The following is a 285,070-nucleotide window of genomic DNA, read 5'->3' as shown; positions in this document are numbered from 1 at the left end:
CTTAAATTTACCAAGGCTTGATTTGTGACCCAAGATATGATCTATCCTGGAGAATGCTCCATGAGCACTTGAGAAAAATGTGTATTCTGTTGTTTTTGGATGGAATGTCTTATAAATATCAATTAAGTCCATCTTGTTTAATGTATCATTTAAAGCTTGTGTTTCCTTATTTATTTTCATTTTGGATGATCTGTCCATTGGTGAAAGTAGGGTGTTAAAGTCCCCCACTATGAATGTGTTACTGTCGAGTTCCCCTCTTATGACTGTTAGTATTTCCCTATGTATTGAGGTGCTCCTATGTTGGGTTCATAAATATTTACAACTGTTATATCTTCTTCTTGGATCGATCCCTTGATCATTATGTAGTGTCCTTCTTTGTCTCTTCTAATAGTCTTTATTTTAAAGTCTATTTTGTCTGATATGAGAATTGCTACTCCAGCTTTCTTTTGGTTTCCATTTGCATGAAATATCTTTTTCCATCCCCTCACTTTCAGTCTGTATGTGTCTCTACGTCTCTTGTAGACAGCATATATATGGGTCTTGTTTTTGTATCCATTCAGCCAGTCTGTGTCTTTTGGTGGGAGCATTTAATCCATTTACATTTAAGGAAATTATCGATATGTATGTTCCTACTCCCATTTTCTTAATTGTTTTGGGTTTGTTATTGTAGGTCTTTCCCTTCTCTTGTGTTTCTTGCCTAGAGAAGATCCTTTTGTATTTGTTGTAAAGCTGGTTTGGTGGTGCTGAACTCTCTCAGGTTTTGCTTGTCTGTAAAGGTTTTAATTTCTCCATCAAATCTGAATGAGGTCCTTACTGGGTAGAGTAATCTTGGTTGCAAGTTTTGCTCCTTCATCACTTTAAATATGTCCTGCCAGTCCCTTCTGGCTTGCAGAGTTTCTGCTGAAAGATCAGCTGTTAACCTTATGGGGATTCCCTTGTGTGTTATTTGTTGTTTTTCCCTTGCTACTTTTAATATGTTTTCTTTGTATTTAATTTTTGACAGTTTGATTAATATGTGTCTTGGCGTGTTTCTCCTTGGATTTATCCTGTATGGGACTCTCTGTGTTTCCTGGACTTGATTAACTATTTCCTTTCCCATATTAGGGAAGTTTTCAACCATAATCTCTTCAAATATTTTCTCAGTCCCTTTCTTCTTCTCTTCTTCTTCTGGAACCCCTATAATTAGAATGTTGGTGCATTTAATGTTGTCCCAGAGGTCTCTGAGACTGTCCTCAGTTCTTTTCATTCTTTTTTCTTTATTCTGCTCTGTAGTAGTTATTTCCACTATTTTATCTTCCAGGTCACTTATCCGTTCTTCTGCCTCACTTATTCTGCTATTGATCCCATCTAGAGTATTTTTAATTTCATTTATCGTGTTGTTCATCATTGCTTGTTTCATCTTTAGTTCTTCTAGGTCCTTGTGAAATGTTTCTTGCATTTTGTCTATTCTATTGCCAAGATTTTGGATCATCTTTACTATTATTATTCTGAATTCTTTTTCAGGTAGACTGCCTATTTCCTCTTCATTTGTTAGGTCTGGTGGCTTTTTATCTTGCTCCTTCATCTGTTGTGTGTTTTTCTGTCTTCTCATTTTGCTTATCTTACTGTGTTTGGGGTCTCCTCTTTGCATGCTGCAGTTTCGTAGTTCCTGTTGTTTTTGGTGTGTGTCCCCAGTGGCTAAATTTGGTTCAGTGGGTTGTGTAGGCTTCCTGGTGGAGGGGACTAGTGCCTGTGTTCTGGTGGATGAGGCTGGATCTTGTCTTTCTGGTGGGCAGGTCCACGTCTGGTGGTGTGTTTTGGGGTGTCTGTGGTCTTATTATGACTTTAGGCAGCCTCTCTGCTAATGGGTGGGGTTGTGTTCCTGTCTTGCTAGTTGTTTGGCATAGGATGTCCAGCACTGTAGCTTGCTGGTCGTTGAGTGAAGCTGGGTGCTGGTGTTGAGATGGAGATCTCTGGGAGATTTTCGCTGTTTGATATTACGTGGAGCTGGGAGGTCTCTTGTGGACCAGTGTCCTGAAGTTGGCTCTCCACCTCAGAGGCACAGCACTGACTCCCGGCTACAGCACCAAGAGCCTTTCATTCACACAGCTCAGAATAAAAGGGAGGAAAAGTAGAAAGAAATAAAGAGGATAAAATAAAATAAAGTAAGGTAAAATAAAACCAAGTTATTAAAATAAAAATATTATTATTAAGAATAAAAAAATTTTTAAGTAAAAAAAAAAAAAAAAAACGGACGGATAGAACCCTAGGGCCAATGGTGGAAGCAAAGCTATACAGACAAAATCTCCCACAGAAGCATACACATACACACTCACAAAAAAAGGAAAAGGGGAAAAAATAATAAATCTTGCTCCTAAAGTCCACTTCCTCAATTTGGGATGATTCGTGTCTATTCAGGTATTCCACAGATGCAGGGTACATCAAGTTGATTGTGGAGATTTAATCCGCTGCTCCTGAGGCTGCTGGGAGAGATTTCCCTTCCTCTTCTTTGTTTGCACAGCTCCCGGCATTCAGCTTTGGATGTGGCCCCGCCTCTGCGTGTAGGTCGCCGGAGGGCGTCTGTTCTTCCCTCAGACATGATGGGGTTAAAGGAGCCGCTGATTCGGGGGCTCTGGGTCACTCAGGCCGGGGGGGAGGGAGGGGCACGGAGTGCCGGGCGAGCCTGCGGCGGCAGAGCCGACATGACGTTGCACCAGCGTGAGGCGCGCCGTGCGTTCTTCCGGGGAAGTTGTCCCTGGATCCCGGGATCCTGGCAGCGGCGGGCTGCACAGGCTCCCCGGAAGGGAGGTGTGGAGAGTGACCTGTGCTCACACACAGGCTTCTTGGTGGCGGCAGCAGCAGCCTTAGCGTCTCATGCCCGTCTCTGGGGTCCGCGCTGTTAGCCGCGGCTCGCGCCCGTCTCTGGAGCTCCTTTAAGCAGCGCTCTTAATCCCCTCTCCTCGCGCACCGGGAAACAAAGAGGGAAGAAAAAGTCTCCTGCCTCTTCGGCAGGTCCAGACTTTTCCCTGGACTCCCTCGCGGCCAGCCGTGGCGCACTAACCCCCTGCAGGCTGTGTTCACGCCGCCAACCCCAGTCCTCTCCCGGCGCTCCGACCGAAGCCAGAGCCTCAACTCCCAGCCCCGCCCGCCCCGGCGGGTGAGCAGACAAGCCTCTCGGGCTGGTGAGTGCCGGTCGGCCCTGATCCTCTGTGCGGGAATCTCCCCGCTTTGCCCTCCGCACCCCTGGTGCTGTGCTCTCCTCCGCGGCCCCGAAGCTCCCCCCCTCCGCCACCCGCCATTCTGCCCGTGAAGGGGCTGCCTAGTGTTTGGAAACCTTTCCTCCTTCACAGCTCCCTCCCACTGGTTCAGGTCCCGTCCCTATCCTTTTGTCTCTGTTTATTCTTTTTTCTTTTGCTCTACCCAGGTACGTGGGGAGTTTCTTGCCTTTTGGGAGGTCTGAGGTCTTCTGCCAGCGTTCAGTAGGTGTTCTGTAGGAGTTATTCCACGTGTAGATATATTTCTGATGTATCTGTGGGGAGGAAGGTGATCTCCGCGTCTTACTCTTCCGCCATTTTCCCCTAGATCTCCGAGGACTTAGTTCCCAAACCAGCTTCAGCGGCTCCGGCTCTAGCGGCTCCGGCTCCAGCGGCTCCGGCTCCAGCGGCCAGTATGTAATTTTTTAAATCCACCATTATTTTACCATGTCTTCAGGTTGAAAAGAAAATTGTGGTCATGTTTTCCCTGTGGGTTAGTAATTAATCTGTTCCTGCTGGGGCTGATTTTCCACACCTCTTTCATACTGGAAGCTTCTTCCAAAATTAGTTTAATCATTTGGACCGTTCTAAATGAACAATAACCCAACCTTCATTAATAAACACATTACAATTCTCTCACCTGGCTTCCCTGCCTTTTCATCAGGGATGCTCAGGGCTAGTGTCGGGAGAATGTGTGCAATCTTTCTTCAGCGTCTCTGACTAGAGGCAGGCAAACTCCCTTGGCTAGTTTGCATGTTAAAGGTACTTCTGGCAGGTGTTTTGTTGAAGATCTAAAAGCTCCTCTCTTGTGTGTGTAAGGGCAAACTCTCTTCAGTGACATGAATTAACAGTAAGAAGCATATTCAACAAACTTCAATAACCCTTTGTACCTCTTTTTTAAGCCATAAAACCTATATTAGAGAAAGTTTGGACCTAATGTTCTCTACCATGTCACTCTGCCCTACTTCCCCCAGTTGTCAACAGCATAAAACCTTTTAATGTGTCACTGCTTCCTAATTCTAGCAAACAGGGGTAGAAAACTCCAAGTCCAGTGTTTTAATTATTTTTTAAGTCCTTTTCAATTTCTAATTCCACTTGCAGATCACTCACTTATTTTCTATACAGAACAGAAGTACTTGAATTATGTATAAAACCTTTTAAAAGGCATTTTTCAGATAAAGCACTTTGTATTATTAAGCATTGTAAAATTATTATTGCAGACCACTTTTATCATGTAGCTCATTTTAAATGGGCCAGAATATTTTAATCATCCAAGAAAAGCCATAGTTTATAGCTTAAAATTGAAAATATATCTGCACATTTTTTCCATAAAATATGCATGCATGATTTTCAGCTCCATTTAACTAATGTGTTTTGGAAATATGTTACAATAGTAAACGCAACAAATCTCAGACAAGGAAGAAAGGTAATATAAAAAGTGTGATTAACAGCAATATATATTTTTTTCATTTTGCAGAAGTCCCTATTTCGAAATATGAATCATTTTACATAGATAACCTCTGTATTTCTGTGCCGTTTATCTGAACTGTAGTGTATTACAACTCTAGGTGCAGAATTGCAAATTACATCAAAGAAACAGTCAAAACAACATAAATTACCCATAATGCGTTTCAAAGAAAAAATTGCAACTGTTAAAGAATAATCAAAAAAATCAGATAATGCCTACAGCATTATAAGTAGGTTCAGCAATGTAATATATTTGCAATCATATTATTGAAAATTATTTCGTAATTGAACTAGTGATGTGAAAATGAAAGTTGTGAGGTCATTTGGATTGATATTCTTCATAGTCAGCTCCTGGTAACCATCTAAAACATGCATGGTCCTGTATGTAAGACATGTTTCCTTGATGGTTTCACTTTTCTCAGATGTAACTCCACGGTAAAACTGAGCCAGTCTTTAAAATGTGTATTAAGAATTTTGGATGGGAGCACGTTTCTGTAAGGCAAAATTGGTTTGTGGTTTCTACAGTAAGAAAGAGAATTACTGTGCACAGCATAGGAAGTCTAATTTTATGGTTTGCATGGCTGGGTAGTAGCTAGAGTTTTCAGCTCAACCACACATGTCATGAATAACAATATGTGAGATTTACATAGCTATTTCCTCAGTGGAATTCCAAGAACTACATAATCTCATTTAGATTCATAACATCTCTCCCAGGAGCCACGAAGTAGCAAGTATCTCCATTTTAAACAATGGAAAAGGGGGAGGCATATAGAGATTGAACCACGTCTTGCACCAGATAGATTAGAAAGTACTTCCCTAATAATGGCAGAACTTCCAACAATCCCCTTAGAGAGATTCCAAGTGTGCAGACCCTGCTGACCACGTGCAGGTGCCACATTTTCACAGTGGTCAGCTCAGACCACCACTGGAAAACAGACAAGCCTCGGTACTGGGAGAACCAGACTCATGCATGTTCAACACTGTCCCCCAGCTCGTTTCCCCACCTGGACCACTACCAACCACCACCAGCAGCCAAGCTGAGACTCACACCACCTGACTCTATCTCGGGACTGTGCTTCCTAAGGTCTAGCGCTCATCCCTTGGCTCAACCCCTAATGGCTCTGGTCTCCCTAGACTTCGGCTTCTACAAACTACATCTTCTTCCCTGCTTATTCCTATGGATTAGCATATCTAAAAACAGGACTCTCCTCCTCAACTTGGACTTCTGGGCCTCAGCTCTCCTTCCTGGCTTCTCCTTCAACGTGGGAGCTGCTGATCATCTTTCAACCCGGCCAGAGACTCGACGCTCCCACACATTACTCCATAGGACAGACCCTTGCCAGCCTATCGGCAGGCTGGGTCCCCTTGGCCCCGGCTGCCACTCGAGGGCAAGCAGCTCCTGTAGCAGTGGACTCTAGCATACTTCTATATGACGCGGATGGCCTGAACACGGGGCTAAGGAGGACAGAGTCACAGACCAGGTCCCCAGGCAGCCTCGCCATTCTGTGGCCACAGGTGTACCACCCAGCGACCAGCCGGCAATGCTAATCGCCTTCACTTTCCCCCTGTGTTCTTCACTGGGGACACAGGGGGAAAGTGAAGGTGATTAGTGGCTGGACAAACAGCTCTAGGATGTATGTTCTGCAAGCAATGGAATGCAGCATAGTACAATCTTCCTAGGAGATGTGGCATTGTAGAATCATGGTCTTCTTGTTCAAAATCCAACACCATGCTTGTATTGCTCTTGTAATCATCTACATTACCACCAAAACCAAACAAAACAAAAAACGAGCAGCAGCATGGAGGGGGCACTTTTCTTCTGAGAAACAGACCAATTTCCTGAGATACTCTTCTGCTGTGTCAGTGAGCAGCTTGCAAACAAGACCACTTTAAGACAGGCAAGATACTGCCTCTTGTGAAGGTAGAGAGGTCACTTTGACTATTTGACTTGGCCTTAAAAAGTAGCCGCATAGGGCTTCCCTGGTGGCGCAGTGGTTGAGAGTCCGCCTGCCGATGCAGGGGACGCGGGTTTGTGCCCCGGTCCGGGAAGATCCCACATGCCGCGGAGCGGCTGGTCCCGTGAGCCATGGCCGCTGAGCCTGCGCGTCCGGAGCCTGTGCTCTGCAACGGGAGAGGCCACAACAGTGAGAGGCCCGCGTACCACAAAAAAAAAGAAAAAAAGTAGGCCGCATAAATGTTGACATTTTCTCTTGGTGCTGGTCCTCCCTGGCCATTTTCTGACTTGGCTCTACCTTGTTCCCACAGCCTCTCACCATCATTCCAGCCACTTAGCTCTGCCTGCTTTTCAATGCTGGTTACCAATGAGCCAAGCCCAGGCTGAACCAGTTAGTTCCTCAGCCATTAGAACACACCTAAGTTCAATGCCCTAGTGCCCTCCTCAGCAGCCTCTCCCAACTGAACAATTGGTTTAAGTGATTTTCAATCATTGCTCTCCATTTACACTGTCACTCCCAAACTCTCCAAACAAAAAGGAAAAATCAAAGAATTGTATGTGTATTATATATTTTTTTCACTGAACATCCATTTCCCTTATTTTTTCTTTCCAACATAATTTTGCTTTTGTTCGGTATGGAAGTGAACCTAGCTGAAATATTCTCCTTCCCAGACTCCGCTGCAATTAGGGTAGCCCTGAAACCCAGTTCTGAACTACAGTTGCATAAGGAAGTCTTTGGAGAGAGCATCCCTTTCCAAACGCAAAAGACAGACGCAGAGGCAAACAGGTTGGGCCTTTCTTCTTCTAGTATAAAATGTGCATATGGAGCTAGATATAGAAAAGCCAACTTACAATCATTAAGCAGCAAATCTGAAGACAAACCCCATGTTAAGGATGACAGAAGAAGGATAGAAGGAGCTAGGGCTCGGATGCATTGTGGGGATGCTTCCCCAGGTGTGGACTGCCCACCTCTGGACTTCTTATCAGAAAAAATAAATAAAACCCCTATTTGGTTAAGGCACTGTGGTCAGATTTTTCTGCTTTTCTATTACTTGTAATCAAATGGATTCATTCCTACCTAACACTTGCTTTCTTTTTTTCCTATTGAATTTCGACTAGACTGAACTATAATTTTTGCATCCTAATGGTCAAAGCTCAGGGTCTTACTTTCACATTTCTTGGCTTTTTAATTTTTAGCTGTAAACACATTGCAATATTTGACCTACAAGACTCAGGCCTCTTCATCTTTTGCATAAAGTGTAATAATGATAAAGTAAAATAATATTTAAGCATGAATACTTCAATTATACACCCTGGCTTAAACCAAGGGAACATGAAGTAACGCAAAGAGCAAAGCATTTCATCTCAGAAGATCTAGGTTTACGTCCTCTCTTCATTACTCACTAGTTGTATAGCCATGAGCCAGCCACCTAACTCTCTCTAAGTTTCAGTTTCCTTATCTCTAAAATAGAGATAACAATAATGTCTACTCACAGGGTGGCCATTAATGCTCAAAGAAAAAGCACAGAGATGAACAATAGTAGTTATAATTATTGACCATAGTAACTATCTAAGAGTCTTTCTTCATATGAATAAAAATGCATTTTTACCTATTTTCTTTTCTGAATATATTTTCTATAATTTTGGTAATAGCCTTCTAAACATTTCCAGACAGAAGAGAAGGTAAAGGAGCTAGAAGCTACCTTTCTTGTGGATGCTCAGTTCTAATTAGAAGGATTCATCCAGTCATGGATTGGATGCATTAATAATACAATGCATCTGGGACACATTGATAATCACAGCCCATACCAGTGAAGCACAAAAGAGCAGATACCTTCCCCCATGCATGACACAAAAACCAAGCAGCCAAAACCAACTAAAACCAGAAAACTGGAAATTTTGTATATTCATTAAGGGGAATTTCTTTCACTTCATATACTATGAATTTATCTATTCTTCACCATGCCTTACATAGAGATTATCCTCTAGGTTATATGAGTGCGTGCCATATTACTACTATTTTTCAGAAAGTATAGAAAAATTTAAAAGTATTTGTAAAATTTATCTCCTTCCCTTTCCTCCTTTCATTTTTCTGCTTGTTAATAATTGGCCATAAATATCCAGGAACTACAAAGATTTGGGAAGAATTTGGTATATATCTTACAAACTTACAGAAGAAAGTACCTAAAACCAAGGACTTAGGGATTCCTAAGGACACTGAGAAGAAGTGCATGTTTCCAAGCATCTTCTCACAGTGACAACAGTTTTCCTTAAGTTGTCATTGTCATTTCCATAATGCTTCGATCCTGTGATTTTAAAGTGCGTGTATTGTCTGCAATATGCAGCACTGTGCTGATGAGGGCTACAAATGTTTCCTTGTAGAGTTTAGGCTTTTGTTCTTTCTGTCAAGGTTGGTAAGTGTCACTGTCTTCATTTCTGCCTGCATTTCATGAGGATCTGGACATTAACTTCTGTACCAATTTCTATGAATACTCATTGCATCCTTGTTGATCATCAAGGCTGACAAGGTTAAACTTGAGAACGTGAAAGTCGACTGAAAGCAGATTGGAGAAGTGTGCTCAGGGAAGTGTCTGGATGTTCCCAAGCCTGTGGGAGGAGGATGCTAGCGGCCCTCCTGGCATCCCTGAAGCCTGAATCCAGCCCCCGCACCTAGTCTCCAGCTCTGACCCTGAGTCCAATCTTGTCACATTTCCTGCTGGTTCTCAACACTGAGTCACAGTGTTGCATAAAGGAAAGCACGTCATATGGAGTTGGACAGAGAGGATATTTGTACAACTACTTACCTTCTCTAAAATGCCATTTCTTCTTCTACTTACCTGCTATAAAATGTAAAAATTACCAACAATATATGGGCATCTTCTCAAGTTTCTGGGCTAGGGAATAGAGGAGTTTAAATGGTATGGCTCCTCCCAAAATCAACTTGTTATCAAGAGCCTTAAAAATATCTAGATCATTTGACCAGGAAATTTCACTTTGGGGACTCTATCCTGAAGAAGTAATCTGAAATGCATTTTCCCAAGTTTGTGCTCGCCAGTGTCCTTCTCCCAAAACTCTCTCTTAACACACTGACCCTGCAGTTTTCCTCCTGTCTTCCAGTCCCAGCTCTCTTTTTTTCTTATTACATAAGTCTACTTCCTTCTCTTGGTGGCAAGGTTTCTTCTCTAAGGAGAAGACAAATGCAGAGTTCTCTTTGGCAATCGGGAAAGGGGTGGACACTTACCTCCTCATGCATCTAAAAAAGAAAATAATCTCCTTTTTTATTGGAGGGAATCTAATCACAGGATATTTAATGCTTTGAGCATAAAGACATCCTGCCTAATTGTCCTCTTCCTTCTTTCACTCAACAAGTATTTATTAAAATACCTACTATGTGCCAGGTGCTGTTCTAGTTGCTGGGATATAGTTAGTGGGGGAGGCAGGCAATAAGTGAAAGATGGGAATGACAAGATCAAATTTACAATGTACAGGAATCACCCTGGCTGTAGTATATAAAATAGACTTTGGGGGGTGGGGGAGGATGGAGATCAATAACAGGCTGTGGGCTTCCCTGGTGGCGCAGTGGTTGAAAGTCCGTCTGCCGATGCAGGGGACGTGGGTTCGTGCCCCGGTCCGGGAAGATCCCACATGCCGCGGAGCGGCTTGGCCCGTGAGCCATGGCCGTTGAGCCTGCGCGTCTGGAGCCTGTGCTCCGCAACGGGAGAGGCCACAACAGTGAGAGGCCCGCGTACCGAAAAAAATAAAATAAAATAATGAATAAATAAATAAATAAATAAATAAATAAAAATAACAGGCTGTAGTAGAAGTGGTCTAGGAGGCAGGTGGTGCTGCTCTGGACCAGGATGGAAGCAGTAGAAATGGTGGAAGTGCTTGCATTCAGAATGTATTTTTTTTAATTGACGTATAGTTGATTTACAATGTTGTGTTAGTGTCTGCTGTACAGCAAAGTGATTCAGTTATACATATGTATACATTCTTTTTTAATATTCTTTTACTTTACAGTTTATCATAGGATACTGAACATAGTTCCCTGTGCTATACAGTAGGACCTTGTTGTTTATCCATTCTACATATAATAGCTTACACCTGCTAACCCCAACCTCCCAATCCATCCCTCCCCCAACGCCCTCCCCCTTGGCAACCACAAGTCTGTTCTCTATGTCTGTGAGTCTGTTTCTGTTTCATAGATAGGTTCATTTGTGTCATATTTTAGATTCCACATATGAGTGATATCATATGGTATTTGTCTTTCTCTTTCTGACTTACTTCACTTAGTATGATAATCTCTAGTTGCATCCATGTTGCTGCAAATGGCATTATTTCGTTCTTTTTTATGGCTGAGTAGTATTCCATTGTATGTATGTACCACATCTTCTTTATCCACAGAATGTATTTTAAATGTAGTACTGACACGATTTGCTGACACACTGGATGTGAAGGTATGAAGAAAAACAATGATAAATGATATCAATGATAAACAATGATAAACTCCATAGCTTAGTTTGACTCAGCACTTACTTGTGCCAAGTTCTGTTCTAAGCACTTTAATTCTCATGATAAGTCTGTGAATTAAATATAATTATTATGCCCGTTTTATGGATGGGAAGCCTGAGGCACAGAGAGGAAAAGTAACTTGCCCAGGATCACACAGCAAATGAGCTAGTAAGTGGCAAAGCTGGCATTCAAACCCTGACAGTCTGCTCTGATTCTCCCCAAGTGGGTCCCATGATCTTGGAGTTGGTGGGGGAGAGGGGGTGACAAGTTTTTAGGAGTCCACTTTGGTGTACATTTCAAGCCACATTATTAACTGAGCTGTAAGAGTAATAAAGCTATTCGGTTGCTCCACTCGGGCTCCTGTGTCTGCTTCTCAACTGGTTCAGAATTTAGAAGGAAAGGGTTGTAAATTACTGGCTCCCTCAGAAAGCCCGACACTAACCTTGTCCAATTTTACTGAGGTAGGATAAAGGATTGAAATTAGATAACCCCATCTTTCCAATTTACTCCAAACTGGGGACACTTAGCTCCATTAGGGAGCATTCAGGTTTCCCTTGTGCAAGGACTAGCCTTTCTTCCTCAACACTTGGACCATCACCATATCAACATCTCCCTCAGTCTTCTTGGTCCTCCGGCAGCCTTACCCACAGCTCAAATTTCTCATACAATTCAGGTTTCCTCCCATAGTGAGTGAGACTAGAGGAAGGCAGGAGTCCCTTGCTGATGGGTTAGCCCAGGGTCTCCAAGGGCCGAGACACCCAGTTATACATCTTATCCATCGTTCAGCCTCCAAGTGCACTCCTCTTGTCCATGAGCACACGATAGCCCACTTTGCTCTCTCATCTCACTTTACTGTAACCTTATACTCAAAAGCAAAAGCTTTCAACAATTACTTATTGAGTACCGTTTGTGCACCTAGAATTTAGCAGCAGATGAGAGATAAATATGGCTTTTCTGTGTCTGTGCGTGCTTAGAATTCATTCAGCCTGTGTTAAACGGCTGTAAGGTATGTGAATCTATTTCCCTCCTCTAAATCCCAGACAAGCTGAGTGCCACTCAGGACTAAGCCTGAAAAGTTTACTCTATGTTCAAAAATACAAAGGCCCTTACAGTTTTCTAATAAATAATGATTTAGATTAGAGATTTTACCTAAGCTCCTTGGATAGCTTTCATGGGGCCTACAAATCTTCTGATATTGTGTGCAAATTTTTGTGTGCATATACGTCTGTGCATTTTTCTGTGGAAAAGTTCTTTAGAATCTCCAGACCTCCATGAACCAGAAAAGGTGAAGAAACCATTGCTTTAGAGCAACTTCTAATGAACAGACTCCTAAGGTAGAATCTGGTAGGGTTTCCTCACACTCTGAGTCCTGGGGCTCTGGTCATACCATTAGGAGACATCAGGTCAACTGGATGCAAGAGCACTATGGGTACTGAACCTAGAGCACTATGGGTTCTGAACCAAGAGCACTATGGGAACTGAACCTAGAGCACTATGGGTTCTGAACCAAGAGCACTATGGGAACTGAACCTAGAGCACTATGGGTTCTGAACCAAGAGCACTATGGGAACTGAACCTAGAGCACTATGGGTTCTGAACCAAGAGCACTATGGGAACTGAACCTAGAGCACTATGGGTTCTGAACCAAGAGCACTATGGGAACTGAACCTAGAGCAATATGGGTACTGAGCCCACAAGGTCTTCTCCTGCCTGTCGTCTTGCACAGCGACTGCTGAAGGCATTTCCCTCAGGCTTTCTCTCCTTCAAAACTCCCCTTCCTACTCTTCCATGTAGCAGAAGAAAGAGGTAGACAAGAAATCCACACACTGAGAGCATAAAAATCTATGATTAGACTCTCTCCAATCAAAAAGAAGTAAGTTTCCCTTTCACTTTTTATTTTAATTTAGTAAATTAAAAATTCAAAATTTTAGTATGACTTTATTATAACTTGACTTGTAGCACAAAAACAGCAAAGAGGCAGTGAAACACTATCAGTGTCTCAATTTGAAGAGTCTTTTTTCAAATATCCTGGAAGGTGCGGGACCATATAAAAATTCACGATATAATGACAAACTCACCATAGCTACAACGGGTCACTCTTTTGCTAAAATAAGGTGCTTATATTCACGTCTTGATAAATTTAAAAAATAACTCTCCCACTTTCCTCAATTTTCTGTATTTTCTCCTCCTTCTCTGAATATAAATACCCACCTTGCTATACTTCTGTTGCTTTCTTAAACTGTATTTTTTAAATTGGCAAATACACACATCTCCAAAGGGGAGAAAGACATGCTAACAATTTGCCCAGAATTTCACATGCCGAGGCACAGGCTGGGGTTTCCTTTTTACTCTTAAGGAAGTGAAATATCAACTTTCTAAGTGAAAGCTTCTAGAGGGGCAGCTTGAAATTTATACACAATGACACCCTAAACAACTCACCAGGGAAAATGGTTGCAACCTACAGCTGGTACAAACAGCCTGCAATTCAAAACGTTCTCAAAGCTATTTCTTAGCAGGACCTACAACTCCTAAAACAATCATTTTTCCAATCTTTCGTTTAAGGTTTTGGTTTTATAGAATTGATTTAGAGTAAATCTGTGACAGGATGACAGAGAATATGGTGTCCCTTTCCACTGAGAGCTAATGTAAGAGAGTTCAAGATATGAATTTGGGAGCACAGGGGGCTACAGCCTGGCAGCAAACTTCCTTTTCAGGAGAAATTTTCTCTTCTCTGGTGGCCTCTTTGGTTATGGAAGGGAAAGCACACGATAGCATGATCAAGGACAAAACAAGAGAGAGCTGAATTGTTTTACATCTTTTTATGAAAGGAATTGTAAGTTGCCAAGAGCAAGGAGGGGATTGCAGATTAAAGAGACAAAGAGAGGAGAGAAGGAGGAAGAGGAAAGTGGCAGTTGGCCGAAGGCCAGGGAGCTAGACTTTTCAAAACAGGAGGAACAAATATTCAATTTTAAGTCATCTGCTATAGGTATTTTGTTTCAGTGCAACTCCCAGTTTTACCATAAAATCCCTATGAAATTCCCTGCTTTTATGACTGGTGTCCAAGGTAAATGAAGGAGAAGACATGATGTTCTGCATTTTGATTGACTCGGGGCATAAACAAGGGGACAGACACAGGAGTCAAGATGACAGTGAATTTGAAAATTCTGAAAAGCAGGAAATAGACCAATAAATGGCTAAGAGGACCAAGTCTTCCCCTGGGAATCGTCAGATGCTGTGTCAGGCTTTGTCAGACAAGCAGAACCACCGTGTGGGATTTACGGTAAGGATCACACCTTCCACGACGGTGGGAGCTGCTGAGGAATTCTACGGGAGGCTGTTGCCTCCTTGTTCGCCGTGGGCCTGAAGTCTCTGGAGAACCTCAGGACCAGCGGCTGGGAAGAAAAGCTGGGAGAGCGAGAACACCCTGGAACCCAAAGGACAAACTGGAGCCCTCACGCCGTGCCACCTCCAACAGCACAGGTGGCCTGCAGAGGGCGCTGGCACTCTTCACCACGGAGCCACACACACGCCTGGCCCAGGCCTCCGGGAAGCTGAAGGAGGTGATCGAGCAGGAGCTGAAGGAGCTACGGGCTTGCGGCTTGTGCTCTAACAAGATGTGCCAGCAGATCGGTGACAACGTGCCTGAGCGCCAAGGCTGACCGGCGCCCCGTGCTTAACTTCAATAACTAGTGGCTCACCGCGGGCAGTGCTGAAAGGAATCACTCCCATTTTCACAGGGTTTTCCTGGACCCGTGGATCCTAGTGATACAAGAAATAGCACGATATACCGGTCACTGATTTAGAGCATATATCGCATCCTGGAGGGCTGGATCTTAACCCTGCAAGGTGTTGCTACGCAGCTGGCGTGGAAACTAAATCTGCAAACTAGAATGCTAGTCTGGCATTCTGACTGGCCAGTGACCTCCAGTGATGAGGAACACAGCAAGATCAATAAATTCCATTAGCACCAGTCCATGGCTGCACTTCAATTACTAGTAAATGAGTTCCTTGGTCAGGAGCAATGCTGTGGGAATACCTCGACATGAATCGTATTATCTAAGTCCACAGATGGTGGTTTTAGCCAAAGCACTGAAGGCAAGGAAAACAAACTCATATCAGGAGTGTCACTTCCAGTAGGAACCAAGTACTGCCTCTTCCAAGATGGATGTGGTCCAGTGTAATCAACCTGCGACCAGGTGGCTGTCTCCTCATCCTGGGGAATGGTGCCATCTCGTAGGGCTCAGAGGTGATCTCTGCCATTGGCGGGTTGGGCCCTCAGCAGTCACTGTAAACAGATCAGCCTTAGTGAGTGGAAGTCCACGTTGCTGAGTCCATGCATAATCTCCATCTCTGATGGCATGGCCACTTTGTTCATGAGCCCATTGGGCAAGGATGGGGTGACTGGGGAAAGAGCCTGACTGACATCCACAGAGCAGGGCATCTTGTCCACCTGACTGTTAAGATCCTCCTCTACTGAGGTTGCTCTTTGATAAACAGTCACATCTTCATGCTCTGCGACCATTCAGAAAGATCTATCCACACACCTCCTTGTCACCAAATTTCCAGTTGTGCTGCTTCTTAGGCAGACACATTCTAGTCCATAATGCTGACCATCTAGTCAAACCATTAACCACTGTCTATGAGTCAGCATAGAGCCATATCTCAGGGCATTTCTTCTTCTAGGAAAAATAAATCACTAGATGCGCTCCTCGAATTACTATCCAACAATAGGACTTCGCTTCACCACTGCACTTCAGAGCCACCTCAGAGGGGGCCAGCAGTACTTACTGAGCTACCTGCTTTGGTCTGTGCCAGCGTATCATGCAGATCTATAAACTGGGCCTGAATTTTATTCTTCCTCAGTTAACATGAGTCATAGGGAACTCTCTATGAGGCCAAACGTGTGGGATGAGAAAGAGGAGGCAAGACAGCAAGAGTAGGGGCCACGGGCATCTGGGTCTCCTGCTCATTCGACTTACCTTCAGGACCTGCTCAGGCTGTGCTACATGCCCAGCTTTATGGTTTGCTGGGCCAACACTCAGGCAGCTCAGGCTCATTTGATGGCCCATGGCTAAGTGTTGAGTCTCTAGTAAGGCCTAGTAACAAGCCATAACCCGTTTCTCAAAAGAAGAATAGCCATCTACAAAAGATGGCGAGCTTCGCTCCAGAATTCTAAAGGCAGCATACGCTGTGATTCACCTGGGGGGGCCGCCAAAGCACCACCCACATCTGGATCCACACAGATGCTTCAAGTACCGCTGGATCCGCTAGGTCGCTTGGCCGAGCGCTCTACACAGCAGCCTGGACCTATTACAAAGCCTTCTCTTGCTGGGTGACATTTTGGCTCATTTCTACAATCACCTGATAAACAATCACACATGATATACAATCACACATGATATAGAATCACTTGTATTTCTTCTCTGCTAATCTAGAACTTATGTAAGGAAAAGGGGGCTATTTAATTTGTGTTCCTCAAACACTCTAAAAGATGGGATGTGGGGACTCTGGCTTTTCTTATTTCAATATATATGGAAAGGGTAGCTCCACGAGGCTGGAGCTCTTCAGGACACCCAGTGACATGTGTAAGATACAGGTCCTAAAATGGAGGAAAGGGCCAAACCTTTGATGACCATAAGACCACTTATCTGATGCCAAAACCACTTACCACAAAGTAAAAATTCAGTTAATCATCTCTTTGGTCTTTTTCACTGCACTAAGCATCCAGTTTGACTGACGGCCCATCAGTCAGTTTAGTCCCACAGCCTGTAAATAACAACCCTGTGCTTCCACGAAGAGGAGGGCCTTCTGTGAAATGGAGAATCATTTCGACTATGTGAACATTATAGTTTCCAGCTCTTTGCTTCTTATCATATTTACTTTGTATTCTTTCAGGCCAACCTGAATAAAAATGCTAATTTAACCCAGTTTAAAAACCAAAGAGGACAGAGATTTCACTTGAAATGGGATCGTTTTTATTCTTGTCTCTCTGCCTCGGACATAGACATGTAATATTTAAATGCTACTCCCTGTGAGGTCTGGACTTTCTGTACTTCGTGGCTGCGACAGAATTCAAATTTCGAATTCCACCTTGTGTGAAAATAGCATTTCGAAGTGTGTGCCCCGGGAGAATAATAATAAACCTGGGTCTTGGAATTTTTTAAAATGGACTTTTTTCTTCAGAGGTCTCTTAAAATATGATTCATCCTCTCTCCTAGACACCGGGAATTCAGCAATGATGCTTTTCACTTTCTCCCAAGTTTAGTCTGAATCTGTTACCAAATGACTCATGGTAAGCGGAATGATTAACGGCAAAATGAAGATGATTGTGTCTGCATTTAACACTAATTATAATATTTTATAATATGCTAACCTTATCCTTTTATTCTAATTTAAAATGTTATATTAATTGTCTCTAATTATAATTTGAGTACTTAAAACATGTCTGTTGTTTTCCTTTGTTGCTAGTATAATCCTGAAAACACCTGCCCACAATCTACTAAATACTAGGGTTGCAGTGATTGATAGTAACAAATTCTGTGAAATCACTTTTTATCCTTAAGCAGTCTGAACAAATTGGGCCATTAAAACATCTTAGCTTAAATGCTACACTGCTCTGGAATGTTTCATAAGGTTGCATAAAATCTGTCACTTCGCATCCCATAATTCGCATAAGGCGACAAACGCAGGGCAGGGTTTAACCACTTAGTGTCCACGACTGACTGTGGCCTGGGAAAGCTTAGTGGGCATGTTTTTCATTAAAAATTTATAAAATTATGGAAATACTAGTTTTAAGATTTTCTTTAAAGATGATTTTCTTGTTTGAGTTCTCCCAGACTTTTTTCACAGTCTCTATTGTAATAGTATTCAAATGACTTCCTGAAAGAGAACTGACTTTTCCTGAAAGTGTAAATATAGAACTTACACTTCCTGAAAGAGAAGTGTAAGTTCTATATTTTGACATATGCCAGAATGACCAGCTAATTTCTGCTTTAATTAGGGTTGGCTCTTTTGCTGTAGACTATTTATATGACTAAAAATGTAATTAACAGAAAGGTAGAAACGTTAAGAAAATCATTATTACACCTCTATTTAGCTTTTGTTTTCAAAGTTTGCTATGGTCTGTTTTTATGAATTGGGACGTTCTGCCTCGGTTGAAAATATTAACAGATTAAGGAAATTTGAATTTTACATCAGGAAGTTAGAATTGGCAAGTATTTTCAAGTCGTATATCATTGCGTCATTGGCATATGTGGCAACAAGATATCCCCCAAACTTGAAGACAAGGCTAAACGTGAAATTGAAAAAACTTTTTTTTCTTCAATAACTAAAATAAATTGCTGGAAAAGGTAACCCCATCCTAAGCAATAATTTGAAAAAAATGGCTGAGGAGTTTCAGTGCACCCAAACTCCTGTCATAATTTCAGAAGACAAGGAGTCTATTTGCAGCATGCTCAGTTGCATGATGAAAGAATGTTTTACTGGAAGAGTAAGCTTGATGGCTAGAAAAATGCAAAGACTTACTACCCAGAACCCTTGGCGGATACCTTCTTAGAGTAGAAATGGATGCACCAGGATCTCATAATTCAAAGACACCAGACACCAAGTCACCCAGCCAGCCCCCTGGCTCTAATTCCATGCTGCTACCACCTCTTTGGTGTAATCTGGCTTCTCAAGTGAATTTTTGACAGAAGTTACTGTTGAACCACAGAGATAATATTCAAGTCCCCTGGATGTTCATTTATTCCACAGATACTAACTGAGCAACATCTATGTAGCAAGTACCCTGCCAAGCACTGGGCAATATGGTAGTAAACTGGAAGTCTAGCCAGAGAGAAGACATTAAACAAATTAGCATACAAATTAATGAATGATTATAAATTTTATTAAGTGCTATGAAGGAAAGTAAGAAACAATAACTAGAAGGACTTTCTTTGAATAGGAAGATCAGGAAGGGCCTCTGTGTGGAAGAGATGTTTAAGTTGAAATTTGAAACATGTAGTAACCAAGCAAAGGGTTGGGAAGGAACGCCACTAGCAGGGGGACCTGGAGGCAGGAGGGGCTTGGAACAGGTGGGTCAGGATCTGAGAAAATACTAGTGTGAATAAAGGAGAAGGGGAAGCAGGAGTGGTCTTGCGATGAGGTGGAGCATGAGGTGAGGCTCAGAGCAGGCAGGGCCAAACTCCTTCCAGTTTCTACTTTATTCTGATGGTGACCAGCCACAGAAGGACTTACAGACTGAAGGGGGCGTGATCCGATGGATGGATGTTCCTTAAAGATCACTCTGGTCGTCCTGTGGAGAAAGGACTGAAGGGGAGAAGAGCGGAGGTGGGGAAGCAAGCTGGGAGCTATTGTGGACTAGCTCCCAGGTGGGATATAAAGATGCTGTGACCTAGGATGGAGAGAAATTGTTGTCAACTATAAATTATTAAAATGGTATTTCAGCTTACCCATCAGTCTCTTCTGAGTTTCCACAGGGTTTCCATGCCCAACTCCGACTGCAATGTCAAAATACAGATTCTGCACTTGTAAAGCTGAGGGCTGCACTCCAGAACAGAAGAACTACACCCAGCTTCCACTTACCCAGGCTCAGTCTGGGTGACTGGCAAGCCACCCTGGTTGCCACCCTTACCTGCTCTCACTCCAGATGCACCACTTCAAAAGGGACAAGCCCTTAAGTCAATTCCTTGGGAACAGGAGTGTATAAAGAACGTGAATTCACTTTGTTATAAAGCAGAAACTAACACACCATTGTAAAGCAATTATACTCCAATAAAGATGTTAAAAAATAAATAAATAAAACTACTTCTTGAAAAGTCAAAAAAAAAAAAAAGAACGTGAATAAGTGAGTTTGTCACTTGTTCCTCCTGTGGTGAACATTGGTCCCCTTTGTAGCTGTAACGAGTCATTTATGTCAAATTTAAGACTGTGATCCCCATGAGAAAACCTCTGTTCCCAACCAGTCATCTCCTAACTCATAATAACAGCTATCAAACACTCACCATGTATCAGACCCTGTTCTGAGCACTTTACGTGAATCCACCCATCTCTGGCCTTTAAACAGCCCTGGGCCCTCTATCTGGACTCACTCCCTAAATGAGCTCATCCACTCGCATGGCTTTTAATGCCATCTATATGCTGCCAACAATGCCAGATCTTTCCAATGTCAACAGTAGGAGATTTATATAAAATCTCAATGACATGTTTAAAATTAAAATCGTTTTTTTCCTAATTATACATGCTCACTGTAAAATATTCAGGAGATATATAAATGTATATGGAAGAATAAATACCACGTGAAATCCCATTGCTCTGCACTGGCCACCATTAACATTTGGTGACCTTATTTTTACGCACCAGCGCCTCTTTTTACCTACACGTGCACACAAGCATAATTATACCTAAGTAGACTATTATACATGCTATTTTTCACCATGGACAACTTTTTATGATTTTTTCCCTTGCCTTCCCATGCCCCCTTTTTGATTTTTCACCATTGGTACAAATAGTTTCAAAAACACTCTGTGGGCCAGATAAAACAGGTCCAGCTTACATATCCTCAATTCGTCATTTTTACCTTACACATACCCTGACTCATTTCATGTTCTGTGTTTCTCGGTTCAAATTTTCTAGACAAAAAAAATCTAGTATTCCACTGGACAAACCACTGACCAGTCTACTCCTAGTCTATGCAGCTATGGAGGAGACCTAAGCCTGATTCTTTACTGTGAGCTAAGGGTAAGGGCAGATCCCGGACAAGGGAGCTGGGAGCTGGAGAAGCCTCGAAAACATTTCTGCTTCGTGCTAGTAGTCCAGGAGACTGCCTAAGAGCAAGATCTGTGGAGTCAGACTAGATTTAAATCTCAAATCTGCCAATTTACTGTGTAACCTTGAGCCAGTTACTTAACCTCTCTGTGCTTAATTTCTTTTATCTGGAAATTGAGAATCATGAAAGCACCTAACCTGTAGGGTTTCTTCTGAGGATGTAAGTGTAAAAGGCTTAGAACAGTATTTGGCCCATGGTAAGTATTAGATAAATTATAGCTAATGGTAATATTATTTTTTTCTTTATTTTTCCCTTTATCTGAAGAGTTTACTAATGCAACAGCTTCCACTCAGCACACTGAGAAAGGCTCTTTTCTACATGACAGTTATCTCTGTAATATAACAAGGAGAATTCGTTTATATTTTAGGAAATTGTGACCTCCAAAACATCTATTGTGCTTCTGTTTTCAGTGGTTTCAGACTAACCAAGCTTCTACCAATAGTTTCTGCTATTAGTTGACATGACTTTTGTAAAGAATGAACTTTCATTCAAAAGTGAGGCAGGGACTTCCCTGGTGACGCAGTGGTTGAGAATCCGCCTGCCAATGCAGGGGATATGGGTTCGAGCCCTGGTCAGGGAAGATCCCACATGCCTCGGAGCAGCTAGGCCCATGGGCCACAACTACTGAGCCCATGCACCTAGAGCCCGTGTTCTGCAACAGAGAAGCCACCACAATGAGAAGCCCGCGCACCACAACGAAGAGTAGCCCCCGCTCACCTCAACTAGAGAAAGCCTGTGTGCAGCAACAAAGACCCAACGCAGCCAAAAAAAAAAAAAAAAAAAAAGTGAGGCAGAAAGGACTTTCATGGTGGTCCAGTGGTAAAGAATCCACCTTCCAATGCAGGGGATGTGGGTTTGATCCCTGGTCAGGGTACTAGGATCCCACATGCCGCGGGGCAACTGAGCCCACGTGCCACAACTACTGAGCTCACACGCCTTAATTAGAGAGCCTGCGTGCCACAAACTACAGAGCCCACGTGCCCTGGAGCCTGCATACCACAACTAGAGGAGAGAAAACCTGCATGCCACAACTAGAGAGAAGCCTGTGTGCCACAATGAAAGATCCTGTGTGCCACAACTAAGACCCAACACAGCCAAAAATTAATTAATTAATTAATTTTTTTTTTTTTTAAGTGAGGCAGAAGACAACTAATAAGGACCTACTATATAGCACAGGGAACTCTACTCAATACTCTATAATGGCCTATATGGGGAAAGAATCTAAAAAGAGTGGATATACATATATGTATAACAGATTCACTTTGCTGTACACCTGAAACTAACACAATACTGTAAATCAACTATACTCCAATAAAATTTTTTTTTTTTAAAAGGTGAGGTAGGGCTTCGCTGGTGGCGCAGTGGTTGAGAGTCCACCTGCCAATGCAGGGGACGCGGGTTCATGCCCCGGTCTGGGAAGATCCCACGTGCCGCGGAGCAGCTGGGCCCGTGAGCCATGGCCGCTAAGCCTGCGCGTCCGGAGCCTGTGCTCTGCAATGGGAGAGGCCACAACAGTGAGAGGCCCGTGTACCGCAAAAAAAAAAAAAAAAAAAAGGTGAGGTAGACTTGCTTCCTATCCTCAAGGATACTTCATCTTAGTGGAGGAGTTAAAATATATCATCAACAACTGTAATACAAGTAGAAAGTAATAGGTGTCATTAAAATGTAGTAAGTAAGCCCTTGTAGAAACCCTGGTCACATGCTTCCTCCTTAGATTGAAATTTAATCCAACTACACTCTTCAACAAATTAAGGATAATTGTTGCTAACAGAGTTATATAGACTATATCACAGGGATGAAACTTTCACACTATGTATTGGTCAGAAAAGAATAGTTTATAGTGCAGTAACAAATAAGCCAAAAGTTGCAGTAGCTTCTAAGGAGGAAGTTTCCTTCTCACTCATCGTAAGTTGACAAGGAGGGTCTGCTCACCATGGTCACTCACGGGTGTAGGCGGACATAAGCTCCATTTCAACATGTGCTTCCACAGGAGTAAAAGGTAGAGTTTTGGGGGGTTTTTTGTTTGTTTGTTTGTTTTTGCGGTACGTGGGCCTCTCACTCTTGTGGCCTCTCCCGCCGCGGAGCACAGGCTCCGGATGCGCAGGCTCAGGGGCCATGGCTCACGGGCCCAGCCGCTCCGCGGCATGTGGGATCTTCCCGGACCGGGGCACGAACCTGCGTCCCTGCATCGGCAGGCGGACCCCCAACCACTGCGTCACCAGGGAAGCCCTGGGGAGTTTTTAATTTAAAATTCTTTTAAAGCATGGCCAGTCACATTTCTTAACATTTCTGCCTGGAAGAGCCACCCTCCATTTCTGCTCACATTTCATTTATCAAAGCAAGTCACATGGCCGTGCCTGAGCTCAGTAGCATGAGGATACGTAATCCTCCCACCTGGTGGCCACCGCAGGCCTGGGAGCCAAAGCATCAACCACACTAGGACTCACACCTCAGACAAAAAAGTAACTCCCTTTATTTTCTAGCGCTGATCTCCTCTCCCTCTAGAGCCCCATTCCCAGTGATGGTGAAAGATTCCTGTTCAGTACGTCCTCCGATTACTTCTAACCCGGAGTGCCTAAAGACTTTCAGCCATCGTGGCAGCAGGTGGACCAAGGCCCTCAGGCCAGCTCCTTAGCCCTTTTCCTCTGCACCTCTGTGCTCCTCCTGAGCTCTAAGCTGAGCCCTCGAAATCTGGAGCTTGTGATATTTAAAGGGAAGCTTTTAGAATTTAGAGAGTCCTGTTCTTTTCAACAAAGCCTGGCTTTCAATAACTGCCTCACTGTAGATTTAACAAATCTAGTGTAAATGGTATAAATTGGATAATGATAAATCATCTGTGTGAAAACATGGTACTCTATCTTTATGTCTGCACACACTTTTCTTTGACAAGCTTCCACTACCACTTGACAGTAAGAAAACTAAATTTAGTCCAATCCACCAAACCTGGCCCAGTCCAGCAGTCTTCTAATCCACTTCAGGAATTACTGTCTCAGTTAATATCATCCAAGTCTCTTTCCCAGCTTCCCTCTCTTCTCCCTCTGACTCTACACCCTGAGAAAAAGATGGGATTGCAAACCAAGCCAGCCACTGCCCCATTCACTTCCACTGGTGAGCTCTGAGCCCACAGCACTGAAAGGGGGGCTTGGCACAGATGAGATATGCTGCAGGTTGAATACACTCACCCTCATCTTTACTCAAAGGAATGTCAGTGATGTCCCATGTCTTCAGACGACCTTGTCGTACAGATCACTTTGAGTTTGCTGTAATTTCTAGCGAGTAATTCATTTTAAAGCTTTGGGAACTATTATTAATCACAAATTACTTGTGACATACCTCACGAGCAACATATCTCAGTTGGGAACTGCTGCTCCAGGTGAGGGCTGCTGGAATTAGTTAAAAATATTGATGCTAAGCGTTATTAGTAAAAGTTGCAATAACCTTACCTATCCTATCACTTGTATTCAGTTATGTTACAATTTATAATCCACTAAAAAAAAAATCTCTGTTTAATTACCTATGTTTTTTTCTTCAATGATCCAAAGTATTTAAAAGGACAGTATTTATTACCTTTTCTTATCTCAAGCATTCTTCATGTAGCTGCTCATGGTTATTTTGAATATCGTGAATTAACCGCCACCAAGCTTTCATTAGACAGTTTTCAGTCAGGCATGATTTATAAAGGGACTTGTGTCAAAACATGTTTCCATTTGTTCTTCCTGTAGTATAGTTGAGATTGAAATATTATCTTCACTCACCAGCACATGTATGCACATAGAGTTCATATTTGTGACTACTTCTAAAATCATTAGATGGAAAGCAAGTAAAAGTAAAGATACTTAATATAAATGGTTATTCTCAAGACGCACAGCCCATGTTAAAGTATCTGCAGATCTGGTGCTCATCTCAATGGTCAACCAACAGATGGAGCGCTCTGTCTGTCACATTACTTTGGAGCTTCTAAATGTGCCTGGTGGGAATTCCATTACTTGCACCAGCTGTACAGGTGACCTTGCCTTCCACTTGCCAGATTCAGAATACAGGAGGCAATTTTAAGCATGATTTTAAAATACAACATATGCAAATATGCCTGTACTTGACATAGTTACTCTGGTGCCAAAAAATAAAAATAAAAAAACAAAAGCTGTCCTTTTTGCTTTAACCCTTGGAATTATGGGATGTATGGTTTTCCATCTTCTGAGTCTTTCTGCAAAAAGTTATTTAACGCCCTTCTACACTGGGAGAAATTTTTAAGATTTTTTTAGTACCTACGGAAGGAGTTTTTTTTCTGGGGTAAAACTTTATAAAGAGTTCTTATTTTCTTATCAAACAGAATTAAATAATTAAAAGGTGGCATTTGGGAGACATCTGGAGACATTCTCAAGCTAGAAATATCTTCCTTCGGAAGGCCTGAAAGTTCTCCATTAATGATGCATTATTGGGGGCTCAGCAATCTCTGTCTGGGCACCGTTTTTTTTTTTTTTTTTTTTTTTTTTTTTGCGGTACGCGGACCTCTCACTGTTGTGGCCTCTCCCGTTGTGGAGCACAGGCTCCGGACGCGCAGGCTCAGCGGCCATGGCTCACGGGCTCAGCTGCCCTGCGGCATGTGGGATCTTCCCGGACCGGGGCACGAACCCGTGTCCCCTGCATCGGCAGGTGGACTCTCAACCACGAGCGCCACCAGGGAAGCCCCGGGCACCCTTTTTATAAAATGCAGTAAGCAGAGCCAGGATTGAAACCCAGTTCATTGCTGCACCACTCTTGCACTTTTCCCTACTACAAACTGCCTCCCTTTGAGGATGGTCACTAACAAGTAAATGTGAGTTTTTTTCCTAAGTGAGAGGAAAGAAATCAGTACATGAAAACACTGAGTAAGTAGAAATGAGGACCCAGGAAAAAGAGAAAAGGAACAGATAAGGAAGCTGAGAGGTGTCAAAAGAATAACGTCTACTTCAGTTTTGCCTCGAGTTGGCCATCGCTTGAGTTTGACTTCTAAGAACTCTGTCTACAATGTTACCTGGTAGTAACCCACTCCACTTTCAAGACCTCCTGTCTGAAATTTCAGTTCAATTTCAGTATATGTTACAATATGTCGGATCAGATTGAATTAGAAATGGAACATCCAGCTATTTTTATTTGCTGCCTTATTGAGTGGGTAAGAATAACATTACAAAATATTGCAGTAGCGGTGAGCACCCCTAAAAGCAGTTTGTATTGATATATCATTTCCCACTGAAAGGAAAAGAGCTCCTTGGGTAAATGACTCATTCCAAGTAGGGGGCAGAAAGTGCATGGAGATGAATATGGGAAGGCCTTTTGAAAGGAAGCTTCAACAATGAGTAAGCGCACATCAAAGGGAAATAGGAGCCCTTAAAGGGATACCCACTGGCCTAAAGGAAATCAGAAAGAACAGTAACTGCAATGGATTGATTGAAACTCACAAGTGCTAAGAAGCATTGAAACACATGGAAATGCTATGGAGAAACAAGGAGGAGGAAATGTCTTGGTTAAAAAAATTTAGTGGACATCCGATCAAGCATTGTTTGGTCCTTGCGTAGACCTTGTTTCAAACAAACCAAAAATAAGAAGACATGAGGACAACTTGAACATGGATGGAACATCAGATGATATTAAAGAATTGTTAACTTTATTGAGTGTGATCACGGCTTGGTGGTTATATTTAAAAAAAAAAAAACTTACTGGAGATGCAAATGAAAGTATTTACAGGTGAAATGACCTAATTTCAGGAATTTGCTCTCAAATGCTTTAGCAAAAAAAAAAAGTGTAGTAAAGGAAATAAATGAGACAAAATTGACCAACTCTATATTTGTTGAATCTGGCTGATAGGTATTTGAGGTTCATTTTACTAATCCTTTACTTTTTTATCTAAAATACATAGTTACATTTTAATTTATCTTTAAATTAAATCATTATTTAAATGTTATTAAAGTTATTAGATTTTATCTAAGGTTTAAATTTTTATATAAGGCTTTTTATCCATTGCATTATTACACCCATGTCTACATGACACCAAAATAAGGAGTTGAGACGAGAAAGCTTTGTGGTTGCCAGCCTCCAAGATGAGCACTGTTGATCCTTGCCTCCTGGTACTCATGCCCTTACCTAGTTCCCTTCCACATTTTCTCAGAGTTGGTCTGGGTGACCAAGAGAAACCAGTGGGAGTGATGCTATGTGACTTCTAATGCTAGGTAATAAAAGACATTTCTGCTTCTGCTTTGCTCTTTGGATCACCCACTCTGAGTGTCGTGAGGATACCCAAGCAGCCCTATGGAGAGGTCTCTGTGGCATGAACTGAGCCCTACTGCCAACAGACTACATCAGCTTGCCAGCTACAGGAATGGGCCACCTTGGAAAAAGATCTTCCAGTCCCAGTCAAGCCTTTGATGACTGTAGCACTGGCCAACATTCTGACTACAACCTCATGAGAAACCCCAAGCCAGAACAGCCCAGCTAAGCCACTCTATGTAAGTCAGCATTCAATCAGAGAAGCAGAACCAGTAGCAATATATGGATTTAAAACAAGGAATTGGCTTATGAAATTGTTGGGTCTGGCTTAGCAGGTCTGAAGTCCATAGGGTGGGCAATCAGGAAAGAAAGATCACAAACAGGCTGAAACCCCAGGCACAGAGACCAAAGCTGTTGTTCACAGGCACTCAGGAAGAGAAGATCAAAAGCAAACAGCAAAGCAAACAAGCAAAGCAGTCAAGGTTGAACTCCTGGATACAGGCAGAAGCTGCTGTCCACAGACAGAAGTGTCTCTTTCATGTTCATGTGCTCACTCTCTCTCTCTCTCTCTCTCTCTCTCTCTCTCTATATATATATATATATCTCCCCCCACCCTCCTCTCTCTTGCCTAAACCCTCTTTTAAAAGGCCTTCCAATTGTTTAACTCATGCTCACAATGGAGAATCTCCCTTTCAACTGGATAACTCAGGCCCACCCAAGATAATCTCCCGAACTTAAAGACAACTGATTAAAGACTTTGATTACATCTGCGAAATCCCTTCCCGCCAGCAACTAGATTCGTTCCATTAAATAACTGGGAAGAGGCATATGTGTGTTACAAAATGGTTGTGCTTCTTTTCCATCCTCCAACTCTCACAAAACAACATACCTAGGAGCCCAACCTATCTGGAAACGTACTAGAAAGGGAATTCTAAAGGACACAGTTCAGCCCAGCCAAGTCGACACACCCCAAACTCCTAACTGACAGAAATTGTGAAATATGATAAATGTTTATCATTGTTTTAAGACTTTGGGTTTTGAGGTAAGTTGTTACCCAGCAGTTGAAAACTAATACAGGTTTGATGGAACAAATTATCTGTAATCAAGTGTAACAACAAGTGAAAAGCTGTTGCCTGAGGTCAGCTGAGTTTTACTAGATTTGTACTTACTGAATTCACAGAATATTTGTGAGTGGATAATGGGGGTGGGGGGTGGATTGTGGGAGGGGCTTATATGGGTGGGGGTGGGTTGGATAGTCTTCATCATAATCAGACCAGCAAAATAACAAAGTACAGGGAGACATCTTGATTGTCTCAAAAACACCTCATGACTCCTGAAAACTTGCTGAGGAATAAAGCAAAAAGACTTAGGAACCTACATTAATGCAATCTCCCTGACCCACGATGCCTTATCCCTGACATGATCATACAACTTTGGGGGTGGTATGAAATGGGACAGGTTCTACAGTCACACACACGTGGGTTCTTGCCCCAACTCCATACCTTACCAGTTACATGACTTTGGCCACTTTACATAACTTCCTGCTATGGACTGAATTTTGTTCCCCCCAAAAGAATCATATGTTGAAGACCTAAACGCTCGTAGCTTAGAATGTGACTGCACATGGGCCTTTACAGAGGTAATTAAGGTTGAAAGAGGCCATAAGAGTGGGCCCTAATCCAATATAACTGGTGTCCTTATAAGGAGAGGAACCCCATGGGCACTTTCACACAGAGGAAAGAGAAGGTGGCCATCAAAAAGCCAAGGAGAGAGGCCTCAAGAGAAATCACACTTGCAGACATGTTGATTTTGGACTTCCAGTCTCCAGAACTGTGAGAAAATTAATTTCTGTTGCTTAAGCCACCCTGTCTGTGGTATTTTGTTATGGCAGCCCTAGCAAACTAATATACTTCCTGAGCCTCAAATTTTGCATCTATAAATTAATAATACTTACAGCTCTAGGGTCTAGACCCTCCTTTAGCTGTCAGAATATTTGGGGGCTTAAAGACAGACAAAAATCTTTGGTCAAGAAGAACCTTAGATTTTATTGAACGACTGAGGTTCAGCCTTGGGAGTCAGGCAATGTTCCAGTCACACTTGACTCAGGTTTTACAAGGCAGAATGTTACAATATTTTCCCAATCTTCTCCAAGAAAACACCCTCTCCCAACAACGCACATAATAAAATGGGAAGGAAAAGAGGTTCCTGGGGTTATCTAGTCCAGGAGCTTTATTTTCTGTGATAGCCCATGATTTAAGAGAACCAGTATACACTGTCCATTGTTCTTTAAAGAAGGCAGTTACCTGCATTTTGCATATTAGTGAATCTGATTCCTATCAGGGAAATGGGAGGAGAGGGAGGAGGTGTTTGTTAGGAAATAAGAAGGATTTCCTAAAGAAATTACTTGGAGCAACAGGAAGATAAAATGAATAGCCGTTCGGCAAATACCTGGGTATCCATAGCCATTCTGCTCTGATGTCCTTAGGAGAAATGGAGAATGAGGAAAGACAAAATTTTCTGTCTGTCAAATTCTCTTCTGACTTTAGTTTCATATTAAAATTTCTTGTGATTAATAACTTTAATTTTTCTTAATATCAACCTCAGAGGTTATTATAAGGATTAACACAGTAACTTATAAAGCACCAAAAATATAGCAGATGCTCAGTCCTTTCTCCTTCCCTTAGGACAACAAAAGCAATTCCTTGTGCAAGTTTTTATATCCTCCAACCTTCTTCTATATGTTGCATACACACAGACACACACACACACACCCCTTAGCCTGGTGATTTTGAAGACTGAAAATAACAGAAGACTCCACCAAGATATTCTCTGAGGTGAGGGACTTTCAAGGGGCATGTCACTTCCCCACGAAGGAACCCACAGGAAGTTGTCTTTTTTTCCTGGAATGCCTGAATGACCCTGTCTTGAGGGTGTGATCATTGAATTCATTTTAATTCTGCTTTATGGAACTCTTCCCTCTTTTTGGTCCTGACTTGAGCAATGCAACAAAATGAGTCCTGGATGTGGCCCGTCCAAGTCGACGATGCTTTGATACATACTTCACCTGTTCACCTCCAAATGTCTCTTCAGGAACAGGGAAGCCCTTTAGCACTTTAACATTTATTCTTTCCAGATACTTGCCTGACAGACTTTTACAAGCACAGTTTAAATTGGGCAGGATCTCAGAGTCGATATTTTTTTCCCTTTTTCAGATAGCATTTTTCTTTTTCTCCTGGCAAGGGAAAGGTTTGGGAACAATACATATTTGTTTGGTCCAGGAGAGAGACGGGGAACTGGAATGTGTTTATGTCACTTTTTTAAAAAAGCGTTTAAACAAGGTGCTCAGTACACAAAGAGATGCCTCCAGAAACTGAAGAGGGATGGATCTCAGCATATTTAATGTGAGAATCTGGTAAACAGTTCTAAGGGTTGGTTTCCAAATCTCTGCCCGAAAATCATTTCTTTCTCTCTGTGCACGGATACCATGGAGCCAGTGGACCAGAGGAGGTAGATGGGTAATTGGGCAGCAGCACAACTCATTTCTCAGCTGGCAACCTTTTAAAGACTTTTAAATCCTCAACAGCAACTGGCCTTTCCATTGTTCTTTTCCTCCTTCTGGCTGATGTCTGCACAGACTTTACTGCCTCTGTATTGACGGGCCTAAAAACTCCGCCCACTGCCTGTATCAGGAACAACACCCAACACAAACCGTCTGAACATAAACAACCAGCCATGTAATAGCATGGGATGTTTCCTGGTATCCAAGTTTCTGCCTAATGGGAAAAATCTGTTTTCAGCTTGGACTGCAATAGGAAAGTTATTTATCTTGTGAAAGATGGTGAAATAAAACAGTCCTTCCATTTGGTCAGCAAATATGTAAAGAGAACAGAATCTGTAACCCTCCAAGATCTGAGCACTGGGAAAAGACAGAACCAGGGAGCTACACAAACCGAGTAGGAATTCCCGAGTTCATAAGGATTAAGAGCTTTTTGCTGACCGCTTTTTTTTTTTTTCTTTTTTTTTTTTTTTTTTGGTACGCGGGCCTCTCACTGTTGCGGCCTCTTCCGTTGCGGAGCACAGGCTCCGGACGCGCAGGCTCAGCGGCCATGGCTCACGGGCCCAGCCGCTCCGCGGCTGGGATCTTCCCGGGCCGGGGCACGAACCCGTGTCCCCTGCATCGGCAGGTGGACTCAACCACTGCGCCACCAGGGAATACCTGCCGACCGTTTTTGAGGGAGTAAACCCTCTTAGCAATACTGAAATGAAAAATTTGGTGTTTGAAACGTTGATTCTCAACTCAGGCTGCATATTAGAATCACCTGGGGAGATTTTTAAACTAGATCCTTGGTCCTGGGTCCCGCCCCCCCAGAGATTTTGTGGGTTTGTTGTTTGTTTGTTTGTTTTAATCTCCACCAGGGATTCTGATACACAGCCAGGATGGAGAATAACTGGGTTAGAATGTGAAGAAAGTTCATAAACAGAGACTGGAGATCAGAACCCTAGCTGCAGAAAGAAACCTCCCAGAGCAGATCAGCCTGACAGGTATATAGCAACAGAGAGTAGAAAAGTGGTTGCCAGGGACTGGAGGGTGGGGGAGATATGGAGAGGTTGGTAAAAGGGTGTAAACTTTCAGTTATAAGATTAATAAGGTCTGGGGATCTAATGTATAACATGGTGACTGTAACTGATAGCACTGTACTGTATAATTGAAATTTGCTAAAAGAGTAGAATGTAAATGTTCTCACCAAAAAAAATTAAAATAAGGTCAATATGTGAAGTGATGTGTTAACAAACTCAATGGGAGAAATCCTTTTATGACATATACGTATATCATCACTTTGTATTCTTTAAATATCTTACAATTTTATTTGTCAATTATACCTGAATAGAGCTGAGGTAGGGGAGAAATACGGCACATAGATACAATGGAATATTATTCAGCTGTTAAAAAGAAGGAAGTCCTGCCGTTTAAAACAACATGGGGGTGGTGGTGTGATGAATTGGGCGATTGGGATTGACATGTATACACCGATGTGTATATAATTGATGACTAATAAGAACCTGCTGTATAAAATAATAAATAAAATAAAATTCAAAAATTCAAATAAATAAAACATGGATAGGGCTTCCCTTGTGGCGCAGTGGTTGAGAGTCCGCCTGCCGATGCAGGGGACGCGGGTTCGTGCCCCGGTCCGGGAGGATCCCACATGCCGCGGAGCGGCTGGGCCCGTGAGCCATGGCCGCTGAGCCTGCGCGTCCGGAGCCTGTGCTCCGCAACGGGAGAGGCCACAACAGTGAGAGGCCCGTGTACCGCAAAAAAAAAAAAAAAAAAAAAAAAAAGGATAAATCTTGAGGGCATTGTGCTAAGTGAAATAAGTTAGACAGAGAAAGACAAATACTGTATAATCTCACATGTGGAATCTAAAAAATAAACGAACTCATAGAAAGAGAGTAGATTGATGGTTGCCAGGGGTAGGGGGAACAGGTGAAGGTGGTCAAATTCCAGTTTTAAGATGAAAAAGTTCTGGGGATCTATGGTGACTATAGTTAACAACACTGTGTTGTATACTTGAAAGTTGCTAAGTAGATCTTAAAAGTTCTCAACACACACATACAAAAACACAGTAACTATGTGAGATGACAGATGTGTTTAACTGAACTTATTGTGGTAATCATTGGGCAATATACACATACATTGAACCGTCGCCTTGTACACTTTAAACTTAAGCAATGTTATATGTCAATTGTATCTCAATAAAGCTGGGGGAAAAAGAAAACATCAGCTAATAGGTAATAAAAATAATAAATTATCACCACTTGGCAACCCCTAATGAAATAAAGGATTTAGGCCAGTAGTTCTGAAGCTTGATTGTACATGGGAATCACCTTTGGGAGCTTGAAACACACTAACTACCGGCTCCCACCCCCAGAGATTCCGATTCGATTCACCTGGTGGGGAGCTTGGCAATGAGACTTGGGAGGATTAACATCTCCCTGGGTGACTCTAATGAGCAGGCAAGGTTGAGACCATTGATATGGGCAATGGACATCAATAGTCACTGGAACAACCAGATAGAAAAGCTGGTCTAGTATAGATGGCTCAGATGGATCACAGCTAACTCCACTGATCTATCCCACCATCGTCAAAAGGTGGGATGCAATTGGCAGTACCCAACACCACTTAGGATGTGTACTTGTCAAAAAGTCAGCCTGAAACTGGTGTAGCCTCTTAATTTAACTATCACCTACAGGAAGTAAAAGGGACCTACACGAAATAAAGGACACCCTCAGGATGTAATCAGCAAAATCCGGAATGTGGTGAAGTCTACAAGACAAATACTTCAGTTTCTCTAACAAATAAATTATAAGAAAACGATAAAGGATAGGGAATTGGTAGATTAAAATCGTCATAAAAGACATAACCAATGCAAATACATAGACCTTATTTGAATCCTGATTTGAACAAACCAACAGTTTAAAAAAAATTATAAGACAATCAAGGAAATCTGAATATTGCTAGATATTTGATGATACTAAGACATTTATGTTAAATTTTTAGGTCAGCAGCTTTTTCTATAAAGGGCCAAATAGTTAGTGTTTTAGGCTGGGTGGGTCTACAGTCTGTTGCAACTACTCAGCTCCGTCATTGCAGCCTGAAAGCAGCCACAAACAACACATAACAAATGGCTGTGACTGTGTTCTTCACAAAAACAGACAACTGCATGGATGTTGTCAACCTCTGTTTTACAGATACATTCAAAAGAGCTTCTGGATGAACGAATGGAGAGGAGGGGAAGGTGGCTGAGCAGTATAAATGGAACAAGGTCGGTCATGTGCTCATAAATAGCTGAGGATGGGTATATTATACTCGTGGTTCTCAAAGCGTGGTCCCAAGACCATCGGCATCAGCATCAGCTGCAGACTTGTTAGAAATGCGAATTTCAGGCCCCACCTAAGACAGGAATCAGAAACTCTGGGGGTGGATCCCAGCAACCTGCTTTAATAAGCCCTCCAGGTGATTCTCATGCACACAGACTAATGTTATTCATTCTCTCTGTCTCTCCCTGTCTCCCTCTCCCTCTCCCTCCCCCTCCCTCAACTCTCCTACGTGTTTGAAATTTTGTGGAGTAAAAAGTTTTTTTCCCATCTGGTTTTAAAAGTGGCTGTACCAGATAAACAGTCCCTCTTAGGAAATACAGTTGTTTTAGATGACATGATTGCTGAAGCAGGGAATTTAAAAATTCAAATGAAACAACCTTTTTTTTTTTTGAGAGTTAAACCATTTTATTTATTTATTGGTGGGTAGAGAGGGACAGGCAGTGACAAGCCTCAGTAGGGGGGCAAATACCAGCTAGATCAAGAAGGGAGGGGCAGGGGATCCAGAAACGGGGACCTTGGAGGGGAAGGTGAGCAAAGAAGACGTCATCCTACCACCACTCTTACAAGTCCTTCCAGGTCACTCAGGAACATCTTGGGGCCCTTAAAGAATGGGTCGTCCCGCTCAAGGCTCTGGGCCTGGAGCTGAAAGCTGTTGGGCTCCGGGTTAGAAAGGGTGTGCCTCTGGAGCTCCCCCACCTAGCTTCCTTAAAAGTTCCCAGCTACTGTCACAGTCCGGAAGACTGATTTCAGAGCTAGATGAAGAAAGTGACAAGGCGAAGATGGCAGCCGCGGGCAGCTTAGACTGGAGGATGTGAACGGAAGTCCTCCATCTGCGGCCTGAGTGCCGCCCCTACGTCTTTGGTTTCAGCAGCAGCACCGGGTGCCGGCTCCTCCCGAAGCATCTCTGGCTCCTCCCACGGCAGTTGCTGCTCATTCCGCAGCTCTCGGTGAAGGCCGCTGGTAGCCTTGCACTTCTGTGGTCCTGTTTGTATCTGGGCTCTGGCGCATTCCTGCACCTGGCTTCCCAGGCCCTGCAGTTCCCTTCTGAGCCCCTCCAAGCGTCGCTCCGGGAGACGGGCCCTTCGCTCTGGGCCCCCCTGCAGCAACCTCAGTGATGCTTCCAGGGCACAGATCTGGTACTTCTGCTGCTCTTGCTATTCCAGCAGGCCCTGCACAGCCTGCCTCAGCGCCTCAGTCACCGGAGCCTGGGATCCGAGCTGGGATCTAAGACTCGTAACTACACCCCAGAGAGAAGACGCACCGTGGGCCTCGGCCCAACTCAGCCTCTCTGGGACAATGGGAGTCTCTAGAGTCCGAAGCTGTTGAGCTTGGACTCGATCCATGTCCCAGCGCAGTGGAGACCCCAAGGGGATACAGCCGCTGCTTAATCGTGGCACATTTCCGTCAATTGAGAAGCACGCGTCGAGCTCCTCAGATCAGCTCAGGCGCCTACTCAGAGCCTGCGGCAGAGGTCTGGCTTCCCGGCATCTTGGGCCCTTGCTCTCCCGATCGTGGACACCCGAGGCACAGCCCAGGAAAGACCACACAACGTCAGATCGAAAGAGGTGAGTGGGGATGCAATGCTAAAGGTAAGGATGCAATATCAGACCAAAACTGCGCCTCTGGGACTAGTCAGGGGAGAGGCATCCTTGGGGACCTGGGGGAAAAGTGGGATGGATACCCTGATACGCAGCTATCCGGTGGGAGTCAAAGGTGCTGCATCTTGGTCGAGACCTCCCCAGACACAGGACGCTGGTGCCAGCACACCGAACTGATGCCAGCTACTATGAAACAACCTCTCCTGCTTCTTCTAACTCAAAACGCATGACTAGCACACACAGATTTTTGTATAGTCCTGGGCTTTTAAAAAAAAGTATTATTATTAACACAGGAGCTAACCCACCGAAAGTTTATTTTATATGTACTATCGGCTGAACATTTTTATCAGTTTTTCAGGGAAAAAGTCATTTGTTTGATCTGAAAACACCTCTGTTATCAAGAACAAATTATCTTGCAACATATACAAATATCAAATCATTATTTTGTATGCCTGTTATCTTTCAATTATGCTTCAAGGAAAAGGAATATTTCTTCCTAATACTCTACTTTGTTTTTTATAGGTATCAGATATTATTTTCCAGATTTTGTGACATTTTAACAATGATTTACGATATTTATTATGACGATGTCTTGAGTTAATTTGAGTTGAAAAATGTGCCAACTTTCAGAACACAGCAGCAGATTTTTTAAACTTCTCATTATGCCAGCAAATAGTTTGCAATTGTTTTGGAGATGAGGTATGTGGAGCACGTCTCCATTATTCCTTAAAATTTATTCTAGCTATTATAGAACGAAGATGCTCTCTGTGTGGCAAAACAGTCTGTAACAAGCCATTTTGTTGCATAAATTCACTATAGACTCTCTCATTCCTCTACAACTAAGCTCTTCTTTACTTGTGTCTAAGTATATGAATCACTCGTTCTAAAATTACTGATGGTGACAAGAAATCTAGAGGAGGCATCCATAGTATAATATGTTGTATGTAATATAACGTGAGCAGAAGTTACATCATTCCTACTTCTTGATCTCATTTGCCTAAATGCATTTAGTCTATCAGGATTGAAATATACTATCAAAAGTTGTCATTTTTATGTTAAATATTCAGTATCTTAAAAAACGTATTTTCTACAGAATAAGTGATCCGGGCATATTGTTTTCAATCTGTATAATAAGATACAGATTCTCCTCCTATGAGAAAGTGAATTATTTTATCAATTAAGATGACCTGGCTGCAAGAGATAGAAACTGCCTGGGGAACTTTAGCAGAAAAAGACTGTATGGGAAGAAGAGAAGGTAACTCACAAAATGGAACAAAATGTGGAATAAACAGGTTCAGAAAGGGCAGGAACTAGAGCAACCCTGGAGAAAACAGAAGCCGGACATGATGAATGGTCACTTCAGGGAGTGCTGCAGAGATAAATAGTGCCGGCCATTTGGGGTCTTTAGATCACTCTTTTCAAGAACATAAATGCCTCCAGCCACCTGGCTTGGGTCAGGGGTCATCATGTCACTGATTGATAGTCCATCAAAGCAAAGTTGGGGTACTATTAAGCGAAATAGCAGATGGGGGCAAAAATGATAAATGTCCACTGAAATCATTAATTTTCTTTTTTCTTTTTTTTAATTGAAGCATAGTTGATTTACAATGTTTTGTTAATTTCTGCTGTCCAGCAAAGTGATTCAGTTATACATATATACGTTCTTTTTTTAAATATTCTTTTCTATTATGGTTTATCATAGGATATTGAATATAGTTCTCTGTGCTACACAGTAGGACCTTGTTGTTTATCCATTCTATATGTAATAGTTTACATCTGCTCACCACAACCTCCCACTCCATCCCGCCCCACCCTCCCCCCGGCCCTTGGCAACCACAAGTCTGTGCTCTATGTCCATTTCTCTATGTCTGTTTCTCTTTCATAGATAGGTTCATTGGTGTCATATTTTACATTCCACATATAAGTGATATCATATGGTATTTGTCTTTCTCCTTCTGGGTTATTTCACTTAGTATGACAATCTCTAGTTGCATTCATGTTGCTGCAAATGGCATTATTTCATTCTTTTTATGGCTGAGTAGTATTCCATTGTATATATGTACCGCATCTTGTTTATCCATTCATTTCTCAATGGACATTTAGATTTTTTCCATGTCGTGGCTATTGTGAATAATACTGCTATGAGCATAGGGGTGCATGTATATTTTTTAATTAGAGCTTTGTCTGGATATATGTCCAGCAGTGAGATTGCTGGATCATATGGTAATTCTATTTTTAGTTTTCTGAGGAACCTCCATACTGTTTCCACAGTGGCTATAACAACTTACATTCCCACCAACAGTGCGTGAGGGTCCCCTTTTCTCCACAACCTCTCCAGCATTTGTTATTAGTAGAGTTTTTAATGATGGCCATTCTGACTGGTGTGAGGTAGTACCTCATTGTAGTTTTGATTTGCATTTCTCTATTAGCGATGTTGAGCATCTTTTCATGTGCCTATTGGCCATTTGTATTTCTTCTTTGGAGAAATGTCTATTTAGGTCTTCTGCCCATTTTTCAATTGGGTTATTTGTTTCTTTTGTTGTTGAGTTGTATGAGCTGTTTATATATATTGGAAATTAAGCCCTTGTCCATTGCATCATTTGCAAATATTTTCTCCCATTCTATAGATTGTCTTTTCATCTTGTTTATGGTTTCCTTTGCTGTGCAAAAGCTTGGTAAGTTTGATTAGGTCCCATTTGTTTATTTTTGGTTTTATTCTATTGCCTTGAGAGGCTGACCTAAGAAAACATTGGTATGATTTATGTCAGAGAATATTTTGCCTATGTTCTCTTCTAGGAGTTTTATGGTGTCATGTCTTATGTCTCAGTCTTAAAGCCATTTAGAGTTTATTTTTGTGTATGGTGGGAGGGAGTGTTCTAACTTCATTAATTTACATGCAGCTGTCCAACTTTCCCAACACTACTTGCTGAAGAGACTATCTTTTTCCCATCGTATATTCTTGCCTCCTTTGTCAAAGATTAACTGATCGTAGATGTGTGGGTTTATTTTTGGGTGCTGTATTCTGTTCCACCGATCCATGTCTCTGTTTTTGTGCCAATACCATGCTGTTTTATGAAATCATTAATTTTAAAATACCACTTAAAAGCAAGTCAATCATAGTAATCCCTCATTCAAGAAATATGGTCTGTCCATAACACAAAGTCTATCATCTCTTTAATTCTGGTTATATAATTGAAGACACACACACACACACACACACACACACACACACACAGATATGAGTAAAAATTACAGATAAAGTGTGTTAAGTTTAATTATATTGGGCCTAATAATATAAGGGGCTCATCCATTCATTTATCCACAAATATTTAGGCACAATTCTAGATATTGGGGATACAAGACTGAAAACAAAAATTTATTTTAATCCTTTCCTCATTTTTGTGAGAGAGAGAGAAACAATAGACAAAATAAATAAGTAAATTTTGTGGCATCTTAGAAGTTGACAAGTGCTATGGAGAAGAATAAATAAGGGAGGAAGGACAGAGGAAAGGGAGTGCCAGGTCAAGGTTGCAAGTTTAAAGAGAGTGATCAGGGGCTTCCCAGGTGGCGCAGTGGTTGGGAGTCCGCCTGCCGATGCAGGGGACGTGGGTTCGTGCCCCAGTCCGGGAAGATCCCACATGCCGTGGAGCGGCTTGGCCCGTGAGCCATGGCCGCTGAGCCTGCGCGTCCAGAGCCTGTGCGTCTGGAGCCTGTGCTCCGCAACGGGAGAGGCCACAACAGAGAGAGGTCCGCATACCGCAAAAAAAAAAAAAAAAAAAAAGAGAGAGTGATCAGGAAGGGCCTCACTGAGGTGACAATGGAGCAAAGACTGGTGGGGAGAAAGGATGTAAGTCAGGCAGGTATCTGGAGGAAAGTACTCCAGGAAGGAGCAGCAGGTGTAAGGCACTGAGGCAGGTGCTCACCTGGAGTGTTCAAAGACCACAAAGAGACCAGTGTACTTGGAGCCCCTGGAGTGAGCCATGGGAGAGGGATTGGAGGTGGGGTCAGAGTAAGACGGTGATCAGGCCATGACAGGCCTTGTAAGCCACTGTGAAGCCTTTGGCTTTTTCTCTAAGTGAGATGGGAAAATCACACTGCAGAGAACCCATGCTCCCACCTAAGAATTCATCTTTCCTTGAATCATCTTTCCAGTCCAAAACCTATCAAATATCAAAACATCCTGGGGGGCTTCCCTGGTGGTGCAGTGGTTAAGAATCCACCTGCCGGTGCGGGGAACACGGGTTCGATCCCTGGTCCAGGAAGATCCCACATGCCGCGCAGCAGCTAAGCCTGTGTGCCACAACTACTGAGGCCCACGTGCCTAGAGCCCATGCTCCTCAATAAGAGAAGCCACCGCAATGAGAAGCCTGCGCACCGCAATGAAGAGTAGCCCCTGCTCGCTGCAACTAGAGAAAGCCCACGCACAGCAGTGAAAACCCAATGCAGCCAAAACCAAATAAATAAATAAATAAATTTATTTTTTTAAAAAAAACATTCTGGGGACTTCCCTGGTGGTACAGTGGTTAAGCCTTCGCCTTCCAGTGCAGGGGGCACTGGTTCAATCCCTGGTCAGGGAGCTAAGATCCCACATGCCTTGGGGCCAAAAAACCAAAACGTAAAACAGAAGCAATATTGTAACAAATTCAATAAAGACTTTAAAAATGGTCCACATCAAAAAAAAAAAATCTTTAAAAAAATAATTCTTCCCCCCTCACCCCACCCCAGTTTTCAAAGCCCATCTGTACACTTCCTAGAGAACTAAACATTTCTGCAATATCCAGGCATTGTCTCACTCCTCAAGCACTGCTACTCAACTGTATCTGTCAATGTCCAACTGGGAGACAGAAATCACACAGTAATTTTAACAAGGAAAGTTTATAACAGAAGATTAGATAATGGAGCATAACTAATAAGAAGTAAACTCAAAAGAATATAGGGGGTTTCCCTGGTGGTGCAGTGGTTGAGAGTCCGCCTGCCGATGCAGGGGACACGGGTTCGTGCCCCGGTCTGGGAGGATCCCACATGCCGCAGAGCGGCTGGGCCCGTGAGCCATGGCCGCTGAGCCTGTGCGTCCAGAGCCTGTGCTCCGCAATGGGAGAGGCCACAACAGTGAGAGGCCCGCGTACCGCAAAAAAAAAAAAAAAAAAGAATATAGGAATTGCAGATGTAAGGAGCAGTGACCACCCTTAGGGCTGAGATCTGTACCTTGTCAAGAGAGCACAGTCATCGCTCACTGGATTGAGGGGAGTTGCTTAGGTGCCGTTACTGTTGCAACTTGCTGGAAATCCACCCTCCGGGGTGCCAGCGAAAGCAATTCACAGGGAGATGCAAAGCTGCACAGGGAGCTACCAGGGAAAGCTTCTGGATGCTGGATACTGTTGGTTGCTATGCACTCATTCCTGGAGCCAAACACCGGAGGAGGCATTCACTAAACGAGCTGGGTGCTGGAGAGGACATGCACTGCAGAAACTCAGTACTGAAGAAAGTTGGGCCCTGCACTGCCAGCCTGTAAGATAGAAGTCACATAGAGAGCAGAAGCCTGCCAGGAGAATACTCTGGAACCAGGACCAAAAAAAAAAAAAAAAAAGAAAGAAAGAAAGAAAGAAAAGAATAAAGGAAGAAAGAAAAGAAAAAAGAAAGAAAAAAATTCTCCCCCCAGTATCCCTCTAGCGTCCTCTACCGACAAAGTTTAACATCATGCCAGTTGGCACAGGAGAAATATTTCAAGAGCCCTATTCCATTTTCATAGAGCAGGCAATAATGGATGGATTTGAAGTTAAGAGGCAATAAACTGATAACTGGCGTACCCTCTTTTCTTATTTGGATGCAATATTCACAGCATAACCTGTTGATGAACTGCAATATTATACTTTTCTAAGAGTTGCTACTTTCTAATGCAACATACCCTCCCAACCAAAAACAATCCAAAACCATGCCTAAGTGTGAAGCTCCGGGTCCTGAAAAATAAAGTGTAGTCTATCCATTCTGAAAATGTGACACTTAGAAGATACCTGAGTATCTACTTAGGGCACTGAAAGGTACCCTGGTCCAATAATGCCCTGTGTAGGTCTGGGTGCATGCTGTTCTATATAATCATAAATTCAAGTTATTTTATTCACTTTAAGTTCTTGCCTCTTAGTATTTGCTTTTGTTTCTTCTTTCTGATATAAGCACACAATTGTTGTCCTCTTCTACTTGGATGTATTATGAATGAATAGCGCAGTAAGATGTATCATGATGGAAAGAGCATTGGCTCTCTGTCAGGCTGACATGGTTTTAAATTCTGACTCCATCACTTTCTGGGCGTGTGACCTTAAGCAGATCATTTAATCTCTAGAAACTTCAGTTTCCTCATCTTCAACTGGGACAATAACACCCACCTTGCAGAGTTTAAAAAGACTCTCTGGAGCATCTACTAGAGTACTTGCCCCAGAGAAAGTATCTATTTTTAAAGATGGCCTGCATCTGTGATTTCTGCTGCTCTCATAGCTTTAGGAATTTTACTCAGCTGCCCATGGTGAGCATTGTAAGCATGCCAAGTTAATTCAAACTCTCATTCCAAAGACAGCCACAGAAACATAAAGTAAAGCTTTGTAAAATGGTCCACTAATTATCGTAAATTTCTAAACAATATTCCAGAATTGTTGGGAAGAAAAAAACAGTAATGGGCATAGGCACCAAAGGTTAATAGAGATTCTCAGAAACATTAGCTGTCTTGCCGCCTCTCCCTGACTTTTGTTACTCTTTATAGTGAGAGATATTTTTTTAAAGTGAACTTTGCTTCTTAAAAGTGTCTTGATATAATAATTCGATTCTCAACTTAGAAAGTCAAATAACTTCTTATAGGACAACTAACCACTTCTTTATAGAGAATGCAGCTGTTGACAACAGTTTACCAAATGGAATGAGATGCTGCACTAAAGGACTATGAAAAGAAAACCCAGACCTTAGATCTGTACTTTGGGTAGAAACACCAGAATGAACTCAGACTCAAGTTTCTCACTGCAATAAACAAGTTGTTAGAACTTTCATCTAGTTTAATCCAATCTCAATTTTCAAAGACCACAATGGACTTTCTAGACCATATGTTCCTTCGGTTCATAACATATCACCAGTGACATTCACATTCATCAGCGGACCTGATGCCAAATATTTTTTCTACTTTTTTAAAGGAGATGTAGCCAGAGAGGAATGTAGCTCTTCCTTGGCAAGAGGGTCCTGAAGTTTCCCCTAAGCCAATTGAATTCTCAACACAAGATCAGACCAACAGGAATATAATGGAACCCAGGTGTTAGACTAATTACTAATTTAGCCATAAATGAAGAAAAGGGAAATATTAATCCATGATGCAAGTTGTTGTGTTATTACAGAACCCATCATAATGAAGTAACAACCTCACTTTGCTCAGAGGTTAACTGTACGGATGGTCCTGTATTGACCGAATGCTAAAGAGTTGTGTGTGTGGCAGCAGGTAAGCAGGAGACGGCAGAAGGAAACTATTGTGATAGGTACATAATTACAATGGAAGTCATGTCTCGGGTAACGAGCAAGATTCCCATCACATCTTCTCAGTCACAGCACAGTTTCTCCAGCTCTGTTTATAGCAATCGGTGGGATTATTTGACAGCAAGATGACATTTTGACTTTGGAACAAATTTTTCTCACAGAAAGCACAATTACCCACTGATGTTGTGATATGCAATTAGATACAGCCATACTGAGCAAGTTACATTGTTTTAAACATGCAAATTGTGGATATGTTGTTCATTAGCACAGGAGATTCTTCAGTTTTGTCTATGGCCCTTTGGGTCTAAATGCCTTTGTCATATGCAATGGATGCATTCTGAAACTTTTTAATTGCCTATTATTTAAGCTTGAAGTTTTAAATTTTTTAATGTAGGAGTATTCTGGCAGCTAAAGCTAATATCTGAGACAGGTCAGATCTTTATTGTATGCAGAGACTGTGTTTCAGGGAACATTGTTTGGCTTATATTCTATCTAAACCCATTTAACCAAAAAATCCATATTATAAAGGAATTCTATTACAGTATAAAATGTAATATGCTGGAAATATGTATGAACTCTTATGAGTCCAGTTGTTTTGTTTAAACTCACTGAGGCATCAGTAATGTACTCTACTGAGTATGTAAAAGAGAGAAAAGCTCCTTTTGTTTGCTTTCCACATTTCACCAAGTTCAGGAAGGGAGTTCTTTCTCTGGAAAGGGAGGGAGAGTGTGTGTGTGTGGTGTATGTGTTTGCATGCCCATGCATTCATATCTGTCCACATTTAGCCATCTCTCAATTAACTGCATATAAAATGGCAAAGTTTTCATCTTACACTGACATCCCCTGCCATCCCTCACAACCACCCTCCTCTCTCCTCAGAGTGTATTCAGGAGAAATCAGTACATTTTAACATTAGACTAAACAAAACATAATTAAATGGAAGAGATGTCTAAAATAAGTTGTTATCTGTCATAGTCAAATAACTTAAGCATCAACAATGCACTTAAAATCATGAAAAATAAGATAAATGTATTTTCTTTCTGTGGTATAGGTGACATTTAAAACATCCTCATAGAGGACTTCCCTGGAGGTCCAGTGGTTAAGACTTCACCTTCCAATGCAGGGGGTGTGGGTTCGATCCCTGATCGGGGAGCTAAGATCCCACATGCCTCGGGGCCAAAAAAACCAAAACATAAAAAAAAAAAAAAAAACCAGAAGTAATATTGTAACAAATTCAATAAAGACTTCAAAAATGGTCCGCATCAAAATAAAAAAACTTAAAATAAAATAAAATATCCTCAGAAAACACTGGAAACTCGTGTTGTTCTATGACACCTTACAAACATGTCGTTAGTCAAAAACAAAAAAATCCCACTAACTTCTTGGTGTGATATCTGATTGCCAGAGATTAGCGGACTAAACTTCTGCAATATTTATCTATAACAAGGGATAATGTAACTACTGTGTGAGGGTTATTGTGAAGATTTAATAAGAATAAGCAGGGGGTAAGCAAATTATGGCTGCTGAGCTAAATCTGGTCCACCATCTATTTTTTTAGGCCACAACGTAAGAATGGCTTTTACATTTAAAAAACAAATTTTTAATCAAAAGAATAGTAATATTTCACGATGCGAAAATTGTGTAAAATTCAAATTTCAGAGTCCATAACTGAGATGATACTGGAACACAGCGACACTCGTTCATTTTGTGTTGTCTAGGCTGCGTCCACACTACAACAGCAGAGTCGAATAGTTGTAGCAGAGACCTCATGGCCTGCAAAGCCTGAAATATTTACTTTGTGGCCCTCCCCAGACGAAGTTTGTTGACCTCTGAAATAAGCATGAGGCTTGGCACATAGTAGGGGCTCAATAAATGATATTCATTGACATAAATACAGCCTTGGCATATTAATAACTATTATATGGACTAAAAACGTTTGGTCCTCCAAGTGCTGGTCAGGTCTCCAATAACGTAGTGTGGAGACTCAGCTCAACAGAACAGCCAGGCCACGCGGGGCCCCTAAAAGGCTTTCTCCATCCCTCCCCCGCTACACCAGGACTTGCCCCTACTCATGTTCTGCCCTGCAGAGAAGGTGGAGGGGCATCTTCCGTGCACCTCACCTGTGGCTTTCCATGCTGGTTTAGATCATTGCTCAGAACCCCTCCCTCCCTCTCCCACCATCTCCACGGATGGAACGTACCTTGAGAACAGCCACATGACTTGCCTTGGAACGGAACATGAGCAAACATATCATGACCTATTGGAGTCCTCGCTTTCAGAGTATTCATTCTAGACCTCAGTTACAAGATGAGCAAAAGTTGTTAGAACTAGAAATAATCTGTTAATGAACTGGCCACCTATGAACTCAATCTCCAGTTCAAACTTTCCTCACCATTGGGGCCATTCCTGCCCATCAGATCAGAACCTTCATCATCTCTCTCAACTGACCAACGTTTCTGCCTGGTTGGACCCAAGTTCAACCCTGCCAGCCCAGATGTCTGCAGCCCACCCAGTTGCTGAGGTTACATTTTTAGGTCTGCAAGAATACTGAAATGGATAATTCACAAATATTAAGCCTCAGTTAAATGTATTCTTTCTGCCAGCCACATGGAAAGGAAAAGCTCTGGTGAAAACATAAAATGCAGTCAGCTGGGGTTACAGCTCATTTTTGCATGGGATCAGCTTCAGATTCTCATCTAGAATAGACTACTTCCAAAGCCACATGTTTAAAAGTGAGGAAAGAAAAGAAATCGGGTTCATAGTCATTTCAGCAGTGAATGGTCTATGGACCCCCTTGACACTCTCTCGAGACCCCTAGTGTCCCAGCCTCTAGGTAATTTTAAAAGAAAAACAGTTTGGAGGAATGTGTTACCATCATTTATCGACCCACTGGAGGAGGTCTCACACATCACTCCAGTTGGGTTTCCTACTGGGTGGGGCGTATGCTCACCGTCATTCTCTAATAGCAAAGAGAAAGGCTTCATGTCATCAAAGAACAGGGAATTCTGCTCTGAAAGGACATTGCCTCTGAAGATTCCACACCACTAGAATTCTTGGCTCAGTTACGTAATGAAATTATCCAAATGCTTTCTACTAACGCCACCCACCTGATCAGACTTCCTTCATTCCTGGTTCATTTTTTAATAATGTTTTTAACTTTGTTTGTTTTAAAAAAAACTTTTAATGTAAATATTCAAAGCTAATTCAAGTCTTATTTTAAAGTTACCTCTTGGGGAGGGGAGGAGCTGCTTCTTTGCCAAGGGCACTTTGGTTGCTATTTTCTATTTATAAGAAAGAGTAGATTTCCATGTCTGAGCAGTTAGACAGGCATAAATGAATAAATTAGCATTTGCCTACATTTAAATTTCAAAATCTAAACTACTGGACAACTGACTCTTGATTGATTTATTATTGCTCAGAGTTATTGTTTGCCAACTGAAGCCAAATGTTATGGTAAAGGACAAATTACTAACCAAAAAAATGATGCCTCGGTGCCCTGGTTTTGGAGCTCAGAACTCGTCCTGTGGGTCTCTTGCTTCTCCTGGAAGAAGTCTCTTTGACTTATTCCCTCACACTCAAGCCTTGACTTTAGAGGATAGATAGGATTTGTAAGCTGAAGAAAGGGGAGTGAGCATGCCACACCAGAGAAACAGGTTGACCATCGTAGGAAACAGTAGGACTTAATAAGCACATTCCTTTGATGAAAATAAAAGGTGCTCAGTTTCAGCTCCATCCTCCCGTCATACATGGGAGAGTGAATAGTGGTCACAAAGCACAGGTTGAGGTGCTCCGTGGAGGTACTCATTAGAAGGAATTTCTTCCTTCCCACACTTGACTACATCCAGCCAGCTTCTTGAGGGTTTGTGTGAATGACTACCTCCCAGAGGGACTCGGACTAGGCCAAAAAGGTCAACTTCCCACTTGAATGGACCTATCCCTGGGCCGCCACCACAAAGATATCTAACAGTTTTAAAGGTGGAATAGAAACTTTTCAAGGCTGACAGATTCAGTAACGGTTGGGGTAGGGGGTACTGTGTTTTTGTGATGTGTGTGTACGTGGTAGGGGGTGTGAGCATATGGGTCAGAAGAAATATCACTGTTATACTTGCCACTGTCCTGAGAGGGACAAGGCCGAGAAAGACTGCATCACTACTGAATTCCCTTAGGGAACAAAATTAATATAAGATTTTTTTAAGTGGAAAAGTGTTCGATTACACAGAAAGATAGAATTATATATAGAAAGAAAGAAAAGAGTTTTGAGCACTTGGTTATGTTTCCGACACTGTTCTAAGCACCTTATACGTATTAGCTCATGGATTAGCTCCTAACAACCATGTGAGGCAGGAGCTCTTACCCTTTTTTTTTTTTTTTTTTTTTTTGCGGTACGCGGGCCTCTCACTGTTGTGGCCTCTCCCGCTGCGGATGGAGCACAGGCTCCGGACGCGCAGGCTCAGCGGCCATGACTCACGGGCCCAGCCGCTCCGCGGCATGTGGGATCTTCCCGGACCGGGGCGCGAACCCGTGTCCCCTGCATCGGCAGGCGGAGTCTCAACCACTGCGCCACCAGGGAAGCCCTTACCCTTATTTTATAAATTTCTGAAACCGAGGTACAGAGTGGTTAAGTCAGTCACCAAGATCTCACAGTTTGCCAAATGGTGGAGCCAGGATGTGAATACAACAGTCTGACTCCAAAGCCCACGCTGGTGTGGAGATTGACTCATACATAATCTGAGTTTGATTGATAGATACAAACCATTGAGTTTCCCTCTGGCAACATCCTAACTCTGGAAATCATTCTACTTGGGTTACACATAGCTCTCTCCATCAGGCAAAGACTGAGTCCTCTACTCACTAAGGGCTTCTGCTATTTCTATCAAGTGTATATTTTGGAGGAAAAGTAAAATATTTTTTATAATAGATGGTCTTTTAAAAAATCTCTATTATGAGATCTTCAAGTATCCCGAAGAGTAGAGGAACAGTACAATGAACTCCTGTATGCCCATCACCATCTACCCCTTCACAACCCATTTATCCCCGCTAGTCCCCTCCCCCCACCTATTCTGGCTTCTTTCTCCACGGCACCATGGAAACTCATCAAGGTTCCCAAAGACTTCTTTGAATCACAGGCCAGTGGATGTTTTCCAGCCTTTTCCAATGTCATTCTCCTGATCTATCTGAATCTCCTGACACTTTTGAGAAGATACTTCTAAGATCATATTAATAGGATAGTTACCATGCTCTGAGAACTTTCTCTGTGCCGGGCACAGTCCTGAGCACTTTTTATACATGTCATTTAATCTTCAAAACAATGTTGAGGTAGGTACTATTACAGTCTCCATTTTCAAAAGGAGGAAACAGACTGGTAAACATTTCTCATTTTGAGGAAACAAAATGAGGCATAAGGAGGCTAAATAGATTTGACTGAGATTGATGCTGAAAGCTCAACCTCTGTGCACCGGTGCCGAATCGAATCTTAGAGACAGAGTTTTGGGTGAAGTAGAAAAGAAGAGCTTTATTGCTTTGCCAGGCAAAGGGGGCCACAGCAGCCTCGTGCCTCTCAAAACTGTGTCTGCCCCGCCCCTCAGCCCCGGGGGATTTAATGAGGGTCTTTATAGCAGTGGTCATGGGTGAGGTTTCTGATAAGATTAGGATGTGTAAAGGTCTGCACTGCCTTAATCTCCTCTCAGGTGGATGTCTCCTAATTTTAATGAGCTTCTCTGGCCCCTTTAATTTTTTTTTTTTTTTTTTTTTTTACGGTACGCGGGCCTCTCACTGTTGTGGCCTCTCCCGTTGTGGAGCACAGGCTTCGGACGTGCAGGCTCAGCGGCCATGGCTCACGGGCCCGGCTGCTCCGCGGCATGTGAGATCTTCCCGGACCGGGGCACGAACCCGTGTACCCTACATCGGCAGGCGGACTCTCAACCACTGCGCCACCAGGGAAGCCCATGGCCTTTAATCTCAGGTGGTTTCTTGGCTGCCACTCCCTTGATTAGCAACTGGTCTAATCTGCACTTTGGAACTCAGGGAAGGTCATGGAGGCTGGAGTCTTACCTCCAAGAAATGGGGGACAGAAAAGGCTTCTGGGCCCAGGAGCCCCACAGAGTCCTGCTTGGTTTCAAGATCACATAATTAGTAATGGCTAGAACCTGGACTGCAACTGAGGTCTGCCTGACTCTGAAGTTCATGCTGTTCACCACTACACCAGACCCTGAATCGCTCCCCTTCCTGGCTGTTAGTACATCACTCTCTCCTGGAGCTCCTTGTGTCTCTCTCACCTTCCTTCTCTGTCTCCTCTATGGGCTTATCTTCTTCATTCCATCTTCTAAATGTCAGTGTGCCCTTTGGTGCTGCCATCATGCACTTCTTCCTTATTTCTCTCTTATACTCCACGATCTGAAGGACCTCAATCATGGCAATGACACCCATATGCCAATGACCTCCAACCTATGATTCCAGCTCAAATATCTTGCAAAGATGCCAGTCCCAACATTCTCTTGACCGTCCCATAGGAGCCTCCACCTCAGCATGTTCATTCATCATCTTACCCTCAAAAGCTACTCCTCCTCCTGTGTTGCTGGATTAGAGAAATTGCATCATACAGATGTCCACCAAGTCCTATCAGTTCTGTCTCCAAAATATTTCTTGAACCTGCCCTTTTCTCTCTATCCTTGTTAGTTCAAGTCCACACCATTTTTTCCTTGGATTATGGCAAGTGCTGGATTATTGCCAGCCTTGAGTCCCCCAATCCATTCTCCAAAACTTTTTCAGGTTGATTTTTTTAAATACAGATCTTATAACATTACCTGTAAGCCATATAACATGATTCAAAATGGAGTAACACCTGTCAAGGGCCCCTATTAAGTCTCTTTCAGACACCCAAGAACTGGAAAATTACTGAAGACTGCAAGTCTATTCTCCGAAAAACCACATCCTATAGAGACACAGCCAGCCCAGGTACTGCTGTGGGCCAGAGTAGACATCAACCCTGTGAAGCCCAGTAAAAGACTCAAATCCCCACCCTTGGGTGCCAACGCCGCTCTATGCATCTGGCCCCTTTCCTCTCTTGGGAAGTGAATAAAATCTCTCTTTTCCTCTTGCTAATATTTCTGTGAATTCTTTCACAACCCGCGTTGGCTCACCTAACATTACCTGCCTGTTTAAAACACTTCAACAACCTCACATAACCTTCCATATAAAATCCAAATTCCTTATTATGGCTTACAAGGTCCATTGTAGTCTAGACTGATTCTAGAATACCTGTCAGAATTGTACCTCCCCACTACCCATTTGCCCTTAATTTTCTAGCTATGTTGTAACTCTCTGAAATGCTTCTTAGGTGCTTATAATCTTATAATCTTATAATCTTATAATCTTATAATCTTATAATCTTTCATATTTCCATATTCTTCTACATAATGTCTAGATTGTCCTTCCAGCCATCCCCACCTCTGCCCCCTGCCACCATACACCAAAACAAGCTCACATCTTCTCTACTTGGCTAATCTAGCTTATCTTTCAAGACCTAGCTCGAGAGTCATCTTTAAGGACCTACTTTGACCACCCTCTCTCCATCCCAGTCCAAGTTCGGGGTCTCTCCTTCATGGTCCCATAGCACTCTAGATTTCTGAGGCAGAAACCGTAAGTCGTCTGCTCAGTGTCCTTTCTCCGCTCTCCTCACTAACCGAGCTGCAATTCCGTACAGTGTACAAGGTGTCCATGTAAAAATACTCATCATCCGGGCTCCCTTGAGCTAAGAGTGAGCATGTGACCTACTTTGCTCAATGATATGGAAGTAGAATTTTATTGGGTGGGGCTTCCGGAAAGCTAGGGTTTTCCTGATAAACACAGACTTAGCTGGCCAATGCCCTTGCCATTTACCCTTTTCCTGACCCCCTGCCTAGAACACAGGGCACCCGGAAGTAGAACAACCAGCTTGCATCTATAAGAATGGAAGCCAGACACTGAGGATGGAAGAGCAGGAAGTTAGATGGATCCTGGTGCTATTTGACTTGCTTGAGCATGAGTGCCAGCCCTGGGCTGCCTTCCTCTGGTCTTCTTGTTACATGAGAAAAATGAACTTCCATTGGATTAAGCTACTACTGTTGAGTTTCTGTTATATGTAGCCCAACCCAGTTCTGGCTGATAAACTCTCCCTTTTTTCTTATCACTTGTCACATTGTATGTTAGTAGTTGCCTATTGTCTAAGTCTACCACTACACAATAAGATTCATGAGCACATGGACTGTTTTATCAGACTCCTCTTCTGCCTTAGCTCATGTCTCCTGGCCCACTTTTTAGTTCAGCCTGGGCCACAACAGCCGGCAGGAGAAAACGGACAGCATAGTCTCTCAGCTTCACCAGTATCTCTGGTTTTCTATTGGGGGGCCTCGGCGTCTGCTAGGGGACCCCAGGAGTCACTCGGCCGTTCTGATTCTTACACAAACTTGGAAGTGGAGGGAGTTAACATCCCAAGGACAATCCTTGTTCAAGGGATTGACTACTGCCCACTTCCATATCTCAAGTGGGCAATTCTGAGGGACATTGTACACAGCTTCTTAGAGGGTGCCCAGTGGGATTGAACCCTCATTGCCCACAGTGGTAAGTCAGTTCAGTAACGCTTTGTGTCCTTCCTATTTCATTGTTTCCAGTTCCCACTCTTGTTTATTTCCCAAAATAAAACTTCTGCTTTTGGGGGGGAACCTGAGCTAAGACAGCTATGACTTAGTGTGGTGCCCAGTTCTTAACAGATATTTGTTCATGGATACGTAACTGAATGAATGAACTTCTTTTCCAGTGACACTTCTTTGTGAGAACTGCTCTTTATTCCATCAAAACATCATAATCATCTGAAAAGACAGGAGTGCTCATAGGGGTGGAATTTAATAGCTACTAACTTCCACAGAAAATACTGGCCTCGGAGAGGGAGGCTATCATAACAGCAGCATCTACCCAGATTTCAGTCAGTGAGGATTCACATTTATTATGATCAACTAGATGGGGAAGCCCTGAATTATCAATATGAAATTTATTGTCCTAAATACAAGGACACTTAAGCACTAAGCCTTGGTTTATTGATGAATTGAACATTTAGGCAAATTAAAGAATTTAAATATTATTAAAAATTAAAAGATTGGGCTTCCCTGGTGGCGCAGTGGTTGAGAGTCCGCCTGCCGATGCAGGGGACGCGGGTTCGTGCCCCGGTCCGGGAAGATCCCACATGCCGCGGAGCGGCTGGGCCCGTGAGCCATGGCCGCTGAGCCTGCGCGTCCGGAGCCTGTGCTCCGCAACGGGAGAGGCCACAGCAGTGAGAGGCCCGCGTACCACACACACACAAAAAAAAATTAAAAGGTTTGGTTAGGAAACCAACAACATCTATGAATATAAAATCATGTTTTTCCAAAAGATGTGACTCCAGTCCCAAAATAAATCATCAGATCTAAAACAGCTATAATAATGTTCCAACCAATGGTTTTAAATTATCATAAAATCAGGAGAAAAGTAAGTCGTTTTTAGGATAATAAGAAAATGTTAGCGATAAAGCATTATTAGAAAATACGGGACAACGTTCTGTTATCCTGGGCTTTGTTTTTAGATCGATGATTTGATAAAAATTCATGGGGCCCTTTCTGTTTATTTTTTAAAAAGAGAGAAAAACCGACCACAGCAAAATGCCTCTGGGTCTGTGCACAGTGCCTTAGAAATAAAAATGTATTATGAAAGGATACAGCCTCAGCCCATCCAAAGAGCTCCTCCTACTGTTTATTCAAAATATAAAAGGAGTCTGAAGAGAGGAACACTCATTGAAGAACCAGAGCATGACAAAATCAAGGAGTAGCAAGCAAGAGGGTCCAAGCTTCCAAGTCAGAGCTAGGTCTCCGATTCCTTGAGCAGGACGAGCCCAAGGCCAAACTCTGACATGGACAGAGCATCCCGGGATTCTCAGGGCCCTACCTCCCCATAAGCGGCCTTGTTGAGGAACTGTGCTCACCTGCAACTTTACAGGGGCTTTCTGGCAATAATATCTTAACTCCAAGAAATTCAGCTCTAATAGGAAAATAGCATAGGAGAGAGTCATGGGAGAGAATTTTTGAAAAAGACACCTCTTCCCATTGTTTCCAAGTACTCCTTCAAGGGCAGTCTCTTTACTCTGCACACATCATCTTTTTTTTTTTTTTGCGGTACGTGGGCTTCTCACTGCTGTGGCCTCTCCCGTTGCGGAGCACAGGCTCCGGATGCGCAAGACCAGCGCAGATGTCAAATTATAATGCTGTACACCTGAAACTTCAATAAAATTTAAAATCCTGGCATAATAAATCACCCATGTTCTCAAAAAGACCAAAGCCATGCCGCGACAGAATGGACTCTCTTATAAGATGAACTTCTATCCCTGGAAAGGTCTGTGCAAATGTCGACATCTGGCTGCCCATCAAGAAGGCATAAGGTGGCAGTTCAGACTACCAGACCTTTACTGGCCCTTAAATCTAGAGAGAATATTATTCTAGGGCAACTCTGGGTTTCCACAGTAACACAGGTCCTCTGAGAAGGGAAGTGCAGCCATAAAAGGAAGTGCTGTTTAGTACTGTCTTTGTCTCCGTGGCTACATTGTCAGTTCTTTGAAGACAAACATTGAGTCTCATCCTCTTTGTCATCCTGGGCAAGGGCCTCACTCTGGTCAAGGTCACCTACAACCTTGAAGAGACAAATCTGAGGCCCATCTCTCTGTTCTCGTCTTACTGCATCTCTCAGCAGTGGTAGACACTTCCTCCCTAAAACCTCTTTTTCTTTTAGTTTCCATAACACCTCACCTCTCCAGCTTTCCACCCACCATGCTGGCTCTTCCTCCTTTTCCCAACCTCTCTATTGGTGTGACCTAGGACGCAGTTCTTGACCATCTTCTCTCAGATCTATACTCTCCCCTGGGATCAGCTGGTCCAGTCTCTGGTCTTCAAATACCATCTATAGGCAAATGATGCCCAAATTTATATCTGCAGCTCTGACTTATCTGATCTCAGTGTTTTGATGTCCAATAAGCATCTGAAACTAACCAAGTTCAAATCAAACTCCTAATTTCCACCCTCTACAACTCTTCTTTCCCACCTCAGTAGGTTGCTCAGGACAAATACCTCTTTTTCCTTCATGCCCGCATCTAATCCATCAACATATCCTATTGTCTCTTTCTCCAAAATATATTTTGTTATCAACCACTTCTATTTCCACCTGAGTCCTAAGCCCCTGGACGTACCTGAAATAGCCCAAAGTGTCTTCCTGATCCCATTCTTGCCATTTTCACAGTCATTCTTCTAGCTAGAATGATTTTTTAACCCTTCAACAGCTTCTGACTACACATGGAATAAAATCCAAACTCCTCACCAGAGCCTTACAAGATCCCTCATAGCCCAGTGCCTGCCTGCCCCTCCTTCCCCATCTTCCATTCTCCCTCCCTTGCTCACTAGGCTCCAGCTACAAGAGCTCCTTCCAGAGCCTTGCACATGCCGAGCTTGCTGCTGCCTCAGGACCTTCGCACTTGCTGTGTCCAATGCTTGGGATGCTCTTCTCCTTCCCCACCTGACTCCATCTCCTTCAACACTCCCTCAGAGAGGCCTTTTCTCATCTCACACCTATCACTCTCAACCACATATATCCTATCTGATTTTCTTTATAGACTCAATGTTAGTTTGCTTATCATCTTTATTCCCACTGCAAAGTAAGCTTTAAGAAAGCTAGGACTTCATCCAACATTTTCACCAGTATCCCAGTGCCCAGATGATGCCTGACACAAAACAGGTACTCAAGAGATATTCATTAAAGAAATGAATAGAAGTATTGAAGAGGTTTTGGTTAAGTGATGATTTCATGCCACAACTGGGGTTACAGGGGTTAAAAACATTAACCTCTGTTATAAACAAATGATTACAGAGTCCCAAGTTGCCCTAACAAGTTCACATGAGATCTGGGACTGGAAGAGTGATGCTGGGAGAGGTTGCAGCCAGTGACTCTGAAGTTCAGCTCCTTTTGTTTTGCATTCTCAGTTTCTCGATGCAGGGAACAGAGTTTTAACGCTGAACTGGCCTGCTTCTTCCCTGACCCCATAGTGCACTTACATGAAACAAAGAGTAACCAAGGCAGAAAGCCTACTAATGGTGCCAATTGGGACCAAGACATGAATTATCCCGTTTATAGGGTCAGATATGTGTCTCGTTCCCCTAGGATGCGATCCAAATAAGGTCATGAGACACTTCCAATGTCATATGAAAAAGACCCACATGGACATTCTCTGAAATTACTCGTGAGTTTGTAGCTCCGCTGCAAGTTCCATTTCCATTTTCAGAAATGTCCGTATTTTTAGATATTAAAGCAAATCTCATGAGGAGGATTAAGGATTAGGGGTTATCAATGTAAAGAGAACACTATCATTCTTAATCATGACTGCATTATGTAAAAAAATGACTTCCTTGCATTGGATTTTGGTGTAAACCGTTCGACTGAAATCGGCTTCTGAAAAGTTATTTCAGGTAACTTATTTATAGTCATGATGCAGAGAAACACAATTTGCCACCAGTATCCTATTATTTCTACACTGCTCAGTTATTTGTGACCTGAATAAATAAGGCCTGGCGGTTTAATAGGATGATAAGGCTGCTAAGATATGTAAAGGCAAAGATAAAACCTCTGCCCATTCTCTCCAAGATGATGAACTTGATTCAATGGAGCTGCAAGTCATGGTACTTCCAAAAGCATAACTGTCCACCCAGAGCCCGTCCACGTGGAGCCTACTTCAAAAGGACGTCAGGGTGAAGTCATGGGGCTGGATTAAATAAGATGATTCAAAAGGAAAAATCAGTTTCTGAATACCTCAGGAAAGTTTCCAGATAGAATTATCCAGATCATTTTTCATCATCTTCACATTTCCATTTGCACATCTAATCACAACGGAATATTTCATTTCCAGCTCATCTGTGAATGGTGCAACCATGAATGAATTTCTTCCCTGTTGGTAGTATGCTACATTGCTTGATAAGGCTTTAAAAGAGTCTTAGAGAAAAGGTGCCAGAATCGGGTGAACTCTCACATCTCTGGAGAAGAAAGACTAGAGATCTCCAGCTTACTGACAACTTGTCAGGCAACAAAATTACTGAAAGATACCGACATTTTTTTATTCTCTAAACTCCAAATCCTTTGACCGATCCCCTGATATAGATATCTACATCCTTCATTTGCTTTTGTTCAGCTAATAAGTGACATGAAGATGTGATGCTCTGATGAGATGAAATCGAGTGTGTGCATGTGTGCGCGCTTGCATGTGAAAAGGAGAACATCTGTTTTCCCAGGGTATGTCAAAGATGTATGATTCTTAATGACTTCTGTTAGGATCTACTCATAATCAAATGTTTAAATGTCTCATCCTCAAAACGTCTGAGCCATACTAAATTAATGAAAGAAAACGGTAATTGTTCGCTAGGGGAATGAAACAGAATGCCACATTAAGAAATCACTGGAAACCCTGTTATCCATTAACACTATCCTATTCTAAAAATTGGCAAAATAAGATCACAAGAATTGGGCTTCCCTGGTGGCGCAGTGGTTAAGAATCCACCTGCCAATGCAAGGGACACTGGTTCGAGCCCTAGTCCGGGAAGATCCCACATGTCACAGAGCAACTAAGCCCGTGCGCCACAACTAGTGAGCCTGCGCTCTAGAGCCCACAAGCCACAACTACTGAGCCTGTAAGCCACAACTACTGAGCCTGTGAGCCACAACTACTGAAGCCCGTGCACCACAACTGCTGAAGTCCCTGTGCCTAGAGCCCATGCTCTGCAACAAGAGAAGCCACCGCAATGAGAAGCCCACGTATCACAACGAAAAGTAGCCCCTGCTCGCTTTAACTAGAGAAAGCCAGTGAGCAGCAACGAAGACCCAACGCAGCCAAAAATAATAAATAAATAAAAAGATCACAAGAATTCAAGCTATATTCCCATTCAAACTAAAGGCATTTTTGCCTCCTCACCTAAACTGTAAAGTCCTCTACAATAGGATTTGTGTCATGTCTCTGGGTCCTAACCAAATGCTCTACAAACAGAAGGGGCTGAATACATGTTTTTTGATGATGATAATAAGAATAATGAACTAACTCCCCTTAATTCCTACCATGAATGATATTCCATATATTTATTCATTAGACCCATATTTCTCTAAACATGTTCCACAAAAGGTACCTGTGTTGCAATACTGATGGTTGTTCTATTAAATATGGAGGAAGGGGCTTCCCTGGTGGCGCAGTGGTTGAGAGTCTGCCTTCCGATGCAGGGGACAAGCGTTCGTGCCCCGGTCCGGGAGGATCCCACATGCCGCGGAGCGGCTGGGCCCGTGAGCCATGGCCGCTGAGCCTGCGAGTTCGGAACCTGTGCTCCGCAACGGGAGAGACCACAACAGTGAGAGGCCCGCGTACCGCAAAAAAAAAAAAAAAAAAAATGGAGAAAGAAGAAGGGCTCCTTAGATCAATTAAGATTGTGAAACCTGAGGTGTACAAGGTTAAAGATGTTTTTCTGCCACAGAAGTTCTTAAGAAAGTTTATAACATGTTTGTGCATTGTGAAACTCTAAGAGATGGTTAAAGTTTGCAATATTTTCCAAAATTGTTTAATAAGGAAAACTTATGAAACTTTGAAGGGCACCAGTGTCTTTCACAACGAAGTTTGGGAAACGCTACCTTAGACAAATGTTAAATGAGTACCCACTGTATGCAAGAATAGTGTCCATGGAAACACATCCCTTCTCTCGGCCTCGGTAGTTATTGTTATTTTTTTTAATCTGTAAACAGATGATAATAACATCCATCGCACAGGGTTGTCATGAAAATGAGACGAAATCAAGTCTTTAAAAGGTCAAGCCTAGCAGCGCAAAGCAGGCACATGATGAATGCTGCTTCTCTGTCCATACAGGCAGTACTGGGGGGAAAATGAAATTGTCCCGAATTTAACTAGACCTGCATACACCTTTTAGGTGTGTACACGTGAGGACAGAATTGTGGCACGTGCACTCATTCTCTGGTTCAGGAGTCAAATCAGGCCAGCCGTGGCCATCTCCCATCCCAGCTGGGATTTCCATGTCCTTCATCTGATAAACCTCCACCTGCCGCTGCTTTTGTTCATTAGACCCATGATCATTCACACAATCACACACACTTAGACACACCCGGGCATTCAAGCCTAAACCGAAAGCACAGTGCTTCCAATTGCCAACATGGGCTAAAGTGTATTTCTCAGCCAAGGATCTTGGGCAAAAGAAATATATCAATTAGGGCAATGCAAGTGCTGAACAGTACACTAGCACTGCATTTGGTTTCTAATCTGTGGTGGCAACACTGCATGGCAAAGTGGACTGAAATATTTAAATAAAATCAAAGTAGCACGAGGCACTGCAAAAATGAGCCTTTTGTGACTCGAAATTCATTCATCAGTGATACGCTGGCGCCCTCTGCTGGCTAGATTTTCTAACAGCTCAGATGGCTCAGTAGTGTTTTTGGGGGTTTTTTCCTTCTTTTTAAGAGCCTGCGATGTTTCATTTCGGTTCAATTTTTTTTACACATAAACTAGAAAAAAGTGTTAGTAGAATGGTACTTACTATAGAATCAAAATGCATGGAATTATTTAAAATTATTATTTCTTAACCTTTCAGTCCTCACCTGAAGAGGTAGCTTGGTCCAAAACACTTAGAGATTTCCTATTGAGCTGTAATCATGCAGTATTATTGTATTCTTTCTCTTTAAATTGTAAAATATTCCATAAAAGGCAATTTGTGTAGGCATCCTGCTGGCACATCATATAGATTCTCATTTTTATTAACTATGGATAAAATTTTTGCCTCATTTTACATGGCTTATCGCTTTGGACTGCCAGATCTGGCAAATAAAAATATGTCCCACGTACTTGCATGACACATACTCATACTAAATATATTAAAGAATACTAAATTATTGAGTAGAAAAGAATCCATTGTTTTTCTGAAATTCAAATTTAATTGGGTTGCCTGCATTTATCCGGAGACCTTACTTATTTTCAGGTGTGCTCTGAATTTCATAATTGAAATTCTTTTCTCTTGTGATACGCAGTGCTTATCCTACCATAATAATGAATAGAAGCAAAACATCTCTCTCCCTGTTTTCTGTTTTTCCCTCACATTTGTGAGACACTGAATAGGTTTTAACATATCAAAGCTTAAAGCAAAAGATTGCATTAGCAGGGTCTGCTAGGCCTGAGATGGAAAACATTTGTTCTTTTTTTAGAAAACATTTGTTCTTTTTTAAAAAAAGTTATTTAATTCATGAATGGATTGAATGAGAGAAACCCTGAATTCCTGGATTTCTTTTATGCAGCAACAAAAAGTACTACTGATATATAAAACATATAGAATGTTTTGTTTTGCTTTGTTTTCAGAATAGTAGATTTGAAAATAAGGGCACCTAGATGCAACACGATTCTAAGGCAGGGGATCTCAAGCCAACACAGTAGAATCACCTGTGGAAGTTTTAAAACTCAAGGCTACCCAGGCCCCACCTACAGACCAATAAAATCAGAACCCTTGAGATTGGGATCCCAGGGAACTTTATGCCTTTAAAGTGGCCCAGGCAATTCTAATATGCAGCCAGGTGGCAAACCACTGTCCTGAGGCCATCAAGTCCCTTCAGAAAGTGCTTCTTTCCTTTGACTTGCATGTGAATCAGTGCAGATTGATTTAGTAGAATCTGGGCATTTTTAACTAGCTTCCAGTTGATGTAGTTGCTGCTGGGCCAAGGACCACACTTTGAGGAGCAAGATTTTAAGAGAAGTCACAAAAGAAAAGGTGACTTGTTTCAATAGGGAATTACAGAATGTCTGTGTGAATTGAAAATGCAGATTACTTACAACTGCATTACTGTAATGACAACTGCCACAGAAATGAAGGAGGGAGGAAGGCTCAGAGAAAAACTTAATAGTTCTGGATTAGAGACCTAAATGTAAGACCGGACACTATAAAACTCTTAGAGGAAAACATAGGAAGAACAGTCTTTGACATAAATCACAGCAAGATCTTTTTTGATCCACCTCCTAGACTAATGGAAATAAAAATAAACAAATGGGACCTAATGAAACTTAAAAGCTTTTGCACAGCAAAGGAAACCATAAACAAGACGAAAAGACAACCCTCGGAATGGGGGAAAATATTTGCAAACGAAGCAACTGACAAAGGATTAATCTCCAAAATACACAAGCAGCTCATGCAGCTCAATTATCAAAAAACAAACAACCCAATCCAAAAATGGGCAGAAGACCTAAATAGACATTTCTCCAAGGAAGACATACAGATGGCCAAGAAGCACATGAAAAGCTGCTCAACATCACTAATTATTAGAGAAATGCAAATCTAAACTACAATGAGGTATCACCTCACACCGGTTAGAATGGGCATCATCAGAAAATCTACAAACAACAAATGCTGGAGAGGGTGTGGAGAAAAGGGAACCCTCTAGCACTGTTGGTGGGAATGTAAATTGATACAAACACTATGGAGAACAGTATGGAGGTGCCTTAAAAAACTAAAAATAGAACTACCATATGACCCAGCAATCCCACTACTGGGCATATACCCTCAGAAAACCATAATTCAAAAAGAGTCATGTACCACAATGTTCATTGCAGCACTATTTACAATAGTTAGGACGTGGAAGCAACCTAAGTGTCCATTGACAGATGAATGGGTAAAGAAGATGTGGCACATATATACAATGGAATATTACTCAGCCCTAAAAAGGAACAAAATTGGGTCTTTTGCACAGACATGGATGCATCTAAAGACTGTCATACAGACTGAAGTAAGTCAGAAAGAGAAAAACAAACATCGTATATTAACGCATATATGTGGAACCTAGAAAATGGTACAGATGAACCGGTTTGCAGGGCAGAAATTGAGACACAGAAGTAGAGAAAAAACGTAGGGGGGACACCAAGGGGGGAAAGCGGCAGCGGGTGGTGGTGGTGTGATGAATTGGGAGATTGGGATTGACATATATACACTGATGTGTATAAAATGGACGACTAATAAGAACCTGCTGTATAAAAAAAAAATAAAATTTAAAAATTAAAAAAATAAACGTTAAAAATTTTTTAAATTAAATAAAAAACTTAATAGTTCTGCAGTGGGTTATTGTATCAACTTGAGGGATCTTCCTGTTTTCTGTCACAGCATCTCTCACTGGCCAAAAGGTGTTAATGTTTGCTCCCTGACTACTTTTGCAGAAAAGGTATGAGAATTTGCATTAGATCATTTTATTTGCAGCATCTCAAATATGCAGTAATTTAAAGCATACAAGTTTAGGTCATATTAGAATTTAGTTCACAGTTCCATGAGACCTTTTTTAACCATTTTAGTCTGTTGGAGCTTAAAGCAGTGATAGGCTGGTTGTGAGACCAAGTGAAGCTGATCAAATCAACCCTGGAAAGTGTAATTAGTAAATCTCCTCATGTGCTTTTGAAAAATTAATCAAGACAGGTTTGGTGAACCTTGCTGACGAGCCTCTTCGGGACAGACGACGCGGTTCCCAATGTATTGTCATAAAAGAAAACTCCAGCTGCAAATCCCAAGGTGACCCATTTATCTGGCGTGGGTGGCACATAATGACTTCCTGAGCCCTGCAAATAATTCTGCTGGCTTAAAAATCAATTTGGTTAATACAATTAAATGAAACTGATCCTTCAGGTTCAAAACCCGTCCATCTGACTCACACATTAACATTTTAATATGGAAACAGCCACAGTAATCTTCCAGCGCCTTCTAAGAGTGTTCTATTAGAGGGTTGTCTATTACGGGGTTGTCTGGTCAGGCCACTCAGGATGGCCATTCTCTTGCTCTCTGTACGTCCCCTACTTGACCAGTGCCTGCTTCATCTATACCCTATGCACATGACTGACCTTCCTACGGACTTGCCCCAGCCTCAGCTAGTGATTGTTCTGATCAAAGGGGTGGTGAGGGGCGTGTCCCTGTGCTGGTTTCCCTGGTAACTAATGAGGTTTCCCTGGTAACTAATGAGGCCACCTGACATCAATTCCCCCTATAACTGGCAATCTCCCCTTCCCACAACCAGGAGAAAGTCTGCTACCATGTCCTGCCCACCGTCTGTCTGCTGCACGCCGTGGGGTGTCCCTCCAGGACCCTGCTTCAGACCTGTCAGCTCTCCCATCCATTAAACCACTGATGTCTCTGTTGGTGAGTCCGGGCTCTTCGGTTTTAAAGCTGGGCAAGTGCAGCCCAACAACTGGCGGAGCAGCCAGGAGACCAAGGAAACTCCCGGGTGCCGAGATGTTGAGAAATACACAACGGGGAATGGAAAGCTGCGGGGGGCTGTCCACTACACGTGGTGCCCAGAAGTTCCAGGGGTGATCCCAAAAGTTATGGGGGAAATCCCCGGTGGCTGTCCTGGATGAACGGGGGCTGCCAAGAGATCTGGAGAACAACGGCCCCGATGGTTCTGCTATGGTATCAAAGTGAGGCTTTTGTAGCTGGTTAAGCTAGCTCTCTAGAAGCAATGTATTCTCTTCTTGTGCCTTTGAGATGTAGATGATCTACCTGGGTTCTCAGGAACTTTAGTCACATGTGATCTCTAAGAGTAAATGAAGAAAAGGGAGAGAGGCTTTTAAAAAACCGTATAGGAATAATTATGTTTGGGGAATATCTATCTAAAAGAGCCTCTCCAGATTTTGGTAACTGGAAACTAAACTAAGTTAAATGAAGAGAATTCATTGACTGGTTCATTTCAAATAGGGTAAAATATTGGAACATTAATTGCTGGGCAGGCCTAAGTTTGTCTCTCTTTGCCTGCTTGGGAGAGGAACACTAGAGCATTAAGTTTTCCAATCAGGAAATTTACAATTACGTGCTTCTTGGTTTTTGCCAGAGATTAACGTTTTTAAGTGTTAAGACTACAATCAGACATAATTAATTATTGTAACCAAGTTTGTTTATCCATTACATTGTGATCCGGAGTTTAACGGTGACTTTTTAAGTCTTTCGTCATTTATGGGCAGTAATTGTTGTGCTCTGATGCTTCTGCAAAAGTGCTTCATCTTCAAGAAGATTCATAGGAAGGCCTTTTGGCAAGTACAGGTCTCTGATCAATTTCAGATCACACAGCTGAACGGGGTAAGAAATTAAAGAATCCTAATGGAAAACCCAATGGCTTCATAAAAAGGTAACAAAAGGGTTGTTTACTGGTGAATATGGTTATAATGTTTATGGGTTTTGTTTGGAATGTTACTGGTTTTGATCTGTTTTCCAGGTAGAGGGGAGCCCTTCCCCTCAAGTTAGCTTTGACTTACAGCAATTTGGTAAACTACACCTATGGGTAGAATTTGTCGACTGAAAAAAAACGCGCTACCTAAAAGTTGAGAGTTGTTCTAGTTGGTGGACTTTCAGAGGACTTCAAGCCTGGACACAGCATCTCGGATAATGCTGAGAAAATGGTTAGAGGCGAGAGGGAAGCCAGGATATATAGGACTTTCTGCAACAAAGGGCAGGTAGTAGGGATATCAAAAGATTACTGTAAATTAAGGAAAACCAGACATCTCAAGTTAACGAAATTAGCCCTTTTCTATGTATGGGAAGAGGTAAAGTCTGGGCTCATTGAAATCATTCCTTTGATATGCACCTCAGCTGTCTGGGGCCAGTAACCTGTGTTTTCTCCTCCAGAGCTTCAGGGTGCACCAGTCGTTGGTGGCTGCAGCAGTTGACTGCTAGATGGCAGGCATCCTGTTTCTATCTTGAGTTCCCTCAGAGCTCACCATAGGGGCGGCTGTAATGTGGTAGCTTGAAGGCTGCAACATCTTTTGTTTCCTGATATGGCAAGCAGCATTCTTAGTTCATAAGTTGAAGCACTTTTCTGTCTGGTCTGCCAACTAAAGGTTGCCCCTTGCCATCTACCTCTACAAGGATTAAATCCTAAGCTGCTATGACTGCTGACCTTCAACACATCCTGAAAGGAGTTCAGGGTGGAGATCAGGAATGAGGTACTCTGTGCTCTGGGAAAAACTGGCAGAACAGGCCTTCAGATAGTTAGATATTTTCAGGAGAAGATTTTATGAGCCCAATGCTTGCATCTCCTCGTAGCTAGAAAAGCACTGAAGTCTTTCATGGTGACGTCTGCTCCTCAGGACTAGCAGTAACCTTCTCGAGCGTAGCAGAAACCTTCTGCAAAAATGTGTGCTTGACTGCATGTACCCTGCCTTCACCACAATCACATATATACTGACCTTCCGCCCTATCTCTTTGGAGCAGTTTCTCAGCTATCTGAAATGCTGCCTCCAGGGCTATAGTCCTCCTTTCGCCCCCAATAAAACGACTCACAACTCTCACATTGTGCAATTTTTTTTTCAGATCACAGGTCCCTCCAGAAATTGGAGACTCTTAGGTTCTGAGCAGCCTTATGAGGTGAGAGGGAAAGACTGTCTCCTGGCATGTGCAGGAATCTCTATATTTGGGGACCGAGAAATCCAAGGTGGAGCCTGATGGCAGGTCTTTGGCATGGCTTTCTTGGCCTTGAGAGGCCTTTGGGGAATTCAGCCTGAGACTCCTTCTGAGGAGTTCTGCCTCAGCCATTTTGGAGGAGACTACGTGGTCAATTGATCAGACTTGTTTTGCGAACAAATCAGTTTTGATTTGGCTGTGTTTGGTGGAGATGAGAGTAATTTTAGATTGAAAAAGATTGTTTCAATAGATATTAAATTCTAGTTCTGTTAATGAGGTCTGTATTGAGGAAAGTTATTGTGTTAGCCACACTTGCCCTGATGTTCAGGAGGAAAAGATTATCCAGTGAAGTTATCACAGAGTGTAACTACTCATGATGTATATAACATTGCTCGCTTTAAGTCGGCTGCTAAAAGCACATGTGCAAGTCTTGCGTAACAATTTGGCATAAGTGATAAAATGTATGGCCTATAAAGTGTTTCCCCATTAACATACCCCTGAGTCTGTTCACAAGATCTGATTAAGTTTCCCCCAGTGTGAATAACTAGGCGAAAATAAAGGAGGTCCAGCACCGAGGGACATGATCTGAACCTGGGGTAGGAGCCAGCATCCCAGCATTGAGGGACGGATATTTTGATCATCAATGCTTTCTATTGGAAGATTTGCGATCAAAAGGGGAAATGATGGAAAAATCTACACATATTGAGGTATGGGGTTGTATATGAGGCTTACACATGGTTTAACTTAAATTTTACTGACAAGAGCAGCCTGTTTTGTGGCCTTTCAGACATACATTTTACATCTGCTTTGGCCATTGCGGAAGGGAATGCATTTGAAAGTCAAAATGGAGTAGCTGTGGTTCAGACAGCCAAGGTAAAATGAGGTGGCCATCACATGATGTTAGACATAGTCCTCTGTTACTGAAAACTTGAGTTTTCTGAACTGTATTGCAGACCAGGACAGAAACCACAGGCGGATGTGGTATTATCTCAGAATGTGGCTACCGCTTGTATTTTGCTTGTCATCATCTCCCTGTGCTGTGCCTGTTAGATGTCTTACATTTTGTCCCTAGCCTGAGGGAGGAAATCTATTCGAGGGCTGGGCAGCCACACCGGCCTCACTGTGCAGTGAGTCTTAGTGCTGGGTCTACAGGGAGATACCATTGTTGTCCTCTGGACTTCCATGAAAAACCGACCCGGCTAATGGGACTGTATGGGACGACTGACCATGGGGGGAAAGACTTACCAGCTTCCAGTTCCATGTGCAACATGTCAGAAGGACCCCCCCACCGTAAACGTTACTGTACAACTGACTGCCCGTGACCCTCCCTGGGCTATGCTGTGTGTGGAGTGGGACAGGCTGGCTTCTGGACACAGAAGTCCAACTAGTGGGACTATTTTCTGCTTGGAAAGACCTAATGTGTCCACCCCTAATTGCACCCAACGTAACACGGGGTGACAGATGTGTACTAGGGCGGCTGACCCCCGGTGAGGCCACCAGAATGTTTCTTTTAGAGCAAGGCCTTCCCCTCCCCATGGGGGTGGCTCTGGGTTTGTGAAAACCAGGGGCGGCCTTACCTTCCTTATTACTGGACAGGGCACTGCCGTTTCATTGACCTGGTAAGCGCCTGGGCCCAGAATGTGCCCACATCCTGGCAATGACTGTTCTGAGCGCACTGGGTAGCTCACTCTTTTCTTTTTTTTTTTCTTTTTTGCGGTACGGGGTCCTCCCACTGCTGTGGCCTCTCCCGTTGCGGGGCATAGGCTCCGGACGCGCAGGCTCAGCGGCCATGGCTCACGGGCCCAGCCGCTCCGCGGCATGTGGGATCTTCCCGGACCGGGGCACGAACCCGCGTCCCCTGCATTGGCAGGCGGACTCTCAACCACTGCGCCACCAGGGAAGCCCAGTATCTTACTCTTGATGCTGTTTGGCTGCTGCTGTCTGTATTGTATTGTGGCAGCTGGTTGCAGTGACCCCTACATACCTGACCCCAGGGATGTCATGGAAGAGGGGCTGGACCGAGATACTTAAGGGTCATACAGGGTATGTAGGGGTGGAGTGTCTAGTCAGGCCACTCAGGACGGCTGCTCTCTTTCTCCCTGTACACGCCCGGCTTAACCAGGGCCTGCTTCACCCACACCTACTCACAGGACTGACCTTCCTACACACTTGCCCCAGGCCCAGCTAGTGATTGTTCTGATCAAAGGGGTGGTGAGGGGCGTTCCCCTCTGCTGGTTTCCCTGACAACTAATGAGCCAACCTGACCCAATTCCCAACCTGTAACTGGCAATCTCCCCTTCCCCCTCCTCCCCAGGGAAGCCTGCCACCGTGTCCTGCCCGCTGTCCACCTCACGCGGTGGGGTGTCAGTCCAGGACCTTGCTTCAGCCGTCTAAGCTGTCCCATCACTGATGTCTCTGTTGCTGACTCTGGGCTCTTTCTTTGGTCTTAAAGCTGTGCAAGTGCAGGCCTTGAAGGCGGGCAGGGTACAGCCCAACAGGGTTACGTTTAAAAAGCAGTGCACAGGAGACAAGGGAACCCTCCTGCACTGTTGCTGGGAGTGTAAATTGATACAGCCACTATGGAGAACAGTATGGAGGTTCCTTAAAAAACTACAAATAGAACTACCATACAACCCAGCAATCCCACTACTGGGCATATACCCTGAGAAAACCATAATTCAAAAAGAGTCATGTACTACAAGGTTCACTGCAGCTCCATTTACAATAGCCAGGACATGGGAGCAACCTGGTTCATTGCAGCTCCATTTACAATAGCCAGGACATGGGAGCAACCTAAGTGTCCATCGACAGATAAATGGATAAAGAAGATGAGGCACATATACACAATGGAATATTACTCAGCCGTAAAAAGAAACAAAATTGAGTTATTTGTAGTGAGGTGGATGGACCTAGAGTCTGTCATACAGAATGAAGTAAGTCAGAAAGAGAAAAACAAATACCGTATGCTAACACATTTATATGGCATCTAGAAAAAAAAAATGGTCATGAAGAACCTAGGGGTAAGACAGGAATAAAGACACAGACCTACTAGAGAACGGACTTGAGGATGTGGGGAGGGGGAAGGGTAAGCTGTGACAAAGTGAGAGAGTGGCATGGACATATATATACTACCAAACGTAAAATAGATAGCTAGTGGGAAGCAGCCGCATAACACAGGGAGATCAGCTCGGTGCTTTGTGACCACCCAGAGGGGTGGGATAGGGAGGGTGGGAGGGAGGGAGACACAAGAGGGAAGAGATATGGGGACATATGTATATGTATAACTGATTCACTTTGTTATAAAGCAGAAACTAACACACCATTGTAAAGCAATTATACTCCAATAAAGATGTTAAAAAAAAAAAAGAAAGCAGTGCATATAGTGTTGTCTTTAAAATCTCACCAGAATTAGTCATGGAAATTAACATTGAAATATTTCTTCTAGCACTCAAAGCCAATGCCTTTACAAGGTCTTTGCCGTGTATTCACCAGAGAAGGCAGAAGCATTACAAATGGTGCCTCAGATTCCACTGGACAGCCAATCTCCCCACCGACTACCTGCAAAGTTACAAGGCCTACTTGGAGCACACAGGTAAGGTCAACGATAGTTTCAGTTCTCATTGTATTAACTCAATCAATGGTATGTAACCTTGCGACCACTCCCTTTCTTGGAACTCTCTTCTGTTTTTCTTACAGGGAACCACACCTATTTTTGGTCTTTTTCACAATATTGTCTTCATGTCTTCTTTCTCTGACAAAACCTTAGATGCTGGTATTCCCCCCTTCTAATCCTTGGCCCTCTCTCTTCCCTTCCCTTTTCATTTATTCCCCTTCATTCATATGGCTCCAACTATCAGCCATAAGGTGATAACTCCGCCTGTAACTCCAGGCCTGGCCTCTAAGCTCTAGATTCTTGCTGTTCAATAGGGCAGTTACTAGTCACATGTGACTGAAATTTTTTTTTTTTTTGATATTTTTTTTGAAATTTTTTAATTAGAATTAAATAAAATTTAAAATTCCATTCCTCAATCTCACTAGCCACATTTCAATACTGAGTAACCACATACGTCTAGTGTATGCCACATTGTATAGTTCAGGTAAAAACTTTTCCATCATCACAAAAAAATTCTACTGGACAGTGATACCTAGATGACAATAGCTAGTAATATATGTGCCAGGGATTCTTCCAAGTCTTTTATATGTAAACTAATCCTCAGGACAAACTTCTGAGGTACTTAACAGTAGTCAAAATCACAGAGACAGAAAGTAGAACGTTGGTTGCTGGGGGGCGTCAGGGAGTGAAGGTTGGGGAATTGTTTAATGGATATAGAGTTTCCATTCTGCAAGATGAAATTAGTTCTGGAGATGAAGCATGGTGATGGCCGCACAATATGAATGTACTTAATACCACTGAACTGTACACTTAAAAATGGTTACGATGTCAAATTTTATATGTGTGGTAGCACAATGAAAACAAACAAACAAACAAGGTTTGTACTAAGTACTTTTAAAATTGTGGTGAAACGGGTATGCATTGTAGCTTTGGAAACAGGTATTTGGAACTCCTCATTATAACAGATAACTAATGCCAGCAGTAAGACTACTGAAAGAGAATCCAATTAAAATGGGAATTTTATGGTAGACACTTTAAAAAAAAAGTGTGCTTGGGACTATAGCTTGAAACATGAAACTAATATGAAAATAAATTTATCATATTTAACAACATTGAGGTTAACACTGCAACTATTTGCTCACACTTAGAGCAAAGACATTGGTTATACTGACATAACAATTTTGAAAAAATTATGAATAAGTAAATGTGCATTTAATTTTTTTAGATTCTACAAGCACCTGTACAAAATTCAAAAGGTTCAAAAGTGTACACAGAGAATAGTAACACTTCCCTCTCTCCAATATTCAACTCACCTTCCCTGGTGGAGACTTCTATTTATAGCTCATTGTATTTACATACAGGGATATTCTAGAAACCTGTAACATGCATGTATGTATGTATATATTGTCTTTTTCCTCCTTTCCTTGTCCAATGCCCTGCTGTTTTCACTTAATATATCATGGAGAGCTTTCCATATCAAGAGTATGTGTATTTAAATAATACCTGTCAAATTATTCTCCTTAGAGGTTGCAGTCAATGACTCCCTAATAATGTCTGAGAGTATATTTTTTTAATTTACTTTTTAATCAGTTTCAGGTGTACAACATAATAATTTGACATTTGTATACATTGCAAAATGATCAACACAATAAGTCTAGTTAACATCCATCACCTTACATAGTTACCAAAAAGATTTTTCTTGTGATGAAAACTTTTTTTTTTTTTTTTCGGTACGTGGGCCTCCCACTGCTGTGGCCTCTCCCGTTGCGGAGCACAGGCTCCGGACGCGCAGGCTCAGCGGCCATGGCTCACGGACCCAGCCGCTCCGCGGCATGTGGGATCCTCCCGGACCGCGGCACGAACCCGTGTCCCCTGCATTGGCAGGCGGACTCTCAACCACTGCGCCACCAGGGAAGCCCGTGATGAAAACTTTTAAGATTTACTCTCTGGGACTCCCCTGGTGGTCCAGTGGTAAAGAATCCGCCTTCCAATGCAGGGGACGTGGGTTCTATCCCTGGTTGGGGAACTAAGATCCCACATGCCATGGAGCAACTAAGTCTGTGTGCCCTAGAGCCCAAGCACCACAACTAGAGAGACAAAATACGCATGCCACAACTAGAGAGAAGCCCACGTACCAGAACTAGAGAGAAGCCCATGCACCACAACGAAGAGCCAACAGCCAAAAAAATAAAAAATATATTTTTTTAAAAAAAGATTTACTCTCTTAGCAACTTTCAAATACAGTAGTCCCCCCTTATCCGTGGTTCAGTTACCTGCAGTCAACCATGGTCCAAAAATATTAAATGGAAAATTCCAGAAATAAACAATTCATAAGTTTTAAATTGTGCACTGACACAACTAGCGTGACAAAATTTCACACTGTCCCAATCCATTCGTCTGGGGCATGAATCATCCCTTTGCTCATCATATCCCACCCATTAGTCACTTATTAGCTAACTTGGTTAACAGGTCAACCATCATGGTATCTCAGAGCTTGTGTTCAATAACCCTTCTTTTACTTAATAATGCCCCAAAGTGCAAGAGTAGTGATACTGGCAATTCAGATCCACCAGACTGAAGCCATACAGTACTTTCTTTAAGTGAATAGGTGAAAGTTTTCAACTTAATTAGGAAAGAAAAAAAATCATATGTTGAGGTTGCTAAGATTCACTGTAGAGAACAAATCTTCTATCCATTAAATTGTGAAAAAAGGAAAAAAAAATGGTGCTAGTTTTGCTGTCATGCCTCAAACTGCAAAAGTTATGGCCACAAGGTGTAAGTGCTTGATTATGATGGGAAAGGCATTACATTTGTATCAATACAATACGATATTTTGAGAGGGAAACCACATTTGCATAACGTTTATTATAGTGTATTGTTATAATTGTTCTATTTTACTATTACTGTTCACCTTTTACTGTGCCTAGTTTATAAATTAAACTTTATCATAGGTCTGTATGCATAGGAAAAGACATAGTATATATAGGATTCTGTACTATAGAAGTTTTCAGGCATCCATGGGGGGGGTGGTCTTGGACCATATCCCCCACAGGTAAGGGAGGACTACTGTATGCAATACAGTATTATTAACTATAGTCACCATCCTGTACGTCACATCCACGTGACTTATTTCATAACTGAAAGTTTGCACTCTTTGACCCCCTTAACCCATTCTCCCACACCTCCACCCCCTGCCTCAGGCAGCCATCAACCTGTTCACAATGTCTTTGTCCATTCACCCACATCCAGCGATGGACACTTAGGTTGTTTCCATATCTTGGCTATTGTAAATAATACTGCAATGAACGTAGGGGTGCATGTGTCTTTTTAACTTTTTTTTTTTAATTGGAGTATAGTTGCTTTACAATGTTGTGTTAGTTTCTGCTTTTCAAGTTAGTCTTTTAGTTTTCTTCAGGTTAATACCCAGAATTGGAATTGCTGGATCATATGGTAGTTCTATTTTTAATTTTTTGAGAAACCTCCATACTGTTTTCCACAGTGGCTGCACCGACAGAGCATGAGGATTCCTTTTTCTCCACATGCTCGCCAACACATTATTTCTCGTCTTTTTTATAATAGTCATTTTAACAGGTGTAAGGTGATAATTTCATTGTGGTTTTGATTTGCATTTCCATGATGATGAGTGACGCAGAGCATCTTTTCATGTTCCTGTTGGCCATCTATATGTCTTCTTTGGAAAAATGTCTATTCAGATCCTCTGCCCATTTTTTTAATCAGGTTGTTTGCGGGGTTTTACTATTGAATTATATGAGTCCTTGATATATTTGGGGTATTAACCCCTTATCAGGTATATGATTTGCAAATATTTTCTCCCACTCAGTAAGTTGCCTTTCATTTTGTTAATGGTTCCCTTTGCTGTGCAGAAGCTCTTTAGTTTGATGTATATCGTATATTTGACCCTTGTAAACCTCTTCGGTGAAAACAGTATGCCACAGTTTACACATTTCTTATTATAGGTAAGGTCACATAAGTCGTATGCTTAAAGAGGCACCTACTTGCATTTTCTGTTCATGTTATTTCCTCATTTTTGTTTTTTTTTTAATATAGATGTAAATAGTCATCACTTTATTATGAATAACATCTTTCAGGATACCGTGTTGAAAATATTTTATTTAAATTTTTTGAAGATTAAAAAATGCTGTTAAGTATATCAATAACTTGTTTTATGGTTTTGCAATTTTTATGCCACTTTCGGCATTCCCATTCTAAGATTATGTTAAAAATTCTCCCATGTTCTGGTATTTTTATGGCTTTCTTTACTATTAACATCTTTGATATCTCTGGGACTTACTGTGGTATAAATGAATGAGGCATTTAACTTAATTTTTTCCAGGTCTCCAGTTTTCTCCAAACCATTTACAGAATATTTCATTCTTTCCCACTGCTTACCTTTTTTATTTGACACTCAGGTCACAGAGCTTCTCCTCTCCCTGGGAATTGGGTACCAGCTTCCTTGGGAACCAGGTACTTTGTTCCACATTATCCCTTCCACAACCCTTCTCTCACTGTCCCTGCCCCCTTCTAAGGCCTTCACACAAAGGGTTTCCTCTTGTCTGGAAGTCTCCTTCCCCACCCCCTTGACTTGCTAACTCCTTCTCATACTCAGATCTCAAGTTGTTGTTGTTTTTTTTTTTTTTTTTTTGGCTGCGCTGGGTCTTCATAGCTGCGCGGTCTTTAGCTGCGGTGAGCGGGGGCTACTCTTCGTTGCAGTGCACGGTCTTATTGCGGTGGCTTCTCTTGTTGCAGAGCATGTGCTCTAGGCACACGGGCTTCAGTAGTTGTGGCACGCACGCTCTAGAGCGCAGGCTCAACAGTCGTGGCGCATGGGCTTAGCTGCTCTGCAGCATGTGGGATCTTCCCGGACGAAGGTTTGGACCCGTGTCCCCTGCATTGGCAGGCGGATTCTTAACCACTGTGCCACCAGGGAAGCCCCTCAGGTCTCGAGTTTAAATATCACTTCTCTAGGTTAGGTGCCAAATTTTATATCCCCAAACAACTCCACACTTCCTCTCTGGTGCAGCTGTTCCACACGATGACAAAGATCCAACCCATGTTGGACACTTCAGTATCCCTAGTGCCTACATCAGTACATAGTAGATAGAGCTTAATAAATATTTATTGAATTAATGCAATGTCTATTTTTTCCCTCTGATTGATTCTCCTCCTTATGCTGTGGTTGGGAGAATGAGGGGGAGCTGTGGTTCCATTACTGAATGCTGAGTCCAGCCACTTGACGCTTACAAGGCTCCCCAGGGCCTCCTACTAATAAGTGAGCACTCTAGGGGCCAGCCTGGCCCCTGCAGACATGTCGGGCTTTGACCCAGCAGATCCAGATTTGAAAGGTACGTACATATAGCTTTGGTCTTTGCTGTGGGACTCTGGGACTTATTAATCTTCAGAAAAAGAGTCATTATGTTAGGAGAGTTTCCTTGACCCAGTTTTTTTCCCCCTTATTTTACCACCTTGGATGTGAGGCGGTATGAACGCAGTTAGCACTCAGAGAAGCTGCCACTTGACACTTAGGATGTCAAGTGATTAATTTTTCCCTTTTAACTTAGCCTTGGTACCTGCTGAAAAAATATTATCCTCATAAAATCCCAGATATTCTACTTGGTAATTTCTGTAGAACCAAATTCTGCTCTTGGGAACTCTAACACTTGCATTATCTAAGTTAGAAGCAGAAATCAGCAGGGAAGAGAAAGAAGAAAATAATGTGAGAAAAAAATGCAGGTGATGGGCTTCCCTGGTGGCGCAGTGGTTGAGAGTCCGCCTGCCGATGCAGGGGACATGGGTTCGTGCCCCGGTCCGGGACGATCCCACATGCCGCGGAGCGGCTGGGCCCGTGAGCCATGGCCGCTGAGCCTGCGCTCCGCAACGGGAGAGGCCACAACGGTGAGAGGTCCACGTACCGCAAAAAAAAAAAAAAAAAAAAAAAGAAACCATCAACAAAATGAAAAGGCCACCTACTGAATGGGAGAAGATATTTGCAAACAATATCTGATAAGGGGTTACCATCCAAAATATACAAAGAACTCATACAACTCAATATCAAAATAAACAACCTGATTTTAAAATGGGCAGAGGATTTGAACAGACATTTTTCCAAAGAAGACATACACATCATAAAGGGCATACTTCACAGGTTTCATAATCAAGTTTTAAAATGTAATAAAAGCAAATCACAAACATAAAAAATAAAACACAAGTAATAAGTACATTGTAGAAAATTTAAAAATGCTATTTATTTGCCTTATTTACCAAATGGTTAGCTACAAAGATACAATTTTTGCCTTGGAGTTTAAGGCAGTTTCATTTCTTACCACAGTTACTTTTTCTGATGCTAGAATCTTCTGTGCTAGAATCTTCTGTGTCTTCTCTGTATTTAATTGATCATTTACGTTTTATGTTTGTCCACTTGGGAACCATACTTTCTTCATGATCACTGAAGCTCTGCCATATAAAATGTCATCGTCGTCATATGTTTGAGTAGTACCGATCCCGGTTCTGGAAGTCTCTATGAGCATATCTTGCATAGGTCTTATTATGAGGGATCCTTCCAAAAGGTTCATGGTCATTGAAACAAGATTCAAAAACTTCATCAACAGCCTTCTGAGCTACTTCTTTGCTGATGTTCCTAACAGCCAGGATAGAACGAATGGCTCTGTCTCGCACACACGTCTAAGGAGAAAAGTATGTGGCTTTAATTTTATTAATATATGAAAATTTTGCCATGAAATAGTAACATTTTATACAATGTGTGAACCACAGTCAAAATTAATTTCCTCTCATGTTATTTTATTAATTTCTGTCAGTCCAAAGAAGAAAGATTAAATTATGGAACGTGTTTAGCTCAACCTAAAATTATTTAGGTATAAGTAAGATCTCCTTCCCCTCCTCCCTTCTTCTCATCTTTCCTAATGATGATAATTTCTAGGCAGTATCTGCTAAACAATAACTCCAACTTTGCAAAATCATAAAAAAGTCTATAAGGTTCTGGTTGAGCTTTTTAATTTGAATAAATATGAAATATACTCCTGTTCCTCTCTCTCCCTTAGCTTTTCAGGTGACCAATGCTAGATAACTTTTCCTTCGAGAGGGGCATCTCCCCTGGAGGCAACAGGAAACCACACATACATACACACAAAATTTGAAGGCATCCTAATTTTTCAGGGGGAAAAAAAAAAACAACTTTTTTCTTGGGTACATACTGTACAAAAGCAGGGACTGTTCTCTAGGAGTCTTCTCCCACTACCTCCACGTATTTTCCATCCTATTGCTAGTTCTATTCATTTTCTGCTGCTGCTACCCAAGTTAAAAAGAGGAGAGATTTCTCTTTCAAAGACTCTGGACTCCGGATGACATGCCTTAACTGCGTTAGCCTCTTCTCTGGGATGTTCTGATGTGCACCCTACTTCCACTGAGAGCCAGAACACACTGCCCATTCGAAGGCTGCCTGAGCTGAATTCACCAGATAAGCAGGGATTGGAGGGCACGGAAGACATGCAGCACAGGTCAGTGGCACATCACTAAGCGGACTTGGCACAGGCTGAAAGCGTAACAGCCCTATCAGAGTAGGCACCCTTCCCAGGCCCCAGGTTTGCCGTCTAACTAACTCCCATTCACTGAGTTCAAAATTTCTCTTCGTAGTTCTCTGTGACCTTCTACCTTCCTCCCCAGAGTTGAGTTACTCTTTTCTCTGGAGAGCCAAGGGCCTTCCTGCTGTTGTTCCAAGCCTGTCCTTTTTGCATCTGGTTAAAACTGCTATCCTGACGCCCATGTACCTGACAAATTGGCCCAGTAACCTCTCCCCATAGAAGAGCTCTGACCAGCCTTTCTCCTAAATGTGGACACAGAGCCCCTTGGTTGCTATGGGCAGAACTGCTCACATTCTTTACCAGTCCATCAGTTCTAAACTTCCTCTCCCCATGCCCATCTATCGTGGACCTTAAAAGCTTTCTAGTACAGTAGAAACTAACACAACATTGTAAAACAACTATACCCCAATAAAAAAATATAAAGTGTTTCTTTTAGACAAAAACAACAAAAAAGCTTTCTAGCAGGATGGTCTTGCCTACAGTTTTCATTTTGTTTTGCTTACAAAATCTCTCAGCTCAGCTCATCATGATCAAGTCTGTGCTGATCCGAAGCTTTGCTGTCACATCATACAGCCTTTAAAGGCGTGCTAGGGACTTCCCTGGTGGTCCAGTGGTTAAGACTCTGTGCTCCTAGTGCCAGGGGCCCGGGTTCGATCCCTGGTCAGGGAACTAGATCCCACATGCCACAACTAAAGATCCCCCGTGCCCCAACTTGGACCCGGTGCAGCCAAATAAATAATTAAAAAAAAAAAAAAAAAAAAAAAAAAAAGGTGTGCTAATACACAGTGCGCTGCAGTGCAGTCTCTGTGCTGACAGGTATTACTTTTGTGTCTAGAGAATACTGTGATGGTTTCAAAACACAAGTCCAGTACTGGTAGGATAAAAGTAAGACAGGCTGTGATTTCACTTCCGGTCCTTATCTACCCCCATCCAAAAGTATCCCACGTGTGAGACCGTAGCGCTTTTCACTGTGAAAATCTCTCACTTAGTCACACAGCTTGCCCATAATTATAAACTAGAACTGAATTCCATCTATTTGGCTTCAGGGACACACATTTTGTATTCTTTCATATAAGTAGTGCTTTCAAATTTCAAATACTAAATATACTTCTCATTTTTCTATTCATTATTTCCACTCATAGCACTCTTAACAGTAAATGATTTCATATGTTAGTTTTTACCTGATGGTGTCGTTTTAATCCAAAATGTAACCTGAATATTTCATTTAAAAGTGAGCAGTCTCCACTAAGGTTAGCAGCTCGAACCTATCACAAAGACAGAAGGCAAACAAACAGAAAATAAGCACTCGTGCTCTATACCTTTATATCAGCTGATTTTTTTAATTGTAAAATATAAAATTGGTATATTTTTCTGAGAACAGAGTACCTGTAAGATTTTTTTTTTTTAACTCTATTGACTTAAGTTCTTAAGAAAAAGAGCAGATATACATGAGCTACACTAGGCAGCGCCAGATACAGTGGGCAATCACCTATTCAAAGGGAATTTTCAAAACTTTCCACCAGAGTCTTACAGACAGAACTAATTTCTTTTGGAACCAAAAGTCAAAGAGTTGGACCTCAAAGTTAAAGATTATGCTCTCTACAAAATACAAACACTTCTAGAAATTACCAAAAGGACTTCAAGAAAGCATTCTTCCAAAGATCTACAAACTGAGTTTCAGTATGAGCTTAAAACTGAATACATGAGTACCTAAGACACTTGAGGCACACAAACCTCCCAGCTCTCCTAGCCCAAACCACTGAAACTCTCTCGGACCTTCCCTTAAACCCGTGTAAGTTCATGCCCTTCCTCCAGGGTCTTGATGGGCCTATGAAAAATTAAGTGGTACAGAGAATCAAGAACATTCCAAACTGGGCATGCTATGAACATGACAGCCTGAAGTTATTATGTATTTTCTATATCTTTAAGGTAAAAAGCAGCTTTAATAGGTGAAAAAGTCATGGAATTACCCACATGGATTCTACAGCCAACCTGGCCACGTTTTTGCTCATTCACTGCAATCAGAATGGCCCACTTCTTGTTACTTCTATAATAACATGGCTTCATTCCTCTGAGGAGCTCAAAGCACTTAACACACTTTAACTAGCTAACAGGCATTAATTCTCATAACACCCAAGAGAGAGAAATATTTAAAAGCTCAGATTTCGGTCTTCTTTCCAAATAATATGAGTTATAATCAGATGCAGTGAGGCTACTTATTAATTTCAAGGGAAAGAGAAAATAATCTAAGTTATAAAGTATAAGCTTGAAATTTATATTAGTTTTCTTTAGCTTCTCAGCACACTGCACTCTTCAATTAATGAAATGCAAGTATGAAATACAAATGTCTTTCTAGGAGCATATATATGTGTGTATTTCTGACAGCAATCCAAAATGCTTAATAATAAATATCTTCCTATGTTGTATTTTTGAAACGAACTGTTTTACTCTAGGGAAAGCTAGGAACTTTACCTATGGAAGGCAGCACAGCAAACCACTCAAGAACCTTGGTTGTAATCCTGCCTCTGCCACTTACTATGTATGGTATCTGAACAACTGCCTCACTTTTCACAGAAATAAAATGGGGATAACAGTATCTACCTCAATGGGCTGTTGTGAATATTAAATAAGAGTCCACAGGGCTTCCCTGGTGGCACAGTGGTTGAGAGTCCACCTGCCGATGCAGGGGACACGCGTTCGTGCCCCGGTCCGGGAAGATCCCACATGCCATGGAGTGGCTGGGCCCGTAAGCCATGGCCGCTGAGCCTGCGCGTCCGGAGCCTGTGCTCCGCAACGGGAGAGGCCACAACAGTGAGAGGCCCGCGTACCCCAAAAAAAAAAAAAAAAAAAAGGTCCACAAACAGCACAGGGTTAGGGTTTGGCACACAGCCCCTCAGTAAATGTTAACTGTAAAGTTTTTGTATTATATAGTTTATTCCATAGGAAAAATAGCTTATTATTAAAAGTCATCACTATTATTAGGATTTAAAGGTTATATTTAAGACAATTCTAAAAAGATACTTAAAAATGTCTACCTGCTGTATCTAAAAGTATTGTATTCAATAGTTAAAAATGTAAACTGAAGACTAATGTGGAATTATGACAAGAAAAGGAATACGTTTAAATAAATCATCCTTGAATAAAATGTTCAAACGCACAACAGTGTCCTTGGGGAAGAAGTACCTTCTACAATAAAACTTACCTCAGAGCAAGCCAAGTGCCTGACGTTGGTGAACCAGTCGACATGAGCTCGACAATGATCGAATGCGTGAATGAGCTCATGGGTGACCACTCTGTTCATATGCGCCTGATTACAGATATTATTCTGGCACAAAACAATCTAAGAAGCACCAAAATGAGGAGAGTTCGGTTATTTCTAAGATCTACTCTCACTTCGTAGATTCCATCTTCTCTCTCACCTGAGTGGGCTCAACTGCTTGGAAAACCTCACCCACTCTATCCACCCAACACCCACCCCTCCATCAAGGCTCGGTCTTCATACATTCTCCATGAAGCCTTCCCAATGGCTAACTTCTCCCTTCTCCTCTCTCTGGACTACATAGCACTTAGTTTAAGGACATTTATTCACACACCACCCTCACTGGGTTGACTGTACCAGCCATCTTAGACTCCACAGTCTTGTATTAAGAGTGGACTCTGGAATGAAGCAGGGAGATTCAAATTCCAGCCCCACTCCTTACTAAGTCAGTGACCTTGGGCAAGTTTCTTAAGCTTTCTGTGCCGCAGTTTCCTCAACTATAAAAAAGGAGATGACTTAGAGTACCTACCTCTTAGAATTATGAGAATTAAATGAGAATATGTGTAAAATGTTTCTTATCAAGTTTCTCAATAAGCAATGAATCAACAATGAATGACCACACTGTCCCATCCTACTAGAATTGCCAGGAAAAGTCCTCAGAAAGAGCTTCAGAAAGAAGTGCAAAAAGCCAGCAGCACACTGAGCAGGACCCTATAAGAATAATAAAGACGTGCGGGCTCCTAATAATAATAGTCCCCACTTACTGTGTACTTACTGTGTGCCAGACACTGGGACATGTCCCAGGTATTTTATGTACATTCATTCAACATTCATTTATTCAACTAATATTTATCAAGACCTACTAGAGATTTATAATCTACTAATGGAGATAGAAATTAATCAAGTATTTACCAAAATGTTTAAACACATGCAGTGACAGTTGTCATGAAGAAAAACCCAGGTTGTCACGAGTACATACAATGAGAGTGCCTGACCTGGTCTGCAGGGTTGGGAAAGGCTTTTCTGCAGAAGGAATGTTTAAACTGGGATCTAATGGATGAACAGGAGTTAAATTCGAGGAGAGGGGAAGGGAGCATTCCAGACAGAGAACAACATAGGCAAAGGGTAGGGGGAGGGTTGAAGGAAAAGAATGTTGGAGAAGCTGACGGCGGCAGGCCTGTAGTACCAAGCACAGAGTTGGAGGTGGCAGGCATGAGATAGGGCTGGTGAGGTCAGCAGGGGCCAAATCACTCTTTATCCTGACAACAGTGGGAAGTCACTGAAAGGGAGTAGTGAAACGAGGGGTGTTTTATTTTGTTTTTATCCTTTTGACCACAGTTGGAAAAATAAACAAAAGATGATCAAAACTGGATACACAGAGACTAGTTGAAGGCAAATGAAGTATTCTAGGCAAGAGATAATAGTTCCAGAGCTAGGATGGTGGGGGCCTAAAAAGGTATTTAGGAGGGAGACTGGACAAAATTTGGTGTCGGACAGAATATGGGAAGGGAATCAGAGGTATCAAGGATGATCCCTAAATTTCTGGCATGGGTAATAGGACGGATGGTGGTACCGTTCACCGAGATATGCAAAACTAAAAGACCAGGATGGGTGGGGATGGAGGATCGTAAAAATCAATTTGAACTTGGACATGTCACGTCTGAGGTGCCTTTAGGACACCCAAGTGTAGGTGTTCAGTGAACACTTGGCGATATGGATGTGGAGTTCAAGAGAAAGCTCTGACCCAGCAAAGTAAATGAGATCCCCTCGGTAGAATGCAGAGTAGAAAAGAAGGGGCTCTAACACCAAGGATTAAGGGACTTCATTTAAGGGCTGGTAGAGGAAGCTAAGTTAGCAAAGGAGCAACCACAAGAGTGTGGCAGACTGGAAACCATGGCAAGAAAGTGGCATTAGCTGTTAACGTCAAGTGTGTGCATGTGATAGGACCTCCACTCTAGCCAGATACCTTGGAATAACTCTTGCCCACGAGCACTGGGAGAGAAGGTGAAGAACATTCACAGCAGCATTGTTTATAATAATAATAAAGTGGGAAACAATCGATACTCGATAGGGTGAACGCTAGTACAGACATACAATGGAATAATATACAACACAAACTAAATTAACCAGAGGTGCACACAACAACACAGAAGAATCTCACGATGTTGAACGAAAGAATTAAGTTACAAAGACTGTATGATTTCATAAAATGACAAAGTATTGCACATGACCCCAAGTATAAAGCTTAAAAGGAGGAAACTAAACACATTGTTGGACTGTACACATAGATGGCAAAACCATTCAGACAAGCAGGGAATGGTTATCACGGAAGTCAGAATAAGGAAGGGAGGGGGTTGTAACCCAAGAGGGGCACACAGGCTTCTGAAGTCCTGGCAGTGTTTTATTTCTCAAATCTGGGTGGTAGTTATATAGATGTTCATTTTACTATTATGACTGAAAGTGTACATACAGGTATTTTACTCTTCTATATGAATGAGATACTTCACAACAAAAATTTTAATTAAAAAAAAAAAAAAGAGTGCCCAACTGTGTATAACACTGCTGAGAAATAAGATAAAGATTCAAAACGTGCACTCTAACCCCCAGAGGATGAACTTACCAAGACCCATCTTGGGAGCTACAGGTGTTGGCAATTATCAATTTACAAATGAGGAAACTGAGAATAAAACGAATAACTTGCCCAAGCCCCACAGCTAATAAGCAGGGGAACTAGGATTTGAACTCAAAGTCTATGTGACTCCAAAACTCAGACACCTCACCCCTCTGCTATGTTGCTCTTTCCCATGATTACCATGAAACAGCTATAAATAACTCAAATACATATAAAATTCCCTAGCAGGAAACAATTAAATGTACTTCAATGTGTCATATATTCATGATGGAAACAGTGACTTACAACACTTTTATCTACCCTCATATCACATGACACATCCATCTACCACCTCAAGACTGTCAAAACCCCCCATTGACTTAAAACTTGTAACATTTATTGACTTAAGTGCTCTGCTTACTATGATAAGTAGTTTACAAGAGAAATCGCATTTAATTCTCATAACCATTCTATAAGATGAATACAATCATTACCCATATTTTACAGGTGAGAAAACTCACTCTCCTCATCAAAAATTCTCAAAGATCTATCACTTCTCACCGGGTAAAGGTGAAACTCTATCTTGGCATTCAAAGCCTCCCACCATATAGCCTATCTTTCTTTCCAATCCTATTTCTCCTCACTCCCCATGCATTCCTGCCCTCCAGCTGAACTAGACAACATGCCATTCCCCAAATACACCTTGTGCTTTCTCAACACGTCACCTTTGCTCGCGCTCCCCCTGCTTTTGGCAACAGTCTTTGTCTTCTTTGCCCCTGAAGAGGCTTTACATCCTCTAGCTGACTCTGCTGGCATCTTTCAGTCAATCACATCACTGTCCCATTGTGGTAACCACACCCACCTCAAGGAGTTTAACCCGCCTCAAATTTTATCATTGTCTCTGCGTTCCTGTCTTGTCTCCCCTGTGAGAAGTAAGGACCTTAAGAGTAAGGACCACAGTTAACTCATTTTTTGAATTCTACACAAAGTCTACCAAATGGAATGCCCAGCACATAGAAGGCAATCAGCAAACATCAGGAGAGAGAACTGGAGGAAAGAGGACAGCTTGGTAGACCGCCTACCTGAGACACTGAAGCATCAAAACCTCCACTGACATTTCCATTACAATCTTCACAAGAAAAGTGTCTTTCTCTGTTAACAGCGCTGGAAGGTAAGAATGGATTAAAAAGACAACGTCCAGAAGTAGTGTGCGTGGGGCACAGGGGAAACAGCCCTGGGCCAGGAGACCCAGATGACACATCTCTCCATCACTATCACACAGGACACCTTGGGAAAGCAACTCAACACCAGGACTCAGTTCTCTCATCTGTAAATAAGGAAACTGTCTCTGCAAAATCTATCCCAGTTCAAAATCTATGCTATGATTCCATAAAGAATTTGATCAACTCATTAAGACCATATTGGAAATATGCTGGAGTTTCTGCCCTTGGGCCAGAATGTTAAGAAGTGGACCTCAGAAATCACTTCTTCCGATCTCCTCAAAGTTTAACAACACCTGGAAGGCTTCTACGTGCATAACAAGCTGAGATTTCTTCTCCGTTAAGGAGAATGCTGGGACTGGCATAGTGGAAAAACCAGGTTTGGTGATTACTTACAAGTAAGATTTTAAGTATCGTCTTTACTAAATACCTGAGGTGAACAGTAGAATCAGAGATGTGGAGTTAGGGCTGAAGAGGTCCAGAGAGAACACGGCCTGCCTGGGGAGAGTGCAGCCAACCACCACCACCTACCATATGGAAAGGGCTTTGTGGCCTGAAGTGAAATATCTGAAGTACTTCCAGTTTGGGTGGGGATTTTTTGTTTTCAGCAGCCAGAATACAGAGCAGCACTTCAAAAAGATTCACTTACCAACCCGAATGCTTCATGGCATCAAGCAGCAGTTTAACATATGGATCTAGAAAGATATTGATTCAGTTACATATGGTAATTGGAAAAAAAGAGCACCAATTAAATGATCCAAATAGCAGTGTAAGATATTATCAAACAAAACCTCACAAATCTTAGCAAAGTAATACCATCTTAAAAATGATAAAAAATGAATATAAAAAAGATAAGCTTAAATTAACATAAAAGCAAGTCTTTAATGAAATGAAACACTGATAGAAATACCAAAATGGGTAGTACCAAACATCTTAGATAACATCAAATATGCTTTTCAGTTAAATGATCGAACACAATGTATTAAAATATATACCAAGGGGCTTCCCTGGTGGCGCAGTGGTTGAGAATCCACCTGCCAATGCAGGGGACACGGGTTCGAGCCCTGGTCCGGGAAGATCCCACATGATGCGAAGCATCTAAGCCTGTGCGCCACAACTACTGAGCCTGTGCTCTAGAGCCCGAGAGACACAACTACTGAGCCGCATGCCACAACTACTGAAGCCCGCACGCCTAGAGCCCGTGCTCTGCGATGAGAAGTCACCGCAATGAGAAGCCCACGCACCGCAACGAAGAGTAGCCCCTGCTTACTGCAACTAGAGAAAGCCTGCATGCAGCAACGAAGACCCAACATAGCCAAAAATAAATAAATAAAATAAATAAATTTATTTTTAAAATAAATTAATTAAAAAAAATATATATATACACACACACACACACACACACACCCCCCAAAAGACTGAGAAAATTTGGGACCAATATCCATAGAAACAAATAGCAGCATAGTATCCAGGTTAGAGGAAGGCAGTAGGTAGCCCCACTATTGTCTGTCCTGGTCTGTGAATAGTGTCCCATTCTGAGTACCATACTCTAAACAGGACCTGCCAACCGAAGCTGTTCCATGGGAGAAAGTGACTAGAACAGTGCAGGACTACTTTCCACAGGAAGCAAGAAAGGGATCTGTAGATTTGGAAAAGAGAAAAAAGGCTTAACTAGGGCCACAGTAGCTTCAAGTACCTGAAGGGGTGCCATCATGTGGGAATAAATTCAGCCAACATTTCTTCAGAGGGCAGCACAAGGACCAAAGGGCAGAAGTTACAAAGGGCACATTTCAACTCAGTATAAGAAAGGATTTTTCCAACAATCAAAGCTGTCGATACAAGAGCCCAATAGCCTCAAAGGGCCTCAAAGATAATCTGTTCCAGCAGAGGTCTATAAACACGCTGGTCAACTGATGGCACAGAGGTTTCCGGTCAGTGATGGGGGTTGGAAAGGCCTAGATGACTCCTGAGGCCCCCCCCACTTCTAAGAATCTATGAGGGACTTCCCTGGTGGCACAGTGGTTGAGAATCCGCCTACCAATGCAGGGGACACGGGTTCGATCCCTGGTCCGGGAAGATACCACATGCCGCAGAGCAACTAAGCCCGTGCACCAAAACTACTGAGCTCTGTGCTGCAACTACTGAAGCCTGCGCGCCTAGAACCCATGCTCTGCAACAAGAGAAGCCACCACAACGAGCTCAAGCACTGCAACAAAGAGTAGCCCCTGCTCGCCACAACTAGAGAATGCCCGCACAAAGCAACGAAGACCCAATGCAGCCAAAAATAAATAAAATTTAAAAAAAAAACTTTATAAAAAAAAGTGGGGGGCGGAGTCAAGACAGCATACTAGGAGGATGCAGAATGCGCTCTTCCTCACAATTAGGGCACCTACCAGGCACCAGTGGGGGACCACAGACACCTAAGGGGATGGGAGGAACCCCCAGCAACTGGGTAGGACGTGGGGCATTGGGGGAGCGAAGGGGGAGGAGAAGCGGAGGCCGGACAAGACTGGCGCCCCTGAGGGGCGGCTGGGGGAGGGCAAGGGATTCCCACGGCCGAAGGGGGAAATTGGGGAACCACTGGGAGGGCAGAGTATCAAAAGGGAGAGTTGCCATGCTTCCCCTGCCCACTTGGGCCCCCAGGAACCTGCTGAGATCCCAGGCCTGATCCTCTGCCCACCTAGGCCCCCTCCAGCCACATGGGTCCTGAGGGAGTGGGAGGGAGGGAAGGGGGAGCAAAAGTAAAGGCCGGACCTCCGGGACCAGCACCCCAGAGGGGTGGCTGGGGGAGGGGAGGAGTTCCTACACCCAGCGGGACCCCCCCAAGTTAGGTGTCCAGTGGCGATGGGGGAGACCCTGCGGGAGACGGTGGGGGAGGGGCACGAAGGAATGGGGCCAGTGCCTTCCCTGTCCACTTAGGCACCGGGAGGCCTAATTCTCTGCCATTGGAGCCTCCCTTGTGCCCCACAGAGCCCAAGGCCCACCCCTCTAACCACACCCAGGGCCCCACCTCTACACTCGGAGACACCCTCTGAGACCCCCTCCAACGCAATGGACCTAAACCCCACCCACACACCCTCACTCGGCGCCCTACCTCCAAACTCCGGAACTCCACACTCCAGAGGCCATCCTTTTGACGTGCTGCCTCTCCCCTTCCGTGGGCAGGTCCTAAGCAGAGGCCCCACACCATGCTCAAACATCACCCCCAACCTGCCTAGGTCCTGCCCCACCCTAAACCCCACCCCTGCCTGAGTTCCGCCCCTGTCTAAGTTTCACCCCCATAGCCAAGGCCTTTTTTTTTTTCCACTTTTACATTAGGGTTCTGTGTTACCTCGTTGATTCATTGTTGTTCATTCTTTTATATTTTTATTTTTTCTAATCTTTTATTTTTCTAATTTTATTTTATTCTTTATACTTTGTTATTGTTCTCTTCTTTTGGCTTGTTCACACCCCCTTTTTTTTTTTTTTTCTCTTGTGGTTTTATTTTACCCTGTTGCAGTTGTTTCAATTATAGTTTTATTTTTCCTAATATATTTTTTTATCTTCCTAATTTTATTTTGTTTTTTATTCTTTGATATTGTACTGTTCCTTTTTTCTTTCTTCCCTTTTTTTTTTCTTTTCTTAATGCACCACAAAGCTTGTGGGGTCTTGGATCCCAGGTGGGAGATCGGGCCAAGCTCCTGTGGTGGGAGCTCTGAGTCCAAACCGCTGGACTAACAGAGAACCTCAGACCCCAGGGAATATCAACCAGAGTGAGGCCTCCTGGAGGTCCTCATCTCAGCACCAAGACCCAGCTCTATCCAACTGCCTGCAAACTCCAGTGCTGGAGGCCTGAGGCCAAACAACCAGTAAGACAAGAAGACAGCACCACCCATTAAAAAAAAAAAAAAAATGAAACGACAAAAAAATGTTACAGAGGAAGGAGCAAGATAAAAAACCTACAAGACCAAATAAAGGAAGATGAAATAGACAAACTACCTGAAAAACAATTCAGAGTAATGAGAGTAACGATGATCCAAAATCTCAGAAACGGAATGGAGAAAACACAAGAAACATTCACAAGGATCTAGAAGAACTAAAGAGCAAACAAACAGTGATGAGCAACACAATTACTGAAATTAAAAATACTCTGGAAGGAATCAATAACAGAATAACTGAGGCAGAAGAACAGATAAGTGAGCTGGAAGATACAATGGTGGAAATAACTGCCAGGGAGCAGAATAAAGAAAAAAGAATGAAAAGAACTGAGGACAGTCTCAGAGACCTCTGGGACAACACTAAACACACCAACATTCGAATTATAGGGCTCCCAGAAGAAGAAGAGAACAAGAAAGGGTCTGAGAAAATATTTGAAGAGATTATAGTTGAAAACTTCCCTAACATGGGAAACGTAATAGTCAATCAAGTCCAGGAAGTGCAGAGAGTCCCATACAGGATCAACCCAAAGAGAAACATGCTGAGACACATATTAATCAACCTATCAAAAATTAAATACAAAGAAAAAATATTAAAAGCAGCAAGGGAAAAGCAACAAATAACATACAAGGGAATCCCCATAAGGTTAACAGCTGATTTTTCAGCAGAAACTCTGCAAGCCACAAGGGAGTGGCAGGACATATTTAAAGTGCTGAAAGGGAAAAACCTACAACCAAGATTACTCTACCCAACAAGCAACTCATTCAGATTCAATGGAGAAATTAAAACCTTTACAGATAAGCAAAAGTTAAGAGAATTCAGCACCACCAAACTAAAAATGCTAAAGGAACTTCTCTAGGCAGGAAACACAAGAGAAGGAAAAGACCCACAAAAACAAACCCAAAACAATTAAGAAAATGTTAATAGGAACATACATATCGATAATTACATTAAATGTAAATGCTTAAATGCCCCAACCAAAAGACACAGACTGGCTGAATGGATACAAAAAAAGACCTGTACATATGCTGTCTACAAGAGACCCACTTCAGACCTAGGGACACATACAGACTGAAGGTGAGGGGATGGAAAAAGATATTCCATGCAAATGGAAATCAAAAGAAAGCTGGAGTAGCAATATTCATATGAGATAAAATAGACTTTAAAATAAAGACTATTACAAGAGACAAGGAAGGACACTACATAATGATCAAAGGGATCAATCCAAGAAGAAGATAAAAGAATTATAAATATATATGCACCCAACATAGGAGCACCTCAATACATAAGCCAACTGCTAACAGCTATAAAAGAGGAAATCAACAGTAACACAATAATAGTGGGGGACTTTAACACCTCACTTACACCAATGGACGGATCATCCAAACAGAATATTAATAAGGAAACACAAGCTTTAAATGACACAATAGACCAGATAGATTTAATTGATATTTATAGGACATTCCATCCAAAAAGAGCAGATTACACTTTCTTCTCAAGTGCACACGGAACATTCTCCAGGATAGATCACATCTTGGGTCACAAATCAAGCCTTGGTAAATTTAAGAAAACTGAAATCATATCAAGCATCTTTTCCGACCACGGTGCTATGAAATTAGAAATCAACAATTACAGGGAAAAAAACGTAAAAAACACAAACACATGGAGGCTAAACAATACGTTACTAAATAACCAAGAGATCACCGAAGAAATCAAAGAGGAAATCAAAAAATACCTAGAGACAAATTACAACGAAAACATGGCGATCCAAAACCTATGGAATGCAGCAAAAGCAGTTCTAAGAGGGAAGTTTATAGCAATACAAACCTACCTCAAGAAACAAGAAAAATCTCAAATAAACAATCTAAACTTACACCTAAAGCAATTAGAGAAAGAACAACAACAACAAAAAAAACCCAAAGTTAGCAGAAGGAAAGAAATCATAAAGATCAGCTCAGAAATAAATGGAAAAGAAATGAAGGAAACAATAGCAAAGATCAATAAAACTAAAAGCTGGCTCTTTGAGAAGATAAACAAAATTGATAAACCATCAGCCAGACTCATCAAGAAAAACAGGGAGAAGACTCAAATCAACAGAATTAGAAATGAAAAAGGAGAAGTAACAACTGACACTGCAGAAATACAAAGGATCATGAGAGATTAGTACAAGCAACTATATGCCAATAAAATGGACAACCTGGAAGAAATGGACAAATTCTTAGAAGAGCACAATCTTCTGAGACTGAATCAGGAAGAAATAGAAAATATAAACAGACCAATCACAAGCACCGAAATTGAAAGTGTGATTAAAAATCTTCCAACAAACAAGCCCAGGACCAGATGGCTTCACTGGCAAATTCTATCAAACATTTAGACAAGAGCTAGCACCTAATCCTTCTCAAACTCTTCCAAAATATAGCAGAGGGAGGAACACTCCCAAACTCATTCTACGAGGCCACCACCACCCTGATACCAAAACCAGACAAAGATGTCACAAAAAAGAAAACTACAGGCCAATATCTCTGAAGTACTTAGATGCAAAAGTCCTCAACAAAATACTAGCAAACAGAATCCAACAGCACATTAAAAGGATCATACACCATGATCAAGTGGGGTTTATCCCAGGAATGCAAGGATTCTTCAATATATGCAAATCAATCAATGTGATACATCATACTAACAAACTGAAGGATAAAAACCATATGATAATCTCAATAGATGCAGAAAAAGCTTTCGACAAGATTGAACACCCATTTATGATAAAAACTCTCCAGAAAGTAGGCATAGCAGGAACCTATGTCAACATAATAAAGGCTATATGACAAACCCACAGCCAACATCGTCCTCAATGGTGAAACACTGAAACCATTTCCTCTAAGATCAGGAACAAGACAAGGTTGCCCACTCTCACCACTATTATTCAACATAGTTTTAGAAGTTTTAGCCACAGCAGTCAGCGAAGAAAAAGAAATAAAACGAATCTAAATCAGAAAAGAAGTCATCTGTTTGCAGATGACATGATACTATACCTAGAGAATCCTAAAGATGCTACCAGAAAACTACTAGACCTAATCAACGAATCTGGTAAAGTAACGGTACAAAATTAATGGACAGAAATCTCTTGCATTCCTATACACTAATGATGAGAAATCTGAATAAGAAATTAAGGAAACACTCCCATTTACCACTGCAACAAAAAGAATAAAATACTTAGGAATAAACCTACCTAAGGAGACAAAAGACCTGTATGCAGAAAACGATAAGACACTGATGAAAGAAATTAAAGATGATACAAACAGATGGAGAGATATACTATGTTCTTGGATTGGAAGAATCAACATTGTGAAGATGACTATACTACCCAAAGCAATCTACAGATTCAATGCAATCCCTATCAAACTACCAATGGCATTTTTCACAGAACTAGAACAAAAAAATACACAATTTGTATAGAAACACAAAAGACCCCAAATAGCCAAAGCAATCTTGGGAAAGAAAAACAGCTGGAGGAATCAGGCTCCCTGACTTCAGACTATATTACAAAGCTACATTAATCAAGACAGTATGGTACTGGCACAAAACCAGAAATATAGATCAAAGGAACAGGATAGAAAGCTCAGAGATAAACCCACTCACATATGGTCACCTTACCTTTGATAAAGGAGGCAAGAATATACAATGGAGAAAAGACAGCCTCTTCAATAAGTGATGCTGGGAAAACTAGACAGCTACATGTAAAAGAATGATATTAGAACACTTCCTAACACCATACACAAAAATAAACTCAAAATGGATTACAGACCTAAATGTAAGGCCAGATACTATCAAACTCTTAGAGAAAAACATAAGCAGAACACTCCATGACATAAATCACATCAAGATCCTTTTTGACCCACCTCCTAGAGAAATGGAAATAAAAACAAAAATAGGGGCTTCCTTGGTGGCGCAGTGGTTGAGAATCTGCCTGCTAATGCAGGGGACAGGGGTTCGAGCCCTGGTCTGGGAGGATCCCACATGCCATGGAGCAGTTAGGCCCACGAGCCACAACTACTGAGCCTGCTCATCCAAAGCCTGTGCCCCACAACAAGAGAGGCCGCGACAGTGAGAGGCCCACGCACCGCGATGAAGAGTGGCCCCCACTCGCCACAACCGGAGAAAGCCCTCGCACAGAAACGGAGACCCAACACAGCCAAAACTAAATAAATTAATAAACTCCTACCCCCAACATCTTCTTTAAAAAAAAATAATTAATAAATAAATAAATAAACAAATGGAACCTAATGAAACTTAAAAGCTTTTGCACAGCAAAGGAAACCATAAACAAGACGAAAAGACAACCCTCAGAATGGGAGAAAATATTTGCAAATGAAGAAATGGACAAAGGATTAATCTCCAAAATACACAAGCAGCTCATGCAGCTCAATATCAAAAAACAAACAACCCAACCCAAAAATGGGCAGAAGACCTAAATAGACATTTCTGCAAAGAAGATATACAGATTGCCAACAAACACTTGAAAGGACACTCAACATCACTAATCATTAGAGAAATGCAAATCAAAACTACAATGAGGTATCACTTCACACTGGTCAGAATGGCATCATCAAAAAATCTACAAACAATAAATGGTGGAGAAGGTGTGGAGAAAAGGCAACCCTCTTGCACTGTTGGTGGGAATGTAAATTGATACAGCCACTATGGAGAACAGTATGGAGGTTCCTTAAAAAACTAAAAATAGAACTACCATATGACCCAGCAATCCCACTACTGGGCATATACCCTGAGAAAACCATAATTCAAAAAGAGTCATGTACCACAATGTTCATTGCAGCACTATTTACAACAGCCAGGACATGGAACCAACCTAAGTGTCCATCGACAGATGAATGGATAAAGCAGATGTGGCACATACATATAACGGAATATTACTCAGCCATAAAAAGAAATGAGGGCTTCCCTGGTGGCGCAGTGGTTGACAATCGGCCTGCCGATGCAGGGGACACGGGTTCGTGCCCCGTTCCGGGAAGATCCCACATGCCGCAGAGCGGCTGGGCCCGTGAGCCACGGCCGCTGAGCCTGCGCGTCCGGAGCCTGTGCTCCGCAACGGGAGAGGCCACAGCAGTGAGGGGCCCGCGTACCGCAAAAAAAAAAAAAAGAAAGAAAAAAAGAAATGAAACTGAGTTATTTGTAGTGAGGTGGATGGACCTAGAGTCTGTCATACAGAGTGAAGTAAGTCAGAAGGAGAAAAACAAATACCGTATGCTAACACATATATATGGAATCTAAAAAAAAAAAAAAGTGGAACCTAGGAGCAGGACAGGAATAAAGACACAGACGTAGAGAATGGACTTGAGGACATGGGGAGGGGGAAGGGTAAGCTGGGATATAGTAAGAGAGTAGCATTGACATATATACACTACCAAACGTGAAATAGATAGCTAGCGGGAAGCAGCTGCACAGCACAGGGAGATCAGCTCAGTGCTTTGCAACCACCTAGAGGAGTGGGATAAGGAGGGTGGGAGGGAGACACAAGACGGAGGGGATATGGGGATATACATATGCATATAGCTGATTCACTTTGTTATACAGCAGAAACTAACACAACACTGTAAAGCAATTAAAATCCAATAAAGATGCTTAAAAAAAAAGCAAGAAGAGAAAAATACAAATAAAAGTTATTTATAAAAAAAAAAGAATCTATGTGCCTGCTAAAATTACAGCAAAGTATTATGAACCCAAGTGCCTCTAATATCAACTTTTCGCATAGATGTCCTGTCTGAGAGTATAAATGCACAGCAAATTACGTGACATAAGCAAAAAAAAAAAGAGAGAAAAAAATGAAGGTCTTTAAGTGCTGAAAGCAAAAACAGGTGAGTAAAATTAGTGTGGGATGAGAAAGTTAGGTATAGGTTACTGCTTTACTAACCTGACCCCTCTTAAGAGTGTTAACAATAAAACAATTATTATTAATAATAAGAATTATTTAGTGTATATCAGGTATCAGGCACCATACTAAGTGCATTATTATTCAAGCAACTAAGAGTTTTACAAAGTTGAAATGGATTCAAAAGCCTACAGTCCTCTTAAAAAAAAAAATTTCTGGGAGCACATTGGTTTGGTACTTCAAAAAGGACTTGCAGTATTTGGAATGGATTTGCTTTGGAGAAAAAGAAAACAAAGGTCGCCCTTGAGGTCTGATTTCTCCCATCACACTCGCCCCAGGGATAGGATTTTACAGCTTTAAGTTGATGCTTTAATACTACCAACAGGTTCTCCCAGCAGCCTTCCCCTTGAAAGGTTGAGGCAGGTTAATTCCTACTGGGTCTCAAGTTCAGCACCTCACCCTCCTCATATCCTGCCTATATCAACTCTTCCTCCACTTTTTGGCTCTGCCACTGTAAGAACAGCTACCTTTTCTCTACTCAGCTCCTGATATGCTGGCCCTTTACACTCATAAAATCTATTCCTCACAACAACCCTAAAAGGGGTATTTTTATCCCTCCCCCACTCCCTTTTTTTTTCCCTCAGATAAAGATGGAGAGGATCAGAGAGTTAAATCACTCTTCCATACGTAACAAGGGATCAAAATTTGAACCCATGTCTAATTCTGCAGCCTATGTTCTTTCCACTGCATTCCACTTTGAAACATCTTAAAGGCAGGGTCCCAACTCCTCTCTGTATTTGCCCAAACCAGAACCTAGGAGGCATTCAATACCTATTTGCAAAGTAAATACAATGACATCATTTTCTCTACTCCCCCTCCTCCTCCCTTGACTCCCTAGATGCAGGTAATCTCAAGAAGGCTGGAAAATAATTGGGTGGTTGACTTTTGAAGTGTGACTGGCCAGCTATGAAACAGTAACCTTACTTTGGAACAATAAGTTTAAGTCTTTGATTTTCTAAATGTATCTAAAGTAAACTTTAGATGGCAATGTAAAAAAGTTAAGCAATCTCTAGTGCAATGTCCCTGGGATTAGAGAAAAATTGGTCAGCAGATGGTGTCCCTATTTAACCCACAACAGTGGTTCTTAACATTTTTGGGATCGTGGGTCTCTCTGAGAATATCATGGAGCTATGAACTCTCTCCCCAGAAAAATGCACTTAGGGGCATACACATACGGTTTCATAGTCCATGTCAGGAATTTCTACACTCTGAAGTCCACCCATGTATGAAGGTTAAGAACCCTTTCCATCAAAGGGTAGGATTGCAAAACTTGTTTTTAACAGGAGGGAAGAGGGCAGGGCACAACCCTTAAAGAATGACAGAGCTGTTGTGGACACGACATAAACTGGTTAAAACCTGGTTAGAACCGATTAGGCCCAAGATGGAAGAAGATTCAACTTCCAGTAGATCTTGAGCCTCATTATACGCTCATTGTAATACATTAGCGTATGCTACATAACACACCCACGGGCACCATGACTGTTCCAAGGCTAACTATAAAAGGCCAAAAAGTGGGCAGTGGCCCAAATCCTGGAAATCCCCACCCCTTCTCCAAAATAGTTGGAATAATCCTCCCACTCATTAGCCTATGAAATTACCCAGCCCATAAAAACTAACCACCCATATTTCCTGGCTGCTCTCACCTTTTGAGACAGACTGTATTCTGTCTACGGAACGTGTATCTCCCAGGGCCTCTCCCCTTCTGAGATGGCCCACACTCTGTGGAGTGTGTGTCTCTCTCTCAACAAATCTACTTCTTACCTATCACTTTGCCTCTCGCCGGATTGCTTCTGCAGTGAGACATAAAGAACCTGAGCTTCATTAAGTCCTGAGACCAGGAGTGCAATTTCAATTAAAAGGCAGTGGGTTCGAGTCCCAGCCTGCGGGTTCAAGTCCCAAGCTGAGTTTTGGCGGGGTTCAAATCCCATCTGAGTTGTGCAGTTTCAGCAGGTATGCCTTAATTAACATGGTTCTTTAAAACTCTGCTTCACCTGGACTCTCAATTCCTCATATTACTGCATAATTTACCTAAAATATCAAAGGATCTGTCAGACCAGTGCGCGTGACGGAAAGGGCAAACTCCTAACCCAACTCCTCACTCACGCCGCAAGCAAACGTAGTGCTGAAAGGGGCCTCAGCGCTTCCTCTGATGGAAACTGAGGCTCAGACCCCCACACCCGCCCTCACAAGAATCTGCCTTTAACTCTGCACTTGGTGCCTGAACCCCGCCCCCGACCTGGGCTGAACCCGGAGCTCCCTAGCGGAGCGGCACCAAGGCCCCACCCTGCCCGCCGGCTCTCAGACACCCCCCACCGCACCCTCCGCAGACGCCCAGCCCCCAGGCTCACGGCTCCTACTTGTCTCCAACGTCTGCAAGAGCATAAGCTGGCACTTCTGGTTGTTGGTGAAGAAGCTGGAGAGGAACCCTTGCTGTGGCTTCCCCTGAGCCAACCGCTCCGGGAAGACCTGGCACCCGACGTGTTGCTGCTGCAGCTGCTCCCCCGCAGCGGGGCCCGGGCCGTGTTCATCCGGAGCTCCTGCCATGCCGCCCACGGACTTTGCAGCTGCTTCCGCCCGCCTCAGGCGGCCCGGGGGGAGACAGGGAAAGGCAACCTCCCTCCCGCCTACCCACAGCCCAGGCCCTCCCTCCGCCGAGCCGACCTGGCGCCAGCCGGGCGACGGCCGCAGGGGTCCACAAGCCCGGAGACCGAAGGAGCGCTGGGCCACAGGCGCCAGGAGGGAAGACGGTAACGGGGCGGGGCGACGGCTGCTAGGCGGGCAAGGGGCGGGGCCAAGCGCCTGCTGGCTGAGCTGGGGTTAGCGAGTACCCTCGCAGGCTACAACCTGCCTGATGTGGGCTCGGCCTTCGCCGCTCAGCGTGCTTGTGCCGTCCCCATAAGCCTTGTTCCGCAGCCCTGCTTACTCGTGCACACTCCGTCGTTACCTCCTGACCAGTACTGGCCATTAAATACCCTTCTCCCTCTGAAGGTTTCTGCCATCTTCGCACTCCCTGTTTTGTCCACCAGCAGGCTAATTGCAGCCTCTGGTCCACCTCTCTCTCTTGACGCCCCAAGCCATATTAAAAGCCCTGTTTTTCAGAAACGTTTGAAAGCTGCAATTATAATGAATGGTCGCGTCAATACCCTCAAAATATAAGACCCAACTACTTTTTTTCTGCCTCTTCTAGGCCCATTCGCCCACCCTACTCTTTTGCCACTGCAAATAACTCTCTGATAATTGATGAAATAAAATTCATATTTTATGGCAAGGCAAGAAAAATTTAAACAAAATTTTTCTCTGCCAGTTTGGGCCTCCTCCCTCCCCCTTAGAGTATATTGTGCATCTGCATTAACCACACCTCCTTAGAAGATATTCCTTCTTAATCTTGTATAGGGTCAGGATGACCCACTACTCCATAACTCCTTGGGAGATAACCTTCCTTCTGTCAATAATTCATTTGACGTCTAATACTTTGTCTCAAAAACTTCTTTAACTGTGCTGTGATTTCTAGTGGGTGAAACAGTGCTCAGAGCTTTCTGAAAGACTGTCTCCCAGGTTATAATCCTCAGATTTGCTCAAATAAAATTTTCCATTTCTTTCTTAGATCGACTATTAATTTTTTCATCAACATAACAAAATACAACCTTTTTACTTATAACTCCAAGCCTTAACTCATATTTCCATCTTTAAGCCCCCATCCTCAGTCCTTATGATCCAGGTCCTGATCAAATCTTCCTAATCCACAGGGCCTTCCCAGATACCTTAATCAAAATTAATCTCTCCTGATCTCCCAATGTACAAAGTACTTCATACCTATTATGGCTTCATCACTGCCTGACAGGTTTTAACTAATTTGTGTTTCTCTTTTCCCAGTAAATTTACTCAGTTCAACTCACACATTTATTCAGTACCTGCTATGATGGGCCAGGCATGGCAGCAGAAACAGGATAATAAGAGAATTTCTAAGGTTGAGAGGAGCATATGATTTATGTAAGAAATGTATCTAATTCATAAAGGTTCAAGAGACATTGAGGATTATGAACAGTACCTATGTGTCATAGGTGCTCAATAAATATCTAAATTGAGTGAGATGCTAGGATTACTCGTTTGAAAAATAATATTATGAACACCTTCTATGTACATAGACTACTAAAGCTGTAACAAAAAAAAGCTACTTTTTATTGAGCTCACCTGCAATACATTATTTCTAATCCCTACCACAACCCTGCAAAATAAATATTGTTATCACTATATTTTTCAGATAAAGAAAGTGGGCTCAGCGAAACTGAATAATCCAGGACCACACAACTAGCTCTTAATCTAGTTAGAGGACTAAAATATACACATATGGAAAACTAGACCATTTCAAGTTAGTGTAATTAGTCTGGAATTCTCTGGGAAGGCTAGATAGAAAAGATGGGGCCTGAAATGGACCACAGACTGTAAACATTTGAAATACTATTCAGCTATATGAATAAGCAAAAAATGCAAATTCAAAGCTCTCATTTCCCCGCACCAAATTAGCAAACATTTTTTCAATGTTCATTGCTGAAAGCAACAGAGAGAAAACTAGAAAATTGTACACCAAGATATGATCAGTAGTTGTCTAGGTATCAGAATATTTTTATTATTTTTCCAAATTTTCCTAATATTCTACAATAAGCATGTACTACCTTTATAATCAGAAAGGTATACTTTTAAAAAATTGAGTAGCCTTTGGATGGCATATATGTTAACTTCATCCATTTATACTATAAAGACATAGGAGTGGAATGGGACGGCATTAGGGGAGAGAGAGGGAAGTGCAAATACAAATTACTAAGGTAAAAAGAGAAAAATAATCACCACAAAGAAATGAGAACATGGGCAAAGACTTAGCTATAAGGATTTTCATTTCTCCATTGCAGTACTAATTAAGAACAAAAAGGATAGAAACTGTTTTAACAAAAAGTGCAATGGAAAACATACAACCATGTTGTTTTTTAAATGAAATATGTTCATAAAAGCTTTTTAGGTTACAAAATAGCATGTACAAGCTGGAAGTTTATTATATGCACAGAGAGGGTCTGGAAGACTGCTGCAAAGTATTTTTAGTGGTTGTTTCTGGGTGGATATGTAACCGAGCAGGACCCTATGGGGCCTTCCCAGGACGGACCCCCTCCCCCATATCCTCGCTGTAGCTCCTCTGAAATACCTAGATAATAGTATCTGATGCACACTTCCTGAGTTACAGATGCTAAAACCACCACCAGATGGAAGAAATTACTTGATGATGATGAGCCCCCAGATCCTATAGGCCCCTAAGGATTGATAATGTTAACCGCCCTATTATCTCAACATCAACCAGAGAATTGTGCAGGACCTGATCACATACCCTGCAACCAGTCTCCCACACCTGGCTTTTAAAAATGCTTTGCTGAAACCCTTCCAGGAGTTCAGGGTATTTTGAGCAGGAGCTCTGTCCCTTCTCCTTGCTGGGCCCTGCAACATACCTTTCTCTACTCCAAACTCCCACGTTCTGGTTTGGGCTCACTGTGCATCAGGCACATGAGCGAAAGATGAAATTTGGGAGTTTTGTTTTGTTTGCACCTGTGTGTGCTTGCCTTCATTCTCTAAAGCAAAAATAGTTGTTTTATAGTAAGTTGTTTGAAGCTGCTTAAATAAATCACAGCAACAAATGAAGTTGCATATAACTTTAAAGTGCTTTCTAGCTTTGTTTTTTCGCAACTAATAAATCCACTTCTCCAGGGCCGCCAAAACTTGGGGGACATTATAGCCTTTCCTTAGTGATCCAGTCATTTTGAATACAGGGAAAGAACAAAACAGTCTCCACCACTCTCCGCGGGAACACGCCACACTCGGCCCGGTAATCGCACACCGCTGGGAAACGCAACCCACCAACAAACACACCTACTTCCAGCAGGAGTCAGCCCTCCGAACCCGGAAGTGAATGGGAGAAGGCACGCAGCATTCTGGGAAGATTTAAAGGAGCCGGGTTGGTGTGGCTGGCTGTTACCGGGGTAACCAGAGGCGCTTGGCGGTTATCCGTGGTTTGGCGCCGTTAGCTGGACAGTCTGAGACGCTCAGAGGCCATGTGGGATGAGCGAAGAGGGAAGAAGGGCCCTTTCAGGAGATAGTTGTCCTGTCAGGTTATCTAGTCGTGCCCTAGGCGGGAGCGCCAGCTCTGAGAATCTGGGTCACGACCCCCTCCTTCTTTCAGCCTTTCGGCCAAATGAAGTAGCCCAGCGGCTCCTGTCATTTCTTTACTTTACTTTTCTGCCTCCTCTCAGAAAATGTAAGTTAAGAATTTCTGATTAACACTGTAATGTGTTCTAATATCAACGTGAAATTCTTGTTTAAGGACATTTTATGGGGCCACAAATTGAGAACTTAAAATTCACACTCAAATTGTAGACTGCCCCTTGAGATATGTAAGGGCATAAGGATTTTAGATGAAGAAATTTTGGGGAAATTACTTTCCCCAAAAGGAATTTTTGAATTCCGTTAGGGAAATAATGTGAATATTTTTTTCCATGTAATGAACAGAAAATAGAGTGTGTGGGATTAATCACTTGTAACAGTGATCACAGTGTAATTCTGGCCACAAAGGGACATTAATTACCACCCTCCTCCCTCTCCATGCTAAACTCCCCCATTTATGTTCCAGCTAACTTTTAATTTCTGCAGTACTATGCTTTTTCAAGTCTGCTCCTTTTGCAAATGGTAAAAATGCTCTTCCTTGCCTTAATTTTCTTTGTTCAAATCCTCATTTAGGTATTATGTCCTTTACAGTCCTTCCCTGGGACTTTTGTCCACCTCCCATTCAAGATAGAATATGCTCTTCTTTATGAACATTTGCATATTTATCATAGTAATTATGATTCATTTAGTGACATCTGTTCTTCCAACTTTGGAGACCTCCTTGTGGGCAGGGCATATTTTATATTTATCTCAATTGCATTGAGGCTCGGCTCATTTGGTTCTCAACAGATATTTGTTGGATAAACGTAAACTACCTTTGTTAACTAGTCTAAAGGAATGTGAACTAAAATGAAATAAACAAGGGTAACCACTGAAATAAATAAATTAATTAATTAAATTGAGGACTTTTTTTTTGGCTGTGCGGGGTCTTAGTTGCAGCACATGGGATCTTCGTTGCCCCATGCAGGATCTTTAGCTGCGGTATGCGGGATCTAGTTCCCTGACCAGGGATCAAGCCCCGGACCCGCTGCATTGGGAGCACAGTCTTAACTGTGGACCACCAGGGAAGTCCTGAGGATATATATTTTTTTTTGGCTTTGTTGGGTCTTTGTTGCTGCGCACAGGCTTTCTCTAGTTATGGAGAGTGGGGGCTACCCTTCGTTGCGGTGTGCGGGCTTCTCATTGTGGTGGCTTCTCTTGTGGAGCACAGGCTCTAGGCGCACGGGCTTCAGTAGTTGTGGCTCACGGGCTCAGTAGTTGTGGCTCGTGGGCTCTAGAGCACAGGCTCAGTAGTTGTGGCGCACAGGCTTAGTTGCTCCGTGGCATGTGGGATCTTCCCGGACCAGGGCTCAAACCCGTGTCCCCTGCATTGTCAGGCAGATTCTTAACCACTGAGCCACCAGGGAAGCCCCTGAGGATATTTTTTAAAAGAAGAAAATAAAACTCACCAGTCATCCAGAAGTAACTTAAAATTTTCATATATTACATGTTATTTTCTCTGCATAAATATTTTTTGCATAGTTGAGTATATTTGGGGAAAACCATTTTAAGTCCTGCTTTTTCACATGTATATGATATAATTCTGTTACTAAAATCTTAGCAACAAAGACAGCATTGAAGACCTTAATGTAAATCATCTGTAATGAGTTGAAGAAACAGGGATGAAGTGGACGCAGCATGTGAAGACAATTCTTTCAAGAAGTTTGGCTGTAAAGGAGAAGAGAAAGGTCAGTAGCCGGAGGAGAATGGCAAGTGAAAGAAAAATGTTAGTTTCTCTGTAAGGAGAACAGACAGTGATGTTTGTTAGTATAAGAGAAAAAAACCTGGTAGTTAAAGATACTGCCAAGAAAGAGAATAACTGATTGAATGATTCCATAAAGAAAGAGGAGATGACAGGGAGATCAGCTCGGTGCTTTGTGACCGCCTGGAGGGGTGGGATAGGGAGGGTGGGAGCGAGGGAGATGCAAGAGGGAAGAGATATGGGAACATATGTATATGTATAACTGATTCACTTTGTTATAAAGCAGAACCTAACACACCATTGTAAAGCAATTATACCCCAATAAAGATGTAAAAAAAAAAAAAAAGAGGAGATGAGATCCATAGATCAGGTACATAAATTAGCTTAGATAGGAGGCAGAACTAGGAAAGAGGATGTCAAGGTGGGTATGGATGTTAGTAATTTTTAAACTATTGAAAATCGGCAAAAGAGTAACAAAAATATGTCAAAAGATATATATAAAAATGGCCAATAAATAGGTATGTTCAGCCACATTAGCTAAAAATATAAATGGCATATTAAATGCCTATTAAATTGGCAAAGATGAAAAAGAAATTAGTATATGCATTGGGCAAGTGTTCAGTGAAACAAGCATTGCAGGTGGGGATAGAAATTCGTACATGTCCCCCTTCCCCAGGCATTTTAGAAATATGTATCAAAATCCTTAAAATATATACTTTAACTAAGCAACTATACTTCCAGGATGTTCTCAAAAGGAAATAATCAAAACTGCATACGTGTGTTAAGCTGGGTGGAGTTCATTTCAGTCTGTCCACCAAAAAAGATAGGTTATTATATTACACCCATACTTCTTAGACTTGGATAATATTGTTGCAGATAAGAGAAGTTCACTCATACTAGTTTAAGTAAGAGCATCTGCAGGTTATCTAGGAAGGGAATGTAGAGTTGCAGTCTGACTGACTACCCTGATACGCAGTTAGTGGGATGCTTTGTACCATTTAAAATGATGATGTAGGGCTTCCCTGGTGGCGCAGTGGCTAAGAATCTGTCTGCCAATGCAGGGGACACGGGTTCGAGCCCTAATCCGGGAAGATCCCACATCCGCGGAGCCAGTGGGAATCTCTTCTGATTAGCTCCTGAGTCCTTTGACACAACTCTCTAAGTCTCTGATAGCTTCCTTGCCTTCTAAATGACAAGATGTTCCAGACTCATCTTCAGCATTTCCTGCCCCAGACATGGAACCAGCCATTTCTCCAAGGAACCCTGGTTCTTTTGAGTGGGAAATGGTTATTTTAGAGGCCACAATGTGCTAAAGACATTTATTGCTACTGAGTGGTTCATTGTTTCTAGACCTTTCCAGTTAGTGGAGCTAGGAAATGTGTCCTTGTTGGTTAAAGATACAACGCAACATGAGTTTATACTAATATGTCCAATTCAAAATCAGGACTACCCGCATCAATCTCAAATCTGTCTGCTTTTACCCATGCCTAAACTACAACAATTGCTCATTTGCTTTATCCCACCACGTACAAACAACAGTCTCAGAGCAACAGTCTTGGCACTACCACCACAGTATGATTACTGAAAACTGTTATTTGTTGGGGGCGGGGGTGGGCTTTTTGTAACTCCTTTTGTTATCAGGATATATTCTAATAGGGATGTGTAGTCAATTACAGTGTTTTAAAGTCACTTAGATTCCTCGTGTGATTATGCCACCAACTCAATACATAGTTAGGTTAATTTGTTTATTCTTGATTTCAATTTTTAGGCATTATTATTATTTTTTTTTTTTTTTTTTTGCGGTACGCGGGCCTCTCACCGCTGCGGCCTCTCCCGCTGCGGAGCAACAGGCTCCAGACGCGCAGGTCCAGCGGCCATGGCCCACAGGCCCAGCCGCTCCGCGGCACACGGGATCCCCCCGGACCCGGGCACGAACCCGTGTCCCCTGCATCGGCAGGCGGACTCTCAACCACTGCGCCACCAGGGAAGCCCAGGCATTATATTTTTTAACTTAACTTTGGTTTCTAACTATATAAAATATTTACATGGTTCTAAAGTCAAGTTTATAGGACAAAGGCTATTAGAAAAAAATCTAGCTTCTACCCCTGTCCTTTCTGTGCTTATCCCTCCCTTGCCATATAAACAACCATTCATTTTACTGGTTATCCTTCTATTTTTAGATATATAAGCAATTATATTCTTTCTTTTAAAATAAATGGTATGCTACTGTGCAGTCAATTCACTCATTTAAAATGTAAATGTCCATTGACAGATGAATGGATAAAAAAGACGTGGTATAATTATACAATGGAATATTACTCAGCCATAAAAAAGAATGAAACAATGTCATCTGCCGCATCATGGATGGACCTATAGATTATCATACAAAGTGAAGTAAGCCAGTCAGAGAAAGACAATATCATATGATATCACTTATATGTGGAATCTAAAAAAAATGACACAGGGCTTCCCTGGTGGCGCAGTGGTTGAGAGTCCGCCTGCCAATGCAGGCGGCATGGGTTCGTGCCCCGGTTGGGGAGGATCCCACATGCCGCGGAGCGGCTGGTCCCGTGGGCCATGGCCGCTAAGCCTGCGCGTCCGGAGCCTGTGCTCCGCAACGGGAGAGGCCACAGCGGTGAGAGGCTCGTGTACCGCAAAAAAAAAAAAAAAATGATACAAATGAACTTATATACAAAACAGAAATAGACCCACAGACATAGAAGACAAACTTATGGTTACCAAAGGAGAAGTTGGGAGGGATAAATTAGGAGTTTGTGATTAACATATACACACTACTATATATAAAGTAGATAACCAACAAGGACCTACTGTATAGCACAGGGAACTATACTCAATATTCTGTAATAACTTATAAGGGAAAAGAATCTGTGGAAAAAAAAATATATATATATATGTATAACTGAATCAGTTTGCTGTACACATGAAACTAACATAACATTGTAAATCAACTATACTTCAATAAAAAATAAAAATAACTGTACAATTTAATGGTTTTTAGTATATTCACAAAGTTATGCAACAATCCACAATTTTAGAACATTTTAATTATCCCCAAAAGACACCCTGCCTGCCTTAGTCATTCCCTCTCAATCCCCCCATCTTCCCTAGCCCTAAGTAACCACTCATCTATTGATACTTTCTATCTCTACAGATTTGCTTATTCTGAATATTTCATATAAATGGAATCATACAATATGTGTTCTTTTGTGTTTGGCTTTTTTAATTTACCATAATGTTTTCAAGGTTCATCCATATTGTATGTGTATCAGTACTTTGTTCCTTTTTTATTGCGGAATATGTTCCATCGTATGGATACACCACATGTTACTTATCTATTCATCAGTTGATGGACATTTGGGTTGTTTCCACTTTTTGGCTATTGTGAATAATGCTGCTCTGAACATTTGTGTACAAGTTACTGTGTAGTGTAAGCTTATGTTTTCATTTCTCTTGAGTAGAATTGCTGGGTCATATGATAACCCCATGTTTAACATTTAGAGGAACTGCCAGACTGTTTTCCAAAGCAGCTGTACCATTTTACATTCCCACCAGCAATGTGAGTTCCAATTTCTCCACATTCCTGCCACATTTGTTCTTACCCATCTTTTTTATTATAGCCATCCTAGTGGGAGTGAGATGTTAATTCACTGTGGGGTTTTTTTGTTTGTTTGTTTTTGTTTATTTTTTGGCTGCATTGGGTCTTCATTGCTGCGTGTGGGCTTTCTCTAGTTGCAGCCAGTGCAGGCTACTCTTCGTTGCAGCGCATGGGCTTCTCATTGCAGTGGCTTCTCTTGTCGTGGAGCACGGGCTCTAGGCACGCGGGCTTCAGTAGTTGTGGCACGCAGGCTCAGTAGTTGTGGCGCACGGGCTTAGTTGCTCTGCGGCATGTGGGATCTTCCTGGACCAGGGATCAAACCCATGTCCCCTGTGTTGGCAGGTGGATTCTTAACCACTGCACCACCAGGGAAGTCCCACTCATTGTGGTTTTGATTTGCATTTTCTAATACTAATGATGCAGAGCATCTTTTTATGTGCTTATTGGCCATTTGTATATCTTCTTTGGAGAAATGTCAGTTCAAATCCTTCACCCAATTATCAATTGGGTTATTTGTCTTTCTATTGCTGTTATAAGAGTTCTTTATATCTTCTGGATACAAGTTCCTTATCAATGTGTGATTTACAAATATTCTCTCCCATTCTGTTGTCTTTTCATTTTCTTGATGGTGTTCTTTGAAGCACAAAAGGTTTTTTTAATTGTTGTTATTTTGATGAAGTCTAATTTATCTACTTGTTCTTTTGTTGCTATATTTTGGGCATCATGTCTAAGAAGGCTTTGCATAACCCAAGGTCACAAAGATTTACTCTGGTGTTTTATTCTAAAAGTTTTATAGTTTTAGTTATTACATTTCGATCTATGATTCATAGTTATGAATTAATTTTTGTGTATGGCATGAGGTAGGGGTCTAGCTTCATTCCTTTGCATGTGAATATTCAATTGTCCTAGCACCACCTGTTGAAAAGACTTTTCTATTCTTTCCCTGATTTAATTGTGTTGGCACCATTGTTGAAAATCAGTTGACCATAAATGTAATGGTTTATTTCTGGACTCTCAATTTTATTCCATTGATCTATATATCTACCCTTATGCCAGTGCCACACTGTCTTGATTACTGTAACTTTGTAGTAAATTTGAACTCAGGAACTGAGTAGTCCTTCAACAATGTTCTTCTTTTTGAAGATTGTTTAGTTATTCTTGATTCCTTGCATTTCCATATAAATTATAAATTTCTGGAAAAAAAAAGCCAACTGGGATTTTGATAGGGATTGTGTTGAATTTGTAGGTAAATTTGGAAAGTATTGCCATCCATCTTGGCATTATTAAGTCTTCCAATCCATGAATATTTGATGTCTTTCAATTTACTCATGTCTTCTTTAATTTTATATATTTTTGTAGTTTTCAGAGTATAAGTTTTGCACTTTATGTTAAATTTATTCCTAAGTATTTTATTCTTTTTGATGCTATTGCAAAGGGAATTGTATTCTTTTTTTTTTTTTCAATTTTAGAAACTTGATCTATTTATTTTGGAATTTTGGATACATACTATCTCTTTTCAAGTCAATTCCAAAATTGAAATAAATAAAAACTATGATCCTATGCATAAAAATATTGAATCACTATGTTTACCACTGAAATTAATATAATGCTGTAAATCAACTAGACTTCAATTAAAAAGTAAAAAAAATTATGATCCTGAGAAGGGGAACAATATAGCATTAGTATGGCAGGAAAATAAATGTTAAGGAATATCTGCTGTACAAGATCAATTGAAGAGGTATTACAGGGCCTTCCCTGGTGACACAGTGGTTAAGAATCCACCTGCCAATGCAGGGAACTCAGGTTCGAGCCCTGGTCTGGGAAGATCCCACATGCCACAGAGCAACTAAGCCCATGTGCTACATCTACTGAACCTGCGCTCTAGAGCCCGCGCGTCACAGCTACTGAGCCCGTGTGCCACAACTACTGAAGTGCACACGCCTAGAGTCCGCGCTCCGCAACAAGAGAAGCCACGGCAAAGAGAAGCCAGCGCACCGCAACAAAGAGTAGCCCCCGCTGTCCGCAACTAGAGAAAGCCCGTGTGCAGCAACGAAGACCCAACACAGCCAAAAATAAATAAATAAATTTTTTTTTAAAAAAAGAGGTATTACAGATGCATTTATAACTGTTTTCATACAATGTTATAACTGTCTAGTATCAGTGTTTCATCATTCCTTACTTAGGCCTCCAGCCTTCATTACTGTCCTTTACAAAGATTCATATAATTTAACAGAATTTTTTTTCTTAATTTCAAATCCCTCCTTGCTTTTTAACTTACCAGTAGAACTGAAGATCACTCCATTGTAGTAAATAAACATTCTCCTCCTTCCTCTTTACAACTGCAATTATTTTCTTAGTTTATGGTTTAACTTCTTTACGAGGATTATATATTTATATGATTTAACAAAAAGTTGTTATTTTGGAATAAATTTTAAAAATAATGTTCCCATCAGATAATCACATTCATCACTAGTTAATTGATGCAACAAATGTTAATATATGAGATGGACTTCCCTGGTGGTCCAGCAGTTAAGACTCCGCACTTCCACTGCAGGGGGCGCGGGTTGAATCCCTGGTCGGGGAGCTAAGATCCCACATGCCACGAGGTACGGCCAAAATAATAATAATAATGATGATAATAATAATAATATATGAGAGGTGCTGATAATTGTCTGCCAGGTCACATCGTCTTCTAAGCGAACTTGCTTTGTGCACAGATTTTTTTTCCCTAAAGGACCATTTACCGCACCATATAGCTACCTACCATCACCATCACTCATTGGGCGAGGGGATGTGGCACTATATCCAATATCAGTCCCCCTTCTCCCTTCTTCCATTCTTGTGGAAAATTTTATTTGTTTTAGGTATTTGTTTTATTTGTTAGATATCAGTGTCCAAATGCATTACTATACTTCCTCCTCAGCCTAAGAGGATTAATCTTGATTATTCTAAGTCATTCATGATAATTGCCATTTCCCTTGCCAACTCTGCCAATGAGATGCCAAGGGGAAATCTGCTGGAGGCCTTCTAAGAAAGTTGCTCTTTAAAAGGAACACATGATAGGCACAGTTTATTTCCTGTTTCCTGGTGTTGTCAACCCCTGAAGCTGTGGCAGACAACCTGGAATCATGAAAGAAGGCAGCTTCAGAGGAAAAGGTAACATGCTGAGGATGACAAAAAAAAAACAGAAAGATGGAAGGAACGTAGGTCCTTGATGAGGTCACTGAGGACATGCCCTTTCTCCAGATTGTTATATAAGATAGTAAATGTTTAAACAAATTTGAATTGGATTTTCTATTACTTTTGGCCAAGAGCATCACAACTGATAAAGCACATTTCTGACTCAAGAGTAGTCAATCCCTAGGCTGACAAGTTGGACACAGAAAAGTACAAGGTGTCACTCAATTACATTAATGCCAAGAATGGAGCTAAGGTCCACACATTTTTACTTAAATTTGGAAAAGTGAGTACCTTGGAAAATATCCCACTTCCTTAAAGAAAGATGTAGACCTTGACCTTTAGCCTAAACAGCATAATAGATACATTTGCACATTTTACCTGTCTGGCTACCCTTATAACAAACTAAAGAAGGAGACCCAAAAAATCATGGTTCTAAAGTCAAAACTGTACACAAATGCTTATCCAGAGAAGTGTCATTATCTCTTATATTCCTTCCACTCTGTTCCCACTCTCCCTCTATAGGTAAATTTCATTCGTTTCTGGTTTATTCTTTCAATATATCATTTTGTAAAAAATGAGCAGATACAGGTATATTATTTCCCCTTATTTGTAAAGGTTTTTTTTAAAATTTATTTATTTAATTTATTTATTTTTGGCTGCGTTGGGTCTTTGTTGCTGTGTGCAGGCTTTCTCTAGTGGTGGGGAGCGGGGGCTATTCTTCGTTGTGGTGCACGGGCTTCTCATTGCGGTGGCTTCTCTTGTTGCAGAGCACGGGCTCTAGGCGCCCGGGCTTGAGGAGCTATGGCACACAGGCTCAGTAGTTGTGGTGCACGGGCTTAGCTGCTCTGCGGCATGTGGGATCTTCCCAGACCAGGGCTCAAACCTGTGTCCCCTGCACTGGCAGGTGGATTCTTAACCACTGCACCACCAGGGAAGCCCTATTTCTCCTTATTTCTTACCCCAAATGTAGCATACTATTTATTCTTTTTTGTTCTTTGCTTTTTTCACTGAACAGTAAATCCTGAAAATCACTCCATAAAAGCTGCCTGGTAGCCTATGATGGGTATAGCACTCTAGTATGTATATTCAGTCTGTCTCCTATGTATACATATTGAGGTTAGCTCCAACATTTTGCAATTACAAGTACACTGCGACATATAATCTTATGCATATGTAGTTTTGTATTGTTGGAGATGGTTCTTCAGGATAAATTCCTACAGAATTGGGTCAAAGGGTAAATTCATATGTAGTTTTCTTAGATATTGCCAAATTCCCTCTTCAAGACAAATACTGTATGAGTTCACTTATATGCGGAATCTAAAAAACAAAACAAATGAACACACATAACAAAACAGAAACAGAGTCATAGATGCAGAGAACAAACAGGTGGTTACCAGAGGAGAAGGCGGTGGAGGGAAGAAAGAAATAGATGAGGGAGATTAAGAGGTACAAACTTACAAGTGCAAAATAAATGAGTCATGAGTATGAAATGTACAATGTGGGGAATATAGTCAATAACTAAGGATTATCTTTGTATGGTGACAAATCATAACTAGACTTATTGTGGTGATCATTTTGAAATGCAGAGAAAAAAATCACTATGTTGTGTGACAGGGAATAACATAGTGTCGTAGGTCAATTATACTTCAAAAGCAAACAAACATACAAACTTATAGAAAAAGAGATCAGATTTGTAGTTACCAGAGGTGGGTGAGAAAGGAGGGGGAATTGGATGAAAGCAGTCAAAAGGTACAAACTCCCAGTTATAAGATAAACAAGAACTAGGGATGTAATGTACACCATGATAAATACAATTAGCACTGCTCTATGTTATATATGAAAATTGTTAAGAGAGTAAATCCTGAGTTATCCTAACAAAAAAAATTTTTTTTTCCTTTTTTCTATGTCTTTGATTTTTTGTGTGTGTGGTATGCGGGCCTCTCACTGTTGCGGCCTCTCCCATTGCAGAGCACAGGCTCCGGACGCCCAGGCTCAGCGGCCATGGCTCACAGGCCCAGCTGCTCCGCGGCATGTGGGATCTTCCCAGACTGGGGCACGAACCCACGTCCCCTGCATCGGCAGGCGGACTCTCCACTACTGCACCACCAGGGAAGCCCCAATGTCTTTAATTTTGTACCTATATAAGATGATGGATGTTCACTAAACATATTGTGATCATCATTTCATGATATACGTAAGCCAAATCATTCTACCTTAAACATATACAGTGCTGTATGTCAATAATATCTCAATAAAACTGGAAGAAAAATTAAAAATAATTAGTGATGATTTTAAATTAATTAAGGAATTAAAAATTTAAAAATACAACAACCATAACCATCATTCATGTCTATTTTTATATTCTAAAATTGATACTTTTCCCAAAAGAATTTTAGGTGGAAGTCCATAGACCTATAAGCACCCCTCGCATTCATGGTTTTCATTATGTGGATTTGGAACCACGTGAATTTTCTATTGGATTTCCTTTTTTTTTGGCAGCTATGCTTTGGAACAATGTGGTTGAAAACCTGGAAAAAGGCATGGTGCATGTCCGAAACTTGTAGTCAGTCTGGCTATCAGCCTGCAGCAGGCTACAGTAGAAATGTAACCTGAGGACAACCACTCAAATTTACACCCACCCATCCCTGTCATTATCACTGTCTCAAAGACTAGGTGCTATTGTTTATCTTCCCTGCAACGTGTATCTTAGTTTCCTTTACATATTTTCATCCTGTAAGAAAATAAGTTTCCACTTTTGGAAACTTTGGCACAAAGAAACAAGGAAATGCTAAACCTATGGGTTTGAAACTAAATGTCACCAAGAGATACATGCAAGGAGAAGCCAGCATACTGCAGATGTTTCCTGGGTTTGACTAAAAGCACACTGCAAACCCCAAGAAGCTCAAGGATGCTGAGTGAATAGAATGAATAGAAAGTACATGCCTTTAACCCTCATTGTGTTCTTACCATTCTATGGTACCGTTCATACCATAGAATCCCAGGCAGGAAAAAGCGTATCTGTCAATAGACAAAGATTTTGGAACCAGTCACAAGGCACAGCTCCTTTTTGAAGGAGTCAAGCAACTCATCAATGTCTTCCCCTTACACCTCCTCAAAGCCCACTTGCCTGGTCGGCTGTCAAGGAAGGGCCTCCAAGCCATCGACCACGGCTGGTGGAAGAAACCACTCTGCTAACTCCCACCCTTCATCCAGCCACCTTTCTCTGCATATGCCACATCTCTTCTGTCTTTCCTTTGCTCTTTCTCTCTCATGCTTCACCCCGGCTTCCCTTGGCCGCTTCACCAATCACCCGCTGGTACTTCACCAAGCCCACTGTGGTCATCTCCTTCCCAGCCTGACAGAGGCTGCATGGCATATGGGTAACAGCACAGGCTCTGGACTAAAAAATGGTAGGTTTGACTCTTGCCTCTGCATTAATGAGCTTTATGAACTTGGAAACATCATAACAGTCCCACCAGGTCTCACTTTTGTCATCTACACGTGGGGATAATAAGATCTACTTTGTAGAATTGCTGTAGGATTAATAATGATGGTTTTGATATCTGACACATTAGTAGCTCAATAAATAATAACCGGTAGTGGTTGTGGTCATGGAAGGAGGAGAGAAGGAACTTCAGCTTCCTACATAAAAAGCCCACGGAAGGAAAGCCAGAAAGGTATCTTCATACTTCCTCTTCTTTCCACCTTCTATTCTGTGCTTCCTCACTTTAAAAAGGAATTATTTTAAAGGTCTGTCCCAATATTAAAATTCTAGTTTTAATGGCAAAAATTAAACAGATGTATACTAAAGGCCTATTATGTGCAAAGAAGGTCACATAAAATTTCTTCAGGTGAACCAGATTAAATTAAAATCTGCTGAAAAAAACAATCTTTAGATTTTCATTTTTTTCCTTCCTTCATACATTCTTGCCAGTGGTATCACTGTGTATACGACCCAAAGGAGCAGCAAGTGACAATCATTCCTCTACATATAAGTACTTTGGCTGTTGAGGCTCTTCTCATATATGTGTATATATGAGTCCTTAAATAATGTTTATACCTCAAAAATTTGATTTCAATGCTTCATTATTCTCTAAACCTTTGGATGATCCTCAAATCACTAGATATCAGTGGCTATCTGATGAAGACTGACTGTCACACTCAACAGTGTGCCCCCCAAGGAGCTCATCAGTAAAAGAGCAGGCTGAGATGGTGGCCTTTTAGCTTCACTAGCTATGAAATTCATTTCATTGAAACTGAATTAGTTCAATGCAACCCAGCTAAGTGCTCTCCTGGGTACTGCGACAGCCTTCGGTGGGAGATTACAAGGCAGCCACTTGTACCCTGCTTGTCTCCACTAAACACTACCATCTGCAAAGGTTTTTAACCTGAGCCATGAGAGGTGCTTTGGTGGGTTCATGAACCTCTTGAAATTATATTCAGTTCTGTGTGTATATGAATTCTTCTAGATAGAAGACCCGTAGCTTTCATCACATTCTCAAAGGTGTCTATGACTCTCAAAAAGTGAAGGACTACTGACATAAGAAATTAAGTAGTGGGATTTCCCTGGTGGTCCAGTGGTTAAGACTCCATGCCTCCACTGCAGGGGGTGTGGGTTCAATCTCTGGTCAGGGAACTAAGATTCCATGTGCCACATGGTGTGGCCAAAAAACAAAAAAAATTAAAAAAATTAAAAATATATATATATACACATATATATACACATATATGAAAGAAACTAAGTGCCTGACCTGCTGTATTAATTTTCTATTGCTTCAGTAACAAATCACCATAAATTTAGAAACATAAAACTAATTTATTATCCTACAGTTCCGTAGATCAGGAGTCTGACATGGTCTCTCCAGGTTAAAATCAAGGTGTTGGCAGGGCTGCATTCTTTTCTGGAAGCTCTAGGAGAGAATCTGTTTGCTTGATCATTCAGGTTGTTGGCAGAATTCAGTTCCTTGTGGTTGTAGGACTGAGGTCCTCACTTCCTTGCTGGCTGTCACCTTGCTGCTCTAGAGGCTGCCCTCTTGGATGTGGCCCCCTTCCTCCATCTTCAAAGCCAGGGTTTGAGTCCTTTCTAAGCTTCAAGTCTCTCCTGCCTCTTCTTCAGTCTCATACCTCTGACTCCTTTTCCTGCCTTTCTCTCCCCCTTCTAAAGGCTCATGTGATTACGATGTGATTACATTAGGCCCATCTGGATAATGCAGGATAATCTTCCTATGTTAAGGTTCATCACCTTAATTCCCTCTGCAAAGTCTCTTTTACCGTATAATTTAGCATATTCAAAGACACCAGGAATTAGGGGCCATTATTCTATCTACCACACCTTTCCACCCACATTTGTGCTACTTGTTCCATTCTAATCACAGAGAAAGTGGGGTTGGTGACCAGTTCCTATGCAAGGTGTCCTTCAGCAGAAAGTTTATGAGGCAATGTTTGTCCTCAACAGCTTCCACAGTCTTCTTTTAGTTCCTAATTAGCGAAGTACCACCTAAGTCCCCCCCCACAAAAGATTCAATGCACGTAGGCCCCAACAGCACCCCACTCCTCTTGCTCCTCAGACCAGGCTAGACCCCCAACTCTCCACCTTTTCTCCTCTTTAAAAAAAATAAAGTGCGACATTTACTGTCTGGAAAGGATCTAATAAAATAAGTCCCTCTAAATTGTTGAAGACGAATAAGCAGTAATTCTTCCCTAATAATATAGAGCAAAAAAACAGATTTTCAAAAATGTTTAAATCATGTAGACAATTTATTACTGAATGTCTGTGAATTTCAGTTAAGCTGTGTCCAGGGCTTACTAAATACTTCTGCTCACCCACATCCTCTTTGTTTTCTTCTTATCATCAGCAATCAACCCCACTCACTTGGTTGTACCCTGGGGACTACCGTTCATCCCTCTCCCTTCTAGGTCTCATCTTTTGGGCCAGACCTTCAGGCCCAGCTCAGCTCACAGGTCTCCAAGAGAACATTACGGGTCTGCCTATCGTTAAGCTTACAGACAACGAGGCAAGGAGTCTGCATTACAGAGGAAAACAGGTTTCTTGGCCTAGACCACCTTCAACTGTCTCCTTTATATCTGCCCTAGATATTTCCTCATAGCATCCTTGTTTTTTAGAAATAATCAATGTAAACAGGTATTGGGAATAATTGTCTTCACAGTATAGATGTGAAGGTGTGTTTTATATTTAGTTTAAAACAAGATTTAGCAGCCAATCTAAAAAGTTATGAAGAAAAAAAATCAGAGATTGAAGTCTGGTTTGCTTAAAAACTCTCTCCTCTCCCTCTCTCCCTCTCTCACAAGTGTCTGCACTCACACACACACACACCCCTAAAATATTAAAAATGATTTGTTGCTGATGCACGATTTCATTTTCATAACTCTGTTTCCAGGTCCCTTACACTAAACCATCTCCTTGACGCAACAGACAAGATGGCGAGGGCTCACCAGGGTGGAAAGGGGGACTTCACATTTTAACATGGCTGTTCTGATGTGGAGTTATTTTTTTTTTAAGTCTGAAAGACAAAGCATCATTTCTCCTTGCACTCTCTCCCCAACGCTTCACTTTGTAGAATCATCAGGTAACATGTAGTATACACATCCTTCTCTTGATACTTATAGCCCATCTTTGATCTCTCCCTCATCCCTCACTCCACACCCTAGTCACCTCCAAAGGTGATTCACAGTGAGGCTAAGGAAGTTTCAGCCTCAGGGCACTCACCTGTGAGGCCTCTGGGCATGTTGGAGTTGTCAAGGGTCTAGATGGGGAGGCCAAGCAATCAGAAGGTATTTCTCTGTGAGCAATTCTACTGAATTGCCTAAAAAGAATCAGAAGAAAAGGACTTCCCTGGTGGCGTAGTGGTTAAGAATCCACCTGCCAATGCAGGGGACACGGGTTCAAGCCCTGGTCCGGGAAGATCCCACATGCCTCAGAGCAACTAAGCCCGTGTGCCACAACTACTGAGCCTGCGCTCTAGAGCCCGGGAGCCACAACTACTGAGCCCGCGTGCCACAACTACTGAAGCCCATGCGCCTAGAGCCCACGCTCCGCAACAAGAGAAGCCACCGCAATGAGAAGCCGGCACACTACAACAAAGCGTAGTCCCCGCTCGCCGCAACTAGAGAAAGCCCACGCGCAGCAAGACCCAATGCAGCCAAAAATAAATTAATTAATAAATTTAAAAAAGAATCAGAAGAAAGTATGCTGAGTCTCCAAAGCATCAGTCATTCATTGTGATTTTTTCATCCTAAGTAAGTATCTAAATAGGCCACTTTGTGCATACTTTTGCGTGCTTTTCCTTAAAGGGCCCCCCAAATTGTAAAATCTTCAGCCCCACAAAACCTGGTTCTATTTCTGCTCACCTCATCACAGGCCCTCACTGCCTCCCCAGGCCTCCACCAGTCATACTTCATTCCTCACCCCCACCTCGCCCTCCCTCTGCAAGGGTGAGAAAATAATTTAAAGACTATTTCTAGCACTTATTAGCTATGTGGCCCTGAGTGAGATGTTTAAATTCATCGAGCTTCATATTCCTCACCTGTGAAAGGTGGATAATAATAATACCTACTTTGAAGTATTATTTTTGAGGATCAGAAACAATGGATGAAAAGTGCCTATTGTGGGCTACCCTGGTGACGCAGTGGTTAAGAATCTGCCTGCCAATGCAGGGGACATGGGTTCGAGCCCTGGTCCACGAAGATCCCACATGGCACAGAGCAACTAAGCCCATGCACCACAACTACTGAACCTGCGCTCTAAAGCCCGTGAGCCACAACTACTGAGCCCGTGTGCCACAATTATTGAAGCCCACATGCCTAGAGCCTGTGCTCCACAACAAAAGAAGCCACTGCAATGAGAAGCCTGTGCACCGCAATGAAGAGTAGCCCCCGCTCGCCGCACCTAGAGGAAGCCTGTGCGCAGCAACGAAGACCCAATGCAGCCAAAAATAAATAAATAATTAAATAATTTTTAAAAAAAATAAGGCACTAATCCCATTCAAGAGGGCTCCATCCTCATGGCTTAAGCACCTCCCAAAGTCTCTACCTACTACAGTATACTGATACCATCACACCAGGCATTAGGATTTTGACATACAAATTTGGGGGGTACATTCAGACCATAGCACACACCCCCTTAAGCTACTTCCTAAGGATTTCTGTATAATCAATTATTCCTCTAATATTCACTAAGCATACAGCATATAGGACATTTTGTTAGGCTCTTAGGAGAAAACAAGAAAAATAAGACAAAACTTTTCTACCTTAACAGGCTTAGAGGGAATAAAATGGATTCAAAATTACTACAGAAGGGCTTCCCTGGTGGCGCAGTGGTTGAGAGTCCGCCTGCTGATGCAGGGGACACGGGTTCGTGCCCCGGTCCGGGAGGATCCCACATGCCGCGGAGCGGCTGGGCCCGTGAGCCATGGCCGCTGAGCCTGCGCGTCCGGAGCCTGTGCTCCGCAACGGGAGAGGCCACAGCAGTGAGAGGCCCGCGTACCGCAAAAAAAAAAAAAAAAAAAAATTACTACAGAAGAGGAAAGTATGTGTTAAGTGCTATAGAAGTTCAGAAAAGTAAAAAACAAACAAAGTCTGGGCTGGAAGAATCAGGGAATGTTGAATGAAGGACAGGTTAATCTTGACCTTAAAGGATGGAAAGAATTTTGGTGGCAATGCAGAGGAAGGGGAAATGTGTTCCAATATGTTTAAGGGTCTGGCTTGGAGGAAGTGAGCAGAGGAGTCCTGAGAGATAAAGCTGAAAACTATAAGACATATAAGACTCAAATAAATGGAAAGATATTCCATGATCATAGATTAGAAGAATTAATATTGTTAAAAAGCCCATATTACCCAAAGCAATCTACAGGTTCAGTGTAACCCCTATCAAAATTCCAATGGCATTTTTCACAGGAACAGAAAAAAAAAATCCTAAAATTTGTAGGGAACCACAAAAGACCCTGAATAACCAAAGAAACTGAGAAAGAAGAACAAAGCCAGAGGCATCACACTTCCTGATTTCAAACTACATTACAAAGCTATAGTAATTAGAACAGTATGGTAATGGCATAAAAACAGACACATAGATCAATGGAATAGAATAAAGAGCTCACAAATAACCCCATGCACATATATCCAATTAATTACAACAAAGGAGCCAAGAATATACAATGGGATATGACAGTCTCTTCAATAAATGGTGTTGGGGCTTCCCTGGTGGTGCAGTGGTTGAGAGTCCACCTGCCGATGCAGGGGACGTGGGTTCGTACCCTGTTCCGGGAGGATCCCACATGCCGCAGAGCGGCTGGGCCCGTGAGCCATGGCCACTGAGCCTGCGCGTCCGGAGCCTGTGCTCTGCGCAACGGGAGAGGCCACAACAGTGAGAGGCCCGCGTACCGCAAAAAAAAAACCAAAAAAAACCCAATTCAATTAAAAGATGGGCAGGGACTTCTCTGGTGGCACAGTGGTTAAGAATCTGCCTATCTGTGCAGGGGACACGGGTTCAATCCCTGGTCTGAGAAGATCCCACATGCTGCGGAGCAACTCAGCCCATGAGGCACAACTACTGAGCCTGCGTGCCACGACTACTGAAGCCCGTGCACCTAGAGCCCATGCTCCGCAACAAGAGAAGCCACCACAATGAGAAGCCTGCACACTGCAATGAAGAGCAGCCCCTGCTCGCCGCAACTAGAGAAAGTCCACACACAGCAACAAAGACCCAATGCAGCCAAAAGTAAATAAATAAAATAAATTTATAAAAAAAAAAAGACAAGAGATAACAAGTGTTGGTGAGGATGTGGAGAAAAGGGAACCCTCGTGCACTGTTGGTGGGAATGTAAAGTGGAGCCACTATGGAAAGCAATATGAAGGTTCCTTAAAAAATTTATAAATAGAACTACCATGTGATCCAGTAATTCCACTTCTGGGTATACATACCGAAGGAAACAAAATCATCTCAAAGAGATATCTGCACTCCCATGTTCATTGCAGCATTATTCACAATAACCAAGACATGGAAACAACCTATGTGCTGTTGAGTGGATAAAGAAAATATGGTATATATATATATATATATATACACACATACATATACACACACACACACACACACACACACACACACACACACACAGTGGACTATTATGCAGCCATAACAAAGAAGGAAATCCTTTTATTTGTGACAATATGGATGGACTTGGAGGGCATTATGCTAAGTGAAATAAGTCAGACAGAGAAAGACAAATACCGTATTATCTCACTTGTGGAATCTAAAAAAACCAAACTCATAGAAACAGTGGGCAGATTGGTAGTCAGCAGAGGTGGGGGTGGGTGGGAGGTGGGGGAATTAGGTGAAGGTGATCAAAAGGTACAAACTTCCAGCTATAAGGTAAGTTCTGGGGATGTAACATACAGCATGGTGACTGTAGTAGTTAACAATATTATATATTTTAAAGTTGTTAAGAGAGGAAATCTTAAAAGTTCTCATCACAAGGAAAAAAATTTGTAACTATGGGTGGTGGTGAATGTTAACTAAACACACCATGGTAACCATTTTGAATATACATATATTATCGAATCATTATGTTGTATGCTTTAAACTAACACACAGTTATATGTCAATTATATTCCAAAAAAGCTGGAAAAAATTTAAAATAAAAATAATAAATAGTACTTAAATCCATTCCTTCCTCAATGTTCCATTTCCACCATCTCAGGCCCTTATCATTCACCGAATTATTAAAGTAGCCTGCTAATTAGTTCTCTGCTTCCTTCTCACTGCTAACCAAATTATTATTTTTTAATATTTATTTATTTTTTTGGCCGCACCAGGTCTTCGTTGCTGCGTGCGGGATCTTCATTGCAGCATGCAGGATCTTTAGTTGTGGCATGCGGGCTCTAGTTCCCTGACCAGGGATCAAACTGGTGCCCCCTGCAGGGGAAGCACGGAGCCCTAACCACTGGACCACCAGGGAATTCTCTAGCCAATTTATTTATTTATTTATTTATTTAATTTATTTATTTATTTATTTATTTATGGCTGCATTGGGCCTTCGTTGCTGCGCTCAGGTTTCCTCTAGCTGCCACGAGCGGGGGCTACTCTTCCTTGCGGTAGCTTCTCTCTTGCAGAGCACGGGCTCTAGGCACACAGCCTTCAGTAGTTGTGGCGCGTGGGCTCAGCAGTTGTGGCTCCCGGGCTCTAGAGCGCAGGCTTCAGTAGTTGTGGTGCACGGGCTAAGTTGCTCTGCGGCACGTGGGATCTTCCTGGACCAGGGCTCGAACCCATGTCCCCTGTATTGGCAGGTAGATTCTTAACCACTGCGTCACCAGGGAAGTCCTCGCCAAATTAGTTTTAAAACATCAATCTGATCCTGCAGCTGCACTGCTTAAGCACTTCAATGGTCCCTGCCCCACCCTCCCTCACCTCTTCCAGCATAATGTTCATATTCCTTATGAATTATGGAACATAATTATGGAACATATTCCATAATGTTCATATGATCTGTCCCCCACATAACCTCTTCACCCTCCTCTCTCACCACTCCCGTCATCATCATTCTCTCATTCATTCATTCAGCAAGGATTTATGGAGCATCTATTATCTACCTCCCACCCCACGCTACAGCCGTATTTGCAGTACCTGGACACCCAAGGCAACGTCCCGCCTCCCTGCGTGTGCTTTCCAACTGCCCAGGCCTCCCTCTTCTATCTCCACCCTCACCCAGCCCACCTGGAAAACTCCCTCTTCTGCAAGACACAAGTCCGGTGCTACCTCCTCTCTTTCAAGGCTTCCCTGACCTCCAGGTAGAAGTGGCCATTCCACATCTCTGTCCTACAGCAAGCATGGGCTTCCACTGTCACTGCACACTACGTGGCATTTACCCGTTCATTCATCTGTCTTTACCTCTACACATTTAACTCCTTGAGGAGAGGGTTTATACGTATCTAAACCATCTTAGGTCTCTAACAGCACTTAGTACAGAGGCTAATAGTAAAAATTCAACACAGTTTTGTTGACTAATTTCTAAGATCTTTTCCAGCTCTAAAATTCTGTGATTCAGACACAGGATAATGATCAAAAAATAATAATTGAGAATATGTCATATATTCATACCACAGCCACACAAAATTGTAAATTTGGATTTTCATATTTGAGGTTTTCTTAAATATCCTGCAGGGCAGCAGGCAGCAATTGCAAATGCCATGCCAGTGTTGGCACTCTCCTGGCTCATCTCTGAGTCCTATCTGCTTTATGGGTGTTAAGTTAAAAGTTAACTCTTAACTGCCTTCCTCATCTGTATCTTTACTTCTGTAATCCTACACAAGGCAGGGAAAGGTTCCTAGGGTGTCATGCTGCCTATTGCCACGAGAGGGCAACCGGGAGTCCAGGTTTGTGTTAAAAACCTTCTGGCCACAAGATGGACCCCAAACACCAGTTTAATGGCGGCAAGGATTTGATTTCCATCGCGTGCACGGCCGACTCAGGTTACTTTTAGTCCCTCTCCCTGAAAAGTGAAATCTCTCCCACAGGTGACCAAATACCTGGAAATCGTCTAGAGCTATACGTTACTTTGCTTAGGAAGAGGGAATAGGAAGAAAGCGAAGCAACACTAAGAATTTTTTAAAAATTGGCTAGAAAGAGAGGCCCTCTTCCAGGCCAAATAAAAGACCAGAAAATTGAATGTGGACTGAGGATTTAGGTGAATACAAAGAATTATCGTTAATTTGTTTAGGTGTGTTAATTAATGGTGTTTTGCTTAAGGGTGGTGGTTTGATGAATGGTGTTTTGCCCATGAGGGCAGGACCTGGGTCTTTTCTGGTCACCACTCTCTCAGCTCTTACCAAAATGGCACAAAGTGTGCGTTTAGTAAACAGTGGCTGAGTGAGTGAGTGAAGAGGAAGTTTAATGTCATCCAAATTCTACATACACATAACTAAAGGGAAAACACACCAACTAAAATTCTCTAAGAAAGTCCTGGGAGATGGGTGGTGAATCCTAATCACAATCATCAAATTATATCCTTGAAAACCTGGTGCTCTCATCATGGCTCAAACAACCAAAATGAACGTGTTTATGAACTGAGGAAACTTCTGCTTGGCAGAGACTTCTGGGCCAAGAAGACGGTTAAGCCGTGTCCTGCTACTTGGCCCCTGGTGGGCTGGCAGGTGGGAAGGGGAGCAAGGGGTGGGGAGCAGAAAGCAAACCTTCCAGATGCGCTTGGAGGAAGCGGCTTTATTGAAGGGCAGCAAACTCAGGAGAGGAATTTTTCATGTTATTTCTAGACGGACTCTAGAATTTGTATTCTCCTTAGACGCTTTCAGGTCCTCCCATTAAAGATGGGTGGTAGTGGGCTTCCCTGGTGGCGCAGTGGTTGAGAGTCCGCCTGCCGATGCAGAGGACACAGGTTCGTGCCCTGGTCCGCGAAGATCCCACATGCCGCGGAACGGCTGGGCCCGTGAGCCATGGCCGCTGAGCCTGCGCGTCCGGAGCCTGTGCTCCGCAACGGGAGAGGCCACAACAGTGAGAGGCCCGCGTACCGGAAAAAAAAAAAAAAAAAAAAAGATGGGTGGTAGTTATTTACCTCAAGGAAGAGATTTCCATTAAAAATCACGATTCACACCCAGATAGTAAGAAAAGACTGTGCTAGGGCGGTGCATGGTACTTCCCTTCAGAAGACCTAAGCAGGAGAGGCTGTCCAGGGAGCCTCGTCACTGTCTTAGTTTTGTAGCCCCCAAAAGAAATCATTCCATGTCCTGCTTTTCATCTTCATAGAGTGCTGCTGTTTCTCCTGTGCTAAAAGAAAACTGTTGAGAGGCAGGCTGATTACAGGAGGGATTTTTAACCAAAAATTAAATGTTAGTACCCAATCACCCACAAAATGTATGTGACATTCCCAGGCTCCCCCCATCTAAAGGTGGTCCCCATATTGTTCTCTGTCACGGCACCTGCAAATGTGCTTCACAGCACTGATGACAGCCGTTAAGTATTTCATTTGTTTGTTTACTTGTTTATTATCTTCTCCACTAGACTCTAGGCTCCCTGAGGGCAGGACCTGAGTCAGTTCTGTTCACCACTCTCTCAGCTCTCAGCAAAACGGCACAAAGTGAGCACTTAGTGAAGAGTTGTTGAGTGAAAAAATGAGTGAAGAGAAAGTCTAGTGTCATCCAATTCTACCAAATGCAAGAAGGGGAAAATAGATTCATGGCTGGTTTCCTGTGTTGAACATCCTTTCAGGAGTGAACAGGACTATTAAGATGACTGATCTTTTTCAATAGAGTCCAATTATAATTACTGTTCATTTACCTGTGTTCTCCTGGAAGGACTACTTAAGCCAATTACTAACATTAAAACATAGAAATGTGAAATTTCACTGTTGAGATGGCAATCTATTTAAAATGTGTCCTAATTTTATGCTCTTGTTAGAAGGTTCTCCTGACAAATCTCTTTATAAAAGCTGAGTCCTCCCCTAATTGAGCCTAATCATGGTAGAACCATTAGTATTACTGCACAGACCTGGCCTGGGGAGGGAGCTAGTCCCGAGCTGAGACCCAGCTTGGCCACTTGCAGCCTAGTGACCTGGAGCAAATCAGCTTTCTCAAGCTTCCATCTCCCCACCCAGTAACGCCTCCCATCAGGCTATGTGCCTGGCACATGTGGACCCTCAGAACTATTCAATCCCCTACTCTCACTGCCAGCCAAGAGTAGCCAAGCTACCCAATGTAAGGCCAACTGGCCCGAGGCAGGGGAACACAATCAGATTCACAGGTTGCGTCAGACCGAAATTCTCCGGACCACCCAGTTCCAGACACTGACCTGGAGACATTCCGGACCACCCAGTTCCAGGAACTGACCTGGGGACTTTGCACCCGGCCCAGCCTTCCCGCCTTTCGAGGGGCGGGACTAACGGTCCCCCAGGATACCCGAAAAGACCACCAAAAAAGGAATACCCTGTGTCCTCCCAGATTCTCCACACCCCTTTCCCTTCTTCCCCTATAAATTCTGCCCAAACCCTCGCCCGGGCGCGACTTCTCGGGCCCCTTTCTCTCGGACCAGTGAACCTCGCCCGGGAGCGCTCCCTAATAAAGCTCACTCGAAGCTTTCCTCTGCTTCGCGGTGCCGTTTGTTAAGATCCGACCTTACACCCAAGACACGTCAGACTTACTCATCCAGGCATTAGTAACATTCTACTTCTTAAGAAATAAGAACGCAGGCCACATCACCGTCACCCCAACTCAAACTCTCTCCCCAGCCTCCATTTTTATAACCGCCTCAATATCAGATGGCCGTCCGTCCACAACGCACACGCGCGCTCCCTACCTCAGCTGCTCCCACTTACACAGAACAACACTCCTCCCTCTGCCGTCCCCACAGCCTCCGACTGCAACTTTTTACTTTATTGCTCAATGTGGCCAAGTGTTCAAGGGCCAAAGAGGGTAAATGTGTTATAGAGGCTAAGGTTTCCCTAATCCAGTGGGCCGCAGTGAAGGGCTATGGGTACAACATATAGGCACACACATGGCAGAACAGGCAAATTTCTTTCACTTTCAGAAACGCTTACAAATCCATTAGGAAAGTCAATTAAGAAAAAGCAAACTACCCAATAGAAGAAATTAAGCATAAGAACAGAAAAAGAACCCTATGAAAATATGTTCAGGCTTACTCATAATTAAGACAAATCAAAACCATGAGGCACCATTTTTCAGGTATCAGATTAATAAAAATTAAAACCGATAATGCCCAGTGTTGGCAGCAGTGTGGAGAAACAGGCATTCTTATACACCTTTGACCGAAGTCTAAGCTGGGCAATTAACACTATCAAAAATTTAAATACAAAACAACTACATTAGTTCAGCTTTTGTTCATTCAGTCACCCATTTGAAAAGTGAAAAGAAATAGACATTTCTCCAAAGAAGACATACACATGGCCAAGAGGCACATGAAAAGATGCTCAACATCACTAATGATCAGAGAAATACAAATGAGGTATCACCTTCCACTGGTCAGAATGGCCATCATCAAAATCTCTACAAACAATATGGGACTTCCCTGGTTGTCCAGTGGTTAAGACTCCAGGCTCCCAATGCAGGGGGCCTGGGTTCGATCCCTGGTCAGGGAACTAGATCCCGCATGCCACAACTAAGACATGGCGCAGCTAAATAAATAAATAATTTTTTTTTAAATCTACAAACAGTAAATGCTGGAGAGGGTGTGGAAAAAAAGGAACCCTCCTACACTGTTGGTGGGAATGTAAATTGGTACAGCCACTGTGGAGAACAGTATGGAGGTTCCTTTAAAAACTAAAAATTGAGCTACCATATGACCCAGCAATCCCACTCCTGGGCATACATCTGGAGAAAACCATAATTTGAAAAGATACATGTACCCCAATGTTCACTGCGGCACTATTTACGATAGCCAGGACGTGGAAGCAACCTAAATGTCCATCGACGGCGGAATGGATAAAGAAGATGTGGTATACATATAAATTGGAATATTATTCAGCCACAGAAAGAATGAAATAATGCCATTTGCAGCAACATGGATGGACCTAGAGACTGTCATACTGAGTGAAGTAAGTCAGACAAAGACAAATATTATATGAAATCGCTTATATGTGAAATCTAAAACAATGGTACATTTGAACCTATTTACAAAACAGAAATAGAGTCACAGATGTAGAAAATAAACTTATGGTTACCAAGAGGGAAGTGGGGGGCAGGAGGGGTAAATTGGGAGATTGGGATTGACATATACACAGTACTATATATAAAATAGATGACTAATAAGAGCCTATTGTATAGCACAGGGTACTCTACTTAATGCTAAGTAATGACCTATATGGGAATAGAATCTAAAAAAGTGGATATATGTATAACTGACTCACTTTGCTGTACAGCAGAAACACAACATTGTAAATCAACTATATTCCAATAAAAATTAATTATAAAAAATAAAAATTTAAAAAAAGTGAAAAGAGAATCAACAGATTGGGAGAAGATATTATTTAACCCATAACAGACCAGTAAGCACGAAATATAATGAAATTCTGTAAATCAATAAGGAAAGTGAGGCAGGAGATAGATGGGCTCCAGGTTAGACATTTACAGCCAGCCTCCTGTTTACACTTCCTGATAAAAACAACAACAGGAATACGGTAAGTAACTGGACTTCGCTTCCGGTGGACACTTTAAGATAACAGTAAAGGCAGAGGCAAAGAGGAGCAGAGTTCTGCCCAGATAAAGGATAAAGAGACCACATATTTCTCATTCTCGAGGTCAAGGAGACCTTACCGACTACACATGCGCAGAAAGGCTCCTCAGGGATCAAAAAGGGAGGGGGCACCACCCCATAGTAGGCGATGTCAACCTACCCCTAGGCCTCCTCGCTAGAATCCATCTTGGCTAAGAGATGCCCACGCCCGCACAGGGGAGGACCCTAAGATAAACCAAATACGGACTCAGCGCCAGGCAAAGCAAGATGATTGGCCAGAGGAAACCCGGAAGAAATGCCCTGTACAAGTGATTCAAACTAGCACGAGGGCGTGACTCTCTCTCTGAGCCCGCCCCTGTGTATCCACACGTACACTTTTTCCTCCTAATAAACACTTTACTTGTTTCACTACTTTCCGTCTCTTTGAGGAAATTCATCTCTACAAAAGCGATGGGCCAGGGCCTTGTCACTGGCCACTGATCTAGTTACTAGGATTCAGCGCTCTCACTGTCTCGGCCTGACTTCAGTCTCTGGCTGGGTAAGTAACCGAAATCCTGCTTCAAGCCGCTAAAGGCCGAGGCCACCGGAGATCACAAAGGACAAACACTCCAACAGGAAAAAAATGGGCAAAGGCAATTCACACGAGAGGAAACATGCATGGCCACAAAATACATGAAAAGACACCCAATCTCATGAGTAATCCAAGAAATGTGAACGAAAACCACAAGAAGCATTTCACATCAAACTGGCAAAATTAAATGATTGGACAATACCAAGTGTATTGGTGAGGATGTCCAGTAACTGACTGCAGTGAGAGTGTAGAACCACTTTGGAGAACAATGTCTAATATCATTGAAGATTCTCATATTCTGTGAACAGCTGTTCCCTCATAGGCAAATACCCTAGAGAAATCCCCAGACATACACAATCAAGAGAGATACACAAGAATGTTCACCGCTGCACTGTTTGTAACAGAAAAGAAACTGGTACACCTTTAATGTCCATTAACCAGGAAATGGATATATAATTTGTGGTGTATTCATATAATTTGAAGTTATTTGGTACTGAAAAGAATAACTTGGTATTCTTTTCAGTACTGAATAACTTCAGTACTGAAATGGTATCAGCATGAAAGACTCCCAGAAATATAATACTGAGGAAAAGATGCAAGTATCAGAAGAATATATACAGCAAAGTACTACTTAGGTAAAAGTAAAAACATTCAGGGACATCCCTGGTGGTCCAGTGGTTAAGAATCCACCTTCCAGTGCAGGGGACACGGGTTCGATCCCTGGTTGGGGAACTAAGATCCCACATGCCGCGGGGCAACTAAGCTGCACGCCACAACTACTGAGCCCACGCGCTCTAGAGCCCACACACCGCAACTACTGAACCCGCGTGATCTGAGGCCTGCACACGGCAACGAAGAGCCCATGTGCCGCAACTAAGACCCGCTGCAGCCGAATAAGTTAATTAATTAAAAAATAAATAAATAAAAACATTCAAAGCATTGCATGGGAACAATAAATACCAAATTTAGGATCCTGGCATCCTCGGGGTAGAATAAGAGGGATGGCGATCAGGCTTGTACAAAGGAGAATTTATGTGTGTTAACAATGTTTTTAAGCTGTTTTTATGCTTTATGTCTTTTCATATGTCTTAAGGAGTGCAGAACAACATTTTTTTAATTTATGTACACGTACTTTCACCTAACTCCACTGCTAGGAATTTATCTTACATACACACTAGCATATATACAAGTATGCAACAATCTATACAAAGATGCTTATTATAGCAGTTTTTAAGGGGAAAGAAAAAACTGGAAACAACCTAAATATGGGAATATTATATAAAATATTCAATGAAATGCCAGAGCTAGACAATCATTTAAAAGACTGAGATAGACCTGTATGCCAAGATATATATTTAAGTGGGAAAAATCATCACAGAACTAGACCATTTGTGTTAAAATATTACATGTATATACACACACACAACATAAAAACTTTCTGGGTCATAAGAAACCATTAACTTTGATCGTCTCAGGGGAGTAAGATTGGGTAATGAGAGGGGACTTCTACTTTTCATTTTACACCCTTCAGAAAGATTTGTATGTCTGTTTTTACCATTAGTGTGTATTACCTTTCTAATGCAAATAAATAAATCAGTGGAAAAAAATAAATAACAGCTATAAGATTAGGATGCTAACCTACCAAGATTTTATTTTAAAAGCAAAAATCACATGTAATTCTTTGAATCATTTTTTATGCTTATCTCTTTGGGGAAATGATAGCACTCAAAGAAATGAATCCTACAGGTGGCTGCTTTGAACAGGATGCTGAACAGTACGGCAGTGAGAGTACATTATTGTGGCTCTTTCACAGCTTTATATAACTATCTGCAGAACAGGTTACACGATTTGTCTACTTCCAATCACCGTTCTGAAAACCATAAACTGTTTTCTGACCTCAAAGGGTTTGTTTTTCAAGAAACACATTCAAAAAGGAAATAAGGACTCAAAGCACAGTGAGTATGCAGAGCACCCCGGCATACCAGCCGGGGTGGTTCCTGGGACCAGGGACACCAGGAGTGGCTGTTGATCGTGTCTGACCAGAGACAGCACCCCAGGCCTTCCGTGTCCGAGCGCCTGCTGGTCCTGCTCAGCTGGTTCATGCTCCAGGCAGCAGCATCACCAGAGACAACACTTAACCTGCATGATGGGGGTCTGTGAAGCCTTCTTGGGCTCCAGCCAGGCCTTCAAAGTCAGGAAGTTTGTGGCTGAAAAGGAGGGGAAAGAAGCTGAGTGTAGAGACAGAGGCTCTGGGTGCGGGGCCATCCCAGAAGCACAGCCTCATTTCCCAGCCTGGCCTGGGGACCAGCAGTAGGAGCAGAGCCCAGCGATCGAGAATCGAGCGATCGAGCCTCCTGATTCCACTGAAACCAGAACTCGGTTGCCTGTATCTGATTTGACTCCTGGTAAAATTTATTTCCAAAAAATAAAGGGCTGAAAAGATTTCCAAAGTGTGGAAATCTTTGAACTCGAGGGTACCGCTAGACACGTGCTTGGTTCTCAAACATAATAATCAAACCTTTTACAAGCTTTCTTCCATTTTTCAGGGGGACAAAAAGGCCTGACAATAACCGCCCTCCCGAACTTTGCAGGGCAGCTTGGAAGGATCAAATGAGGTAACAGCCATCTTCAGCTAAGAGATCCTTAGGAAACAAATGGATTATTTCCTTCCTTTATAACGGAGGGTATCTCCGGTTCAAATAATCAGTCACGCAAAGACTGTTTCTTCTAGAAGAAGAAGATGAAGGCGACTTGGGTAAGAAGAAAAACCACAGCAACAACAGTTCAGTTACGATTTAAGAAGGGAGAGGCTCTGTTCGAGTGCCAGTCACTTAAATGAAATGGGGGTGCGGGGAGTGAGGTGGGAAGGGCAGTGCAGAGAGGGAGGACACTGGGATTAAGCGCACGCTATGTGCCAAACACCGTGCAGTGTGCAACAGGCTTCATGTGTTTCCCGTAATCTGCACAGAATATGATAACAGGTGTGCTTCTCCCATTTTACAGATCAGAGAGAATCAACAACGTAGCCAAGGTCAGGCAGAGACACTACTCACTGAGGCTGCATGTTCCTCCACAGCCTCCCCACTGGCTCCTCCCCCTAAACGTGGGTGTTCCCAGGCCCTGGGTCTCCTTCTCCCTTTCTGTTATCTCCCTTTAAAATCCTGGATCAGGGCTTCCCTGGTGGCGCAGTGGTTGAGAATCTGCCTGGTAATGCAGGGGACACGGGTTCGAGCCCTGGTCTGGGAGGATCCCACATGCTGCAGAGCCACTAGGCCTGTGAGCCACAACTACTGAGCCTGCGTGTCTGGAGCCTGTGCTCCGCAACAAGAGAGGCCGTGATAGTGAGAGGCTCGTGCACCTCGATGAAGAGTGGCCCCCGCTTGCCACAACTAGAGAAAGCCCTCGCACAGAAACGGAGACCCAACACAGCAAAAATAAAATAAATTAATTTAAAAAAAAAATCTTGGGTCATTTCACCCCTTGGGTCATCTCCGTGCAGATCCTCTGTTCTGATTTCCAGCCCCTTGGACAGTTCCCAGTTAAGATCCACTCCCCTTACAAACCCAACATTTCTAAAAGGAGCTCTTCACCTCACCACTCACATACCCCCTCCTCCCAGCATCCCAAGCTCAAAATCACCATCACTTTTGGTCATTTCTCCTGCATATACACAACCCCTCAATGATCTCAATTCTTTCTTCAAAATCTCTCTTACCCTTCACTTTTCGTTTCTACTTTTTCTCTTCACAGCCTAGCACTGTGAACCTTCCGTCTGCCTGGTCCCCGCAGAAGCCTCCAGCTGGTTCCCTCAGGGTTTTCAGTTCACCTGTACACTGCCGCCAGAAACATCACACCTCGTACCTGCCCTTCACCTTCACTGGATGCCAGGCTGCCTTCATCAAATCGAGTCCGCGCTCAGCCCTGCTCCCTAGGCTGCCTGCATCTGGCCCCGTGTCTTTCCAGCCTCCAGCCCCATCCTCCACTCCTCTGTTCCACAGTTTAGCAAAGGATTGCTTGCTGCACACACCCCTCCAACACCAAGCTCCTTTCCTCCCCTCTCCTCCCCACTTGTGGCCCCAGTGCCCCCAGGAGGCTGTCCCCTCCTCCCTCCCGCCACCTCTCAGTTCAGGCCTGCCAGCCCTCCCCTCAAAGCCTGCAAGACTCATTATCTGTACTGTTCATCAGGCAGTAATTATGTACTGCCTTGTAACTCTTCTATTTAGCCTGGAACAGGCTTTGAAACATGCTAGTGCTATGTAATCTCTCACAAGTCTCTATCTCATCACCCCCAAACAGTATAAACCACTTGAAGAAGACCGTCTAATGGGTCTAGTAGGTTTCTCCCTGCGGTGCCTAATACTTAGATAGTAGGTGCTCAACACGTGTTGATCTCCTTTTTCTTCCCACATACATTGGCCTCAGACAAATAGCCAGGACTGGTCAGAATAACAAGCGTCAGCCTTGGAAGCCTGATTTTGGCCACAACAGATCTCCCACAGGACAGTTTCATGTTGACCCCTCAGCTGAGGGCTCCCCAGGGGCATCCAGGGCGCCAGCAGCTTTCAGGGGGAGCTGGTCTCCAGAGAGGTCTCTGACCCACGCCGCCAACCCGGGTTGACTCTGCTTCCTTTGGTGATCATACTTCCATGTCCTTCCCCGGTCTCCAGCTAAAAGGAAACATCCCCGAGTATGGGGTCGGGGTGGGATGGGAGTGGGGGGCTCCCTAAACCCTGACGCTCTCATTAGTGAAGCCACCTCCAGCCAGCTCGGGGCCGTCAGAAACACCCCGGGGCATCCCTGCCCTTGGGAGAGAAAGAAGACACTGCACCTTTAAGTCTGCAGCCAGTTGAGAAAAACAAGCTGTGATTTATATAAGCGGGAAAATCATGTGATTTGCAGGAACGCTCCCTCCTCCACCGGCCCCCTCCCGGTGTCGCCTCCAGCCCTTCCCATAGGGGCCCAGGCCGCCGGGCTGGGCTGGAGGGGAGGGGGCCAGGCGGGCGGGCCAGGGGGCGCCCCGAGCCTCTCTGAGCGCCGGAGCCCCGCGAGCCGGGGCGCGGCCGTGACCGAGAAGGGCCTCGGTCCACGGTGCCTCATTCCTGCGGCGCTGCCCGGTGGCCCCAGACGCCGGCGGAGGGCGGTGTTCGGCCTCGGGGCACAGCGGTTTGCTCCCCAGCGTTCTGGCGGTGGGTCACGTTCAGGAGCGCTGGAGACGCCCCTACCCGGCCCCGCGGTCTGCGCCCCGGGTCGCAGCTGCCCGCGACCGCGCCGCCCGAGCATCCCCTGCCCAGGGCCGGGGGCCGCCTGCCCCCTTCGGGCCAAAGTGTGCGACAGAGAAACAGGCTCTCCCTCAAGTACTCCGGGAGAAAGAAACACCAGGGGCCCCCACGGACTGGCTCCTGTGTCCCGGAACACCCAGCAGGGGGGAATGCAATTTAAGAAATAACTTGATCGGGAAAGGGCATGATGAAAACCAGCCATTTCTAGAGCTGAGAGGCGGTTGTGTTTAGCCCAGAGGACCTAGCTTTCAGGAAAAAAAAAAAAAAAAAAAGACCGATGTGGCCTTTTCAGGCAGAGCCAAGGAAAATAAATCGATGATTTTAAGGCCCTAAGAACCAGCACAGATCTTTTAAATATTAGAGGGAGGGTGGTGTAGCTACAAGGAGCCCAGGCCCACGCCCACGTGGAGTTAACTCTGACAACTTATGAAGGAAAGGAAATGCTTAGATCCTCCTGAGATGCAGAAACTGTAGAGTGGGCAAGACTTGGAGAGGTCATCTCAGCCATCCCCCTGTCTCTGGAGGAACACTATACCAAGCCCTTCCAGGAAATGCTTACAGCAGGAGACGATTAACCATCACTTCCAAAACCAAGCCCAAGCGAAGTTGGGGGATGAGAGCCTTCCACAAGGCATAGAGCTGGGAGGGGAGGAAATATCTCTCTCAGTGCCGTGTCTTTTCCCTAAACCACAGTAATGGGCCCTGAAATTGTCCAAGGAAGGTGACCCATGGTTTCTTAGAGTAACCAGTTCCAGGAGTTAAACCTTGTCAGAGAAAAGATTTGAGTTCCATTTTATTTTCCCCCACTGGTTATCTGCTGGGGATGAGGCACAAGCCAGGCGCTGTCACATGGAGAAAAACATGATGCCATAACCAAAGTTGCTAATGCATCGTCGTGCGATGACCTCCGCATCACCAGCACAGCTTGGCGAATTTCAGTCCACCCTCTGTATCCCACAGAGCCAGCTGGACCCTGAGAGGTCATTCTGGCCCTCCTCCTGTCTCCCCTCCCTCCCCAAATGGAGGGTCTTTATGCTGAGACAGAACAGTGCCTAATGCCCTCTGTCACACCAATGGTAAGATCCTTCCTGAAGCAGAAGGCTCAAGTTAGGCAAATATTCTTGATTATTCTTTAAATCCTGAAGAAGAAAAATAGTAGTTGACATAGGGATTCAAGAGAACAGCACTCCATGCGTTCGGACAGATGCCAACTTCATTCATTCAGTTATTCAGTAAGCAGCTTCTGGGTGCCTGGCCCTGAGCCGGGCACAGGGGGACCATGGGAACAGCACACACAATGCCCCTGCCCTGAGCCCTGACTTTCTCCTCCCCCACTGGCCTCCCCAGACAGGAGCCTTTGAAAGACTTTCCTCTCCTCCACCAGCATGTGTATGTCCCCTCCCCAGCCCACACCCAGCTTCTGTTGCCCCCAATTCCAGCTGCGTATGTCTCACTTGTCTGCCAAGAGCTTCTTATATCAGAAGGTGACAGCTCTCTGGTGATTGGGTGGTGGGTATAAGAAATAACCCAAACGCCTGTCCAGAAAGTGAGATCAAAGTCGGCAGCCTCCTGGGCCCCTCCCACAACTTATAATCAGTTCAGGCCCCACTTCATTCCGCGCCCCTTACTCTCTCTCTCTTTGCTCTTTTTCTGATAGAGCCGGCTGTCCCCCATCCAGGTCTCCTCTTTCCTAAGCTTCCTGTGCCAGAGGCCTGCCTATCCTCAGAGCCCTCCCTTATTAATCCAGGTGCCATCTTCTTAAGGCAGCCTCTCTGCTTCCACAGGCGGCCCCAGCGTCCAGCCCTGCGCAGATGCGGCGCCAAGGTCTCTTCTGTTGCCGTAAGGCTCCTCGTTGAGGGTGCTCAGACCTCCACCCTTAACCACAGGCCTGCCAACCTCCATCTTCCAACCCCCACCCAGACCATACCAGCCCCTGCCTTATTCCAGTCCTTTCCTGAGTTCGGTTTCTGGCTTCCCTGGGCCATTCACAAGCACAGCCTGATAACGTGCAAAAGGAGATCTGGCAAGAAGCCTGTGGTGAACAAACAATTTAATGAACAAACAGAAATGATGGCTCCAAACTGAAAACTCCCTGGAAGCCACAAACTCTGTTAGTTTCAAAGAAGCCAGATCTGGACCTCTGAGGGCTGTTTTGTTTGTTTGTTTGTGTTTGTTTTTGTTTTTTTTAATGCACCAAGGAGGCCAATGAGTGAATGAGTGAAATCAACTCATCTCGGACACTGTCTCTTTCAGGAAACGGGGCCTCAGAAGAAAAAAGGCATCCCAGCCCCTGCCAAATTCCATTCTGTTTCAAATTAGCCTCCCAGCAAAATGAGGGGGCTGTACTAGCTGGTCTTCAACATCCTTCTAGCACCAAAGCTCTGAGGCTCTGCAGTTCCCCTAAACAACCTATTTCAGAACCCATCCACATTCTCCTAACGGAGTAGAAAATGCATCTGTGCCCTGGGCCTGGGTCCGCAGCTGAAGCTCAGAATTAGGCTTTCACTACAGTGTTTTCAGGCCTGTTTTCCCTCTTTCTCCTTTCCCTGAAAGGGCCTCTGGTCTTTCCCAAGCTGCCTGAGTAGAAGGGAACACACAGCTCCCCCAGAGCAGAGGGGCCCATCAAAGGGAAAGCTGGCCTGGCCCCAGGACAGGCTTGCCTGTGATTCTGCAGCGACATTCCTCCCTCCCAACCTGCAGGGAACTTCTGGAACTTCTAAACGGCACATCCTCGGGCCAGCCCAGGCCCCTCAGCACCCTGCACCCCAGTTTACAAGCTTTTAGTGGCAACTAACACATTTGGCAAACCTCCTCAAGTGTGAGCCAAGCCGGGCCCTTTTCCCCAGGACCCAGCTAACGAAGGGATGCTGGGCTGGGACCAAAATGGGATCCAGCTAGTCAAGCCCTGAGCCTTGGTTCTCTGGGCCAAGGCTGGAGAGGACCAGAGGGAAATGTCCTCGGTCGGCCCCACCTCCACCATGCAGGCTCGTCCTGAGATCTCTGGATGCATCAGTAATTCCAGGCAGGGCTCCATCCCCAGCCCACACTTAGCCCAGGACCTGGTGAGGGAATCTCTTAACGTTCCCGGTGACACGAAGCTCGCCTTCCATGCCAGATTCCTCTGGGATCTCTGGGTGGGAGCAGCCAGACCCTCTCATTGGGCTCCTGCTATGTCTGGAAGTTCCCAAAAACATCTGTCTCCATCAGAGACAGTCACGGCCCCAGATCTGTGCTTTCAGACGATTTTAAAGAGAAGGGTGTTTTGAAAGCTCAAGACATGTTCTGGGCTTGGGTTTGGCTCCAGCCCCATCTCCATCTCTCAGAAAAACAGTTCTCTTCCCCGTGAATCTGGACATCCTGGAGGCAGTGAGCTTAGCTGATGGGACCACAGAGAGCCTCTGCTTCCTAATGAACCAGGCTGTGCCCTGTCTAGATTTTGCCAGAAGGTCTCCAAGAAGAGAAATCCACAGCAACTCATTCCTTCAGGCTATCTAACTGGAATGCCTGCCCCTAATATTCAAGAAACGACTTGAGCCCCATCCCAACTATGGGGACCCCATCACTGTGTCGCCCCCCTCAGCCTCACAGTCCCTCTGGCCTCTTGCCTCCATCACGGACCGTGTGCGCAGGACCCTCAGAAGGTTAATGCTTCCTCTGGCGACCTCTGGCTCTATTTCCTGCTTGTCCGCCTCTCCCCTCCTTCTGCATCTCACCTCCTGTAGCTGCCGTGCTCCCCCAGCACCCCTCTATCACCCGTGCAATGCTCCCTTCCCACTTCCCCACCAGCCACCCCTCCAACTCCCACCAGGCTAATGGTCACAGTAGTAGACATTTACTTAAAGTTTGGGGAAATGGAGGGGAATCACAGTAAGCAAGTTCAAATCTACTAGTAGACATTACTCTCCAGATCCACCATCTCCCAGCCTTGAAAAATTTCTCACTATTTCCTAAGTCCCAACTTATACTATCTTCTCCAACCTCTCTCTTCTCCTCTAGACCCTTCTATCCAAACTCCAAGTTCCTGTGGATTTCTCTCACACAACAATTTGTCTTGCCTTCAGCATGCCCAGAGGGGCACACTGTTCTCACCAGACAAAGCGGCTTCTCCATCAGGGTTCATAATCCTCAAAAAAGAGGCATCTATTTCCAGGGGGGATGCACCCCTCCCCTGGAATGATAAAGCGTGCCATTTTTTTCTATGTAACACTTTCTCCTTCTCCACTCCCCACCACCGCCCCCTTACATCTGGTACCCCTCCCAGTTGAGAAATTCACCCAAAATCACTTTTGTTCTCTCTCTCTCTCTTCTTCTCTCTCTCTTTTTTTTTTTTTTACCCCTTTATGGGCATGGAGCACTGCTAATCAGTATCCCAGTTGTAGTTAAAAATGATGATCCAATAAAAAATAAGTCAACGTAAGACAGACACAAAAGGACAAATACTGTATGATTCCACTTACACGAGGTCCCTAGAGTACTCAAATTCCTAGAGACAGAAAGTAGAATAGTGGCTGCCAGGGTCTGGGGAGAGGGGAGAATGGGGAGTTATTGTTCAGTGGGTATGAGTTTCAGTCTGGGAAGATGGAAAAGTTTTTGAAGACGGATGGTGGTGATGGTTGCCCAACAGTGTAAATATACTTAATGTCACTGCACTGTAAACTTAAGAGTGGTAAAAGTAGGAAATTTTATATGATGCCTACTTTACCACAGTAAAAACGTAGTGTCAGCAACATTCACTCTGACCCTAAGAGAGACTTGCAGTTAATTCAACAAATGGGGGCTCTTCCCTCTGCCACCTTGGATCTCAGCAGCTCTGTGAACACCTGTCACAGAGTTCCAGGCTAAGGAGGGCACCCTCACCTGCTCTCAGTCATCTCTCTGCTGACCCCACCTACATGGCTGTAGGCTTCTGCTCCCTTTTCAAATTGATGGAAAGCAGAAGGACCACAGAGGAGACATCACTGGAAAAGGAGTATTCAGACCTTGGCTCTAAACCTAGTCAGTAACTAGCTGTGTGCTCTTGGGCAAATTATCTAGTCTCTGCATCTCAATATCCTTATAAAGGAAATGGAGAAGGGAACAGGCCGCCCCGCATGAGATAATGGATGTGAACACAGTTTGAGGAGTGCATGCAAGTTGGTTTCATCATCTCTAATTTCACTTTGTCAAACTAGAAACATCTCAAACATTAGAAGGAAGTTGCTGCCTGAAAATAGGGAGGTAGACAGTAAATCACTCCATAAATACGACCTAAAGATAATAACTTTGATCTTCCACCAACACCCTAAACCATCACCCTCATCAGAGGTGGAATGAAGCCGAGTCCTTCCCAGTCTGATCTCCGCCATGAAGGCCCATTTTGTCAAGACACATCTTCTCCACGATTCGCTCTTAATGCAGAGCTGGGATCCAGCTTTGCCCACAGACTGCCCATCGCATCACCTCCACCAGGCATGCAGTGGGGTTCCAAGCAGGGGCAGAGTTGGGGGAGGGGTACGCGAAAGGCCAGGGAGAGTTGAACCCCTCGAGCACATATTCAAAAACGGCATCTTCTAACGATCTTCAAGGTACTCTAATTCGTTGACATGACTGTCAAAATTTGACTGGTGAAAAGGTGCCAGCACAAGTAGGGCGGCTACAGGACCACAAACCCCACAAAGAAGGTGGCCCAAAGGTGGCTTCAGTTAGCTGAGTTGGCTGCCCCTCAGTCTGACCACCAGCTGGCTTTGCTGCTGTCGGAAGCCCGCCAGCCCCGGCTCTACACGGGACGCAGGAGGCAGCACTTCTCTCCAACAAGAGTCCCTCTGTCCCTCAGGCCCAAGGAGGACGTTCAGGTCACCCACAGCCCAGGTGAGTCCACACCTGGCCCTTCCCTTTCCTCCTGCTGCCACTCCTACCTCACCAGGACCCCTTCTGGTCCTTCTCCCAGCCTTCCCTTCCCTTCCCTCTGAGGAGGGGCTTGTCAAGGCCCCTCCCCCCTGCATGGAACACCCCAGAGGCAGGGGTTCCCAGGCCTCCATGTCTAGGGCCCTGGCCGCTCCTCAGGATAGCCTCACACACCTCACAGGGACCCGGCTCAGCCCAGATGGAAGTCATCCGGTTAAGGCTCCACATTGATTTCACCAATAATTACGTTATGCTCGTCCACACCCATTCCCACAGCACGTCCTCCGGAGCCACCTTCCCACTCCCTCAGGCGGTGCCAAGATGTGAAAATGGAAGCAGTCCCGAAGGAACCCTGGTGGACGAGCTGGGGACACAACCAGAGCCCGAGGCTTGGACTGCGTGCAACTCCAAGCTCCGACCTGGTCGGGGCCCAGCCTCCTGCCCCGCGCTGCCCCTCAGCTGCAGAATCTGTAACATCAAGGAGCCAATTCTTCCCTTGAGGCACAGGGAGGGGTCTGCAGATGTGTCCCAAGAAGCCAGCTCCCTCTAGGGTGGCCTGTTTCCCTTCTCAACTCTGGGCCTTCCGGGCGCCCGGGCGGCCTGTCGTTGCTGCGGCCCCAGGGCCCCCACCCCACAGCCAGCCACAGGCCTCTGTGGGTCACCACGCCTCAGGTCCAAGGACCCCAGGGACAGGGGGTTGTCGTGAGGGCTCTGAGACTAACACTGTGAGTTCCAGAATGTCTTTCTGTCCCGTTCTGTGGGCTTTCAACTTTTCTAAGTACGCAGCAGAGCAGACCAAGGGGACGTTGATCCCACAGGCACCTGGTGGAATAAACTGTCAGTGCAAATGGGGCCTTCTCGCCACTCTTCCTTTCAAAGGTGGCCTGTTTAAGAGCAATTTGCTCTCACACTAACCTGACCACAGTTTCCTGGGAGCTGGGGGGAGCCAGGGTAGGAGGGTAGGGATGGGGGCGCGGAGCCTGGAAGGGGGAGGGGACTCAAGCACCAGACGCACACCCCCCATCCTTCCTGACACAGAGCCAGAGTGGTTCCTCACAAGAAAGCGTCAAGTGTCAATAAGCAGACACTAGCACAGCCTGAAATGTCTGAGCCGCCACCTCCTCCGTCGGCCACCCTCTCAGCTCCTCAGTGGAGGCTGGGGGACGGGAAGGAGTATAGCGCCCGGCGTGGGGGGGGTCCTAGGCCCAGATCCCACCCCCTCCCCAGCCTTCTCACAGGGTGCTCTGAGGAAGTGCAGCTCTGGCTCCTCCAGCCTCTGCCCTCACAAAGGCGCCCTCTGTCACAGCCTCCGGGGAACAGCCTTCCCACTCCCCCCCGCACCACCGGCACACACAGGCACTTCCTACAGCGGCGGATTCCGAGCCTGAGCTCCCACCACCACCACCGCCACCACGACCACGACGACGTGCTGGAACAAAGGCTGCGCGTGACTCCATGTGCCCGAGTGCCTGTCAGGGCTCAGGGCATGTAATTATAGGGGGCCCAGCAGCTCTCGGGGCCACACCTGGCCGTACAGTAAACAGCACTTCTTCCTGTCGAGCTGGGGGGAGCTGAGAGACAGGGAGGCGACAAACCACAATTTGAATCATTTGGAGAGAAGCTATAAATATAATAATGAGTCATTTGTAAAATATAATTTCATCCAAAAGCCTGGAAAAAATGGGAAAGAAGTTCTTATGCTATTTCAGGCTAAATCGTTCAAGGGTGTTCTGCCAGAACGTGGGGAGGAGACCCAGCTGCCCACCGAGAGCTGGGCTGGGCGGCCCTCCAGGCCCGAGCCCTCCCGACACGGCGCTGCCTCACGCCCCCTTCCCCAGGTCCCCTTCATACCCTGGGATCAGAATGTCACGACGCAGATTTCTCTCTTGGACGGCTGATAAGCATCACGGGCCGAGCAGCCCCGCATCCAGGCTGTTCAGCTGAGAACAGTTTAGGGCAGGCATGCAGTTTGTTTTGGGCAAGAGCTTCCCCAGCTTTGGGGGCCCCCAGCCTTTTATGCACAGGGTGGCTTTTCCAGGGTGGCCCCAAGGCCTCCTTCAGAGCCCCGGGAAGCCTTGATTCCAGCCCTGGGCCTCAGCTGCCCAGGGGGGAAAGGAGGCGCGTGGACGGGCCCCTGGGGGAGTGTGCCGAAGTCCCCACTGCTGTTGGGGTGGCTGTGAAGAGCACGAGCTCTGCAACCAGACCTCTCCTAGGTCCAGTTACGGGGGGCCACTTACTCTCTGCGTGATCTCAAGTAAGCAACTTACGCTCTCTGAGCTCAGTTACTTCATCTATTAGATGGGCTTAATAACAGTACCTTCCTCAAAGGGTTGTTGAGAAGATGAAATGAATTAATATGTACAACAGTTAGAATAGGGCCTGGCAAAGTGAGCACTCAGTAATGTTGGCTAATAAGAGTCTGGTTGTTACTTGTCACTGGGCGCTTGGTGCAGCAAGGGACCACAGGACAGAGGCACCACAGAGTACAAGATCAGCCCTGAGTGATGGTGGATAAAACGGGGTCAGGGCCCCGGGCTTGTCCTTCAGCCCTTTCATCATCTCAACTTGCCCATCGACCTGAGCAAACTCCTTAATCTCTGTGGCCGGAGCAGCCCTTTTATCCCTCCTCACAAGCAGCTTTGTCTCTGGACTGAACTGCAGGCAGCACGAGGGGAGGAGGGGAGTGTTCCACCTAACGTCTAGAGGCTGAAGTCAGTTGGTACTTGGAAGCATCTGAGTGCACGCTGAGCTCTCTCTCCTTGTTCTCTTCCCTCTTCTCCTTCCCTCTCCTTCAGGCCAGTTCTCTCCTCTCTCCTGGTCTTCTACCCCCAGGCAGAGCTGAGAAGGTGGGAGGAGGCTGAAGTGCTCAAAGCCTCTGTCTCCCTCAGGCTGCTGGGTGCTTGTCCCCTGTTGCTAAGGGTGGCCTTGAAAGCCCTCAACGAGATTTCTTCCCCCAGGTGGTCCCTACACCCAGGGAGGCCAGAAGAAGTCAACAGAAATAGTCTCCACGTCAATATTCTGCATTTTCCTTTGTCAGAAGCCAGAGCACCCCAGCCAGCCCTAGCCCGGGGGCAAGGTCAGAGGACGCAACGCATATGCAGCAGGAGTCTTTTCTCCTGTAAATGCCAACTCCGCCCCTCTCCCTAAGAGGCCATGCCTTTGCCAGTGCTGTCCCCACCCACTGAAGGGATCTTCCTCCTCTCTTTGGCCTGGATAACTTTTTTTTTCCTCCAGTAATTCCTTAATGTATCTGTCAGTGTTCGCATTTCCCTAAATGTCTTATCTTTTTTTTTTGTCCCTTTTTCGTTAGTTTGAATTAGGAATCTAAAGGTCCATACCTTGGGATTGTTGACGTGGCTCTTACGTGGCTCTTAAGTCTCTTGTAGTCTGTAGCTCCCCATCCGTGTAAATGTCAATCTCTCTGTTGATGAAAACAATCTGATTGTTTATCCTACAGAATTGCCCAAGCCTAGATTTTTTTTTTTTTTTTTGCGGTACGCGGGCCTCTCACTGTTGTGGCTTCTCCTGTTGTGGAGCACAGGCTCCGGACGCGCAGGCTCAGCTGCCACGGCTCACGGGCCCAGCTGCTCCACGGCATGTGGGATCTTCCCGGACCGGGGCACGAACCTGCGTCCCCTGCATCGGCAGGCGGACTCTCAACCACTGCGCCACCAGGGAAGCCCCTAGATTTTTTTTTTTTAATTAAAACACAGTGGCGTCATTTAACATGTTTCTCTTCCCCTTAGATATCTTGTAAATTGGTAGTTAGATCTGGAGGCTAGATTCAGGTTTAGTATTATCTTTTTGTTTTTGTTTTTTGATAGCACATAGGTGGTGAAGTGTGCCTCTAACAATGTGTATAATACCTGGTTGTCTCTCTTTGTCATACTATCAGCCATTGTTCTTCATTGCCTAGATCCATTAATTCAGTAGGGGTTTCAAAACTGTAATGTTCTTGGGATTTCCCTGGTGGTCCTGTGGTTAAGAAACCGCCTTCTAATGCAGGGGATGCGGGTTCAATCCCTGGTTGGGGAACTAAGATCCCACATGCCACGGGGCAACTAAGCCCTTGAGCCACAACTAGAGAGCCCAAGTGCCGCAACTACAGAGCCCACCCGCTCTGGAGCCCGCCCACCGCAACTAAGACCTGATGCAGCCAAAAATAAATAATTTTAAAATTGTGATATTCTAGTTATATCATTCCCTCTTCATTTATTAGTTGGAACATCTCATTTCTACTGCTCTTAACTGGATCTACATCCAAACTTCTATATATTGTGTTGACCAAAAAGTTCATTCAGGTTTTTCCATACCATCTTACAGAAAAACCCAAATGAACTTTTTGGCCAATCCAACAGTATAAGTTTCCTTCTGCTTGAAGGACTTATGTCAACATTTCTCATAGTGCAGGTCTGCTGATGATGAATTTTTTCACATTTTGTCTAAAAAAGTTTTCATTTCACCATAATTTCTGAAAGGTATTTTTTGTTGGGTATAGAATTCAAGGGTGACAGTTTCTTCTTTCAGTACTTTAACTATGTTGCTCCATTGACTTCTGGTTTCATTGTTTTTAAAAAGAAGTCTGGGGCTTCCCTGGTGGTGCAGTGGTTAAGAATCTGCCTGCCAATGCAGGGGACACAGGTTTGAGCCCTGGTCCGGGAAGATCGCACATGCCGTGGAGCAACTAAGCCCGTGCGCCACAACTACTGACCCTGCGCTCTAGAGCCTGCGTGCCACAACTACTGAAGCCCATGCGCCTAGAGCCCGTGCTCCGCAACAAGAGAAGCCACCGCAATGAGAAGCCCGCGCACTGCAACGAAGAGTAGCCCCTGCTCACTGCAACTAGAGAAAGCCCGCATGCAGCAAAGAAGACCCAATGCAGCCAAAAATAAATAAATTTATTTTTTAAAAAAAGTCTGCTGAAATTGTTTATCTTTGTTCCTTCGTCATAAAATGTCTCTCCCTCCCCCCACACTGCCCACTCTTAAGATGTTCTATTTAGCACTGATTTTAAGCAATTTCATTATGATGTCCCTTGTTGAAATTCAGTTTCTTGTGCTAGGGTTTCATTGAACTTTTTGGAAATGTGGGTTTATAGTTTTCATCACATTTGGAATATATTTGGCCATTATTTCTTCAAATATATTTTCTGCCCTCCCCCTTTTCCTGGAACTCCAATTACACATATATTAGACTCCCAGAAGTTTTCTCACAGATCCACTGATACCCTGTTCGTTTTTTCTTTCCTCAGTCTATTTTCTCTGTGTTTCATTTTGAATAGTCTCTATAATTATATCTTCAAGGTCACTAGTGTTTTCTTCCTCAGTGTCTAATCTGATGTTAATCCCATCAGGGTATTTTTTATTTCACATTATAATTTTCATTTCTAGAAGATTGACTTGGATCTTTCTTATATCTTCCATGCCTTTACGTAACATGCTTAATATTTCTTTTACTTTCTTGAGCATATAGTAACTGTTTTAATGTCTGTCTGCTAATATCTTTGTTCTAACATCTGTGTCAATTCTGGGTCTGCTTTCATTGATAGATTGATTTTCCTTGTTATGGGTCATATTTTCCTAATTATTTGCATGTCTGGTGATTTTGAACTGAATGGCAGACACTGTGAATTTTACCTTGCTAGGTGCTGGATATTTTTGTATTCCTATAAATATTCTTGAGCTTTGTTCTGGGATACAGTTAAGTTACTTGGAAATAGTTTAATCCTTTTCAGGCTTGCTTTTCAGTTTTGTGAGTTGGGACCAGAATATCCATTAGTCTAGAGCTAATTTTTCCCCACTACTGAGGTGATCCCCTTCTGAGCACTCTATCTGATGCCTCGTGATGTATGAGGTTTGCCATTCTGGCTATAGTGGGAACAAAAACTATTATTTGTCTTGTGTGACCTCCAGGGATTGTTTCCTCTGCTGCCTTTATTTGGTTGCTTCTCTAGACTCAGGTAGTTTCCTCGTACACATGCTCTGACCAGTGCTCAGCTGAAAACTTGAAGGAACCCTCTGCAGATTTCTGGATATCTCTGTCTCTGTCTGTCTCTCTTCTCTATCCTCCCTCCTCTCTCCACATCTCACTCTCTGGTACTCTGCCCTGAAAAGTCTAGCTGCCTTGGCCTCCCTGGACTCCCTGGTCCATCTCCCCAGCTCAGAAAGACTATTGGACTCCACCTGTGTTCCTCTTCTTTGTGCTGCATCCTGGAAACTCTCCCAAGGAACTAGGCTGAAGCACTCACAGGGCTCATTTCATTTTTTCTCCCTCTCTCAAGGATCACTGGGCTGTCTGATGTCCATAACGATTGCTTCATATATTTTGTACAACCTTTTCATGGCCTCAGGTGGGAGGGTAAATCCCATTCCTGTTAGTCCATCTTGGCCAGAAGCTGAAGTTGACCTGGGTTACTTATACTTAAGTTTATACATTCAGCCGGGAGTCTGCTCCCAGAAGATTTCGCTACACCCCACCATCATATCCATCTCTCCAAATTGTATGCCCTTCCTTAGTGAGCTCAGAATACCCTGCCTGTGACTATGATCATTGTTCATGAGTCTCTCTGCAGGGCCCTATGTCACTTCTTAGTCTGTGAGCTCATTTGGGGTGGGGTTGTGTCTACATAGCTTTGTATCCTCCCTGGTGTCTGGCATACAGTAGGTGCTGAATTAAATATGTAGGAGAATGAATAAAGAGAAATCTATGATCACTTGGCCATGACCAATCAGAACCATACGGCCATACTCATGACTGGTATATGCTTCAGACTTGCCATAAACAGTGGGCACTAACTCTGACAGCTGTCCTCTGAGCACTTCCCTCTTCCTGAGCTGAGCTGGCAGTGTCCAGGGCACTCCCAAGAATGTGGCTCTAAATATCCTGACCTTGACAATTCCAAGGCCTTCGATGGAAGGCGTGTGGAGTTGAGACACATGAGTCACCTAAGGTACTAGAAAAGTGTAGCTGCTTCACTCAGGCTCTCAGAACACTCCCTGTCTGAGGTGCAGTAGAAGGAAGAAAATAGACATGGCGAAACCTAGTAAACACTCTCCTCACTCCCACAGATGTATCCGGAACTCTCTGCCTGTACAAGGGGCACTGACAGAGGATCCCAGACATAGTCACTGCCAGCTCAGTGTCTGGATAAGGCCACCCCAATAGGTGCAAAGCAGGAACAAGCAGAATCGAGGAGTCGGGGAGGGGGGACTCCGGGCAGATCCGTCTCTGGAATCACAGTCTGCACACTTCCCAAATCAACCTTGGATACCCCTGCTTTTCAGGTCTAGTGGGCAAGGCCCTGCCAAGCTCCCATTCTGTGCCCTACACAGTGCTAGATGCTACAAGGACAAAAGAAGTCCTGCTGTCCTTAAGGAATTTAATAAGTTCCCTAAATGCAATGCTTCCCAAAGTGCGGGTTCCCAGTCACCTGCATGTGAACCGTCAGGGAAGTTTATTAATAATGCAGATGCCAGAGCTCACTCCCAGACAGAAGGAATCATATTCTTTAGGAATGAAGCCCAAGAATTGATACTTTCTTTTCTTTCTTGGCCGAACCTCACGGCTTGTGAGAACTTAGTTCCCTGACCAGAGATACCCGGGTCCCCTGCAATGGAATCATGGAGTTCTAACCACTGGACCACCAGGGAATTCCCAAGAATTGATATTTTTAATAAGCTTCTTATATACATAAAAATGTAAGAAATACTGCTTTAATGTTTTATCCCTATGAAGGTTGATTCACTGGGTCTGGAAACCTAAGAAATTTGTTAGGAGTTGAACAGTCTCTGGCCATTGGCATCTGGGCTTAGAGTTTCTTTGGCACTATAACTCCCTTGATAGGCTTCCAGTCTGTTTGCTTCTGGTGGATTCTGTGAGCTAGTCTATAAAACCAGAAACCTTGGGCTTCCCTGGTGGCGCAGTGGTTGAGAGTCCGCCTGCCGATGCAGGGGACACGGGTTTGTGCCCTGGTCTGGGAGGATCCCACATGCCGCGGAGCGGCTGGGCCCTTGAGCCATGGCCGCTGAGCCTGCGCGTCCGGAGCCTGTGCTCCGCAACGGGAGAGGCCACGACAGTGAGAGGCCCGCGTACCGCAAAAAAAAAACAAAAAAACCCCCCACAAATCTTGTTGAGACTAGTCTTTGGGTCTGGAGTCTGGTGTGGGTATATCTTTCTCTAAGTAACAGGCCTTAGTGCTTTCCCAGACACTCAGCCTTACATTTAATCTTGAGCTATACCTTAGGACAGCTGGAGAGGCATCCTGAGTCTGGTCCTGGCCTGTAGGCTATATCCCACTTACATATCTAATGGAATTGATGGTTCCCTTTGTCTTGGAGGTAATGAAAACCAGGAGGTACTTAGGAAAGAGCTAGGGATCAGACTTCATGTGTGTCCCAGTCTTTTTTTTAATTTAATATTTATTTATTTATTTATTTTGGCTGCGCCGGGTCTTAGTTGCAGCATGCGGGATCTTTTTTTTTAATTGCTGCATGCGGACTCTTAAGTTGCGGCATGCATGCGGGATCTAGTTCCCCAACCAGGGATTGAACCCGGGTTTCCTGCATTGGGAGCGTGAAGTCTTACCCACTGGACCACCAGGGAAGTCCCTGTCCTTCCAGTTTCCAGAATCTTAGCCACTTTTTTTTTTTTTTTTTTTTTTTGCGGTACGCGGGCCTCTCACTGCTGTGGCCTCTCCCGTTGCGGAGCACAGGCTCCGGATGCGCAGGCTCAGCGGCCATGGCTCAAGGGCCCAGCCGCTCCGCGGCATGTGGGATCTTCCTGGACCGGGGCACAAATCCGTGTCCCCTGCATCGGCAGGCGGACTCTCAACCACTGCACCACCAGGGAAGCCCCCTTAGCCACTTTTGACCATAAGCAGAAAGAGCTTCTCTTAGCAAAGCTCTATTTTCTTCCTTTTCTGTTTTTGGGTAGGCTAGTTTGAACATAAGTTTACCTTTTTATAGTACCTTACTAAGAGCAACAAGAAGGAACTAACCCTATCCAATGCTCTAAATTTCTCTACTAAGTAATGTGCTGCTATAACCACAGTAGGCACATGAGCTACATCCCAAGATACAATAGGAAACTGTATAACTAGCTGTATCAGACTGCCAGTTTCTCAACCCAAGATATAGGGGTTATTACTACCCTTCATCTTACCTCCTTGGGTTGAATCATTTTAGGGTTGAATCATCTAAGCGGGGAGCTGCCTCTTGAAACCCCTGGCTCATGGTACTAATTTCTGTGCTAGTTAGGACTTTTTAGGTTGAAATAAACAAAAATCCAACTCAATCGGCTTAAACAATAAAGAAAATTTATTGGATCACATTACTCTAAAGTCCAGAGGAAGAGCTGGCTCTGAGCAAGGCTTGATGCAAGAGTGCATACAGTGTCAGCAAGGGCTCTGCTCCCTGTCTCCCCCTCGGCTTTTCATGGTGGCTTCATCACCATGTTTCATGCAGCTTCAGGCCTTCCATCAGCTCCAGGTTCATCCGGTCATAAAGTGGCCCCAGCAATTCCCAGCTCATATCCTCACACTAGTATCTGCTTTACAAGTCCTGGGACTCATATTCTCTCATTCACTCGAAATGGGTCAAGTAACCACCCCTGAGCCAGCCCTTGTGGCCAGTGTGCTGAGTGGCTAAGGGATAATTGGAGATAAGAGTCCATCCCACCCAAATCCCAGTGCTGGCAATGGGCGAAATCTTCTAAGGGGAACCATGCACTGTGGCAGTAGGGAGGGAATGGCTGCTGGGTAGGCAACCAACAAGGAGTTTATAGCCAAATGTAGAGGGGAGCAGACACCTAAATGGTGTTACCAAAATGAGGTTAGGACTGTAACATTAACCAGGGGGATAAAAGAAGGTGCACCTAAGTCTGCCTTGAGAAATTTAGAAAGGCTTCTCAAATGTTGGTGAGGATGTGGAGAAAAGGGAACCCTCCTACACGGTTGGTGGGAGTGTAAGTTGGTGCAGCCACTATGGAAAACAGTATGGAGGTTCCCTAAAAATAGAACTATCATATGACTCAGCAGTTCCACTCCTGGGCACATATCTGGACAAAAATGAAAACACTAATTCGAAAAGATACATGCATCCCAATGTTCACAGCGGCACTATTTACAATAGCCAAGACATGGAAGCAACCCAAATGCCCATCAACAGGCGACTGGATTAAGAAGATGTGGTATGGTTATATAAATGGAGTATTACTCAGCCATAAAAAGAACCAAATACTGCCATTTGCAGCAACAGGGATGGACCTAGAGAATATTATGCTTAGTGAAATGTCAGACAGAGAAAGACAAAACTGTAGGATATCACTTGTATGTGGAATCTAAAAAATAATACAAATGAATGTATATGCAAAACAAAAATAGACTCACAGGCATAGAAACAAACTTACGGTTACAAAGCAGAGAGGGAAGAGGGAGTATAAATTAGGAGTATGGGATTAACAGATACAAACTATTATATATAAAATAGATTAGCAACAAGGATAGACTGTATAGCACAAGGAATTATACCCATTATCTTGTAATAACCAATAATGGAGTATAATCTGCAGAAATACTGAATCCCTATGGTGCACACCTGAAACTAACACAATATTGAAAATCAGCTATGGACTTCCCTGGGGTCCCAGTGGTTAAGAATCCGCCTGCCAATGCAGGGGACATGGGTTCGAGCCCTGGTCTGGGAAGATCCCACATGCCGCGGAGCAACTAAGCTCGTGTGCCACAACTACTGAGCCTGCGCTCTAGAGCCCGTGAGCCACAACTACTGAAGCCCATGTGCCACAACTACTGAAGCCTGTGAGCCTAGAGCCCGTGCTCTACAACAAGAGAAGCCACTGCAATGAGAAGCCCGCATACCGCAACGAAGAGTAGCCCCTGCTCACCGCAACTAGAGAAAGCCTGCGCGCAGCAACGAAGACCCAATGCAGCCAAATAAATAAATAAATAATTTTTTTAAAAAAGAAAATCAGCTATACTTGAGTAAAAAGATCAAAACTAAAAGAAACCTACAAGACCATGTTGCCTTTATTTGCCACCAATGACCTCTCTCTTTGACAGGCTTCATGGACATAGTACTTCCCTGGTTTTCCTCCTACATTCCGGGCTGCTACTTTCAGTTTCCTTTGTTAAATTAAGTTAATGGTGTTGAAGCTGGCTATGGGCTCATAGGAGGGCGTGGTAGTATTTTATACTTCTCTGTGTTCTACACTTCCCAAGATACTTTTGAAGAATAATTTTTTTTTGTTTTCTTTTTTTTTTTTGGCCGAACCGCGAGGTTGGCGGAGATCTTAGTTCCCCAACCAGGTATCCGGCAGTGAAAGCCCCGAGTCCTAACCACTGGACCAACCAAGGAATTCCCTGGGAGAATAACTTAAATGAAGTTTCTCTTCTCATCTCCTCCCTTCTCCACCTCCCCAAGTTGCTCTCCAATGTGTGCAAAAGCGCATGTAACCATCACCTGCAGATCTTGTTAAAACTTTGCTCACCCGGCCCTGCTATTTTCCTGACCTTATCTCTCACCACACTGCCTTGTGCTGACGTCATTCCAGCCATTCCGGCCTTCCTATCCGTCCTCAGATACACTGGTAAGTTCACTCTGACCTTTGCACTTTCACAACCACAAACAACAGGATCCCTGCTCAAATGCCACCTCCTCAGTCAGTCGGAAATAGTGCGCACACACACGCACACGCTCTATCACACGGGCCTGTACTATTGTCTGCGTAGCACTTACCATTAGCTAAAATTATCTGGTTTATTTGGATTTTGTCTACTGCTCCATATTGTCTAGCCCTCCTAGAAGGTGAGTTCCTGTCTACTGCTTTATCCCAACTCCTGGCAGGTTCAAACTGCTGGATAAAGGAAATTCCCTGACGGTCCAGTGGTTAGGACTCGGTGCGCTCACTGCCAGGGGCCCAGGTTCGATCCCTGGTCGGGGAACTAAGATCCCACAAGCTGCCCGGCGTGGCCAAAGGACAAAAAAGAACAAAACTGCTCAATAAATATTTGTTGGTTGGCTGGATAGATATATGCCTGCGGAACTCAGGACAGGGAGCTGGGGGTGTAGATTTGGGAGCTGGCGTCACAACAGTAACAGCTGAAACCATTTCATGAATCAGTTTGCCCAGTGAGAGTAGGTAGAAGAAGTGGGGAAGGCCAGAATAGAATCTAGGAGATGTCTACAGAGTGGAAAAAGGGAAAGGAGCCTGGGAAGGAAACCAAGAGGTGGCCAGAGAGGCTGCAGAGAAGCAATGGAGGAAGACTTGGCCTAGAAACCAGGGCAGAAGAGAGCTCAGGAGCAGGAAGTGGGGGACAAACACAGCAAAGAAGCAACTGAATAGCAAGATGCCCACTGGATTCTGGTCACCAGGAGGTTACCAGTGAACATCCAGTTCCAGGAAAAGGAGGAATGACCAGCAACCAATGAACATCGTTGGGTAAATGCCCCAGCCTCCCGCCTATGGAGGGACCATTCGGATGTCCCTCAGAGGGTCCCCAGCAGGACTAAGCCCCAGTGCAACAAGCTCAAAAGTACACCCTTTATTGGCTTGTCTTCCTTTCCTGTTTCATTCTCCCAACTCTACCCTCTCTTCTCCCTCTCCTCTGCTCCCTGGGATCCCCTCTCACGGAAACCTCTCATGGAAACGTTAGCATTTGAGTCCTTTCTCAGATTCTGCTTTCAGTGAAATCCAAACTCCAAACAGACCAGTTGTGTTTCTCATCTCTTTCTGTTTTTCAAGGAGAGAACAAGACTTCCCCTTACATCTCATTGTCCAGAACTGGACCATGTAATTGCCCGTGTGTAAACGACTCATAAGCACAAGGATAAGGGGATGATTATGATTGGCTTAGACCAGGCACGAGCCATTCCCTGGGGCTGCGCACAGCATCCACTGAGAACATCAAGCTCCATCCCAGCTCCATCTCCAAACCATCACGACTCCCGTGACGAATGAGTGTGGGGGCCCCTCGCAAGGATGGCACATCTTAACCCCTGCACGACCCGCCCCACCAGCTGCACCAACCACAGCTCTGCACTGCTGGATGTTCGGTGCACACCTCCGCTCTGCAGGTCACCATGCTAAGCGCTGGGGGCCAGAATACAAGCAGTGCAAAATAGAATTCCTGACCTGAAGGGCTGTATCATCTAGACACGGTACACACACAGGACTAGGGCGCAAACAGAAGGAGAACAGCACAGTTGATTCTACATCACAGAGAGAAGAATTATCAGTCAGAATAGACTCGGTTATGCTGAAGAGACAAGCACCCCCTCCGATTTATTTCTCCCACACTTATTTAGCCCTCATGCTGGACAGGAGGTTCTGCCCCATAGCATCACGCTCACGCCAGAACCCAGGCTGACAGAGCAGCAGATATCTGGATATTGCTGAGCCAGAGGGAAAGAGAGCTTGGGAGGATTTTGAATTAGCAATTGAATTCTTGGCTCAGAAGTGAAATGTGTGACTTCCACTTACAACCCATTGGCTAAAACTGGTCACATGGCCCCATCCAACCTCAGAGAGCCAAGGAAGTGAGAGCCCGCCATATGCCAGAAGACAGAGAGACAGATATTCAGTGAACGGTGCAAAGACTTCCAGAAAGCATGAAGGAAGAATGACGCTCGAACCGCGCTTTGAAAAATAATTTAGTCTTTAATAGATGAAGTTAGGGGAGAGGTGGGAGGACCTGCCAAACAGAGAGCTGCACAGGAGAAGACACGGAGGTCTGAAAGTGCCTGGCCAGTGTGACCAAAGCCTGGCTTCATGAGGGGTGAAGATCAGGCTGGGATTGGGACTGGGCAGAAAGGCTGAGTTTAGACTGTGAAGGGCTTTGTGTATCATACTAAGGGTTTTATACTCCTATAGGTTATTGACAGTAGGGAGTTACCGAAAGATTTTTAAGCAGGTAAGTAACAAGATCTGATCTGTGTGCTGGGAGGATAACTTCGGCAGCAAAATGGGAAGGAGATTGGAAGGGAGAGAGACCAAAGGCTGGGAGACTATAGGAGGAGGCTGTCCTAATAGTCCAGGAGAGCAATAAGGTGGACTTGAAGCAAGGGAAGAGCTGGAAGGATCCACAGGAAGAGACAGATGGAAGAGACACTTCCCATCTAGAAAGGATCACTGCCTTTTTTACACAAGAGCATAGAAAATAGTTGACCAACCCCCCATAGACCATCACTCAGCTTTTTTTTTTTTTTTTTTTTTTTGGTCGCGCTGCATGGCATGTGGGATCTTAGTTCCCCAACCAGGGATCAAACCCGCACCCCCTGCATTGGAAGCCCAAAGTCTTAACCACTGGGCCGCCAGGGAAGTCCCATCACCCGGCTTTAACTGTCATCGACACATGGTGGATTGCCAATTCTGCCTCATCTGCGCCCCAGCACCCACTTCAGTCCACTCAATTATTTTAAAGCAAATCCCAACTACCATATTATTTCATCTGTAATTTCTTCCGTATATACCCTAAAAGATAAAGACTCTTTTTAAGAGTAACTACAATACCATTATCACACCTAAAAAATCAGCGACAATTACTTCACATTATTGAATATCCAGCCAATAGCAAAACCTCCCTGATGGTCTTTTTCTTCTCCCGGTCGGTTTGTCTGAATCAGGATCCAAATAAGGTCCACACATTCCATTTGTTTCTCCCTCTTTCTCTCTCTCATCATTTACCAGTTGAGGATTCTGGGTCATTTTTCCTATAGAATTTCTGAAATTCTGGATCTAAAATTTCTCCCCTTTGAACAGAAGCAGAGGGAAGAGAAGGGAAGAGGGAAGGGGGCCATTATTTATACAACACCTACTATACGGCAGGCAGTGGGTGGGCTCTTCAGGAAGATAATCTCATTTAATCCCCACCTCAACCCTCGGAGGTGAGTACTCATTATCACTGCTTTGACAGATGAAGAAACTGGAGCTCAGAGATGTTAAGCAACCCGCCCAACTCACAAAGCCAGAAAATGAAGGAGCCAGGTTGGAACCTGGTTCTATCTGACTCCAGAGCCCCTTCTCTTTCCACTGCCCCAGGGTGGGAAAGGGACTTGACCCACAAGTGGCAGGCGGGAAGGAAACCTAGCTATCCTGACTCCTGAGGTAACTTTCGTATTAGTAATAGATACTGTGACTTCGGATGTGCCAGGTACCTTAACACATCACAAGGACCTAAATGATAGACGCATTATTATCCCCACTTTACAGGTGGGGAAACTGAGGTCCAGAAGGGTCACTGCAGTTGGTGAGCAGAGCCAGGGTTCACCCCCAGGTTGGTCTGACGGCAGAGCCCGCGATTCGCACCACTGCCCTCTGCAGCTCTCCCTGTGAACGGTTCCAGCCTTCCTGGTGGCCTGGCAGGATGGAGCTGCGTGCCGAGGCAGGGGTCAGCAGGCCGCCTTTCCTGTCCGGAGTCTGGAGAGTGAGGTCTCACTATTGGCCCAGAGGGGATCTACTCCCTTCTGCCACATGCCCCAACCAGAGAGCATAGGCTGAGCATAGGCTCAGCTCACACAGCAGGGAGGCAGTGAGGGAGGGCTGGCTGCGCGGCCCCATCGATCTCTGTGGCATGGACTCCCTCCTAGAGCTTTCTCACGAGGCCCTGCTCCGTGGTTTGGCAGAGCAAGGATCCAGGTGGAGCCCACTCAAAGGGGAGATGGAGGCCACACCGGGGAAGCCCTGCGAGCCCTCTTCCTCCCCAGAGCTGTCACGGACAATTGAGAGAAAAACCGGGACGTTCTCCCCCACCAGGGTATTTTGTATGCTTTACACTTGCTGCTGCGTTTCCTTCATCTAAAAGCTCTAAAATTTCAAATAAAAAGGTACAATGAAAGCATCAGCAGGATAAATAGCCACAGAGATCTGAGCTGAAACCCTGCAAGCTTTATTCACATCTTTAGAAAAACTCTGAAGGCTCCTAGTAGCAGCTGCAGTACAAAGCCTCACACTTTAATTCTAAGGCTGCCAGAAATAGGTCTGTCAGGCCTGAAATATCACTGCATTTCATTACTCTTAAATGTGCATTACCATCTCTGCCTCATTACCAGCTGGGGGGTATTCTCCAGACCAACTCCAGAGAGAACCGGGAATCTGGGACTTGTGGGGAAGGGGAAGATTGTGCTGGAGCTAGAACATGGGGACGGGAGGGGAGACCCAGAGGCTTAAAGCCTCACAAGGACACAGATGAGACGGAGACCCACGGAAGTGGAGGATGCTGTTATTAACGTGTCCCCATCAGGCAGGCACTTGGGAGAGTCTGATGTCACCAACCTGGGCGGTGAAGCCGGGAGGAGACAGGGAAGAGGCAGGCTGCCGGGGTGCCAGTGAGGACTGGCTGCTGAGCAAAGAATGGGGCCTGAAGTGGTGCGTAAAGGGCACCGAGGCCTTCATGCCCGGCGGCAGGTAGGAGCTAGTCAAAGGCAGATTAGGCCATCAAGGCCTGGGGAATCTGAAATCACAGGCACAAAGCAGCCAATGAAAATTCCTGGAGGGAGATGGCTGCTGGAGATTTGGAAGTTGGGAGCCCGGAGAAATCTGCATGTTTATAATAACACTGACACTCAGGGCGGCTCTGAATAATTCAGCAGGCACTGTGATCTCGTTACAGTGCGTGTCCCTGGGGTACAAAGGGAGAGGGGCTGGATCGGCCCAGGCCGGCCGCTGATGCCTGGCTCTCTGAAAGGGCATGACAGATGGGCCAGCGCTGGCCACCACCCAGTCACGCTTCGCACGATGATTGGTTTTCAAAGGAGGACAGGGTTTGTGAATGGAGCCAGCTTGTTGCTTGCTGCCTTCGAAAGGATGCTGCTGGGTCGCGTGGCCAGCCTGGGCCCCCTTGTGAATGGGGCATCACCGGTGGGTGGTGAACAAGCCAGAGGTGACTCCCCATCCCCTCCCCCTGTCCCTGATGAGGCTGAGGCAGAAGGAAGGGGGAGAAGTACCCTAACCCTTCTCTCTGCTGACAAGTCTCATCCTCCATTGTTCTTTCTCTGTGCTAGCCCTATATCAGTTGGAATCAAGTTCAGTTGCATATGCAAAAAAAAAAAAAAAAAAAGTTAAGATGGAAGTTTCTTTTTCTCCCATGTAAAGAAGTCCAAACATAATCAGAGACCTAGGCCCCTTGCATCTGCTAGTCTGGCATCCTTAGTCCTTACATGCCACTCCTGGCCTAACATGGTTGCTCACACTCCAACATCATATCCACATTCCAGCCATCAGAAGCGCAGGGCATATGCCAGCCCCCCCCCCTTTTTTTTTTTTTTGCAATTCCCCAGAAGCTGCCACATAAAAGCTTACACTTAATAGACCACAACTTAATTAGATGGTTACACCTAGCTGCAAGAGAGGCTGGGGGCTTCCCTGATTGTGCAGTGGTTAAGAATCCACCTGCCAATGCAGGGGACACAGGTTTGAGCCCTGGTCCAGGAAGATCCCACATGCTGCGGAGCAACTAAGCCTGTGCACCACAACTACAGAGCCTATGAGCCACAACTACTGAGCCCGCATGCCAACTATTGAAGCCCACACACCCTAGAGCCTGTTCTCCACAACAAGAGAAGCCACCGCAATGAGAAACCCGCGCACTGCAACGAAAAGTAGTCCCCACTCACCGCAGCTAGAGAAAGCCCGCGTGCAGCAATGAAGACCCAACGCAGCCTAAAATAAATAAATAAAATTAATTAATTAAAAAAAAAAAAGATTAGGGCTGTTTTACCTATGGGCTTCTGTATCCAACACTTCTCATTTAAAAAGAAAAAAAAGAGAGGCTGGAAAATGTGTTGTTTGTTTTCTCTGGCCATGTGTTTCCTGGCAGAGAATTCTCCATGGTTCTATTCCATTTCTGCATATCTTGCAAGTGAACCACTGACTGTCCTCCATTTTAGATTATCATTTCCAGGATACAGTGAACATCCATAGAAGGTATATAGTGCCTTCCTCTAGAGTGAAGGGCAAGCATACTTCCCATTATAAAAGATTTGGGTTCCCCAAGTTCGGGGTTCCTCTCCTGAAATGCAACTGACTGTGTGTCCGGACATCATCACTTGGCCATCCTTGTGAAGCCCTATGGGAACTGAGGTTGATACTCTTCTACTGCTATTGCTGTAATAAACTGCCCTTCATCTCGGACCAGGAGTCTCAGCTCCCCAGCAGCTATCACAGGGGCTCATTTGCTAGCTTGTAAATAGAATAAAATCTCAGACCTTCACAATTCTCAACAGTGTTCAGCTGAGAATCAGGGTTTCTGTGGGGCGGTTACTAGAAACCTGCCACAGGTCCCTTCCAGCTGCATAAACTGTCCACATAGGTGTTTTCAGGTACCTCTGCCGCTCCCACAAGCAAACAGAAGCATCAGCCTTCAGATTAAACTCCAGCCACTTCCGGAACTCCAGCAGGTGCTGACACATCCAAAGCTGGGGGGTGGGGTTAAAACAGTTGCTCACTTCCTCGCCTCTGAGCATTCTCTCAGGGCCCCATGGACCTCCTTGTCCCCAGGTGGTCCATTCTCAGATTTCAGGAGGATGTTGAATCCTGCTCTGGCTCTGTGTCTGGAATGACATGGTTACCTTCCCTCAGTTCCCTGAACCAAACTGCCCTCCTTCTCCATCCCTCACGCCATTTCTTTCAGTGCCCCTCCTCTCCACTCCCCCACCCTCCCACCAATGTCTCCCAGGTCAGGGCCCCCTGAGCCACCTGAGGGAGCTACAACCCTCAGTTGGCCTGTTCTGCAGCTGCCTCCCATCCCTAAGACAGTTCTCCTCCGGGCAGTGAAGCTGGCGGTCCAGCGAGCCCATCTGTGCAACACCCCATCCTCGGCCCCCACTCAAGACGCTCATCTGGGGCTTCCCTGGTGGCGCAGTGGTTAAGAATCCGCCTACCGATGCAGGGAAATGGGTTCGAGCCCTGCTCCGGGAAGATCCCACGTGCCACGGAGCAACTAAACTAAGCCAGTGCGCCACAACTACTGAGCCTGCGCTCTAGAGCCCGTGCTCCGCAGCCAGAGAAAGCACCGCAATGAGAAGCCCGCGCACCGCAATGAAAAGTAGTCCCCACTCACCGCAGCTAGAGAAAGCCCACGGGCAGCAACGAAGACCCACACAGCCAAATATAAATAAATAAATAACATAAAACATAAAAGAGGGCTTCCCTGGTGGCGTAGTGGTTGAGAGTCCGCCTGCCGATGCAGGGGACATGGGTTCGTGCCCCGTTCGGAGGGATCCCACATGCCGCGGAGCGGCTGGGCCCGTGAGCCGTGACCTCTGCGCCTGCGCGTCCGGAGCCTGTGCTCCGCAACGGGAGTGGCCACAACAGTGAGAGGCCTGCGTATCACCAAAAAAAAAATAAATAAATAAATAAAAGAAAAAACGATGCTCATCTGTCTGATGAGCAGCCCCCTGAGCCTCCCTTCCCGTCCTCCTGCAAGCCAGGGCTCTGAAGTCACCCTTAACCCCTCTCACCTCTCACCACGGCCCCTGCCATCCAGTCACTAAGTCCTGCCTCCTAAGCTTCTCTGGCGTCTGTTCCCTCTGCCCCAAACCCACGGCCCTGGTTCACACCCCATTGCTTCTTGTCTGGTTTCTCGTAGCAGCCACCTACCAGGTGCCCCTGAACTCCAGTCCAGGCTCCACAGAGTGCCCAAGTGACCATTCCAAGAAGTAAACTGACTCCTAGCCCTCACCCCCTGCTGAACAAGGTTCAAACGTCTTACCATGGCACCTAAGCCCTGGCTGTTCCACCTGTCCCACTGGTCTCTCTAACCACCCTCTCCTAAACCACCTGAGGGTAAGCCACGCTGGGCTACCCTGCAGTTCCCCGAAAATGCCCTGCTCTCAAACACCCCTGCGCTTTCACACCTGCTCTCAATCCTTCTGGGAATGCCCTTCTTCACTCCTCTCCCTGCCCACTTTTTGGGCACCTACCACTTCCTATCCATCTTTCAAGACCCATCTCAAGCATGACCTCATTTGAGAAGCTGTCCCCATGGTCCTGCACAACCCCAGCAGCTGGGCTCTGCCCCCTTTCCTGCCACACAACTGTTCACACACATTATCTCCATTAGGGCGTGTCCCCATTTACGCAATTATTTGTTCACATTGTCTCCTCCTCCAGATGGTAAGATCCTGGAGAGCAGACACCGGAATTGTTCATCTTTGTGACCCAGCCATGCTCCAAAAATCCTGGCTGACCAAATAAATGGATTGTCTCACTTCATTCATCTCTAACCCCAAGGCTCACTGGATGGTGAGCTGTGACCAAGTAACACAGCTCAAGAGAGAGGTCGCCCTGAGGGTTTCAGGCTGGAAGACGACTCCAGAATGGAGAAAGAGGAACAGTGAAGCTGGGGAGGGGTGTATGGGGGGTTGCCCCCTCATGAAGACCAAGGAATGGCAGCCAGATAGTGAGGGGCATAGAGAAGAGTCAGGTCCCAAAGGAAATGCAGACCTGGAGCAGCATGGCTATTCCCTGGCAGGTATGTGCATGGTGGAGGGAAGGGGGCAGGGAGGGGAGACCCAGTGGGGTCTGGATTTGAACCAGATGCTACCAGATCCAGCAGGCAGGCCCAGAAGGAATCCCTTAGCAGCACTCTCAGGAAATCCAGGGCTCAAGGTATTTCCTGGGCCCCCAGGACAGGGAGCTCAGTCCAGTGACAAGGGACACTCTCTCCTACCTCACTGCCAAGGAAAGAGACCCTACACAATGAGACCTGGCTCACATATTAAAAAGCTTCACACCCTAGGGACTTCCCTGGTGGTCCAGTGGTTAAGACCTTGCCTTCCAATGCAGGGGGTGTGGGTTCGATCCCTGGCCGGGAGCTAAGACCCCATGTGCCTCGGGGCCAAAGAACCAAAACATAAAACGGGGGCAATGTTGTGGTACTTTCAACAGGGACTTTAAACATGGTCCACATTAAAAATTTTTTTAACTCTTTAAAAAAAAAAAAAAAAAAAAAAAGCTTCACACCCTAAATGCAATGTGACATCCCTGATTGGATTTGGATTTTGGAACAGAAAAAGGACATGAGTGGAAAACATGAAATCCGCAAGAAGTCAATAGTTTGGTTAATAGTATTGCGCCAATGTTAATTTCTTCATTTTGACAAATGTACCACAGTTAGGGAAGTTGTTAACTTTAGGGGAAGCTAGGTAAAATGAAAAGTATTTGGGAACACTCTACACTATCTTGCAACTTTTCTGTAAGTCTAAACTTATTCCAAATATATTAAAATAAAACAAAACCCCCAAAACCTTTAAAACATAAGTTCAAGATTTAAGAGGCAAAAAAAAAGAGAAAGCAAAAGTTCAAAGGGAAGGTAAAGATGCAGAAAGTGGGATATATGTTTAATTCTTAGTTAGAAATCTGAAGACCTTTTCTGTATGCATTTATCCACTCAAAAAATACTTATTGAGCATCTACTATGTGCCAAGCATTGTTTTCAGAGTTGGGGTTACAGCAGTGAACAAAACAGAGCCAACCCCTGCCATCCTGGGGCTTACATTTTAGTGAGTCTAGACTCACTAGTCTACACTCTAGAGCTTAATCTGTTTGTCTAACCCCACTCCACCCTACAGGCTCCAACACTCAGCCCCCAAGACTGAAAAGCTGGGCCAGTTCCTCTCGGGGTCACATCAGGGTCCAGGAAGGGCTTGCTTTGACCAGCGAGAGTCAGGAGGCCTGAGGTGCCCCCGGATTGTGCGCCGAGTTGGGCTGCTTCTTGGCTTCTGACTAGAGATGGAACTACATGCCTGGCCGTTCTCATTTGTAACATGAGTAAAGCAGTAAGAAACCAACTTCCTCCCAGAGATATGCTGAAGTTCAGTGGGCATAATGTGTATTCAAAGGATAAAAGTGCTTGCATTAATACGATTGTTGTAAATATTTAGATTCAGACTAAGAAGTGGGTTAGGACCTCTCGTCTGTAGTTACTACAAACCCTCCTCCTTCCGTCGTCAAAGAACCTTCGCAACTGGAGTGAAAAATCGAGGCAAACATTGCGCGCTCAGCCAGGGTCAGGCCCACGCAGCCGCTTGGTCCTTAGGCAGTCCTGTTGCAGCGGGCAGGAAGCGCGGAGCGTCCCCGGCCTGCGCCCGCCTCGGCTCCCAGGGGAAGGGCCGGCGGCTGTGGCGCCGCGCCCTGGACGGGGATGCGCGCCGAGAGCGCCGCGACAGGTACCGGAGAGCGGACCGCACCCCTTAGGAGGCCCACACTGGCGACCCGCGCCGTGCCCTGCGAAGGGCCCAGCGCAAGCGGCCCGGGGCGCCTGGCCCCGGCCCAGCCGCCTTCGGAGGGAAAGTTGTTGCTCAACCCTGAGGAATGCGTAGCCGCAGCGGCGGCGGGCGGAAGCGGCGGGAGATCCCAGCGACGGCCGGCGGGGGACCGCGCTGGGGCGGCGCGCTGCAAACTTGGCCCCATGAAAACCCCGGGTGCGGCGCGCAAAGCTGGGCCGCCCCAGGCCCCAGCCGGCCCACGGCCTGGAGGTGACAACCACGCGGCCCGGTGGTGCAGCGCGGGAGTAGGATGGCCGGGCCGTTTGGGAAGGGCGGTGGCAGAGGCAGGCCCGAGGACAGAGGCAAGAACCTCCCACTGAGAACTCTAGGAAGGCAGAGGTTTTTGTCTTTTATGATCTCGATTAGTCCCCCCCGCCTGCAGAGTGCCATGAACAGAGCAGGCGCTCAATAAACAGTTTTGAAAGTGTGATCTAATCCCTCCTGGCCTCAGTTTCCTTCTCGGTGCAACAAACGGTTTGATCTCTGAGGCCCCTAGCAACTCTGAAATTCTAGGATGCTGAGATTAAATCCCATGTGTACTGCTGTGGTTTTGCTTTTAGTTTTTCAGGGACATTTTTAGTGCTACCCTTTATGATGTGCCAGGAGTGAATTTGACACCAGATGGCTTTTTTTTTTTTTTTAAATAAGAAAGAAGACAAAGGGAGGGAAAAAAATATTTTCCAACTGGCAGTGCTGCCAGCATTTTGGAAGAGAATCCAGGGAGGCAAAGAGGAGCTGTTTCAGCCTGATTCTTCCTCCTCCCGCACACTCTGCCACCCTGGCCTTCACCAGAAATGGGGTAGATCAGATTGGAGCTTTTTATAGATGAGGCGAAGGGAACATCATCACAGGAAGCTCCACCCCGAGTGAGGGCTTGCTTTGTCCTCTCCTGCTCTCACAGGGGACTGGCCCCTGAGCCACAGGGGCACGGATTCCAGCTACAGGCAGGGATCCAGCTACAAGCTGACCCTGGCATTAATTAGAAGAACAGAGAGACACCTGGCAAATCAAAAGCTAGCGTTCCCCGCCTGGGGAACATTAAGGAAGAATAACCCAAATGGCAGTGTCTCTTCCAGAATTCCTCTCTTGGATCCCAGCTCCTTCTCCTCACACAGGGAGGAGGGGAACTGGTCCTTGCTCAGAATGGCCTCTAGCTCAGTTCTTAATATTGTGGCAAGGAGAAGGGAAATTCCTAGAATGAGCCAGTTTGGCAGTGTGGACTGTGGTGTCAAACGGGGATGGACACCTGCAGTCACACGGCTTGGGTTCAAATCTTGGCTGCACGACCCACTCGTTGTTTGACTAGGACAGTGACTTTGCTTCTCTGTGCCTTAGTTTCTTCCACTGTAAAATGGAATAAACCGCCCCCCGCCCCCCTCCGCCGCCCTTGAGGGGTTGTTGTGTAGATTTAATGAGATAGCACAAGAACATTGTTAGTGGTCTGCCTCTCCAACAGATCAACAAGGAACGTGTTCAATGTTTTTCTTATTTGTTCAGCTTCAGGATCCCCCAAACTAGGACCTCTTGCTGGATAGGCCCTTGAAGAGCCCCACTGTGGCACTGTCACCTCTGGGCAAAGGGATCTCAATCCAGCTAACTGGTCCCTCCCATCTCCTCCTTCACATCCCCAGGAGACTGGAGGAAGGCAGCACAGGATGAACAGAAATCATACATCAGGCTCCAACTTGATGAATCACCTTAAAGGGATGGGGTGGGGGGAGCTCAGTAAGAAATAGGTCACCCTTAACCCTGGGGGAAGAAGGGAACAGTAGGTGAGGAGACGGGACCATTGGTGCTAGGCTGGGAGGGTGTCACCACCGCAGTAGACAGTGAGGGGACTGTGATGGTCACCGTGGTATATAACCCTATGAGGTATCCTTGATTTTCTGCTGAGAAATTGTTTTCTAGTTGTTTCAGAGGCAGAGTTCTTGAATCCTTTACCAGCAAGCTCCTTGAGGTTAGGTTTTATCTTTCTGTCGTGGTATCCACCCCACAGAAACTCCCAGGAGAAGCTACACAAAAAGTAAACACTCTGGAAGTGCTTATTGGTTTGGTTGAGCTGTTCGTTATGGACTAAAGGGGCGTGTGTGTGTGTGTGTGTGTGTGTGTGTGTGTGTGTCCCCGTCCATCCATCACCACCCCCACTCCCTCCCCCCCGGGCCCCACCCAAATTCATATGCTGAGATCTTAACTCCCAATGTGATGGTATTAGGAGGTGGGGCCTTTGGGTGGTGATTAGATCATAAGCCCTCATGAATGGAATTAGTGCCCTCTTAAAAGAGATCTCATAGAGCTCTCTTGCCTCATAGAGCTCTCTTGCCCCTTCTGCCACGTGAGCACACAACTAGAAGCCAGCCATCTAGGAACCAGGAAGCGGGCCCTCACCCGACGCTGACCCTTCCTGCACCTTGATCTGGAAATGGGAATGTGAAAAATAAATTTCTCTTGTTTATAAAGCCTCCTAGTCTATGGTATCATGTTATAGCAGTCTGAACTAAGACATGTTAAAACAGAGGAACAGGTTGGGACTCTAGACTGGAGAGACAAGAGGAGACACGTGGTAGCACCAGGGTCACCTGCTGGCCCCAGGTGTCTTTCTTTCAACCCACAGGCTCTCTCTCAAAATACTGCATTCAAACTTTTTCAGCCTCTAGAAAGTCAACGACACCTCAGTTCCCAGCCTGTCCTGTCACAGGGGAGCTAATGTCCAAGGCAGAGCCGGGAAAATACAGGTCTTCAGCTATTCTGTCACTCCTGGCCCGAGTGAGCCTCCAAGGCAAGTTTTGCCGCCATGTCTTTCCCTTTCTGGAATTCCCAGCCAGGACAGAGCCAACTGCTGCTCCCTGAGACATTTTCTGGAATCTCCATATGGTTCTTCACGTAGCTGGCTCATTCCCACCCTTTGGGTCTCCTCTTCAGAGCAGACTTTCTGGACCTCCATCTATCAAAATTAACTACCCCCCTAAGATTACCTTCCATTACCTTATCCTGTTTATTGTGTTATTTACATGCTTATTGTCTCTCTGCTCCACTCAGACTGAAAGTTCCGTAAGAGCAGGGATCTTGTCTTCTGCTCATCACCACACCTTAGCCCCTTTCACAATGCCTGGTATATAGTGTCTACTTAATAACTGGTGGTCCCCTCTCAGAGTTATTCCCCTTCTCTCTAGCATTTTTAGTCAATTCTTATTTATGAGGTAATTCTTGTATCTTCAAAAGATGCATCAGTCTCCTTTATTTTGAAAACTTATCAATCCTACTCCTTAGCCATCAGCTTATTTTTTCCTCCTTCACCCCAGGCTACCAGGGAAAGATACTTGGCAGTGTCTTATGTGTCGGTTAGGACCTTTTGGTGGAAAGCAACAGAAGACCAACTAAAGGTGGTTTAAACAATGAACAAGTATATCATTTTTCGGGCTTCCCTGGTGGCGCAGTGGTTGAGAATCCGCCTGCCAATGCAGGGGATGCGGGTTCGTGCCTTGGTCTGGGAGGATCCCACATGCCGCGGAGCAGCTGGGCCCGTGAGCCATGGCCGCTGAGCCTGTGCGTCCGGAGCCTGTGCTCCGCAGCAGGAGAGGCCACAACAGTGAGAGGCCCGCGTACCGCAAAAAAAAAGAAAAGTATATCATTTTTCAGAGGCACACAGGGTTGATTCCACCTTCAATAAGGTCAAGGTTCCAGTCAGCTTCTCTGTGATTCTGTGGAGACCCCTGGCCTAGTGGGCTTCCCACCTCATGTCTCATTGACCAGGGTTGTATCACATGCCTAGGCCTAAACCAATCACTGGCAGGGAGGCAGAAGCACCCTGATTGGCTGCTTAGATTGATCAACATTCAACTCCTGTGGCTGAGGGGGGTCCCCTTCCCTGAGTACAGGGCAGGTTAATTCCAGAACAAAATCAAGGCTTACCAGCCCAGAAAAAAAGGTAGGGAGTGGCTATTGAATCTGTGAGCTACCCAATAACCTTCCAATCAACTGCTTTTCTGCTGAAGTTAGCCAGAGCTGGTTTCTGTGGCCTGTAACCACAGAATCCTGGCTGGTGCAGCTCTGAGGCTGCACAGTGAGGAGTGACAGAAGTGGCATTCATGGCCAGGAGGAGTGATGTCAGCACACAGCCGAGAGGTGGAATAGAATGGCCACACAAGGAGCAGGCGGGAAAGAGCTCTAAGACCCCGGAAACAGCCTGTGGGGTTTTGAGAGCTGCATGATTAGGGCTTAGAGCCAGAGGCTGTATACTTCAAGTGACTTTACTCTGATTGTACCCCCAGGCTATGTAACCTGGGGAAGGTGGGTCACATGGAAGTTCAGTAAATATTGAAGTGGACTGAAGTGACCACCCTCCCTTTTAAAAACTCTATCCTTCCTCGGTGTCCAAGAGGCCATCCATGTAGATGACTGAAATGACTGGCCTTTCCCACCCACCGCGTTTCCTGCAGAAGACTTGAGCAATCACACAGCCCTTTCCCCCCACCTCACATCTCACCCTCCTCAGGGACGTGCCGCTTGGTGGTTCTGCCCTGAGGGGCTCTCCCACCTCTGGACCCAAGACTCCACTGTCACTCCGACCTGCCTCACCTTCAAACCTGAGCCTCAGACCTGCCCTCTCTGACCTTAAACTTTCTTTCCCCTCCTCTCGGCTGCCCACTCCTCTGAGCCTGCTTTGAAGAACTTGGTTCAGCCCCTGGCACATAATCAACATCTGATTAGTGGTTATCAAGACTACCTCATCCTCTTCTGCCTCCTGGCGAATGGCCTGCCTCAAAGCCAGTCACTTTGTTGCCTCTCCCCTCCCCCCTACCCCCCAATTCTAGAACGGCCCCCAGCCCCTCACTCTCTCCCTCCCAGCTAGGGGTTACTCCCTGCCTCTCACTACCTCCATCCATGTTCCTTGCTGCCTTCTCTGCTGATTCTCAGTCTCACCTCACCCAGGCCTCACTGGGGCCCAGTAATCCTTGTTATCTCTGGGGGCCTCCCAATCAGGTTCCCACAGCAGCTCTTCCAAGCTCTGAAGCTCCTCTTCTCCCCTGCTCACCTCCTCCTACAGATAAGCCCCTCCCTCTCTGTCAGAAGGAGTGTCAGGCACAGACTGGCTCTACTGTCCACCTCAGGGAGACATCTCAGACTTGTGGTCACAAGATGGTGGAGTACAGCCCTTTCTGTCCCCTTTTTCTCTCAAAACATCACCCTCAAAACAAGGAGAATCAGAAACAGAAACCCAAACTTCACCTTCAACTAAACTAAGAGACATTAAGAATCCTGAACCAGGCTTCCCTGGTGGTGCAGTGGTTAAGAATCCGCCTGCCAATGCAGGGGACACAGGTTCAAGCCCTGGTTTGGGAAGATCCCACATACCGCGGAGCAACTAGGCCAGTGAGCCACAACTACTGAGCCTGAGCTTTAGAGCCCGCGAGCCACAACTGCTGAGGCCACGTGCCACAGCTACTGAAGCCTGTGCGCCTACAGCCCGTGCTCCGCAGCAAGAGAAGCCACCGCAACGAGAAGCCTGCGCACCGCAATGAAGAATAGTTGCTCGCCGCAACTAGAGAAAGACCGCGCGCAGCAACAAAGACCCAATGCAGCCATAAATAAATAATTTTTAAAAAAAAAAAGAATCCTGAACTACATCGTATGAAAACAGAAAGTGTATGGGAGAGTGGCAAGAAAGGCAGGCCCAGAACACCCACGAGAAGCAAGTGGACACTCCCCTCAGAGAGGCTAGGAATTGGAAGGAGTGAGTAAACTAGAAGGCAGGGGTCTAAAAGCTGGGGGCTTGTTCAAAGACCTACTTAAAGTGCAATTTGATCGTCAGGAAACTCAGTGGTACCCAGCGCAATGAAGTGATTTATTGTGTCCCCTTCCCCACTCATGCAGGAGACAGGAAGATCGATTCTGGAGATACAGTATTGAAACAGAGAGATTCTGGACTTTGCGGGGGGTCAGGGGGAGAAGAAGGAGTGGGATCAAAAGCTGAGGGAGGGGGCTTCCCTGGTGGCGCAGTGGTTGAGAGTCCGCCTACCGACGCAGGGGACACGGGTTCGTGCCCCAGTCCGGGAAGATCCCACATGCCACGGAGCGGCTGGGCCCGCGAGCCATGGCCACTGAGCCTGCGCGTCCGGAGCTTGTGCTCCGCAACGGGAGAGGCCACAACAGTGAGGCCCGCTTACCACCAAAAAAAAAAAAAAAAAAAAAGCTGAGGGAGGGACTTCCCTGATGGTCCAGCGGTTGAGACTGCGCACTCCCAAAGCAGGGGGTCTAAGTTCAATCCCTGGTTAGGGAACTAGATCCTGCACGCTGCAACTAAAGATCCCACATGCCCCAACTAAAGATCCCACATGATGCAACAAAGATCCTGCATGCTGCATCTAAGACCCGGCGCAGCCAAATAAATAAATATTAAAAAAGAAAGAAAGAAAAGAAGGAAGGAAGGGAAAGGAAAGGAAAAGAAAGAGTGAGGGTGGGATAAAACCATTTTAGGTAGGCAAAAGTCTCTAAACTGTTACCTCCCAGGCATTCTTTCTCAGGAAGCTACTGGAGGATGTGCTTCATCCAAACAACGAAGTAAACCGAGGAAGAGGAAGACACTGGGTCCCTGAAAGAGGAAAAGGGCAAAGTGAATTCTTAATTACTGGCCATGAGAAGTCCCAGGGTGACAGGTGTGCTACAGGCCTCAAGAGCAACGCATCCAGAGAAAAGCAGAAGGATGGAGCACCACAGGACAAATGTCTCCAAGGAGAAACAAAACAGAACCAATAAGATTATATGACAGGTTTGGCCATATGCAAAACTGTACTGAGAAGATGTTTTACAGAGCTGTTGAAGGGTGTGGGAAGATGGAGTCAGAGATTCAAAGAAAACCAAGCAAATAAAAAATGAGGCAATTAACTCCAGGAAAAACAAAAAAGTAGTACAAGAAAGGAAATGTAAACAGAGCACACAACAAAAAGTTATATTAGAAAAGGAAATGGAACCAGCATACTTGCCTCAAAAGTAAACAATATTTTCAAAGTCAATAACGAGATCACTGAACATGGATTTAACCCTAAATTGTGATATAAACATAATGGGAGTGGGAAGAGGGAAAGAGGCAAGGAAGAGAATCAAAACCCTCATCTACCAAGACAGGGAGTCAACAAATTAGATAAATGAACCCAGAATGGCAGTACATATATTATTTAGAAATAAGGAAGGAAATACCAGAAGACACAGCTAAACGAGTTGAAAGCAGTTGCCCCTGGGGAGTAGGATTAAAATTGGGAGAAACGCCAGTGGGACTTCTGTGTTTATTCCAAGCCCTTTAGAATGACTTGATTTGTAAGCGATGTGTTTGTATTAGCTCGATAAAAAAAAATTAATTTTATAAAGCAACTATAAAAGGAGGTGTCACATCCTCCACTACAGAATGCCTGAGGAACTCTGTATACTCAGAGGAGCAAGGGTCTCCCCAACCTCATCCCCTCCCAGATGGGCATTACTCATCAGCTCAGCCCTCTTCTCCCAAATGCACTCTCTCCATCTCCTCCTGTTCTGTCAGCCATTCACAGGGTGGCTGTACTCCACGGTCCAGAACGAGCTTCTGGGACTTCACATGCACCGTGCGTGCCCTCTACCTGTAAGGTTACTCTTTCCTATTCCACTCTCACCCCAACCTATATAGGATAGTTTAAACTTCAGCCCTCGGCAGAGATAACACTTACTCCATAGCCATCCTCCTTCCCAACCTAGTCTGGGCTAAATGCTCTTCCTCTGTGTTTTCCTACAACTCTGCGTCCCCACTGTCGCTCTTAGCACACTGCTCTGTAAATGTCCCTCACTTGTTTAGCTTTCCCGCTAGACTGTAAGCTCGATGAGGACAGGAATTCATTCTTAATCACTCTAGCTCCAGGTCAGGACCTGTGACTGGTAAAATAGCCGATGATCATGCCAATGGCTAAACACGTGATTCACATTTAGTAAGGGCTCAATAAAGATTTGAAAGAGTAATAAATATTCAGACGCAGACCTCCCCCTCCATCCAAAATATGCCTCCCTCCTGTCATCTCCATTCTACCCTCCATACTCTCCCTCCCCTACAAGGTCAAACTTCTCAGGCAAGTTGGCTGTGGCCAGTGCCTCAACTTCCCGTCTACCCACTCCTGCCTTGACCTCATAAGGCAGCCAAGGCCCCTTCACGGGACCAGGTTTAGCTCCAGGAAAGGGATTTCCAACTGAGTTCACACTAAAATTGACGGAGCACTTCAGAGACTGTCTGCACAGCCCGGAAGGAAAGCACACCCCTCTTAAGTTTTCTTGTCCCCGGGGCCCTAAGTACAGCTCTCAGAGGTCAGGCTGGGTCCCAGGCTACGCAGAGGGGACACGGTTAGCTCTGGACTTGGGCCTAACAAAGACCCTTGGCATAAACTAAGCCAGTCTCTCACCTCCCTATCCATTTTGCCTTGGTGACTCCCGGCCAGTGTTTCCAGTGGGAAAGGCGTGAGCCCCCTGCCTGGGTGCAGGGAGGCCTGGAGGTAAGAAGCGTGAGTACTCAGCACCGGCCAGGCACACAGTAGGCGCTGGAGGGTAAAAATCCGCCTTGCATCACTCCCCAAACGAAGCTGGCCTCCAAGAGGCCTGGGGAGAAGGCACCAGGATCCGCTTCACTGCAAAGCCTCTAGGTCGCCAGCCTAGGTCAGGGGCGTCCTGCCGCCCCACCCCCATCGCGCCACGTGACCTCAAAGGGCCGTCCGGGGTTTGGAATGCGGCAACCTCTGCTTTGGCCCCAGAGGGGCCGGCGGAGCGGCTGCGGAGGGAGGGAGAGAGGGAAGAGGGAGGGAGAAAGAAGTGGCCGCACCCGCGGCTCGGAAGACTGGAGGGGTGGGGGTGGGGCGCGGGAGGGGGCCCTTCTCTCCTTTCCCCAGTGCGCGCGCTGGGGGAGCGAGGGAAGGAGGTGGTTTGGCTTCGTCCAGGAAACCTGTAAATACGGGCCGAGAAACTCGATCTACTCTTGTCGCTTCCCTATTTAGGAGAAGGGACGGAGCCAGGCGATTAGTGGCTCCTGGGGGCGCAGGTCACGTGGCCTCCCAGGACTAGGTGGGGGGAGGGGAGGCAGTGCTCCCGAGGAACCGGGATCTAGGGAGGCCGAAATCCCGGCCAGGCCCGGCGGCTCCTGTCCCAAATAGTTTCATTTGTCCTTATCTTACACGCTCACATACTGCCTGTGGGGTGGGAGGGTCGAGGGTCTACCCTGCTGCGGGTTCGTCCACGGCACGCGCCCTTTCTGAGTGCTGGGCGAGGTGTGTCTGTCGGTTTCACCAAGCCTCAGTCGGCTCCGGCCTCGTTTGCAAAGCCCGGGTTAGATGTGACCAGACTTCCGAGTTCCAGACTCTTGTGCCTGTGGTGGCCGTCAGGCTCCGAGGCTCCGCTCCGGGTCTGGGACTCCCTGTCCTGGGTGGTGGAGAAAGTGTCTAGGAGGCTGGCGTTCTGCCTCCGAGCTTCCCTGGCTCACTGGCCCGGGAGACCGGCAGTGCCCGGGGAGGAAAGTGCCCAGCGGGACTGGCTTCCAACAGAGCCTACTGTTTGCCACTCTGTGAGGGCATGAGGGGAGTGGAGGAAAAAAGACAGTGCCTGCCCTCAAAGGAGCTTACTCTGGAGTGGGGGCAACCGTCAAGTAAACCAGAATGAAAATACAGGAGCACAGAGAAGCATCTAAGTCCCGCTGGGGACCTGGGAGGATTTGAGGAAGAGGTGGCACTTGAATTGTATGTTAAAGGTTGAGGAGTCATCACACACCGGAGGGGGAAGGGCACGCAGGCAGAAAGACCGGCCTTTGCAAAAGCGTGGAAGTACACGGTGCCAAAGAATCACAGGTGCCTCTTTCCTCCGGACGGAATCACGGGTGAGTGTGGGGAAGGTGTGCGAGATGGGTGGGGTAAGCCACCAGGAGCCAGAGCCAGGCATCCGTGCTTGTTCTGAAAGTCGTGGGGAACTGCTGAATCATTCCATATAGCCAGGATCAGATTTGCATCATCTTCTAGGAGAGCTGGGGATGGATTTGGATTTGGGCCCTAGAGGAGGAGAGAGCTTGATGCCAGCGTCCCCTGAGAGAGAGGTAGTGGGAATGGGGAGAATGAAAAGGCCTGACAAATACTTGCGAGGGGAAGAGCCACTTGGCCTCAGGATGGATTGTGGGGGTGGGTATGAGTGGGGAGGAGGAGTCTTGGGTGACCTCAGGTTTCTGGCGTGGGGAACTGGGCAGATGATGGATGCAGAAGGCAAGCTTGATGAGGATGAGATTGATATCTATTGAGCACCTCCGGTGTTTCAGGCGCTCATCGCTTTGCATATTATCTCATTTAATCGTCACAGTGCTCTATGAAGTAGGTACTAACATTATCCCCATTTTAAGATGAGGAAACTAAATCAAGAGGCTCAATAACTAAGTGGTAGGGTTGGGATGATGAACATGCCTGCACCTTGCAGAATGCATCATCCCAAATTTGAAGCCCCAGTGAGGTTCCCCGGGCTACTCTACGTAGAAGCTATACTCACCACCACTGGCTCCTCCCTCCCTCCCCAGCCTCCACATCTGGCACCCCCCACAACTGTTCAGTCACTGTCACCAGATCTGTCTTTGCATCCCACCCCACCTCACCCCCAGGACCTTGCCTGAAACAGCCAGGCAAAAGCCTTGTGACAGGAGGGCACAGGGGTCCGGAACCCTGGTGCTGAGACCCCACCTTCCCAGTTACAATACAAAACGGAACTGAGACTCTGCCAGGAACAATCAGAGAAAGCAAGAACATGGATGTGTTCTGTTTGTAATAAAAATTTTCTTAAAACATTTTAATGGAACATTTCAATGACATCAGAGGGTCAGGAAAGGTCTGTCTCCGCCCAACCCTGTGTTTATTTTCTGTGGGGAAAGGGGCAGGGTTCTGGAGTAAGCGTGCACCTCCCATGGAGGAAGCTCCTTCAGCTATTTCCCTTTCCCAAACCTTGGCTCAGGAACAGCCAGTCCAACCGGAGGAGCCATGGGAGACAGGAATGGCACTCCTTTGAGCCACACCCTCACTACCCCACTGCCTGCATTCAGGTGGCGGTAGGGGCAGGAAGGGGCCGTTGCTTCCAGATTGCCTCTCAACAGCCTTCCGGTAGAGGTAAAGGTAAGATACGGGGAAGACACAGGTAGGTGACCAGAGATAGTTTGTAAGCTTTCTCTTGGGAGAGGTGTTAGGCCCTGAGAGCCCTGGCCTCAGCTGTCACCCTTGAACCTAATTAAATGGGGCCCACCCAAAGTCACACAACCAGCAACTGGCCCAGGGCCTGGAGGGAGGAGGGTATTTTTGAGGCTGTTTGAGGCAGAAGTTAGGCCTCCCACTTCCCCAACCCCCTTAACTGTAGGAAAGATGCCCATCATGACCCCAGACAGCTTTCTGGGCTAAAGACCTGTAATCTGGGGACAGAGCAGTGAGAAGCCCATGGCATCAAGAGTGCAAGCCCTGCCTGTCTGTGTTCCAGGCTCCAGTAAAGCTGCCATTGCTTTTGTAGTTTCTGGGGGCACAGAGGTGCTCACCAGGCTTCACAGGGACCTTCCGTCGTCTCACTCCTCTGCCCTTGGTTCTATTAGCACCCCAGTGCCTCTGGTCTTAGAAGGGTTCTGTGTGTTTTCTTAAAAATGAACCTTTCTTTGACCTCAGAGCAAGAGGTACTTGAGGGCCACCTCCTCTGTATCTTTCAGGGACAGCTAGAGCCGTACACACGGAAGGCGTCCACAGCACACAGAGATGAAAGCAGTGTGGTTCCAACTATGGGTCACAACCTGGTGGTGGGTCATGAGATCTATTTAGAGAGTCATGACCAGCATCTTAAAAAAACAGAATACAATAAATAGAAAGTATCAGAGTGCATGCACATAGCAAGGATAAGTATTGTCCCATGAAACTTTTGTTTCAGTTATCTCACAACAAAAAATGTATTTCTTGCTGTGTGTCTTACTGAACCCCTGGTTCAGAGCACTGGTTAAGACATAGACTCACAAATACATAAAGAAAGTCTGCCTGCTCTGTGTCAGGCACTATGCTAGATCCAAAATGAATAATACAGTCTTAATCCATCTTCTGGTGGGGAAGTCTGTAAGCAAACTATCTGCAAGAAATGATGCTAAGTGCTCTGAGAGAGTACGTAGGAGGCTATAAAGCTCTGGCTTGAGAGTGGGTATCTGGGAGGGCTTCCCAGAGGAGGTGATGCAGTCAGAGTTCTTAGCAAGAAAAGACAGTGACCAAAAAAAAAAAAGAAAGGACAGTGACTAGGTTCTGGTATCTCCTCCATCTTATAGATAGGAAAGGAACTAGGTGAAGTGTCAAGATTCAAGTCTTAAAGTCAAAAGAGAACTTCTAGGGAGTTCCCTGGCAGTCCAGTGGGAGTCAGCGCTTTCACTGCCGTGGGCCCAGTTTCAGTCCCTGGTCCGGAAACTAGGATCCCGCAAGCTGCGTGGCGTGGTCAAAAATAAATAAATAGATAAATAAAAAGACAACTTCTAGTCCTGCCTCCTCTTCTTAACAAGCTGTGAGACCTTAGGTGAGTCAGTTAACCTTTCCAAACCCTGTTTCCTCATCTACAAAATGGGCATATCTGCTCTGTCAACCTCGAAGCAATAAGAGATCAAATGTGACAGAAAATGTATGTGAAAAGTACTTTGTAAACTATAAAAGGGGGAGGGATTGTCTCTATGGAGGAGGAAAATTACAGTGTAGAGAGGTGAAGTGTCCCGCCCAACACTACAGAGTGGGATGGGAGGGGTGGGGGGGAGCAGGTACCCCTCAATCCTCAGTCCTCAGCTCCTGCCTGCACTCCCCCCTCCTCCCACCGCAGCAGCTTAACTACCCCACTAGAGGGTGGGGGGAGGGCCCCAAAAGGCCCCCTAGCAACCTATTAAAGATTTACCTCAAAAATCCTTTTCTATTCATGACCTTTTGACCTTCTGACAAAGATGGGAGGTAAATATGTGAGAACTCCTCCCTTTCCCCTTCTGTTAATGAATTAGGATCTACCCAAACTCAGTGTTTAAAGTTACATAAGCATCATTCAGATCTGTACCAGCTACTTTCATTTTGGAAAAACTGCATTTCCATTAAAATGGTGTTATATAAAAAGGTTTTATGTATGTATGTGTAGGAACAGAAGGAACAGGTACACGTGAGCACTGTGAAGGCACACAGGCACATACACATCACAACCTCACCTGTCCTTATGGGGAGCAGGTGTTTGATAGTTCCTGGTGAGTTAAGATGTGACCCGCTTGCTTGTCCTCCAACCCCCAGTGAGACCTGGTGCATGTTGGGCAATGGGAACTGCAGCAGGAAGGCCATCAGCTGCCCCCACCCCCCCAGGGACCAGAAAAATCCTGACCTTCCTGAAAGTTCCTTCCTTGGCAGGGTGAGCTCCATTGAATCATAAACTACGGGGGTTGGAAGTAGCTCAGAAGTCACCCAGTGCAATCTCACTGGACAATACTCTCACCAGCCTTGACGTGAACAGCTCCCTTTCTCCCAAGGCAGCCCGTGTCACCTGTGGACAGCTGTAGCTCACTGGAAAAGACCTGATACTGAGCTGAAACCTGCCCTTCTGGAGCTCCCACTTCTTGGGAACAAATGTATATCCCTCACCTAGTATCTTGAGCCGGAGGCTCACGAGAGAGCCCAGGAGCGAAAGGTGCCTGGGGCCTAAAAGCAAGGAGGGAGGGCAGCAAGAGTCCACAGAGCTGAAGCTCTACCCTTAAAGACCTCTATCCATCTAAACTGAGGCTGGGATTGTGAGGGAGGGGGAGCGAGGCGGGCAGGGCTGGATTGGGAGGAGGGGAAGAAAGCGGGGGAAGACTTGAATGGGAATAAGTGAGTGGCTTTGAGCAAAGCTTGGCTCCTTAGGTCTCATTTGAAGTGGGGCGGGGGGGGGGTCAGACCATCCCGAGGTCAGTTACAGCTCTCATTCTCTGAGGTCCTGAGTCCGCCTACACACACACATATCCCTTTCAGGGTTCGATGGTTGTACTCTTATGTGAAACAGTGGGTCCACAATTCGAGCGCCAAATAGGAAGTAAAACAACTGTCCGAACCCTCTCTCTCATCCTGGCCCGACGTGAGTTAGGCTTCGCGGCTTGCTCGGTTACCGGAAGGGCGGAACCATTCTACCTTACCCACGTAGAACTGCACAGACGGGAACACCCCAGCACAAAGTAGGGAAACGTGAGCTTTGGAGTGTCCTTTTAAGTAGTTGGGAAGGGGGTGTGGCCGAGGAGGCTGGGAGGCCGCAGCCCGGTGAGGGGGGGAGTGGCCCGGGGGCGTGGCCGTAGCGTCTGGAATGTTGTTGGGTCCTCGCACCGCATAGTAAGGAGGGGTCACGCCCCTTTTCTCGGAGGGGGCCAATCGGAACGCCGGAGCGGTTTCAAGTCTCCCCTGCCAGCCTGCCCGCCCGCTACCCCACCCCCCTCGGGGATTCGCTTTTTCCGTAACAAAATTGCAAAGCTCCGGATGTTCCGCAACCCGGGCCGCTCACAGGTGGAGGATCCCGGGGCCTATGACGGTGCTTCGGAGCGGGAGGCGCCAGCGGGCTGTAGAGAGGCCGGGTTGAGATCCTGGAGGCGCGCGGGGGTGGGCGCTGCAGCCGCGGGTTGTTTATCTGGAGTACGGAGGGGAGGGGGGAGCCTGGAAACCGCCCCGTGTCCCATTTCCTCCTCTTGTTTTCGCTCCGGATTCTCCATGTTGGACCCAAACTGAGGAGCCCGGAGCTGCCGCCGGGGGATCGGGGCCGGGGGCAACCGGGGGAGCCGTTGCCCGGGCCTCCCGCTCTCCGTACAGGCCGCCTCCCTTCCCGGCCCAGGGGAGGAACAAGAGCAGGGATGTGAACAGCAGTGGGAGTCCGAGTCTCGGCAGCCGGAGCCGGAGCGGGCCCCCGCCCAGGCCCCCCAGCCCAGCCCAGCCCAGCCTGTGCGCCCGCGCGTCCTCCCGCCCAGCCAGCCCGGGCCCGCGGGATTGTTAGATGGAACACGGCTCCATCATCACCCAGGCGCGGAGGGAAGACGCCCTGGTGCTCACCAAGCAAGGTAGGGGCAGCAACTTCCCAAAACTTTGCGTCGCCCCCGGGCGGGGAGGGGGCTAGTACAGCCCAGAACCCGAGTCTCGGCCCCAGATCTCCCGGGGCTCAGAGTGGGGGATTCCCACCCGACCCCCTACTCCATCCGCCTCTGCGACCTGGTGCGCACCCAGGCCCCGGGGAGGGTTGCGCGGGGCCCCGGGCTCCCAGCGCCCGAGGGGGAGGGGCGTCATCCGCGCAGCTGTCACTCTGTCCTGCACTCCCTCCCCCCGGGCAGAGAGACAGAGGGGTAAGCGCTCGTAGCGCGAGTCCACTCGCGCCCATCCTCTCCAGAGTTGGGGGGTGGGGTCGTCACTTTCCCGCACCAGAGCGCGCGGCTGCCCCAGGACCGCGGGGAGAGAGGTGGGGAGGGGAGGGGAACGAGGGGGTCCCGGACGATCCCGAGCTAGAATGGAGCCGGGACTGGAGTCCAGCACTTCCCAGCCCCCACCCCTCCCGCCCCCAAGCCCGAGGTTGCTCAGGCAGTGGTCGGTGACGGCGTCCGGCGGGACTTGGGACCAAGTTCACCGCCCGGAGGCGGGGGCAGCCGCGGTGGGGGAGGGGCCGAGCTCTGGCTGACCGGACTTGGTCCGCGCGCGGCCCTGCGCTCGGCCTGGGACCTCGGCGCGCGGGACTCTGGCCCGGACGCCTCCTGCCTCTTTCGCTGAGCAAACAAGCGCGACCCCGAGGCCCGGCCGGAGCCCCTCCCTGCCCCGGTGCGCTTCCCCGGAGCCGCCGCCGCACACACACAGCCGCGTTTGTTTAGCCCGAGATTGGTGTCCCTGGTTATATAATTCGCCGGATGGCATCAGACCCGGCGTGTTTCTGAATCGCGCCGCGAAAAAGTGCGAGTTCTTCGTGGGCAGCGGCTCGCGGCCCCCGCCTTCCTGCGGGTCGGGTGGAGACACGAGGGGGGTCGCGGGCCCTCTCGGGGGCGGATTTGGGGACCGGAGGGTGATGAGGCCGAGGCCTCTCCTGGGGGCGGGGGAAAGGTTGAGGCCTGAGGGTGGAATCTCTGAGTTTGGTCACGGTGGAGGCCCCGAAACTCTTTTCCCCTCCCCCACGTTCTTCTTCGGGGCCTTGAGGAATGTGTCTAAAATAGTGGACAGAATTTCCGCGGGGAGTAAGGACTAGCGTTTTTTTTCTGGAGAACTTCCCAGACTGGGGCCACCTGGCCTGAGGCTGGGGAGATCACGCTCTTGGGCCCAAATTCGGAGCGTCCCTGCCCTTCCCCTCAACGCCCCCAGAAGAGGGCAAGAAGGGCCAGTGCTGCACTTGAACATATTGAGGCCTAGAGCCTGCGGGGGGGGCCCAGCTGTGGAGCCTGGGTATAGCCCCACATCCCCGTATTTGGCAACATTAGTCAGCAGATCATTTATTTCAGGGGTTCCCGGTCCCAAGGAGCTCCCCCAACTTGCCTAGGGGCAAACGGGCTGGCCTGGTGGTTTCAGCCATTCCCTAATTCCCCGGTGCAATGGGGGGGGAGGGGGGCGGCAGGGTGTAGTGTGTGTTTCCTGCATCGCTGGCCCTACTTTAAATAAGCCTTGCCTGCTCAGATCCCAACCCCCGCAAAAGACCCTGACCCGATGCTCTCCTGACTGCATCACTAACCAGGCTACAACTTCACCCCTCTACTGCCTGCTCAGCTGTGCTGAGGGCTGAAGAAGGGAGGCTTTCTGTGTTTATAACTTAACTTCGGACTCTTCCCGCTCTCTTCCTAACCTCATCTCAGGAAGGGACTCCAAGTGCTAGCCAGAAATGAAGAAATGTGGATGTGGAAGGATTCCAGAGGGGGCAGTGTTGATGAGAAGGGAAAGAAGAGTCCTGAGCTTCCCTACTCTGGTCCTCTCCTCCTGGTGGGGCTCAGGAGGGTGCCTTCCCAGTGAGGGGACCACACCAGGAATGAGGGAAAGCTGGACTTCTGAAGGGACAGCTTACAAATCAGAGTTGGAAGTTTCATCCACCAGGGCAAGTGGTAGGGAACAGAATAGATGACAGTAGAAGGCAAGCAGCTGGCTTCTTGACAGTGTTCAGCTGCTGATGTTGGTTGGATTTTTCTTAGAGTTATGTTTTTCGTTTTTTGTGTGGTTTGTCCTTCAGACTTATCCCTGGAGGAATCTGAATTCTCAAGCGGACAGCTTGGGGTTCTCTTTCCCCCCTGTGTAATTTGACTGCATTCCAGAGAAGACATACTTTCTTCCTAGGCTGCTTGGGCATCCAGCAACCAGCAAACCAACTTTCTGAATCCCTCATCACTTACAAACAAATCCTGCATCTTTAAAAAAATAAAATAAAATAAAATAAAAGTAGGGGTGGGGAGCAGATGTTTTATTTAGCTCCTTTGGAGTTCCGTGCCCTCTCCCCTCCCCACAGTGTCCCATTTCTAGGCTCTGCCTCCCTTTGGAAAAAGGGGAAGGAGTACTGAGGCAGTTTATTAATCAGTAAATTTCTAGAAAAATACAAATTGCTCCTAGCATGGGCGGTTTTTTAGTGCAGTTGTTTGCCATTGCAGGTTTTTTTTTTCTTCTTTTTTAGCATTTTGTTCTGGGAGCTTTAAGGCTGGCTGGGTGTGTTGATGATTCAAAAGTAATTATAGTAGGGGAAGCAGAACAAACAAAGTTGCTGAAAGCATTGATGATAAAAGGACCCAAATTGGATCATCTTCCCAAACAGAAGGGTGAAATGGCTTCCTGGTACAGCAAGGATAGGGGTGTGTACGATACCAAAGTAAAAGAGAAAAGTTAATATCAGTGTGGCCAGAAAATGGCCATTTATTGCAGCCCCATACGAGGGTGTCGCCCCATTGCTGGGAGATTGTGCCTCGGGCTTCGAGGCTAGATGGGGAGAAACCAGGGAAGTGGGCCCACCTTATAACCTCCCCGTGTGAAATGAGAGGGCGGAGGCAAGTTCCTCCAGAGCTTGAGTGACCCACAGCCCCTCTGGGGGAGTTGGGACCTGTTTTGTTTTGTGAGGCCTGAGCCCCTTCCTTTCAGGGAGGGGATGATGATGCCTTGAGTTGTCTTTTCACATGTAGAACTGAACAACAGGTTCTGGTAACTGAGCACCCCTAAGAATTAGGCAGGTGGCAGGTTTTTCTAACTCTTGCTTTCTCCCCATAAGGGAGAAATTCTGCCTCTCTCTCTCATGTAAAAGCTTAAACACCTTTCGCTGTGGTTGTAGCTAGGCCCTTACCTTGAAAAGTTTAGACCAAGTCTCAGCCTCCCTGGGGCTTTCCTCCTTAGCTTGTTCTGTGAGCATCCAGGGTGTGTGTGCGCAGCTGGCTCCTCCCGCCCCACTGGAGCCTCTCCCCTCCCTGCGCAGCCTCAGCCTTGGCCTCTGTGGCTGCTGAGTCTCGCTCCTCTGTCTCCTTTGGAGTTGTTCCCCCATCTTGGAGTGAGGTAGGGGCTTGTGTGGTGACTTAAGCTTGTTTGCTCTCTCCCGAAGCAACCCAAGGGAGCCCTGCTAACTCAGCAGCAACGTTTGTAAATGCCCCATCCCGGGACTGGGAGTTCGCAATTCTGCTGCTGAGTTTAACTTGCAGAGCTTGCAACGGACCAGGACTCAGGAAGTGCTGTGAAAACCCCTTGAGACACGGCAAGGGGTGGTAGTGTCCCTGAATCCTGTCTCCTCCTTCCCAACTATAGGGGTCTTAAACTGGGTGGAAGAGAGGTCCCGTTTCATGCTCTCAGTGGGACCTTCCAAATCCCTCATGAACACGGACTTTGTTAAAACGGTAAATACGATAGAAGTCACATTTCTAGCCAAGGTGAGTTGATGCTCCCAGCCTTTCTGTGGAAAATTAATACATGTGTTCATAACTAAGCAAGAGAAAGACAATACGTATTTATATGTAAGTATATATCTCTTCCCCTTCTCCTCAACTTTCTTCCTCCTAGCTTTTGGGTAAGTTGGGTTATTATCTTTTATTACCATCTTGGGAAGTTTGTCTCTCAGGGTGAAGAGGGGATTGGGGGGCAGGGGCAGCAGTTAGAAGTGTTCAGAAGAATTGCTCCAGGAGCAAAATTGGTTGCCTCAGGCCTGGATGCAAATCCCTATTTGCAGTGAGACTTGACGAATCACTTTACTGTGCTGGGTGACTTATCTATAAAATAGGAGTATCGGTCTCTACCCTTCTCCAATGCCTTGTACTTAGCAGATAATTGATAGATGTTAATGTCCTTCCTTTTTAGACAGCTAGACCACCACTCCGGTTCTCCTCCATTCCCCCAAGGACATAGTGCAAACAGCACACGGTCATGTGGGTTTTATTGTTAAAGACAGGTGGCCGGGGGTCAGAGGGGACACTAATGTGAGGGCTTAGGCCTTCTGGAAGAATCACCCTTTGAGACTGACAAACAGCCTTGCTGCACAGACCCCTTCTTTGTGCCCCTGTTACATAGGATGGGATTTTATGTGAGTAGCATGTGCCTTGGGGCTTTTGCCATCCTGCCTGGCGCCTGGGCATCTGGGATGGGAGGAGGCCGGGGAGCCACGCACCTCCTATGAAGAGTCTCTGAAGTCTAAACCTTGTGAGCAGTTGCCCGGCCCCTCAGAAGTGGATGTAATGAAGACTTGAGACAACTGTGTGCTGCGTTCTCTTACCGTCTGCATTTGTTTTGAGAGTTAAAGAACCCAGTGAGATTCAGATTTCTTCAAGGAATGCTAGTAACAAGGAAAGAAAAAGAAGCTGGGATTTTGAAGAGAAATAGATGTTCTTAAGCTATGTCTTTGCTGCTGTGGTTTTGGGGTATAACCTTGAGAAAGCACAAACTCAGCATTAAATTGCTTTTCACCCTGTCTCAGGCCAGCCAGCTCGGGAAGCACAGAATTAACTCACTTGTCCTGCTGACACCGGGTTGGGTGTGGCTCTGTCATGATTCCCTCCCTCTTCTGAAATGGAGGAATAGTTCCCAACTGGGATGCAGATGAGCTTATTAACGTGCAAATCTTATGAAGGAACTAGTAGAAATCAAAGTGGAGAAGTTGACTTAGAACTTGAAGCCTCTCTGGACCAGAGGCCAAATAGAACAGAGTTTCTTTGTCTGGCAGAGTGCCCAGCCCTTCAGGTCTGAGTGTGCCTGCACCAGGTCTGTTATTACAGAATGGGTACTCCAGCGAGCACATGGCCTTCTGGGCAGGAGGTGCAAGGATGTCCTGTTTTATATTCGTCAGCTGTTCTAAGGGTTATAGCCTTAAACCCGATCTCTCAGTGGACCTGCTGGCATTTCCTTTCTTTTCCCAGGTGCGCCGTCCTCCCCTCCCACCCTGCCCCCCACCCCAAATCAGGCTTTGCTCTTATTCTCTCTTTATTCACTACCTTCTTTTTCTCTCTTGACATATGAATAGTTTTCGCATCCTGTAGAATTTGCTCTTTCCCACCCACACAGTTCTCAGGGAACAAATGTGGCCCCAACCCCAATGAGAGCCAAGCAGATTCATGGGAAGGCTCAGAGCACATACCGCTGGTGTGTGGAAGTGCCTTCCCAGGACGTGGGTCCCAGCTCTTCTGCCTCCATGGCAGAATGGGGCTAGGGCTCCTCCTTCCCAGGAACAGGGACCTGCAGGAAGAGACAGGAGGCTTGGGTGTTTTGCCTTGTGACGGATTAGAGCGAGTGCCCCTAGAAAGGAAAATCAGGCTCTGGGGTGCAAGTCCCCTGAGACCTGCAGAGACATTGAGCCAGTGAGATGTGGTGGGGAAAGGGGCCACGGGGACTCTGGCTGAATCACCCTCCAGTCCTGCAGGGGTTAGTCAGGGACCACTGGCAACCTTTAGACATTGGCTCCCAGCCAGGGACACACATCAGAAACTCCTGTGACACTTACTAAAAATACAGACCCCACCTGGGTCTTAACTGAATCAGAGCATGAGCAGGTGGGCCGGGCATCCGTGTGTTCCAAATGCTCCCTGTGATTCTGACAGGTGTCCCTGGAGAAGAGCCAGGTGAGCGCAGCAGCGGCCCCAGCTGCCTGTTTAGCCCTGAGCAGGAAGAGTCCCTGGAGGGATCCAGTTTTCCTGTTTGTTAAAGATCCTGCGGCTCCTAAAGGGGAGTCCAAAAGTTTTCTGAGTGTGAATGGACAGAGTCGTGATCCCCACTTACCAGTAATGATCACGTGATATTTATAGAGCACTCACTGTGGGGCAGGCACTGCCCTAGCCTTTTATATCTATTGATAGTGTCTCACTTGAGCCTCACAATGACGTTGTGAGATAGGAATGATCCCCACTTGACAAGTGAGGAAAACCTCCGCTGAGAAACCCCAAGCACCTTGTCCACAGGAACGTGGCTGGTTCGTGTCAGCTAGGACTGGCTCAGAGTCAAACCTAACGCTGACCCGCACTGCCTCTCATTCGCGTTGCGCATTCCACTTTTTAGAGTGCCTGTTCAAGCTTTCAGGGGATCTGAAGCCACCTTGTAAGACACCATGCAGTGTAGACCTTTTCTGATCGGCCTGCGAGGAAACAACCCAGGGTGGTGGTGCCTTAGGTGAGACCACAAGGCTGCTTGAGAGGCTGAAGTGGGGCAAGAGCCAGGCTTCCTGACTCCAGCTCAGTGCTCTCTCAGCGGACACACCTATACTGGTGGGCTGGTCCCAGATGCAGCTGGGGTGTGGGAGGAGTAGGTGAGTGACCCTGTAGGTGGGACAGACTCCCTGGCAGGCTGCTTCCATTCCTTCTGCAGGGGCCAGCCATGAGAGGAAGGACGGAAGGAACCGGTTGGCCACCCTCAACGAGCGCGCGCGTGTGTGTGTGTGTGTGTGTGTGTGTGTGTGTGTGTGTGTGTGTGTGTGTGTGTGTGTGTGTGTGTGTGTGTGAGAGAGAGAGAGAGAGAGAGAGAGTGTGAGAGTGTGTGTGACTGGGATTGGTTTTTGTGGAGTCCTGGAAAAGGCCATTTCCCAGGATTGACCCTGCCACTACTCCTCTGTGACCTCTGGAATGAGAAGAAATCTCTGTGCTCTCTTTCACTGTGAACATTTTGAGATTGAGACTGAGTGAGATAAAGGTATGAAAGTGCTTTGTACTGAATGACTAGCAGCTGAGATTTACTGAGCGTTTTACTAGGGTCAGGACACACCCAGACCGCATTGTAATTCTCACAGCTCTATGTAATATAGGTAATGTTAGTCTTTCCATTTTACAGATGAAGAAACTGAGGCCCAAGGCCACACACCTTATATGTGGCAGAGCCAGGATTTAAGCCTAAGTCCATGGCACCTATGTAACCACTCTGTTGTTCACTGGTCAGAGGAGAGACGGTTGAGGGTCCCTTGCTTTGTCCTGAGCTTTCGTTCTTCTTCCTCCATCTCACTCTCATGCATATGTCACCTAAAGCAGGCTTCTTAGCTGGAGAGGAAAGAGGCACTAGATTCTTCAGGTCTTCCACCAGACCCAAGCATTTCAGGAATCGGGCAGAGAACCAAGTCAGGGGCTGAAACAGCCACTAAGAGGGTGTTTGTGTCCTGCTGGCAGGTTTCTTTTAGCCTCTCGGCCTCCCACAGGGCCTTGCTCCGCACCTCCTTAGGAGGAGCGGGAGGCTCAAGGCGGGCAAGTATGGCTTCCAGTCCCCCACAATGACATCTCTGCTCTAGCAGGCATTGCATACAGTAAAACAAGGGCAGGGTCCAGCCCTTTGGGTTTTCCTGGATGGCATCTCAGGTCTATCCCTGCTGCTGCTGTGAGCAGATCACTTCACATCACTTCCTGACATCCACCAAGAGCACTCTGGTGTGGGGCTGGGGGCTGAGCCTGCTGCTGACGTATCCGTGAGGAAATTGCTCTGGTCCAGGGCCTGTTGCTGCTTCTGGGAACCCACCCCCAGCCCCAGCATGTTTCTAAAATATGTTACAGCTGCCCAGGCGGGTGTTCTGCCAATAACTCTTTTAAAGGCTGATTTGGAAATTGACAGAGTATCTTGATCCTGTTTTAGAAGTTGCTAGGGATCCCGTGCTTCCAAAACTTAGTGCTTCTTGAGGGAAGGTCCTGAAGTTGAGGCCCTATGTTGAGATCAGTGACGACTGCTGGAGGGGCAGGGAAAAGGCAGGCTAGTCAGTGAGTGACCGGGTCCCCCACCCTCACCCCACAAGTGGCATTAAGGACCCAGGACTGAAAGAAGCCCTCCTCTCTTAGAAGACAGGTAGAGGCAGGGAGCTGTCCTGTCCAGGGAAGGGGAACTAATGGAGACGTCTGCGTAGGTAGGACGTCCTGGCTGCTGGTCGCAGGGAGGGTGCTAGTGTAGAACATGCTGGTGTGAGCCAAACAACATGGCTAAAACTACTTTTTAAAAGTCCATGCTGGGCTTCCCTGGTGGCGCAGTGGTTGAGAGTCCGCCTGCCAATGCGGAGGACACGGGTTCGTGTCCTGGTCCGGGAAGATCCCACATGCCGCGGAGCGGCTGGGCCCGTGAGCCATGGCCGCTGAGCCTGCGCGTCCAGAGCCTGTGCTCCGCAACGGGAGAGGCCACAACAGTGAGAGGCCCACGTACCGCAAAAAAAAAAAAAAAAAAAAAAGTCCATGATGTCAACTTCACAGCTGCTTTCTGGAACTTCAGGAACTGGTGCCGAGCTGGGTGAGGCCCCCCTGCGTTGTCACCTGAAGAGAGCAGTGTCAGCAGTTGCGCACTGTGGAAACTGATACACCCTGCCTCTGGCTTCCAGTCTTTCCTGTGTGGGGGATGTCTAGGCATCTCTCACCTTCTTGTTCCCCTGCTGACTCACCTGATGGTCCAAGAGTCCTTCTGTCCACCTGGCGCTTTAGGGCCTGTCCTTAGCCAAGGCACAGATGCCCCTTGCTGAGGACCTGGGAGGACTCCTCTCCACGGGGAGCCCCAATCACATGCATCTTGGCTGCAAGGCCCAGGCAGCTGGCCAAGAAAGGCCAGAAATGCTCCAGATACTCTCCTCCCTCCAAAAGCTGAGGGGAGGGAGGCCCCTCCGGAGGCCATTTTATAGTGATAGCCAGACTAAATCCTTTGCTGTGGGGGGATGAGAGATGGTGGAGAAAGAAGTACTCTGAGAGATGAAGCAAGAAAGCATCCTTCTGCATGAATGGGCTTGTTAAAATCCGACAGCCTGAGAGCTTGCCTTCTGCCGAATCCCAGGCAGATGTGTGAGGAGTTCCTTTGCTGGGACACAAAGCTGTGTTGTTGGCAACAGTGATATCTCAACCTGACCTTCAGAAGAAGATTAAAAATAGTGTTGTCCAGGCAAAGCCAGTCTTCATCTGTGTGTGCGCGCATGTGTGTGTACACGCATACATGTATGCGCACAGGCTCCTTGAGAGTCAGAGGCAAATAGTATCCCCACCTGGTGCCTCTTGGGGGCCAGTGATGGTGGACACAAGGGGAGAGGGCATTCTTTGTCTCAAGTGGAACAACCTCACCTGCTTTCCTGTTACTTGCAGAGACCAGCCAAGGAGTTTGCAACTGGAAAACAAGTTTTGTGGTGAATTTGGGAGAAGGTATAGGGGTGGTTTTGACTTTCTGAAACCTGCTCACGATCAGAGTTCCTCTGGCACCTTTCTCATCTTCTGTTCTTGAGCTTCAACCACATGCTGGGTGGGTGGCCACAGTGTTGCCAAGGAGTGGTCATCTCCCCTTAGATAATGTGAAAATGAGCACGGCATTTAAGTTTAGTCTGCACAGTGCGTTACTGTGTTCAGTCAGAGTGGTCTTGCTGTTATCCCAGTTAACGGATGAGGAAACTAAGGCGCAAAGAGGCTGTGTGGCTGAGTAGTAACTGGCAGAGCCTGGACCCCAGCCCAGGTGATCCTGGGGGGAGGGGGAGGGGGAATACCTCCCACATCCCCACTTCTCTTCACATCCTGCCTCCATAGGAAGCCTCACAGCAGTGAGATGAAGGGGTGGCTTGGCTTCCCTGTTCTCAGCAACCTGCGCACTTTCTTCTTGAGCCAGAGCTCCCCCCGTTAGGTCTGTGCTGGTCCTTTCCGACATTCAGCCCCAAACCAGATGTTCGGAGCCGGGAGAACAGATGCACATCAGTAATGGAGCTTTGTGGTACCCACTGGAATCCTGCCCTCCCTCACTGGGGAAACCTGTGCAATGAAATCCTCACCGGCCTGTAAACCCTCTTGTGCCAGTGTTCGTCTCCCGGGAGGGGCCACTGCCCCTTCCTGTCACACACGGAGGGGTGGGGGTGACCTGCACCTGGCTGTCAGGGACACAGTGCTGAGCGCTGGTTGAAAGGAGTCCTTTGAAAGGCTCTTTGATACGAGTCTCAGATCCCTCTCTGGGTGTATCCCCTCATCCTTAAACCCCCTCAACAAAGTGGCTCTTGGACCAAATCTCCTGGTTCACGTTCCTCCCCCCGCACCCACATTGTCCTCTTGATCTCCCAGAGGTATCTGCCAGTCGGAGCAGGTGCAGGGCCGGGGTGGCGGTGAAGGGAGCCTTGTACTATTTCACCCCTTACACCTTTCATGGACTGCCCAAGAGGACAGCAAAGGAGGGGGGCTGGACCCCAAACTGATCTTTCACCAGCCCAGCCTAGAGAGGAGTAGGGCACACACTTGAGAGATCTTAAGAGTGCACTGCCACTTCCCACCTGTTGCAGGAGTAATCGTACACGATGCCTGAGCTGTAGGGGACCCTACAGAGTAGTTGTTAAGAGCCCTGCTTCTGGGTTCAGGCAGATCTGGGTTCAGATCCTGGCTCTGCTGTCCTACTACCCGTGTAACCTCAAGCAGGTTACTTAAGCTCTCTGTGCTTTGGTTTCCCTTCTGTGAAATGGGGGATTAGTGCTTAGAAATGGGTTTGTAGTGAGGATTAAATGAAGTAATGATGTCAAGTGTCTTGACACAGGCCTGGCCCATCACTGGTGCTCAGTAAACATGATCAAGGCCCAGAAAGACCGAGTGGCTTGCCTCAGGTGCCCAGCTCGTCATAGCCCACTTCCCTGTCCTCGTAAGGGAGGGAGTCTTTCTGTTTCTAACTCTTCTGGGCGGTTGCAGACCAGCAAAGGCTTCCACAGGTCCTGGCTCTGTAGAAGCAACAAAGGCCCTAGAGGCCCCAGAGTTATTCACTCAGCCAGAGTCACGAGCACCTGCTGCTCAGAAGCCAGAGGCCAGTGAATGTACCCAGCTGAGGCCACTGCAGGCCCCGTCAGGAGGCAGCCATGTTAGGGGGAGGCTGAAGAGGCCCTGATGGCCACTGATCGTCAGTGGCAGTGTTTGTAAAGGTGAGGAGGACACACAGCCTGGAGAAGGACTGAGGGAAGTGGGGCCCCAGTGGGGGAGGGGTAGTGAGGAACACCTGGGGTGCTGACCTTGCTGTTGTGGGTCCGGGGTCCCTTCCCCAGGCGCCACAGCTCTTTGCTCTGCTCTGAGCGCCTGCCCCCGGGGTCAAGGCATCTGTGGTCTCTGAGGCCCAGGGGCTGCCTGGCCGCATTGTGTTTTAAGAAGACCTCATCCCCTGCAGAGTGCGAACCAGCTGAGGAGCGCCCCTGCCCCCTCCCAAGCTCCCTGTCTGAGGCTGGAGCGCTCCTGCCTGTTGGGCCTCCCGCAGGGGGCACCGGCGAGGCCTCTCCACGGCCCCAGCCAGCTGCCCCTTTCAACCCCTGCCTCTCAGGATTACTCAGCCTTCACAGCGTCTGTCACTAAGATGCTGAGTGCGTTCTTGATGGCCTCTCTTCAGGAGAGGCTTGGGCTGTGTGGCCTTTTAAGAAAGGCTCAGTGCCCGGGTTAAGCCTCTGATTGTGGTTCTGCATGAAGAAACCGTAAACCAAAGGAAAAGGGATGGTTCAGCTTTGGTCTTAGAGCTTTGTGTCAGCGTCTGCTTGCGTCCCTGGGCTCGGAATTGAGGGTGGGCCGTACAGGCAGGTGGAGAAGCTGTCCTTTCCTTCCGATTTCTGGATAGATTATTCAGAGTAGGAGAGGGTCCGAGGAACCTCTCATCTTGCTGTCTTTAAGTACTGGGCTCTGCTCTCAAGTTTGTCTCCTGGACTCAGGGGCCTTGGGCGAGGCCTCCAACGCAACTTTTTCCTTCAGGGCAAAATCCCCAGTCCCTGGAAATCTTGACTCTTCCAGCAGGGCCAGGAGCTTGAGAGTGATATCCAGGTTTTTAGGCTAATTGCTGGGGAAGCCTGAACATTTTCTAAAAGGTTTCTAATGGTCATACCAGTGTCAAGGGATCTGTCTGACCCAGGGAGGGAAAGGAGAGAGCACTGGACCAGACGGACTGGGGTGCCCAGCCTGCACCTGCAGGAAGCCCTCAGCCTTCCTGTTGAGCCACAGCTGAGTCGGTTGTCCTGGGGCAGTGCTGGCTGCCCTTTGACTGAGGGTCAGCGGCCTCACCTTTGGTCCAGGGAACAGTTTGGTTTTCTCTCCTCTCCAGGGGCTCAGGCAGCCCAGTAACTGGGTGTTTAATGGCTCTCCCATCACCTCTTCTGCCAGAGCCGCCTCCGTGCAGGTACAGCATGTACTCTGAGGACTGAGCCAGGGAGCTTGGCCTTGCTGGGGTGGGGGGCTCACCACATTGCCCCCCCTTTCCCTTCTTAAACCCAACAGCACGGGGAAGGTTATCCTCAGTGCCACGTTCTGGTCGTCGTCCCCCCCCCCCGCCTACATAAAGGCAGAGACATTTCTGGCACTTACTTCCCTGCACAGGAGTTTGCCCTGTGCTTTAAAGCCGAGTGGGGTGGATTTCATCCCAAGGCCTGGCCCCCGCCCTGGCCCCCGGAGAGGAGACCTGTGGCTGAGGACCATTCTGGCAGCGGTTGTGCGGCGCCACCTCCTGGCCACAGTACCCATCCTGGCTCCCTGCTCATCCTCAACAGTTGCCGGCACAGTTCCTGTAAAATAAAAGGAGCTTGGTGGGGGGAGGGGAGGAAGGCGGTCCAAGAGGGAGGTGTATATACACATATAGCTGATTCACTTCACTGTACAGCAGAAACTAACACAACATTGTAAAGCAGTTATACTCCAATTAAAAAATAATAATAATAAAAGGAACCTGAAAAAGACTTTCCGAAGTCCATTTCTGGTTGATCCTGTAAATGCCTGTAGCTTTTTCTATCAGCTTGGCCATTCTGGGGCTGCCTTGCCAAGCCTTCTATTAAAATGGCTTTGTATTTCCAAAGCCCAAACTGTCAAGGCAGGACTTAGCAGCTGTAGCCGAGAAGCAGGGACGTCAACGCAGAACCCAGCGCTGGATGTATGTGTCCCAAGAGAGTGATATGCCTGTGGTCTTTGAGGGGAGGGAGTGTTAAGGAAAGTGACTGGAGTGTGGGATGGACGCAAGGGTGTGAATGAAACTTGTAGTTTCTTGGGGCTGAAGCTGTTCTATTTTCTAGTCTGTTGTTCTAGCCTGGGCTCAGTGCTGCCAACTAACGGATTGAAGGAAGCTGACCTAGAACAGGGCTGTAGCTGCACCGACTTGAAGCGGTCTAGCTCACTCCCTTCTCTAGAATGGGTAGTATTCTGGGAACTGGTGTTAGGGAGGATTTTTGTGAATTACCTTGGCGTGTTCCCTCAGTGTGCTGCTACCAAAGTAGATTCTACAGCTGGCCCATCAGTGCCCCTTCACCCCCACGGAACGAAGAGCAAGTTTTCTGCAGTTCACTTCCCAAACCAGGGACTGGGCATTCCTGCTGTTTCTAGTTTACAGAGAAGATGTTGGAATAAACATGTACATTTCACCATTGACTGTATTTGGTTGTTCGCCAAGCACGTGACTTGTGCCCCAGTGGAGCTTATAAACTAGAGGGGATATAGCATGGGGGTGGGTATTTGTGGACAGACGCCCTGTAGCTAACGCCTCTGTCGTTCCCTCCACTCTAGGCCTGGTCTCCAAGTCCTCTCCTAAGAAGCCTCGTGGACGTAACATCTTCAAGGCCCTTTTCTGCTGTTTTCGCGCCCAGCATGTTGGCCAGTCAAGCTCCTCCACTGAGCTCTCCGCATACAAGGAGGAAGCCAACACCATTGCTAAGGTAGCTGGATCCAGGGTGGTGTGATGCCAGCAAGGACGGGACTGCTGTGAGCGAGTGGGGGTCCCCGCAACCACGGCAGGGAGACAGGGCAGCCTTGCCTGAGTTGGAAGATCTGTGGCCCGGAGGAGGCCCTTCCTCTGTCCTTCCCATAGTGGTCCATCTTCTTCCTGTTGATTCCCATTTGTGGTGTGGGCCATCTGGGTGTCCCTGTGGTTTCTGAGGGGCCCCGCGGTCCAGATCCTTCCAGGTTCCAGGAACCGTGCAGGGTGCTTTGCGTAGGTTGTCTCATGTGACCCACAGCAGCCCTGCGAGGAGAGCCACAGGATTCCCCTCACAGACGGAAACTGAGACTCAGAGGGTGTGTGTAGCCGCTGAGTAGTTAATGGTTAATAAGTGGTAGTATCAGGGTTTGAACTCAGATCTCTCTGGTTGTAAGTCCTGTGATTGTTGTTTTTTATTTTTAACTAAGCAAAAATACCTTCCAAGTTACTAGGCTTTCAGGGAACCAAGGAATTGAAATTCTATCACATTCTTGATAACCCCTTCCAGCACTATCACCTGTACCTGTGAGAGACATTTGGAAATGTGTGGGTGTCTTTGATTCTTATAATTACCAGAAGATACGTCTGGCATTTCAGAGGCGGGGGACAGAAATCCTCCTTTCTGCAGTGCCATTTGTACTTCTTTCTGAAACACCAAGGTTTAGCTGTCCTTCCTCTCTTTCAAAACCAGGCTAAAGATACGTACATCAGTGAAAAATCACCTCATTATCCAAAAGGGGACAATGGTTAAATGAAGTACAACATGACGGTATTAACCGAACTATTAATTTTTACTAAGAGTTCACAACAATGTGGAAGAGTATTGAGTTGCAACATTAAGTCAAAAAGCAGAATGCAGGGCTTCCCTGGTGGCGCAGTGGTTGGGAGTCTGCCTGCCAATGCAGGGGACACGGGTTCGTGCCCCGGTCCGGGAAGATCCCACATGCCGCGGAGCGGTCGGGCCCGTGAGCCGTGGCCACTGAGCCTGCGCGTCCGGAGCCTGCGCTCCACAACAGGAAAGGCCACAACAGTGAGAGGCCCGCGTACCACCCCCCCCAAAAAAAAAAAAAAAAGCAGAATGCAAAATTATATGTCATGAAGAAAAAAGACTGCTTGCCAAAGCAAGCTTGAAGGAAATGCACTGAAATGCCAACATTAAGTTTTTCTAAGTGCTAGGATTTTAATTTTTCTTCAGGGTTTCCATTAAGATCACTTACTTGTTACATTATAACGTTTTACTTATTAGCCGAAGGCGGGAAGAGGCTTTCTGAGCTCTCTGCACTCTACCTCCCCTCACGTTTCAGGACCCACAGTGTGGGCTCACATTGGCTTACTTGTGCTTTGTAGGGGCTCAGTGCACCTCCCCCTAATCGAGGCCCCCAAGGAGGATGGAGAGAACACATGTTCTCAAAGAGAAGCCTGGGTTTCGGGACTAAGCAAGAGGCCAGACCTCCACAGTGAGGAGTTCCGATTTTGATTCTGCCTCTGACTCTGTGTCCCTGCGTCAGCTGCTTGAGTCCCCTGTTCCTTGGAGAGGCAACGGCAGCTGAGAACAGGGACACTTCCTTCTCCATCCTGCATCAGGCCGAGTGTGGAAAGAAGATTTTGGCCCCTTTCCTGCCCAGCTCTTAAGGAAAGTCACTTTTGTCGTGTCAGAGCTTTCCAGGGGGCTGGGGTCTTGGGGAGAAAATTCCCCTCCAGGCCTGAGTGGGCTTTAGACAACCAGGAAAGGCATTAGTGGGCTGGCACTGACCACCTTCTTTTCTCCCGTAGTCGGATCTGCTCCAGTGTCTCCAGTACCAGTTTTATCAGGTATGTGAATCTCACAGGGTATGGCCTCAGAAGCCCCAACACCCAGTGATACCTTCTAACCCCATGCCCCATGCGGTGAAGCCCTCATTCCTCTGTGTCTGGCTGGCTAACTCCCTGCCCTTGGAAGCTGTTTGTCCCAGATATTTGCTGAGGGCCCACCACGTGCAAGGCATTAGATTGTGCGGGGGACAGCCGGTATCCATCACCAGCTCTGGCCTCCAGCTCCAGTATCCGGATCACTTCACAGTCCCAGGCTGAAGGAAGGAGCCAGCTCAGTCTCTTCTTTCTCTACCTCTTGGCCTTTAAGTGTCGCCTCTCTTGGGTTGAAGTAGGGGGCTTCCATCTCCTCAGTGGGCCCAGCTCTTCCCAGAGTTCTATTGGGGAAAATTAGTCTTTCTTGGTGGCAGCTCAGTAGCCTGGCTCTGGTTTTAGATTCCAGGGACCTGTCTGCTCCCGGAGGTGACAGAGGAAGATCAAGGAAGAATCTGCGTGGTCATTGACTTGGATGAAACCCTTGTGCATAGCTCCTTTAAGGTAACTGGACATCTGGAGCTCTTCTTACACTCGTCCTGGGCTGTCTTGGAAGCCTGACTGCAGGTGCCAGTGAAGTGGCCTAAAGTTGATGATGGAAGAGTGATCAGAAGTAGGAGGGCCGGCCTCTGGCATTTGGCCACAGTCGCATCACAGATACCTGGAGGCCCCACCAGAGAATGATGTTGAGTGGGAGCCCCTGCTCTCCGCAGTTGCTGACAACAGGCTACAGCTGCCCCCCAGCCCCGTCGCAGCACAGCCACCAGGGCTCTGTACAGGGGTACAAAAGAGGGGTTAAGTCAGCCTTGGGCCATGCCCCTATCCATTTTATCAGGATGTTTGTTAACTCAAGAAAGCCCAGAGACTGTCTGAGCTCAGGTAGAATTTGCAGGTGGTGGTAAGTAGGGAAAACCAGAAGGGGTGTCGCAGCCTGTACTTGGGTGAGAGCCACTTAGTTGGGACAGCAGGAGCTTCCTAGGGCCTCTGATATCTGTCCCTCCCCACCCCGCCCAGGGGGTGGAGCACTGGCTGTGGCAGGGACTGGGGTGTGGCTGGGCTCTTGTCCCTTCCCACTAGCTGACTCATTAACTCTTCTGTCTTCCAGCCAATCAACAACGCTGACTTCATAGTGCCTGTAGAGATCGAAGGGACCACTCACCAGGTGAGCTGCTGCCAGGCCACGCCCAGCCCAGCCCAGGAACTCGGGGTCTTCTGCTCCTGGGGCTTGTGTTCCATCAGTTGATCCTTTCCTGTAACTTCAGCCTCTCTGCTTTTATTGGTAACCTTTCACATTCGAGGCTTTCGCATCTTAAAAAATGCAGCCCCTCATCCCCCTCTAGCTGTCACTTTTTTTCTCTTTGCAGCCAAGCTGTTTAAAATTAAATTATTTAATAGTAGTAATACCTATCATTTATTTATCTCCCCTGGTCCTACTGAATGTGACCAGCACTGTTATATGACTTAATACATTTTCTCTAAAGCTGAAGAGTTGGTGTATCTGCCTGTTACAGACAAGGAAGTCAGTACTAGCTGTTTTCTCTCCTCCCCTGCCCACCCATTCCTTCTAGCCGGTGAATTTCTTTCTCCCCAGAAAAGGCATCTCCTCCTCTGTAAAGCTTTCTCCAATTCCCCTCCCCTTGGGGTCCCTACACTGGATTCTGCCACAATACATACTCAGTACACATCTATCAAACAGCGCTTGAATCTAAATAAGGTGAGGCTCTGGCCCTACACAACCTGCTCAGTCCAGGGTTAAGGATCCTGTGGTGTTGATAGTCAGATAGAAGAGTTACTTGTAGGGAGATGGGGTTTGAGGCTTCCATGGGTGGTCAGCACTATCCTGTGTCCATTAGAAGCTTTCTTCACCCCACCACCCTCCTCCCAGCTGAGGTGCTCTCCCAGTCCCAGTGCTGGACTCTGCACAGCAGCTCTTTACAGTCTAGTTGAGGGTATAGAGAAATATACAGAACCCACAGATTTTTTAAAAAGGCGTATCTTCAAACACTGTGAACTCCTGGCTAACAAGGAGAGGTGTGAATAATGGAAAAGGGATGACATTTACATGAGTGGGGGGTGGGGGTGAGGTGTCTACCTGCAGAAGGTGCGTTTTCAGCAAAGAGTGTTGAGACGATGCCAAGCTTGATGAATAGCCAGGAGGAGGGAGGGACTTGTTGAAGGTTAAAGAAATGGTAAATGAGGGCTTCCCTGGTGGCGCAGTGGTTGAGAGTCCGCCTGCCGAGGCAGGGGACCCGGGTTCGTGCCCCTGTCCGGGAAGATCCCACATGCCGCGGAGCGGCTGGGCCCGTGAGCCATGGCCGCTGAGCCTGCGCATCCGGAGCCTGTGCTCCGCAACGGGAGAGGCCACAACAGTGAGAGGCCTGTGTACCGCCAAAAAAAAAGAAATGGTAAATGAAAGGAGGCCCGGTTGTGGCTACCTGGAGCAGAGGGTTCCTGCAGCAGAGCTGGGAGGGGTCTGGTGAGTCGATGGCCAGTCCAGGCCGTCTCCAGGAGGGAGAGTCATGGCAGGCACATACACTTGAGCAGGGAGTGAGCTGGATGAAAAGAACTTTGAAGGAGTGGTTCCAGTAGCCCCTGTGTAGGCTGGCTGAGAGGAGAACACCTGGATGGAGACAGGGAAGCAACAGACAGCAGGCCCATGAGGGACATGCGGCCAGTGAAGCTTTTAGGCCATAATGTGCAAGGTTATGAAAGGTGGACACCAGGGTTAGGGGTGGCTGTCAGGGGCAAGCACAAAATGGGGGCGTCACTAGAGCGAGATGCTGCAGGGTGTCAGATCTGTGGTCGCTGAGGGGAAAAAGTCACTTTCCCCTGGTGCATTTCAGAGAAGCTCTGCGAGGGCATGAGGTTTCAGGAAGTATCTGCGACCCTGCCTGATGGGGTCCTGGACTAACTGTCCTGTCAGAGCCAAGGACAGGAAACTCCCACAGAGGCTGTGGCTGGATTCAAGTAATCCAGGATAGGCTGTTTCCATCTGTGAGGCCTATTCTTGATTACTTGTTTCTGGAGGCAGCTGATGGTTCGCCGCCGGAAACAGATGGCTCCTGGGACATTAGGTGTTTTTGTTTCTTCCTGAGCTGGGTCAAGGTTGGGACCACTGAGCCGGCAGAAGCCTGGTGAGGAGGTGACGCTCGTGCCCTGGTCTGCGGGGCAGAAGGCTTCCAGCCAGGTGGTCCCAGAGGCTGGGGTGTGGGAGTCCAGACAGAGTAAGGTCTGAACCGACTTACTGCTCTTTGTGTAGGTGGTGATGGTGACCGATGCCGTGAGGCTTCACCCTCGTAGGGATGCCTCCAACAAGCCTTTCTGCTTTTCCTCAGGTGTACGTGCTCAAGAGGCCTTACGTGGATGAGTTCCTGAGACGAATGGGGGAACTCTTTGAATGTGTTCTCTTCACTGCCAGCTTAGCCAAGGTACCTGGGGGCAGGAGGGGAGTAAAGAACTGGGAGCAGGTGTGGCAGCTCCTTGCAGGTCACAGGATGCCACGGGGAAACCAGGACTGCATCCAAACAAAAAGCTTCTGCTCTCTTCTCAGTATGCTGACCCTGTGACGGATCTGCTGGACAGGTGTGGGGTGTTCCGGGCCCGCCTGTTCCGTGAGTCCTGTGTGTTTCACCAGGGCTGCTATGTCAAGGACCTCAGCCGCCTGGGAAGGGACCTGAGGAAAACCCTCATTCTGGACAACTCGCCTGCTTCTTACATCTTCCACCCAGAGAATGCAGTGAGTGGTCCAGATACACCCATATTGCAGGGATTGGGAGAGTCCCTGCCCTGGAAGGAGGAGGGAGAAGGGGATGGTGGTGGAACCATGGGCTTTACCAGAGGAGGGCACCACCCCAGGTGGACCAGCCAGCCTCCGGGGGTCTGGGGCAAGGGAGGGAAGCAGTGGCGGTCGGGAGACTTAACGCTGCCTTTTCCCTCTCCAGGTGCCTGTGCAGTCTTGGTTTGATGACATGGCAGACACTGAGTTGCTGAACCTGATCCCAATCTTTGAGGAGCTGAGCGCAGCAGAGGATGTCTACACCAGCCTTGGGCAGCTGCGGGCCCCTTAGCCTTCCCTGCTGCCAAGCAATGGCCATCCCAGTAGGGGACTTTCCTACACTGTGCCTTTATGATCAGCCTGACAGAGCGGAATCTGGAGCATCTCACCAAATGAGACCTGGAAATAGAAGTGATTGCAAAGAGCTTTAGGACAGGTTAGATGCTGAGTGGGCAGATATCAGACCAGCGATACCAGAGCTGCCTGCTCCCTGAGTTGGGTTCCCGAGATGTGAGTAAGTGTATTTGTGTGTGTGTGTGTGTGTGTGTGTGTGTGTGTGTGTATGAGTGTGTCTTGCCTTCAACTGTGGTCCCGGGATATAAGTAAGTGTTTCAGGTTGGGGGAGAAAGTGAATGATCAAGACTCTCCCCAAGTTAGTTTGTCTCCTCTCCTGTCACCCTGAGAGCCACCGAGCTCTATAGGGATGAAGACCATTGAAAGCTCCGTCGCCAAACCTATGGCCTTTCCTCAGCATTGTAAGGCTTATGCCACGGAGAAAGGTAGGGTCAGAGGCTGCCTTCGGGTGCCCCAGGCACACATCTTCCTGAAGCCTTTCTCTCGCCGACTGCTGCAGACAGAAAGACGACACTTCTGGGGAGATGAAAGCTTGTATCCAGAACTGGTAGCCCCAGTGGCCATCAGGTCCTGTGGCCCAGGGGCTGCACTAGCCTCTGGCCGAGTGCCTGGCTCGGGCTCTTTCTGTGTCTCCCCAAGGCTTGGGTGCCAGGCCTGCCTTCCTCACCACCTAGCCATAGTCTTGAACCTGTGGGGAAGGAGGTCTTCTCCCTGCCCTGGAAGAGGACAGATAACTGATTTCCGTTCTTTTGACTCTGTTTTAAAATTCTCTTTCGAAATATGGAGTGTTGGGCTGTTTTGTTTCTGACAGAGCTACAGCCCTGGGCCTGAGGTGAACGTGGGAGGCCCTGGTGGTGCAGGGAAGAGGAGAATCCCAAGGGCATGAGTGTGTGTGTCCCCTTGGCTTGTAGGTCAGCTGGGCTCGGGATGTGTCCCGAAGTCTGCTCTTCAGGCATTCTGTGCTGGTGCTGCCGCAGGGACTTTGTCCCCAAGCCTGGGAAGGGCGCTCTGGGTCCCACCCACCTGTTTCTTGGGCAGGGCTCTTTTCTCTCGTGTCTTCCCCCAGGGCCAGGTGTCTTCGTCCTTCCTGGCTGTTGCTTTTTCTCTCCAGGGTCTCAGGCACTCCTGCGTTTCCTGGGCTGAGGGGCTGGGTGTTCTCACCGTTTAGTTTGCCAACGTAACGCACGTGCCTCCTGCCAATGGTAACAGGTGTGAGTGAGCTCTTCACACACCTGCGCTTTGCGTGTCTCTTTGCTTTCAAAGTTTCTTAATAGTGAATGCTTTAAAAAATAAGTCACACAAAGGAAGTTTCCCCAGGATGGAAAACAAAAGGGGAAGTGCTGCTGTAATTGGGAGCACAAGGGATCCCCTAGAGGGAGCCCCACTTCAGCATCACTGCCTTAGCCATGGCCTCCCCTCCCTCCGTCGGGCGGGAGGGGGTTCCTATCCCCCTCTCTGTTTTCCCTGGAGGCAGATGTCACAAAGCATTTGTAAGTTGCTTCAGGTGCAAGAACACCGCCCACTCAGGACTTACCCCCATTATCCTTTTCAGACTGGCCACACACTAGGGCAGTGTGAGGAGCTAGCCGGGACCAGGTGGTGGAACAGCAGCGTGGCGTTCTGAGCGCCTAGCATCCTTCTCTAGCATTGTGATGCCACCTCCCCTCCTTGTCCCAAGGTTGTGAGGCTTTGTCTTTCCCTTTGGTATCACATGAGTAGAACAGGGTCCCCAAAGCCCATGTGATCATTTCCCAGGCATCATTCCCTGGTGCCTGTGGGATCCTGCTTCATGCAGGTAGGGGAAGAGGGCTCCAGGGCTGGCCGGGAGCGACACCTCCTGAAGGAAAGTGGGAGCTTCTGATTCTAAGGCCCTGGCCTAGGCCTCTATCCTAATATTGCAGGAGGGGCCTCTCTCCCAAGCCCCATCCTAAGGATTAGCCCTTGGGCCAAGTCTGCCATGGGGTCCAGCTATGCTTTTCTGACTAAATAAGCAATAAGAGGCTCTAAGCTGATCCAGTTCCGAGGCCCCTTTCTGCCCTGCTTTGGGTCTCCTTGCCTCCAGGTGAAGGAAGAGCTGGTGCCACCCGCTTTCCTATCAGACTTGTCCAGGTGTTCCAAGGGACTCATGACCAGAGCCCAGGATGGCTTGGTGGCAGTGTCCCCGCTGCTTCTGCATGAAGCCTGGCTCCATAGGCCTCGTTCTCGCCAGAACCCTGCCCTGCCCCCATGCAGTTCCTCACCGGAAATGCCACACCCCCACTCACCCTCTCCTCCCTTCCCTGGAGAGGCAGCTCAGCCAAATAGGTCTAGGCAGGGTCCATCGGTGTGGACCAGAGCCAGCCTGAAGTCATTATGCACCTTCTGGTCTCCAGTTTCACAGTGTGTTAGGGGCAAGAGATGACTGCAAGACGTGCTCCTTAGAGGAATCAGGCCAGACTCAGTTTTGGAGGAAGGCAAGCTTGAGAGGGAGCCAGTTCACCCCAGGATCTCTTCCGGGGTTTCCTACCAGCCCTTCCTGTTTGAGGCTGGTCTTCGGGAAGCAATAGGCCACCAGGCCTGGTCGACCCCAGTTCACGCCGTGCCAGGAATCTGCCCACCTGCCAGGTTCAGTTCTTTAAGGTGCCTCTTCAGGGACACAGTGTGTCTCTCTGATTGGGCTTCTAAATCAAAAGCCTGATGTTCGTGTCCCTCTCATAGGGGGAGCTTTGGACACAGGACCGGTTTGGAAAGGGTCAGGTAAGAGTTTCCACTCTGCACATTGTAGAGGGGACACTCTGTAGGTCCATGGGTCCCTTACTATAGCGAGGTTGAGTAAATTTGCCTTCAGTTAACCTGGGACCTTCTGTTTAATTCCCTCCTGCCTCCCAAAGATTTTGACCATTTTACAAATTCACCTCTGTTAACAGTGGCCCAGAAACTTCTCTGTGCTAAAAGCATGGGAAGTCTAAAGGCAGTCATTCCCTGGGAAATGGATCCCGTCCTGTTTTGCTACCCCTACCCTGTTCATGAGGCCTCATTCAATAAGGCAACCCCCCCGTAAGGCTGTCCTGTATCCCATGTCCCAGAAAGGTCAAGTGTCTGCGGAAAGTAAGCCTGTTTTCCCCTTCAGGTCTTCAGTCAGTTACTTGCCACTACTGTCCCTCAGTCGCCTTTTTTGTAAAATGGGGTTTTAGTTTTGTCCTTTTATTTTAATACTGGTAAATACTTGCATTCAAGCAGGGGAGGGAAGGCAGGGGTCTGGCCCCCTGCACCATTCCTTTACTGCTGTGGGGTTTGCCCCTGGAGCAGACCCTCCTCTTTGCGCCCCGTGAGCTTCTTTGCTTGTAGTATCTCAGATTTTACATGTTCCACGTCGTGCCACGCAACCCCCTTCAAGATACCGTTTGGAGGGTGGGGGAGATCTGCTTCCCAATGTGACTGGGCTGTGGGGTTCTGACTACCTTGCTCACAGGTTCATGGTTTGATAAACTTGTATTCAAAAACTTGAAATGTAGGACGCCATTAAGTGTCTGTTTATATTTTTGGAATATTTGTACTACTTACAATTAATGAATAAAAGTGGGTTTAAAAAACCCATCCGTGAATGGGCACTGCCTCCTGACCCTCCTGTTGTTCATTCGGGCACTTACCCCCCCCTTCTTCCCTTAAAACGCCTCTGTCATGACGAGGCTGGAGCGCCCAAGCTGGGGGACCAGCCGCACACTCAGCACAGGGATTTTGCTCAAGGTTACAGAAGTCGGGCTACGTTAGCTCTTCCCTGGCCCCCATGTGGAATCAACCGCATTGCCATCCAGGTGCTTAATAAGCATATGCTTGGTGTCCTGTTGACTTCTGGGGAGGAACCAGAAGCCCCAAGGGATTTAGAGTCTTCCTTCTGTGCCCCTTACTGATTTCCCCAAACTAGGAGCCTTGAAACTCAGAGCCCGGCATGGTTCTTGGCACATAGTAGGCACTCAGATATTGACTGGGCTGATCTATGACCCCAAGGGAGACCCCAAGGGGCAAAACAGAATGACCTAATAACTCACTCCAGGTCCTTCTCCCAGACTTCCCCTCTGAGAAATGCCCAGGAGCTTCTCGGGAGGTGCTTGCCAGCCTGGACATCCCATGCACTTGGAGGGCGGGGGGCAGCCCCAGCCCCTGCTTCCTGTCATCGGTGTAATGCATTCATATCTACAATATGGCAAATTTCATATCCTCCCACCCTCTTTCCTGCATTATTGATGGGCTGTGCACTTTAAAAAAATCAATTAGATCAGGGTGTGGAGCTGGAGTTGAAAGAAGCCTTTAAAAGTCTGCTCTTGTTTTTGCTGTTTTGAATAGGAACAGATACAGCTTTCTCTCTGGTTTGAATAAGTCAAGCCCAGGGCTAGGTTGGCTGTGATTGGCCAGGACTAGGAAAATGCAGTTAGGATGCAAATGCAAGCAAATATAACCCAGTGTATGCGCAGCCATTACTAAGGTAAGGCAGCAGGACCTGGAACCTCCAGCATTGGGTGGTTCCTCAACAGTGCTTACCCGCCAGAAAACTGGGAAGACCGCTGAGAGCGAAGGCAAGGTAAGTTCTATATGGTTTATGGATGCACGTCAATAGAGCAATTTTACTTGAACTAGAAAGAAACAAAAGAGAGGAGATTAAAATTTCCTTGGCTTTGTGTTCTCGGATGAGGCTTTTAAAGGGTTGAACCAGGAGTTTGTGGCCAGTTTTGCAAACTTCCTGCTGAGAAGTCGAGGTGCTTTCTAGAGACCACTAAACATAGGACACACTTTCAAAAGCTTGGAAAGATTCACCCATCTCAAAGAGATGGTGTGGGGCAAGGCAGAAATTTACACCAGCTTCCTCTGCTTGGGGTCCATTCCTAGGAGTATTGGTAAGAATTAAGGGCCACCAGCTTTTAAGCTGGGATTTCAAAACTGCACCCCGCCCAGCGGTTTGTGCAGTGGTCTCAAAGGGTGCTGAGTTGATAAATTAGGACTTGAGGAGGAGGGAGGGAGAGACTGAGCTTTGGGGGACTTTGCTCAGTCCCCCAATCACATTTCCTGGGTTATCCAGTATGGCAAAGTCCCTGCTTTGAGCATGTCCTCTCCTGCATTTCAGGGACCCTGGCCCAGTGAGCATTTTGATTGCCAAGTCCCTGCTGGAAAATGGGACTGCTTTTGGCCTCTGGACTCACAGTTCTAATTAGTGCCAGCTGGTTTGACTTTTACCAGGTTTACTCTTACCTCTCTCCAAGGAATGAATTCCTTGTCCCCTTCCCCTAGTTGGGTCACAGCATTTGCCTTTAATGACTGAAATCTAGGGTCTGAAGAAAACCTGAACAAATATTTCCTGGCAATTCTAAGCAGCACAGGGTGGGGCAGTGCCAATTATCAAATTAAATCCTTAAACACTGGCAGCTCCACATCACTGCTCTGCTGTAGTCCTGCTGTAGCAGTAGACAAAGAGAGTTTTTTTGTCTTTTCTTTTGTTTTTTTGCCAACGTCCATACTAGATAATGGCACATACTCTCCAAACCTGGGTTCATCCACCAAGGCTTAAGAAAGAATGGCCAGACATGCTCCTCTTAACAAGCACAATATGCCTCCAAATAGCAAAACCCCAGATAGTCCTTTCTGGGTGGGGTTGTTTTTTCTTTATTTTTCTTTTTCTTTATCCTATGTAACTTCGTCAAGCCCTTCCTTTTTCCTTTGCCTCTTGGAAGCATTCATCAGTGATGTGTATCAATCAGATTGCAAGCCCCTTGAGAGCAAGAACCAGGCAGGAGGGGCTTCCCTGGTGGCGCAGTGGCTGAGAGTCCGCCTGCCGATGCAGGGAACGCGGGTTCGTGCCCCGGTCCGGGAAGATCCCACATGCCGCGGAGCCTGCGTGTTCGGAGCCAGTGCTCCGCAACGGGAGAGGCCACAACAGTGAGAGGCCCGCGTACCGCAAAAAAAAAAAAAAAAAAGAACCAGGCAGGAATTTTCATTATTTCAAGCCTGTGTGGCCATGGACATGTGTAGGTGCTTAATAACCCTAGACACACTTCGAACAGAGATGGTACACAATCCATACTTCTCTTTACCTCTTCCTCCCTCTCCCCACCCTGTCTGTGGGCGGCCACAGCACGACTGTCTGGGTCTGTGTGGGAGGGGCCGGGGGGAGGATCTGCCCACAGGCCACGCCCACCTGCCCCTGCTGGCACCCTGCACTCTTCGTCCCAGGCCCAGCCCTGCCATTTTACTTTCCCTCTTCTGTGAGGCACAGGGAATATATTAGTCATGTGACAGAAGCAGAATGGGTTGTCTGAGTTTTAGGATAGTTTACTTAAAAAAGTCTGGGAAGTAAAAGCTCAAATTGTTGACTGTGGAGAGGACCTGGCAAGCAGGGAGTCTGGGAGAGTTAGAGGGACTGGGAATGAAAGAAGGAAACCCAGTTTGGAAATAGTTATTCCGACATAAGCTTTTCAATCCCATGTGCCACTAAATTTACGTAAGTTAGGAAGGGCTGCAGTACATCACAGAAACTAGAAAAGAGCACAGATTTTAAGATCAGGTATGGATTTCATTCTAGTGATACTGAGTAAATTATTTAACCTCTCTGAACCTCAATTTTCGCACAATGTAAGACAAAGAAAATATACTCAGCTCATGAGAATTAAATGAGAGAACATAAAGTGAACCCACACAGGGCTTAGCATATTTGTCACCCCTTCAGTAAATAGTCATGGCTGTGTTATCAGAGCTCTTAACAAGGAAAGTGGCAAGTGGGAAGCAGAATTTCCGGTGGGGATCCCTGGGCCAGCCAGCCTTACGACATGAACTTGGACAAGTCATTTTCCGCATCACTGTGAGATAGTGCAGGGATGCACCACAAGGACCTGGCAGGATGGCTGACAAGAGATTGGGAAGTGAGTTAGGAGGAAAACTGGCTGGATGACTGCTGTGAGAGGCGTCATCTCCGTGCTTGCTCTGTGATGTTTCAGTCCCAGGAAGACAAGCGCCATGTCTCTGAGCAGTGCCTTTCAGGCTGTGGGCAACGACCCTGGGATCATCACCTGGAGAACAGAGGTGAGCTGGGCTGGATGGGGGCAGGAGACTGTGGTCTGCTGAAGGCCCTCCACATGCCTCGATCTCCTGTCTGTGGTTCATCAACAGTGAGAGGCAGCTCCAAAGGGCACATTTTCCGATCCTTGACCCCTCCTGGGTGCTCAGAGCAGGCGGGTGACAGGTGGAGGAAAGCAAAAATAGGCTTGCCTTTTATCTAGCCATCTGCACTTCTAGTAAATGCCCTGGAGAGATGGGTGGGGCCCAGGCCCACCCACGGAGCCCTGAGACACCTGGCCGCTTCTGTCAGGACAATGGAACCTGTCTTCCACGGGGCACTCTGGCTCCTGCAAGGTGGTAGGAAGATTTGGCGAGTACAGCACAGATCGGTGCCCTGCTCATCCCTTCTCCCACTCGGGGCCTGAGCCCCTCTGGCTGACCTCGAGCTCTAGCGGTCTATAGTTGGGAACCGCCCTGGCCTGGCAGCCTCACCCCACCTCCCTGCTCTGAGCCCAGTGAGTGGCTCTGCTGCAGAAAACCCAGAGGTGATGCCCCACCTCACCATCCTCCACCACGAGGGGGGCCACAGCCCCCTAGCAAGCAGCTCAGAGCTTGTGAGAGCCCAGGTCACTCCCACTGTTTTAAGGCTCCCGGTTGATTTAAAAACTAATAGGTACTAGAAGAGTTACGCAAACTGTGGGATATTTAACATTTTTACATTTAACACGTATTTTACACAGAATACACTCAAACATGACTGCAGGCTTACCTACTAGGAGGTATGATGAAAGTCCACATCTGAGGCCATGGGAATGGCTCTCCTGGGACGAGCCACACATGCTGGTGACAGGTGCATCAGGGCTCCCACCCAGACTCCAAATACAGAGTCCTTGGCAGGGAGCCTGCACATGGCCGGCAGTCCCCCCCAGAGCCTCACAGAATCCTGGCTCCCCATTCTGTCAGAACTTGGCCAGCTCTGGGTGGTCAGAGTCAGCGCTGAGGCACTCTGGTGCAGCGGCTCAGAGATGGGCTTTTACTTGAGGGCTTACACCCAACTCTGCAAAGGACTGAGGCGGCGCACAGGCTCTTCACAGTGTAGCAAGAAGAGGCTGGGCAGGCGGTGCGAGGAGGATGGGGTGAGGACAGGCACCCGGATCCAGACCCAGGGCCGGGCAGGTGGAGTTCAGCAGAAGCCAGAGGGGTGACCGCGCTAATCCTGTGGCTGGCCGCTACGCCCCGTGGGGACATCTCCCCACTCTCCCCTGCCGCCTGTGTCAAATGACGGCGTGCAGGGGGAGGCCTGGGGGGGTCGGGGGAGAAGGGAGAGAATGCAGCCTATACACACCCCTTGTTCTTCCAGAAAATGGAGCTGGCACTGGTGCCCCTGAATGCCCACGGCACCTTCTATGAGGGGGACTGCTACATCATCCTCTCGGTGAGCACCATGCCCCCCATTCCCATGAGCTGCTCCCCTGAGAGCCAGCTCTGGGGCCCCACTGGGAGATCTGCCCGTGAGGTTAATCTGGTATCCATCTTGATTCTTCCTCGCTTTTATATAGAACAGGCCTCCAGTTTGACTATCAAAGGGTTTCTTAGGCCAGGGTTTTAAATTTTGCATCAGAGGGTATGGGTGTGGCCCTCAGTCTGAACCTCAGCGAGTCGCCTACAGCAGCACTTCTCCCTCTGGGACTCAGACCCCAGATTACAGTGCTGTGAAGGAAGGCCAGGTGGATACAAGGCCACCTCTAGCCTCAAAGTACTCATCTAGCGGAGGAAACAATCTCCCACGTGGACAGCACTGACAGAGCCATGCAGATGGACAGCAGCGCTGTGCCAGATGTGCAAGTGCAGGGGTGCGAAAGAGCAGCAAGAAAAGCCTGCAGTCCAACCCGGAAAAGATCCCCATTGGTCTCTGTTTATTTTGAGAACAATAAGCTGTCAACATTCCCCAAATGTGGGGAGGGATTTGCGCTGCCAGGGCTTGAGCCACGGAGGAGGTCTGCACCCGGGCCACTGCAGGGAGGGAGAGGCCCCGAGCCTGCCAAGGGCAGGACACAAGTCACCGTAGGCCACGTTCTTCCCACGCCAGAAGGGCCAGCAGCGAAGGGGAGGCGAGCTGGCCCCTGACCTGATCTCTCTGACTATATCCCAGACCCGGAGAGTGGGCAGCATCCTCTCCCAGGACATCCACTTCTGGATTGGGAAGGACTCCTCGCAGGATGAGAAGAGCTGCGCAGCCATCTACACTACGCAGCTGGATGACTACCTGGGGGGCAGCCCTGTGCAGCACCGGGAGGTCCAGTGCCACGAGTCCGACACCTTCCACGGCTACTTCAAGCAGGGCATCATGTGAGTAGCTATGCACAGAGCAAGGACGTAAGCGCAGTTTACCAAAGAGGAAACCAAAAGGGCCAAAATGTATATGAAGAAAGTCATCAGAGAAATGCAAATCCAAACAAAGCCATCATTTCCGCCTACTAGAGCAGAGTAACTCAGAGAGCTGAGAGGCGCCAAGTGTCCTCGAAGCTCTGGGGAGACAGGTGCCCTGCTGGTGCAAGTGAGAACTGGCCCAGCATTCCGGAGAGTAGTCTGCTGCCACTGGGGCAGATCTCACCCCCGGCGTGTGACCCAAAGGAGCGCTCACCTTCCCAGGTCCACGAGGGCACATGAACCAGAACGTTCACGTTAGTGGTGGTGGGAAGCTGCAGGCAATGTGGACAGGAAAAACACTCCGCGACACAGCGGAGTACAATGCCACAGCTGGAAGCAACAGATTAGAGGCACATCTGACATGTGGACAGACCTTAAAAACATGGGGCTTAGGGAGCACAGGTAGAAACAGGCTTGAAATATAGAACAGAATGCCAATTTCTGTTTTAAAAAAAGTACATAAACTCAAAACAACAGGCCATATTTTACCAGAATGAAAATAAAAAAACTGATGTTAAACTGTTAGAATGGATGCTTATGGCGGGGAGAGAAAGGGGGGTAGGGTATGCAGATAAAAGGGAACACATAAATACTTACTACAAGAGAGGGGTCTCAATAAAGGCCAATGGTGAAAACCTTCCACGAACTGAGGAGCTTGATTACCTCAAAACTTTGCACTTGAGATTGAAAAGAAAAAGGAATTCCAATGAGCTTGAGAGTTCTGAGGCTGGTCCAAGGCCAGCTTCTTGCAGGTCAGCAGTCCCCACTGAGGACCTACTGGGCACAGAGCACCACACTGAGTCACCAAGGAACCCTCTGCTCCCCGTGGCTTTCTGCGTGCCCTTCACGTATGGGACCCCCGGGGGAGGCTGGGCTGGGGTGAGGGCCAGGGGCGGGAGAGCAGATTCTTGGAGTGAGATGGTTTTTAAGGCCACGGTGTCATTAATGTTTCTGCTCCCGCCTGACTTGTGCCCCTCTCTCCATCACACGCGACATTCACACAGTTTCTAGAACGAAACAAAACAAGTTCTTCTGTGCTCTGGGGACTTCATCAGTGATGCACCCTCTGTCTGGAGAACTAGTCCTCTGGTGGTTGGTTCCTACTCTTAATATCCCAGCTCAAATGTCAGTCCTTCGGAGAAGACTGCCCTGAACATGCTGTCTGAGTGCACCTCTGTGGCAGTGGTGACCAGCATCTATGTTTACCTGCTCATTTACTGTCGTCACCCACGTGGGCAGAGGTTGCATGTGTGTGATCCACAACTGTCTCCCCAGTACCTAGCACATAGCAGGTGCTCAATAAATAACGGATGTTCCCTCAGCTACAAGAAGGGGGGTGTGGCCTCCGGGATGAAGCACGTGGAGACCAATACCTACGATGTGAAGCGGTTGCTGCACGTGAAGGGGAAGAGAAACATCAGGGCCACCGAGGTAAGTCCTGCCCCTTGTCTGTCCTGGGCCCAGGGCCTCTCCGCCTAGCACCTAAGAACTCCTCCTACATAATGTCTACTTCTCTCCTGCAGGTGGAAATGAGCTGGGACAGTTTTAACCGAGGTGATGTCTTCCTGCTGGACCTTGGGAAGGTCATCATCCAGTGGAATGGCCCAGAGAGCAGCAGCAGGGAGCGTCTGAAGGTGTGGCCTGTTCTGCTGCTCCCTCCCCCACCCGCCGCGGGGCCTCACGGGCTTGCACTCCCTCAGTTGCCCTTTCCTTCTTCTCTCCTCGCTGGCTCTTTCCTGCCCTTCAAGCCAGACCCCTGCCTTTGAGCAGCATCTGTTTCAGAGACAGGCCACGTATGTGAGCCTGCGACTCAGCATCAGGGTAACTTCTGTGTCTGGGATCCAGGCTGCTCCTCCGGTCCTCGGGCTTCTTTACAGGCTATGCTCCTGGCAAAGCATATTCGGGACAGGGAGCGAGGGGGCCGTGCTGAAATAGGAGTGATCGAGGGAGACAAGGAGGCGGCCAGTCCAGAGCTGATGAAGGTCCTTCAGGACACCGTCGGGCAGCACTCCATTATCAAGCCTGCGGTCCCCGATGAGATCACAGATCAGCAGCAGAAATCAAATATCACGCTGTATCAGTGAGTAGCTAAGCCTGGCTGCTGGCTGGAAGCTGGGGTAGGGGGAAGGTGTCCCCCCAGAAAACTTCTGCTTCGCTCCTCGTTTGGGGTGCAAGTGACTGGCTTTCTTTCGGTCTTTTTCAAATGCAGCTTCTATAAGGAGCTCGGTGTTCCCTGAGCAGCTACCATCTGCTCTTGTTAGCAACTCTTCCTCGTCTCTGGGGGAGACCATTTCTTTGCTCAGATCTATACGTGCCTAGGGATGTGGACAGGATAACGTTCGGAAGAGAGATGCACAAAAGTCTCCTCCACAGAACAGAGTCCATCACATTCCCGTCTGCATTCAAGCCATGCCTGTCACAAGAAGTTGAACTCTACCCAGAAACTCCATTCTAAGACAAAACCATGAAATATCAGATTGACTACACGATGCTTTGTAGAAGAGAAGGTACAGGCTAACCTCTCCCCTTCTCTAGTGTCTCAGACTCAGCTGGGCAGCTGGCGGTCACAGATGTAGCAACGAGGCCTCTGGTCCAGGGCTTACTGAACCATGATGTAAGTAGAGCTTGGGTGGGCTTGGCTTGGGGTAGCCAGATCTGGCTTCAGAGGCAGACTCTAGGGAAAGGCCTTCCTCATGGTCTTGGGCAGGAGTAACCACTTTTATCCCTGACCGTCTGCTTCAGGACTGCTACATCCTGGACCAAAGTGAAACCAAGATCTATGTGTGGAAAGGAAGAGGAGCCACAAAGGTTGAGAAACAGATGGCCATGTCTAAAGCTCTGGTAGGAGCTATGGATGTGCAATATTGTCCAAAAAATTCTGTCCATAACACATCAGATGTGCTCAGAGAGCCATATTAGGCACCAGAGCATAGAACATCGCAGTTACATACATAACTTCAAAGTCAGACAGACAAACTGGGATTCAAATCCAGGTTTAATGCCATCTCCTGGGGTTGTTGTGAGGATTAAGTAACATTTATAAAGCACTCAGAACAATACCTGGCACACACACCTGCTCAGTAAAAGGTGGCTGTTATTATTGAAGGAGGTATCACATATCAAGGTCAATGGCCCTGTCCTCAAGGAGCTTATGACATTGTGCAGACCCATGCAGATGAACCAGGCAGGATGCACTTACAAAGCAAAAAAGGGGCAAATGAAGGTGATACAAAGTCAGTAGAGTACAGGAGTGCTGAAGGAACACAGAATAGAGGATCTTACAAAAAAAAAAAATCAGTAATAATCATGACAGGCCAATGAAGAGATGTCAAAATGTTCTACTCAGTCCTTTCCTTGAGGCAGGTAACTTGGTCCCTAGACAGAAGTGAGTTAGAATTTGACTCTAACTCTGAGAAGGGAACAGTCCTACCAACTGGCTTCACAGCGTTGAATCACCAGCCAAGTCAAGAGCCCAGTGCACTCCCGGACTGACCTGTCCTTTGGGGGCGGGGGGGCACCCGCAGAACTTCATCAAGATGAAGGGCTACCCCAGCAGTACCAACGTGGAGACCGTCAGTGACGGTGCCGAGTCAGCCATGTTCAAGCAGCTGTTCCAGAAGTGGTCAGTGAAGGAACAGACCGTGGGTCTGGGGAAAACGTGCAGCATTGGTAAAATCGGTAAGATTGCCCCCAGATCGTGTTTTCACTGCCGGGACTCTGTAGAAAGGCAGGCACAGGTGCTTTTTGCTCACTTGGCTTCTCCTAACCCCTTCCGTGCAGCTAACGTTTCCCAGGATAAATTTGATGTGACTCTGCTGCACACCAAACCAGAGGTGGCAGCCCAGGAAAGAATGGTCGACGACGGCAACGGCAACGTTGAGGTAAGCCCAGTGACCCACATCCCAGGGCAGGCGGCAGCACTGGCCCTCCTGGCTGCTCTGCTCTACAGAAGAGACACGTGATTCCGTGTCTGCTTTGCTTTCCTTTCCACCTCTGGCACCTCAGGACTATTCAAAGAGGTGTCTGAGTCTGCAGGGTTTTCCCACAATTCTTCACATAAGTGAAAGGTAGATACTCCAGTGTGCTATCAATAACTCACCTGGCAGACATATTCAAATCATCTCTGAGCCATGATGGGGATGCATCTGACCAGGGACGATCCAGTTCTTGGGATTCAAATCATGCAAATGTGATAAGCCCTCACCACTGGAAAGAAGCACCAGAGCGGGAAGGTATACTTTGAATGGACGTTAGTGCCTCACCCACCTGGATTCTCTGCTAAGCATGGCCCAGTTCACTCCAGGTAGCTGTTTCTTCACGGGACTCCCATCTCTGGGGAACTGTGTCTCCTTCTATGCCTAGGTCTGGAGAATTGAAAACCTAGAGCTGGTCCCCGTGGAGCATCAGCGGTATGGCTTCTTTTATGGGGGAGACTGCTATCTGGTTCTCTATACGTACGAGGTGCACGGGAAGCCGCACTACATCTTGTACATCTGGCAGGTAGGCCTGGGGCAGCCTCTCAGCTTTGGATCCTGGCGCCTCCTCTGGCCACTGAGCTAGGGCCGGGGGTAGCAGGGACCCATCGCACCCGCTCACCACTACAGGGCCGCCACGCCTCACAGGATGAGCTGGCAGCCTCGGCATACCAGGCGGTGGCGGTGGACCGGCAGTTTGATGGGGCCCCTGTGCAGGTTCGGGTTACCATGGGGAAGGAGCCACGCCACTTCATGGCCATCTTCAAAGGAAAGCTGGTTATCTTTGAGGTGAGAGCCCTCAGATAAAATTATACCATAAGCAGAATGCTCAGAACCAGCAGGTCAGCAGGAGACTACAGTAGAGGAGAGGAGGGGTAGAGAGCAGGGCTTGGGGAAGACATAGACAAGAAGCGGGTGAATCTCTCTAAGACATTGAAGTGAATCCCGACTGCCTAGGGCTTCAAGTCCAAACCACTGCCTAATTCATGTTCAAGGTCTTTTATAATCTGACCCGTATTACCTGTGCAGGCACATCACCCTCAGCTCCCTAGCCTACACACTCCACGCCAGTCAGGTGGGTGTCCTCATTAGACCTCACATGTGCCATATCATTACCTGTCCACCTCCCCCAGAGAATGTGCCCCTTCAGATTCAAGTTCCATTTCTTCCATGAAGCCCTGGCTGAAGCACTACCCCAAATGTATAATGTCACATGTTTGATATACGCAAGTCTGTGGTCAAGTCCTAGTCTTGTCATTTATTAGCCAAGTTTCTAAGCCTGTTTCCCCATCTGCACTGTGGGATAATAATACCCACTTCACAAAGTTATTATGAGGATCTATAAGATGATGTAGATAAGGCACCAGCAAAGAGCCTGGCATATAACCAGGGTCTCATAATGAAAGCTAATACTATTGGTACCATAACTCCAGCTCACCTCAACCTCTCCCAGTTAGCCTAGACGCTCCTTGAGGGCAAAGACGGTGTCAAACACATCCATGTTCTCCACAATGCTAGCCCAGTGCCCGGCGCATATGGTGCACCTTAGTTCCAGACGCTGCTTTTCTCTCTCTCTAGGGTGGGACTTCCAGGAAGGGAAATGCCGAGCCCGATCCTCCGGTAAGCCTCTTCCAGATTCAAGGAAATGACAAATCTAACACCAAAGCGGTGGAGGTTCCAGCCTTCACCTCCTCCCTGAACTCCAATGATGTCTTTCTGCTGCGGACCCAGGCAGAGCACTACCTGTGGTATGGCAAGGTAGGATGGCTGGCCCAGTGGTCATACCAGCCCCTCAGAGCCCAGCGCTGCACCAACCCTCCTGTCAGCAAGGGCAAAGGAACTAAAGAGTGGGCTGGAGCAGTCCTCAGAAAAAGGAGCCTTTTCCTAAAGGATCTTCAAAGGGACTGACAATGTTCCCCACAATCAGGCCTCCAATTAGAAACTCACTAACACACTGCTTACATCCAGGAGACCCTCCATAAACCTCTGAACACATGGAGGCTGGATGCAGGCTGGATAAGTCAATCTTTCCACACCAGTTTGGTGGACTGTAACAGGACGGCCATGAACACTGAACAGAAACACTAAAAATGTGATTTTTGTCAATTTAGATTGCATCTGCATTAGAAAGCACTAAAATTGTTTTGCAAAAGAGAATTGAACAGGAAAAGATGCTCAACTTCATTAGTCATTAGGGAAATGCAAATGAAAACCCCAATGAGATACCACTACACACCTATTAGAATGACTGAAAAAAAAAAAGATAATATCAAGTGCTGGTGAGGATGCGAAGCAATAGGAATTCTCACACACTGCTGGTGGGAATGCAAATATGGCCTTTGGAGAACAATTTGACAGTTTCTTATAAAACATACACTTACCGTATGACCCAGCAACCCCATTCCTGGGTATGTACCCATGCGAAATAAAAAACTATCTTCACACAAAAACCTGTACACAAATGTTTATAGCACCATTATTTGTAATCACCAAACACTGGAAGCAAACCAACTGGAGGATGGATAAACAAACAGCGGTGCATCCATACAATGGGATACTACTCAGCTATGGACAGAAACAAGCTGTGGATACCCACAACTGCAAGGATGAATCTCAAATGCATTATGCTAAGTGCACAGTGCACTAGCACAGAGGCCACATAGTGTATGATTCCATTTATGACATGCTGGAAAAGGCAAAACTATCATGATGGGGAACAGATCAGTGGTTGCCAGAGGTTAAGGATTCAGGGAGGGTTTGACTACAAAGGGGTAGGTAGCCCGAGGGAAATTTTTTGCAGTGGTGAGATGACTGTTCTGTTTTTGTTGTGGTGGTGGTAGCATGATTCTATGCATTCGTCAGGAGTCATAGAACTCCACGGCAAAAAAAGTGAATTTTCCTGTATATAATTTTTAAAATACACTTAAATTTTCTCTTAAAAAATAGTCAAAAGTAGGTGCTAAAATTCCAACTGAAAGCAAAACAAAGGTGACTTGTCAATATCCACTGTGGGTTTCAGAGTTTAGTCTTGTCCTTTGCCACCACTGTTTTCCTCCGTGTCCCCGCCCCTTGCCCCCTGCCCTTCCCAGCACCAGAACAAACCTATCTATCTCCCCATCCTGAGGTACTGTGGCTTGGTAGATGATCCTGGCTGCACTGAGCTATTAGTCTCAGACACTTTTTTCCCACATCAACGTGCCTGTGTGCAGCTAACATCTGTGTTCTCCCCACCCCACTCTCAGGGGTCCAGTGGGGATGAGCGGGCAATGGCTAAGGAGCTGGCCGGGCTTCTCTGTGATGGCTCCGAGAACACAGTGGCTGAGGGCCAGGAGCCAGCTGAGTTCTGGGACCTGCTGGGAGGAAAAACTCCCTATGCCAATGACAAAAGGTACAGGACCACAGCATCCCCTCCTCTTGGCTCCCCCTGCCTACAGACTTGTGAACTGCACATGATTTCTAAGCAGCTCAGTTCCTCTACTAAATGGACTGTATTGCAGACTACAGCAGGAAATCCTAGATGTCCAGTCCCGTCTCTTTGAATGTTCCAATAAGACTGGCCATTTCACTGTCACTGAGATCACAGACTTCACCCAGGATGACCTGAACCCAGATGACGTGATGCTCCTGGATACCTGGGACCAGGTAAGACAGCCAAAGAGCTTGGAACAAATGACAAAGATCCTCAAGCTTTAGGCTATTTTTTGTGTAGTACCTCTCCCCAACCCCCCCAGATAAAGCCAGGGTAGCCCTGGACCATCCCCAAGCCAATCAAACATTTGTCAGTGGTGACCAAAGGAAGAACCTGCTTTTTGCCAGGGCTGGAGAGAATAGAATGTTGTTTAAAACTCACCATCCTGGGAATTTTCCCACTTTGCTTTAGGAAAATCACGCCATCCTATCATCATGCACCCCATTCTCTCAGGACCAAGGGCAGCAGGCTCCACACCCAGGGATATGGGCCTTTTAGGGAACAAAGGGATATGAAAGCGTATCTTCAAGGCCACCCCTTCGCCACATCCCATTTTCTTCAGTTTGGCTCAGCAAACATACTCAACACCTTGTCTGTTCTAATCACTGTGCTGGGTGTGGTGTCACCAAGGCCAAGGGCCTCATCCTACTCTCAGAGTTTACAGGCTGAGCGGGGGTGGAGGAGACCGGACATAGAAACATCATTTTAGTATGAGGGAGGTACGTATGAGGTGCCATGGGAGCACAAATAAGGGGCACTCAACACAGTTTAGGGGCTCAGTGAAGACTTTCTGGAGGAGATGGCTCCCAGACTCAAAGGATAAACAGGCATTAATCAGGTAGAGGGCATTCAGGCAAAGGAAAACCAAGGCATGAATAGTCTAGTATACAGGGAACTACAAATAGTATCGTCAGAGCATAAGACAGAGTTAAAGAGCACGCTAGAGGTGGAGCTAAAGAAGTAGGGGTGGGCCTTACCTACCACGTCAAGAAGTTTGAAATTCATCCGGGAAAGCTACTGAAATTTAAGCAGGCGAGTGACATGGTCAGACTGTGCTTTAGATAGATCACTCTGGCGAGGGCAGGAAAGGAGGGATGGCTTATGAGGAAAAAGACTGTATGTTGGGAGACCAATCAGCAGACTACTGTCCTAGTCCAGTAAGAGCAGCTGCTGGCCCACACAGGAGCTGTGGAGTAGAGACAGAGGGATGGTGACAGATTGGACAAAAGCATAGGAGGTAAATTAGCTAAGTCCTGGTGTTATGGAAGGCATTTAGGATGACTCCCAGGTTATTGCCTTGGGTGACTGAATGGACACCATTCACCAAGAATGGAGACACAGATACAAGTTTAGAAAAGAGCTACATTTGGGGGGTGTTACACTTGACGTGCTTGGAGTCAGCCAAGAGGAGGTGTTTTGCAAGAAGCTGGATCCAGGAAGCTAAAGTTCAGAGAGAGAGAGTTCAGGACTGGAGATGTAGATTGGGGAGATACATAAATCAAAATGAATCTGAGAAAAGCTTTACTCTGATGAGGCTGTGAACTGCTGACAGGTAAAGACAGGGCAGCACGTATGATCTAGTATTGATACTTAGCCCTTGGTATGAGCTCAATAACAAATACTCAATCTCTACCACAACAGGTGTTCTTGTGGATTGGGGCTGAGGCCAACGCCACAGAGAAGGAGAGCGCTCTTGCTACCGCCCAGGAGTACCTGCACACTCACCCCAGCGGCCGCGACACCGGCACACCAATCCTGATCATTAAACAGGGGTTTGAGCCTCCCATATTCACAGGCTGGTTCTTGGCCTGGGACCCCCACATTTGGAGCGTAAGAACAGAGAGGACCGGGAAGATGTTCTTACTGCCAGGGCGCTCGGCACTAAGAGCTCAGTGGGATGGCGGGGTACTCAAGGGCTTAGTAAACCCAGGACCGCATCTCCCCCACTCCCTCTCCCCTCCCCGCTTTTTACTTTCCTTCTCTTTCGCGCCCACCAGGGCACTAAGTCCAGTTAGAGAATTCACAGCTTGCCTCAGGAACAAGCAGTGTGTGAAAAAGTAATAAAGTTTATAAAGTGTATCCACACACATTACTTTTTGAGCTCTACATCCTGATAGCTAGGGAACAGTTTCCTGTGTTAACAGATGAGGAATCTCAGAGGAGAAGTTATTTGTCTGAAGTCACAATTAACCAGTGGAAGGAAGCCAGGTTTACTGACTCCTAGTCAACTGCTTTTAGTATGGAGCATTGAGGGGCCACCAGCAAAGAATGCAGACCATGTTTAAGTACCTCCCAACCCTGCATACACCCAGAAGGGGGGATTTTCATTTTTGCTTATCCTGAAATGTCTTCTGTCCCCTGGCTTTTTTGCTTCTCTCGAGGGTACAGACCAGGCCTGACATGTCCCTCCCCTATAAGCAGCATCTCATGCTGTATTTTCTATTTCTTCTTTTCAGGCAGGGAAATCATATGAACAGTTAAAAGAAGAGCTGGGAGACGCTGCTGCTATCACGAGAATCACTGCTGTGAGTTTCTTGGAGGAGCTATTCACAGACAACCAGAGCCAGAGAGAAACAGTAAATGCTACAGATGCAACATAGCCAAAATCCTATCATGTCCTTCTTAGCATGACTCTGGTGGTCTATTTTGATATGAAGATTGTTTTAATCGGTAGAAATGCAGGTCTCAGAGCCAAGTTCCTTATTTTACTGCCTTCCAGAATTTAGAACAGACTTGCTGTTTAAAAAAACAATGAAAACAAAACCAAATTTTATTATTCAACTCTGTCATTCAGGACAGATTAAACTTACTGTTAGTATTTTTCAGAAATAATAAGCTTCTAACCCACATGATAATGTTTATCAGTTTCTGACAGAGGCGTCCACAGAAACTCAGGCCATTACCCCTATTTTTTTGTTGTTGTTGTTGGTGGTGGTGGTTTTTGTTTTTTGCGATACACAGGCCTCTCACTGTTGTGGCCTCTCCCGTTGCGGAGCACAAGCTCCGGACGCGCAGCCTCAGCGGCCATGGCTCACGGGCCCAGCCGCTCCTCGGCATGTGGGATCTTCCCGGACCGGGGCACGAACCCGTGTCCCCTGCATCGGCAGGCGGACTCTCAACCACTGCGCCACCAGGGAAGCCCTTTTACCCCTATTTTAATGGCCAAAAGAAGTGGAGCTTCTGGCCAGGAATCCAACAGCTCTTTAACATCAGGACAAGTACATGGCACCACTGTCCGAACCATCTGGCAGTTTTGTCCTTTGTGCTGTACAAACTCAAGATTCCAAAGCTAATGGCAATGTAGCATCTTTAAAAAATATTTAAAAGAAGTATGACTTGAATTCGAAGTCATTTGAAGACTGGAAATGTAGAGCCCAAGTAAAAGTACCAATAGAAGGAATGTGATCACAGTATTTAAATGATGTTTAAGCAAAACATCTACGCCAAACTGGCTATACAGGATTTACCTTAGACTTACTGAATCACTTTCCCAAGAAGGACCCTAAAATCTGAATATTTTAGATTCCCAGATGATTCTGACATGCAGCCAGTTTTGGGGACCATTGTTCTAAAGGATGATTATAAAGTATGAAGTGGTAAAAACCAAAATTTAAATATTATAAACACAGAACTTCAACGGCACAGACCTGAAGAGTCTTATCCAGTGTCTACATTCTTATCTTCCCTAGGATATGAGGGACACAACCCTCTCCCTAAATTCTGAGCCAAAATATTACCCCGTAGAAGTTCTGTTGAAAAATCAGAGTCAGGAGTTGCCTGAGGATGTGAACCCTGCCAGAAAGGAGGTGAGTGGCTGCATGTGATGTACGTGGAGCTCTCCGTGAGTAAAGCACCTTCTCAGTATACAGCCTAGGACAGATCTGGAACACTGTAAAGCACTCAATAGACATCTGAGTCACCCAGGAGCTCAAGCCGAAAACCCAGGGCTCCTTCTTGCTTCTTTTTCCTCACCTCCCACATCAATCCATCAGCTAGCTTCCATTCACTGCTCTCCACCTCTCTGCTGCCAGTACGGTCCAGCCATCATGGACCACTGCCATAGGCCCCCAACTGGTTTCCACCCCTGCCCTACAATCTGTTCCCCACATAACAACCAATAGGCTTCTACAACAGATGATACTTTTCTATTTAAAACACCCTGAATGGCTTCCCACTACACTTAGAATCCAAAGTTCTTCTGATGGCCTCCAAGGCCCCAAACAATCTGGCCCCTGCCCACCTCTGACTTCATCTCACAGACCACTACCCTCTTCACTTACCGCCCTTCAGCCGGTGGCTGTTTTTCCGTTCCTCGAACATGAGCCTTTATGCTTGCTATTGCTCCTGCCTGAAAACATTTTTCTCCCAGATCATCAGACAACCAGCTCCTCCTCACTATTTAGGTCTCAGTTGCAATGCCACCTCCCCAGGAAGGCCTCCCCTGACCACCCCGACACTGCCTCCCTCACCGCCTATAGTCCCTTTATACTGGGTCACCGTCTATCTGCCCCACTCCAGTGATACCCTCAAGAGCAAGGACCTTGTCTGTTTTGTTCACGCCCACATTCTCAGCTTTTCAGCATCTAGAATGGTGCCCAGCAGATCACAGGCACACCTTAAGTTTCAGCTGATTGAATTAACAGTCATGTTGAATGAACTAATTTATTTCCCCCTTGAAGGGGAAGGGCCTCTGGATTTTCCACAGTGTCTTATCTAACCAACTCTTAAGTATCTGGGCTGCAACTTTCTTGCAAACAGAGACCATATCTTAATAATTTTACTTGCACAGTAAATATTCATTAATCATTAATAAATATATGTTAGGAGAATTTTATGCTCTCATTAAGGTCCACCTGATCTTGCATTTGAAAATGTCCAGATAAAAAATGGCAGATAAGGGCAGAAAGCAAGGAAAACCATCGATTTAGTTCTCCATTCAGCCAAAGCCTAATGTTCAGCACTTGTACATAATATATAACCCATTTCTTGTCCTTCTGGCAAGACACTGGTGCCAGGTGGGACTGTGCGCAAATCCAGCCAGGGCTTTCAGAGGCCAAGGTGGGACTCCACAAGCCAAAGAACTCTCCAATGAATAATTTAAGTCCATTAAAAACTTTCTGAAGAAATCATTCTACTTCCCCTTTCAGGGAACTACCTGGGACTCTCTCTTGGCCCCATTTCCCCGACCCCGTTAGCACTGACAGGTGTTAGGTCTTCCTTCTAACTAGAAACTTTGTCTTCTCTCTTAGAATTACCTCTCTGAACAGGACTTTGTTTCTGTGTTTGGCATCACAAGAGGGCAATTTGTTGCTCTGCCTGGCTGGAAACAGCTCCAGATGAAGAAAGAAAAGGGGCTTTTCTGAGGCAAGAAGGCATCTGCCTACTGCGAGACCCCAGGAGAAAGCAGATAGTGCCAGTACCGGGAAAGAATTTCTCTACTAATTTCTGCCTAACATCCAGCTACTTAATGTTGATACAGTAGGCTCTGCAAATCACAGCATGTTCTCCATTTTTCTCATCCCTGCGTTCCTTCGTTGTTATATACCTAAAATGTTAGCTACCCACTTTTTAATTTTTGTGGCCTCAGCAGAAAGCACTAAAACTGCAGGAATCTGGAGAAGTCAAAAGTAAGAGAACAAAAAAACTAAGTTTAAAGTGTTTAATATTGGGGCAAGGGCCTAAGTTTGTTTTAAATCTTAAGATCGGTATTTCCTGTTTAACCCACAAATCACTGAAGTTATTCACATATACACCCTGAAGTCAAAATCTAAATGCTCAGAACTGTATGTGCCAGAGACTTTGAAATTTTCAAATAAAGATACCTGTAAGAGCAAAAGGGAGTTTTTTTTTCAGTATTTTGGGTCTGCCCATTATGATAACTATTTTGTTCTACTGGGAGAAATGTCTCAGTACTGGGCAAGTAAAGAGACACTGCTGAGTGAGCTCTCTGGATAACTGGAATCCCTGTTGACCTAAGAATGCCAAAATCTGCCTTACAGCTGTCCAGGAAACCTCAGTCCCCACCCATCCCCACCCCGCTATCCAGAGGAGAAACAAGGCCATGTGTTATTAATTTCAGTAATGAGGACAGAATCAATGTGTATACCACTGCAGAGAGAATTCAAAGCACGCTATGGACATCAACAAATGAACCACATTTTCCAGACAACTCCAAGTTTGAGTCAACAATTCCAAAGAATCCATGTGGCACAAGTAATGTAACTGGGGAAGTTCCAGGATAGAAGCATAGTCCAAAGCGTCACAAAGCAAAACCGAACACGAGAGTTCTGTCACAGGAGTAGGATGGAACAAGGTAGACATTTTAGGGACACCATAATAAATCTGCATTGAAGGGGGCAGCAGCACAGTTGGTGACGCCTGTTCTCCCAGACACTGTCAGTCACTTCAGTGAGACCCACCTGTTGTTTTCTAAAACCTGTCACAAGTCAGGCACAAAAAAGCTAGACCCAGCATTACACAAACAAAGAAAAGATTCTACTCTCTTTATTATATAACAATTTTATTTAATAGCTTAACCCATGAAGTATATAATTTCATTATAAACTCAAATGAAAAACAAATGCTGGGTTTGAAGAGGCTTAGGAAATAACTCCTTTTTGTAATAATGTCCAGAGTTAAGAATAAACATTTTCTCCTGGGCCAAAAGTCTCTGGAACCTATTCAGCCTCTGCTGCCTCTTTGCCTTCTCCACATTCAAACCGCACGAAGTCTACTACAGACACCCCTTGGGGCTGCACATACTGTCCCAGTGTGATGGAGGGATCCAGCAAGTACGGCTGGGACAGCATCTTGGTTTCTGCCTCTCCCCCAGGCTCATCGTCCAGGGAGCCAACAGAGAGAGGAGCCATGCCCACCACATGCTGCCCAAGGCGGCGGCCAAGGTCTTCAAGGTTTGCTTTCTGCTCAGACGTCTCGCAGATGACCAGGGCCCCATACTTCCCCAGAACCAGGTTGTGGAGCGAGGGACTGTGCATTGCCCCATGGACATAAGAGCCAACATAGAACCCAGCTGGCACCTTCACCCATGCAGCTCGTTTAAGAATCATGTTTTCTCCCAGCTTCCCTGTGAGAGAGCAAAAACAAAAAACACACTTCCAGAATATGATGCTCGTGGTAGTACCAAAATATGCACAGAAGCAGCCAAGTCTGGGAGACGGTCCTCCGCATTCACACCGTGGATGTGCCACAGAGGGAGAGATACCATTTTCAGCGTAAACAGGAAAAGGGGTGTGGGGGGAGAGGGTGGGAGAAATGGAGTGAACACCAACTAGGCGCCATGCTGGTATTCAGAAACACAGGCTCTGGTGTCACACATATTCTGGGCGCGGGTCTCAGTTCTGCCTCTCACTGGCTTCGACCTTAGGCAAGTAACTTAATGATATAACCCCATTTACTAATTCATCAAGCCTTCATTTTCTCTTCTGTAAAATGGAGAGGATGCCACTTAAATAACCTGAAAACAGGGTTATTGGGAGAAATAAATAAGATGTGTAAAAGAACTTATTACAGTATCTGCACATAGTGAGTGCTCCAATCTGGCTATCATCACTACCTTAAACTCAGGCTTAGAGAGCTTAAGGAAGCTGCCTAAGGCTACAGAGCTAATGTATGGCAGAGCTGGAATTAAAACTCAGATCTAGGGACTTCCCTGGAGGTCCAGTGGTTAAGACTTCGCCTTCCAATGCAGGGGGTGCAGGTTCAATCCCTGGTCGGGGAGCTAAGATCCCACATGCCTCGTAGCCAAAAAACAAAAATGTCAAACAGGGCTTCCCTGGTGGCACAGTGGTTGAGAGTCCGCCTGCCGATGCAGGGGACACGGGTTCGTGCCCCGGTCCAGGAAGATCCCACATGCCGCGGAGCGGCTGGGCCCGTGAGCCATGGCCGCTGAGCCTGCGCGTCCGGAGCCTGTGCTCCGCAATGGGAGAGGCCACGACAGTGAGAGGCCCGCGTACCGCAAAAAAAAAAAAAAAAGTCAAACAGAAGCAATACTGTAACAAATTCAATAAAGACTTTAAAAATGATCCATATCAAAAAAAAATCTTTAAAAAAACAAAAAAAACAAAAATAACCCCCTCAGATCTGACTCCAAACCAATTGTGTTTTTTCCCCACCAAATCACCATCCCTCCCAAAAACCACTATAACTGACACAGACAACTCCTGATCATCCATTGTAACAGGAAAAAGTCCAAAACTAAAAGCCCCAGAAAATCCAAAGCCCTGTGTCATATGGTGGTTTCAGCTTCCCCTCATCAAAAATTAAAAGATAATATTTTCAGAGTTATTTATAAGAACCAAAAACAGATTCTAGGATGCTATCCCCTCTAACACAAGTCCAAAGAAGCCAAAAGGTAGGTAGGGGTAGGAGAATAGACAAAGGGGTCTGGGTAAATATCCCTGAATTAGCCATTGTTATAACTAAAAGTCATAAAAGGGAAGTATCCAGAAACCAAAAGGAATCTTAAAACAGCTCAAAGCATCTACCCAATAGTTAATTCCCAGAAACTGGCAAGGCTGAAACACCCAATTCTTCCAGAATTTCTTAATAAGTTCCATACACGGCTGTCTATCTAGTTTTTCAACCATGACTCACTGAAACATCATACATACTTCAAGATGACCTGATAAAAACAGAATTGATGTCCTGACTGGAAACATCAGATGAGCAGTAAATTCCCAGCAAGCTCCAACCCCAGCCGTACCTCCCTCCTTCCATCAAGGACATGTACGAAGAAGGCAAAATCCCTACTACTCCCACTGCCAATGATCCAGATACGGCTCCTATAGCCAGTGGTTCTGAAAGAATGTACCTTCACAAATTCAGGATCAGATTTTTTTTTTAAGAGAGGACAAATTCCTAAACATGATGCCCTGAAATACTCCTGGATCCCTTCATAAAGAAGATGAAATGACCTCTGACGGACTATTTCCTTCATAGTGTACAGAGAGGTAGTCAACTGGAGGTCAAAAGGCCATCTCTGCCTAAAGACATGCTTTGTTTGGTCAGCACAGTGATGCCTACTAATTTTAAGTAGTTGCAAACAGCTAGAAACTAAATTTTTTTTCATACAAATCCAAATTCTTTTAAAGGAATTTAGAAATTCTGATGACACTGGGATCCCATTTCCCTCAAAGTAATAACAGGTGGCTTGGTAATGGTTTTCTTCAGCAGAGTGTGAGCTTTTCAGGGTGTCCACTGCTCACTAATATCTAACACACAACCCACCTCTCGCAATCAGATTATCAGACCCCTGAAGGAACTTGACCTTGTAATTCTTGATCTAGATTTGGAGGAATACCAAAGATACCAGGAGATCCAGTTATCAATCTCCCGTTTCCAGATCCTTACAAATACTCACCAATTGCTAAGGCCAGCTGATCCCTGAGACAGCCTTCTCTCTCACGCCCAGCTGGAAGTTCAGAGAGCTCAGAGGAATTCAAGAAGCCCTAAGTGCACAAAGAAAATGAACACGAGTCAGTCTGTGTAATTAAAATTACCAAGAGACTAAGCAAAAATATAGTCTATTTCTCAGAAAATGATTTAAGACAACTAAGTATAAATAGACATTGTTTTCATTAAGCCAAGAACGTTAAAAATTGCTAAGCGCTCCACCCCAATGCCATCCCAATCTCTGGCCTAACTTCTTAGAATGCAGTTTCCTAGAAATCAGAAACAATATTTTCATACAATCATAAAATGTTGAAACTAAAAGGTTTGTAGATTGTTGGTAGGAATGAAAAATGGTGCAAATCCAATGGCAGGGAATTGGACAATAGCTAACAAAACTACATACACTTTTAAAAAAATAAATAAAATAAAAAAACAAAACAAAAAAAAACTACATACACTTTTATCCTTTGACCCTGCAATCCTATTTCTAGAAATTTACTCTAATACACTTCCAACAATACAAAAGTACATAGGCACAAAGTTATTCATTGAGCAATTATTTCTAATCGTAAAATACTGGGAAGTCTAAATGTCCAAACAGGCAGAGTCTGGCTGAATAAACCACAGTACTGTCACAAAATGGAATACTATGCAGCTGGAAAAAGAGAGAGAAAAAAAGATGGTCTCCATGAGCTGCTATGGAGTATTTCCAGGATATATTAAGTGAAAAAAGCAAATTAAAAGAATACATACATATTATACCAACACTTGTGTAATAAATATTTGTGTAAATATGCTTATTTTTGCAAAAAGGATAACCTGAAATTAGTGGAGATGGTTATCCACAGGAGTGGACAGGAATGGGGTGGAAGGGAGAGGAGGGAAGTAAGACTTGTGTATGTGGCTGGGGGAGGGGGGAGGAGAGTTTTAACTTCCAGAATCTTGTTAATGTTTTACATATTCAAAAATAAAATTAGGGGCTTCCCTGGTGGCGCAGTGGTTGAGAGTCTGCCTGCCAATGCAGGGTACATGGGTTCGTGCCCCAGTCCGGGAAGTTCCCACATGCTGCAGAGCGGCTGGGCCCGTGAGCCATGGCCGCTGGGCCTGCATGTCCGGAGCCTGTGCTCCGCAACGGGAGAGGCCACAACAGTGAGAGGCCCACATACCGCAAAAAAACAAAACAAAACAAAACAAACCACAAAAATAAAATTAAATTAACAAGGATTGGGGGTGAAAACAAACACTGACTAAACAGAAACAGAGATTCTAACTGTATTTCAAAGGAATAACACAATCTCAAAAGGGGGGAAAAACTAATCCAAGTTACTTTCGATACAATCCTTTGGCCACATAACTTCAAAGTAAGGACAAAAAGAACATCAAAGAAATCCTGAACTCCTTAGTAGGTTTGTTATTTGCAGCGGTCAGGGGTAGTAACTCTGAAACAAAGTGTGTACCCTACAGAGAGTAAATAAGCAAACATACTGAAATTGCTAGAAGCCAGTGTATTCACTATGAGAGAAGGAAGGTACAAATACAGAAAGGGGGAAGAAAAGAAAGAAGCCTGTGGTGCAAGATTAGAACCGAAACGTACACACACACACACACATTTCCTAGCTCTGCTGAAAGAGCAGAGCAGCAATGACATCTCAGTAGAATTAAGCATACCTAATGCTGCCCAGATCTTGGTTTCTAAAAACCATTCCCCCACCAGAAAGGATCAGGACCCCTTGGAGAAGTTGCCAATCCCATGGCTGGGGCAAGGAAAGTATGACATAAACCCAGAATACTCTGTTATGCCAAAAAGTATGGAAATAGTCAGAAAATAATAAGGCCATACCAAAAAGACAATGGAGCCAGCTTGCATAGGCTTGGCTTAAACTTGCCAAATCCGGGGATAATTTGAGCATTAAAATGACGAATGGACCCGCGTGCAGCAACAAAGACCCAACGCAGCCGAAAATAAATAAATAAATATATATATTTTTTTTTAAAAAAGAAAAAGACTAATGGATTGTATAATGAATTGTATAAAAAAAGAATCTATGAGTCAGTGTTGCTACTAAGTAAATCCCTAAATAAAGGGAGAAGGAGATATCTCCTTATTACAATAGAATGCCACCTAATAAAACTAACCCATGTGAAAGAAACTATAAGGGTTAGAAAAATAACCATTATGCAACTATCACAGTAACAACTGGTCCTGACAAGAATCATCAAGGGATGCTAAAACTTTTAGGCACAAGTTTTTTGAGGAACTGGATGTCTACACAGTCTCAAAAAAATCTCCCATACAGATTACTTACTAGTTACAAAAAAGGAACATGGTAAGTTTAGAGTGGAGAAACCTGGCAGATACTACCTTAACCAAGAGATCAAAATTAGCACCATCAATAACAAGACCACAGTCCTAACCCCCTGTGCCTCCTGATGTGATGTTCTGAGAAAAACAGAGGGTAATTTATTTAAGATTCTTATAAAAATCCATATTCTAAGTATGAAGAAACATCAGTTGAACCCAAATTGAAGGACATTCTACACAACTGTCCTGTACCCTTCAAAAATGTCAATGTAATGAAAGACAAAGAAAGGCTGAGGAACAAAGAAAGGAAACCAAACTGACATGGCAACTAATTGCAACACATGCTACTGGACTGGATCCTGGATCACAAGAAAAACTGCTAGTTGCCAAAAACGGAATGTATATTGTATATTATCTAAATAAAAATATTGTATCAATGTTAAAATTCCTGAATGTGATCACTGTACTGTGGTTATATAGGAAAATGTCCTTGTTTTTAGGAGATACATGCTGAAGGGATAAAGGGTTCTAATGTCCGCAACATACTCCCAAAAGGATAAAAAAACAATAGGAATGATGATAATATGAATATAAAAAGTGATAAAGTAAATAAGGCAAAATGTTAACAAATGGTCAATCTAGATAAATTTACTCTCTAGTTTACTGTAGAATACTGGCAACTTTTCTGCAAATTTGAATTTTCTTCAAAATAAAAGTTTTAAAAAGATAAAGCCCAAAAGGAAAAAATTAATAAAGCTAAAAGGGACCAAAGTCCCTTGTTACAGATAATGAAACAGAGACACAGTAAAGTAAGTGAATAGCTCAGGGTTACAAACAGCTACTGGCAAAGTCAAGATTAGAATTTCTACTTTAAGTGACTCATCTATTCAGTACAATTCTAAAAAATAATCTCAACATAGTTTTCCATGTAATATGACTATTTAATGGCAGTAACAATTAACATTTACCACAAGATCTCAAAAGAAAGATAAACAGAAGGAAAAGGGTGGTACTAAACAAAAAAATTGTTGTGAGTAGTTGGTTCATTTTTGCCTTGGCCATAAGGATGGATCAAAGGCGTACTGATACAATTCCTTCCTTGATCCTTCTATAGATAAGAATATGCTTAGTCTCCTAAATTGTGCCTTCTCCAGTATCTATATTTAGAAATCCTTTCCTCAGGCCATTCTAGATTTCTGAACACAAAGCTTCACCTGATTTATGGACTGTATTGCACTGGCATTCATTCATTCATTCAACAGAGCCCCTAGCAAGCGCTGGGCCCACTCCTCATGCACCAGAGACACACTAGTGAAAAGACAAATCTCCTGCCTTATGAAGCTTACATTCTATTGGGGAAGGCAAACGAGAAATAAATAAATTAAAACGTAATATATAAGAACTATAACAACAAATTTTAAATGAAGCAAAATAAGGGGATAGAGCAATAGGAGGAAGGTACTCCTCTCCAGAGAGATAACATTTAAGCAGAAACATAAAATAAGGAAGTGAGACATGAGAATGTCTGAAAAAATGGAATAGCAAAGACCCTAAGAGGGGAGGAACAAATCCAGCATGTTGGAGACAACCCCCAAACTCACTTTACTATATGTAGACAGTTGATCCTTTAGGCTCTGACAATGCAACAGGGTTCCCAGGGCTACTTGCTGGACCAATTGTTGAAATTTTAAATTTCTGGAAACAAAATCTGTCTCACAGTTCACCTGTGGGAAGAAATTGATGTTGCTGTATAAGCTGTTTACTAATAGTCTCCAAAAATGCCTTAAAGCAAGGTATTGGTAATACAGGCAGCAGACGCAACAAAACAGAAATAAATGTCTCTAAGATTAAATCCACAGTTCCTCTACTAGCTTGAGGCCAGAAACTGAATGAAGTGATTCCTGCTGTGCCAATGAGTTAGCAATAACCTGTGCATTCACAGGACGGTTCCATAACGTCCCCCAAAGGATTCACTACAAGTTCACCACCTGCCTGTGGCACATGCCATAATCGCCTCATTCCCTAGGCTCCTCCAATGCCAAACCACTTTTATCAGCTTGTTTATCTCTTCTCTCGCTCTAGACTAATCCACACCTGATTCTTCACCAGCTGGGCCCCTAAACCTCCTCTAAAACAGCTGCTTGCTGTTCATCATCTGATTAGTCTAATTCCTAGCTTTAAAATCTAACTATTCCAGGAAACAATCAGTGACGAGGTGTAAGGCCACAATTGACTCACATTTAGGAATAACAGTCTACACTACTAGGCCTTTTCTCACCCACAACCTGTGCATTTCTATACTTAAATGAATCCATAGCTAGTAACTGCGGTCTCACGGGCTTAATTCTAACTAGCTTTTATGGTTCTCAAACACCTCTTCTTTAAGAATGCAAAGGGTCTACCACAAAGCCTACACCCAAGGGACAGCTGTTCCTGGCATCTGGAACTCTGACAACTCACCTCTACTAACACAGTCGTGTTTCCTTCCTGCAGCAGCCCAATCAGACCTTCTTTGGTCTTCCTGCCATGGAGCCTGGCAGCTTTACTCCAGCCCTCCTTCTGGGCCTGTTTGTGGAGCCAGCTCTCTGCCTATAAATAAAAAAGATAAAAGGCAGATGACAAAGGCACAGAATTTAGAACAGAATGGGGCTCTAAAATACCTCAGGTTCCCCAGTTCTTTCTCCTTCCCCTCAGCCCTACAAGAGAAACTAATCTATCATTTATTGGCAGCCTACCACTAAATGACAAACAGTGGGCATTGTGCCTGGTGTTTTGAATAAGTTTAATCTTCACAACAACTCTATGGGGAAGATAGTACTATTTTCTTTATATAAAAAAAACCAATGCAACTCTGAAATATTAAGTAAGGTGTCCAAGGTCACAGGATTAGTGTGAGGATACCACGATTTGGGTCTTAGTCGTCGGTCTGACTCCAAAGCTCCCACGAGCCCTTTCAGCCCCAAGCAGCAGGAAACCTCATAGCAGCCTTGCATGGAATAGTTTCTTAGCCCTGCGACCCTGAGTCAATTGCTTCGAAATAGGTAAGAGTCAATGGGTGAGACTGTCATTGAAGTCAGAATCCTATCTAGGACTCTATCGTTATGGATCACTGGGCAGCAGATCTGACTTCTACGCGACCTCCCAAACGCACTGGGGTCGGGCCCCAGTACCCCACTCCCACCCCCGCGCCTGCTCCCCTCTACTTCCTCTCCCACACCTGTTTGAGATCCCCGCCACAAGTCTCCAGAGCCTTCTTGCAGTTTACAAAGGAGTAGCCCGTTCTCCGCCGCAGCTTCATGAGGAGCTCCTTGCTGGAAGCCGAGGAGGACAGCCAGGGCCCAGCGTGAAATGTATGCCACGGCTGGGGCGACTGAAGCAGAAGGGGCCCCACCTGGAGGGAGTAAGAAAGCATGAGAAGCAGGAAGCAGCAAGGAACTCGTGGGGTGGGAGCACGTCGGCCGGGAGGCGACCTTGGTAGAGACAGACCCGGGGGTGGGGGAAAGGCAGCGCCCGGACGCTGCACCATGAAGAGGGACTGAGGTGCGGGGAAGGGGGAGATGGAGCCGAACGCAGCCAGCGGAAGGGGAGTGAGCGTGCCCGGCGCACGGGAGACCTGCAAGGAAGGCAGAACGGGGCCAGGACCAAGAGCACTCACTGGGCAGCTCCCGGCCCGCGCGACCAAACAGAGGCGCAGCGAGCGCAGCGAGCGCAGCAGCGACATCTCTCCGGGGGCCGTACGCTGTTGCCGCACCCGTGAGGCCACGGGCCTACGGCGTAGCGGCGCGGCCAAAACTCTCCACCGGAACGCGCCAAGAGGAGATGGCGCCACCTGCTGTCCGGGGGGTGCATTCGCCTCCTCTACTTGGCGTATTGAGACTACATTTCACAAGGGAATTACCCCCCGCAGGTAAAATAACAGAAAGCATGAGACAGAAGTGTCACAAAATAACAATACAAGACACGTGGTAACACTTCATGTTTATTTCCAATGTACTTCATATTCATTATCCATTTATGACTCATGACAAACTTGTGAGGTAGTTGGGTGAGGTTCAGAAGTTTGGCCAAGGTCACACAGGGAGGAGGAGTAAATATTTGTTGAACGAACAAAAATATTTGATGAACACCAACTGTGTGCCAGGAACCATAGCCCTGCCCTCCAAGGTAATCTAATGGTGAGAAAATAGGGAGCAGACAAATGATCACACGAGACAAGGTAAGCCTCACAAGACGAACAGTTAGTTAAAGCGTCTCAAGGGAGAAAGAAATCACATTCAAACAGGAGGCTCAGGAAAAGCTTTCTTCAGGAGAGAAGCTAAGAATAATGAAGAGTTTGAGAGGTAGAAATAGCCCTTCCAGGCAGGGAATCATCAAAAAGAATGAAGGAAGAAGCCAGGGAATCTTGGTGTGGATTTAGGGAACAAAGAGTAGACCTTTTGTAATTTGGCCAGAGGTTGCCATACATGTAGGAGACCAGTAGGAAATGAAGTAGCAGGATAATTTGGGATCACACGGGACACACTGAGTACCAAGCAGAAGAGCTTATTCTTGCTGCTGTTGGGCAGCAGCAGAAGCTAATCAGAGCTGATTTTGGATGATCACCAGAGTTTACAAAATGGTTTGAAGGGGAGTGAATGGAGGCCAGGAGGCCCCAGGAGGTGATGTGTGGCCCAAGGAGTAAGTCAGGAGAGCCCCTATCAGAGGCCCCACAGTGGGAGGAGAAAAGAGGTGAAGGCAAAACACATTAGGAAGGAAGGACTGATAGGGACTGGAAACCTAAAGAAAAATCAAAGAGAACCTGGTACTTAGTGATCAGGGGTCCAACTCCAGAAAGAGTGAAGGAGCTATGGTCCAAAGGACAGCTCTGCTGCCTATCCCCAACTTCCGGGCTGGGAGGACTTAACCCAGTTAGAGCCATGGTTCCTCCAGACTATCTCTAGAAGCAAGAAGTGGGTGGTCGGAGTTTTCTTGCTTCCCAGCCCCCCAGTAAAAGCCCGAGTTCTCTGGATGCAGAAGAGATCTTTAATGCTTATTTATTTTCCTTTTTTTTTTTTTTTCTTTTGCTGTACGCGGGCCTCTCACTGCTGTGGCCTCTCCCGCTGCGGAGCACAGGCTCGGGACGCGCAGGCCCAGCGGCCATGGCTCACGAGCCCAGCCGCTCCGCGGCATGTGGGACCTTCCCGGACCGGGGGCACGAACCCGCGTCCCCTGCATCGGCAGGCGGACTCTCAACCATTGCGCCACCAGAGAAGCCCTATTTTCCTTTTTAAAAAATTCCAGTAGAATCTGGAAAAAAAAAATCCATTCTGTATAAAAAGACAACAGCAGGACTAGATGGGATCATGACTGTCTCTCTGCAGCCACTGTTGACACATCCCACTTACCTCCCCTTCCCGTAAAATCCTGGATACCCTCCCATCTTCCACTGCTGAGAACAGGAACTGGGAATTTCCTTTGCACTCTAGCCCGGTACAGCTAGGGCTCTAGTATTCCTAGCACATAGCACCTCCCTGCACCTGCCCAAGAGTATCTCAGGAAACAAAAAGGGAAGGAGGAAAGACAGAGGCAAGGGAAATCCATCGTTTTTGGTCCTTATGTTTACGGCTCTGGACATATGGCAGTTCCTTCATTAGAACAAGGCGTTCAGAGGAGCAGAAGGGTGACATCAAGCAGGTCTTGGTCCCCTGTGCCTGGCCCTATAGATGTTAACATTCTCATTCTCATCCCGCTTGGCCAGCTCCAGTTGGAAATGCTGGGGCAGGAGATGCTGAAAGAAGCTCTCTGTCCCGTGCTCCTCTCTCATCTTGGAAGCCAGATAGATGGTGCCATGGGGCCCGCACAGGTGTTGGAGGGTCCCCAGCAGCAGTGGGAAGGTGGGCTCCAGATACACGATATCAGCCCCCAGCACCAGGTCATAGTCTCCAGGGAAGACATGCTGGTCAATCCCCCAGGACAAGGCGCGGACCTGGGCCCGGCCTCCAGCCGGCACATTGGCCTGGACGTTGCCCTGGATCTGTTCTAGGACCAGGGGCAGGTCAGTGATGGTAACATCCCCCCCTGAGAGAGAGGAAGGAGGAGAAATGCAAGTCAGAGGGACCAACCAAGGGGTTTCGGCTCCTGCCCAGAAGGTGCAGGGACCTCAGGGCTTAGAGGATAATGTTTGGACAGCCCAAAGTCCACACTTTGAATTTTAGTTGCCCTAACCTCAACCTCAGCCATCTCATTACTCTACATTCTACAACATCAACATTCTCTCTAAGCTAATCTTCAACCTCTCTGCCCAACACACGACAATTAGATGTCAGCAGAAGCCTGGGCAGGACTAAGCTGGAGGTGGGCTGCACACCCACCCCTTACTGACACAAACCAGCCCTCATGGATCTGGAAAGCTTCCCAGAAGACATAACCTCAGCAAGCCTTAAAGGACAAGGAGGAGTTAGTCAAGTGGAGCTTCCCAAGCAGAGATCAGAGAGTACAAAGGCCTGGTTGGGAGAGAGCACACTGTATTCAAGGAAGGCTGGATCTCAGAGGATGTGGAAGGGAAGAGAAAAGTGTCAAAACAGGAGAGTACAGAGGAAAATGATTATGACATGCTAAGGAGATTCAGGCTTGATCCCGAGAGCAATAGGTTTTAAGGGCAGAAGCAGAGGGTGAAGATGATTAGATTAGGACTTCAGAAAGCTTCGTTCATGCAGTAAATATATTTATTGAACATCTACTAAGTTCTGGGGGTACAGGCATGAGTAAAACAAAACCTTGGCCTCCCTTGAGTTCTGTTATAGAGGTAGAGACAAATGAGGTAATGCAAAACTATTTAATCACGATCATGGTGATTATTACAGAAAGAGAAAATACTCAGAATTCATTCATTAATATTCATTATGTGCCTCTATGCCAGGTGCTGAGAATACAGCAGTGAACCAATCAGACAAAATCCCTCTGCTCCCGGGGCTTACAGTCTAGTGGCAAGAGACCTACAACAACAAACAAAATGAGACAAACAAAACACACTGTAAGTCAGATGGTAATAAATGCTACGCTGAAGCATTAAGCAGGGAAGGAGGATAAGAACTACTTGAGGGACAGGGCAGGAATGTCATTTTAAATTGGGTAGTTAGGGAAAGCCTCATGGAGCAGATTATGTTTGAGTAAAGACCTGTAGGAAGTGATGGAGCAAACTCTGTGGGTCTCTCAGGTTAAGATGTACCAAATGAGGGACTAGCAAGTGTAAAGACCGTGAGGCAGGAGTGTGCCTGGCAAGTCTAAGGACCAGCAGGAAGGCCAGTAGCTGGAGCAGAGTAAGTGAGAGAAATAATAGTAGGGCCAGATTCTAGGCAGGGCAGCAATGTCTAGGAAATGGGTCAGATGCTGAATATATTTTGAAGGTACAGTCAAGAGGATTTGCTGACAGATTAGATACAAAACACTGGGAGCGGGAGGTTGAGGATGGCTCCAAGATATTTGGCCTGACCAACTAGAAGACTAAGTCGTCATTTATTTAGGTGAGGAAGGCTGCAGGAGGAACAGGTATGGACAGGAAAATCATGAGTGTATTTCTGGGCACATTAAGCTTGAGATGTACATCAGACAACCACAGGAATATATCGAGTAGGTAGCTGATTACACAAACAAATCTCGAGATACAAATGGGAGAGTCATAGAGTCATCAGCATGGAAAGGGCATTTAAAGCCACGAGGTGACGGAACTGCTTGGAAGTGAGTATAGACAGAAAAGGGGAGGGGTCAGAGGACAGCTCCTGAACCCTGGCACGCTCAGACTTTCAGTTGTGAAGAAGAACAGGAACCAACAAAGGAGAATGGAACAAATGCCAGCGAGGTGGGTGCCCTGGAAGCCAAAGGAGGGAGAGACAAACACTGCCAAGTCCAGTAAGGTGGGCTCATAACTGACTCTTGTACTTAACAACATGGAGTCAGAAGTGAGGCTCACAGCCTTTCTGGAGCAACTGGAGTGGAGGGGGCAGGCTGGGCTGGGGAGGGGGGTAGAATCTAGAATGGAATTGAGGAAACAATAGGAAGAGAGGAATGACAATGAGCATTAACTCTTTTGAGTTTTGTCATAAAGCAGAGCAGAGAAATGGAGTGGGAACTGGAGGGATGTGTGGGATCAAGAGTTTTCTCTGATAGGAGACATTACAGCCTATTTAGGTGCATAATACACACAAACACACATATGGAATGATCCCGAGAGAAGGGAAAACGGATAATGCAGGAGAGGTGGTGGAGCAGGGTGTTTGCAGGAACAATGTCTTTAGGTAGATGAGAAGGTTTGGGGTCTCATGACACACACTTGACCTTAACTAGGAGCACAGCACGTCTGCCATGGTAACAGGAGAGAAGGCAGTGCAGACAGACACAGACACAGCTGGGGAAGAGATGCTGTGATAAGAACATGTGGATATCTGCTATGAGAAAACAGAAGCGATCAGAAGAGCTAGGAAACAAAGTCATCAGCTGAGGAGACATTTGGAAGTTTGAAGGGCAAAAAGATAAGAAACGATGTTTAGGAGAGCAGAAGAATAAGTGGGTGAGGGCAGGGTAAGAGGCTAGCTGGGCAGCGCTTAAGGACGCATCTGAGGATAGTGACAACAAATTTAAAATGAAACCAGGGACTTCCCTGGCGGTCCAGTGGTTAGGACTCTGTGCTTCCACTGCAGGGGTCACGGGTTGGGGAACGAAGATCTTGCATGCTGCGAGGAGCAGCCAAAATAAATAAATAAAATAAAACCAGTCAACACAGTTGTATATTATACTAGGAGGGCCTGCGGGTGGGAGTGTCCAGGAGGCTTTCCCTTGGTAGTGATGTTTGAGCTGAGCGCTGAAGAAGGCATATGCATTAACCAGGTGGTACAAGGGTTCCAGACATAGAGTGCAGCCAGTGTGAAGGCTCCAAGGAAGGGGACATCGAGATAGGCTTGAGGAACTGATAGGAGGGCACTAGGTAGCACAAGGAGTACAAGAGGGAGAGGGAGAGGCAGAGAAAGAGGCTAGAGGGAGACGCAGGGCCTTGGAGGCCATGCCAAAGGGGTTAGTTCTATCCTGAAAGCAGCAAGAAGCCATTGAAAGATGGGCAAGAGATGCCAAAAGATCACTCTGCCAGTCGGGTGGAATGGGCAGAGGTCTAGGTGTGGGCAAGGGGTAGAAGCAGGAAGACCATTTTGACTAATTGTAGCCTTCTAGGCAAGTGATGGTGACAAGGACTGGGGAGCCATCAGTGTGGATGGAAAAACAGGAGATTCAAGAGATTATTAGGAGATAAATCCGTCGGACTTGGATAATGGAGTTGGGGGTGAGAAAAAGGGACGTGTCAATTGTGGGTCTAGATGTCCCACTGGGTGGATGGTAATTTGATTCACTGAGATGGGGAAGGCTGAGGGAGAAACAGGTTTGGTGGCGGAAGAGCACAAGATCTAGTTTGGGCAAGCCAAACTTCCCCATAGGGAAGCTCGAAGACACTTGTGAAAATCCAGGGAAAAGATGGCAGTGGCCTGAGCTAGAGATGGAGGGAAGAGGAATAGAGAACTCGGGAAGTATTAAGTTCATATGACCCAAAGGACTCACTGATTGCCAGGATGAGAGTGGAGAGGGCAACAGATGAGAATGACACCCAGATTTCCGACTTGGCAGCAGAATAGGGAGCAAAAGAAGGAGAAGCCAGTCTGGGAGCAAGTGAAAGATGTTTCCATCCATATTACACCCATTTTTCTCCCATTTTAGCATATCTGCCCACTTCTCATCCACCCATTCCTTCATGGAAAGCTGCTGTTGACACTCCCTCGGTTCTTTCTGAGCCTGCTATGTTCATAGTCCTCATCTGACAGAGCTTCTCCCTGATGGGTTCCCAGAGAGTCAAGGGAGACACGGCCAGAGCATGTCCACTGGCTCTGCACATACCTCGCCATAGTTCTCATCCAGTAACATCTTTCCCCATCTTCACCACTAGACCATAAACTCCTTGGGGAGAGGAAATCTATCTTACTCATTGTTGTATCCCAATACCTAGCATGATTCTTGGCACATAGGGGACTCCAAATACATGTTGGCTGGATGAATAGAAGAAAGAATGCCTGCCTCTGGGAAGACTTCCCTGAATGTGTTTCGTGTTATGTCCCTATGAACAAGGACATGTTAATTTGCATTCCTAGGGAGATGACATCATAAGTGTTTTTAAAGGAACGTTTTCGGTGTGAAGTTTTGCCTGCCCGTTAGATTATAAACTAAGGAACCGTTTCCTTTGTAGTTTTTGGTTGACAAAAATGGAGCAAAATTTTCCTTACCTTTTCCTTTCCCAAGTCTGCAGTGCCTAATTCCTACCCCACTTCCCACAAAACACACCCTAACCCTCAGAAACTCATAAGCTTGTTCCTCCCAAGCAATGAAATCCTAAAGAATCAAAAATATATTCACAATGAAGTCATAAAGTACTCATGAGGTTTAATACCTGCAAATTGCTCCCCCTACAGGATATACCCATATATGCATTTTGACAGAAGACCATATATAAAGCAAAGGAGATTTTTCCTTGTAAATATCCATGAAATCACAAAGAGCAAAAAAGTAGGAAAAACTCCTTCTACTAAGGCCTGCCCGATTTTTATTCCTTGCCCCCAAATTAACCACCTTGGGTGCTCTGACAGCCAATCAGCGCTGTCTGGCACACAGGAGCAAGTAGGGGCACACACACGAAAAAAGTTAGAAAAAAGGGACTAGGCTGGTTCCAAACCATTCCCCTCTCCCAAGAATACAGGAAGTGACAACTTCTCCACATCCCCGTCCTCCTCCCCACCCCCTCCCACCGCAAAGCTCACGCACCCTGCAGCGCTGCCAAGATACCCACGATGCCCGTCCCAGCGCCCAGTTCGATCACTTTCTTGCCTCGGAAATCCACATTCTGACTCTCGAAATAGTTGCACAGGCTTAGAGCCTATGGGAGAAAAGAGAGAAAAGATAAGACTGCAGCGGGGATTGGCTCCATATGGGAAAGCGAGAGTCCGGGGTCTGACCTTCCGCGGACCCTAGCCCAGGGCCGCTCACTCCTCACCGCGTCCCACACGTGCGCTGCCACCCCGAGGCGGGACCCGAAGTTCTCCGTGATGCTCAGCACGTGACCACAGAAATAGAACCGGCTTTTCTTCGAGTAGGAGTCGGCGAAGAGTCTGACCTCCCGTGGGAACACGGATTCGGGCTCTGATTCAGGATCTGGGCGGGGATCCGCCATCTGGCCGCGAGAGTGCCGGGTCGCCGGCCAGCGCTCGGATCCCGGATCTGAAGCGGCGTGGGGGTTGAGGACCGCGGGCCGTCTCGGCTGCCCAGTGGCACCGAGCCCCGCCTCCCCGAGTTTGCCCTCCTTCCTCCAGTTTGACTTCCTGGAGATGGAATGAGGAGTTGCCTCCCTAGCTCCGGTCGCCAGCGCACACACGATGGGACTCACGCCGCACCACGGGGGTCAGACCCGGTCGACTGCTCGGAGAGCGGGAGAAGGGGAGAGGAGAGAGGATTAACTCACCGTAGGAAGCGGGGTCCCTGGACCCCTCTCACCTGCGGAGTGCACGGGGGCCTGCAACCGGGGTGGTAACCCAGACCAAACAGAAGCAGGCTAAGGAAAGAGGCTGGGTGGGGTCTGGCCTTGCCAGCCCAGTTAAAGACCAGCGGCCCGGAGGCGCCCTCCCGCGCGGCCCCTCTGCGTTCCTCCCTGCCCAGCCCATTAGAATTCACTCCTGGAGCTTTAAGGGGTGGGCTCTGCTCACTGCGTGCCTTCGTGCGTCATCCTCGTGCGCCCTGAGCCTCGGTCGTGGTCCACGTGGGTTCGGTGGATAAACCCGGGCTGGGGATCATGGCGGGAACAGAGACTGGGGACGCCGCAGCAGGAGCCGAGGCCCCTCAGCCTCAGAAGCGCTACTATCGGCAGCGGGCTCACTCCAACCCCATGGCGGACCATACGTTGCGCTAGTGAGTGAGCAGGGCAGGGGCGAGCGGGGGAGGGAGCGTAGGGCAGAATTCTCAGAGTAGCCGGGAAAAGCGATTGTGCTGCGACGGTTGGAGGGTTTAGGGTAGGCTCGGGAGGATCAGCTGGGTGACGTCAGTTTGCGGAGGGTGGGTCTGGGAGATTGGGCAGAGGGCGGAGTTGGCGGGTTGGGAGGGGGCGTGGCGTTCTGGCCGAAGGCTGGGTAGGGTTGCAAGTCTGGGAAGAGAAAGAAATTGTTACCGAGACTAGAGTAATGGAGGCCGAATGTCGTTTCCATCTTTCAGTTTCATCTGTGGGATTTAAAAAAAGACAAACTTGGGGGGAGGGATTAATTGGGAGATTAGGATTGACATATGCACTACTATATATATGAAGTAGGTAACTAATAAGAGCCTACTGTATAGCACAGGGAACTCTACTCGATACTCTGTAATGACCTATATGGGGAAAGAATCTAAAAAAGAGTGGATATATGTATATGTATAACTGATTCACTTTGCTGTACAGCAGAAACTTACACAACATTGTAAATCAACTATACTCCAATAAAAATTAATTTTAAAAGAAGACAGGGCTTCCCTGGTGGCGCAGTGGTTGAGAGTCCGCCTGCCGATGCAGGGGACACGGGTTCGTGCCCCGGTCCGGGAAGACCCACATGCCGCGGAGCGGCTGGGCCCGTGAGCCATGGCCGCTGAGCCTGCGCGTCCGGAGCCTGTGCTCCGCAATGGGAGAGGCCACAACAGTGAGAGGCCCGCGTACCGCAAAAAAAAAAAAAAAAAAAAAAAAAAAAGAAGACAAACTTATACACAATCTGCCCACACCTTACTCCATCCTCTTCCCGCAGAGAACTTCAACAAAGCAAAGTCCCTATGCCTTAGGAAGCCAGTCTCTGGGAAAAGGGGAACTTGAGCCCCAGAAAGGAGAGCCGCGCAGCCAGAGTCACATCAACCCTGGAAATGGAGACAGGCAGATCAGCAATAATGGGCCACTTGATAGGCCTATGATTCACACTGGGAGGTTAAGGGTGGTTTCCATTGTGCTTCCTAGAGGCCAAAGGGCCCGCTCTGACAGAATTTTTGAGAAACCCTTCTCTCATCCATCTCCCACCCTCACCCATCCACCCACACACACAGTACTGCTTCTGCAATGGTATGACCAACCTTCTCATGTTTCTCACGTCTTCTCTCCAATAGCCCTGTGAAGCCAGAGGACATGGATTGGTCTGAGCTATACCCAGAGTTCTTTGCTCCACTGACTCAAAATCAGAGCCACGATGACCCAAAAGATAAGAAAGAAAAGAGAGCTGAAGCCCAAGTGGAGTTTGCAGACATAGGCTGTGGCTATGGCGGCCTGTTAGGTAACACTCTGGCCCTTTCTCTGGAGCAAGGAGAGGCAACGCCTAGGTTCTGCCAACTCAGCAGGTTTGGGGCGGGGGCATAGTTGGCCTTTCCCCTTCGGACCAGACATTGGTGCTGTGACATCAGTGTGGAGAACCTCCACTTTCCCTCCACTCTGGGTCTGTGGCCTTTGCCCTGGAGAAGGGAGGGGGCTGCCTCAAAGCCTCTTAGAAATTGGGTTGTCTTGTCTGGCCCTGCCCCTGGCCCCAGTCCCTACGTGAGCCATTTCACCTGCCAGGTGCCGGGTCAGTGAGCTGGTCAGCACAAGCGTCAGAGATTAGTCGCTGTGGCCAGTGATCCTGAACTGTCTTTCTCAGGGATTCCACCACCACCCCTCCCCCTCCCCCCTTCCTCACCAGAACTCATTCCTTCTCCATGCTCATATTTTCTAATTTCTCTTGTGTTGTCTGTATTGTCCCAGCCATACATGCTGGACCGACTTCTCTGTTTTTAGATCTTCCATAGAAATAACAGCATGACAGAGAGGAAGCTCATGGTACTTGGTGGCGGAAAACCATGGTTCAAGTTCTGATTCTACCTCTTCTTAGCTCTGTGACTTCGGGCGTTTCTGACCCTCAGTTTTCTCATCTTTGCAATTTACCACAGAATGTAATGAGGATTAAATGAGACATGTGTGAAAACACTGTGAAGACTTTAAAGCACATGCAAAGATACATGTATTCCCAGGCCCTCCCACTTCCAGTCCTGGTGACTTTTTTTGGGTCTCCCCCCAGCCCACTCCTACAGCACAGAGCCATCCATACAGGTAGCTCTCTTGCCACACTTGTCATTATTGATTTTGGTAATTGCAGATTGAGGCTTCCTTTCCTGTGTTGACTCCTTTGAATATCCTGCAAGTATGAGGTTGATGATTCCATTCCTATTTCTGTGACCAGTGGAACTGTCACCGCTGTTCCCAGACACGCTGATTCTGGGTCTGGAGATCCGGGTGAAAGTCTCAGATTATGTGCAAGACCGGATTCGGGCCCTACGAGCGGCTCCTGGAGGTGGTTTCCAGAACATCGCCTGTCTCCGTAGCAATGCCATGAAACACCTTCCTAACTTCTTCCGCAAGGGCCAGGTGGGGAGGGGCACCCATGGGTTAGGCTGGTAAGCAGGTGGGGCATGGAGGCCAGGCTCTCACAATCCTGTTGGTGCACGTCTGTCTCACAGCTGACAAAGATGTTCTTCCTCTTCCCTGACCCACATTTCAAGCGGACAAAGCACAAGTGGCGAATCATCAGTCCCACGCTGCTGGCAGAATACGCCTACGTGCTGAGAGTTGGGGTGAGTCGAGAGTGGGAGGGAGGATGGGGTCAGGGACCTAATAAGGGACCTTCCACTAAGAATTCAGTGGGGGTGCATTTAGGACTCACCACCACCCCCGTGATCCTGCTGCTCAGTTGCATGCAGCCCCCCATCTAGGGTGACTTTGCCGTGCAGGGGCTGGTATACACCATAACTGATGTGCTGGAGCTACATGACTGGATGTGCACCCATTTTGAAGGGCACCCCCTGTTTGAGCGCGTGCCTCTGGAGGAGCTGGTAAGTAGGGGGCCTAAGGGAAATTGCAAAGATTTCTGGAAAGGTCCTTTCCAGAGTGGTTCTGTATGCTTTGAATCTAGCTTAATGCCAGGAGGATGGGATGGGTGTCTGGGGACCAGGGCAAGGACTTATTGAACCCTTCCTTCTCCCAGAGTGAAGATCCCATTGTGGGACATCTGGGCACCTCGACCGAGGAGGGGAAGAAAGTTCTACGCAATGGAGGAAAGAATTTCCCAGCTATCTTCCGAAGAATACAGGATCCCACCTTCTAGGCAGTGACCCCCAATCCTACCCTTCCTGATCACTGACTTTGCCTTTGCTGACTTTGCCTTAGTTGGACCCCATCTTCCAGGGACTGGAAAGAAGACTGGGCCCTTGGACCTTCCGAGCTGAGCCTCCTAGGGCTGAGCGGCAACAGTCTCTCAAAGAAGTTGAGGAGCTGCCCAGGGCAGAACCCTGGAGTTCATGACCACCCCTGACTCCTCTCACCTTCTCACCCTTACAGTGGCAGCAGAGAGCAAAAGCAGCTGACTGGGAAGGTCACAAGACCTTGGACCAGAAGGAATCTTTGGAAGGGAGTGGAATCTTGCTCTCCCTTAGCAGTCCCTTCTCCTGGGATTTCTCCTTCTCAGCTGGAGTGAAGAACGCAGTTCTCCACTGTCCATCTAAACTGCCTTCTAAGCTCAAATCACCTGCCCACTCGTGTTTACTTTGCAGTTCAGGGGGTAACGTGTATGTGTGCACATCCCATGCTGCTGTTTCTCAGGAAAGGCTAGAGTGTGTATCACTCCTGTCCTCTCCCTGCCTAAGACTTGACCTGGGGAATCTGTGTTCCGTTTATTGTTACTGTCTCTGGAGATCCTGGGAGGGTGTGGTGGTGGAGACCCTCTCCTTCTTCATGTTGACCTTTGCTTTGATCCCAGAACTTCAGAGCTGTCTTGCTGACACAGAGCCTGCCAGGGCCGGGGGCGCGGGAGTGAGGAGCAGAGGTGAACTGGGGAGGATTCTGAGGCTAAAAGTGGAAAGGGGCTGCTGACTAGAAAGCCCCACAAAGGGGACTGAGTCAGCTGGCGATTCAGAGCACTCGCTTAGCCCTTGCTCTGTCCAGGAGCCCAGATAAATCTCTCAACTTTTCTCATTTGCAAAAAGTTCCTTCATTTGTGCTCCTCAAGCACCAAATTACCAAGACTGGAGGGACAGGGCTTGTTGACGGAAGAGACCCAGCCCCCTTCCCAAGGAATAAAGATGAAGGCTCCTGGAACCATCTTAACCCGTTAACCCACCTGCTATCTGCCCAGTGTCAGGTACGGGGGAGGGGGAGATGTAATGCAGGAAAATTGTGCTCACATACCAAAAAGGTGCATCCCGATGAGCCTGGAATCTGAGGACAGCTACAGCTGTGCCTCTCCCCTGCTTCCCTTCCCGGAGGAGCTGGAGGATGGGGAATTCCTGAGGATGGGCCCCAGTGGGCCTGAGGAAGTGATGGGAATACCAGGGACCCAGCCTGTATCTTGGTCACCTAAGCCTCACCAAATAGCCTTTCCGAGGAAGAGATCTTTAGGCTGCTGGACTAGGGCACCAGCCCGGGAGGAGAAGCCTCCCCTCCCAAGATGGTCATTGCAACATGAGGTCCACGGGAGCCTCTGTGGCAGCTCCGGCCCCGCCTACTGTTCCTGGGTGCTCATCCCCAGCACAGACCACTCAGGAGAGGGGATTGGCTGAGGAGCTTGAAGAGGGGGCGTCGCCACTGTCGCGCCGAAGAGTTAAATAGGAGCTGGGGCAAGGCGCTCCGGAGAAGCACTCTTTCCCGGGTTCCCCAGCCAGACCATGACCCAGACCCTCAAGCTCGCTTCCAGAGTGTTCCATCGCGTCCGCTGCCCTCCTGAGCTGGGCGCCTCACTGGGCTCCAGAGGCTCGGACTCAGCGCCCCGGGGCTTGGCGGACATCCCAGGCCCCTCCACGCCGGGCTTCCTTGCTGAACTTTTCTGCAAGGGGGGACTGTCACGGCTACACGAGCTTCAGGTAGAGGGCACCGTTCTCGGGACTGCAAGCTGGGGAGGTTGGCTTTAACAACACCCTAGTGCAGAACGTAGGAGGGAGGGCCAATGAGAACAGATGCCCATGAATTATGGAAAAGACAAGTTGGGACTGGGGTCGGTGGTTCCCCAGGGGCGGAGTCTGTCCCAACACCCAGCAGAGGAGTGCGTTCAGAGAGCGCCTTCTCGCTGTGCAGAATTCTGGAGACTCGGTAGATCCAGGACAAGTGCGCGGGAGGCACGTTTGGCTTAAAGTTAGTGCGTTCCTGTACATTCAGTGGAGGCTCGTCCTGAGATGGACAGCCCACGTGAGGAACCTTTAGGGGTTTCTCCGCCCAGGTGACCAAAGAGAGATCCAGAATGTCAGCTTTGCACCAAGTCCCTCCTCCCCGCCAGCCCCCCGTTTTGCCAAACACACTCAAACTTCCTAGGGATGGGAAGTGAGGGAAAGAGGAGGAGGGGTTTGCAGCATCAGAGCCTTACACTGCTTGAGAGCAGAAGCTCCCCTTTTCTAACCCCAAACGACGCCCTTGGCGTTGGCACGAGCCGAGGTGGCAGTTGCCGGCCCGGGTCTCCAGTGTCCGCTGCTCCTGTACTCCTAGGTGCAGGGCGCCGCGCGCTTTGGGCCGGTGTGGTTGGCCAGCTTCGGGACGGTGCGCACTGTGTACGTGGCGACCCCTACACTCGTCGAGCAGCTGCTACGACAGGAGGGACCCCGGCCCGAACGCTGCAGCTTCTCACCCTGGGCGGAGCACCGTCGCCGCCGCCAGCGGGCTTGCGGACTGCTCACCGCGTGAGTCCTCTGGCCCCAAAGCCCCGACGCCCAGCTGCGTTGCTCTTTTGTGGCCGGTCTGGAGGCAGTCTGGGGATGTGGAGGGAGGTCGGTCGTTTCCCCCAACCTTCTGGCAAATCGACGTTTCCACCCCAGTCTGTTTCGCCCAAGCTCAGGTAGAGCCCGGCTCTCGCCTCGCTTTCCGCTCTTTTTCTTTTGAAGCCAGAATCCTGGGAACTCACGGAAGGGGCTGAGGCACCAGGATCTAGATGTAAAGTAAGATTCTGTGACTCAGCTTACCCAGGAACCCAGGCCCCCTCCGGGGCAGGAAATGAGTAACGAGGAGGGGGGGAGGAGAGTGGATGGAAAGCGGGTGCAGGCAGGGGCAGGTTTCTGTACCCCCAAGGGAACAGACGCAGCCCCCCTCCTGGCCACCCCAGCCCAACACGCTCCTTCTCAAGCGCAGCCAGCCCCGTCGGGCCGCCTCTACACACCACCGTCTGCCCTGATGCGCCCCTTCTCCGCACCCCCGCAGGGAAGGCGAAGAATGGCAGAGGCTCCGCAGCCTCCTGGCCCCGCTCCTCCTCCGGCCTCAGGCGGCCGCCCGCTATGCCGGGACCCTGCACGACGTGGTCGGTGACCTTGTGAGGCGACTGCGGCGCCAGCGGGGACTGGGCGCTGGGCCGCCCGCCCTGGTTCGAGACGTGGCAGGAGAGTTTTACAAGTTTGGACTAGAAGGTGAGTCCCTAGACAGGGGCAAGTGTAGGAGGCACCTGGTCCGGGTCTCCCGGTGCCCTGACAGCGCCCCCTCCCGGCCAGGCATCGCTGCGGTGCTGCTGGGTTCCCGCCTCGGCTGCCTGGAGGCCGAAGTGCCGCCAGACACAGAGACCTTCATCCGCGCGGTGAGATCGGTGTTTGTGTCCACACTGTTGACCATGGCGATGCCCGGTTGGCTGCACCGCCTCGTGCCCGGACCCTGGGACCGCCTCTGCCGAGACTGGGACCAGATGTTTGCATTTGGTAAAGCACAGAAATGAAGTAGGAGTGGGGGAGCATAGAGCTGTTCAGCGGTAGTGAGGCGTCCCTGTCCCCTGTGCCCGCAGCCCAGCAGCACGTGGAGCGGCGAGAGGCCGAAGTAGCCATGAGGAGCCAGGGAAAGTCTGAGGGGGACACGGGATTTGGGACGCACGTGACCTACTTCCTGTTCCGGGAAGAGTTGCCTGCCCCGTCCATCCTAGGGAATGTGACGGAGCTGCTGCTAGCTGGAGTGGACACGGTGAGGTCCTCCCTCCATGTTGGGAGTCCCACTTCCGCAGCTTAACCTCCTCAATCTCAGGGGCCATTTTGCTGCTGCAGGGGATCCATTATGGTCCTCCAGGCCAGCCTGGCTTAGCACCTCCTGGGTTCCAGACTGCCTCAGATTCTGCCCCCTATGCTGGGTCCCCACTCTCAACCCCTCTGACGCTCTCACCTGTCCCCTCAGGTGTCCAACACGCTCTCCTGGGCTCTGTATGAACTTTCTCGGCACCCCGAAGTCCAGACGGCACTCCGTTCTGAGATCACAGCTGCCTTGGGCCCCGGCTCCAGTGCCCACCCCTCAGCCACTGCTCTGTCGCAAATGCCCCTGCTGAAGGCTGTGATCAAGGAAGTGCTAAGGTGAGGGGGCAGAAGAGGAGAGCTAGAGAAGATGCTGGGGAAGGGCTGGGGAAGCAGCTAGCAGATGGGAGCAGGGAGAGAGATCAGAGGAAAATGGTACTTTACGCCTGGCCAAGAATGGGTTTGGAAGTTGGGGGGGTGGGCATGAGAGGGAGGCTACAGCCCCCAGCTTCATCTTGTTGTCTCCCTTTTGTGCCCTGCAATCCAGACTGTACCCTGTGGTACCTGGAAATTCCCGTGTCCCAGACAAAGACATTTGTGTGGGTGAATATATTATCCCCAAAAATGTGAGTAGAGCCTATGGGCCCCTTTTGCTAAGCCATCCCTCACTACCTTGGGACTGTTCCTGTTCTCAAATACTCCCAATAAGCCCTTCAAACCCTCTCCTTGGCCTCAATGCCTCTCTAGGATATAATGGGGCAGTAGAGAAAAGTAGCCCCAGAAAACTTCCACATCACAACCAACCAGAGCCTGCCTTTGTCCCAGTCCAGAGATTCTGTTCTCTAATTCCCTCCTGGCGTTGTTCCTGAGCCCAAATTGACAAGTTTGTGTTCCTCCCTCACCAGACGCTGGTCACTCTGTGTCACTATGCCACTTCAAGGGATCCCGCCCAGTTCCCAGAGCCAAATTCTTTTCGTCCAGCTCGCTGGCTAGGGGATGGTCCAGCCTCCCACCCATTTGCCTCTCTCCCCTTTGGCTTTGGCAAGCGCAGCTGCATGGGGAGACGCCTGGCAGAGCTTGAGCTGCAAATGGCTTTGGCCCAGGTGAGTGATCTAGATCTTCTACCTTCCCCAGACTGGAGCTCTAAAGCCATGAGCTCTTCTCCTGATAGGCATAGGAAAATATATAAGACTTGGGAGACCTAATCCTCTGAAATATGTCAATCCCATCATAGGCCTGGAGGGTGAGTGAGGGTATTTGGACTATCTTTTTCCCTACCACAATCTCTTACCATCATTAACTAAGACATCCCCTACCCGCCACAGGTGCCATTCCAACACTGACCATCCTAACACTAATAATGCCCGTTACCAATCAAGCCCACCATTGTAGACCCCTCCCATAGTGATAGCCTTCCTCCTCCCTTTCCAGATCTTGATCCACTTTGAGGTGCAGCCTGAGCCAGGTGCTGCCCCCATCAGACCCATGACCCGGACTGTCCTGGTACCTGAGAGAAGCATCAACCTACAGTTTGTGGACAGATAGTCCCGTGGAAGCACACTGTCATCATCACCGTTTCTCTCATCATAGGCGTTTATCAGGCACAAGACCAAGATACGTGTATTCCCCTGTGGCCTATCTGACCAAACTGGTTAAAAGACCATAGCAAAGTGCTTGAAGCAGCCCTGATCGAGGTGTGAAATATGCACTTGGCCTGACCCAGCAAGCCCTGAGAAAACCATGGTCCATTTGCCTGCTTAGCCCTTCTGGTCAAATCATATGCATCCTTCAAGGGCCAGCTCTGATTTTAACTAATAATGCTGGGTGGCCTGAGGAAGAATTCGACCACTGGCCTTTTGGGGCTTCACAGTATTCACTCTTGCTGCTGGCTAAGCACTTATCATGGCATGAGCTAAGTAATTGTGCATCTGGTCTGCACCTGGTTGATCCTCTCTCCTTGCATGTGAGCTCTTTGAGAGGAAGGATGAGGTCTTATTCTGTCTTTATACACCCTGCCAGGGCCTATCCCTGACTGGTTGACACCATATCGATTCTCAGATTGTATTTGGGCAATGTGGCAGAAGGGATAAGCAGCTTACCAGGCTCTGTCTACCCTGCTCCTTTCTCATCTTGCCCCTAGGAAGGTGAGTCTATCCTCACCTGGTGTATGATTTTTAAAAAACTCTCCTTGGCTCTCTGGTCACTATTAGGTTTGGCTTGTCCCACCACTTAGGTCACAGGCAGAGATATCTTTGGACCTGTCCCTGCCCAAGCCTTCCTTTTATATATTGAAGTTTTTAAATATTCAGTTTTTAAATAAAAAAAAAAATTGAATGTTCCATCCTTGACTTTTGACTGACTTATTTTCCACTCTCATTTCCTAGAAGACCTGGAGGCCAGACCATCATACAAATCCTCCACTTTGGTTTCTTAGGTCCTGGGAGTGACCCCATAACAGTGGGAGGTCTAGACACCTGGGAGAATGGTTTGCATCACAAACCCAGACACATTTCTTTTCTTTTCTTTTCTTAATTAATGAAGATACTTTTAATAATTACGGCCATCACAGGTTGAGGCAGTGATTTAAATTACAGAACTGTGGTCTAGGTAATTTAGCAATTTTAATTTTTTATTATCTTAACTTAAAGACTAACCACAGAACTTACTATTCACTTGTCATTCTACATTTAATTATCTCCAAAATATAGAGAAGATCATTGAGGACAAGATTTATAAAAATTTGGGGGACTATCACAGGTACATGAAGAGGACTAATTATTAAATTATTCTTTATGTTTGGTCAGTTTTGCCAGACACATTTCTATCTGTAGTGGGAACAGCCAAGTCTGGCTCCCTGTAAGAGATGAAGGGGATGGTGGTGAAAAGTAGCTTCGAGGGTTAGGCTGTTAAAAGGGTGGATAGGGACTTGCTGAGACGGCCAGAGACGGCTGACTCTTTGGTAGAAGAGTGCTTTTGGAACCTGGAGTGCCAGGACCAAAGGACACCCTAGCATGGACACTCTGTCCTCTCTGGAGAAGTTGCTCCAAGGCAATTTCCTTCAGAGAAAGACAGGGATACAGAGAAGTGAAGTCAGACAGACAGGATGAAAGCCAAGTGTGGAGGTGGCCAGGAGCCCTAGGGCACCGAGGCAGGAGAAGAGGGGTGGGCAGCAGGAGCCTCTGTTTCCCTGAGTCAGCATTATCTGGCCCCCCAGAGGCTGGGCTCCGTTCTCCCCTTGTGATGTATATAGATTAACTCATCTTCCATCCAAATACATCTCTCAGCACATTCCCTGCAGCTCCTTCTGTAGCCTAGCTTACCCTCCCCGTGTCAGGACTTGTTCCCCTTCCTCCTGCTCCCCTCCACTCCAATTAGCAGATGGAGACAGAGATTTCACTTCACACTTCCCCCTCCTCTCACCACCTCAGCCCCTGCCCTAGACATGGCTCCCTGACTGCAGAAACTCCGTCAGCCACTGGCCTTCTGGGAGGTATCTATTTATGTAAGACCTACAGAGGGGCAGGGTATACCCAAGGCCCTGTGCAGAGACCAAGGTTTGTGTGCTCTTATTGCCCCTCCTCTCAGCTCCTTCTCTACTGGGTTCTCAGTCTCCACTCACGTTCCCTACCACTAAGCTCAACTTGAACCTAAGTGACCCGATATTTAGCAGTTTTGAGCTTGGAGGGGAAGTAACGCCCAGCTTCCTCTCAGACTCTTTCCCCTGGAATCACTGGGGAAGATTTTGCACACCCACACTCCTCATGGGAAAATAGGATGGCTCACTTGAGGAGGGCAGCAGTTCTTATGACCCCTCTCCTGGACAAGAATCTCTTAAAGGTGGAAAAAGGAAAGGAGAGAGGACCCTACAGATCGCTGTTCCCAACTTCCATACCGAGACCTCCAATGGTCCTGAAGGGGAGGGGAACATACCTTCTCACTGGGCCTCGTTTTAGGACGCAGGGTGGAAACAGAGGCGGTGTGTTTGTGTGTAAGCGTGCCTATGCTCTTGGGCATGTCTGAGCCTCCATGTGCGGCCATTGTAGGGGACAGCCCAGGCTTGGCACAAGCCTCAACTGTGTCATAGCTACCTAAGCCCTGTCTGCCAGGATAAGAACTAAGAGTCACTTGGATTTACTGTCTCCCTTTTGGTCTCCACCAGCTATTCTGTGAAAGGCAAATCAGTGAAGTTTGGCCCTTCTGTCTCCCCAGGTGGGGAATGTGGAAGGTTCTCTCTCTGGGAAACGATTTCCCACTGGAAAAATGGGAGGCTCAGCCTCAGTCCTCTCTCCACTTTGATCCCCTCCAAGGCTGGAGGTGATGCACTTCAACACTTCCAGGTAACTCAAACCCAAGTACAGCTTTGGTTCCTATATTCCCAGGCGAGTCTGGGTGCCAGCACCGTGGACAGCGACCAAGACCCCTTTTGGAGAGGGATGGAGAAGACCATTTCCTGGGCAAGGATATGTGACCTTTAATAGAGAAGCACTGTCCCCAAAACATCTCCAGGGAGAAGGCAGAGCAGAATCTTCCCTGAGAGGACCAATAATAGGAAAGGCCTCTGGATCTGACTTAAGCAATGTTATGAAGTAATTATTTTAATTGCTGAGGGATAGTTCACATAAAAGACATCATTCATATAATACACAGCCCCAAGGCCTCGAGAGAAAGGGACCAGGCTTTAGGCTGACAATTAACCAGTCCTTCCCAAACCTTTTCTCTATAAACAACAGCCCTCTATGCTGCTGCCTCCAAGCACATCTTCCAGTTAATATCACTAGCTGGGGCACAGCAGGATCAGACCTGTGACCCTGAATTGCCACAGCAGTAGCTTAAACTGGGGTTGGAGACTCATAACTCTAGGAAATTCTGTCTGTCTTACTCCAAACGAGCCCAAATTCACTGCATACCACTTCTCTGGGTGAGCACATTACCTGGTAGGGATTACTAGAACCCACAAGATCCCCAGAACTAGAAGGATTGCTCCAGCCTTTCCCATTCCCCAGTGTTTAGGGGGGCTGGAGGAGCTCTCATTCTTGCAAATAACCACGATCCTTCACATGTGCAGTGTCTATTTCCCCTCATATTTTCCATATCTATTATAACATTTAACACGAATTTCCAAGGCTCTGTGCAACTCCAGATGAAAAACATTTTGGAATTTGTTAACCAGCTATTATTTGAAATAAATGGACCATCAACTAGTCTAGAGATCTTTTTATGCCATCACTGATTTTCTTTGCAATGGCATTCAACCTATCCCTCATTTATCCTCAGTCCAACCCCATGAGGTAGACAGGAAAACCACGGTGGAGAGATTTTTTTCTAAATCACACAACACGCAGGTGTCAGGTCCACCCCTTAGATACTTCTGAGCACTGCCACCTAGCAGCCAATGTGAATTATTCACCACCAAGTGGGAGTTACACCTCCAACTCAGAATCCACTGCTGCATTTGGGATTTGCAGCCTCTGCAGAGAAAACTGCCCACACCTCCCAACCCTCCAGAAAAGCCCCAGATGAGAAAGGAGTCTCCACGTGCATATAAATGATTCTTTATGCCCTCCCCCCATGCAATGGGGGGTGGAGCGGGGGAAGTACCCCCACCCTCATGCAGGGAATGGGAGGTCAATGTATACTAGTCTTATTGCCAGCTGCCCTGTGGCCATGGGGTGGGGATTGGGGGGGGTCTACAGCCCCTTTCTTCTCGCATTGGACCCCCTTCACCAAGTCACCATAGTGGAGCTGGGGGGCTGGAGGCCCTAGGAGCTGAGGTAAGGACGGTTCTCTAGGGAAGAAAAGATGCTCTCCCCACCTGCCCACTGGCTGCCGCAAGATGAGTGTGGGGAGCTGTCAGTGGGGGCTGGAATGTCATCCAGGCACCTCTACCCAGTGGGCAGTAGAGGCCAATGTCTCCAGCTTGAGGCTGCCCACAGAGATCCTCAGTGGTGGGGCAGTGTGCCCCAAACACCTTGTCCAGGTGGTACCTCCAGCAGCCATGACAGCTTATCTCTGGCTGATGCATTGTTTCAAGATCCCCACTCCTGGAGTTTAGTTCAGACTGTGGTGACCCTCATGACAACCTCGCGGCCGGAATGGGAACTGGAACGGGGATCTGGTGGCCGCAGCTGTCCAAGTAGGTGCAGGATTGTGTAACCACAGCGCTGAGGCAAGAGCGTCCGCATGCGCTGGGCGGCCAGGGGGCGGCTGGGGGCCCCAGTGGGGGGGCCCGTCCGTGAGGTCCTGGGGCCCGGCTTCCCTGCCGTCCCTCCCCCTGCATCTCCTCCTATGTCCTTGGTCTTGTCGTAATTCAGGACCTTCCACTGCTGGTTTACTGCCTGCCAGCGCTTGAAGATACGGTAGACAGAGGAGCCTTCATGGACGATGAGGCCTGAGCAAGAGGATAAGAAATCCAGGGTCAACTGCTGCCCAGACCTAGGCCAGAGGTACTTAAGCAAGCATTTCTCCAGGGGGAGGAGACAGAATTTGCAAAGGGCCTGGAGAAGCAGAGAAGGGAGATAGCCCTAAAGGCCCCCAATGGTAGAAAATGTGGCCATGAAACTGAGGGAATGGACAGGGAAAATTAAGTGTGTGAGTTGGAGAAAGATGCTGAGCAGGTGAGAGAGAGAGAGGTATCCTCACCTATGCAGACGACATCCATGAAGCCGTACATGCCGTAGCAGATCTGAAAAAGCAGATCTTGCCGTTGCCACTTGGCTGAAGGGCTGAGTGAGGACCAGATGAGCCAGGAGATGCTGGCGACAAGGAAGAGTGAGCCCAGAACTATGGCTGCAATCTGGACCTTCTCAATGACCGTCAGGGAGATGGCCTGCCACTGTGTGGGAGAAAAGGCTCCAAAAAGTCACAGAAAGAGACAGAGGGCCAGATTAGGGTGGCCCTGAATAGAAGGATACACCAGGAGCCTTCCAGAAACCCTTCAGGCAGGATTAACAATCTGCTTCTCTGTGCCTTGATCACATCTAGAATGTGGCATCTCTCACATTGAGACCATTTTCTGTCTTATTTTAGAAAGGCATGATCAGGCAGGTGCTCTGAAGCCAGACCATCTAGGTTTGAATTCCAAATCCTTACTCCATTACTTACTGGCTGAGTAACATAACTATTAGGATTATTATGAAGATTAAAAGAGTTAATACACACCAAGAACTTGACCCATAGAAAACTCTACATGTTTGCTACCAGGAGTAGCAGCAGCACTACCATCTTTTCTTCTTTTGTTATCCCAGGGCCTGGAACACAGGTGGCGCCCAATAAATGTCTTTGTGAGTAAATGAAGGAAAGGAGGATTTACAGACAGATACTAAATTATGGCAATGGTAGGAAGGGTGACTTTGAAATCAAGAGTAAATGGATAAATAGGCTTCCTGGAGGGTCCTTGATTCTAATTGCTGAAAGGCCCTTGCCCCAGTCTCAGAGTTCTCCCCTTGCACCTCACCTGCAAGGGATTCTTGGTGCTGATCGCCAGGACCTGGTACTTGAAGTAGCAGAGCTCACAGCTCCAGGAGCCCCGCTCGCTGATCCAGCGGATGAGGCAGGGCTGGTGCGTGCAGCGCACGGAGCCGTCGCAGCGGCAGGGGCTCAGGAGCTCCCCCTGGAGGAAGAGTGAGGAGGGTTCCTGTCAGCTATCGCCACCCGACCCCAGTTCTCTCCACTACAGGAGAGGAAAACCTCCTCTCCAGGTCAGTCTCCCACCTTAAAAAAAAAAAAAAAAAATCAGGCTTTTCACCCAAAACAAGGCAAGAAGCTAAGGCTGCACCCTAAAAGAAAAAAATTAGAGCTCAAGGTAAACTTCCCTGGCCCAACAGAAGAGACATGGAAAGGGACTAGGGGGGCGGGGGAGGGTTGGCCGGTGAATACTGGGTCTTCCGTGTTTCCAGAGTTTGAGACGGGTGCTCTTTAAAGGTTCCCAAATGGAAGGCTACCACTTAGGATCTGGAGAGACAGGAGGGCAGGGTCAGAGCTTCTGAGCCATGCCTTCCTAACCCACTCCCCATCACTGTAAAGTATTTCACAGATGTGGTGCAGACTGGGATAGGTTACAGTCCTCAGTTTCCACGTATCAAAAAGGGGGAAATCCTAAGGGTGTGAGTGGAGGGTGTTCCCCTTTAATCAAAGAGTAATTTCTCACGACATAGAGACCCCCCCCCCCCATACTATCCCGGGACAACTTTGTCCATAACATTTAAACAGAGGATATTCTTCGGAATGAGAAGGAAAGTTGTGGAATGGGAAATGAAGAAAAGTGCCCCACGTAGAGAACTATCGAGGAAGGCAAGGGCACCGGCTGGACCCCTCCCTTCAAGAAGCATTATTCTCTCTGCCCACCTCTCAGAGGATAGGCCCTCTCAGCCTACAGAGACCCTGGGGTGAGAGAAGTGGGCGAGAAAGGGTGTCTCGGTTAAGGGGAGAGATTTTGAACCCTCCCAGGAGAAAGCCCCACCCCTTCCTGGGGACCCCTGATCCCCCTCCACGCCAAATCTGCGCTCCCGGAGTCTCCAGCCAAGCCCCCCAACCTCACTCCATTTCCACCCCGGGCGCTGGGTCCCGCCCAGCTTCCTCAGGCCCCGCCCCCTGTTCCCGGTCTCCCCGGGCGCCCCAGGTGCGCGCCCCACCCCTCCCTGCGCCGCCGGATGCCCGGGCCTTACTTGCTCCGGGCCCTGAAAGCAAATTCGGCACTGGGGGGTTCGGAGCCCGCTGTCCAGGCTGCTGCTGAGCGACAGGGCGTCCAGCGCGCCCGGGGGCGGCGGCGGCGGCGCGGGCGGCGGCGGGGGTCCGGCCCGCGGCTCCTTGTCGCCGGCCAGGCCCCGGACCCTCGGCTGGGACCCGTAGTACTCCTCTTCGTCTCCGTCGCCGTCCCGGGTCGAGCAGCCGGCGAAGGGCGCCCAGCCGCAGCCGCCTCCCCCGCCCCCCCGGGGCTGCGGCTCGGCCCGGGGCCGCCCCCCGCCCGTCAGCACCAGCAGCTTCAGCTCGTTCAGGAACATGCGGAGCCGAGACTTGAGCATCGTCCGGGCGCCGGGGGGCGGGGGGCGGCGTGCAAGGGGGACTCTCGGGCGGCTGGGGGAAGGGAGAGGACAAGGCCGGGAAGGGGGCGCGCGCTGGAGAGCCGAGCCCGGCCGGGGTCTTCGGGGCCTGCGAGAGCCGTTCACTGCTGCCACAGCCGGGGTTGCGGGGCTTGCGGGGCCGAGAGGGCTGGCGGCCCGGGGGCGGGGGGGCGGGCAGCCATGGCCGGGGCAGTGGGCGGGGAGGGGGGGCTCAGGGTGTCGCGCCCCGCGGGTCCGGGTCCGGGGCGGGCCGGGCTCCCGGGGTTACGCGCCCCGGTCCTCCTGCGGCGGGGCCGCCCCCCATCGCCGTCCTCCTGGCCCCAGTCCCGCTCCGGCTCGCGGCTCCGGCTCGGCCCGTGCGCTCGGCGGTGGCAAATGGCGGCTCCTTCCGGCGGCGGCGGCGGCGGAGACCCCCCCGGAGCGGCGGGCGGGCGGGGCGGGAGCCGAGGAGCCGGTGAGGGATGGAGGGAGGGGCGGGGCGGGGAAGGGGAGAGGAGGAGAAGTGGCCGCGGCTGCGCATCCCCGCCCTGCCCGGCACGAGCAGGTGTCCCCAGAGGCGGGGGCGAGTGTGCGAGCCCGGGGGAGGGTGGAGGGAGAGGAGTGGCCAAGGAAAGGGGTGTGCGCTCGGGTAGAATAGGTGTGTGAATGGGTGTGTGTGTGTTGGGGGGGGTGAGCGGGTGAGGATGGAAGGTGAGTGGTCAAAGACGCAGGTGCACCAGGGAGGGAGAGGCTTGTGCAAAATGGGAGTGTGCAAAGAAAGCAAGCTATGCAACTGTCAGAGGTGAGTGAGCAAGAGATGGACTCAAGCAATAAACACTTTTACACAAAAGACTGAAAAGTGTGCACGGTGTGTGACTATGGAAAAGAGATGAGTGTGTAAGGGATCGAATTGGATTGTAAGAGAAACAGAAGTGTGTAATTGTAATGTGTGAGGGAGGTGAGTGAGCAAGGGAGACTGGAGTGCTAAAGGGATGAGTGTCTTTCCTGGTATTCTCCTGACCCACCACCACTGCAACTGAAGTGAACAATACGTAACACACACACATGCTTAGCTCTTTGCTTTTATGGGGGTCTTGACCCTGAGAACCAGTTGTACCCCCTCATCACATTATTTCTGCCTTACACTTACATTCTCCCTCTCCTCTCCTTTTCAGTGCTTAGAGAAAAGGAATTCCAGGGGAGCTCACTGTATCAAACACAATGGAAAAAAATAATTACTGAAAGAGTAATTAACAGGAGAAGGGAGGGTATGTAATCAGGGACAGACTGTCAAACTAAAGATCCTCAATAGAAAGTGATTAAGGAGAGTAATGCTCTTATGAAGCATTCAAATATTTTGGATGGTGGATGAATGAATCAGAAAAAGGGGCTGGAACCCAAGTCAACATAGAGGATGACTTCTATTTTAAAAACAGTGAGTGGAGGGTGAGGCTAAAGTGGACCCTGCTGGTGTAGGATGGAAGTTTGACACACTCAGAGACACTTAGCCTTCCAGAATGTTTACAAACCAACCAATCCTAGCAAAATAGCCAATGAAACATACTCCTCACAAGCCCCTTAGCCAGTTAGGACCTTGAGATTTTTCTTACTAGTGTCCTAGTTGCCTTTGCCAGCAAGGGCCCAGAACTACAACCAGCAGAATGCAAAGAGGGGGAATCTATACTGACATGTCTTCCATTTTGCCCTGGAGCATGGTTTATATTAATCTCAAGCCTGAACTCTTACATCCTCAGGCAGATGGTTAAGGAGAATAGAAGTTAGGGCACAAGGAGAGCAAATAGAGTAATAGAATGGTTTCAGATTTTAGACAGTTTATCATACATGAGACACTGATTCCTTCCTTCCCTTATTCCCATTCACCCAAAGGGTTGGGAGATAAAGAAGTTGGAGCCGGTAAGACAAGGGAAGTCAGAGAAACTTGCCTGTTGTCTACCTAGATGTCTGTGAACAGAGGCTATTTGGGAAAAGTCTGTTCTGAGGAGGGGCAAGGGCTAAGAAAGCTTGCGATAGGGGAAAAAAGGGAAACACAATGACCCCATATAAGGAGTCACAAGGTTTTGCAGAAGGGCACAGTCATTTTCATGCAGAGTGGTGGTAACTTCCTTGCACATGCTCACTCCTATATCTATCCATCTATATGTGCTGTATATAGTATCATACACATATATATACACATACACACATATGTCATAGCATCTTACTGCAGAAAAGAACCTTAAAGGTCAAGTATTCCTGTTTCCAGCTCATCAATAACTTCTCTGCCAGAAGGTATCTGGTCTCTGCCTTAACACTCCCAGGAAAAGGTGAAAGTTGAGAAGAGGGAAGGGTATTACCTTGCCACTCTTCCTGTTGGATTACTGTATTAATCTTCCTTCCATCAATCCTTTAATCCTAGTTTCGCCCTCATATGGGTACTGTCTACTCCCTATTTTATATGACCACATATAAAATATGTGGCTATATCTTTACAGATAGCCTTATCACTAGTTTAAAGGACACAAACAAAACCCCCACATAAATACAGGAAGCAGGACTCAGTAAAAATTTGTTGAATGAGTGAAACAAAGACACAAATGAGAATATGTTTTTCCGATAGCGGTGGAGCAGAAAGACGACAGCACCACCTCCCGTCCCCCGACCCACCTCCCCACAAGGAGAGAGAGTGAGAGACGGGTAGTGAGACTGGAGATGCACTCAGGCTCGGCTTCCAGCCCAGTGTTGGGAATCCTGGGTGGCCCAGGTTGCCATGGCATCGCGTTGGACTCCACCCTCTCTCTTCTCCCGCCCCAGCCCCGATCCAGAGTTACGGCAGCCAGTCACGTGCCCTGCTGCGTAACCACACCTCTGCTTCTCCAAGCAATGTCAAGCGGTCACGTGTGATAGCAACAGATCACGTGGTTGCCATCGCCCCTCCGCCCCTTTCCCCTCCCCGCCCCCTTCCCGTTCAAAGCCGCTCCCGGCTGCCCCTCTGCGCCTGAGTAGTATGGTCACGTGCTCCGAACGTCCGGCGTTCTCCCCGCCCCCTCGATTTCCGCGCGCCTCTTTGGCAGCTGGTCACATGGTGAGGGTGGGGGTAAAGGGGGCCGCTCTAGCCTGTGGCCTGTGTCTATGGTCGGGCCCGTAGCGTCCAGCTGCCCCGAACCGAGCTCTAGTGTATGGCGCGGCAGGAACCGGCTCCGGGGCCCCGATAACGGGCCGCCCCCGCAGCTCCAGACACGGGGTGAGGTAAGTGTAGCCCTTTCCAGGAATGGAGACCATAGTCGCCCTCCACGGCTTCCTACGCGGGTTGGTTATGGAAGGGTCGCTCGAGGGCGGGAAGTGGGGCAGGGTGTGATATGTGCCTTTGTGGCCGTAGGAAGGTGCAATTTCAGGGACTGGGTGTAGGGTCTTCGATGTAGGGAGTGTGTCGTGTGGCATTTACCTTGTGCGGGGTTCGATCGCCCCAAAGGAAAATGCATTTTTTTATTCTAGGAGCTCACGCGGCTGGAGGGGTTGGGGTTAGGGTCATTGTGTTACCTGGGAGTCGGCATCATGGAAGTTTGGGAAAGGGACGGGATGCTGTTGGTGTTGTCTTTGTGATGTCTTTTGTGGGAGTCACTTTGTTGCTGCAGGCTCATACCATCCGAACTGTGGAAGGAATTTCGGTGGTAGGAGTCTCTGTGATTGTAGGGTCTCCTCTGGTCTGAGAATGGCTACCCCTCGATATGAGCCAGTGGCTGAGATTGGTGTTGGTGCCTATGGGACGGTGTATAAGGCCCGTGATCCCCACAGTGGCCACTTTGTGGCCCTCAAGAGCGTAAGAGTCCCCAATGGAGGAGGTGCTGGAGGGGGCCTGCCCATCAGCACAGTCCGTGAGGTGGCTTTACTGCGGCGGCTGGAGGCTTTTGAGCATCCCAATGTTGTGCGGTGAGAAGATGGAGGGTTGGGAGTGGGTAGTAAAAGGGAAAAGACAACCTAACCTATAGGTGTGGAGTGGTGGTCAGGAGAGAAGTGGGGACCCTGAGGGAATAGAGGAGGCCATGTTGGGTCAAAGATGATTGCACAGTGAGTTACCATTTGTTCCGGACAGGCTGATGGACGTCTGTGCCACAGCCCGAACTGACCGGGAGACCAAAGTGACCCTGGTGTTTGAGCATGTGGACCAAGACCTAAGGACATATCTGGACAAGGCACCCCCGCCAGGCTTGCCAGTGGAGACCATCAAGGTGAGTAAGGTGGGCAGACACTGAGAGGTAGATTGGGACCTTTGTAGTAGCATCTGTTGTGATTTCAGGTATGGTGCCTAGTTCAGTTTCTCTGTACCTCCCCCTTCCAAACCAGGATCTGATGCGCCAGTTTCTAAGAGGCCTAGATTTCCTTCATGCCAACTGCATCGTTCATCGAGACTTGAAGCCAGAGAACATTCTGGTGACGAGTGGTGGGACAGTCAAGCTGGCCGACTTCGGCCTGGCCAGAATCTACAGCTACCAGATGGCACTTACACCTGTGGTCAGTAGAATGATGGCAGCCAAAATGGGTTCTGGCTGGGGGAGGAGAGTGATTGCCCATAGCAGTTGAGAAGGCATGTGTTTGTCACATCCTTGACTTTAGTGAAGCAGTTGTGCTTCAGGGTAATTCGTAGGGCCCTCATCCACTCTTCTTATTCCCGTTAGGTTGTTACACTCTGGTACCGTGCTCCGGAAGTTCTTTTGCAGTCTACATACGCAACACCTGTGGACATGTGGAGTGTTGGCTGTATCTTTGCAGAGATGTTTCGTCGAAAGTATGGGGCCCAAGTATCCTGAACATCTTGAATTTCCCAAATCTCATATTCGTAAACCACATCCATCCCCTGCCCACTCTTCCACTTGAATTCTGGCCACCTGGTCCATAACCAGCAGGTCTGAAATGTCGTGGGATTAGGAATTTCGTAACCCTTTATTCTTACCCTATGTTTTGAGCCACTAAGCAGTAGTCGTTCTACTACCGTATCTTTGAAAATGACTGCTACCTAAATGAATGTCTCTTTTCACCTTAGGCCTCTCTTCTGTGGAAACTCTGAAGCTGACCAGTTAGGCAAAATCTTTGAGTAAGTGACCTGCAGAGGGGAAGAGTTTTCCATTCTGAGTCCTTCTCTTTCTGCTGAGCCCTGAATGGCAACTGGCTCTGCCCCTGGAGATGGGGGCTGGAGAAGGGCCCTCCTGACCAGAATTCTGTTCCCCATAGCCTGATCGGACTGCCCCCAGAGGATGACTGGCCCCGAGATGTGTCTCTACCCCGAGGAGCCTTTTCCCCTAGAGGGCCCCGCCCCGTGCAGTCGGTGGTACCTGAGATGGAAGAGTCTGGAGCACAGCTGCTGCTGGTACTGGGCTTGGGCGTGGGCATAGGGTGAGATTGGGGTGGAAAATGGAGCAGGATAAAAGGGACCCAAACACATGGTGGTTACTGAGACTTGTTGGTGGATGGGCTAGTTTTTATTGCTGCTTTGAATGGCTGTCCACAAAGAGGGATATAGAAAATAGCTCATCCCTGGTATTGTTGGGGGTGAGCGGAAGTCTTTTTTCATGGTTTTCTGACCTTTGCCTCCCTTCTCAGGAGATGCTGACTTTTAACCCACACAAGCGGATCTCTGCCTTCCGAGCCCTGCAGCACTCCTATCTACATAAGGCAGAAGGTAACCCAGAGTGAGCCATGGAATGGTTGCAGCAGAACCAAGAGAAGAGAAGCCAACATTTCCCTTCCTTTGAACATTTGAGTGGAGAGCCCCCCACTAAGAAGGTGATCCTCTGCCTTCATCTCTGAGGCTATGGAGACGACTCCAACTTTTTATAGAGAATATTTTGCTGCCTTAATGACATTCCCCTCCCACCCCTCCTTTTGAGGCTTATCCTCCTCTTGCCCCCTCTGTGTCCTTACGCCAAGGGGTATGTCCCTTGTTCTTCCCCTTCCCTATACCTTGATATTGGGATCCTTTTTTATACAGGAAAAACAACAAAACAAAGAAATCTGGTCTTTTTTTTTTTTTTTTTTAATGTTTCTTTCTCTGGTTGGCTTTGCCGTTTGGGGATTTGAAAAAACCATTTGGAAGATGGAACTTCCCCGCACATTCTCCTTAGGTCACAGGGCCTACATAGTCAGTGGAGCCCCTCAACTAACTAAAGAGAAGAAAAGGCACTTACGTTGCTTCTTTGATTATGGAGTTTAAATGGTTTTTATTTTTATATTCACTGAACTTCCCCAAACCGAGTCCTGCTTATTACAAGAGTGCTTGGTTTTCTCTCTGGATCTGTCCCTGATTTACTCTTGGAGCAAAGATGTGTTGAGATGGTCTAGTATGTGGAAGGGAGAAGAGGGGAAACAGCCAAGAATGACTCCAATCCCCATCCCATTTCATGCACTGCCAGGAGCTTCCCATATTCACTTAGGGAGAGAGGAAGGAAGGTTTTTCTTTATTCCTTATAATCTTACTCCCAACAAAAGGTGCCAAGGCATAAAGCCTAGCTATTCAGTCATCTTTAGGGAGCATAGCAAAGGGCCTTTCCTTTTTCTCAAACAAAAAGGGCTGTAGACCCCAGGTTTTCCCTAAGGGAGGAAGAAAAATCTTAGGGAAAGCAGACAGCAGGAGAGAAGTCAGAAGGATCCAAAGTCTCATAGAAAGGCACTGGGGTTGGCTCGAGGATCCTTCTGATTCCGAAATCTCATTGCTAGCCACATACCAAGGATCTGTAGAAGCAAAGGGAAAGAGATAAGCACCATTTCTGAATCTCTGGGGCTAAGCCTTAGAGATGCAGAGAAAGGACATAAGGGAACTAGAGAATGTTACCTCTGTAAAGCTAAAGAAGAGCCCAACGCCCCCCAGGATTTTCAGGGCTTCGTCGGAATGCTTAAGAAACTTCTCTCCACACATCTGGCACGTGGGGCTCCGGCTCTTGCAGATCTGAGGATAAAACACACGTACGTGTGTCTGAGGATGCAGAATCGTTACAGTGCTCTATCCTAATATCTATGGTGAATGACCCTAGAAACTATCTTCCAGTTCCTGATCAGTACCCTACAGACTGGAATCTCACTTGGCTAATTCTCTAGTCTCTGTATCCACCCCACCACTCCCACCAGCACACAGCCCCAATACAAGTGAGCTACTAGGGAGAGGCAATCACGTTCAAACTCAAATCTGCCAATTTGGGCATTGGCCTTGCCCAGTGTCAGTCCATTCCCGCCCTGGCACCCTGCACGCTTTCCCACACCAACTCACTGCAGTGCAGAAAGCATAATCTTGTTGGTCCAGGGTTGTGAGGTTGAACAGGCCACAGCAATCAAAACTTCTTTCCAGTTCATCCCGGGTCTTGTTGCTCATGACCCACCAGGAAGCATTGATGACATCTGTCTGCAGGGTACAGGCAGAAGAAAATTACTTGCTGCTAACCTTAAGAACCCCCTACATCGTGATCCCAGTTCGAGTAAAGGGAGTTAACATCCTTCAGAAGCAAAGGTGCAGACACAATGATAGCTACCCACTTCCTCTGGATCGTCCTCATGGACAATTAGCCAGACATCCCAGAGGAAGCAAATGGCTCCAGATGCTGGAAGTAGTGGACCTAAGAATGACCTTTGGGGCCAGACTGAGAGTAGAGTTAGAGGTTAGAGGTGGAAAAAAATCAAGTACCTGAAAGGGCACCCTCTTACCTGTTTGCTTAGGTTAATAGCCAGACATGAGCAAGAGATTCCAAACTGGAAGATGAAGACCAAACCAAGGATGATCATGTACTGAGAGGAAGAGTTATGGGAAAAAAAAAAAAGTCCTAGATTATTTTATGTTCCACCTATAATAACTATCTGATCTAGTCATAGAACTTATAAAATTATGTCAGTTGAAAACAATAAAATCATCAGCTTCTGTTTCATAGAGTATGGTATAAGGGAGGGCAAGGCGGCATATCCCCAAGGTGCCTGAGGTCTCCTACCCTTGTCACTAACTTCCTAGCTGACTCGGCCCTCCCACGAGCCCCAGTGCCCCCATCACTTCAGGTCAGGATACAAAGAACAGCAGTACTTGGTGGTGGTTGACAGCACCCACCAGTCCAGCCACCGCGATGAGAAGAAGGAAGACTCCCACAACGATGACTCCTCCGATGATGTGGATGCTGGACACCAGACCCAGGCCCCTAGCCCAAGCAGCCACTCCAATGAGCAACAAGCCTACCAGCTATGGGAAACAGAGCAGGTACATCTCAAAAGAATTCTAGTGTGCACCACAGCCAAAGGCCATGGCCGGGGGGGGGGGGGGGGGCGGGGCCCGGGGGTTGGACAAAAAAGAACTGAGTTTTGTGTGAATGAAGGAGAGGAGGTGCTACTATCAGGGCCGGGAGCATCCCTGGGCGTTCCTCCCATCAGAGGTCAGAACGGCTGGGATAGGGGTGGGAGGTGGCAGGGATAGTAGAGTCTATGAATGTAAAATGGAACGTTTAGCTTCATCCATCACTTCTATTTGGGAGAAACTTAAGTTCACAAGAGGGAGGGCTGGGCCTTTAAGCCCACAGCCTTCAGTTCATTACCCCCACCCCCAGACAAACGCTCTGATCACCGGAAGTCTCCCCTCATCCCACGGAAGTCCCCAGGAATTCCCTCTTCGCCGGAAGTTCCCGGGAATCTTCCTGGAATCCCCAGTACACCCCTCTCCCCATCGGAAGTACCCTAGAGATTCTCCCTGCTCGCTTTTCCGCCCTGAAGCTTCCCCCACCTGCAAAACCTCACCATGTAGACTACGTTGAGCGCGCACAGCGCATTCTTGGAGCAGGCAAAGCCTCCGCAAACCATCTCCCCAGCTTTGGGGACCCAAGTGGTCCCAAGGACTTGGGGGGAGGGTCGTGGGTACCGTCTTCTTGGACCCCGACAGCTTCTGTCTCTTTAAATCGAGTCCAGCCAAACCCAATCCTCTGCGCCTGCACCGTCCCACCCCTGCCTTTGCATTGGCGAAACTCGGGGCTAATCCAGGACGTCGATGGCCTGAATGCCAATCAATCTGCATTGCGTCACTGAACCGCCTGCCGGCCCCTCCTTTAGGTTCTTTATTGGATGAAACTTAAAACTGGGGGCAGGGCTTCCAGAGATTCTCAAAGTGACCAGAGCCTAAACTTCAAAACCCCGGATTGAAAACAGAGCTTTCTGTGGTGGCAGCTGGAAGAGGTCTTATCCGAGGGAGGAGGCTCTAGAGAAACTCCGGTGAAGAGAGAGAAGGTGCCGGTGAAGAGAGAGAAGGTGCCGCTTCGAGGGCCGGGTGAAAGGGCTCCTCCCCTCAAGGGAGTGCGCTCCCGCCCCTTTCCCCTTCTCCTGCAGTGACTTCATGATGACGCCCTCGTTCGCTGCTATTGCGTCACACGCTGGAGCACCCAGAGAAGCAAAATATTGAGCTATTTACCCCGGCTACAGAGGCCCCGGGTTGGGCACAGCGACACCTAGCAAATACATGTTTGCAAGTGCGTCCACTGGTACACATAGTCTGTTCCATATCCCCTCCTAACGGGATGTGTGAACATGCTAGACATTCAATATGAAAAACAGCAGCCTCGGGCCAGCGCATTCCTGTATGTGACAAAGCCACAGGTACAGACATGAGTGTGCTGGAGTCTTCAGAGTACATGCCTGATCCTGGGCGCGTAAAAAAAAAAAAAAGACAAAGGGAGGGGTCTGGAATATGCATAAATATGAGGGGAAGGAGGAGTCCACATTTTCACTAGGCGCGGCCATAGTGGTTGATCAATATTTGTTTATTATTAAATAAGTGCTTTGACACACGGCCTTCTTCGTGGGGATGGGAAAGGGCATAGTTCCTCTTTCCCCCAAGAGAAAGAGGCAGTCATAGTAGGAACACAAATGAAAAACCTCCCTTCAAACCCACAGAATGATTTACATTTGTGCGTACTTAGATTCTATGACTGCGTAAGTGGCATCATCTTACCGCTAGAGTCAGACTGCATGGGTTCCAACTTTGCCACTTACTAGCTGTGTAACCTTGGCCAGTTACTTAAGCTTTGGCCTGTGCCCGTTTCCTCATCTGTAAAATGGGGATAAATAACAATACACCTACCTCTTGGGTTGTTGTGAAAATTGAATGAGTTAATATATGTATATAGAATGCTTAGAACAGTACCCGGCACATAGTAAACACTCATTGTTAGTTATTACTGTTCGGGCTATTTTACAGTTGCCCGTGGGTAATCCTAACCCTAATTCTCCTCTCCAGCTACACATTAATATATTAAAATCCGCTATCCTTCACGAATTAGTATCAGTTAGATACGCAGGAGAAGAGGCATTTGGCAGGGCCAGAAAGGTTTGAGCTCTGAAACAAAATGATTACATCAAACTATCCACTATTTCCCCCCTCACCCACCCCTGCATCTTCATTCTGTCCTTCAATTCCTCATCCACCCTCTTCTCTCTCAGGTCCTAAATCAAGGGCAAGACAGTGGTATTAGGGATAAGGGGAACTTGTTGGCAAGCATCTTAGTTGGCTGGTGTAGTGAAAAGGGTATCAGGACTATAATCAGAAGACCTAGATCGGTATCCTTGTGTCACCTCTTACTGGCCTCTCTGAGCTTCAGTTTCCTTTTCTGCAGAATAGGGATAAAAATCCTACCCCTTGGGCCTGTCGTGAAGTCTATATGTGTGAAAGTGTGTTGTAAACTATTAAGTGTTATAGATGAGTTAATTATTATGAAACTAATTGAACATGGAGCCTTGTGGTTTTGTCTGATTATAGGTTACTGTCCTCCATAACCTGTTCTCCCTGTACCTACTTGGCCCTTTAAAGCAGGAGGTGGTTGCAGTGGGGAAGCCGACTAAGGAAGGGTTACATTGCAAGAGGTAAGTATTTGAACTCTTTGGATGTGCGGAGTAGGTGGGGAGTACAACTGTAAGCTGGAATGCAGGGCATTAAAGGTGGCAGACCGGGTGTGTATGGATTCCTGTAAGAGTTTGAGACTGAATACAAACCTGTAGGTCATCAAGAGTTTGGGATTACACCTGGGACCTGGTGTGCCACATTCTCCCAGCACCAACACCCATCTTAATTAGCCACCTCTGGCAGGATGCCCTGGGATGCTTGTTAAGGTCTCTCCATCCACCTGGCTGGGGAATCGTAGCAGGGACCAGCTGGCAGAGCTGATAGGCCAACGCTAGAGGGGGTGGGTGGTGTAGGAGGTAGTGCCGACCCAGGCTGTGGGTTTGAAACTCACCAGTCAGGAAGTGAAGTCGACAGACGGAAGGGCAGGCAGGGGAGGGGAGTTCTGGGGCGCAGCAGAAGAGGCCTTCTGGGGTTTGGAGGCTGTGGGGCCATGGGCTTCAGGGCCAGAGGTTGCTTTTAGCCCAGCAAGACAGATCTGGGCAACATGAATGCCCAGAGGCAGTTGGCTGTAGCTGCAGTGAGAGCAGAAGTCAGACGACATGAGGTGACCAGGCAGGCTCTAAGCTGCCTCAGGAAGCTGGCAGAGAGGGTGAGCGACCCTGAACTTCGGGACAGCATTCAGACCTCAGTGGACCGCATACGAGGTAAGAGAAGGATTAGCTCCCATCTTGGGTGTATTGGGGACCAGCAGGGGCATATAAGGGCTTGCTGGATCATACAGCACTTCCCAATCAGCCACTTTCTAGTCCCCAAGGTGGAGCTGGGACTCTGGGGGAAGAATATATTTGGAAAGAATGGAAAAAGACATGGGAGGTATCATTCTTCCTCTTTCCCCAACTCTGATCCTTCTCCCAGGGGATCAGAATACAGGTCACTGCTGAGCTGAACTTGACAATGGAGAAGTGGGTGAGCATGGGGAAGACAGGCCGTGACAGACCCATGGTAGACTTGGACCCTGCCTGGGGAGTCCGGGGCAGGAAGCAGTTTGGGGCAGGAGGTTCTGGGACTGGATAATGTGGTCATTCCCAGGACCCATGAAGGATCAGTGACCTCTTGTTCTCCAGCTGTAGAGAGAACACACACACACACACACACACACACACACGCACACACACACGCACACACACACCACAACAGATTGAAATACACCACGCAGAGTATCTCAGGCTCCCAGACATACACTAACGCTCACATAGCATGCTCTGCACAGCCGAAGTGCAAAGAAGTTCCCAGGACTCTCCTCGGTCCCCTCTCCTCCCCGTGCTCACGTTCCTGTCTGCCCCCCCCACACCTTCCGCCCTTCGTCCTTAGTGCCATTAGAGCAAGTGATGACAACACAGGGAGGAAGTGCTGCTATGGCAACACCATCCGCCACATCCTCCTGCCCACCCCAGCCTTCAATCCTGTGGTGGGGCCCTGGCAGGAACAGCTTCTCTCTATCCACAAGGCCCCACCACTAAGGAACTGGTGGAACTGGAGGTCACCTCTGGTCTGATGTCATCTAATTTGCCCCGAAGCTGCAAAGAGCCAATAAAAGCCGGCTGCTTTGCTCATGAAAGGTGTCTGGGAGAAGCACATCCTCCATCATATCCTGGTCTCTTCCAGCCTCTCCATTCTTAGCTGCTTACCTGGGGGTTGGGGTGGGGGGATGGGCAAGATACTGTTCTTTCCATCAAGGATACCTCCTGCCAGACCCCTCTGATAGTAGAGGCCGTCAGAGCATAACTTGGGGAAGAACCAGTTTGGTTCAGGTTCCTAAGGGAACAGTCTGATTTCCTTCCCATTTCCTTTCTTCCAGTAGTGCCCCTCTCACCTCCTGTCCCCCACCATTTGCCAAGAACTATAGCTGATACCTTCCCTACAGCTGTTGGAAAGGCAGACCTAGCGGGGAGTGGCCCCATGGGGCCTCCTAGGGAGGAACTCCAAGCTCCACCCCAGTAGGAAAAGAAAAGGGTGGGGGAGGAAAGAGGTTTAGTCAGGTAGAGGAACTCAGTTTAGCTCTGGAGAGGAGGGAGTGAGGAGGGGTGGAGGCTGAACTCTTTGAGAAGACCACTCTTCATAAGTGATTTTTGTTCCACTCTAAGAGTCAGTATTCTGTTCCCATTGAACTTAAAGGAAAACTGAGGCCACCAAAGGAAGGAAGGAGAATTAAGCCAGAATCAGCAAATCTTCACCTTCTCTTTCAGAAAAGGCTGCTGAAGGGTCTTCTGTTCTGGGGATGGTGTCATCCTGATGCTGCGGTGGGAGGGGGGCTCTGGGGGGCGGTGCTGACCTCGGGACAGGTCCGCGGAGGGAAAGGGCACCCAGCATCCTGGTACTGCCCCCCTACCTTACCCCCTACCAGGCCGAGCATGCCGCTGGCTCCAGCCTCCGAGAGCCGCCCACGGCAGCACTTATTATAGTCTCCACTGCGTCAGGAGGGTGGGACGCCAAATTAGGGGAGCGCTGAGACTCCCCGAGTCCCAGGGAGGGGTCTCCAAGGCTGAGAGGAGGCCTCCCTCGACGCCCACCCCACAACTGCTGGTCTCAGCCTCTGTCCCCCATCGGCCTACCCACTTCAACCTTCTCCCTGGGCTGGAGGACAGTAAGCCTTCAACTCCAAGGTCCCTAAAGGGGTGGAGGACACAGAGCAGACGTTTTCCATTCTTGCTGTCTGTCTCCTCTTTAACCTTCTAAAAAAGCCCCACCCCGAAAACCTCAGGAGATTGAATGGAAACCCAGAAGAGGCCTGTACCCTCTGCCTCAACTGAGGGCGGTCTTTATATTCGGGGCGCTAAATACCCCACACGTGGGTAGCCAGGTGTGAAGGTGGCGCCTCCATTAACCCCGAATCCCCTGGCGGGCGCCCCCGCCCACCACGCACACCGATCCTCCTCTCTGCTTATCCCCGCTGTTTCGGAGGCACTCTTGGAGCTACGGTTGCTATGGAGACCGGATGAATTTTGGTATGGGGGGTGGTGTCAGTCTGTAGACGTATTCCTTCTCCTTCCACCCCGAGCTCGAGTCTTTTGACTCACTTTTCGGCCTGTGTTCCTCGACTCCTCAGATCTTTCCCCTCCTGAGGCACCCCCTCCTTCCACCCACCCTGCTAAGTTCCATGTTTGTCCCCATCCCCAGGGAACACTTTCCAAGTTCACTTTGGGACAGTTAGGCTCAACTACGGCCCAGTCAATGCACCGCGTATGGAGGGTGGGGGTGGGCGAGGGGGCTGGTCATGGGGAAGGGGACTCGTGCAAGTACCTGGGGGAAACAAGGGGTCCTGGGAAAGGGATTTCAGGGCTCCCCACTTTCCCACATCAGCTTCCCCAGAGTTGGCAGTGAACCCGCATTTGCTCCGTTTTCTCCGAGGATTGTCCACCCATACACCGATCTTTACTCTCGCGCCTAAATGTCATACCCAACAGTAGCGCTCCCTGACCGGGGTGTGCTAAGGGAGGGTGCTGGAGTGTTGGAGTAGGTGAGTCCAAGTTCCAGGAAATCCAGCCCAGGATTTGGGAGGGAAATCCAGTCCTGGATTTTGCACCGCCTTCGCAGACAGCCGTGCTGGGGGAGAGAAGGTGCGGGGGGAGATAGAGTGGGGAGGGGGGCCGGGGGCCGCCTCCTCCTCACTGTGAGGGGAGCGCCCGGACACAGCGCGCATCCGGACCAAGCCGAGCCCCGGCGAGCCCCCCAGACCCTGCGCCCGGATCTCACGCCCCTCCTCTCCTAGACCCCAGACCCGTGGGTGCCCACCCCCTCCGGCTTCCCTCCTTCCTCCCCCGCCGGCGCCTGTATCTCCATCCCCAGCATCCTCCCCGCGCCCCTGCGAATCCCCCGCACGACCAGCCCCATTAGCTTCCCACCCTCCTTAAGACCCCCTCTCCGACCCCCCATCCGCGGCCTCTGCCCCTTGAGTCCCCATCCCCGCCGCCTCCCCCGCACCGGTTCTTCTCCCTAGCCTCGGGTTCCTCTTTTCTGCCCCCTTTTCCTCCCTCTCCCCTCTTTGCCCCTCTACAGTCCTCCCCGCCCTCCCCCGCCCATCTCAGCGCCGCCACCCAGGCCGGGGTGCGGGGTCCGGCGCGCCTCCCTGGAGCAGCACCAAGGTCCCGGGGCTCCAAAGGGGTGGGGGGGCAGGGCGGGGAGCATGGGGAGGGGGCGCCCCGTGTGATGGGAGGGGGGCGCAAGCGGAGGCGGCGGCGGCGGCGGCGACAGCGGAGCCGGGCCGGGGGCTCAGCGGGGTCCGGGGGCTGGGGGCAGCGATCAGGGCGGCCCCATGGCCGGGCCCCCCTGAGGCAGTCCGGGGGAGTCCCCTCCCCTCCCCAGCTCGGGGGTCTCGGGGCCCCATGAGCCGGGGCGCGGGCGCGCTTCAGCGCCGGACAACGACCTACCTCATCTCGCTGACCCTGGTCAAGCTCGAGTCGGTGCCTCCGCCGCCGCCTTCTCCGTCTGCGGCCGCAGCTGGTGCCCCGGGGACCAGAGGTACCGAGACCAGGGATCCTGGTAGCCCCCGAGGCGCGGAGGAGCCGGGCAAGAAGCGGCACGAGCGTCTCTTCCACCGGCAGGATGCGCTGTGGATCAGCACGAGCAGCGCGGGCGCCGGGGGCACCGAGCCCCCCGCCCTGTCCCCGGCTCCGGCCAGTCCGGCCCGCCCCGTCTCCCCGGCTCCCGGCCGCCGCCTCTCCCTCTGGGCCGCCCCTCCCGGGCCCCCACTCTCCGGGGGGTTGAGTCCCGACCCTAAGCCCGGGGGCGCCCCCACCTCCTCCCGGCGCCCCCTGCTCAGCAGCCCGAGCTGGGGAGGTCCGGAACCCGAAGGCCGGGCGGGCGGCGGCGTCCCCGGTTCTTCCTCCCCGCACCCCGGCACCGGCAGCCGGAGGCTCAAGGTGGCGCCTCCTCCGCCGGCTCCCAAGCCTTGCAAGACCGTGACCACCAGTGGCGCCAAAGCCGGCGGGGGCAAGGGCACCGGTAGCCGCCTGTCATGGCCCGAAAGCGAGGGCAAGCCCAGGGTCAAGGGGTCAAAGAGCAGCACCGGGACTGGAGCTTCTGCCGCTGCTGCTGCTGTCACCGCCGCCGCCGGGGGAGGGGGAGCGGCAGCCACGACCGCAGGTGGGGTCGGGGCTGGGCCCGGAGCCCGCGGGAAGTTGTCCCCTCGGAAAGGCAAGAGTAAGACCTTGGACAACAGTGACTTGCACCCGGGACCGCCTGCTGGCTCTCCTCCTCCACTAACCGTCCCAGCAACCCTGGCTCCAGCCGCTGCTGTCACCGCCGCCTCCGCGCTGCCCACTGGGCCTGCACCTCCAATCACTCTGGAGCCTCCAGCTCCCGGGCTGAAACGGGGCCGGGAGGGGGGCCGAGCATCCACTCGAGATCGCAAGATGCTCAAGTTTATCAGCGGCATCTTTACCAAGAGCACAGGGGGCCCTCCTGGCTCCGGACCTCCTCCCGGACCCCCGGTCCTGTCTTCTGGCAGCGGGTCTAGGGAGCTGCTGGGTGCAGAGCTCCGCGCTTCCCCTAGTGAGTAGGACCAGGGCCTGAGAACAGCGAGGGGAGGGCACCTGAAATGCTCAGCTTGGGGTGGGGGAGCGGTGTGCAGGACTGACTTAGAGAAGCTTCTTTCTTGGGTGGGTGGATGAACCAGGCTCAATTCTCTGCCAAGGACTGGGGCAAAGGATGAGAGGTCCTGGAGAGGGGTGAGTAGGCATTGCGAGACATGAGAGAAGACTTGATTTCAGAGGGACTCAGAAAGCCTCAGAGCTTTCTGGGAAAATAATGCCCTTGGTCAGCGTGGCTGTAGGAAATTGCTCCCAGAGAAGCCCCAGACCCCACTTCCAGCCTCAGCTGAACTCTGGGAGATGGAAACTGGGCTTTGCCTTACCCAGAGGAACACTGAAGGTGAAAGGGATGAGGAAGCCTCAGTTTCTCCTGAGCACTTGGGGTAGGTGGCATGAGCGTGACCTTGCAGGCAGCTCCTCGCCAGGGACAGGTCTTTTCCTGGGCTGAGAGCAGGCTAGTGAGGCAGCAGGGAGGCAGTGGGTTTCTTTCCAGGCAGTGAAGGCCGATTGGGCAGTACGGGAGTACGTGGGGGCTGGAACATGCTGAATACTTGAATGTGAAGGGAGAGGGGCTGATAGGAAGCCTCACTTCCCCCACCGCCCACCCCGGCCCCCTAGCAGCATTGAAACCCGCAGGGGACCGACCAGGAGTGACTCAGGGGGGTGGAACTGCTGCAAAGGCAATTCTTACCCCTGGAGACTTGGGAGAGGGTGCGGAGAAAGTAGTGTCTTTTTGCGGGGAGGGGGGTGTCTTTATTTATTTATTTTCTAGAAGAGAGAGGCGAGGGCGTCTTGGTTCAGCTCACACTCCCGGGAGAGGAGGCGGGTCCGAGAGCGCGGGCGGCCCCCGGGGTTTGGCTCTGGTGCGGGTGGGAGCAGATGGCTCCGGATCCCAGAGTTCCCGCCGCAGCTGCGGCGCCCCGGGAACGTCCGGCTAGTGTCAGGCGCGGGGGCTGGACCCGGCGGGCGGAAGGAGCATCCTTCCCTCCCCCGTGCCCCCCATCCCTCCCCAGGCCTGTGGCTTCTCTCGGCCAGGGAGTGGAGCCCTTCCCCACCGTTCTCTTGGAGGGTGCTTGTGGGAAGGGTATGGGAGAGGGAGGTATAGAAAAAATCCAAGCTCCATTTCTTGGGCTGTGGGGAGGGGTCAGGGCCACCGTGCCGTTGACCTTGAAAAGGGGGAAGGATATCCTCACCTCAGTTTCTGTCCTGTGAAATGGAGATTGAGGACGACCCACTCCCTTCTATGTCCCAGCCCCTCTTCCTGAGATCTGCCCTGAGAATCTCTCAGGCCGGTGGAGAGGACACCTTTTCTCCTTCCCGAGGGAAGAACCCGCCACGGTCAGAGCCTTGGTCCCTCGGTCTGGAGCAGGGACCTACGTTTGGGGATGTGCTTAAAGGGAGATGCCAACCGAAGTATTTTTGTCTTGCTGGCTCCGTTGCTAAGCAACCACTGAGCGGCAGCAACAGCTGTGGGGAGAGTGGCTAGGATGGGAGGACTGGGGACCACTCTCAAACCTAGCCTTTCCACAGAGCTCTCCAGTCCAGGCTGGGCAGCTACAAAAGGAGGAGGGCTAGCTGAGGTTTGGGAGCCCTCCTTGGCCCGGAGCATCCCCTCTTACAACTTTTCCGTTACAGAAGCTGTGGTCAATAGCCAGGAATGGACTTTGAGCCGCTCCATTCCTGAACTGCGCCTGGTAGGTAACCCAGTCCCCTTGTCTGTATGAAGATTGACCTCCCCCCCCAACCCCGCCCGCCACTAAACTCTCAACTCTCTCTTCTTCACCTCTTCCCTTCCCTCTCTGTGAGAATGGGGAATAGTTTTCCAGTTCTCCTGAGATTCTACCTTCATGGCACCTTCCTAGGACTTGATACATCCGCACAACCTTTTCTTCTATAGTCTCCCTTCTTCCTGCTTGTCCATGGTCCTCTTCCAGGCTTCTTATTTCTGACATCTCCCCTCTAGCCCTTCATGTTCTGTTGCCTAGAATTGGGTAAAATTTTCCAACTAGTGCCCAGAGGTGTGACATGCCCCCCACCAGACATGCATCTAGTATGTTTCCTAAACAACACAACACCAAAAAAAGAAAAAAAAAAAAAAGGTACTGAGTTGTTGACATTCTTCAGCTTGTTGTACACTTCCAGCTTGAGATCATTTCTTATACATGCATGGCCTGATCCCCCCAAATGCTGTCTCCTGACTGACTGTCAGCCAGGCCCTGTAGGACCCTGCTTGGATGATTTAACACTGCCAGTCCCTTTGAGTTCTCTGGAGTGTTCAGACTCAATTATCCTCCTTCCTCTTAATTCCTGAAATCTCTGTTCTACAACCTTGTCCTCAGGGTGTGCTGGGTGATGCCAGGAGTGGGAAGTCATCGCTCATCCACCGATTCCTGACCGGTTCATACCAGGTGCTGGAGAAGACAGAGAGTGAGTTCTCAGGAGCCATAGTAAGCTAAGGATTGGGGTCAGGGATCCAGGCAGTGTGATCAATGACTATGCAGGTATGGAGACCAGAGGGAAGAATGAGGCCAGAATAGCTAAAGTACACGGAGAATGGGGAGGTTTGGTGACTGTGACCTCTGACCTCCTACCACATCCAACTCTTCTGGACAGGTGAGCAGCACAAGAAAGAAATGTTAGTGGATGGACAGACTCATCTGGTGTTGATCCGAGAGGAAGCTGGGGCACCTGATACCAAGGTGAGGGATGAGATGATGGGGTAGGCAGGTGGGCTGGGGTCAGCACTAGCCAAAGGAGAGGGCTCTGGTTTCCCAGGTCTCCTTGGGAATAGCATCCAGAGGAGTGGACCTGTCTGACCATCCGTTTGCTCCCTCACGCTCCGCAAGTTCTCAGGCTGGGCAGATGCTGTGATCTTCGTCTTCAGCCTGGAGGATGAGAACAGTTTCCAGGCCGTGAGCCGTCTTCATGGGCAGCTGAGCTCCCTTCGGGGGGAGGGACGAGGAGGCCTGGCCCTGGCATTGGTGGGGACACAAGGTAAGGAGGGGCTGGGGAAGTGCTGCTTTCAGGGGAGTTCCTACTGGGTATCACCCAACATAGGTGAGAGCTTGGTAATGTGTGGACACGGCTACTTGGACTCCAGTAACCCTCTGGAAGGAGCCTCGTCTCCAAATAACTTCAGTAACCCTCTGGAAGGAGCCTGATCTCCCAAATAAGAGAGTCATTAAAGCAAGCATAAACTTACCAAGGTCTGAGAGAGAAAAGAGGACTCTCCAGGATGGAAGGGACAGCTACAGTGGCAGTCCTCATTCCTCTGAGATGTCACCTACCTTGTGTTTCTCACGCTGCCATTTCCTGATGCCACCACCATGGTAAATACAGTGAAAACCTCAGGCCCTAGTGTGGCTAGAAAGCCTTCTGCATCTTCCCCTTGCTACAGCTGGGTCAGGCTGACACTTTTCAAAGGAACTTATCTAAAAACAAAGAGAAGACACAAATGAAATGATGGAGAAAACACAGAGAGGGCCACCAGGCCGTCTTTTCCAGCCGAGCCAGGAAAAGCTTCTCCGGTACCCACCTGTATGAAGCCGGCAGGACTTTCTGTCTGGATGCCTATCTTGCAGGTGGCTGCTTCCACCTGTCGCTTGCCTCCTGCTTTCTTGCTGCAGATGAACAGTCCACCTGTTATCCGTGGACATTCAACCTCTTCCTGGTTCATATGCCAGGTGTCCTCCCACTCAGCTCAGGGTTCATTGAATTTGCAAGGCTGGGTGACTGTCACTCATGAGTCTCGGCCATTTCAGACCTTATCAGGACGTTCCGTTCACCTCTGGAGTATTCTTTGAAGACACTCACACAGGGCTAACCCACCCTACTCATGCTGCAGCGGGGCATGTGAGCTGGGCTCGGCATTCACAAAAGGCTTATATGCTCCCATCGCCCTGGGTCATAGGAGGGATATTCTCTCATACCCTGTCCTAGTGGTCCCAGTCTAGGACTAGAGCCCAAGAGAAAGGAAAGCAGCAGAGTGGGGATGGGCCCCCCTCATCCAGTCCTCCCCCTTTCTTGTCCCCTTAGACCGGATCAGTGCTTCCTCCCCTCGGGTTGTGGGCGATGCTCGTGCCAGGGCTCTGTGTGCCGACATGAAGCGCTGCAGCTACTATGAGACTTGTGCGACCTATGGGCTCAACGTGGACCGAGTCTTCCAAGAGGGTGAGTGTGGCGATCCCCACATATGTGGGAATCAGGGAGCTGGGGACTAGGATATTCTTGGAGGTCACACATCCAGGCCTCTCTCTGTGAGTGACAGGAAATTAACCTGCATAGGAGGGAGGAGGGACCAGGGAGGTCAGAGAAGGTTTGCTTCATAGCCACAGGTCCTTCTGGACAGGAGGAGCTGGCTAGGCTACAGGTGGCATGAAGGCCACAGTGACAAGGAAGTTGGGACCTATGTTATCTCCTGGGGAGTTCTCAAAGCTGGGCAACGAAGGGTGGTCTTGGGTGTCTGCCCCGCTCATTCCTCCTCCTCCCCCTCCCCTCAGTGGCCCAGAAGGTGGTGACCTTGCGCAAACAGCAACAGCTTCTGGCTGCCTGCAAGTCCCTGCCCAGCTCCCCAAGCCACTCAGCTGCTTCCACTCCTGTAGCTGGGCAGGTGAGTTGGGGTTTCAGGGTCCACAGAGGGGCCGGTAGGAATCAGAGGAAGGGCTGGTGATCCAAGGACAGGTACAGAGAACCCAAGGAGGTTGCGGGGGGCAGATGGAAATGGCAGTGATACCATTTGTAGAAAGTGCGTTGGACTGGAAATCAACCGGGCTTGAAACACCCTTTGCAGCGTCCTTGAGCAACTCACCTAAACGTCCCAAGGTTGTCAGGAACGTTGTATGGCATGATACTTGTGAAGTCAGCCTCTGCAAAATCTAAAGCACTGTGGCAATGCTAGTGAGGAGTTTTATTATTAATGATAATACAAATAAATGGTGATGAGATGAAGGAATATCTCAAATTCCTCAGAACTAGATGTAACTGTAGCTTGGTGGGGGGGGGGCATCTCAACTGTTCTGACCCCTCCATCTGCCTGCAGGCTAGTAACGGGGGCCACACTAGCGATTACTCTTCTTCCCTCCCATCCTCACCCAATGTTGGTCACCGGGAGCTCCGAGCTGAGGCAGCTGCCGTGGCTGGATTAAGCACCCCAGGGTCCCTGCACCGGGCAGCCAAGCGCAGGACCAGCCTTTTTGCGGTATTGGACATTGTAACCTCCTATCATCCTGTCCTCTGTTACCTGCCCATCTTCCCTCATCCCTAGACCTCTCTGTTGGGCCCTTCTTCATCTGTCTTCCCTGTCCTTCCGTCAGCATATCCCTCTATCCACCCTCTAACTGATGCCAGTAACCATTCCAGAATCGTCGGGGCAGTGACTCTGAGAAGCGGAGCTTGGACAGTCGGGGAGAGACAACGGGGAGTGGGCGAGCCATCCCCATCAAACAGGTGGGTGGCCCAGGGACCGGGGGCAGGCTGGGGGTAGGTGCTCTTAACTGGTTTTCTCCCATATGCCTCTTTCCGTTCTCCAGAGCTTCCTACTAAAGCGAAGTGGCAACTCCTTGAACAAAGAATGGAAGAAGAAATATGTGACCCTGTCCAGTAATGGCTTCCTACTCTACCATCCCAGCATTAATGTAAGTGCTAGAGACTGGCTGGGCCACACCGGCTGGCCTTGGATGCACTTCTAGGTCTCCTAGTCTGTGCCTCTGACAAACACCAACATTGGTTCTCGGAAGCACTAGTCCTATTCTTTTCAGTTTAGCAAACATCTGTTAGGCACCTACCATATGCCCATGCAGGAGATGGAAATGTGAATACATCTCCCTAGGACTTGCAGTCCAGTGGGAGAAAATGGAGGAAGGACCTCCACCTGGCCTGCCATTCGGGGATGCTTTCTGGAGGAGACAGTGCTGGGCCCGGTCTGTTGAGCTCATCCCCTAGAGCTCATCCCAACCCAGTCCGCTCCTAGAGCCCCCTCTCCAGCCCTTCTCTAGCCGATATTATTGGCTGCTTCCCAGCACCACTGAGGACCCCAACCTTCCCTATACTCTCAACCCCTATACTGCTGCAGGATTACATCCACAGTACCCATGGCAAGGAGATGGACTTGCTACGAACAACAGTCAAAGTCCCCGGCAAGCGGCCGCCACGGGCCATCTCTGCTTTTGGCCCCTCAGCCAGCATCAATGGGCTGGTGAAGGACATGAGCACTGTCCAGATGGGGGAAGGCCCTGGTGAGTGGGGCTGATGACAAAGGGGCAGGAGAGGGGCCAGGGCTAGGAAAAGGAGGGGTAGTAGGGAAGAAGGGAGTGGGATTGGTTAAGTGGGAAGGTGGGTGATGAAGAGGGACCATGTAAGGAGTGGGGCCCAGAGACTGAGTAGCTCACTGAGGATTTATCTTCTTCCCCTTCTGACAGAAGCCACCACTCCTACCCCAAGCCCGAGCCCCAGCCCCAGTTCCCTGCAGCCACCACCAGACCAGACATCTAAGCACCTGCTGAAGCCAGACCGGAATTTGGCCCGAGCGCTCAGCACCGGTCAGTGAGGACTCACCCTCCTTGCACTGTCTTCCAGATCCAGATGGGATGCAGTGGGAAGTGAAATTGGGGTGGGAGCTTGGAGGCTGAATGCGTGAGTGGACACCTTGAGCATCAACTGGGTGCCCAGGCATGTTTAGCATAATGGCTAACACAACTGGCTTCTAGAGCTAAGCTGCCTGAACTTGAACTTGAATCCTGGCTTGCCACTTGGGCAAGTTACTTGACCTCTCCACACCTCAGTTTCCTCATCTGTAAGAGGGAGATAATAGTTTCTACCTCAGACAGTTGCTTTGAGGCTTATACTGAGGACATTGTGCAGCATATAGCCGGCCATCAATATTTGGAATGTTTGGAAATACGTATTTTTTAAAAATAGCGAGTAACATCGTAACAAATGGTCCTCACAACAACTTTGTCGGGTCAAGATTATTATCCCCATTTTAGGGATGAAGAAACTGAGGCTCAGAAGATTAAGTGACTTGCTCAAGGTGTCAAGGCCAGTAAGTGGCAGAGCCAGGATCTGAGTACAGGTCTGACTCTAAACCACTCATCTGCCCTCCTCCCCAGGAATGACCAAGGGGGACCTCCTAGAGAGGGTTGGTGAGGAGGGGGACCCTAAAATGCCAAATCTAGTTCAGGGGAGACAGGCTATGGAGAAATCAGGAAATCTATGGAGGGGGCAGCTGAGGCAGCTGTGTCCCCCTCCCTAAGACTGTACCCCATCTGGAGACCTGAGCCCCCTGAGTCGGGAACCCCCTCCTTCTCCCATGGTGAAGAAGCAGAGGAGGAAAAAGTTGACAACACCGTCTAAAACTGAAGGCTCGGCTGGGCAGGCTGAAGGTGAGGCCCTGGCGGACAGTTCTACTCCCACCCTGCACCCTCACCCCTAAACTCCAGATCCCTGACCTCACTCCTGCAGGAGGAGGAAAAGTGCCTGAGCTGAGTGCTTGACTATGATTACCACTCTGCACATTATTTAGTGAAAAATGGATGGATGCCCCTCAGCCCCTGTCCTTCCTCCCATTCCCCAGCCAATGCCTTTTACCCCAATAGTCCCCAGCCCGTTCTCAGTGACCCCCCATGTCTGCAGCTCCTGCCCCCCCTCCTAATGACCCTCTCATTCCTGTTGCTGCCCTCAACTCTGCTTGTCACCCCAGCCCCTGCGCCCAGAAGGCCCCACAACCCCCAGGGACTCAGCCCCTGACCTCTATGTCCCCCACGACTCCTCAGCTCCTGGGCTCTGACCACCCAGCTCCTGTTCTCAATAACATCCTGTGATTGCCAAGCTCCCCCAACAGCCTTTGACTACAATGATTCCCATTCCTGCCCCTAGCGACTCCCCCCAGATCCTTGAGACTCCCCCTGAACCCCAGGGACCCCTCACCCCAGGCCTGTGAACTCCTGTCCCCTTTCCCCCGTGTTCACTCAGATGCTGGCCATCCCTTCCCCTCCCAGAGACCCGGCTCCCCACCGGTCATGATAACCAGTCCCCACCGCCCCTGCTCTCTGCCGGGTGCTCAGACCCGGGTTCCAGATCTGCCTACTCTCATGGCTCTTGGCTTCCGCTCTACTCTGCTCCGGGGCCACTGACTTTAGTTCTGCTTTCTCTCCCCATCTGTCTGTCCTGCTTTGTCTCTGGAACTGTCTGTCACTATCTCTCTCTCCATCTCTCCATCTGCCTCTTTTTCTTCTTTCTTCGTCTCTTTCTCTCTTCTGCTCTTCATTCTGTCTCTATCTCCTTCGCTTCGGGAAACCAGCCAAGCGCAAAATGTGGAAACTAAAATCCTTTGGTAGTTTAAGAAATATTTATAAAGCAGGTAACAAGCGGGGAGCTGGGTGGGGCGCTCAGCTGGGGTGCAGAGGGGCGGGGGTGCTCCTGCCTTCCCCTGCATGTGCTCGGGCTTCCTGCTCTCCCCCACCCTCTGCTTCCCCAGTGACTCTGCCCCACTCCCAGGGGCTTGGGATGGATATCAGGGAGGAAGAGGGTTTGGGGAAGGCAGCTCCTGTTGGAATTCTGTCCCTCATGACCCCATCCCATCCCCCCACCCAGAGGAAAACTTCGAGTTCCTGATCGTGTCCAGCACTGGTCAGACGTGGCACTTTGAGGCAGCCAGTTTTGAGGAGCGGGACGCCTGGGTTCAGGCCATCGAAAGTCAGATTCTAGCCAGTCTGCAATGCTGTGAGAGCAGCAAGGTCAAGGTAATGGGTCGGGGGTCGGGCGGAGAGCAGAGGTGAGTGTCTGAGGAGTCCGGATAAGGGCTCAGAGGGAGAGTCAGTACTAACCCCAACCCTTCCTGCAGCTGCGCACAGATAGCCAAAGCGAAGCCGTGGCCATCCAGGCGATCCGGAACGCCAAGGGGAACTCTATCTGCGTGGACTGCGGGGCCCCCAGTGAGCGCAAGGGAGCAGTGGAGGGACGCGGGAGGGAGTGTGGTTCGCTGGAATTGATGAATGCTGGGGTTCCCGTGCTGCTCGGCCAGGAGCTGACCCCTGCATTCCGTCCCCAGACCCCACGTGGGCCAGCTTGAACTTGGGCGCTCTCATCTGCATCGAGTGTTCTGGCATTCACCGGAACCTGGGCACACACCTGTCCCGCGTTCGCTCGCTCGACTTGGACGACTGGCCGCGGGAGCTGACCCTGGTGCTGACAGCCATTGGCAACGACATGGCCAATCGCGTGTGGGAGAGTGACACGCGGGGCCGTGCCAAACCCACGCGGGACTCTTCGCGGTACGCGTGCAGGAGAGGGGTAGGGGAGACTTAGGGTGTGCGGCTCCCGAGAGGGTCCCCTGGGTAGGGAGCAGAGGTCCTGGGCGCGGGGTCCCTAGAGCCCTTCCCGTTGATCCCTGGTCCTGCAGGGAGGAGCGTGAGTCATGGATTCGCGCCAAGTACGAGCAGCTGCTGTTCCTGGCGCCGCTGGGCACTTCCGAGGAGCCGCTGGGCTGCCAGCTGTGGGCCGCGGTGCAGGCCCAGGACGTGGCCGCCGTTCTCCTGCTTCTGGCCCATGCGCGACACGGGCCGCTCGACACCAGCCCAGAGGACCCGCAGCTTCGCTCTCCACTTCACCTGGCGGCCGAACTCGCCCACGTCGTCATCACGCAACTGCTGCTATGGGTACGTGAGCGGGGAGATGGTAAAGGGGTCTCTGAGGGCTCCGTCTGGCAAACAGCCAGGCGCGGGAGAGCCCGAGGGCCCCAAAGGGACCCTGGAAGTGGGCCCGGCGATCCCGGGGAGCCGGCGGGCGGGGATTGGCCCCGGGGACGCTCCGTAACGCGGCCGTCTCCGCCCCTTAGTACGGCGCCGACGTGTCCGCCCGCGACGCGCAGGGCCGCACGGCGCTGTTCTACGCCCGCCAGGCTGGCAGCCAGCTGTGCGCCGACATCCTCCTCCAGCACGGCTGCCCGGGTGAGGGCGGCAGCACAGCCACCACCCCCAGCGCGGCCACCACCCCCAGCATTACCGCCACGCCCAGCCCCCGTCGCCGGAGCAGCGCCGCCAGCGTGGGCCGAGCCGACGCCCCCGTCGCGCTGGTATAGTTGCGCCGCCGGAGAGACACCCCCTACCCCACCACGGGCCGGGCACGACCACACTGGGTGGACCGCTGGACAGATGCACCCACTCACCTCTCCAATCCGCACCCCGTCCCATGGGAGCACTTCTTACCCCCCCCCCCAAGAGGGCACAGCCCCCACGCCTCCCAGAAGACACAAACTCACCTCCCTCTCCCCAACGAGGCATGGAGACCCCATCTTGACACGCCCCCTCTCCACTGTTTGCACCCTCGGATTGCTCTGGGTCTACCCTCTGGGTGTTGGCGGCAGGGGACGCCCCCGTCGCGGTCCCTGCTCCTGGCCGTTTGGATGTGCCCGCTCGCGCCCCCTAGGGGTGGGGGAAAAGACCCAGTCCTGCCTGTGCTCGACAATCCCACGGCGCGCGAGCACTTACCCAGGCTGGCTCCTGGGGCGACGTCACGCCACAGGGAGGTGTTAGTAAGTGGGAGGGCTAGCCCTGGGACTTGAGGCCAATAAGGGGGACCCTACCCTTTCTATGCTAATCTCACTGCCCAGTGAAGGGGGAAGGGCAGCGAGGGGCAGGACCCCTGCTGCCCATGGGGGTAGGGGGTCCCCAACCCTTTCCGTGAAAGGGACCATGAGGAGTGGAAATCAGGACGTTCCCCCCACATCCACCCATGGATGGAAGCTAGAGGGTCGGGGGAGCCTAAAGCCTGGGTCCCTCCTCACTACCATCTCGGGAGGGAGAAGGGATGGAGCAGGAGCGGGCTAAGGGGGACTTGGGAGGGGCCTTGTAATTTATTGCTTTGTTCCCCAACAAGGGGGCGGGGGCGGGCAGGGCTTGGGGAGGGCGTTTCAGGGTAGGGGAAGCCAAGGGTGGGCAGAGGGTGGGGTGGGGTGGGGTGCTCTCGGGTTGTGAGTGTCTGTGACCGTGACTGCGTACCTGTGACTGTGCAGCGCCCGTGGTGATCTGGGGTAGGCGGCACCCCTACAATGGGACCCCTCCCCCACTGTTCTTCCTGTCCAGCCCCTCCCTTCCACTGGAGCAGCTCCAGACCCAGCCCTCAACCCCAGGATCCCTCCCAGCCAGGGTTAAGAGAATGTGAGGTGGCTGGGAGGGTCTCCAGGCCCCCTGCCTCATCTCCGGAAAGGGGGTGCTGGGGTGAATTTACCTGGCCCAGCCCCGCCTCCCTCAGTCAACCCAGCCCTTGGGCCGTCTGTGTCAGTGGTTTCCGGTATTTTTTTTTTTTCCTGGCTAAAATATTTTGCAAAGGACCAGGTAACTGGGGAGAGGAGAGGGGCGGGGGCAGGGGGGGGAATACCCGCCCCTCATCTCCTCCAAGGCAGGTGGTGTGAATCTTCTTCAACAGCAATTAAAGAGGAAGTGATTTTGTCTAGGGGGTGAGCTGCTGGTCTGTTCTTGAAGAGTTGGGTCAGGGAATGGCCTTGGTCAAGGTGGGGAATTGGAGGTGGGAGAGGGCCAGGGAGGGTGCCTCCTGCTGGGGCTGGTGTCAGGGCAGTATCCAAGGGCGCGGGGGCAGTAGGTCAGATGCTCCATCATGTACAACAGTTCCAGGTTCATGCAGTGGAAGGAGACGGGCAGGTCAGGGCAACAGTGGGGACCCAGGGAGCAGAGAAGTCACTGACTCCCAAGATGACTCCTGTTTTGGGAAGGAGTTGGGGTGTGGAGCTTAGAGAAGAGGACAGGGGAGGGGGGCTGCTGGAGGGGTGAGAAGATAGAGTAGCTTTGGTTAAGAGCAGGAACTTTGGAGTCAGATCTGATTTTGACACCAGTACCTCCACTTCATAGTTAGGCGATCTTGGGCAGGTTACCTTGGTGGCATCTGTTTATTTGTAATCTGAACAATATCTGTTCAGAGGGCACCTGGTAGGGGCTCCAGCATCAGTCCTGGAGGACTGCCCCAGGCCAGCCTACCCACTTTGAGCACCTGGTACCAGAAGTAGAGCTTTATTGTAGGGGTCCCTCTCCTGGCAGGGAGGGAAGGGATGGAAGGTCTCCCAATCACAGATGTCCCTGGTGTCACAAACTCCATGTTCAGCTGAGGCAGACATTTGCCCACCCCCGTGTCATGCACAGGACTGCAAGGACACAGCAGCCTGAGGCCGGCGCAGCCGCCAAGAGCTGCAACGTCTCGTGGTTCAGCATATAGGCAGTCCCGCTGTTCCTTGTGTGCAGCTGAAAGCATTTGACCTGGTAGAGGGACCGGCGCGGGGGCGGGCGGGCGGCGGTGGGCCAGCAGCCTGCACGGGCTGGGCAAAGCCACACACATGTTGTCAGCTACCTTGACAAACCAGTCTGTGGCCCAGCGTCCTCCGGTAAGGTTGGTTCTGGTCCTCTGCACCCCTCATCCCCACGAGGGACATTCAGTTGCAGGTGCACCACTGAGCTGGTTGCAGGAACAGGCCCAGATCCCACTCACATGGGAGGCCCGGGTTCTACAGGGCCCTAGGCTGGGTGACCACCTAGCACAGCACCCTGACCCAGGAAAAGGTGGATTCAGAGTTGCAGGTGCAGTAACAGGTGCAGATGCAGGCATATGGTCTGGGAAGGCAAAACAAGAGGAAGAGAGGCAAGTAGCAAAGAAGCCTCAACTGGAAGGCCCAGCCACCCCTCCCCTCTTTCATCAGAGACCCTGGACTCCCCCACTCCATCCCCACTTTCCTTCTCGGTGGCAAAAGCTCACTCCCTTCCTCAGAAGCTCAAGAGTGTGAGAGACTGTGGGGAGGAAACAAGGACCCTGGAGAGAATGAAATGACCTCAGGGAACCACAGGCCAGCGGGAAGTTCCTTTCGGTTCCTACCAGAGAAAGGTGGTCAAGGTGTCAGCACCCGCATCAAATCCCCACACTAAGTACTCCACTGGCTCCTTTTTGTCATGGGCTGCATCTTGGCCTGCGGGAAATGTAAAGGGTGGTCATGGGTGGGGTGACAGAACACTGAGCCCTCCAGACTGTAGCTGAATAGGACTCTAGAAGGGGACTCCCTGGGAGCTGAAGGGGAGCTGCTGCCCTTTAACATCCATGCCATCTTCCCAGCTCCCCTTGGTGTCCTCACCTGGATTCCTGCTGCCATTCGCCATCCCCTCTTCCTCATCCCCTCCTGGTTACCATCTGCCAGACACCCTGCTCCCCTCCTCTCGTGTGCCTTAGCGCAGCTGGGAGTTCTACCAGAAGCCAAAGGAAAGTAAAAAGGAATTTATTATTGAAAGTACAATGATTAAATCTAGTGAGGTCTCTAGAACTCTATTTTCTTGATTATTTATTTATTTTTATTTTCTATTGAAGTACAATTGATTTACAGTGTTGTGTTAGTTTCTGGTAAACAGCAAAGTGATTCAGTTACATATATATATATTCTTTTTTGTATTCTTTTCCATTATAGTTTATTACAGGATATTGAATATAGTTAGTTCCCTGTGCTATACAGTAGGACCTTGTTGTTTATTTTATTTATAGTGGTTTGTGTCTGCTAATCCCAAACTCCTAATTTATCCCTCCCCCACCCACTTTCTCCTCTGTTAACCATAAGTTTGTTTTCTGTTTTGTAAGTAAGTTCTTTTGTATCTGTTTCTGTTTTGTAAATAATTTCATTTGTATCACATTTTAGATACCTAAGTGATATCATATGATATTTGTCTTTCCCTTTCTGAGAGATATATATATACATATATATGTATATATCCCACATCTTTTTTTTTTAATTAATTAATTTATTTTTGGCTGCGTTGGCTCTTCGTTGCTGCATGCGGCCTTTCCCTAGTTGTGGCGAGCAGGGCTACTCTTCGCTATGGTGCGTGGGCTCCTTCTCATTGCGGTGGCTTCTCTTGTTGCAGAGTACTGGCTCTAGGCGCGCACGCAGGCTCAGTAGTTGTGGCGCATGGGCTTAGTTGCTCCGCAGCATGTGGGATCTTCCCGGACCAGGGCTTGAACCTGTGTCCCCTGCATTGACAGGCAGATTCTCAACCACTGCGCCGCTAGGGAAGCCCCATATCCCACATCTTCTTTATCCATTTATCTGCAGGTTGCTTCCATGTCTTGGCTATTGTAAATAGTGTTGCAATGAACATTGCGGTACATGTATCTTTTGGAATTAGAGTTTTCTCTGGATATATGCTCAGGAGTGTGAATGCTGGATCACATGGCAACTCTATTTTTAGTATTTTAAGGAACCTCCATACTGTTTTCCATAATGGCTGCCGCAAGATACATTCCCACCAACAGTATAGAAGGGTTCCCTTTTCTCCACACCCTCTCCAGCATTTATTATTTGTAGACTTTTTTTAATGATGACCATTCTGACTGGTGTGAGGTGATACCTTACTCTAGTTTTGAGTTGCATTTCTCTAATAATTAGCAATGTTGAGCATCTTTTCATATGCCTGTTGGCCATATGTATGTCTTCTTTGGAGAAATGTTTATTTAAGTCTTCTGCCCATTTTTTGATTCAGGTTTTTTTTTTTGTTGTTGTTATTGAGCTGTATGAGCTGTTTGTATATTTTGGAAGTTAAGCCCTTGTTGGTTGCCTCATTTGCAAATATTTTCTCCCAGTCCATAGGCTGTCTCTCTGTTTTGTTTATGGTTTCCTTTGCTGTGCAAAGTTTGATTAGGTCCCGTTTGTTTTATTTTTGCTTTTATTTCTATTGCCTTGGGAGAATAACCTAAGAAAACATTTCTATGGTTTATGTCAGAGAATGTCTTGCCTGTGTTCTCTTCTAGGAGTTTTATGGTGTAATGGCTTATATTTAAGTCTTTAAGCCATTTTGAGTTTATTTTTGTGTATGGCATGAGGGAGTGTTCTAACTTCATTGCTTTACGTGCAGCTGTCCAGCTTTCCTAACACCACTTCTGAAGAGACTGTCTTTTCTCCATTGTATATCCTTGCCTCCTTTGTCAAAGATTAATTGACCATAGGTGTATGGGTTTATTTCTGGGCTCTCTGTTCTGTTCCATTGATGCATATGTCTGTTTTTGTGCCAATACCATGCTGTTTTGATTACTGTCGCTTTGTAGTATTGTCTGAAGTCTGGTAGGTTTATGCCTCCAGATTTGTTCTTTTTCCTCAGGATTGCTTTGGCAATTCTCTTATGGTTCCATATACATTTTAGGATTACTTGTTCCAGTTCTGTGAAAAATGTCATGGGTAATTTGATAGAGATTGCATTAAATCTGTAGATTGCTTTGGTAGTATGGCCATTTTAACACTATTAATTCTTCCAATCCAAGAGCTTGAGCTATATTTCCATTTCATTGAATCATCTTCACTTTCCTTTATCAATGTTTTATAGTGCTCAGCATGTTAAGTCTTGGTCAGGTTTATTCCTAAGTTTTTTTTTTTTTTGATATGATCTTAAAAGGGATTGGTTTTTTTTTTTTTTTTTTTTGCGGTACGTGGGCCTCTCACTGTTGTGGCCTCTCCCGTTGCAGAGCACAGGCTCCAGACGCGCAGGCTCAGCGGCCATGGCTCACGGGCCCAGCCGCTCTGCGGCATGTGGGATCTTCCCGGACCGGGGCATGAACCCGTGTCCCCTGCATCAGCAGGCGGACTCTCAACCACTGCGCCACCAGGGAAGCCCAGTTCTAGTAGTTTTTGTGTGGAGTCTTTAGAGTTTTCTATATATAGTATAATGTAATCTGCATAAATGAGTTTTACCTCTGTCCTTCTAATTTGGATACCTTTTATTTCTTTTCCTTGTCTGATTGCTGTGGCTAGGACCTCCAATACTATAGAAGTGGTGAGCGTGGGCATCCTTGTCTTCATCCAGATTTTAGTGGGAAGGGTTTCAGCTTTTCACCATTGAGTATTATGTTGGCTGTGGATTTGTCATAAATGGCTTTTATTATGTTGAGATATGTTCCCTCTATACCTACTGTGGTAAGGGTTTTTATCATGAATGGATGTTGAATTTTATCAGATGCTTTTTCTGCATCTATTGAGATGATCACATGGTTTTTGTCTTTTCTTTTGTTGATGTGGTGTATCACATTGATTGTGTATGTTGAACCATCCTTGTGACCCTGGGATGAATCCAGCTTGATTATGGTGCATGATCTTTTTTATGTGTTGTTGGATTCGGTTTGCTAATACTTTGTTGAGAATTTTAGCTTATATGTTCCTCAGAGATATTGGCCTATAATTTTCTCTTTTTGTAGTGTCCTTGGTTTTGGTATCAGGGTGGTGGAGGCTTCATAGAATGACTTTGGGACTGTTCCCTTCTCTTCAATCTTTTGGAGGAGTTTGAGAAGGATCAGTACAAGTTCCTCTTATGTATGTTTGGTAGAATTCCCCCAGTGAAGCCATCTGGTCATGGACTTTTGTTTGAAGGGGGTTGGTTTTGTTTTGTTTTGTTTGTTTTTTTAATTACAGATTCTGTTTCACTTAGGGATTGGTTTCTTCAAATTATCTATTTCGTTTTGATTCAGTTTTGGTGGATGTATGTTTCTAGAAATTTGTCCTTCCATCTAGGTTGTCCAATTTGTTGGTATATAATTGTTTATAGTATTCTCTTATGTTTTTTTGTATTTCTGCAGTATTGGTTATCTCTCATCTTTCATTTCTTATTTTGTTTCGGTCCTCTCTGTTTTCTTCTTAGTGAGCCTGGCCAGAAGTTTGTCGATTTTGTTTACCCTTTCAAAGAACTAGCTCTTGGTTTTATTGACTTTTTCTATTGTTTTTTAAATTTCTATTTTATTTACTCTCTGATCTTTATTATTTCCTTCCTTCTGCTGACTTTAGGTTTTGTCTTTCTTTTTCTAATTCTTTTAGTGGTAGGTTAGGTTGATTGAGATTTTTCTTATTTTTTGAGGAAGGCCTATATAGTTGTGAACTTCCCTCTAAGGACTGCTTTTGCTGCATCCCATAGATTTTGTATGGTTGTGTCTTCACTGTCATTTGTCTCAAGGTATTTTTTAATTTCCTCTTTGATTTCATTATTGACCCATTGGTATTTTTAGTAGCATGTTGTTTAATCTCCATGTAATTGTTTTTTTCTTGTTTCTCTCTCTGTGGTTGATTTCTAGTTTCATGCCATTGTAGTCAGAAAAGATACTTGAAATAATTTCTTTCCTCTTAAATTTGCTGAGGCTTATTTTGTGTCCTAGTATGTGGTCTATCCTAGAGAATGTTCCAAGTGCACTTAAAAAGAATGTGTATTGTTTTTTGTTTTTATTTTTATTTTTTGGATGTAGTGGCCTGAAGCTATCAATTAAGTCTAACTGTAGAACTCCATTTTCTGATGCTGTTAAGGTTCTACCCCTATCAAATCAAAGGTAACCCTCCTGCCCCAGCCTGTCCCCACTCTCCCATTCTAAATAGCTTCTGGTCAGCTTTTGGTATTCCTTCTATGACTCTTGCCTCCAAGTACCATCTAGTCTCTTCAGAACTCAGCAGCTGGTTTATTATGTTATTGAACACCTCCTGTGGGCCAGGTACTGTGCTAAGAGTACAACACACCCTGTTAGCTCATTCAGTCCTCACAACCGCCCAAGGCCAGTACAGTTATCCAGTTTACCCGTGAGGATATAGCACTGGAAAAGTTAAAACAACTTGTTCAAGGCCCTACTAATAGTAAGTGGAGGGGTGAGGATTTGAATCTAGCATTCTGACTGTGTAGCTGTACTTGAGATAGTGTCTTAGGTCTCTCCCTTCAAGATACACAAGTGGATCTGGGGAAGCAGGGTTTCAGAAGCCTACCTATTTGCATTTTTAAATAAAACAATTTAAGCATAACTTGCACAATAAGTACAAGACTGCTTTCAGCAAGAAAAGGGTCAGCCTCATACAGCTTCCTTCAGCAATTGAATCCTTCTTTCCACTTTTGGAGACGTGGGAGTTCCATGCCCTCTATCCCTTACCTCATGAGTCAGCGGAGTCTTCAGCAAAATGCTGCACACCTGAGAGATGCGGACAGAGCAAGGGGAGAAAGTGGGGGAAGCAGGGGACCTAGATTTGCACTTGGCAATGAGGAAGAGATGG

At 47.3% G+C, this 285,070-nt stretch overlaps 10 protein-coding genes across 25 annotated transcripts; 6 read left to right on the top strand and 4 right to left on the bottom strand.

Moving 5' to 3' along the window:
• Positions 1–74,310: 74,310 nt before the first annotated feature.
• Positions 74,311–167,503, bottom strand: ATP23 (ATP23 metallopeptidase and ATP synthase assembly factor homolog). Of its 6 annotated transcripts, XM_082666256.1 has the most exons (9): positions 167,259–167,503; positions 165,345–165,433; positions 154,192–154,237; positions 139,906–139,988; positions 83,678–83,723; positions 82,891–82,972; positions 79,141–79,278; positions 77,120–77,203; positions 74,311–75,021 (listed from the first exon to the last, which is right to left on the bottom strand). In XM_082666256.1, the coding sequence occupies exons 5-9, from the start codon at positions 83,692–83,694 to the stop codon at positions 74,818–74,820; spliced, it is 525 nt and encodes a 174-aa protein (XP_082522382.1). In that variant the 5' UTR covers positions 83,695–83,723; positions 139,906–139,988; positions 154,192–154,237; positions 165,345–165,433; positions 167,259–167,503; the 3' UTR covers positions 74,311–74,817. The 6 variants fall into 6 exon arrangements, with proteins under 6 accessions (XP_082522382.1, XP_082522383.1, XP_082522381.1 ...); XM_082666257.1 differs by lacking the exon at positions 154,192–154,237; XM_082666255.1 differs by lacking the exons at positions 139,906–139,988; positions 154,192–154,237; positions 165,345–165,433; positions 167,259–167,503 and adding exons at positions 94,649–94,915; positions 95,245–95,378.
• Positions 167,504–173,343: 5,840 nt separating this feature from the next.
• CTDSP2 (CTD small phosphatase 2) lies at positions 173,344–197,497 on the top strand. Its single transcript, XM_082665739.1, has 8 exons — positions 173,344–173,917; positions 187,736–187,884; positions 189,699–189,737; positions 190,170–190,271; positions 190,873–190,929; positions 193,103–193,195; positions 193,318–193,503; positions 193,709–197,497. The coding sequence occupies exons 1-8, from the start codon at positions 173,854–173,856 to the stop codon at positions 193,832–193,834; spliced, it is 816 nt and encodes a 271-aa protein (XP_082521865.1). The 5' UTR covers positions 173,344–173,853; the 3' UTR covers positions 193,835–197,497.
• Positions 197,498–198,486: 989 nt separating this feature from the next.
• Positions 198,487–234,296, bottom strand: EEF1AKMT3 (EEF1A lysine methyltransferase 3; the record flags this gene model as incomplete). Of its 5 annotated transcripts, XM_082665890.1 has the most annotated exons (7): positions 226,161–226,263; positions 225,723–225,896; positions 224,966–225,094; positions 224,107–224,229; positions 220,172–220,259; positions 203,947–204,026; positions 198,487–198,506 (listed from the first exon to the last, which is right to left on the bottom strand). In XM_082665890.1, the coding sequence occupies exons 1-6, from the start codon at positions 226,224–226,226 to the stop codon at positions 203,962–203,964; spliced, it is 645 nt and encodes a 214-aa protein (XP_082522016.1). In that variant the 5' UTR covers positions 226,227–226,263. The 5 variants fall into 5 exon arrangements, with proteins under 5 accessions (XP_082522016.1, XP_082522017.1, XP_082522018.1 ...); XM_082665891.1 differs by lacking the exons at positions 198,487–198,506; positions 203,947–204,026 and adding an exon at positions 206,959–207,066; XM_082665892.1 differs by lacking the exons at positions 198,487–198,506; positions 203,947–204,026; positions 226,161–226,263 and adding exons at positions 217,302–217,876; positions 233,565–234,296.
• Positions 200,878–216,155, top strand: AVIL (advillin; the record flags this gene model as incomplete). Its single annotated transcript, XM_082665887.1, has 19 exons — positions 200,878–200,943; positions 202,280–202,354; positions 203,072–203,268; positions 204,672–204,780; positions 204,873–204,983; positions 205,227–205,429; positions 205,885–205,963; positions 206,092–206,190; positions 206,874–207,027; positions 207,130–207,230; positions 207,712–207,849; positions 207,954–208,112; positions 208,902–209,081; positions 210,566–210,711; positions 210,821–210,965; positions 212,434–212,622; positions 213,249–213,317; positions 214,482–214,598; positions 216,042–216,155. The coding sequence occupies 19 exons, from the start codon at positions 200,878–200,880 to the stop codon at positions 216,153–216,155; spliced, it is 2,451 nt and encodes an 816-aa protein (XP_082522013.1).
• METTL1 (methyltransferase 1, tRNA methylguanosine) lies at positions 234,294–238,453 on the top strand. The gene is made up of 6 exons (XM_082665894.1): positions 234,294–234,472; positions 235,682–235,845; positions 236,782–236,966; positions 237,059–237,172; positions 237,329–237,430; positions 237,583–238,453. Exons 1-6 carry the CDS (start codon positions 234,357–234,359, stop codon positions 237,700–237,702), a joined length of 801 nt encoding a protein of 266 aa, XP_082522020.1. The 5' UTR covers positions 234,294–234,356; the 3' UTR covers positions 237,703–238,453.
• An 804-nt stretch (positions 238,454–239,257) lies between these two features.
• On the top strand, positions 239,258–243,100 carry CYP27B1 (cytochrome P450 family 27 subfamily B member 1; the record flags this gene model as incomplete). Its single annotated transcript, XM_082666479.1, has 9 exons — positions 239,258–239,452; positions 240,069–240,259; positions 240,774–240,976; positions 241,058–241,258; positions 241,342–241,514; positions 241,722–241,894; positions 242,103–242,181; positions 242,461–242,658; positions 242,987–243,100. The coding sequence occupies 9 exons, from the start codon at positions 239,258–239,260 to the stop codon at positions 243,098–243,100; spliced, it is 1,527 nt and encodes a 508-aa protein (XP_082522605.1).
• A 3,887-nt stretch (positions 243,101–246,987) lies between these two features.
• MARCHF9 (membrane associated ring-CH-type finger 9) lies at positions 246,988–250,575 on the bottom strand (the record flags this gene model as incomplete). The annotated part of the gene is made up of 4 exons (XM_082666251.1): positions 246,988–247,943; positions 248,195–248,387; positions 249,009–249,164; positions 250,219–250,575. The coding sequence occupies 4 exons, from the start codon at positions 250,573–250,575 to the stop codon at positions 247,609–247,611; spliced, it is 1,041 nt and encodes a 346-aa protein (XP_082522377.1). The 3' UTR covers positions 246,988–247,608.
• Positions 250,576–253,713: 3,138 nt separating this feature from the next.
• CDK4 (cyclin dependent kinase 4) lies at positions 253,714–256,608 on the top strand. Of its 4 annotated transcripts, none has more exons than XM_082665881.1 (8): positions 253,724–253,839; positions 254,284–254,410; positions 254,684–254,819; positions 254,935–255,102; positions 255,267–255,376; positions 255,632–255,682; positions 255,820–255,955; positions 256,189–256,608. In XM_082665881.1, exons 2-8 carry the CDS (start codon positions 254,319–254,321, stop codon positions 256,279–256,281), a joined length of 786 nt encoding a protein of 261 aa, XP_082522007.1. In that variant the 5' UTR covers positions 253,724–253,839; positions 254,284–254,318; the 3' UTR covers positions 256,282–256,608. The 4 variants fall into 4 exon arrangements, with proteins under 4 accessions (XP_082522008.1, XP_082522007.1, XP_082522006.1 ...); XM_082665880.1 differs by having other exon boundaries at positions 254,284–254,520; XM_082665882.1 differs by lacking the exon at positions 254,284–254,410 and having other exon boundaries at positions 253,714–253,839.
• Positions 256,609–256,760: 152 nt separating this feature from the next.
• Positions 256,761–259,544, bottom strand: TSPAN31 (tetraspanin 31). Of its 2 annotated transcripts, none has more exons than XM_082665885.1 (6): positions 259,348–259,544; positions 258,632–258,799; positions 258,280–258,360; positions 257,849–257,980; positions 257,417–257,530; positions 256,761–257,316 (listed from the first exon to the last, which is right to left on the bottom strand). In XM_082665885.1, exons 1-6 carry the CDS (start codon positions 259,408–259,410, stop codon positions 257,242–257,244), a joined length of 633 nt encoding a protein of 210 aa, XP_082522011.1. In that variant the 5' UTR covers positions 259,411–259,544; the 3' UTR covers positions 256,761–257,241. The 2 variants fall into 2 exon arrangements, with proteins under 2 accessions (XP_082522011.1, XP_082522012.1); XM_082665886.1 differs by having other exon boundaries at positions 258,671–258,799.
• A 2,439-nt stretch (positions 259,545–261,983) lies between these two features.
• On the top strand, positions 261,984–277,160 carry AGAP2 (ArfGAP with GTPase domain, ankyrin repeat and PH domain 2; the record flags this gene model as incomplete). 3 transcript variants are annotated; one of them, XM_082665785.1, is made up of 19 exons in its annotated part: positions 265,807–266,989; positions 268,663–268,721; positions 269,367–269,454; positions 269,641–269,726; positions 269,874–270,021; positions 271,063–271,197; positions 271,527–271,636; positions 272,066–272,224; positions 272,386–272,472; positions 272,556–272,660; positions 273,098–273,260; positions 273,444–273,563; positions 274,278–274,406; positions 275,324–275,383; positions 275,617–275,765; positions 275,867–275,957; positions 276,074–276,296; positions 276,425–276,680; positions 276,860–277,160. In XM_082665785.1, the coding sequence occupies 19 exons, from the start codon at positions 265,822–265,824 to the stop codon at positions 277,100–277,102; spliced, it is 3,579 nt and encodes a 1,192-aa protein (XP_082521911.1). In that variant the 3' UTR covers positions 277,103–277,160. The 3 variants fall into 3 exon arrangements, with proteins under 3 accessions (XP_082521913.1, XP_082521911.1, XP_082521912.1); XM_082665787.1 differs by lacking the exons at positions 265,807–266,989; positions 275,324–275,383 and adding an exon at positions 261,984–262,143; XM_082665786.1 differs by lacking the exon at positions 275,324–275,383 and having other exon boundaries at positions 265,822–266,989.
• Between the last annotated feature and the right edge of the window lie 7,910 nt (positions 277,161–285,070).

Source organism: Grampus griseus (assembly GCF_964374135.1).
Source record: "Grampus griseus genome assembly, chromosome: 11".
Taxonomy (NCBI): domain Eukaryota; kingdom Metazoa; phylum Chordata; class Mammalia; order Artiodactyla; family Delphinidae; genus Grampus; species Grampus griseus.
The sequence above is the reverse complement of the archived record's forward strand: the minus strand, read 5'-3'. Positions and strand labels throughout refer to the sequence as shown.

Excerpts from the sequence above, each read along its gene's own strand:
- ATP23 (XM_082666252.1), bottom strand. The coding sequence starts at position 95,431 with ATGGCAGGAGCTCCGGATGAACACGGCCCGGGCCCCGCTGCGGGGGAG. Across the intron at positions 83,724-95,235 it reads GTTGGAGACAAGTAGGAGCC|ATCCATATGTTAAACTGCTG; the intron begins GTGAGCCTGGGG and ends ATATCTTTCTAG. Across the intron at positions 75,022-77,119 it reads GATTAAAACGACACCATCAG|ACGTGTGTGCGAGACAGAGC; the intron begins GTAAAAACTAAC and ends TTTTCTCCTTAG.
- CTDSP2 (XM_082665739.1), top strand. The coding sequence starts at position 173,854 with ATGGAACACGGCTCCATCATCACCCAGGCGCGGAGGGAAGACGCCCTG. Across the intron at positions 190,272-190,872 it reads TTGTGCATAGCTCCTTTAAG|CCAATCAACAACGCTGACTT; the intron begins GTAACTGGACAT and ends TCTGTCTTCCAG. Across the intron at positions 193,196-193,317 it reads TCACTGCCAGCTTAGCCAAG|TATGCTGACCCTGTGACGGA; the intron begins GTACCTGGGGGC and ends CTCTCTTCTCAG.
- METTL1 (XM_082665894.1), top strand. The coding sequence starts at position 234,357 with ATGGCGGGAACAGAGACTGGGGACGCCGCAGCAGGAGCCGAGGCCCCT. Across the intron at positions 234,473-235,681 it reads GCGGACCATACGTTGCGCTA|CCCTGTGAAGCCAGAGGACA; the intron begins GTGAGTGAGCAG and ends TCTCTCCAATAG. Across the intron at positions 237,431-237,582 it reads GCGTGCCTCTGGAGGAGCTG|AGTGAAGATCCCATTGTGGG; the intron begins GTAAGTAGGGGG and ends TCCTTCTCCCAG.
- CDK4 (XM_082665880.1), top strand. The coding sequence starts at position 254,303 with ATGGCTACCCCTCGATATGAGCCAGTGGCTGAGATTGGTGTTGGTGCC. Across the intron at positions 254,521-254,683 it reads GAGCATCCCAATGTTGTGCG|GCTGATGGACGTCTGTGCCA; the intron begins GTGAGAAGATGG and ends TGTTCCGGACAG. Across the intron at positions 255,956-256,188 it reads CTGGAGCACAGCTGCTGCTG|GAGATGCTGACTTTTAACCC; the intron begins GTACTGGGCTTG and ends CTCCCTTCTCAG.
- TSPAN31 (XM_082665885.1), bottom strand. The coding sequence starts at position 259,410 with ATGGTTTGCGGAGGCTTTGCCTGCTCCAAGAATGCGCTGTGCGCGCTC. Across the intron at positions 258,361-258,631 it reads ACCAAGTACTGCTGTTCTTT|TACATGATCATCCTTGGTTT; the intron begins GTATCCTGACCT and ends TCTTCCTCTCAG. Across the intron at positions 257,981-258,279 it reads CTATTAACCTAAGCAAACAG|ACAGATGTCATCAATGCTTC; the intron begins GTAAGAGGGTGC and ends TGTACCCTGCAG.